We start from the raw sequence: 288,358 nt of genomic DNA, 5'->3' as shown, positions 1-288,358 counted from the left end.
TCAAGTCCGGCCTACCCACCAAAAATCACGGCCATCGGACCACCGACGCGCCGGGATCGGAGCGTTTTCCGGCGAGGGGTCGAAAATCTTCAAACGGTGATTTCTCCGCCGTCCGACCTCCGTTTTGCTCACCGTCGGTCCCGTTGGATTGCTCTCCTCACGATCTACAAATCTGCAAAATTTCACAGCAAACGGCCACCGTCGGAAATTACTGTTCCGGCGATGGTTGCCGGTGACGTGGCGGCCCGCCGGAAATTACTGTTCCGGCGAGTACCCCGAAAATTCCGGCCAGCTCCAGTCCGCAGTGTTCGACCTCCTGAACCCAAATCCGACTTCCGTTTCCGCCAATTCGCGACGGTTTGGGAGAATTGCGGAGCCGAAACCCGAAAAGCTTCCCGACGAAATTCAAACCCCGTCGGGTACGATCATCGGAAATTAAGACCGGATCTGTGATTAGCATCACTCGAGCTTCGATTCGGTATATGATTCGTAAATTTTAGTTATCGTTTGTGTTTTGACCCCCCGGGTACCGGGTATTATTTACCCGAATAAAATATTAATTTATTTGACTGTCTGTGAATTTTGTTCTAGGAGCACCGGTGAGTCGTAGAATTGATCCCGTAGTGGATCATGGGTTAATTGCGTGCTCCAGGTGAGTGACCCACCTTCAAATTAATTTTGGGGAATTTAATTGATGAATATATTATGTGTGAATTAAATATTTGGAATTTAATTTCTATGTGCCAAATATTTATTGGATTTATTGTAGAATTATTTATGAATTTATTGGATTTAAGAAAATATGAATTCTACAATTTATGCCATGTGGAATTATTTTATGGTTTTGAGGATTTTGAAATTGGTGTGGTTTTAATGGTAAATTGGGCACGATTCGATTTTCAAATATTTCAAGGAAAATATTTGGTTATGTTGGTGATTTCAATTTTTATGAAATATGCCCATAAAATATTATGGGATTTGATTATGATATTTCGAGAAATTATTTATGCTTGGAAAAAAATGTGGATATTTGAATTGATGGATTTGGGAGTTGGTGGATTTGAAAATCATGGGATTTATGGTATTAATTATAAGGAAGTTGTGGAGAATTTCCCGGTTCAAGCGGATGGATTATGCCCGCTATGCTTATGAAAAATGTGAAATTTGTTTTAAATTTATGGATTTTATGATTTTTAGATGCACCGTGCACGTACTGGTGTTCTGATTATGTGATATGGTTAGTGTGCACACGGTTGTGATTAGCGCGCAGGTGGGTGTGATTAGCGCGCAGGTGATGTGATTAGCGCGCAGGTGGGTGTGAGTAGCGCGCGGTTGATATTATGAGGGTGTCCTGTGGATGCCATCGGAGAGGGCGGCCACCCCCCTTTGGCCGGGACACCAGGTTAGCAGCGGCGCAGTGGGACGCCACGCGACCGTATGCCGGTTTCTTTCTATAACCTCCTGTCTGGCGGTACCTTGGGACGCTGGGTACTGTTGGCGCCACTGGTATATAGTGGGTGCATCAAATGATTTTCAGAACTGTGTTTTAAAAATAAAATGTTTGGAAACTGAATTGGAATTAAAAATATAATTGTTACCGCTTCTGGTATTTAATTGATGTCTTGGTTTTCGGGGAATATGGATAAAGGGTTTTGTGAAATTGTTTTAAAAGGGGAACCTTTCCAACTGAGAGAATTGTAAGGGTTTTGAGAGAAAATATTATTTCCAAATAATTATTATTTGTACTTATTACTGTGATAATATATGGTATAGTAGTAGGGTCGCTCACTGAGATGATTAGCATCTCACACTCTTAAATTCCGTTCCTCTAGGTACCAGGTTGTCGGTGTTCACTCGGAGCGGACTTGATCTTCCTCGCTGTTTTAGTTCGGCAGTACCCTGTTATTCTTTTATTGCAGTTGTAATATTTCTTTCACTCTTGTTGTAGTTATTTTGCACTGGATTACTGTATTTATTTTTTTAAGTACTGCAATTTGTGGAACCAATTTGTAGTTTGTGGGAGGAATAAGGGGATATTTTTGAAGTGTGTTTTCAGTGCAGGTAAATTTGTGGTAAGTAAATCCCTTAGGGGAGGTGCTGCCGGATTTTCCGTTGGAAGGTTCGGTGGTATTTCCCTGGGATCAGGGCTGTCTAGGGTTCCGGAGGAGGAATTCTGGACGGGTCCTGACACCACCGGTCCGATCTCCGGGAAGTAAGATCGGATTTGTAATCCTCGTCGCTCAAGCTTCAATTCGGTATATTACTCGTCAACTTTGGTTAACGTTTGTGTTTAACCCCCTGGATACCGGGTATTATTTACCCGAATAAAATATTATTTTATTTGACTGGGTGTGAATTATGTTCTAGGAGGACGGGTGAGTCGTGGAATTGATCCCATGGTGGATCGTGGTTTAATTGCGTGCTCCAGGTGAGTGACCCACCTTCAAATTAATTTCGGAAATTAAATTTGTGAATATTATGTGTGAATTGAACGTTTGAAATTTATATTCTATGTGTCAAATATTTAATTGATTTATTGTGGAAATTATTGGTGGATTTATTTTGATTAAAGGAAATATGCATTATATAAATTTATGCCATGTGAAAATTATTTTATGGTATTGAGAATTGTGGAATTCAATTATATATGAAATTCTTGTGGTTTTAACATTAAATTGGGCATGATTTGACTTTCAAATATTTCAAGGAAAATATTTGTTTATGTTGGTGACTTCAATTTTGATATGTATGCCCATGGAATATTATGTGATTTAATTTATTATATTTCAAAAATATTTATGCCATTGGAAAAATTTGAATATTTAAATTGGTGGATTTGGGAGTTAGTAGATTTGGAAATCATGGAATTTATGGCGACGATTATAAAGAAATTGTGGGAATTTTAAGGGTTTAATTGGATGGAATAAACCCGGTATGTTTATGAAAAAATTTGAGATTTTGAAATGTATTAATTTATGATTTTTAGATGCACCATACACGTACTAGTGTTCTGTTTATATGTGATATGGTTAGTGTGCACACGGATGTAATTAGCGCGCAGATGGGTGTGAGTAGCGCGCAGGTGATTTTATGAGGTTGTCCTGTATTTGCCATCGGATGAGGGTAGGCCGCCCCTCCATGGCGGGGACATCTGTTTGCAGCGGCGTGGTGGGACGCCACTCGACTGTATGCCGGTTTCTCTCTATAACCTCCTGTCTGGCGGTACCTTGGGACGCTGGATACTATTGGCACCACTGGTATATAGTTGGTGCATCAAGTGATTTTCAGAACTGGGATTTTAAAATAAATATTTTGAAATTGTATTGGAATTAAGAATATAATTAATACTGTTTTTGGTATTTATTTGAATGGAGATTTTAATATTGGTTTAATTTTCCCTTTACATAATTATTCAATAAATTAATTTTCTTTAAATTATAAATTTTGGATGCTTGACTTATTATATTTTATTTGATATTTAGTTGAATAAATTGATTCCTTGGTTTTCGGGGATTATGAATAAAGGGTTTTGTGAAAATGTTTTAAAAGGTGAACTTTTCCAACCGAGAGAATCGTAAGGGTTTTGAGAGAAAATATTATTTCCAATTAATTATTATTTATCTACTTAATTATCGTGGTATTATAATTGTATAGTAGATAGGGTCACTCACTGAGATGATTAGCGTCTCATGTTTTTAAATTCCGTTCCCCTAGGTCCAGGTTGGGAGATGTTGATCGTCCGGGGCGAGCCCGACGTCTCGGTTCATTTCCGAAAGTCCAAGAAGTATTTCTTCCCTTTTCCTCTTCATCTTGTACTGTTTCATCTGTCATTGTATTAATTTCACTTTTATTTGTATAATGCTCTGTATACTGTATTGGACATATAGTTATTTTTTTGGACTGATTTGCTGTTATTTATTTTGAAGTGCTGTAATTTGTGGAATCAATTTGTAGTATTGTGGGAAGAATAAGGGGATGATTATAGAAGTGTGTTTTCAGTGCAGGAAATTTTTGGTTAGTCCTACCCTTAGGGGAGGTGCTGCCGGATTTTTCGTTGGAAGGTTCAGTGGTATTTCCTTGGAATCAGGACTTGTCTAGGGTTCCGGTGAGAAATTTTGGACGGGTCCTGACAATAATCGTTTAATAATTACAAGTTAGGATTTCTTGTCCTAAAGATTAGGACAAGGCCAGTTAATAGAAAAAAAAAAAAAAAAATTGGACCATAAGCAGTATATGAGGTCATGGCTGATCAAGCAAGTTTTATGTATTGCATTTTGAAAAAGTAAAATTTAAAATTGAAAAAGAAAAGGAGTTTTTTTTTTTAATTAAAAAAAAAGGAGTTGGAATGAGTTGAAAAAAGTAAGGAATTAATGACATGCAGGGAACTGAACGGAATTCTTCCATCGACAGGAAATGAAAAATCAGGAGGTTTTCTAACTTAAGTGGTAATAGACAGTAGTGGATGTTGGGATGGACGATGGTGGTTTGGTTGTTTGAAAATACTTAATTAGTTTTGTTATGAACAATGATATGTTATTTAAAATTATTACATGTTCAAAAAGAGCTTAAATTCCAATTATACCCCTGAAAGTAGTTCTTGATAAATCAGGGAGGAGGGATTTTAGTTGTTAGTTTATTTTATCATTACAATACGGCGGAGTGGGGATTTTCACTCGGAACCAGTCTATGAGCAAGATAATTTAGTTGTTGAGTTATCATTAATAGTTGTGTATTTGCAAATGAACTGTTTTAAAAAACTACCCATAATAGTAGTTATCTAATGAAATTTCCTAAAAAGTAAAAACACGTCATGCTGTTAGTTACTTAGTTGATAATGTCATCTTTCCAAGTACAGGAAATTGTACATGAAAGCCTGGAAATTCACTCGTTTACATTTTTCTTCTTTTAGGGAGGTCGACCAACACGCCCCACATTTCTTTCTTTACCTATAAGCCAGTATATCTGTGTCTCTCTCATTTAAGGTAGATACTACTTGATTTTGTGAGAACTTTGCGGGTGTGTTCATTTGCAATCGCGTCAAATAAATTTGATGACAGGAACTTTGGGCCAGGATCTTTTGAAGATGACGATGGTAATCAATGTTCCATACCATAACTATCTTGTTGGTGAATTGGTTATCGGGGCAATGGGATATAAATATACTGATTCAAAATACTCTCTTTCACCAAAAAAATAAAAAATAAAAAATAAAAAAGGGAGCTATATATACATATATATATATATATATATATACAGAACATGAAAATAATGCAAATTCGATCAGGATGGAGTAGAAGAAAATAAAACTTATTGATGATGATTCTTGCCTCTGTTGCTTAGAGAGATCCAAGATTATACAAAATTTATTTTTTGAGTGCCTGTCGTTCCAATCATTTTGGTTTGGTAACTATCCAGTTTGGAATTCGAAACCAGGATATTCAAATTTTTGGGATGGCTCCTCGAGGTGTTTGCTAGTTTCTCTGATTTTGGTGCAATGGGAACAACTTTGTAAAATATGGCACATACAGTTTTGTTTATATGGAAGGAGATAAAATTGGTTTTTTGGGCCCCCCAAAAAATAAAAAAAAAAAGCATGGAAATAAAAAGTCAAATACATGTAGTTTAACATTCGACTTTGACTTAACTTTTTTTTTTTTTTTTTTTTGAGGTACTTTAACTTAAACTTGGATCGTGGATGTTCCAATATCCCTCTACTTTTAATGATGCATCTAATCCCATCTTATGTAATATTACATATTAAAGAGGGATGAAAAAGCCAAATAAATGTCTAAAAGATAAATTATCAAATGGGTAACTAGTACATATTTAGAAAAATAAGGAAATAAAAATAATAACTATGATACTAATGTAATAGCCCGTTTCTACAAGAGCTTTGGGGGACTCATTGCTACTACAGGCTTTGCTGCAACCGGTTTCACTTGAAATGTCTCCACTGGGACAAATGCAACTATAATTCCCAGGTAAATTCAGGCATGTACTACTTTTATCGCAGGGATTTGAAATTTTGCACTCATCAATATCTGCAAACCAAGCATAGGTATCCATCATAATCTGGATCCAATCCACTTAGTTTTAGAATACAAAATACAGAAATGAAGCCAACCCCACTATAATAACTACGGTTTTATAAAAGCAAACAGCCATGAAAAATTTGATGACAGAAAACATTCAATTGTTGTGACAAATAAACCCAGTGACCAAAAGTTTCGTGATTGAGAATTTAAGTTGGTCATAAAATTTGCCCTGCTTTTCAGTTTTCTTCCTAAAGTTTTGATTGTAGCCAAGCTATCCCTGAAATGACATGATCTAAAATTGTGTATTCCCTTAATTTTTTCAATAGACAGTTTAAGGAAATTAAGCATGAAATATTCAAACAGATACCATATACTTAAATTTTAAAACTGTTTTTTCATCAAATGATATAGCTTTATATTGTTGAAAGGACATATACATATATAATCCTTTTATGCTGCAGATATCCATATGTTCTAACATGCAGATATATATGAGGCAACATGTTGCATGACACTTTCTATAAACAACATATTACCTTATGTATATTCGTAATTTAAAAAAATAAAAAATAAATATCCGCATTATAAAATTTTTATGTACTTTTATATATATATATATTTTCTATTTTGTTTTCTTTGTAAAAAAATTAAATACGTAAAATATATATAAAAGACGTACGTCAAATTTTTATTTTCTTGGTTTATTGCCACACAATATATATATATATAAATGGCATAATGTATAAATTAATTATAAGTGTAATGAATTAATCACCTTGACAACCAGCTGGGTGATATGGATTTCCATCATAAGCAGGCTTACACTGGCAAAGGTAACCAGGCCCATTGTTGGCCTCCATACATATGCTATTATTCTTTTGCATGCGAAGTTACCATTCTTCTCTGCCTCAACGCAGCTTTCCTCCCCAGTGGCCCAATTCAAAATCAATGGAAGCCTTTCCGTGTCTTTCAATTCTCCGAAATTGGCTTGGGAAAAGTTGAACTTGCCATCTTCAACCACAAAAGCATAGCTGCAGGGGTTAAATCTTCAACCATGAAAGTATAGCTGCGGGGGTTAAATTCATATACGAATTCATGGTTGTTGTAGCTAGACAATGACACTGTAATGTTCCTAAGACCACTGGGAATGGAAGTCTAGCAACACCCCACGCCTGAGCAAGACTCAGCAGAAGAAGCAGCACTAGTTAATATAAAACTATCAGTGGTAACATTGCATAAAGAAAGACACCCAATTATGTAATTCGTTTTGCCTTTGTAACCAGAAAGAGTTGTGTAAGTGTAGCAGCCGACATCAGTGAACTTGTTTCTGTTGGATGGGATGTTGAAATCTCCAAGCCTTAGCAAGGTGGTACTGTTGCTATTGCTAATGTCTTTGTTACCCTCCTGATCGTAGCAATCTCGAGCTACGAAGACCATGATTCCTAACTCACCATCATCCTGTGAAGTCTAGCTGCACCGACACTGTGAACTCAGCTGCACTTCTATAGCTCACCATTGTTGACAATGGTTGCTGCCATTGCCGAAGTAAAATTTACTCAACAATTGTGGGCAATTATTAGAGTCGGTGGTGAATGTCAGAAGCAATTGAAAATGGTGGACATGCAACTAAATTTGTGAGCTTATAAATAGGCTCCATCCCGTTGCTTTCAATCAAGCCAAGCCAAGCAATCTCAATACCATCCAAGTGAGGAGTGTTGAGAGTAGTGTTAAAGACTGCAAAGAGAACCTGAGAGAAAAGTGATCGAATTCCAGAGAGAGTTTGATAGAATGGAGAGAGATTCCACGTGAGAATCTAAGAAAGAGAAGTTTTGTGTTTTTGTATTCTATTTCAATAGAGTAATAGAATACTTTTTTATTTTTTGTGAAATCCCACATCGGTTGGAAAGGGGAACGAAACACTCCATATAAGTGGGTGTAGATACCTTTCTCTTGCAAGGCCTTTTAAAACCTTGAGGACTGGGTTGTAAGAGGATTCATCAGGCCCAAAGAGGACAGTATCGCATGCGGGTGTTCTGGGCTGTCACAGATGGTATCATAGTTAGTACCCGGATCGATGTGCTAGCGATGATGCTGGGTCTTAAGAGGGGTGGATTGTGAAGTCCCACATCAGTTGAAAAGGAGAACGAAGCATGCCATATAAGTGTACGATGTGTTTTGACAAAATTGTGAGGGCTGGGTTGTAAGAGGATTGCCGAAATCCAAAGAGGATAATATCAGACTCGGGTGGTCTGGGCTGTTACATTTTTCTTCTCATATTTCTTCTCCATAGTGGTCAATGAACCATAACAAGTGGTATCAGAGCTCCAGGTTAAGAGCTTGGTTCCAAATTTGAAGAAACATTGCCTCTGTTTTTCAAGTTGGTATTTTGAAAAGTTGCTAAAATTGATAATTTGAGATTATCGGGTGAAAGTAATCGATGAGACAAGAAAAACCAAGTTTGTCGGAGAGCAACGTGATGCCGCAGGCACCCTCATGAGCCGCCCAAAATTTTCTACAACAAGCCACGCGCCGCACGTGCCACACACGCCGTCTGGAGGTTGAAGACGACCACGTCAGCTGCCACATCATCAACATGTCTACCAATTCTACCATGTCATCATCCACGTAATTCGACACATCATCAACCACGCAAGCAACATGTCATCTGCTACATGTTGACACATCATCAACATGCTACCTGCCGCATCATCAAAAGTTTTTAAAATTACAAAATAGCCCCTATATTTTTAAAAATTACAGATTGACCTCTGTAGTTTTTTTATTTACAATTTGACCCCAGAAGTTTGGGAAATTGCATTTTTGCCCTAAAATTTTTTAGTAACTATATTTTGACCTCGAGAAAGTCAAGTCCACCATTTTCGCCCGTTCCGGACCCAACAGTTGACTTCATTTTGCCAAATTTAGCTCTGTTTTTTATCATACCATTATGTCAATGGAAAAATCATCTTCGGGAGCTCTGGTTAAGCTCACTGCCACCAATTATACACTTCGAAGATCTCGAATGGAAAACCTCCTCAGTTATAAGGAATTGTTTGATTCTATAGAAGCTAAAGGAGTAAACTCAATCCTAGTAAAGAAACAAAATGGAAGAAATTAAACAGGAAAATGATAGGTCAAATCAGGCAATGGATCAACCACAATGTCTTCCATCATGTCGCGAAGGAAACAGATGCATATGTCATCTAGAAGAAATTGAAGGACATGTACCAAACCAAGACTGTTCGGAACAAAGCCCTATTGCTTAAATGATTGGTAAATTTAAATTTACATAGTGGAACTTTTGTAGCCGAGCATATGAGTGAATTTCAAAGCTTGGTAAATCAACTATCTATTGTGGATTGCCAACTAGGGGATGAGGATCAGGCTCTCTTACTTCTAAACTCTCTTCTAGACAGTTGGGAGATGTTGGTAGTATTTCTCAGCAATTCGGCTCTGAATGGCAAGCTTATTATGTCTATGGTTAAGGATGCCCTATTCAATGAAGAGGCTAGGAGAAAGGACATTGGCATGGACCAATCACATGCCCTCGTCACAAAAAGAGGAAGACAGCAAAGAGGTGGTCAAGATAGGGGGAAAGGCAAGAGCAAAAGTAGAGGCAGATCTACAGACGATCGGAAATCATCATATGAAAGCTATCATTGAGGCCTTGAGGGTCACTTGAAAAAGAACTACAGAAAGAAGTTGAGAGAGCAGAGACTCCAAGGTAATCAACCGAAGAAGGATGGAGAGGCATTAGTCACTATTATAGGAGAAGTGGCGCTTTGCTCCACCCAAGAAGAGACATGCCTTTATATATCAACCTAAGACGTTGAGTGGATAGTCGATACTGCAGCATCCTACCATGTCATTTCACATAGAGATTTCTTCAAAATGTATAAAGCAGGAGACTTTGGTACGGTAAAGATGGAATATTCTAGTTTCGTAAAGATTGTGGGAACTGATGATGTTCAGGTAAAAACAAATGTTGGTTGTATAATTACTTTGAAGGATGTCATCATGTTCCAGACCTTTAGCTTAATCTACTTTCAGGAGCAGCCTTAGATAAGCAAGACTATGATAACTATTTCAGCAAAGGCACATGGAAAATGATGAAAAGTGCCATAGTTGTATCCCGAAGATATATTTATGGAACGCTGTACAAGACTCATATGAAGATATGTGCAGACAACCTCAACATTGTGGAAGATAAGGCATCTCAAAATCTGTGGCACCAGAGACTCGGTTACATGAGTGAAAAATGATTGTCTACTTTGGCAAAGAAGAAGCTTATCACTATTTGCAAGGATGCTATGCTAGATCCTTGTAGTCACTTCTTGTTTGGTAAGCAACATATAGTCTCTTTCAGTTCCTCTACATCAAAAAGATTAGAGTTGCTCAGTCTAGTGCACTCTGATAGATGTGGTCCTATGAAGGTGGAGTCACTAAGTGGCAATAGGTATTTCCTAACCTTCACTAATGATACTTCTCGGAAGGTGTGGGTATATTTCTTGAAGACAAAGGACCAAGTATTAGAATACTTCAAACTATTTCATGCCATGATAGAGCGTGAAACAGGAAAGAAGCAGAAATTTCTTCTCTTAAATAATGGAGACGAGTATACTTCCTAGGAGTTTGATGCCTACTATAGAATACATGGCATTCGACATGAGAAGACGGTCTCTTGTACCCCACAACATAATGGAATAGTCGAGAGAATGAATTGGACAATTATTGAAAAGGTCAGAAGCATGATTAGTATGGCTAAGCTGCCAAAGCCATTTTGGGGAGAAGTTGTTCGTGTCACCTGCTATTTGATTAATAGATCACCGTCAGTATCGTTGAATTTTGAAATTCCAGAGGAAGTGTGGTCTGGTAAGATTCCCTCCTACTCTCACTTAAAAGTGTTCATTTGTTTAGCTTATGTACATGTATCCAAGGAGCTCAAACAGAAGCTCGATGCAAGATCTACCCCATGTATCTTTATAGGATATGGAGATGAAGAATTCGCATACAGGTTATGGGACCCAAAACAAAGAAGGTTATTAGAAGTAGGGACGTAGTGTTCTATGAAAACCAGACAATGGAAGACATTAAAAAGCCCAGAATGTCTCCTAATCATAGTTCTAGTGTCGATGATTTTAGTTCTAATCCAGCACCAGCATAAATAGCCACAGAGGATAATGAGGTGCATGAAAATATGCTAGAAGCAGACCAAGAGGGAGAAAGGGATATTGATCAGGAGGAGACTCAATCTTCTGAAGAAGCTGCAGGGCCATCACAGTGATCAGATGATGGCACACCTCCTGAAACCAGTGGATCACAAGTTCGGAGATCTGAGTAAGGCCGAATTCCATCAAAGAGATTTCCAAAATCTAAATATATTCTGCTTACTGAAAAGAGGGAACCAGAGAGTTTTCAGGAAGCTGTTTCTCGTCAAAACAAATAAAAGTGGCTGCAAGCAATGCAAGATAAGATAGAATCTTTACAGAAAAATCATTTTGATGAGTTTGTTAAGCTTTCAACAAGAAAGAAGGCACTAAAGAATAAATGGGTATTCAAGCTCAAGAAAGATGGTAGTGGAAGGGTGGTGAAATACAAAGTTTGATTGGTGGTCAAAGGATTTCCATAAGAAAGGAATCGAGTTTAATAAGATTTTCTCACCAGTGGTAAAAATGACTTCAATTCGAGTCATTTTTGGTTTAGTAGCAAATCTAAACATAGAGCTTGAGCAGATGGATGAGGTAATCTACATGGAGTAGCCAGAAGGATTTGAGGTTTCAGGGAAAGAAAACCTCGTTTACAAGCCTAGGAAAAGCTTGTATGGCCTTAAGCAAGCACCAAAGTTTGCACTTTAAATCAACTATTTGGCTCTCTCGAAGCATATGAAAAAAGAATGAGCAAGTTTTTTAATAAACCTGTGGAACAATCATTCAAATCTGATTGCAACATCACAAAAAAGAATTCTACAAAGTCAACAAGAAGATGAGGTTCCTTTAGGAGAGGACGATGGTAGTCAAGGCTAGGCAGAGGAGACAATGGTACAAGAAGTTTGACTCGTTTATAGTGAGTCAAGGCTATAAAAGAACTGCAACAGACTAGTGTGTTTACATTCAAAAATTTCCATATGGAAACTCCATTGCACTTTTGCTATATGTTGATGACATGTTGATCATTGGACAAGATGCATTGAAAATTAGTCCGCTTAAGAAGAAATTATCTAAGTCCTTTGATATGAAGCATTTAGGACCAGTTCAACAAATTTTGAAAATGCAAATAATCTGAAACAGGAAAAACAAAAGGTTATGGCTATCTTAGGAGAAGTATGTTGAACGAGTGATAAAGAGATTCATCATGGATAAAACCAAAAGGGTCAGCATTCCACTTGCAAATCATTTCAAGTTAAGCAAGAAGTCGTGCCCCTCATCCAAAGAAGAGATAGAAGTGATGGCATCAATACCATATTCTTCAGCAGTAGGAAGTCTGATATATGCAATGGTGTATAGTAGACCAAATATTACTCATGCAGTAGGCATTGTAAGCATATTTCTTCCAAATCCTGGAAAGAAACACTAGGGAGTAGTCAAATGGATTAAGGGTACATCAAAGATATGTTTGTGCTATGGGGGAAGTGATCCAGTCTTAGAAAGCTATACAGATGCAGATATGGCCAGACACCTTGATAATAGAAAGTGTACATCAGGTTATCTCTACACTTTTGCAGGGGGAGCTGTGTCATGGCAGTCAAGATTGCAAAAGTGTGTAGCTTTATCCACTACAGAAGTATAGTATATTGCCACAGTAGAAGCGGGTAAGAAAATGTTATGGTTAAAGCGTTTTCTCACAGAACTGAGTATCAAGCAAGAAGACTATAAGATACATTGTGACAATCAAAGTACCATAGATTTGAGCAAGAACTCAATGTATCTTTCCCGTACAAAGCACAATGATGTTCGCTATCATTGGATACCCGAAGTAATGGAACAACTGTTGCTGAAACCAGTAAAGATCCATACAAAGGAGAATCCAATAGACATGTTAACAAAAGTTGTTACTTAAAAGAAGCTGAAGCTATGCAGAGACATAACCGGAATGGATGGCAGATGACCATCAGTTTTAAATGCTGCTAGAGGGGGAGAATTGTGAAGTCCAGCAGCATTGACAGTGTGAACTCAGCCGCATTACTACAGCTCACCATTGTTGACAATGGTTGCTTCCGTTGCAGGGTAAAATTTGCTTAACAATTGTGGGCAATTATCAGAGTCAGTGGTGAATGTCAGAAGCAATTAAAAATTGTGGACATGCAGCCAAATTTGTGAGCTTATAAATAGGCTCCAACCTGTTGCTTTCAATCAAGCCAAGCCAAGCAATCTCAATACCACCCAAGTGAGGAGTGTTGAGAGTAGTGTTTAAGACTCCAGAGAGAGCCTGAGAGAAGAGTGATCAAATTCTAGAAAGAGTTTGATAAAAAAGAGAGAGATTGCACGTGAGAATCTAAGAAAGAAAAGTTTTGTGTTTTTGTATTCTATTTCAAGAGAGTAATATAAAATTCTTTTTTATTTTTCTTCTCATATTTCTTTTCTATAGTGGTTAATGAACCACAATACATCCAGGAATATGTTAGAAACTGGAATGTTACAGGTCCTTCTTCCTAGAAATGGTTTGGGAGGCCTGAAAGATTAGTCACAATCGATCCAAAACTTTTCAGAGAGGGAACAAGCTTCGGATGTTCCGAAAGGGTATGGGATTTTCACATCGCCACAATTGTCTGGGCAACTAGGCAACAATATTAATTGAGATTCTACTCTTGTTGTAGTTGTCTCCATGGTCGCTAAAACAATGATGATCATCATCCCCATCAATGAAATGGTAGCCATGGCCACTAGTGTTGTAGTTGTTTCCATGGCCACTAAAACAATGATGATCATCATCCCCATCAATGAACTGGTAGCCATGGCCACTAGTGTGCTTGGATTTGGAGTATTCCTTAATTTGTAGCTTACAATTTGGATATATTTGTTAAGAAGTGCTACCAGATCGTTTTATTAATTTATTTTTTTTTTTTATAGAGCAATTAATTATTAAGACCTTCCTGACTTGACAAGGTCAATGTCTTCTATATATTTATTTTTTATAGAGCAATTAATTATTAAGACCTTCCTGACTTGACAAGGTCAATGTCTTCTATATATTTATTTTTTATAGAGCAATTAATTATTAAGTCCTTCTTGACTTGACGAGGTCAATGTCTTCTACATGTCCTCTTTTGTCGCAGGATTTGAATCGATCAATCACTTTCGATGGCAATCAATGCATGCACCATTGAAGAAGAAGTATTTTTTTGCTAAACATTGAAGAAGTAATTAATTAACAAATTAGGATCCTCTGTAATATATGTAGCCTAGCTGTATACCTAGCTCCTTCCTAACTACGTTGTATTATTTTGGTATCGTCGGGTTGACTACAGAGAGTGAGACAAATTTAGTGAGGACACTAATTATGACAATCTGAAAATTATGGGATTTGTAATTTTTTTTTCTTTTTGCAGTCTGCTGACATTTCTCATTAAAATTCTTTGTCAGAAGACCTTTAATTTGACAGCTATCACATTTATTTTATTCATAACTAACAAAAGATTAAAATGAAATATCAATTTTTTCTTAGAGTTTAAAACAATTCCCCTCATCCCTTTTTTTTTTTTTTTTTTTTTTTTAAAAAGCTATGTATTGAAATCAACATCTTAAGTGCTGTGTTTGGTAGCATATTTGTTTTTTGTCTTTGGTTTTTATTTTTTTACTTAATAATATATAGCTTCCTTGCTTCAAATAAATTTATTAATTATTATTAATTGTTTCTTTGAAAGCGAACAATTGCCCTTAACTTAAGGAAATTGAGGAACGAAACATAAATGCAAAACCGTGCGATATATATATATATATATATTGACAATTGAATCAATAATAATAGGATTTATTTTTTATTTTATTTTAATTTGTTGTGGTTCTGTTACTGAGATTTGGAAATAAAGAAATAAAAGGGTTCGGAAAGGCTAGAAAAACAGAGAGATATATATCTGGAAAGGAAAACAGGGGAAGACTCGTACGATTCCTTCTCTTCCTGCTATTTCACTAACCAGCTGATTAGTTTCTTCAATAAGAAACAACTATCTCGTTATATGGGCTAAACATTTGGATTTGCATGCTATTAACCCAATAATTGCCCCACACATTGTGATTTTCTGACCACCAAAAAAAGAATAAAAAAAAAACCACAAAAATTAGGTAGAAAAGATTTATTATTATTTCTCTTCAGAAATCAATACATAAAAATTTGTATCAAAGATTCTCTGGAGTATCTAAATTTCTGTATTATCCATGTTACAAGACTTAAACTAGCACCTATTTACAGGCTTGATGGAAATGTCACTTTCTTTGAAGAGTTATGCAAATTAACAGGAAAAAATATCACTTTGTTTGAATCGGTCAAATGGTGGAAGAATTAAGTTTTGTTGTACATCTCTTGAATAAAAGATGATTGGTTACTTCAAAACCGTAGATTACAGACCACGGACTCTTGTGTGAGGTGGAGAGAAAAGATGACAAGCAAATTCGAGAATTGGGAATACGCGCTCTGTTAGCATTTGGAATGATAGATGGGCATCGGAGCTGCTGGATTTGTCTAGCTATCACACATATGAGACTGAGTCCTGAGGTGCAACCAAAGTTTTCAGTGGGTGGGTGTTTTATTTTATTTTATTATTGAATGGTTAGTGCACAATAATGCAATCTTGGTCAGGGTGGAGTCGAAGATTAAAAAAGAAAAAAAAAAAAATGATGATTCTTGCCCCTTTTTTGCTTAGAGGAATCCAAGACTTTTATTATTTACTTATACATTTATTTCTTGAGTTCCCGTCAATCTAATCGTTTTGGTTTGGTAACTCACGGCTCCGAATTCGGAACCAAAATGCTTCGAATTTTGGGTGTGGCTTCTTGATATGCTTCCTAGCTTGTCTAACTTGGTCCAATGAGAACGCTTTGTGAGAAAATAATACTCAAAATAGGGTGTCCGTATCTGTGTTCATAAGCCAAGGATCAGGAAGAGAGAAGAGAAACTACAGAATTTAGACACCAGGATCAAAACAGCATCACTTTACTGCCACATCAATTACAACAGGCTGCTTGCCATGTCACTTTCGAAGCTATTGAAGCAAATTAATAGAATGCATCCTTTTTGGTCTTTTGGATATATATATATATATATATATATATATATATGAGAAGCTTTTTTCACAATTGTATAAAAAAATAAAAATAAAAAAAAACAAAAAAACTATAACTATACATGGTATAGTTTTTTATATTTTACTATTTAAATATATAAAAAATATAAAATAATTTTATACAATATTTCTAATATCTTAAATATATATGATTTATAAAGTCTTAACAAAAAAAAAATTCACAAATTATTTATAAATCAAACACTATTTCATGAAAACTCTTCATAATGTTTTTGGACAAAACTGATAATTATAAAAATTTTACAAAATTTTCTTTTCGGTTAGATCAATTTTGGGTAATGGAAATATATATTTCTTGAAATGTTCAGTTTTAAAATTATAAATGTCTCTAAAAATATCTGATTTTATACTTTTAAACATATTTGAGATGTTCAGTCATATATTTTTTTAATATATTTGAGATGTTTGTATGTGAAGACGTTCAATCACATACTTTTGAATACATTTAAGATGTTTAGTTGTATACTTTTAAATACATCTAAAATATTTATATCTAAAAAAGTTCAATCGCATATTTCTAAATATATTTAAAATATTTAATTATATATTTCTGAGCACATTTAAAATGTTGAATATTATATTTTCGAATACAAATATGTTTAATTAGTAAATATCTTTAATAATAATTTTAAATAGAAATAAAAATAAAAATTTATAATTGGATTATATATAATTTGTTTGATAACATAAATAGAAGTTCTATATATATATAACTGGTCTTCTTCTTCCTTGGTAGGAAACAGAGAGTGGACAAATCGCAGACCACGTAGAAACCTTTGTGCAAAGAAATCCCTTTAACTTTAGAACTCATTCTTCCTTTTCTTTTTTATTTTTATTTTTTATTCTCAATGTGGGTTTGAGACAGATCTCTAGGGAGATCGGAGAGCAAATGAGTGTATTCAGATTTTGGACTTGATTTTAGGAATTCTTATGTAAATCCTCCATTAGAGGGTCTATGATTAAGCTTGTAAACAAAACATTCATATAGTGCAGAAGCTTGACCCCTAAGCAATGAGGATGAAGGTCGAGTTTGATAGAGCCACTGTACATTTGTGTGTTTTATTTAGTGCTTATTGTCGAAATTAGTTCTAGGTTTCTACAACAACAACTTTGTAAAATATTATGGCACATACAGTTTGGTTTAAGGGAAAATAAATTCTTTGGTTTTTTGAAAAAAAAAAATTAAAATACAATTTGTCACCATTGGTATGTCAATTAATAATTTAATTGGCTATTTCAAAAGGTTGATTTTTCTTAATTAGGTTTTTAGTATAAAAAATCAGTATATAATTAAATGTACCTAATGAATGTTTTCCATTTCAGAAGGTCTCGTTGGTGAACTGACACAATTTTTTCCCCCCTCTTTTGGCGTTTCGAATTATGACCTCCGAATGATAAATGTTTATGTTTTTCCCATTGAATTAACCTCACTTGACAACTTTGAGTTAAACTTGTATCATAAATGTTATAATATTCGGCTTTTAATCACTTAATGATAAATTATAAAAAGAAATAATAACTTAATGATAAATCAAATCAATCCGATTCTATGTAATACCACATATTATTCGAAAAGAGCGGCTGAAAAAGTCAAATAAATGTCTAAATAAATAATTATCAAATAGATATCTGGTAGATATTTACAAAAATAAGGAAATAAAAATAATAGCTATAATACTAATGTAATAGCCGGCTTCCACAAGATCTCTGGGAGACTGATTGATATGCAAACTTTGCTGCAACCGGTTTCACTTGAAATGTCTCCATTGACAAATGCAACTATAATTTCCAGGTAAATTCTGGCACGTACTACTTTTATTGCAGGGGCTCGAAATTTTCTACTCATCAATATCTGCAAGAAAACCAAAAACGTAGATCCCAACATATAATGGGGATTGAATCCAATTAGTTTTAGATTTTCAACTACAGCCTACAGAAAGCCAACAAATAAATTAATCCAATAAATAGAGTATTATAAAAACAACTAGTCATGAATTTATAAAATAAAAAAATAAATAAAAAAAAGGGAAAACAAAAGTTTGTTAATATTGCTAGAAATCAAACAGATGGTGATCATCACAAAAGTCATTAAAAAATTTCATCATGGCGACTTTGAGGCCGGCACTTTTGGAAGAAGAGTGTTCGAAACTGCAACACTCTTTTAGATGAATCGGTTATTGTGGCAATGAGATAGATGCTAATCCAAGATACTTTCTTTCAAGGAAAAAGCAGAGAAATCAGGGATTATATTTTCATTAGAATATAAAATTATTTCTTAATTTGATATTTTCATTAGAGCATTTAGTATGTATTTGGTAAATATTCTTTTTGACCAAAAACTATATTTCAAGGCCAAAATTTCTTTTTTTAAAAAACTCTACTTGTTGACAAATATATATATATATATATATATAAAAATAATAATTTTTTTAAATTAATTTAAAGAAAGCTAAATTTTGTATTTTTCTAAAAAAGTATTTTTTTTAAACTCATATAAAAATCCAATAAGCATTTAATACAGCTTAATGAATATTTAATGTAGTTTTTTTATTTACAACCAAATACTTATTAGATTTTTAATAAAAAAAAATTTTCAAAAAAATCTATTATATAAATCTCTAATTAAAACTTCGTTTTATTAGTTATACCAAACGGATCCTTAACCAAATTAACCATCAAATATTCAAATAATAGCCTCTATCCTATGTATATTTCAATTAAAACTGTGTTTAGAACAAGTCATATAAGTTTACATTGGTCAACGAGACTATTCTGTCCTTTCTTTTTTCTTATCTTTTTTCTGTATAAAAAACTAAATATGCAAAATTCAATAGATGTAGCCCAAAAAAAAAAAATGAAATAGTTTTTTTATAAAAAAATTCACCTCTTCCAACTTATCTTTTTTAAAAAATAAATAAATAAAAAAAGATGACAACAATCAGTGGTTTAAGGGCGAGAGAGAGGGATAGTTTTATGTCAAAAAAACGTATTTCATATCGTGTATTATAAGAAAACGTAATTTTCTCCTTGACGAAAGCAAGCCTGGTTAGACCGAGGAGTTGATTCGGTCGGTTGATTTGAAAAGTAAACTTATCCATCTGTGCTAGTATGAACAATTACACTCCATGAAATTTCTTCTTTATTTCTTTTGTCTATTTATTTGATGCATAATTTATTTTTTGGCTTTCAGCTAGAATGAGGAATTTATTTGCTTGTTTTTGAAATGCAAACTTATCGAGAACTAGCATGACCAATTGCACCATGTGTGACTTTTCTCCTCTCTTGTCACTTTAGGTCGAAGATGCATACTTTCTATTTTTGCTTGAGTTGGAGATGTTTTTCTAAGAAACCGAGAGGATATTTTCTCCTTCTTTGTCTGCTAATTTTATTTTAGCCTGTGGAGGAGATCTTTTCGTCTATTGGCCAAAAGACGTTTAGTTTCAGATTATTTTTTATTTTCCATTTTTCATTTTCATTTTATGTAGGAGAATATATTTATTGGTAATTCACATTATTTAAGGGGCTGCAGATGGGGCAGACAAATTATCTTTTATAGGAGCCCAAAAAATTATATTAATGTAATATTTATATTTATATACATGAAAGTATGTAATCATATTTTTGAGTAGGTTAAAATGCATATTATATCTCCATTTCGCCATATATAATATTAATTAAATAGTTTAATAGTAATAACAATATGATCGAGCCTGAAAAGGAGAGTTAAGAAGATCTAAATATAGTGATGATGGATCTCTAATTAATGCCTTTCAGAAACAATGGTTGAACACATGACTTTTTTTTTTTTTCTTTTTTTAATCTCTAGCTCTATTACTATAATATTATATTGAACTATCAACTACTTTCAACAGCTTAACTATTTTCAAAAGCTTAGGTACATGCATCATTATTATGTTTATATTATTTTAATAAGAAATAAAATGGAAAAAAATGAAATAATGTACATGAAATTAAAGAAAATATTATCTAAAAGTAATCTTAATTACTTAAGCAATGAATATTTTTAATTTTAAACACAGTATATAATACTAAAAATATACAATCATGTACACTTAAATTCGTAAACTAAATCAACTTAGAATAACAAAAAAATTGTTTTTATCTATGTAAAGTCATGTAAAGTCAACTTAGTTTTTATTTATTTATTTATTTTATTTTATTTTTTTGTTTGGTAAAGAAAACGTGTGTCGGACGACTAGTTGGGCATCTGCATATACTTAAGTAAATTGGATATGGCTAGTGAGCAAAAATAGCGTGGACACGAGACCGCGTGGTCCAGTACAAAAAAAAAAATTGTCATATCAAATGGGTCCCATGTATGGATTACAAAATTTTTTGCCTCTGGGGGCGATCTTTCTACCATGGTTCGGAGGAACCAGGAAACATACACTACGACCTCGTCAACACGTACGGATAGAATTCCAATTCCAAAGTCTTCCCCATTGCTCCATAAAGGGTATGGTAGCCATACCCTTCAAAAAACAATACCAGAAAGTTTTCCAAATCCAAGTTTAGATATAGCAGCAGTCATGAAGTCAAAGCAGTTTCTAACTCATTTCATCTCGTTGGTAGGGATATATATTTCTATTCTTATAGCAGCAGCCTTGGCAGCAGCAGCAGCAACAACAACAACAATAGTAGAATCTTCTCATAAGTCAATTTCCTTGCCTAACTGCTCTGACCACTGCGGTGGAGTGAAAGTTCCATACCCTTTTGGCATAACCCCAGAGTGTTCCCTCAATGGAAATCGAAAATTTTACCTCAATTGCACCCAATCTTCCCTATATCTAAATTCAAGTAACCTTCAAGTTACAAACATATCCCTAGATGGCGAGGTGAGCGTCATGAACTTTATAGGCCGAGATTGTTACAACAAGAAAGGCGTGCGGGAAGAGCACATCCAATCCCAGCTCTCGCTCGCAAATTATAACGTCTCTTCTGCAAGAAACACATTCATAGCCGTCGGCTGTGACACTTACTCGACCGTTGAGGGTTATAGAGGCAAAGAAAACTACGTAATTGGTTGTGTTTCCTCATGCAATGATATCGACTATGAGAGTTTTACTAGTGATCATCAGTCTTGCTTGGGCGTGGGGTGTTGCCAGATTTCCATCCCAAGTGGTCTCAAGAACATGACCATATCGTTGTCTAGCTACAACAACCACACTTTTGTACATGACTTTAACCCCTGCAGCTATGCTTTCGTGGTTGAACAAGGAAAGTTCAAGTTCTCCAATACCAGTTTCCAAGAATTGAATCGCACAGAAAAGCTTCCGGCGGTTTTAAATTGGGGGATTGGGAAGGAGAGCTGTGATGAAGCAAAGAAGAGAGCCAACTACACATGCAAAGGGAATAATGTCACGTGTGTCGCCGCCAGCAATGCAGCTGGTTATCTCTGCCAGTGTTTGCCTGGTTATGAAGGGAACCCATACCTACCAGATGGTTGCCACGGTAATGGTTCTTAATTTCACCTCTCAATTTATTTTTAACGTACGCTGCATCATACATGTACATGTACAAATGATAGCCACAACGTTTCCCAAGAATAATAATAAATAAAATTAAAAGAAAAAGAAAAAAGTACAGAACAAAACAAAATTACAAAATTAAAAACAAAAAAACACTGAAATATTTTATTGAATAAAACTAAAACTTTTTAGTTCAGTAAATGAAGAAAGACACGTGTCTACTTTTCCTCCTTTCGTTTTTTCCAAGAACGTTTGCAGATGTCCTCGTTGGAAGTTTTCCTTTCAACTTCGAGGGCAAATTTTATTTAGAAGCTTTTAATTTTGCTAAAATTGTACGTAGATGTTATATAGTTTTGAAAAGCTAACATTAATTTGTTTATTTTTTTTTTAAATTAGAAAAGATTTATGTATCAATTTTTAATAGTTTTAACAATTAAAATTAAACCAAACGAAAATAAAAATAAAATCAATATTTAATAATTAAATTATACTGTAAAATTACAATTATAGTCGTGAAAATTACTGGATAAAAATCAAAATATAAATATAAAAATAATGAATTTTGAGAAACGCAGGATGTATGTGTAATTAGAACAAACCAAAGGGCTTACAAAAAATTTCACTTAAGTTCAAGGACTGAGAAGTCCAAGATTTATTTTTAAAATTTTAGCACAAAACATGAATCTAAGTGGAGGGACAGGTTGCACTGCTAGTCGGTCCCAGTAAATGAGAGCATGCCCTTTCCCAACCATGCATCGTGTATTGTGCTACAAGTTATAGGTTTATAAATAAAAACATATCATATTACCTTTTAACTTTTGGAATTTTACTTTTAATTTTTTAACTGAATAATTTAAATTTTTAATTTTTCAATTTATTATAATTTAAACTTTTTTAATTTTGATTGATGGGATTTAACACATTCCTCTTAATTGATACTAATTTATATACATAAAATACTATAAAGCGGAAATCAAACTTTAAAATTTCATATTTCTAGTATCTTTTATTTAGAAATTTAATACAGTATTACGATCAGGTTATTTACATCAACTATTTTTAAAAAGTAAAAGGTAACAAATCACAAAATTTTAAAAATAGTTTGAATATTTTTGAACCTTACAGTCTAAATTTAATCAAGGTCCAAATCATCATAAATAATCATTTAGAGTAGAAATTATTATAACTTGGTAAAATAAATAAACAAAATAACTCTCGGTTTTTTATTTTATTTTTCCAGATATTGATGAGTGCAAAGATCCAAACCGCTGTGCGAAAAATAGCCAATGCCACAATTTACCTGGGAACTGGACTTGCATTTGTCCAAAAGGATATCACTATGGAAATGAAACGGGTTGCAGCAATAGTAATCAGTCTCAGAGATTAGTTCTGTTGCTCTGTATTGCAATGGGTACGTATATTTTGGTACTGTATTCGTTCATCACATGCGTCCTAATTAATCGTGAAATCCTACGTTAATACTATATTGGAATAAAAATTAATCTAATAATACATAATTGGGTTATTGCAAAAATAAATAAATAAATAACAAAACAAAAGCAAAAACAGAACAAATTTTTAGACCTAGATAACACCGCTGGCTCATCGTGTTTTTCATTTTAACAAAAAGAAAATGAATAATGAAACACTTATTTATAGGTTTGATCAAGGCATACACCTCAAATAATTTTGAGACCTAAGACCGAATTTTAACATTTAGGTAGGAAAAAGTTTATTATGCTCCTGGAAGCATTGAAAATTTGCTCGGAGATACATCAAACATACAATAATTACAATAAATATTTATATTGTCTAAAATTTTGTTCAAACTTATTTTTAAGATTTTTAATATGGGAAAACATTAATTTTTTTCAATCGTTTTGAACGGCTTTTTCTTCTCAAAGCATCTACATAGAACAGATCCCTATGTGCCATTACAAAACTTTCATTATTCTTTCCCTGTATATTGAAATAAGAATCTAGCTTAGTTATTGTTTGGTATAACAGGAGACTATTCTTTCTTAAATACATGCAGGTGTAAGCATAGCACTTTTGATCGTTATTTCCCTAACATGTTGGGGAATGAAGAAAAGAAAGATAATCAAACTGAAAAAGCAGTTCTTCGAACAAAATGGTGGATTAATGTTGCAGCAACAGTTGTCAAGTCGTAGACAATCTCTTGAGACCACAAAAATTTTCAGTGCCGAAGAATTAAAAAGAGCCACAGACAATTTCCATGAAAGCAGAGTTCTTGGTCAAGGAGGCTATGGAATAGTTTATAAAGGAGTACTACCATCTAATAACATGGTGGTTGCCATTAAGAAGTCCAAATTTGGTGCTGAAACATGTAATGAACAATTCGTCAATGAGGTGATTGTGCTGATGCAAATAAACCATAGAAATGTGGTTAAGCTCTTAGGTTGCTGCTTAGAGACAGAAGTTCCTTTGCTGGTTTATGAGTACATTGAAAATGGGACTCTTCTCGAACATATTCACAACAAAGGGCAAGGAAGATCATCACTTTCCTGGGAAGTCAGATTGAGGATAGCAACCGAAACTGCAAGCGCATTAGCATATCTCCACTCTGCAACTTCTACGCCCATTATACACAGAGATGTGAAAGCTGGAAATATACTCCTTGACAAATACTACACAGCAAAAGTTTCAGACTTTGGGGCTTCACGGTTGATTCCTCTGGACCAAAATCAACTTACAACTGTTGTACAAGGGACATTTGGGTACTTGGATCCAGAATACATGCATACAAGCCAGCTTACAGAAAAGAGTGATGTCTATAGTTTTGGAGTTGTTCTGGCGGAGCTACTAACGGGCAGGAGGGTGATGTCACTTGATAGACCTGAGAATGAAAGAAACCTGGCGTTGTTCTTTGTTTCTTCAATGAAAGAGGATAGATTATTCCAGATTCTTGACGATGACATAATCATTGAGGGAAATACAGAGGCACTGAAGAACGTTGCCAATCTTGCGAAAAGATGTCTAAGGATAAAAAGTGAGGAAAGACCTAGCATGAAAGAAATAGCAATGGAGCTAGAAGGACAGAGAGCTATGGAAATGCACCAATGGGGGACACGTGATGTGGGTTCAGAAGAAACAGAATACTTGCTTACGGAGGATCCTCCTTCAGACCTCTATTCTATTGATATTAGTGGACAAATGTGTTCCCAGCAGATGACTAGTTGATGTGGCTTCTTCTGAGGGAGTTAACCAGTCAAAGCTGAGCTGGGAATACTTTGCTGCTTGGTTGAGAGGTGGCAAAAATCAAGTGGTTGTTATTTTCAGTGGTTGTTCCTGTAGTTAATATTCAGTTAGTTTGTTAAAGAGCTTTGAGTGTGTCTTAAAATTCTGCAGCTTTTATATTTAAAAACTTGTATCTCTCTTCAATCAATTGAAAATCCATTTACACTTTCAATTTCTATAGTTCTTCCCTGTTATTCTTCAATTCAGCTTCTTTAACTATGATGATCAAGGGCGGATACATAATTTACTGATAGCCAATAAAATAATTCTGAGGATGTAATACGGTCAACAGATGGGTTTCAGCAATCACTTAGCAGAGTCACTAGGTTATAGTTCTACCGAAGGATATAAACAAAATTCACATAAATTTCGGCTTAAAATTGTAGTCTTTTGTGATAAACTCAATAGTACATCATCACAAATGACTATAAAAGACAGCTACAAACCAAATAGTGCAAACGAGAATTTTTGTGGTTGTGTAAGTAACGGTGCATGCAAGGCTTGCTTTGCTGAACGACAATATTTGCATGTATTATTGTTCATTCAATATGGCTTTAGTTCTCCTCAAATTCTTATTTTCTAGAATCAAAGTCTGAGTCTGTGTTGCATTGGAGAAGAAATTTTCAGCTGATCTTGCTAAAACTCCAACCGGTGGCGATCACAAAAATGACAGGAGTAGACATTAACAAATTACATGACAGCAATGTTGGAGACGGGATTATTTTATGAAGAAGGTGATATTCAGTGTTCCACACTGCGAAATTCATGTAGATGACTTAGGTATTGGGAAAAAACGGAGCAAACAGGGCAAAAACAGAGCAAACAGAGAGGAGTTATGTATATAGACATGAAAAAAGAAAAGCCACTTTCTTAGAATCTGTCAAATGATGAATGAAATTAAGTTTCAGCAATGTTGTACATCTATCGTTTGAATGAAAGATGATGGATTACTTCAGGACCGTAGATTATAGGCGACAGACCGTTGTGTAAGATTGAGAGCAAAGATGAAAGGCAAATTCGAGAATTGGGATTAATGCGCGCTCTGTTAGCATTTGGAATGATAGATGGGCAATTGGAGCAGCTGTATTCGTTTATCGCACATATGTGACTTGGAGTCTTGAGGTGCAACCAAAGTTCAAATTTTATTTTATTTTATTTTTTGATGGTGAGTGCTTAATAATGCAATTTCGATCAGGGGAGAGTAGAAGAAAAGATTTAACTTTTTGATGATGACTCTTGCCCCTGTTGCTCAGAGGGATCCAAGACTGTATCATACTTACATTTATTTATTTTATTTTATTTTATTTTTTCAGTGCTCTTGCATACAATCGTTTGGTTTGGTAACTGCCTGGCTCCGAATTCGAAACAAAAATACTTCAAATTTTTGGGGTGGCTCCTTGAGATGCTTGCTAGGATCTCTGACTTGGGTGCAATATTTTTTGATACATACTGTATGGTGGTTTATATGGAAGGAAATAAATTCTTTGCTTTCTGGGGACAAAAAATGCACTGGAAATAAAAGTCAAATGTAATTCTTTTCTAATCCTCTATTTAGTAACTTTTTTTTGTTTTTTTTTTTGGGTGAAACCTCTATTTAATAACTTATGATGAATCTAATCAATCCCATCTTATGTAACATTAAATATTATTCAAAAAGAGGGATGAAAAATTCAAATAAATGTCTGAAAGATAATTATCAAATAGGTAAACTAGTAGATATTTAGAACAATACGGATATAAAACATAATTATGATAATACTAATGTAATAGCCGGTTTCCACAAGAGCTCTCGGAGACTTTCTCCTCGGAGACTGATTGTTACCACAGACTTTGCTGCAACCGGTTTCACTTGAATTGTCTACAATTGGTTAAATGCAATTCCAACTCCCAGGTAAATTCTGGCAAGTGCTTTTATATCAGGGTTTTGAAATTTTGCACTCATCAATATCTGCAAGAAAAGCGAAAAAAATGGATATCCCAACATAATGTGAATTCAACCCAAATATTACTTTTAGAATTTCAGCTACAGAAAGCCGACCAATATATCAATCAAATAAATACAGTATTATAAAAAACAAAGTCATGATAATTTTGTGAATCAAATTTATATAATTTTGTAACCTAAAGTATTCAGAGCCGGCCATGACCATGAATGAGTCTGGTGTGCAATGGCACAAGGCTTCATTTTGGTCAGGGCCTCATTTCCTAATATATATTATAAATATATTTTTTAATTTTTTATAAATATTTAATATAGTTTAAAATATTGAAATATTAATTGTTTTAATAAAATTTCTAAAAGAGATGGGCCCCTTTTATTATTTTTTGCTGTTTTTATTAATTAGTCATTAATATATCGTAATTTTTCAAAAAAAAAAAATACAACCATAATTATTTTTTTCCCCTCCAATGAAACTCTAATTTGGTGTGATTAATTTTTTTATTTCTTGAATATATGCAACGTACAAATTTCTTTCGGACTCTTACTCTTTTTATTTCTCATCTTTTAAACCTTTCTAACCATCTTCTATTTTTTCCATTTAAAATCCAACTTGCTTTGCTAATGTCTCCATTTTTTTGAATGAATACAGAAATCAACTTCTAGAGACAATCTTAATAAACCCGGTTTACCTCTCTCAAGACCCCATAGGATATGTATACATATATAGTATATACGTAATTTTGGATTTTTTTAATTTAATAAAAATTATCATCTTTGCTCATTGTATTTATTATTTATTTTAAATATTGATAAAAAACTAAACTATAAAATTGGTCTAAAACCCCACAATCTCAGGGCCAGCCCTTAAAATATTAATCAAAATTTCAGTTGTTTTAACTAAAAATTTCGTTTCAATTTTCTTTGAAGTACTTTTAATTCTCCCTAAGTTATACCTGAAAAATGACATAATATAAAATTATACTGTTTTCCCTTAATATTTTAATTGGAGCAATTAACCAAATGAACCCTCAAATTTTCGAACAAACAGCCTCTGTCCTATATATATTCCTTTTTTTTTTTTTTTTGGTTATAATAATGTATATACATGAGAAAAGTTGTAATTATAACAATGTATTCCTTCCTCGTGGATAACAAATTCGGGCTCAATATTTTAATTAAAATAAGTAATTTTATCAAATATGTATTTTTTTGGCTTTTTTTATTAATAATAATATATTTATAACTATTAAAGCTTACTAAAAATGGATTGATTAAAAAAATACATAATATCTATTTAATATTTTTTCAATTTTTATATTAATTTGATGATTAATTAAGTAAATAAGCTAATTCTAAAATTTCAATAAAAAAATTTTATTTTATAAATTTTCATCAATTTTTTTAATTTTTTATGATGTTTTAATGATATTCGATAATTTATGATATTTTTATATTTTGAACTTTCGATATTTCTATAACGCTGAAATTTTAAATTTTTAGTAAAAGTTCCTAAGCCTAGCAAAAGATTTAAAAAATAAATAAATAAAAAAAATAAAGAAAGAAAGAAAGAAAGAAAAAATGGAATCGGTATACAAATCAAGACTTAAGAGCCAATGTACTTATGCATGAATTTTCTCCTTCACCAAGACTCAGAGTCAATGTACCTTATACATTCATTCCCACTTGCTCTCCCCTCTCCTTGTATTGTTATTGCGATCATCTTACACTTATGCATGAATTTTTCCTTCACCAAGACTCAAGAGTCAATGTACATTGGGATATACAAATCATAATTTAAAATTTTTACCGACTGACCATTGTATTTTACATAAACTTACTTTAAAATTTTAGTTCTCTTCTTTACAAATTTGTCTTCTTTTCATTTTTTTTTTTATCATTATGTATATAGTTTTGTCAAATATATATTTATAGAGAAATATATAAAAATAAAAATAAATGTTCTCCTTGAATTTTCTCTAGAGAGGGGCAGAACTACCTCATGACCCCCTAAGGTTTTTAATTTTAATTTTTTTTTTAAATATAATACATATCAGCTTTTTGAAATTTTTTAGCTTGCATAATTGTCCTAAATAATATACCCCCTTTCCAAATTGAAGTACAATAACTATATAATTGTTTTTCATTCCAAATTACAATATTTACTTCTTCTTTTTTTTGGTTATTAATTATTGTTGTAGAAGCCTAGAACTATTTTCTATAATAAAAGCACTAACCAAAAACAAACAAATTTATCAAGATTCAGTAAAAAATTAGAACATTGACAAAAATTGAAAGATATATAGAGAATATATTTTTTTGTAAACTTAATTATCAAATATTTATATTGGTGGAATATTAACAATTACATTCAAATTTTCAAAAAAAGAAAACAAATTATATACAAAATTATCAAAAGATATAACTTTTAATAACTATTTACATTTCACAATTTAAAATAAAAATAAGGAAGATACAAATAATTTTTAATAATTTAAAATTTTTTTATGGTATTGATATAACATTTATGAAATATAATGTGCTTGTAATAATTATACTATATATCTTAATTTATACATAATTTTATAAAATATATATTTTTTATTTTTTTGTTAATAATAGCATATATATAACCATCAACACTTAATATAAATCGATTGATTAAAAAAATATATAATATTCATTCAATATTTTTATAATTTTTATATCAATTTTTGATAATTAATTGATTAAATAAGTTAATCATAAAATTTCAATAAAAATTTTTATTTTTTAAAATAAATTTTTATCAATTTTTATAATTTTTTATAAGTTTTTATCGATATTCAATCGCTTAGAAATGTTGTACATCTCTTGAATAAAAGATGATTGGTTACTTCAAAACCGTAGATTACATACCACGGACTCTCGTATGAGGTGGAGAGAAAAGATGACAGGCAAATTCGAGAATTGGGAAGGCGCGCTCTATTAGCATTTGGAATGATAGATGGACATTGGAGCTGCTGGATTTGTCTAGCTATCCCATTTATGTGACTGAGTCTTGAGGTGCAACCAAAGTTTTCAGAGTGTGTGTGTGTGTGTGTTATTTTATTTTTTTTATTTAATGGTGAGTGCACGATAATGCAATTTTGGTCAGGGTGGAGTAGAAGGACAAAAAAAAAAAAAAAAAAAAAAAAAAACCTTATTGATGATGATTCTTGCCCCTTTATTGCTTAGAGGGATCCACGACTTCTATTATTTACTTAGATATTTATTTCTTGAATAGCCGTTAATCCAATCGTGGGTGTGGCTTCTTGATATGCTTGCTAGTTTGTCTGACTTGGTGCAATGAGAACAACTGTGAGAAAATAATCCAAATTCATACAACGCACTGTTTTTGTACTTTTGGATATATATATATATATATATATAACTAGTCTTCTTCTTCCTTGGTGGGAAAAGGAGAGTGGAAAAATTGCAGACGTGTAGAGAGCTTTGTGTAAATAAATCCCTTTAGTATTAGGAGTCATTCTTCCTTTTCTTTTTTCGTATTCATGGATTTGATTGAGATCTCTATGGAGATCAAAGAGTAAATGGATGTATTGGGATTTGAGTTTGGTTTTGGGAATTCTTGCCCGAATCCACCAATAGATGGTCTATGATTAAGCTTATAAAAACAACATTCATATAGTGCATAAGATTGACGCCTAAGCAACGAGGATGTGAGTCGATTTTGACCAAACAACACTAAATTTGTATGTTTTGTTTAGTGCTTTTATCATAGAAATTAGTTCTAAGTTTCTACAACAGCAACTTTGTAAAATATTATGGCACGTACAGTTTGGTTTATTGGAACATAAATTCTTTGGTTTTTTTGAAATTTTTTTTTAAGAAAATGCTATTTATCATTATTGATCATCCATAACTAGTGAAACTCATATGTTATTTAACAATTTGAATGACTATTCTAAAATGTTGATTTTTCCTAATTAAGATTTTAATATAAAAAGTCAATATATAATTAAATATATCCAATGAGTGTTTGCCATTCCAATAAGAACCATTGGTTATCATTGCCACAATTTTCCTCTTTACTTTGGTATTTAAAATTCACAACCTTCCAACGATATATGTGAATATTTTTCCAACTAAATTAACCTGACAACATTGATAAATCTTCTTCTTTGTCATTATAATATTCTTCTTTGAATAACTTATTGATAAATCTAATCCTTATGTAATGCTACATATTATTCGAAAAGAGAGGCTGAACAAGTCAAATAAATGTCTAAATAAATAATTATCAAAAAGATATCTGGTAGATATTTACAAAAATAAGGAAATAATAGTGATAACTATAATACTAATGCAATAGCCGATTTCCACAAGATCTCTGGCAGACTGATTGCTACTGCAAACTTTGCTGCAACCGGTTTCATTTGAAATGTCTCCGTTTGGACAAAGACAAAATAATTCCCAGGTAAATTCTGGCACGTACTACTTTTATTGCAGGGGTTTGAAATTTTCCACTCATCAATATCTGCAAGAAAACCAAAAACGTAGATCCTAACATACAATGGGGATCGAATCCAATTAGTTTTAGATTTTCAACTACAGCCTAGAGAAAGCCAACAAATAAATTAATCCAATAAATACAGTATTATAAAAACAAATAGCCATGAAATAAAAAAAAAAAAAAAATTGCTAATATTGCTAGAAATGAAACAGATGGTGATCATTTAGACAATAGTAAATTTCATGATGGCGACTTTGAGGCCGGAGTCTTTGGAAGAACAGTGTTCCAAACTGCAACACTCTTTTAGATGAATCGGTTGTTAGGGCAATGGGATAGATACTAATCCAAAATACTTTCTTTCTAGGAAAAAGCAGAGAAAACAGGGATAATATTTTCATTAGAATACAAAATTTTGTCTTCCCTTAATATTTTTGTTAGAGCATCTAACCAACTTAACCATCAAATATTCAAATAAATAGCCTCAATCCTATGTATATTTCAATTAAAACTGAGTTTAGGACAAGTCACATAAGTTTACATTGTTTAAGGAGACTATTCTGTCCTTTCTTTTTTCTTTATCTTTTTTCTGTATAAAAAATTAAATACAAAAAATAAAAAAGATGTACAAAAAACAAAAAATATTTCTTTCTTTTTAATAAAAAAAAAAATTCCCCTCCTCCAACTTTTCTCAAAAAAAAAATAAATAAATAAGATGACAACAATCAATTTTGTTGAATCTAATTATAGTTTGTATGTCAAACAAACGTATTCCATAAAGGTGTACATATAAAAATAAAATAAAATGAAAAAAGGTATTCCATAAGGTTGAAAAAAAAACGTATTCCATAAGATGAATTCTTTCCTAGAGAAAAGCAAGCCTGCTTAGACTGAGGAGTTGATTTGATTGATTTTGAAAGGTAAACTTATCCATCTATGCTAGTATGAACAGTTACACTCCATGAAAATTTCTCCTTTATTTTCTTTTTAGCTCGAAGATGCATAATTTATTTTTTGGCTTGGGTCGAAATGTGAATGCTAGAAACTAGTTAATTAAGGAGAGTATATTTTCTCTCTGTCCATTTCTGCTTGAGTTGATTTTAGCGATAGGGAGGAGTTTGTTTGTTTTAATAAGTTGAATTTTCTCCTTGTCGTTATATAGCGCAAATTTAGCTAGAGTGAGGAATTTATTTGCTTGATTTTGAAATGTAAACTTATTGAGGAACTAGCATGATCAATTGCACCATGTGTGACTTTTCTCCTCTCTTATCACTTTAAGTTGAAGATGCATACTTTGTATTTTTGCTTGGGTTGGAGATGCTTTTCTAGGAAACCGAGAGGATATTTTTTTCCTTTCCTTGTCTGCTAAGTTTATTTTAGCTTATGGAGGAGAACTTTTAGTTTATTGGCCAAAAGATGTTTAGTTTCAGATTATTTTTTATTTTTCATTCTTCATTTTTCATTTTATGTAAGAGAATATACTTATTGGTAATTCACACTATATAAGGGGCTGCAGATGGGGCAGACAAATTAACTTTTATAGGAGTCCATAAAATTATAGTAATGTAATATTTATATTTATATGCATGAAAGTATGTTATCATATTTTTGAGTAGCTAAAAATGCATATTATTATCTCCATTTGACTATATACAATATTAATTAAATAGTTTAATAGTAATAACATTATGATCGAGCCTGAAAAGGAGAGTTAAGAAAATCTAAATATACTGATGATGGATCTCTTTTAGAAACAATGGTTGAACACATGACCATTTGTTTTTTTTTTTTAAATCTCTTGCTCTATTACTATAATATTATATTGAACTATCAACTATCTTCAACAGCTTAACTGCAATGGTACCATGAAATTAAAGGAAATAAAACCTAAAAGTAATCTTAATTAATTAAGCAATGAATATTTTTAATTTTAAACACAATATATAATACTAAAAATATACAATAATGTACAGTTAAATTCGTAAATTAAATCAACTTAGTATCTATGTAAAGTCAACTTGGGTCTTTTTTTTTTTTTGGGGGGGGGAAAGAAAACGTATATCAGACGACTAGTTGGACATCTGTATATACTTACGTAAATTGGATACGGCTAGTGAGCAAAAATCGCGTGGACCCGAGACCTCATGGTCCAGTACAAAAAAAAGTCAAATCAAATGGGTCCCATGTATGGATTCCAAAATTTTTTGCATCTGGGGATTCCTGCCTGGTCCACGAGATCTTTTTGCTATAGATAGGAGGAACCAGGAAATATACACTACGACCTCGTCAACACGCAGGCAGGGCCGTCTCAACAATTTTTGAGGCCCTAGGCCGAAAGCAATTTAGATCATAATTAAATATTATTTTTTATAAAATAGATTTTTTGATATAAAATCTATATTTGTTTTTGCTTTTTTAAATAGAAAATTATTAATTAAATTTTTATATTTAAAATTCTATAATAAATAATTTTTTTCAAAAATTATTAATTATTTAATCATTTTGAGATATAATTGAATATAAATAAATTTTTATTAACTTTAATATTTAAAAATTTATTTCCACTAAAGTTGCATTACCAAAAATTAATAAATTTATGCATAAGAAAAAAAAGATAATTTTTTTTTAAGTCTTAGTTCTCAAAATAAATCTAATTAATTTATTTGAATTAAGATATAAAAAAAAATAAAAAGAAAAATTAGAGGAATATAAAGTTTAATTTTTTACAAACAGTAAGAATAATTAAGAATAATTAGTAAATAGCTAAAATCATAATTTTATAAATAAAAAAACAAAATTAAAACTAATATGAGAATGAACAATACAAATTCATTAAAATAAATTATCACTTATGAGCTTGTTTTTTATTTTAAAGCTATTTGCATCAAAATTATAAATGATATAGGTTGGATATCAAGATTAAACAAATATAAAATATGAGTAAATAATAAAGAATGAAAATAAGTTAGTAAAATGAGAAAAAATGTATAAACAAATGAGAAAAAGTGCATAAATTAGAAGAATATTTAACACATTTTTTTTCTTTTTTATTATTAAAATATAATCAATTATAAAATATAAAATATTTAATTGAACTTAATTGATGTTATTTTTTAAAAATAAAAATAGTTAAAGATGATTATTGCAATAAATAATCAATTAGATAATTTAATTTTTTTTAAGTCAAAATTCTTATGCTTTTAAAATAAATTAATTATATTCTATCTAATATATATATATATATATGATTTTTTTTTTTTTTAAGGGGCCCCAAGAAAATGGGGGCCTAGGCATGGGCCTTAGTGGCCTATGCCTTAAGCCGGCCCTGCACGTACGGATCGACTTCCAGTTTCCAAAGTGTTCCCCATTTCTCCATAAAGGGTGTGGTAGCCATATCGACCTTCAAAAAACAATACCAGAAAGTTTCCCAAATCCAAGTTTAGATCGAAGCAGTCATGAACTCAAAGCAGTTTCTAACTCATTTCATCTCGTCGGTAGGGATATTTATTTCTATTGTTATAGCAGCAGCAACAACAACAACAACAATAGTAGAATCTTCTCATAAGTCCATTTCCTGGCCTAACTGCCCTGACCACTGCGGTGAAGTAAAAGTTCCATGCCCTTTTGGCATAACCCCAGGTTGTTCCCTCCCTGGAAATGGAAAATTTTACCTCAATTGCACCCAATCGTCCCTATATCTGAATTCAAGTAACCTTCAAGTAACAAACATAACCGTAGATGGTGAGGTGAGCGTCATAAACTTTATAGGCTGAGATTGTTATGCGAAGAATGGCGTACGAGAAAACAGCAGACCCTGGCTCTCGCTAGAAAATTATAACGTTTCTTCTGATAGAAACGCGTTCATAGCGGTGGGCTGTAACACTTTTGCAACCATTAGAGGTTATAGGGGCGTAAGAGAGTACAATACTGGTTGCGTTTCCACATGCGATAATGTGGACTTTGACAGTTTTACTAGCAATAATCAGTCTTGCTCAGGCGTGGGGTGTCACTTTTGTATATGACTTTAACCCATGCAGCTAGGCTTTCGTGGTTGAGCAAGGAATGTTCAACTTCTCCAATTCCAGTTTCCGAGAATTGAATCGCACAGAACTGCTTCCAATTGTTTTTAATTGGGGGATTGGGAATGATAGCTGTGATGAAGCAAAGAAGAGAGCCAACTACGCATGCAAAGGGAACAATGTCAAGTGTGTGAACGCTAGCAATGCAGCTGGTTACCTCTGCCGTGTTTGCCTGATTATGAAGGGAACCCACACGTACCAGATGGTTGCCACGGTAATGATTCTCAATTTCAACTCTCAATTTATTTTTAACGTACGCTGCATCAAACATGAACATGTACAAATGATAGCCAAACCTTTTCCAAAAATAATAATAAATAAAATTAAAAAAAAAAAGTACAGAACAAAACAAAATTACAAAATTAAAAAAAAAAAAAAAAACTGAAATTTTTTATTGAAAAAAACCAAAACTTTTGAGTTCAGTAAATGAAGAAGGACACGTGGCTACTTTTCCTCCTCTCGTTTTTTCCAAGAACGTTTGCAGATGTCCTTGTTGCAAGTTTTCCTTTTAAGCTCGAGGGCAAATTTTATTTAGAAGCTTTTAATTTTACTAAATTTAAGGTAGATGTTATATATTTTTGAAAAATTAACATTATTTTTTTATTTTTTTTATAAAAGTTAGAAAAGATTTTTCTATCAATTTTTATCAATTAGTTTTAACAATTAAAATTAAACCATACAAAAATAAAAGTACAGTTAATATTTAATAATTAAATTACATTGTAAAAATACAATTACAATCAAAAAATGCTAAAATTAACTGATAATAATAAAAAGTATAAATATAAATATGATGATTAGAAATATAGAACAAACCAAAAAGGTTTAAAAAGAAAAATGATTTTTGGAATTTAGTTTTCTAGGATTCAATTTTTTAAAACATAATTTTTCTATTGGTTTGTTTAGTAAGTAATGGAAAAGTTATAATTTATAAATAATTAAATTTAAAATTGTATAATAAATTAAAAATAAATATATATTTTAAAAAAATTCAAAACTAATTTATCTGAGATTTTCAAAATGACATTTATATATGTGGAAACAACTTTCTCATATATTTTTCTATATTGATATGAATCTAATTTTCTGGATCCACACTTTTTCACTTTACAATAAACATTCAAAAAACAAAAAAATTATCATTTTTCTAAAAAAATTAAATTTTCACTAATCTTATTTTTATCTAAGCATAGCGTAAGTTTAACAACTGAGAAGTCCAATATTTATTTTTAAAATTTTAGCATCATGCCCTTTCCCAATCATGTGTCTTGTATCATGGTAGAAGTGTTTTTATTTTTTATTTTTTTGGCTTTCCCTTATACCCAACCCCAGGTGACTCGAACCCGTGCAGCTGAGGCACGGGTAGTGGCGCTCGACCATTGAGCTATGGCCACTTCACTTTGTATCATGTAGAAGTTATATATTTATATACAAGACTTTTAATTTTTAAAATGATGCAATTTAAATTTTTTTAACCTTTCAACTCAACAATTTAAATTTTTAATTTTTCTGCAACTTGAACTTTTTAAACTTTAATTGATGATATTTTAACACATTCCACGTAATAAATACTAAATTATATTAAATTTTAAAATATAAAATACTGTGAAGCCGAAAATTTTAAAACAAATTTTGCAAATTTATATTTATAATATGTCTTAGTTTAAAATTTAATATAATTAATACTGATAAAGGTGATGTACTCCAACTATTTTTATAAACTAAAAAGTACCAAAGTATAAAATTTTAAAAATAATTTTAATAATTTTGAACCTTATAGTCAAATGTTAATCAAAGTTAAATTTATAATAAATTAAAAATTAAAAACCTAAATTACTAAATTGAAAAATCGAAAACTAAAATCCTATATTGATTATACCCCAGTACAATTAATCCTAGAAACAATTACCATGGTATATTTTTTTATTTATTATAGCAAAGTTTGATTAATAATTATAGCTAAACTTTTTTTCTTTTTTTTTTTTTCTCTGAGAAGACATGTATCAATTGGAAACAACCATTACCTCAGATGCTAGAATATGTAAAGGCCACATAGTGCCCTCTTTTACTAAATAACCACATTCGAGCACCTGAGAGATGTTTGATTACCAAAAAATAAAAAAAAAATTAAATAAATAAAAAAGAAAAAAAGAAGAGCATTGACATTAAGGCATAGTTCCATCATTTACAGTAGAAATTATTACAACTTGATAAAATAAATAAATATATAAAATAACTCTCGGTTTTTGTTTTATTTTATTTTTCCAGATATCGATGAGTGCAAAGATCCAAACAGCTGTGCAGAAAATAGTCACTGCCAGAATTTAGCTGGGAATTGGACTTGCATTTGTCCAGAAGGATATCACTATGGAAAAGAAACGGGTTGCAGCAATAGTAATCATTCTCTTTTTCTGCTGAATAGCAATAGTAATCATTCTCGGAGATTAGTTCTGTTGCTCTGTATTGCAATGGGTACGTATATTTTGGTACTGTATTAATTTATTACATGCGTCTTAATTAATCGTCACATCCCACATTAATACTATATTAGAATAAAAATTAATCTAATAATACATAACGTACTGTATTAATTTATCACATGCGTCTTAATCAATCGTCACATCCCACGTTAATATTATATTAGAATAAAAATTAATCTAATAATACATAATTGGGTTATTGCAAAAAAAAAAATAAATAAATAACAAAACAAAAATAAAAACAGAACAAATTTTTAGACCTAGATAACACCGCTGGCTCATCATGTTTTTCATTTTAACAAAAAGAAAATGAATAATGAAACACTTATTTATAGGTTTGATCAAGGCATACACCTCAAATAATTTTGAGACCTAAGACTGAATTTTAACGTTTAGGTAGGAAAAGTTTATTATGCTCCTGGAAGCACTGAAAATTTGCTCGAAGATACATCAAACATACAATAATTAGAATAAATATTTATATTGTCTAAAATTTTTTTCAAACTTATTTTTAAGATTTTTAATATGGGAAAACATTAATTTTTTTCAATCGTTTTGAACGGCTTTTTCTTCTCAAAGCATCTACATAGAACAGATCCCTATGTGCCATTACAAAACTTTCATTATTCTTTCCCTGTATATTGAAATAAGAATCTAGCTTAGTTATTGTTTGGTTAACAGGAGACGATTATTTCTTAAATACGTGCAGGTGTAAGCACAGCACTGACTGTTATTTCCCTAACATGTTGGGGAATGACCAAAAAAAAGATTATCAAACTGAAAAAGCAGTTCTTCGAACAAAATGGTGGATTAATGTTGCAGCAACATTTGTCAAGTCGTGGACAATCTCTTGAGACCACAAAAATTTTCAGTGCTGAAGAATTAAAAAGAGCCACAGACAATTTCCATGAAAGCAGAGTTCTTGGTCAAGGAGGCTATGGAATAGTTTATAAAGGAGTACTACCATCTAATAACATCGTGGTTGCCATTAAGAAGTCCAAATTTGGTGCTGAAACATGTAATGAACAATTCATCAATGAGGTGATTGTGCTGATGCAAATAAACCAAAGAAATGTGGTGAAGCTCTTCGGTTGCTGTTTAGAGACAGAAGTTCCTCTGCTGGTTTATGAGTACATTGAAAATGGGACTCTTCTCGAACATATTCACAGCAAAGGGCAAGGAAGATCATCACTTTCCTGGGAAGTCAGATTGAGGATAGCAACCGAAACTGCAAGCGCATTAGCCTATCTCCATTCTGCAACTTCTACGCCTATTATACACAGAGATGTCAAAACTGGAAATATACTCCTTGACCAAAAGTACACAGCAAAAGTTTCAGACTTTGGAGCTTCACGGTTGATTCCTCTGGACCAAAATCAACTTAAAACTGTTGTACAAGGGACATTTGGGTACTTGGGTCCAGAATACATTCATACAAGCCAGCTAACAGAAAAGAGTGACGTCTATAGTTTTGGAGTTGTTCTGGAGGAGCTACTAACGGGCAGGAGGGTTATGTCATTCGATAGACCTGAGAATGAAAGAAACCTGACGCCGTTCTTTGTTTCATCAATGAAAGAGGATAAATTATTCCATATTCTTGACGATGACATAATCATTGATGGAAATACAGAGGCATTGAAGAACGTTGCCAACCTTGCCAAAAGATGTTTAAGGATAAAAAGTGAGGAAAGACCTAGTATGAAAGAAATAGCAATGGAGCTAGAAGGGCAGAGAGCTATGGATATGCATCAATGGGGGACAGGTGATGTGGGTTCACAAGAAACAGAATACTTGCTTACCGAGGATCCTCCTTCTGACCTCTATTCTATTTATATTAGTGAACCAATGTGTTCCCAGGAGATGAGTAGCTGATGTGGCTTCTTCTGAGGGAGTTAAGCAATCTAAGCTGAGCTAGGAATACTTTGTTTCTTAGTTGGGATTTGACAAGATCAAGGGGTTGTTACTGTAGTTAAAATTCAGTTAGTTTGTTAAAGAGGTCTGAGTGTGTCTCAAAATTCCGCAGCTTTTACATTTACAAACCTGTATTTCTCTTCAATAAAATGAAAATTCATTTACAATTGCAATTCCTACAGTTCTTCCCTGTTATTCTTTAATTCAGCTTCTTTAACTACGATGATCAAGGGCGGATACATAATTTACTGATAGCCAATAAAATAATTCTGAGGATGTAAGACGGTCAACAGATGGGTTTCAGCAGTCACTTACAGAGTCATTGGGTTATATTTCTACCAAAGTATATAAGGATATAAACAAAATTCATATAAATTTCGGCTTAAAATTGTAGTCTTCTGAGATAAAATCAGTAGTACATCACAAATGACTATAAAAGACTGCTACAAATGAAATAGTACTGTTACAATTTCAGCAACACAAACATTCAAGAAATTAAATAATAAACTAGATCAAAACACCACAAAATTTACAAAGTTCAATTCAAGATTGAATCTACATCCTCGGAGCTCCACAAGGAGTTCAAATGCACTATAACTGAATGTGTTTTACAGCTTATTTAGTTCTCTTTCTTTGTTTTAGAAGCTCCACCTAAAACCCATATACCAGACCCAAAATCCCCTTTTACAACCTTTCTCACCTCACAACTCTCACCCAAGAGATTATTAAAGAGAAAACCTTAAAGGGAAAGAGAAAGAGAACTTAAATTATATTAACACCAAAGAAAACGGTTGCTGCAGAATTGTTGCTGCCGCAGAACTATTGCTACATATCTCTATTGCTGTTAGGACTCTTGGAAAGCCTTTACGTGACTGCCAGCTTCTCTTTAAACCACTAAGCCAAAACTCACAGTTTTGTTTAATGATATAAGGTTGAAACGACGTAGTTTTGATGACAGCAACTATGCAGAAAAAATAACTCAAGCTTTGACTTCTTTGAATCACATAACCAACAATCTCCGCCTTGATTCAAATAAGTCAGGCAATATAAAGTGCATTGAACTTCCTTTGCTTCTCAGCTCACTTTCTTCATTATCAACCTGTATCAATCTTGAGCAAACTTTTGCAAAACTCAAGCTTGCTCACAGGTAACACCTTAGTTCCTATATCTGCAGAATTCCTTTCTGTGGATATCTTTTCCAACTTTACCAAACCTTCCTCAACCACATCTCTATTAAAATGATATTTAATATCAATATGCTTAGTCTTCTCATGAAAAACTGGATTATTACAAAGTTGAATAGAACTCTGACTATCTGAATAAACCACGACCTTGTGCTCCAACAACTTCAACTCTTCTAACATGCCTTTCAACCAAAGTGCTTCCTTCATAGCTGCTGTTGCTGCAACATATTCAGCCTCAGCTGTGGAAAGAGCTACCTGAGACTGTAATTGTGATTTCCAACTAACACAATTGTCACACACAGTAAATATATAAGCTGAAGTAGATCTTCTTCTATCTCTATCTCCTCCATAATCAGCATCTACATAGCCTCTAAGTACCACACCATCTTTGCAATGATTAAATACTAAACCAAAATTTGAAGTTCCTTTCAAATACCTTAACAGCCACTTCATAGCTTCCCAATGTTCTCTTCCTAGATTAGCCATATACCTACTCAAAACACTAATCGCATGAGCCAAATCCGATCTACAACAAATCATGGTGTACATGACAGAACCAACTGCATTGGAGTATGGAACACCAGCTATTTCCTCTTGTTCTTCTTCAGTGCTAGGACAAAGCTTTGCAGATAACTTGTAGTGATTTGCCAAAGGAACACTTGTTGATCTTGATTCTGAAATTGAAAATCTAGAAAGGATTTTGGAATGTAATCTTCCTAATTCAAGAATAACCAATTCTTTCCTCTCTTTCTTTTTAATACTCATTCCCAAAATCTTCTTTGCAGGTCCAAGCTCCTTCATATCAAATTCAGCTTTCAAAGCTTCCTTAACTTGATTGATAGTCTCTAAACTTTGACCAGCAAGCAACATGTCATCCACATATAGAAGTAGATAAACTGAAAAATTAATATTTTCACCTTTGTAATACAAATAGCTATCATAACTACTCCTTTTAAAACCAATTCTAATTACATAGGTGTCAAACCTCTTGTACCATTGCCTAGGGGATTGTTTCAGCCCATATAATGACCTTTTTAATAGGAAAACCAGCTCCTGTTTTGAATTCTTCACCTCAAAACCTTCAGGTTGTTTCATATAAATTGTCTCATCTAATTCTCCATGTAAAAAAGCTGTCTTAACATCTAGCTGCTCCAATTCCCAATTGAAATGAGCTACCAAAGATAGTATTACTCTAATAGTTGTATACTTGATCACAGGAGAAAAGATTTCCTTGTAATCTGTACCTTCTACTTATGTGAATCCTTTGGCCATAAGTCTAGCTTTAAATCTTATAGATTCTGAATCTGTCACACCTTCTTTCACCTTGAAAATCCATTTGCAATCTACCAACTTCTGATCTTTTGGTTTGGAAACTAAAATCCATGTCTAATTCTTATGCAGAGATTCTAACTCCTCTAATATGGCATTTTGCCACTGCTTAGCTTGTTTACCTCTTATTGCCTCGGTATATGACTGTGGTTCATTTTCTGAAAGATCCTGATATGAAACCAAAGCAAACATATTATAATCAAAAGGATTAAATTTGGTTGGGGTTCTTACCACCCTTCGTTCTCTATCTCTGGCAAGTTGGTAATGTTGTAGTGGATTATACTACTGTGAGATGACAGATCTTTGATTTTGTTGAGGTGTTGTCTCTCCTTGAGGTACATCTACTACTTCAAGCGATTGTACTTGCTGAAATTCACCTGTTTCACCTATTGGCTATTGAGTTTCTTTACTACTTGGCTGGTTATAAGGCTCCACCTCAAACTGTACCGTATTTTTAGTAGGTGTTTTACTAGAATCTGCAACTTGATCACTCAAACAAGGCATTATATCTTCCTTAAACAAAACATCTCTACTAATAACTGTTTTATAGCTTTTTGAGTCTCTAACCCATAATCTATATCCTTTAACTCCCTCAGGATAGCCTAGAAAAACATATTTAATAGACTTAGGCTCAAGTTTTCCATCATTATGATGTACATAAGCTGCACATCCAAAAACTTTCAGTTTTGTATAATCCCCTGGGTGACCACTCCACTTTTCTTCTGGAGTTTTCAACTCCATAGCTGTTGAAGGGCATCTATTAACTAAATATGCTGCTGTCATAATAGCCTCACCCCAGAAAAGCTTTGGTAAACCAGAACTAGTGAGCATACATCTAACCTTTTCTAATAACGTTCTATTCATCCTCTCATCAACACCATTTTGTTGAGGGGAATATGGAACTGTTTTGTGTCTCAAGATGCCATTTTCTTTACAAAAATTATCAAATTCATAATTGCAAAAATCAAGACCATTATCAGTTCTTAAAACTTTGAGTTTCTTGCTGGTTTGGTTTTGTACTAAAGCATGCCAGAATCTGAATTTTGTAAAAGCTTCATTTTTATGCTTTAAAAGAAAAACCCAAACCTTTCTAGAGAAATCATCAACAATAGATAAAAAATACCTATTACCTCCATGAGTTAGTGTTGTTGAAGGTCCCCACAAATCTGCATGTGCAAAATCCAAGATTGAGGTTGATTTGTGTGAGCCTAGCTTGAAACTCAACTTGTGTTGCTTCCCCAAAATGCAATACTCACAGAATTCTATTTTACTGATCTTATTTGTTCCAAAGAAACCTTGTTTGTTCAGTACTTGAAGCCCCTTTTCACTAATGTGCCCCAATCTTCTATGTCATAGTTGTGTTTCATCATGATTTTCTGAACTTGCAGCTGCCGTAAAGCCTATTACTGTTTGCCCTTGAAGAATATATAGTCCATTCCTCTTGATACCTTTCATAACTGTCAAAGCTCCCTTTGAAATCTTCATTTGTCCATTTTCAAATTTGCAAGAGTATCCAGCTTCATCCAATACCCCAACAGAAATCAAATTTCTTTGTAAATCCGGTACATGCCTCACATTGCTCAATATTCTAACGACTCTATCTGTCGTTTTGATTGAGATATTGCCTATCCCAACCACATTGAAAGCCATATTGTTTCCCAATAGAACCTGTCCACCACTGATCCTTTTGTAGTTCCTAAACCAATCCTCTCTTGGACACATGTGAAAGGTGCAGCCTGAGTCTAGTATCCATTCTTGATTTGCTTGATCAGTTGATATAGCACGAACATCACCAGTTTCACTTTCATTGCTAGCTAGAGCAGCATCTCCATCTTCCTCAGATCTTTTTCTATTTTCTCTACTTTCTTTGTTCTTCCTTTTGTAACAATCTTTGATAAAATGCCCTTCTTTTTTACAATAGAAGCACCTTTTTTCCTCCTGTTCTGGACTTAGATCTACTCTTCCCCCTAGATTTGCCTCTCCAATTATTATTATACTTTCCAGAATCTCTACTACCTTTTCTGCCTCTAGTAATAAGTCCTTCTCCATGTATATTTTCTTGTTTTTCAATTTTCATCTCCAATTCCTTGGATCTTAAAGAACTTATTACAATTTCAATAGTTAGAACCTCTCTCCCATATTTAATTACATTCTTTACTTCCTTGTAGCTTTCAGAAATTGAATTTAGTAAAATCACAGCTTGGTGCCCATCTGAAAACTTTTCATTACAGTTTGCTAAACCCAAGCACAACCTATTAAAATCATCTAGATTTTCATCTAAATCCTTAGAAGGATTCATCTTGAATCCAAAGAATTTTTCTAGAAGATATATTTTGTTAGGAACAGATTTTACAGAATATAATTGTTCTAATTTTTTCCAAAGAGCAAAGGTAGTAACTGAATCATTTACCTTTCTCATAACACTATCTGCAAGATGGAGGATTATGGTGCTATAAGCTATCTCATCCATATCCTTCTTCTTTGATTCGGTCAGTTCTGAAGGGAAGGAATTTTCTAATACTTTTTCCACTCTCTGCTGGACTAGAATAGCCTTCATCTTTTGCCTCCAGAGAAGAAAATCCCCTTTGCCATTGAATACTTCAAGTTCAACTTTTGAACCCATAAGTTGCTTCTTAGGAATTTTATCAAACACGTTGCAGGCAGGAATTAATTTCTCTAATCCTTGAATGTATTGAAAATGCTCTGATACCACTGTTACAATTTCAGCAACACAAACATTCAAGAAATTAAATAATAAACTAGATCAAAACACCACAGAATTTACGAGGTTCGATTCAAGATTGAATCTATGTCCTCGGAGCTCCACAAGGAGTTCAAATGCATTATAACTGAATGTGTTTTACAGCTTATCTAGTTCTCTTTCTTTGTTTTAAAAGCTCCACCTAAAACCTATATACCAGAGCCAAAATCCCCTTTTACAACTTTTCTCACCTCACAACTCTCACCCAAGAGAATAATAAAGAGAAAACCTTAAAGGGAAAGAGAAAGAGAACTTAAATTATATTAACATCAAAGAAAACGGTTGCTGGAGAATTGTTGCTGCTGCAGAACTGTTGCTACTGTAGAACTATTGCTGCATATCTCTATTACTGTTAAGACTCTTGGAAAGCCTTTATGTGACTGTCAGCTTCTCTTTAAACCACTAAGCCAAAACTCACAGTTTTGTCTAATGATATAAGGTTGAAACGACGTAGTTTTGATGATAGCAACTATGCAGAAAAAAATAACTCAAGCTTTGAATTCTTTGAATCACATAACCAACAAGTACAAACGAGAATTTTTGTGGCTGTGCAAGTAACGGTGCATGCAAGGCTTGCTTTGCTGAACGACTATATTTGCATGTGTTATTGTTCATTCAATATGGTTTTAGTTCGCCGCAAATTCTAATTTTCTAGAATGAAGTTTTGAGTCTGTGTTGCATTGGAGAAGAAATTTTCAGTTGATCTTGCTAAAACTCCAACAGGTGATGATCACAAAAGTCACAGGAGCAGACATTAACAAATTTGATGACAGCAACTTTGGGGTCGGGATATTTTTAAGAAGAAGATGATATTCAGTGTTCCAGACTGCGAAATTCTTGTAGAAGGATTGGTTATTGGGGGGAAAAACAAAAAAAAAAAAAAAAAAAGCAAACAGAGAAGAGTTATGCATATAGAACATGAAAAAAAAAATGTCATTTTCTTTGAATTGGTCACATGATGAAAGAAATTAAGTTTTAGCAATGTTGTACATCTATCTCTGGAATGAAAGATGGTTGGTTACTTCAGGACCATAGATTATAGGCAACAGACCGTTGCGTAAGCTGGAGAGCAAAGAAGAAAGGCAAATTCGAGAATTGGGACTAATGAGCGCTATTTAAGCATTTGGAATGATAGATGGGCATTTGGAGAAGCTCTATTTGTTTATCACACATATGTGACTGAAGTCTTGATGTGCAACCAAAGTTAAAATTTTATTTTATTTTTTGATGGTGAGTGCTCAATAATGCCATTTCGATCAGGGTAGAGTAGAAGAAAAGATTAACTTTTTGATGATGACAGTTTCCTTTGTTGCTTAGAGGGATCCAAGACTATACAACATTTTTTTTTTCAGTGCTTTTACATACAATTGTTTTGGTTTGATAACTATCTGGCTCCGAAATTGAAACCAAAGTACTTCAAATTTTTGGGGTGGCTCCTTCAGATGCTTGCCAGTTTCTCTGACTTGGGTGCAATAGGGAACAAATTGTAATAGTTTATGACACATACAGCATGGTGGTTTATATGGAAAGAAATAAATTCTTAGCTTTTTGGGGACAAAAAAAGAAAAGAAAAAAAGTATTGGAACTACAAGTCAAATGAATGTAGTTTAATATTCGAATTCGACTTTGATTTTGACTTAAACTTTTATTATAGATTTTCTAATACCCTCTCTCTCTTTTCTTTTCTTTTTTTTATGAACTAATATATCCTCTACTTAGTAGTGTTTTTATGATAAATCTAATCAATCCCATCTTATGTGATATTAAATATTGTTCAAAAAGAGGGATGAAAAAGTTAAATAGATATTTAAAAGATAAATATCGAATAGGTAACTAGTAGATATTTAGAAAAATAAAGGATATAAATATTATTACGATAATAGTCATGTAATAGCCGGTTTCCATAGGAGCTCTCGGATTGCTACCACAGACTTTGCTGCAACTAGTTTCACTTGAAATATCACCATTTGGACAAATGCAAGTCCAATTCCCAGGTAAATTCTCAGTCTGGAACTTACACCCCCTGAAGAGCCCAGGTCCAGATGGATTCTCAGGCATTTTCTTTAGGAGTTATTGGAGAATTGTCCAAAAGAAGGTTGTGAATTTTACCCAGGAATGCTTCATGTTAAAAAGAATCCCATACCCGGCCAACAAAACCTTTCTGGTTCTCATCCCAAAAGTGAACCAACCTCAAAATTTCAACCAATTCAGACCAATCAGCTTTTGCAATTTTGTTTACAAAATTGTAGCGAAAATCCTTGCCACAAGACTTACCATTCTAGTTGATAAGTTTATTTTCCATAACCAAGGGACTTTCGTAAAAGGTCGGTGGATTGCAAAGAACACCATCATTGCTCAAGCGGTAGTCTATAAGGTCCATTCCCACAAAGGAAAGAAAGGCTTGATGGTTATAAAAATTGACCTCAAAAAACCTACGACCGCCTAGAGTGGATCTTTATCGACAAGGCTATAGAGTTGTGGGGTTTCTCCATGGATTTTCGGTGGATGATTCGGAGCTGTTTGAGCTCGGTTAACTTCTCTTTATTGCTCAATGGGAGCATCTGTGGATCGTTCAAGCCTGAAAGAGGCATCCGCCAAGGTGACCCTGAATTTCTTACTAGGATTCTTGCCAAAGAAGAGGAACAAGGTCAAGTCCATGGCATTAAAGTTGCTCGTAATGTCCCAGGAATTTCTCACCTCATGTAGGCAGATGACCTCCTAATAATGTGCCGAGTAGAACTTGCAGAAGCTGGAATTATCAAAGACTGGTTAGACACTTATTGCAGCTGGTTGGGACAGGCTAAATCTAATATCCTCTTCTCCAAATCCACCTCCAAAAATGATAGGAGGTTAATTAGAGACTATTTAGGATTTAAGGATATGGGAGGTAAAGCTATTTACCTTGGTAACTCCTTAGTATTGGGAAGAAATAAGACAAAAGAGTTTTTTAGACTCAAAGAAAAAGTTAGTTGCAAACTCGAAGGGTGGAACAAACACCTCTTCTCCAAGGTTAGAAAAGCCACCCTTATCAAATTAGTGGTACAAGCTATCCCAACTTATACCATGACCACCCATCTTCTCCTGACAGATGTTTGTGATGATCTTAATGCTCTCGTGCGCAAGTCTTGGTGGAAGTCTGATCCTAAGACTTCGAGTTTCTTGGCCTTGAAAGCTTGGAAAGATATCTGCAAATCCAAGGACTTGGGTGGCATGGGATTTAGAAGGTTTAAAGACATGAATTTGACTTTACTGGCTAAGCTTGGTTGGAAGATGGCCAAGGGGGAGCATTGCTTATGGACACAGACTCTTAGAGTGAAATATCGTCAAAATTCTACATTCTTTGGATACAAGGCGAAGAGAGGGGCTTCAAGAGTTTCGTAAGGTTTGATCAAGTCTCTGAAAATCCTTCGCAAAGGTTCCTGCTACCGCATAGGAGATGGGTCCACTATTGATATATAGCAGGATCCTTGGCTCACTGACCACCCTAATAAGACCCCCACAACAATGAAAAACTTAGATATCACAAACCAAAGATGGGTTTACGAGCTCTGGGATGAGACAAGAACCTGCTGGAATGAGAGACTAATTCAGTAAATTTGTGACACAGCGTCAGCTGAAGCAATTCTTCTATTGGAATTACCAAGAGTTCCATGTAAAGATAAACTTATTTGGCAAGAAAACATTGAAGGGATATTCTCAGTTACAAGTTGCTACAACATCCTCTTTAAAGATGAATGGAATAAAGAAGCCTATGGAGTTTGGAAGAAACTTTGGAAGCTAAAAGTCCATGAATGTCTCAAGATCTGTCTTTGGAGAGTCCTTGCAAAAGCAATTCTCACTCGGGAGGTTATTTTCAACAAAACAGGTCAAGGAGATTAGTGTTGTGTTCTTTGTGGAGCAGAGCTTAAAACATCCTTTCATATTTTTAAGGAATGCCACAGCATTAGAAGGCTTGCCTTTGCAAGCAATTGGGGCTACAAACTTGACTGCTCGAAAGTCTCTAATATAGAAAAGCTCTTGGTTTTTTGTATTGATCCAAAGCCAGAAGTTTGTTTCCAGAATATGGAGGGAAGAACAATTTTAATTTTTCTTGCCTCTCTTATGTATGCTGCCTGGAACCATAGGAATGAGAAGATTTTCTCCAAGACCTCCTCAAATACAGAATTAGTGTTCCGATTCAATTGGACAGTCGAAAGTTCTTGGCTTTGGGGGAAGCAGTAAAAAATTCATCCTTTTCTCTTAAGGAAACATGGAAAGCCCCTCCAGAGGGTTGGAGGAAGATCAATGTGGATGCAACCTTCTTTAATGGCCAAGCAGGCGACTGTAAAGGAAATCGTCTTTCCCTCGCCTCAAATTTGGTTACCTGTAACTCTCCTTTGGAAGCTGAACTCAAAGCATTTGCCCGGATCGCAAGCCTTGTAGCAGAGCGGAATTGGGATAAGATCTGCTGATCTTCTGACACTTCCTTGGTTGTCAAGGGCATTTCCGAGCAAGAGGATCCCTCTGCATGGTCTATCAGAAATGATCTCCTTCTTATTAGGTCATTTTTTGCCAAATTCAATTGGTCTATTTCCTGGAATTCTAGGTTGTCTAACTTTGAAGCAAATTTGCTTGCCAAAAAAGCTTTACATGACAATTTGATTTTTGACTGTAGTGATAGTTTTGTCTCTCTTCCAGGAGACCTTTTGAATATATTGGCCACTGACATGCTGGGAGGTGGCCTCTCCTTGTAATTTCTCCTTTTTTGGAGGCTTTTGTGCTTTTGGCAATGAAATTTCTTTTCATAAAAAAAAAAAAAAAATCCCAAGTAAATTCTGACAAGTACTGCTTTTGTCGCAGGGGTTTGAAATTTTGCACTCATCGATATCTGCAAGAAAAGCAAAAACATGGATATTCCAACATAATGGGGATTCAACCTAAATATTAGTTTTAGAGGTTTTTTTTTTTTTTTTTTTTTTTTTTTTTTTTTTTAAATTATTGACATTGTCATCTTATTACGGGTTCAAACCTGAACAGGGAAAAGTAAATAAGCATGGCACTTGGCAACTTGGTTGCAATCTTGGCCACAAATATTAATTTTAAATTTTCAGCTATAGATCTTGGCTGCAAATATTAGTTTCAAAGTTTCAGCTACAGGAAGCCCACCAATGTATTAATCAAATAAATACAGTATTATAAAAAACAAAGTCACCAGCAATTTTGTGAATCAAACTTATATAATTATGTAACATAAAGCATTTAGAGCTGGCCCTGACCATGAGCTTGCTGTGCAATGGCACAAGGCTCCATTTTGGTCGGGGCCCCATTTCCTAAATATATATTTTAAATATTTTTTAATTTTTTTATAAATATTTAATATAGTTTAAAATATTGAAATATTAATTATTTTAATAAAAATTCTAAAAGAGATGGTCCCTTTTTATTATTTTTTGTTGTACTTGTTAATTAGCCATTAATACCTTTAAATGATATTTTTTTTATAAAAAAAATACAACCATAATTATTTTTTCCCCCAATGAAGCTATAATTTTGTGTGATTAATTTTTATATTTCTTGGATATATACAACATACAAATTTCTTTCATACTCTTACTCTTTTTTATTTTCTTTATCTTTTAAGTCTTTGTATTTTTTTCCATTTAAAATCCAACTTGCTTTGTTAAGATCTCCATTTTTTCTTTAAAAAAAAAAAAAACAAATTGATGAATTATACAGAGATCAACTTTTAGAGACAAGCTCAATAATAAACCCAGTTTAGACCCCATAGGGTATGTACACATATAGTATATATGTAATTTTGGATCTTCTTAATTTAAAAAAAAAATAAATCATTTTCGCTCATTGTATTTTTTTATTTTTTTCAAGTTTTGATTAAAAAAAAACGAAAAACAAAAAAAAAAAAAACAAAAAACAAAAAAAAAAAAACAAAAACAAAAATCTAAACTATAAAGTTGGTCTGAGCCCCAAAATCTCATGGCGGGCCCTCAAAGTATTAGTCAAACTTTAGTTATTGTGGCTAATTTCGTTATTTAAAAATTTTCCGATTTAAATTTGTGTTGAGTTTCAATTTTCTCTGAAGTATTTTTAATTCTCGCTAAGTTATCCCCGAAAAATGGCATAATATAAAATTATACTGCCTTCCCTTAATATTTTAATTGGAGCAATTAACGAAATTAACCATCAAATTTTCGAATAAACAGCCTCTGTCCGATATTTGTGTGTGTATATATATATATATATATATATATTTTTTTTTTGGGCGTATTATTATAATGTATATACTTGAGAAAATTCGTAACTATAAGAGGAATGAATCAATCACCTTGGCAACCATCTGAGAGGTATGGGTTACCTTCATAACCAGGCAAACACTGGCAAAGGTAACCAGGCCCATTGCTGGCTTCAACACACTTACTAATATTCCCTTTGCATGCGAAGTCCTCTCTACTCTCTGTTTCATCACATGAGCTCCCCTCCCCAATCGCCCAATTCAAAACTATCGGAACCATCTCTGTGTCATTAAAATCTCGGAAACTGGTTCTGGAAAAGTTAAACTTACTTTCTACAACAACGAAGGCATAGCTGCAGGGATTTAACTTATGCACAAAAGTGTGGTTGTAGAAGCTACTCAACCCCACCGTGATATTCTTAAGTCCACTGGGTATAGAAGTCTGGCAACAACTAACGCCCGAGCAAGAAGACTCAGTAGTATAGCTATCAATTCTGTCGCATGAGGATATACACCCTGTTATATACTCTGTTTCGCCTCTGTAACCAGAAATAATTGCGTAAGTGTCGCAGCCGACAGCGGTGAACTTGTTCTTGGCAGAAGAGATGTGGAAGTTGGAGAGCCTGGTTCTGGGTCTGTTGTTGATCACTTGCATTCCTTCCTCGTCGTAACAATCTCGGGCTCCATAATGCATAATCCCCAGTTCACCTTCCAGGGATATATTTGTAATTTGAAGGTTGCCATTACTTAGAAATGGTGTAGGACTAAGAAGCTGGGAATTAGATTGGCTGCAATTGATGGAAAATTTTTCAGACAAGTAACAGCCCTGGGATGTACCAAAAGGGTATGGAATTTTCACATCGCCACAGCGGTCAGGGCAACCAGGCAATGATACTGATTGAGATTCTACTATTTTTGTTGTTTCCACGGCTGCTAAAATGATGAGGATCATCTTTCTATCTAAGAATTCCAAGTCCTTGAAGGATTTATTAAAACAAATAATATGAACTGGTATATTTTATTCAAGAGTCAATGTGTGGTTATATACAAGTTCACGTGATAAAGATAATCACATGTAAGGCTGGCATATATATCAGATACATCAGTTAGGCTATATACATCAGATACGTCAGTTAGACTAAGTACAATCCTTATAGGATATAGCTTCTTCAGATATGTTTGCTTTATCTAATGACACACCAGCTGGTTGTACGCTGTTCTATCATCCCCCCTCAAGCGAAATGGGGGACTAGCAACATTGAGCTTGTCACGAAGCTGTTGAAAACGAGTAGTTGGAAGCACTTTTGTGAAGATGTCAGCTATTTGGTCAGTCGTAGAAACATGCCGAATGTCCAAAACTTGTTGAAGCGCTTTGTCACGTACAAAATGAATGTCTACCCCAATGTGTGTAGTTCTTTGGTGAAAGACTGGTTGGAAGCCAGAGATGCTGCACTCATATTTTCGCACCATATGATGGGTACACTAGGAGAAGGTACTTAGAGTTCATGTAACAGCTGCTGTAGCCAAGAGATTTCAGCAGTGCCATTGGCAAAAGCACGATACTCGAACTCCGTACTAGATCGGACAACAACATTTTGCTTTCTCAAAGAACAAGACACCAAGGAATCACCTAGATAAATGTAGTAGCCACTGGTAGACTTACGATCATCAATATTTGATGCCCAATTGGCATCAGTGAATCTTGAAATACTAAGATGCTTTGAAGGGCGGAATAAGAGACCCAAGAGTTTTGGTTCCTTGAAGGTAGCATAAGATCCGTTTACATGCAGTCTAATGCACAGTTGTGGGTTTATGCATGTATTGACTTAATTTATTCACAATAAAAGATATTTCGGGTCTTGTAATAGTGAGGTACTGGAGCATACCTATAGTGCTGCGATAAGTGAAGATATCAGAAAAGGAGCTGCCAATGTCTGATCCAAGTTGAGTGGACAAACTAGCTGGCGACGAACTCAGTTTACAATCCACCATTTTAGTCCGATTAAAAAATTCTATGATATATGCTGTTTGAGAGAGATGCATACCAAGCTTGGAGAGATGTACTTCAATACCCAAGAAATAAGTTAAGGAGCCAAGATCCTTCAATGAAAAAGTTTTATCCAACTTTGCAACAAATCTAGTGAGGAGATTTGTATTATTTCCTGTTATTAAGATGTCATCCACATAAACTAGAATCCAAATCAATACAGAAGAGCAAGAAAAACAATGAAGAATCCATTTTTGAGTTGGAGAAACCCCATGTGAATAAAGTTCGCGGAAGTTGATCATACCATGCCCGTGGTGCTTGCTGGAGGCTATATAGAGAGCGATGGAGCTTACAAATAGCGTCAGGTTGTGATTGATCAATAAAACCTTCTGGTTGCTTTATGTAAACATCTTTTATAAGAGTGCCATTTAAGAAAGCATTATTTATGTCTAGTTGACGGACATCCCAGTTTTTTGAAACAGCAATGGAGAGAACAACTCTTACAGTTGATGGCTTTATGACAGGACTAAAAGTCTCCCAAAAGTCTAAGCTAGGTTTCTGCTAGAAACCCTTAGCCACAAGCCTAGCCTTGCATCATAAAATAGATCTATCAGGATTTCTGTTAAGTTTGAAGACCCATTTGTTACCAACCAAATGTTAACTGGGGTGAGGAGGCACAAGGGACTAGGTTTTATTGGCAAGTTAGGCAGCAAATTCATCATCCATTGCCTTTTTCCATTGAGAAAACAGAATAGCAGAAGATACAGAAGTAGGCTTAATTGATGGTGAGGCAAGTAGGACTTTTGCAATATATAGTTTCGGCTTAAAAATACCGGCCTTTGCATGGGTGACCATAGGGTGGGTAGGCTAGAGAGATCGAGAATCTAGCAAAGGAGGATGTTGGTTTAAAGAGCTCGGGGAACTGGAGGGACTGATTGGCGTGGGTGAGTTGTGTAGAACTCGTAATGCACGAGTCGTAGAGTTTGTTGGAGATGGAGATGAACATGTGATAGGTCCGATAGAGTGGATACCATCAAAGTTGTTGTTTTGCTTAGGAGGTGGAGTAGAGTATGATTCTCTCAAGGATGCTAAGGATGGTTCCAATTGAGTCGGCACCGTATTTTGCTTGTCCTACAAGAAAGATTGTAAAGGCAACAACAAGTTGGGGTTAGGGTTAGGAACATATGTATTCTCTTTTGTGTGGGTTCCATTGCTTTCTGAAAAAGGATAACAAATTCATTAAAAATTACATTAGAAGAAATATAAATTTTATCAGTAATTAAACTTAAACACTTATATCCTTTATGTGAGAACTATACCCTATAAAAACACAATGCTCGGAGTGGTAACTAAATTTATTATTTCAGTAAGGTCATAAAAAAGGAAAACACTCACAACCAAAGCTTTTTAGAAGTGAAAAATCAAATTTTTTTTGAAAAAAATTTTGCAATGGAGATTTGAAATTGAGAATCTTAGTGGGAAGTTTGTTTATCAAAAATGTTTATCAAAAATGTTGCTGTGGAACATGCATTCCACCAATGAGTAAACGGCATTAAACTTTGGGCAAGCAATGTGAGTGCAGTCTCAGTTAAATGCCTATGTTTATGTTCTATGCGACCATTTTGGTTGTGTGTGTGTGGACACGGATGCTGGAAAATAATTCCAAATTTATCTAAAATTGTTTGTAAAGGGAGGAATTCACCACCCCATTCTAATTGAAAAAATTTAATTTTTTTTATTTGATAGATTCTCAACCATGAGTTTAAAATTAAGAAAAATATTTGTGATTTCTGATTTTAACTTCATTGGATAGATCCAAGAGAAACGCGAAAAATCATCTGCAAATAATAAATAGTATTTGTATCCTTCAGGGGACTCAACAGGTGCTGGTCCCCACACATCAGAGAATACTAATTGTAGGGGTTTTGTACTATCAGCGGAAGATGGACGAGCAAATAAACATTTGTTTTTACCTAACGGACATGCAGACCAAAAAGAATCACAAGAATTTTTAACAAAAAAAAGAAATGTTGCACTGAGAGGCAACTTTATTCATAATAAGAGGACTTAGATGTCCAAGTCGATAATGCCGAAGTTTATGCAAAGGAAATTGAAAAGTAAAACACTGAAACTGTCCAAGAATATTATTAAAATAAGATAAAAAAAATCTTAGGAAAATTATTTATTTTCTTGGGCAACTGAATTTGATAGAGACCATCCTTAAACAAGCCTTTGAGAAGAATCTTCTTCGTATCCTTGTCTTTCACAAAAACAAACTGATAAGCAAATTCCACAATAACATTATTATCACTAGTGTATCTAGAAATACTTAATAAATTTCTTTTGATGTGTGTGGGACATGTATCATACTATTTAATTTAATTTTTCTGGAATGGGTATCAATAAAGGATGAACCAGTATGATTAATTGGCAGACCTTGGCCGTTACCAACAATGAGTTTATCTGTGCCAAGATATTCTGATCTTTTTGTGATACTGGAGGAATCAGCAGTAATATGATTGGTAGCTCCACTGTCTAGCAGCCACTCGGGATTGGCAGGAACATCAGGAGAGGCATAGTACGCCTTATTCTGACTAGGATAGGTATCATCAAACCTGTACCAACAACGGTCAGCACTGTATCCAGCAATTTTGCAAATCTGACAAAAAAGTCGACTGGTATTTGAGGACCCACGACCACGGCCTCTGCCTCTTCCCCTCTGAGAATGAGAACCACGGCCTTGTTTGGTGATTGAAGGAGATCCACGGTTGAATCAGAAGCACGACCAGCAGTGATTGTACGGCTAGTTTCAAATTTCTTACTCTATTTGTTGCCAACATGGGCAGAGAAGATGTCAACAGAGGTAGCTTGCTGAATGCGAGCCTCTTGATAAGGAGGATAGATTGAACTTCTCCAATAGACATGGTGGCTGGATTGGAATTGATGTTGGCAATGACAGCATCATATTCTAGTGATAGTCCTGGAAGAAGTTGCATTATAAAATCCTCAGTGGAGATGGAATATCCTGCCATGACGAGGGAGTCAGCAATTGTTTTCAGTTTAGAGAAATAAGCACTAATGGATAGGGAGTCTTTTTTGGTTGTCTGAAATTGAATTTTTAATTGCATAATTTTAGCTTTAGATTGACTGCCGAAGAGCTGTTCAAGAGAACACCACAGTTGACGAGTCGTAATCTGGGTGTGAATTACTGGTGAGATGGAGGAGAGAATCCACCCCACTAGAGCTTGATCAAGACGACGCCATTGATGAAAAATTGGATTTGGCACAAGTTGTTGAACAACTTGTCCATCAACAGTAACACTTGCTGTCATGGTGGCAGCCGGAGGAGGAAGGTTGCCATTGACAAAGCACTCCATATTACAGCCGACAATCGCTGGCAGAATTTGTGACCGCCAGATGATATAGTTGTGCTGCTCCAATTGAAAACGAAACGTGTAGTGGGTTAAGTGACATCAGTAAGAGAAGGTAGAGTAGAGGTGGTCACAATAGCAGATGCAGAAGAAGAAGAGGAGGAAGGTGAGCTGGCCATCGGGATAAAAAAAAAAAGGAAAAACCTCGTTAGAGCTTTAGGGCTCTGATACCATGAAGGATTTATTAAAACAAATAATATGAACTGGTATATTTTATTCAAGAGTCAATGTGTGGTTATATACAAGTTCACGTGATAAAGATAATCACATGTAAGGCTGGCATATATACAGATACATCAGTTAGGCTATATACATCAAATACGTCAGTTAGACTAAGTACAATCCTTATAGGATATGGCTTCTTCAGATATGTTTGCTTTATCTAATGACACACCAGCTGGTTGTACACGTGTTCTATCCAGGGCCGTCTCAACAATTTTTGAGGCCCTAGGCCCAAAAAAATATTTAGGATGATAATTAAATATTATTTTTTATAAAATAAATTTTTTGATATAAAAATTTAAATTTTTTGATATTTTTAAAGGAAAAAATACTAATTATATTTTTATATTCAAGATTCGATAATAAATATTTTTTAATTAATAAAATTGTTAATTGTTTAATTTTTTTGAGATATAATTAAACATAAATAAGTTTTTATTAATTTTAGTATTATAAAAAAAATTTTCATTGAAGCTGTGCTAACAAAAAATAATAAATTTATACATAGGAAAAAAATTTTAATATTTTTTAAGTTTTAGTTTTCAAAATAAATCTAATTAATTTATTTTAAGATATAAAGAAAAAAATAAAAGGAAAAACTAGAGGAATACAAAGTTTAATTTTTTTACAAATAGCAAAAACAATTAGTAAATAAATAAAATTATGAATTCATAAAAAAAAAATAAAACTAATATGAGAATGAATAATACAAGCTTACTTTTTATTTTAAAATCATTTACATCAAAAATTGCAAATGATATAAGTTGGATACCAAAATTAAACAAATATAAAAGATGAGTAAATGAAAAGAAATGAAAATAAATAAGTAAAATGAGAAAAAAAGCATAAACAAATGAAAAAAAGTGCATAAATAAGAAAAATATTTAACATATTTTTTTCTTTTTTAATATTAAAATATAATCAATTATAGAATATAAAATATTTAATTAAACTTAATTGATATTATTTTTTAAAAATAAAAATAATAAAAAATAATTATTACAATAAATAATTAATTAGAATTCATCCAAAAAAAAATAATCAATTAGATAATTTAAATTTTTTTAAATCAAAATTCTTATACTTTTAAAATAAATTAATAATTATATTCTATTTAATATATATATATATATATATATTATATATGAATTTATTTTTTTATTTTTTTATTTTTTTGGAGGGTCCTAAGAAAATGGGGGCCGTAGGATGGCCTATGCCTTAAGCCGGCCCTGGTTCTATCAGTCCTTATACAAATGTGTACTTGTTTAAATGCTCTAGCAAATCCTTTCGTAGATCACAACTGGGGTGGGCGGGTTTGGGAAAATTTAAGTCCATGTTGACCTAGTCGTCTTTTTTTTTTTTTTTTTAATTAATTAATTTATTTTAATGGTCAACGAGGTCGTCCGATACTTAAGTTGGCGCAATTTTTCATGCATCGTGTTGGGAAGCAATTAATGTTTGGGAATTTATAAAAAAAAAAAATTAATTAATTAATGTTTGAGAAGCATTGTTTAAAATATGAAACTTTCACAGAAATTTTTAATTTTTAAACATACCAAAAAAATAAAAATAAAAAAGCTTATAAGTGAAGTAATTTTTATAATACACATTGATATTTTTTTATATTTTTTCATAAAAAAAAATTTCCATTATAATATGCACATCAAATATTTTACGATTTTATTAAAAATTTATAATTTCAATAAAAATTTCCAAAATTTCCATCAAATCACCATAGAAATTTTAGATATATCTAAGATTTTTTTAAAAATTTTTATAAATATTATTGATAATTTGTCTAATTTTTTTACCAAATTCACATTATTGATTTTTTTGATATTTCAATTGCCTTTCAATAACTAAGCAAATAAAAATAAAAAATTCACATTTAACAAATAATATCTAAAATTATACTAGACAAGTCTACTTATCATATTCTTAGAGAAAATTAGTGTCATAAGTTATAAGTTCACTCTACTCATTATTATTATTATTTTTTTACAATGAAAAATTAATATTTATATAAATATTATAAAGTAGATAAAAATTAGAATATAAACAAAAATTAAAAGATATGCAAAGAATATATTCTTTGCAAACTTAAAAATTAAATATTCATATTGATAGCATATTAACAAATACATGTAAAATTATAAGAAGATGCATATTTTAATATTTACTTTTTACATTTTCCTATTTTAAAATGAGAATAAAAAATATACAAATAATTTTCAACCATTTAAAAGTTCTTTATGATTTTGAAATGACATTTATAAAATATAATATAAATGTAATAACTGTTCTATACGTCTTAATTAATAAATAATTTTATTAAATATATATTTTTCTTACATATTTATTTCATTAATAATATTATATTTATAATTATTAATGCTTACTATAAATCAATTAATTATAAAAAATATAATATCTATTTAATATTTTTTTCATGGCATGATGAGGATCATCATCCCTATAAATGTGATGGCATTCATGGCAGCTATACACTTGGATTTTGATGCTTTCTATCTTAGAATTCAAGTCCTTGTACAAATGTGTATTTGTTTAGCTCTACCAACTCCTTTTGTAGAGCACAGTTTGGGTGGGCTAGTTTGCGAAAATTCAAGTCCATGTTGACCAAGTCGTCTTTGTTTTTGTTTTTTTGTTTTTTTAATGGTCAACGAGGTCGTCGTGTACGTAAATAGGTGCATTTTTAACAAAAACCAAAATAATTTGCGTAATATGTATTAAAATTTTTTATTTTTTTTATAATTTTCATAAAAATTTTGATCATGATATCTATATTAAAATTTTTATAATTTAATTAAAAATCAATTTTTTCTATTAAAAAAATTTTAATTTTATCAAATTTTCATAAAAATTTTAGAAATATCTATATTTTTTTGCTAAATTTTTTTATCAAAAATTTTTATAAATATTATTGATGTTTTATAAAACTTTTAGCTAAATTAACATTTTTTTTTTTTACCTTTTAATTACCTTTCAATAATTAAGCAAATAATAAAAATTCACATTTAATAAATAATGTCTAAAATTATACTAGACAAGTCTACTTATTATATTTTAGAGAAAATTAATATCATAATTACAAAACTACTTACCCATTATTATTTTTTTTACGATGATAAATTTAATATTTGTATAAATATTAAGAAGTAGATAAAAATTAGAATATAAACAAAAATTAAAAGATGTGTAGGAAATATATTTCTTGCAAACTTTACTTTCAGATATTTATATTAATGGTATATTAATTATTATATACAAAATTATCAAAGTGATACATTTTTTAATAGTTATTTTTTATGTTTAATATTTTCAAATGAAAATGAATAAAGTATAAACAATTTTCAATTAAGAACTCTTTATAGTATTGAAATAACGTTTAAAAAATATAATGTAATTGTTCTATATATCTTAATTAATAAATAATTTTATTAAATATATTTTTTTTATTAATAATAGTACATTTATAACTATTAACGTTTACGGTAAATTATTTGATTAAGAGAAATATAATATTTATACAATATTTTTATAATTTTTTATAATCAATTTAATAATTAATAATTAAATAAATTAATCCTAAATTTTCAATAAAAAAATTTATTTTTTAAAAATAAATTTTCATCAATATTTATACGTTTTTTTATAAATTTTTAGTGATATTTAATAATTTCTGATATTGTCATAGATATTTCTATATTTTAAATTTTTGATATTTCTATTAATATTAAAATTTTGAACCTTCATTGGAAATTTATAAACCTAGCAAAAGATTTAAAAAAAAAAAAAAAAAGGATCGTTGTACAAATCAAGACTCAGAGTCAATGTACTTATGCATGAATTTTCTCCTTCACCTAGACTCAGATTCAATGTACATTATGCATTCATTCCCACTTGCTCTCTCCTCTCCTTGTATTGTTATTGGGATCGTCTTATACTTTTGCACGAATTTTCTCCTTCACCAAGACTCAAGAGTCAACTTATATTGGGATCGTTATACAAATCATAATTTAATTTTTTTTACCAACTTACCCAATTGTATTTTAAATAAACTTACTTTTAAATTTAACTTCTCCTCTTTACAAGTTTTCCTCTTCTTTTTTTGTCATTATATATGTAGTTTTGTCAAATATAGATTTATAGAGAAATAAAACATATATATATATATATATATATATATATATATATATATATATATATATAGTTCTCCTAGAGTTTTCTCTAAAAAGTGGCGGAACTACCCCATGGCCTTGTTGGATGGAGCGGCCATGGCCCCGTAAAGTTTTTAATTTTTAATTTTATATAATATATATCGGTTTTTTGAAATTTTATAGCATAGCAATTGTATAATTGTCTTCCCTTATTTTTTATTCCAAATTACAAGATTTACTTTTTTTTTGTTATTAAGTAGAAAATTTATTTTTTTAAACATTATAATTAGAAAATTTAGTTAAAGTAATGAAAATTTTGATATATATATATTTTTATTATACTTATGGTTTAATGGAAAGTTTTAATGTTATTTCCTTTTATGATTAACATTTATTTTAAGTAGTATTTTGTAAAATTTTCATATTTTATTATTTTGTTTTGTAGTTTATTATTGACGTTTTATCTTAAATTATATTTTTATTTGATTATCATATTTTTTTTAAACAAAAACTTATGGTATCAATTTTGTTCACTAAAGTATATTATTCTAATAGATTTTTTTTTTTTTAAACAAACACAATCAAATTAGTTATTAGACTTATCTAGATGTTAAAATAATAACTTATATGAAATTTATAAAAGCTACTCATCAATTTTTTTAGGGATCATAAATATGATAGAAAAATTTTAAGAAAAAGGAATTCTGGCTCCGCCTCTATCTCAATAAAAGCTGTAAAACATCTCTTATTATCATATGTTTCATTATATTTCGAAAAGTAGTTTCCCTGTCAAAATTATATATACACTATATACCAGTATACTTGATGTGAGATAAATTTATATTATTACTAGAAAGGTGATCATGAACCTTACAACTATTATATATGCTAATAAAGCTTAGCACACACTACTAGAATCGAGCTGATACACGACGCAAGTACTGCGTCGCACTAAATAAACAGCGACGCATTTGACTGAGTCGCCAAATGTCTTGTCGCGAAATATATAAGATAACAGGCGACGTATAATAACAGTCGCCTAATAATAAATTTTAGCGACGCACATTATATTTTTAGCGACTTATACAGTGATGTACTTATAGTGACTAATAAAATAGCGACTCTTTATAATAAAGTCGCTAATAAATTTTTAGCGACAGTTGTGTGATTAGTCGCCAAATAATTATGTCGCTAAAAATTCTTCCTGAATAGCGACTCATTCATTTGTAGCGACACATTTTGTTTGTCGCCTATTTAGCGACGCTTTAGTTTTGGCGACACATTTTGTTTGTCGCCTATTTAGCGACTCTTTAGTTTTTGCGACACATTTTGTTTGTCGCCTATTTAGCGACACTTTAATTTTTGTGACGCATTATTTGAGTCTCTCTTTTAACGATGTTATATTTTTAGCGACTATTTTTTAGTGTCTCTAAAATAGCGTCTCATGAATTTTTAGCAACGCCGTTTTGCATCTATATAGCGACGTATTAGGTTTAGCGACAAATTTTGTGGATCGGTTTTTTAACGACCCGTAACAATTAGCGAGGAGTTTTTAGTGTCGCCATATTAGCGACCATTTATATTTTAGCGACATATTATAAGAGTCGCATATTTATTAATTTTTAGCGACTCTTTGACCTATTTAGCGACGTATACAACTATATATTTATGTCGCTAAAAATTATATGAGTCGCCAAATTGATCTTATTATATGTCGTTATATATTTTAGGCGACTTTTAGTTATATTCATAAACCGCCATTTCTTTTATTTTTTAGATTTATCTTCATAAAAATTTATTAAAATATAAAATTAATTATAATAGCAAAAAACCCAAACTAACTTCGTCCAAAATAATTAAAATATAAAAATTTAAAATAAATACTTGTTCATAACAAAACAATAATCAATATAATTAAATATCATCTCATTGACATATTTTTACATATGCATACTTATTGAGATGGAAGTTGATGTACTCTAGTTGACGATATTACGCCCTCATACTGCATATGGAAAAATAAAAAATTTTGTTAGCACTGACACAAAATAAATTAATAAAAACTTAATCATAATTAATAAATTAAATTGTAATTTGGCAAACGAAAATTTAATGAATATTTACCTTCTTAAGGTTTGGCGTGGCACATATTCTCCTAATTAAAGTGGATAACACATAAGAAAAAAACACACAATGAATAAATAAATATTACTTAAAATATAATTATAAGTTAATAAATATACGTACCAATTTATTTAGAAGATATTGTTTATCCATATCCCCTCACAGTCATTACGAACATAGCCACTCTCACATTCATCCTCATTATCATTTTCATCAACACTTGGCAATTGTATGGCAAATGGATTGTGAGCCATTGTAGTATCGCCAAGAACATCTTCTTCAACCAATTCTTCTTCAACCAAAGTACAATGTCGTGGTGGAGTTAAAACAACAGACCATCTTGAGTCAAGTTGATCTTCAACATAAAATATTTGTTGAACTTGTGAAGCCATGATGAATGGGTCAGATTTATATCCAATTTTACTAAAGTTAACACATGTAAACCCCATCTCATCAACTTTCACACCACTGCTGTCAACCCAATCACACTTGAACACTGGAATTCGAAACATAGTGTAATCGACGTCCCAAATCTCTCTTATAATCCCATAGTATGTCATCTCGGCTAAAATTGGGTTATTATCCTTAGCACTAGCAAAATGCTCACTTTTGGCAATAACTTTGACACCACTATTCTGGGTGACCCTCTTATTATCCATATTTAGAGTGTTGAATCTAACCCCTCTAATGACATATCCTTCATGTTTCGTTACCACCCATTGCGGACCATGGGCTAACCATCGTAATGTTTCAGACACTGTGTGGTTAGGTTGACTTCGCTCTTGTGCAATCTAGTCAATAGAAAAATATGAAAATTTAAAGCTAAAACAATGATATTATATATTGAATATTTAACTTTCCCATACCTTATCACGTAACCAGTACGGAAATGTACGTTTGTGTTCGTCTTGAAACCATTTTGCTTTTTTTCCTCGGTTTTTTTTGCTTGACTTCAAGACTTCAAAATGAATACTAAAACAAATAAAAGTTGTTGTAATTAATAAAAATATCCAACATATCAACTTATCGATGCCTATTAATATATTCAAAATATCAACTAAATTATACATGCTGATATATATATATATATATTAAAAATATATATCAACTATTTTATACATTAACATGTATATACGTACCTGACATACGGTTCCACTTCTGGTGTATTCAAAATTATATATCTATGAACTTGCTCCCAAAGTTGTTGATCAATTGATTGATTTTTTCCACCTTTAAATGGGGCACCAACATCATCCTTATCATTTAACTTTTGATATCTACCAATTGGGTTTCCAACTGCATCTAATCCTCTCTGAAATTCACTACAAAACTCAATCACTTCTTCACATATGTAACCCTCGGCAATACAACCTTCTGGTCGATTTTTGTTTCGAACATAACTTTTCAATACTTTCATGTACCTCTCAAACGGGTACATCCACCTGAAATGTACTGGTCCACACAATCTTACCTCTCGAACCAAATGTACAGTTAGATGAACCATTACATCAAAAAATGATGGTGGAAAGAATTTTTCTAAAAGGCACAAAGTTGTGACAAGATCATTTTGAATATTTTCCAATTCAGCAACAATGATAGACTTCTTGCAAATTGCATTGAAGAAAAAACAAAGTCTTGCAATTGCATGTCTCACATGTTTAGGAAGGATTGCACGAATTGTAAGAGGCAAGAGTTGTTGCATCAATGTATGACAATCATGAGATTTCAATCCTACCATCTTTAAGTCCTCCATTGAAACAAGATTCCTAAAGTTTGAAGAATAACCATCTGGAACCTTTAAGTCCGCTAAACACTTACAAAACAATTTCTTCTCATGCTTTGATAATGTATAGCAGGCCGGTGGTAGGAAAGTTCGATTACCTTGAGGCTTAGGGGCCAAGTCTTTCCGCAAACCCATTTCTTGTAAATCTAACCGAGCATTAACTCCGTCCTTCGTCTTACCAGGAATATTGAGCAATGTACCATATATGCTCTCACAAACATTTTTCTCAATATGCATGACATCTAAATTATGTCGCACATGGAGAAATTTCCAATATTCCAATTCAAAAAAAATGGACTTCCTCTTCCAACATTCTTCAGAATCAACAGTCCTTTTCCTCTTGTGTGAGTTATCAAATCTCATTGCATTAAGCTTATCTAATATTTCTTCTCCAGTCAACGGTTTTGGAGGCACTCCAAATTCTTGAAATCCATTGAAAGCCTTCTTTTGCCTTCTATATTGATGATTTGGAGGAAGAAATCTTCTATGCCCGGTAAAACTCATTTTTTTTCCATGCTTTAGCCTTGTAGCAAAAGTATTTTCACTGCAAATTGGACAAGCATAATATCCCTTCACCGCATGACCGGACAAGTTACCATAAGCTGGGAAATCATTTATTGTCCATAGCAACACTGCCTTCAACGTGAATTTCTCCTGACGGTAAGCATCGAAGACCGTAACACCCTCATTCCACAACCGCTGCAGGTCTTCAACTAACGGCTCCATGTATACATCAATTTGATTTCCTAGTTGCTTCGGTCCAGAAATTAGAAGACTTAACATCATAAATTTCCGCTTCATACACAACCAAGGAGGAAGATTATACACAACCGTCATCACAGGCCAACAACTATACCTACTACTCAACATATTATGTGGATTAACTCCATCGGCCGCGATCCCAAGTCTCAAATTCCTATCTTCGGATGCAAAGTTTGGCCATAAACGATCAACCAACTTCCAAGATGGAGAATCCGCAGGGTGTTGCATTTCCCCTGTCTTAACCTTTCTCCCATTGGCATGCCATGTCAAATTCTTAGCTGTTTCAACACTACGAAACATTCGTTTAAAACGCGGAATAATAGGAAAGTACCATAAAACTTTATTTGGAATATTGCTAGCAACTCCATTCTTATCAATTTTCCATCTAGCAGATCCACATTTAGGACATTCATTAAGGTCCACATATTCCTTCCTAAACAGAATACAACTTTTAGGACATGCATGAATCTTGATGTACTCCATTCCCAAAGCACTCAAAGTCTTCTTAACATTGTACATGGAGGTTGGCAACACATTGTCATTTGGCAACATCTGGGATAACAATTGCAACAGTACATCAAAGCTCTTATCAGAATATCCATATCTTACCTTTAAGTTGTATAATTTAACCAAAGCCGACAACTTGGTAAATTTGGTACAACCTAGGTACAAAGGTTTCTCCGCATCCTCCAATAAGGTAGCAAATTCATTAGGATCATTATCAAAAGTTTCTAATGCAGCACGGGTCATGTCTAAGCTATTGAAAGCCACGTCTTCCTTACTACTACTATCATTTTCATTATATTCTACATTAATATTCCCAAAATGAGAAGATGGTCTAATACCATCAGCACATGACTCACCATGCCAAATCCATCGCCGATAGTTGACATCAAACCCATTCCAATATATATGGCCTTTAATATCCCTAATAGTATGGATTTTCATATTCCCGCATTGCATGCAAGGACACCGTATGGCATTACAATCATTGGCATTCTCCATGCTAAATTTCAAAAATTCACTCAACCCCTTAGCAAAATCGCTTGAGGTTCTATCCTTCGTTATCCACGATTTATCTATTTCCCTACCAATCTAATTAAACAGAACAATATCAAACAATATCATAAAAAAAAAGTGAGACAAAAGCAAGATTAAGAAAACCCATCGCAAACAAATTATCGACAAAAGCAAGATTAAGAAACCCATCGAAGCAAGATTAAGAAAACCCATTGCAAACAAATTATCGACAAAAGCAAGATTAAGAAAACCCATCTCAAACAAATTATCGACAAAACCAAGATTAAGAAACCCATCGAAGCAAGATTAAAAAAACCCATCGCAAACAAATTATCCACAAAAGCAAGATTAAGAAAACTCATCGCAAACAAATTATTGACAAAAGCAAAATTAAGAAAACCCATCGAAAACAAATTATCCACAAAAACAAGATTAAGAAAACCCAACGAACCGAACCTTCGGGTATAATGAATAAATAAATAAAAAATAACCCAATCCACCACATGTCACCGCCAATCATAAAGCGAAAAGAAACTCACCGAAACCATGGAGACGAAGAAAGAATAATCCAAGCTAACCATGAGGGAGACGAAGAAAGAAGAATCCAAGCTAACCACGAGGTTGACGAAGAAAGAAGAATCCACGAAGAAAGAAATCCAACTTCCAGATAGCAATGCAAGCAAATGGAAAATTAAACACGAAATATCCCACTCTTCAAGTCTCTTTTAGATTGCTTCCAATTCTAACACCTATTATGAAGTGTACTAACCCATATTTTGTGAAAAGAAATGGTATTCAAAATCCCGCGTAAATTTTGAAAACGCGCCAAAAATTTTAAGAAATTGGATAAACAGGCGACGTATTCAGATAAACTGTGTCGCTAAAGGATAAACAGTTTCATAGACGCTCTTTTTTTAATTCGTTTAAAACAAATAAGTTTCTCCAAGTACTGTTTATTTCCTTCTTAAACTTTTGGCAATAATTCTAAAATGGTAATTTTACATTTAAAAAGGCATATGATCTAGCGACTCATCGATCAAACTTTTAATTTTAGTAATAGGCGACGCATAAGCAGTATTATGCGTCGCCTTATACCCCTTTTTTTTTCATATATTTTTTTCAAACCTTCATTTTTAACAATTTGATTTTGTTGGAGCATCAAATAACCAGTGAAGATATTTAAACAAGATAAAAAGAGTTTTTTTTTTTAATTTTAGTAATAGGCGACGCATAATCATGCTTATGCGTCGCCTAATACCCTATTTTTTTTTTTAAACCTTCATTTTTAACAATTGGATTTTAGTTGAGCATCAAATAACCAGTGAAGATATTTAAACAAGATCAAGAGAGTTTTTTTTTTTTGTTTGAATTTTAGTAATAGGCGACGCATAATCATGCTTATGCGTCGCCCAATACCCTATATATATATATTTTTTTTAAACCTTCATTTTTAACAATTGGATTTTAGTTGAGCATGAAATAACCAGTGAAGATATTGAAACAATATAAAGAGAGGTTTTTTTTTTTTTTTTTTTTTTTAATTTAGGGTTTAGGCGACGCATAAGCAGTATTATGCGTCGCCTAATACCCCATTTTTTTTTTCTTTCAAAAAAACCATGGTTTTTAACAATTTGATTTTCTTCCATCATCAAATAAGCAGTGAAAATATTTAAACAACATAAATGAGTTTTGTTTTTTTATTTTTTTAATCAATCTGATTTTATCTCTGCATCAAATAACCAGTTAAAAGATTTAAACTAGTTAGAGAAGATGTTTTTTTTAAAATCTTCCTGTTTAACAATTTGATTTTCTTCCACCATCAAATGACCAGTGAAAATATTTAAAGATGATAAACAGAGTTTGTTTTTTTTTTTTTTAAATTTTAGTAATAGGCGACGCATAATCATGCTTATGCGTCGCCTAATACCCTATATATATTTTTTTTTCCCTCAAAAAAACCATGCTTTTTAACAATTTGATTTTCTTCCATCATCAAATAAGCAGTGAAAATATTTAAACAACATAAATGAGTTTTGTTTTTTTATTTTTTTAATCAATCTGATTTTATCTCAGCATCAAATAACCAGTTAAAAGATTTAAACTAGTTAGAGAAGGTGTTTTTTTTAAAATCTTCCTGTTTAACAATTTGATTTTCTTCCACCATCAAATGACCAGTGAAAATATTTAAAGATGATAAACAGAGTTTGTTTTTTTTTTTTTTTGAATTTTAGTAATAGGCGACGCATAACCATGCTTATGCGTCGCCTAATACCCTATATATATATATATTTTTTAAACCTTCATTTTTAACAATTTGATTTTATTGGAGCATCAAATAACTAGTGAAGATATTTAAACAAGATAAAGAGAGTTTTTTTTGTTTGAATTTTAGTAATAGGCGACGCATAATCATGCTTATGCGTCGCCTAATACCCTATATATATATATTTTTAAAACCTTCATTTTTAACAATTGGATTTTAGTTGAGCATGAAATAACCAGTGAAGATATTGAAACAATATAAAGAGAGGGTTTTTTTTTTTTTTGTTTTTTAAATTTAGGGTTTCGGCGATGCATAAGCAGTAATATGCGTCCCCTAATACCCCATTTTTTTTTTCTTTCAAAAAAACCACTGTTTTTAACAATTTGATTTTCTTCCATCATCAAATAAGCAGTGAAAATATTTAAACAACATAAATGAGTTTTGTTTTTTTATTTTTTTAATCAATCTGATTTTATCTCTGGATCAAATAACCAGTTAAAAGATTTAAACTAGTTAGAGAAGGTGTTTTTTTTTAAAATCTTCGTGTTTAACAATTTGATTTTCTTCCAGCATCAAATGACCAGTGAAAATATTTAAAGATGATAAACAGAGTTTGTTTTTTTTTTTTTTGAATTTTAAAAATAGGCGACGCATAACCATGCTTATGCGTCGCCTAATACCCTATATATATTTTTTTTAAACCTTCATTTTTAACAATTTGATTTTGTTGGAGCATCAAATAACCAGTGAAGATATTTAAACAAGATAAAGAGAGTTTTTTTTTGTTTGAATTTTAGTAATAGGCGACGCATAATCATGCTTATGCGTCGCCTAATACCCTATATATATATATTTTTTAAACCTTCATTTTTAACAATTGAATTTTAGTTGAGCATGAAATAACGAGTGAAGATATTGAAACAATATAAAGAGAGGTTTTTTTTTTTTTTTTTTTTTTAATTTAGGGTTTCGGCGACGCATAAGCAGTATTATGCGTCGCCTAATACCCCATTTTTTTTTTTTCAAAAAAACCATGGTTTTTAACAATTTGATTTTCTTCCATCATCAAATAAGCAGTGAAAATATTTAAACAACATAAATGAGTTTTGTTTTTTTATTTTTTTAATCAATCTGATTTTATCTCTGCATCAAATAACCAGTTAAAAGATTTAAACTAGTTAGAGAAGGTGTTTTTTTTAAAATCTTCCAGTTTAAAAATTTGATTTTCTTCCACCATCAAATGACCAGTGAAAATATTTAAAGATGATAAACATAGTTTGTTTTTATTTTTTTTTTGCATTTTAGTAATAGGCGACGCATAACCATGCTTATGCGTCGCCTAATACCCTATATATATTTTTTTTATACCTTCATTTTTAACAATTTGATTTTGTTGGAGCATCAAATAACCAGTGAAGATATTTAAACAAGATAAAGAGAGTTTTTTTTTTTTGAATTTTAGTAATAGGCGACGCATAATCATGCTTATGCGTCGCCTAATACCCTATCTATATATATATTTTTTTAAACCTTCATTTTTAACAATTAGATTTTAGTTGAGTATGAAATAACCAGTGAAGATATTGAAACAATATAAAGAGAGGTTTTTTTTTTTTTTTTTTAATTTAGGGTTTCGGCGACGCATAAGCAGTATTATGCGTCGCCTAATACCCCATTTTTTTTTTTTTTTCAAAAAAACCATGGTTTTTAACAATTTGATTTTCTTCCATCATCAAATAAGCAGTGAAAATATTTAAACAACATAAATGAGTTTTGTTTTTTTATTTTTTTAATCAATCTGATTTTATCTCTGCATCAAATAACCAGTTAAAAGATTTAAACTAGTTAGAGAAGGTGTTTTTTTTAAAATCTTCCAGTTTAAAAATTTGATTTTCTTCCAGCATCAAATGACCAGTGAAAATATTTAAAGATGATAAACAGAGTTTGTTTTTTTTTTTTTGAATTTTAAAAATAGGCGACGCATAACCATGCTTATGCGTCGCCTCATACCCTATATATATTTTTTTTAAACCATCATTTTTAACAATTTGATTTTGTTGGAGCATCAAATAACCAGTGAAGATATTTAAACAAGATAAAGAGAGTTTTTTTTGTTTGAATTTTAGTAATAGGCGACGCATAATCATGCTTATGCGTCGCCTAATACCCTATATATATATATTTTTTAAACCTTCATTTTTAACAATTGGATTTTAGTTGAGCATGAAATAACCAGTGAAGATATTGAAACAATATAAAGAGAGGGTTTTTTTTTTTTTGTTTTTTAAATTTAGGGTTTCGGCGATGCATAAGCAGTAATATGCGTCGCCTAATACCCCATTTTTTTTTTTTTTTTCAAAAAAACCATGGTTTTTAACAATTTGATTTTCTTCCATCATCAAATAAGCAGTGAAAATATTTAAACAACATAAATGAGTTTTGTTTTTTTATTTTTTTAATCAATCTGATTTTATCTCTGCATCAAATAACCAGTTAAAAGATTTAAACTAGTTAGAGAAGGTGTTTTTTTTAAAATCTTCCTGTTTAACAATTTGATTTTCTTCCAGCATCAAATGACCAGTGAAAATATTTAAAGATGATAAACAGAGTTTGTTTTTTTTTTTTTTAATTTTAGTAATAGGCGACGCATAACCATGCTTATGCGTCGCCTAATACCCTATATATATATTTTTTTAAACCTTCATTTTTAACAATTTGATTTTGTTGGAGCATCAAATAACCAGTGAAGATATTTAAACAAGATAAAGAGAGTTTTTTTTTGTTTGAATTTTAGTAATAGGCGACGCAAAATCATGCTTATGCGTCGCCTAATACCCTATATATATATATTTTTTAAACCTTCATTTTTAACAATTGGATTTTAGTTGAGCATGAAATAACCAGTGAAGATATTGAAACAATATAAAAAGAGGTTTTTTTTTTTTTTTTAATTTAGGGTTTAGGCGACGCATAAGCAGTATTATGCGTCGCCTAATACCCAATTTTTTTTTTCTTTGAAAAAAACCATGGTTTTTAACAATTCGATTTTCTTCCATCATCAAATAAGCAGTGAAAATATTTAAACAACATAAATGAGTTTTGTTTTTTTATTTTTTTAATCAATCTGATTTTATCTCAGCATCAAATAACCAGTTAAAAGATTTAAACTAGTTAGAGAAGGTGTTTTTTTTAAAATCTTCCTGTTTAACAATTTGATTTTCTTCCAGCATCAAATGACCAGTGAAAATATTTAAAGATGATAAACAGAGTTTGTTTTTTTTTTTTTTAATTTTAGTAATAGGCGACGCATAACCATGCTTATGCGTCGCCTAATACCCTATATATATATTTTTTTAAACCTTCATTTTTAACAATTTGATTTTGTTGGAGCATCAAATAACCAGTGAAGATATTTAAACAAGATAAAGAGAGTTTTTTTTTGTTTGAATTTTAGTAATAGGCGACGCATAATCATGCTTATGCGTCGCCTAATACCCTATATATATATATTTTTTAAACCTTCATTTTTAACAATTGGATTTTAGTTGAGCATGAAATAACCAGTGAAGATATTGAAACAATATAAAAAGAGGTTTTTTTTTTTTTTTTTAATTTAGGGTTTAGGCGACGCATAAGCAGTATTATGCGTCGCCTAATACCCAATTTTTTTTTTCTTTGAAAAAAACCATGGTTTTTAACAATTCGATTTTCTTCCATCATCAAATAAGCAGTGAAAATATTTAAACAACATAAATGAGTTTTGTTTTTTTATTTTTTTAATCAATCTGATTTTATCTCAGCATCAAATAACCAGTTAAAAGATTTAAACTAGTTAGAGAAGGTGTTTTTTTTAAAATCTTCCTGTTTAACAATTTGATTTTCTTCCAGCATCAAATGACCAGTGAAAATATTTAAAGATGATAAACAGAGTTTGTTTTTTTTTTTTTTTGAATTTTAGTAATAGGCGACGCATAACCATGCTTATGCGTCGCCTAATACCCTATATATATATATATTTTTTTTAAACCTTCATTTTTAACAATTTGATTTTATTGGAGCATCAAATAACTAGTGAAGATATTTAAACAAGATAAAGAGAGTTTTTTTTGTTTGAATTTTAGTAATAGGCGACGCATAATCATGCTTATGCGTCGCCTAATACCCTATATATATATATTTTTAAAACCTTCATTTTTAACAATTGGATTTTAGTTGAGCATGAAATAACCAGTGAAGATATTGAAACAACATAAAGAGAGGGTTTTTTTTTTTTGTTTTTTAAATTTAGGGTTTCGGCGATGCATAAGCAGTAATATGCGTCCCCTAATACCCCATTTTTTTTTTCTTTCAAAAAAACCATGGTTTTTAACAATTTGATTTTCTTCCATCATCAAATAAGCAGTGAAAATATTTAAACAACATAAATGAGTTTTGTTTTTTTATTTTTTTAATCAATCTGATTTTATCTCTGCATCAAATAACCAGTTAAAAGATTTAAACTAGTTAGAGAAGGTGTTTTTTTTAAAATCTTCCTGTTTAACAATTTGATTTTCTTCCAGCATCAAATGACCAGTGAAAATATTTAAAGATGATAAACAGAGTTTGTTTTTTTTTTTTTTGAATTTTAAAAATAGGCGACGCATAACCATGCTTATGCGTCGCCTAATACCCTATATATATTTTTTTTAAACCTTCATTTTTAACAATTTGATTTTGTTGGAGCATCAAATAACCAGTGAAGATATTTAAACAAGATAAAGAGAGTTTTTTTTTGTTTGAATTTTAGTAATAGGCGACGCATAATCATGCTTATGCATCGCCTAATACCCTATATATATATATTTTTTAAACCTTCATTTTTAACAATTGGATTTTAGTTGAGCATGAAATAACCAGTGAAGATATTGAAACAATATAAAGAGAGGTTTTTTTTTTTTTTTTTTTTTAATTTAGGGTTTCGGCGACGCATAAGCAGTATTATGCGTCGCCTAATACCCCATTTTTTTTTTTTCAAAAAAACCATGGTTTTTAACAATTTGATTTTCTTCCATCATCAAATAAGCAGTGAAAATATTTAAACAACATAAATGAGTTTTGTTTTTTTATTTTTTTAATCAATCTGATTTTATCTCTGCATCAAATAACCAGTTAAAAGATTTAAACTAGTTAGAGAAGGTGTTTTTTTTAAAATCTTCCAGTTTAAAAATTTGATTTTCTTCCACCATCAAATGACCAGTGAAAATATTTAAAGATGATAAACATAGTTTGTTTTTATTTTTTTTTTGCATTTTAGTAATAGGCGACGCATAACCATGCTTATGCGTCGCCTAATACCCTATATATATTTTTTTTATACCTTCATTTTTAACAATTTGATTTTGTTGGAGCATCAAATAACCAGTGAAGATATTTAAACAAGATAAAGAGAGTTTTTTTTTTTTGAATTTTAGTAATAGGCGACGCATAATCATGCTTATGCGTCGCCTAATACCCTATCTATATATATATTTTTTTAAACCTTCATTTTTAACAATTAGATTTTAGTTGAGTATGAAATAACCAGTGAAGATATTGAAACAATATAAAGAGAGGTTTTTTTTTTTTTTTTTTAATTTAGGGTTTCGGCGACGCATAAGCAGTATTATGCGTCGCCTAATACCCCATTTTTTTTTTTTTTTCAAAAAAACCATGGTTTTTAACAATTTGATTTTCTTCCATCATCAAATAAGCAGTGAAAATATTTAAACAACATAAATGAGTTTTGTTTTTTTATTTTTTTAATCAATCTGATTTTATCTCTGCATCAAATAACCAGTTAAAAGATTTAAACTAGTTAGAGAAGGTGTTTTTTTTAAAATCTTCCAGTTTAAAAATTTGATTTTCTTCCAGCATCAAATGACCAGTGAAAATATTTAAAGATGATAAACAGAGTTTGTTTTTTTTTTTTTGAATTTTAAAAATAGGCGACGCATAACCATGCTTATGCGTCGCCTCATACCCTATATATATTTTTTTTAAACCATCATTTTTAACAATTTGATTTTGTTGGAGCATCAAATAACCAGTGAAGATATTTAAACAAGATAAAGAGAGTTTTTTTTGTTTGAATTTTAGTAATAGGCGACGCATAATCATGCTTATGCGTCGCCTAATACCCTATATATATATATTTTTTAAACCTTCATTTTTAACAATTGGATTTTAGTTGAGCATGAAATAACCAGTTAAGATATTGAAACAATATAAAGAGAGGGTTTTTTTTTTTTTGTTTTTTAAATTTAGGGTTTCGGCGATGCATAAGCAGTAATATGCGTCGCCTAATACCCCATTTTTTTTTTTTTTTCAAAAAAACCATGGTTTTTAACAATTTGATTTTCTTCCATCATCAAATAAGCAGTGAAAATATTTAAACAACATAAATGAGTTTTGTTTTTTTATTTTTTTAATCAATCTGATTTTATCTCTGCATCAAATAACCAGTTAAAAGATTTAAACTAGTTAGAGAAGGTGTTTTTTTTAAAATCTTCCTGTTTAACAATTTGATTTTCTTCCAGCATCAAATGACCAGTGAAAATATTTAAAGATGATAAACAGAGTTTGTTTTTTTTTTTTTAATTTTAGTAATAGGCGACGCATAACCATGCTTATGCGTCGCCTAATACCCTATATATATATTTTTTTAAACCTTCATTTTTAACAATTTGATTTTGTTGGAGCATCAAATAACCAGTGAAGATATTTAAACAAGATAAAGAGAGTTTTTTTTTGTTTGAATTTTAGTAATAGGCGACGCATAATCATGCTTATGCGTCGCCTAATACCCTATATATATATATTTTTTAAACCTTCATTTTTAACAATTGGATTTTAGTTGAGCATGAAATAACCAGTGAAGATATTGAAACAATATAAAAAGAGGTTTTTTTTTTTTTTTTTAATTTAGGGTTTAGGCGACGCATAAGCAGTATTATGCGTCGCCTAATACCCAATTTTTTTTTTCTTTGAAAAAAACCATGGTTTTTAACAATTCGATTTTCTTCCATCATCAAATAAGCAGTGAAAATATTTAAACAACATAAATGAGTTTTGTTTTTTTATTTTTTTAATCAATCTGATTTTATCTCAGCATCAAATAACCAGTTAAAAGATTTAAACTAGTTAGAGAAGGTGTTTTTTTTAAAATCTTCCTGTTTAACAATTTGATTTTCTTCCAGCATCAAATGACCAGTGAAAATATTTAAAGATGATAAACAGAGTTTGTTTTTTTTTTTTTTAATTTTAGTAATAGGCGACGCATAACCATGCTTATGCGTCGCCTAATACCCTATATATATATTTTTTTAAACCTTCATTTTTAACAATTTGATTTTGTTGGAGCATCAAATAACCAGTGAAGATATTTAAACAAGATAAAGAGAGTTTTTTTTTGTTTGAATTTTAGTAATAGGCGACGCATAATCATGCTTATGCGTCGCCTAATACCCTATATATATATATTTTTTAAACCTTCATTTTTAACAATTGGATTTTAGTTGAGCATGAAATAACCAGTGAAGATATTGAAACAATATAAAAAGAGGTTTTTTTTTTTTTTTTTAATTTAGGGTTTAGGCGACGCATAAGCAGTATTATGCGTCGCCTAATACCCAATTTTTTTTTTCTTTGAAAAAAACCATGGTTTTTAACAATTCGATTTTCTTCCATCATCAAATAAGCAGTGAAAATATTTAAACAACATAAATGAGTTTTGTTTTTTTATTTTTTTAATCAATCTGATTTTATCTCAGCATCAAATAACCAGTTAAAAGATTTAAACTAGTTAGAGAAGGTGTTTTTTTTAAAATCTTCCTGTTTAACAATTTGATTTTCTTCCAGCATCAAATGACCAGTGAAAATATTTAAAGATGATAAACAGAGTTTGTTTTTTTTTTTTTTTGAATTTTAGTAATAGGCGACGCATAACCATGCTTATGCGTCGCCTAATACCCTATATATATATATTTTTTTTTTAAACCTTCATTTTTAACAATTTGATTTTATTGGAGCATCAAATAACTAGTGAAGATATTTAAACAAGATAAAGAGAGTTTTTTTTGTTTGAATTTTAGTAATAGGCGACGCATAATCATGCTTATGCGTCGCCTAATACCCTATATATATATATTTTTAAAACCTTCATTTTTAACAATTGGATTTTAGTTGAGCATGAAATAACCAGTGAAGATATTGAAACAACATAAAGAGAGGGTTTTTTTTTTTTGTTTTTTAAATTTAGGGTTTCGGCGATGCATAAGCAGTAATATGCGTCCCCTAATACCCCATTTTTTTTTTCTTTCAAAAAAACCACTGTTTTTAACAATTTGATTTTCTTCCATCATCAAATAAGCAGTGAAAATATTTAAACAACATAAATGAGTTTTGTTTTTTTATTTTTTTAATCAATCTGATTTTATCTCTGCATCAAATAACCAGTTAAAAGATTTAAACTAGTTAGAGAAGGTGTTTTTTTTAAAATCTTCGTGTTTAACAATTTGATTTTCTTCCAGCATCAAATGACCAGTGAAAATATTTAAAGATGATAAACAGAGTTTGTTTTTTTTTTTTTTGAATTTTAAAAATAGGCGACGCATAACCATGCTTATGCGTCGCCTAATACCCTATATATATTTTTTTTAAACCTTCATTTTTAACAATTTGATTTTGTTGGAGCATCAAATAACCAGTGAAGATATTTAAACAAGATAAAGAGAGTTTTTTTTTGTTTGAATTTTAGTAATAGGCGACGCATAATCATGCTTATGCATCGCCTAATACCCTATATATATATATTTTTTAAACCTTCATTTTTAACAATTGGATTTTAGTTGAGCATGAAATAACCAGTGAAGATATTGAAACAATATAAAGAGAGGTTTTTTTTTTTTTTTTTTTTTAATTTAGGGTTTCGGCGACGCATAAGCAGTATTATGCGTCGCCTACTACCCCATTTTTTTTTTTTCAAATAAACCATGGTTTTTAACAATTTGATTTTCTTCCATCATCAAATAAGCAGTGAAAATATTTAAACAACATAAATGAGTTTTGTTTTTTTATTTTTTTAATCAATCTGATTTTATCTCTGCATCAAATAACCAGTTAAAAGATTTAAACTAGTTAGAGAAGGTGTTTTTTTTAAAATCTTCCAGTTTAAAAATTTGATTTTCTTCCAGCATCAAATGACCAGTGAAAATATTTAAAGATGATAAACAGAGTTTGTTTTTTTTTTTTTGAATTTTAAAAATAGGCGACGCATAACCATGCTTATGCGTCGCCTAATACCCTATATATATTTTTTTTAAACCATCATTTTTAACAATTTGATTTTGTTGGAGCATCAAATAACCAGTGAAGATATTTAAACAAGATAAAGAGAGTTTTTTTTGTTTGAATTTTAGTAATAGGCGACGCATAATCATGCTTATGCGTCGCCTAATACCCTATATATATATTTTTTAAACCTTCATTTTTAACAATTGGATTTTAGTTGAGCATGAAATAACCAGTGAAGATATTGAAACAATATAAAGAGAGGTTTTTTTTTTTTTTTTTTTTTTTTTTTTTTTTTTTTTAATTTAGGGTTTCGGCGACGCATAAGCAGTATTATGCGTCGCCTAATACCCCATTTTTTTTTTTTTTTCAAAAAAACCATGGTTTTTAACAATTTGATTTTCTTCCATCATCAAATAAGCAGTGAAAATATTTAAACAACATAAATGAGTTTTGTTTTTTTATTTTTTTAATCAATCTGATTTTATCTCTGCATCAAATAACCAGTTAAAAGATTTAAACTAGTTAGAGAAGGTGTTTTTTTTAAAATCTTCCTGTTTAACAATTTGATTTTCTTCCAGCATCAAATGACCAGTGAAAATATTTAAAGATGATAAACAGAGTTTGTTTTTTTTTTTTTTAATTTTAGTAATAGGCGACGCATAACCATGCTTATGCGTCGCCTAATACCCTATATATATATTTTTTTAAACCTTCATTTTTAACAATTTGATTTTGTTGGAGCATCAAATAACCAATGAAGATATTTAAACAAGATAAAGAGAGTTTTTTTTTGTTTGAATTTTAGTAATAGGCGACGCATAATCATGCTTATGCGTCGCCTAATACCCTATATATATATTTTTTAAACCTTCATTTTTAACAATTGGATTTTAGTTGAGCATGAAATAACCAGTGAAGATATTGAAACAATATAAAAAGAGGTTTTTTTTTTTTTTTTAATTTAGGGTTTAGGCGACGCATAAGCAGTATTATGCGTCGCCTAATACCCAATTTTTTTTTTCTTTGAAAAAAACCATGGTTTTTAACAATTCGATTTTCTTCCATCATCAAATAAGCAGTGAAAATATTTAAACAACATAAATGAGTTTTGTTTTTTTATTTTTTTAATCAATCTGATTTTATCTCAGCATCAAATAACCAGTTAAAAGATTTAAACTAGTTAGAGAAGGTGTTTTTTTTAAAATCTTCCTGTTTAACAATTTGATTTTCTTCCACCATCAAATGACCAGTGAAAATATTTAAAGATGATAAACAGAGTGTGTTTGTTTTTTTTGAATTTTAGTAATAGGCGACGCATAACCATGCTTATGCGTCGCCTAATACCCTATATATATTTTTTTTATACCTTCATTTTTAACAATTTGATTTTGTTGGAGCATCAAATAACCAGTGAAGATATTTAAACAAGATAAAGAGAGTTTTTTTTTGTTTGAATTTTAGTAATAGGCGACGCATAATCATGCTTATGCGTCGCCTAATACCCTATCTATATATATATTTTTTTAAACCTTCATTTTTAACAATTGGATTTTAGTTGAGCATGAAATAACCAGTGAAGATATTGAAACAATATAAAGAGAGTTTTTTTTTTTTTTTAATTTAGGGTTTAGGCGACGCATAAGCAGTATTTTGCGTCGCCTAATACCCCATTGTTTTTTTTCTCTCAAAAAAACCATGGTTTTTAACAATTTGATTTTCTTCCATCATCAAATAAGCAGTGAAAATATTTATATTATTTTTAATTTGATTTTCAAAACTCTTAAAATTTATATTATTTTTAATTGTTATAGGCGACGTATTTTATTCTTTATACGTCGCTTTTTCTGATTTATTTTTATTTATTTATTTATTTTGTATTTCCATTTTTCCTTTGTAAGTGTCTTTAAATATTTTATTTGCCCCTAAAATGTTTTTAATAACATTTTTTTTTATTCCCCAATATTAATGAAATATTATAAATAAAATGGCACGTTAATCTATGGGCTTTCTTTTCAACCATTAACCATTAGTACGGGAACTAGAGAGTTGGAAGCAATCTAGAGGGTATGAGAAGATTTTGAAGGATCACTCTCATTATGCATTCTTGTTTCTTTCAAGGGTTTGAAGGATTTTGTGGGTTTCTTTCCTAAATACCCAAAGTTCCTTCTTCTTCCTTCTTACCGATGGTTGGGTTGCAAGAACTTCACCTTCTCTCCGTCGCCGTCGCCGTCGCCGTCGCACTGGGTGGCTGGGGTTTTTGCGGTCTCGTCGCCGGGATTTGGTTGCTGGGTTGCTGGGTTGCTGCCGTGCCGTCGCCGTCGCCGTCGCTGGTGTGGTGGCTTGAACTTCCTCTTGATTGCTGGATTTGTAAAGGTTTGCTGTTTTTGTGTGCTGTTTTTCATCCCTTTTGGGGTTCGGTGGTGTATGTGTGCTGTTTTTGTGTGCTGTTTTTCATCCCTTTTGGGGTTCGATGGTGTATGTGTTTGCTGGAAAGAAAATTATGTTTGCTGGTGTTTTTGTTTTTTTTTTTTAAATATTTGTTCGTTACTGTAATTTTGGTGGGGTTTTATGTTGTCAAAATCATGGCTTGTTGTCGACAATGGGTTAGCTAAATTTTGTTTGGAAAAATAGCTATATTTATTAAGTGGGGTTCGATTGTATGTAAAGCAAAATTATATGCTATTATTTGTATTATGTGTTTATATGGTTAAATTTGCGTGGGAAATGTCAGAGGTGCTCTGTTTTGGGTCTTAAAACGACGTCGTTTGTGCAACTCAAAATCCATAGTGATTTAGTCGCCGGTTGCAAAGTTTGAAAATGTTAATGACTGTTAAAGAGGATAGATGTTAAGAGAAGATACTATTACTGCATCACTTGGTAAATAAATTACATGAATTTATCGTTTATTATTGTTATTATTGGTTTATTCATTATACTACACCCTATATTGTTAGTAATATTAATTTGTATTTATGTTTTTTGTATGTAGAATTATGGATTCTTTTAATGAACATGTCCTCTCGGATGGGGATGGCGCTGGATCACCATCCAGTGATATGGAAAGGCCGAATACATCATCCCCAAGGCGTAGAAAACGAGGGGCCACAACAATGAAAGGCCTTAGGAAGCATTTGGCGGGAAACAAAAGCTTGGAACCTCAATATAATGAGGTTGGAGTTGCTATTAACTCTGAGGCCGTTCGACTAAACAATTTGGAGGGCTCGTTGGCTAGGAGCACAATACCAATTAATATACCTAATTGGAGAGATGTGTCCGATAGGTTAAAAGATAACCTATGGGCATCAATAAAGGTACGGAGTGCATTATTGTTAGATATTGTTTATTGTAAATAATATTTAATTGATGGAGATTTTATAATTCTTTTTTTGCATTTGCAGCTTGTATATATGCATTTTACTTGCATTTCTAACTTACCGCATTTACTTGTCAATCAATGTTACTAAATATATATATATATATTTTTTAATTTTGCAGCAATATACGGGTAAGGATGATAGTTTTAGGAAGGCAACTTTAAAAGATTGTTGTGACAAATGGAGAAAATTCAAGAATTACTTGTATAGATCTTTTGTTCGACCATATATTGACACACCCGAAAAGTTGAAGCATCGACCCTCAATTTATGAATTCATAAGCCAAGAGGTGTGGGATGATTTTGTACAACAAAGGTTGTCGGATAAATTCCAGGTATAGTTTATTTAACGCACGGTACTGTTGTATTAAATTGCGCTGGCATTATTTATATAAAAATTAAAATTTGTTATGGTGACTTATGTTATTTGGGTTTTCTAATATGTTTGTTTATAACTTTTGTAGGCATTAAGTCAAAAATACTCGGAAAAACGGCAATTAAACAAGTATCCGCATAGGATGGGTGCAATGGGCTACGCTAGATTAGAAAGAGCCATTGTATGCAATTTATTTTTATTTACATTTAACCATAATAATTTTGTCATTGTTACTTGATCAGTTGCATGCATTATTAAAATTAATTTATTTGTAATTTTGAAGCAACTTGAAAGAGGCACTGAAGATTATGTAGACCGAGATGACCTGTGGATACGGGCACGTATAGGGAAGGATGGAAAATATGCAAATGAAGAAACTGAACATGTAGTGGAAAAAATTGTGAGTATTGTATTTTATATGAATATTTGTTGCATATATTATTATTTAGTTCATTATTATATAAACTGATATATTCAATCATTTAAACAATATATTGTAGAATGACTTAAAGAAGAAGGCAAGAGAAGGAGAAATTCGGCCTTCACCTCCTGTGGATATCCTAACACAAGCTTTGGGAAAAGAGGAGTATGGAGGTAGGCTTAGGGGTCGAGGCAAAGGATACACGGTGAATAACTTTTTCCATACTCCTAAGCCGAGTTCACAAAAAAAGACCAAGTCGGAGGGAAGTGGAAACAATTCAATCTATGAGACGCTGCTCAAAGGACTAATGGCGATCGTCAGAAATTCAAGCAGCAGCAGCGCTGCCCAAGTTGATGCGCTCATATCGGTATGTGGTATTCAGATTCCGTCACTCGCTCATCTAGCCGATACTGTTGCTGCTCCTGGGACCCAAGTCGATGATGTTGCTGGTCTAGGGACCCCTCCAGCCGATGATGTTAATGCTCGTGGGACCCAAGTCGATGATGTTGCTGCTCATGGGACCCCCCCAGCCGATGATGTTGATGCTCCGGGCACCCAATTCGATGATGTTGCTGCTCATGGGACCCAATCTACATCTTGGATTGATGCTCCTCGGATCTATCCTGAGGTGATTATTTATTTATTTATTTATTTATTTATATATATTTATGTATGTATGTTTAAGTAGGTTATTACTATCTATATAGCTCCCATGGTTGAAGGGTCTTACCTACCGCCATGAGGTCATGGGATCGAGTCTTTAAGTTGAAGGAATATTGTCATGTGAACATATATTAATCTTTTTTTTTTTTAAACTTTGCAGGGTGTAAAATGCAATCTTGCACAAGGCAATGTTGGCTATATAGTAGCACGTGGCACTTTGGTACCTTCGCTGCCAACGGATATGTGCCATGGTGTGAAGCTAGGTGCAGCAAATTATAAGGTAACTGTTGATGACGTTATTGATGGATTTGCAGCTTTGCCTATTCCGTCATTTGACATCATACGTGTCGGTGATGCTGAAGGTGCATTTGTTGCATGGCCAAGAGATCTTGTTATCTTGCCATCTGAGGAGGTATTGTTCGATGCAGCTATATATATTAATGAAGTTTAAAATAATTTCATTTTTGTTCTATTTTAAATGTTGTTTGTTGATATTTTGTAGGGAAGCTCGAACAGGTCAAGTTGAGAATGATGAAGATGATAATGTTGATCCCTTAATCGTTACCCGAACGATCCGAGAGTTGCTACGTCGGATCAGGGACGTCGATAGCAATCATTTATGGTTTTTTAATATGAAAAAAGAGATCTTTGGGGAAGAACAACAGTTGGCCATAGCGAGTAGCGATATAAATGATTTTTGTTACATGCAAGAATTATCGTCCGAATGCATCTCATTCTACATAAGGTAAACTAAATTTGGATGTCTTTATAACTAATTCTGTAATTTAATTAATTAAACACTATAATTATTTGTAATCGGATTATGTAGGCATTTATGTGAGGGATTGACGGGCTCCTTCGAAAGGAAATATTGCTTTGTTCATCCGGATATTATTGCTTCGGTTGGTCATCAAAACCCTCATGAACGGATATCAAATATATTGAGTAGATGGCAAGATGCAAGAAATAATCAACTATGGTTATTTCCCTACTGTGCAAGGTAATATTGTGTTAGTTTTATTGAATTTTGTTATGAAAATATTCATTTCGAGAAACATCATATTAACTAAAATATTTATTGGTGTTTTTAGGAATCATTGGATGCTATGTGTTGTTGATTTATACAAAGCAGTAGCATGGTTTTTTGATTCTTTGAAGACTCATAAGAATATAATTGATAAGGATCTAAAATCTTTGATCGACGAGTAAGTTAATTAATAATTCTAATATTTTTACTTAATTGTTCTTATATATATTGGATTTGTACTTTTGAAGCTATTGTATAATCATATACAATATTTATATTTCTATATAGTTCCTTCGTTGCATGGAACCAAGGAAAGACATTTGAAAAGAAACTTCGGTGGCAAAATACTAAGGTAATTATTATATATAAAAACTTAGCATTATTAGTTGTTAGTTAATTTAAATACTTGTATATATTCGTATCTAATATTACACATAATTTACTGTTTGCAAATTTAGACACCGATGCAGCCCGGGAATACGGAATGCGGTTACTATATGATGATGATAATGCGAGATATCATTAGGCGCAAAGTTCCTCCCCGGGACTTAAGAGGAATGGTAAATTATTATTAATTTAATGATTTCATCATATTTCTATTATGTAATAATTAATATTTATGATTATTTTTATATGTATTAACATAAGTTTCTCATGTTCAGTACGAAGGTGTCACTTGGTTACAAGCTGAAAATGTCAACGAATTTAGAGATGAATGGGCAACAGCGATGATCACAAGTATCTCAAACCAATGAATATATATATATGCATGGTAGTGAAATAGCTAGATTTTGTTAATAGCTTTTGTTTGTACATATAAAATATCGTAGACAAATTTGTGAAAATCGCTCATAAGGTAGTATTTGTTTTGCATGAACTTTGGTTTCAAACATACCAATTTTACAAAATTTCAAACAATATTAAAAATAATTAAAATAAACGATGAACAGGCGACGCACAATATGCTTTAGAGTCGTCTGATACAAATAATGCAGAAAAAAAAAAAAACCATCACAGTTATGTGCTTCAATATTTTAACAGATTATTTGATGCCAAAAGTAAAACAGATTGATAAATATTTTCACAAAACCAAAGGAAAAAAAATATTTCAATAAAAAGTCAATAGGCGACGCACAAAAAGCTTGAGGGTCGCCTGAGGGAAATAAGAAAAAAAAAAAAAAGCTCTGTGATGCTGCTTAAACATTTTCACTTGTTATTTAAAGTTGAAAGAAATCAACTGTTTAATACTTTAAAAAAAAAAACAAAAAAAAATTTCACAATAATAGGCGACTCATAATAGTATTTATGCGTCGCCATATATCAATAACATATTTCCTAAAAATTTATTTGAAAAAACAAAAAAAAAATCACTGTGAAGCAGCTATAATATTTTCACTTTTTATTTAAAGTTGAAACAAATCAGAAAAACACAAAAAAAAAAAACTTTCACAATAATAGGCGACGCATAATGTTATTTATGCGTCGCCATATATCAAGAAAATTTTTGCTTAAAATTTATTTAAAAAAACAAAAAAATAAAATCACTGTGAAGCAGCTATAACATTTTCGCTTTTTATTTAAAGTTGAAACAAATCAGAAAAAACACAAAAAAAAACAATTTCACAATAATAGGCGACGCATAATGGTATTTATGCGTCGCCATAAATCAATAAAATATTTTCTAAAAATTTATTTGAAAAAACAAAAAAAAATCACTGTGAAGCAGCTATAACATTTTCACTTGTTATTTAAAGTTGAAACAAATCAGAAAGACACAAAAAAAAAAAAAAAATTTCACAATAATAGGCGATGCATAATGTTATTTATGCGTCGCCATATATTAAGAAAATTTTTGCTAAAAATTTATTTAAAAACTCAAAAAAATAAAATCACTGTGAAGCAGCTATAACATTTTCACTTTTTATTTAAAGTTGAAACAAATCAGAAAAAACACAAAAAAAAAAAAATTCACAATAATAGGCGATGCATAATGGTATTTATGCGTCACCATAAATCAATAAAGTATTTTCTAAAAATTTATTTGAAAAAACAAAAAAACAGCACTGTGAAGCAGCTATAACATTTTCACTTGTTATTTAAAGTTGAAACAAATTAGAAAAATACCAAAAAAAAAAATTTTCACAATAATAGGCGACGCATAATGGTTTTTAGGCGTTGCCATATATAAATAAAATATTTGCTAAAAATTTATTTGAAAAAACAAAAAAAAATCACTGTGAAGCAGCTATAACATTTTCACTTGTTATTTAAAGTTGAAACAAATCAGAAAGACACAAAAAAAAAAATTTCACAATAATAGGCGACGCATAATGTTATTTATGCGTCGCCATACATCAAGAAAATTTTTGCTAAAAATTTATTAAAAAAATCAAAAAAATAAAATCGCTGTGAAGCAGCTATAACATTTTCACTTTTTATTTAAAGTGAAAACAAATCAGAAAAACACCAAAAAAAAATTTTTTTCACAATAATAGGCGACGCATAATGGTATTTATGCGTCGCCATATATAAATAAAATACTTGCTAAAACTTTATTTGACAAAACAAAAAAAAAATCACTGTGAAGCAGCTATAACATTTTCACTTTTTATTTAAAGTTGAAACAAATCAAAAAGACACAAAAAAAAAATTTCAGAATAATAGGCGACGCACAATGGTATTTATGCGTCGCCATAAATCAATAACATATTTTCTATAAATTTATTTTAAAAAACAAAAAAACAGCACTGTGAAGCAGCTATAACATTTTCAATTGTTATTTAAAGTTGAAAGAAATCAGAAAAACACCAAAAAAAAAAAATTTCACCGTAATAGGCGACGCATAATGGTATTTATGCGTCGCCATATATCAATAACATATTTGCTAAAAATTTATTTGAGAAAACAAAAAAAAGAAAAAATCACTGTGAAGCAGCTATAACATTTTCACTTGTTATTTAAAGTTGAAAGAAATCAACTGTTTAATACTTACTAAAAATTTCAAAAAAAATATATGATAATAGACTAATAGGCGAACCACAATTCTTCTTGTCGCCTGATATCATTAATAAATCTTTTAAAATATTTTTTTCAAAAAAACAAAATGTCATGCTGCTTAAACATTTTCACTTGTTATTTAAAGTTGAAAGAATATCAACTGTTTAATACTTAGAAAAAACAATAAAAAATATAAATTATTTCCCTAATGGGCGACGCATAATAGTGTATACGTCGCCTTATATCAATAAAATATTTTCCCAAATATTTAAACATTATCACTTGTTATTTAAATTTGAAAGAACATCAACTGTGTTTATTCAGCGACTCTAAATATTACAATGTTACACTAATAGGCGACCCATAACTGTGTTTATTCAGCGACTCTAAATATTATGCGTCGTGTGTGTTTGTTTCTCGCGACTTCTCGACGACAACTTTTTTTTTATGCGTCGTCGATTGGTCGAATTTTTACTGACGTATTAACCTCAGAGTCGCGGTATTATTTTTTTAGACGCATTTTTCTCGTAGCGTCGCTAATAATGTGTCGCTAGAGCTTATTTTTCGCGTAGTGACAATGGACACATATGCATCTAAACTCTAAAATGAATTATGTTAAACCGCTGTCTAATTTCAAAAGCTATAGTTAGTATGGAATTGCTTAACAATATACATTAAACTTTTTTTCTTATACATCCCTTTTTGTATAAACCTTTAAATGGGAGAATAAAGTTAGAATGGAATCAACTTAACAATATATATTAAACTTATTTTCTTATACATCCTTTGTTGTATAAACCCATTAAATGGGAGAAACGTGCCATGTCAGGACCCGTCCAAAATTCTTCACCGAAATCTTAGACAAGCCCTGATCCTAGGGGAACCCTACCGGACCTTCCAACGGAAAATCCAGCAGAACCTCCCCTAAGGGTAGCACTAACCAAAATTTTTTCTGCACAGAAAACACACTCCAATAATATCTCCTTATTCCTCCCACCTTACTACAATTTGTATCCATAAATTTTCAGCACTTCAAAATAAATTCAGGGAAATAAATGCATAATTTAATAAATACCAGTCCAATCAGTATATAGAGCATTTTGATAAATTCAATAAATATGTATTTAATACAATAATAGAATAAGAAATGATACAAAATGGAGAGGAAAGGAGTGAAATGGTTCTTGGGCTTCAGCAACAAATCAAGACGTCGAGCTCTCGGCCGGACGATCAACGTCGACTAGTCCGAACCTAAAGGAACGGAATTTAAAAATGTGACATGCTAATTATCTTAGTGAGTGATCCTATCTAATGTACAATTATAAAGCAACGATAATTATAGTACATTTAATTAATTAAGAATAAATAAGTAAATAAATAATAATTAATTAAAAATAATATTTTCTCTCAAAACCCTCACGATTCACTCGATTGGAAAAGTTCCCCTTTTAAAACATTTTTGCAAAACCCAATTTTTTATGTCCCAAAAATCAAGGAATAATTAATCAAATAACTTTAAAATAGAATACAAGAATTTAAGGATCCAAATTTATAATAGAAATATAGAATAAGACATCATTGGATACAATAATTAAAATCATAAATAAACTTATATTAAAGAAATTTGGCATAAGAACAAAAATAAACCAAATATATAAATTATACAATTTATTAATTAAATCAATGAAATAATCAAAGAAACATTTTAAATCAATTTAAATATCGATATAAAACAAATAATAAAAATATAATAGAGTTTATTTTAAAATACCAATCGATTTAAATGATAAAATCAAAGCAAATAACTTTTAAACATTAATGACAATAGGAATAAAATCACGATATCAATTTCATAAAATTTGTGTAAAGTTTTAAATTTAAATAAATATTAAAAACAACATTAAATACATTATAATTTAAATATTGCTTTAAAACTTTAGGAATTTAAATTTATATCAGAAAAATAATTACTTGACATAATATCAAAAGCTACTTGACGCACGACACTATATACCAGTGATATCCCACGATACACAGCGTCCCGAGCACCGTGTAACGGGAGGTTAAAGAGAGAAACTTACATACGGTCGCTTCGGCCTCCCGACAGCACCGCTGCTTAAACCGTCATCCCGGCCATGGAGGGAGACGGCTTATGTGCATCATATAAAATTTGCCTGCCCTCGGTCCAATGGCAACTCACGGGAGACATTATAACTTGCGCGCTCATCCACATATACAGTACAGAATACCAATACTGTATGAGTGCGTCTAAAATAAATAAACAATTTTATTAAAATACCCAAGTTTTTTCAAATTTACCATGGGAATTATACCATTTTCAAATTCAACCTCCCATATTTTTCTTTAACATTTCCAGCATAAATCCACCGATAATGATATACAAATAAATTTTCCCAAATCATAAAATCAAACAAATAATATTCCAAGGGCATAATTATACAACTTGAAACCACCAAACTTAAACCAATATTTTCTTGAAATATTTAAAATCAAATCATGCCCAAAAATAATACTAAAATCCAAATACAATTGATTAACTGAAAACACCTTGCTCATGCGTAATAAATACAATTAACTCACAATAATAATAATTAAAAATTCCTTAATAAACAAAATTTTCATTTAGCATCAATATGCATATATATATATATATAAAATAATTTTTTTTACCACAATTATACTTAAATTCCACCACATGAGCATATTTCTAAATATCAAATACATAAAATATATTTATCAAATATTTAATTATAAAATATTCCAAAAATGAAATTTGATAATAATTGCCAAAATCTCAAATTCCTTAAAACCAAAATATTTTATAATGCACAAATATTTAATTCCATTCAATTTTGGCATCAAAATTTCAAATATAAATTTACTAAATATTCAACACATCAAACATATTTTCAAATAACCAATTAACACAAAATATATATATTTTAACATCCCAAAATAATTTTAAAGGTAGGTCACTCACCTAGAGCAAGCAATTAAATCAAGATCCACCATAGGATCGATTCGTCAATCCACATGTGCTACTAAAATAACAATTTACACACAGTCAAATAAATTAATATTTTATTCGGATAAATAATACCCGATATCCGGGGGGTTAAACACAAACATTAACCAAAATTGACGAGTAATATACCGAATCGAAGCTTGAGTGACGAGGATTACGAATCTGGTCTTACTTCCCGGAGATCGGACCGGTGGTGGCCGGAATCTTGCCGAAAAGCTCTCGGCCTTTAGAGCCTCGATTCTCCCAAACCGTCATGAATTGGAGGAAAAGGACACCGGATTTGGATTCAGGGCGTCGGAATTAGTGGGAAAAGGTGGGTGGTGCAACCTGGAACTCGCCGAAATAGTGATTTCTTCGGTGAGCCATCGCGGTCACCGGCAACCGTCGCTGCCGGCGGCACGTGCGGTGGCCACTGACCTTGATTTTTGGCAGGGAGATAGGTCTCAATGTGGGTGTTCCAATGGGATCGGCGATGAGGCAAACGGTGGCCGGAATTGGGAGAAATCTGGGTTTGAAGGTGACGGCGCTGCTGCCCGAAAAAGCCCTGATCCGGGCGCATCGCCGATTGGTTGGCAGTGAAATTTTGCGGTTGGCCGGAAATGGAGAGGCACTCCTACCTGGCCAGCGCGTGTGGCAAGATTCGGCAAGAAAATTTTGCAACTCCAGTGGCCGGTGGTTCTCTCTCTCACTCTCTCTCTCCTCTCTCTCTTTCTCTCTCCTCCCCCCTCTTTTCACACCGTTTAAGGCCACCATAGGTGGTACTGTTCACCCACGTGGACTTCTAAGATGTCGACACATGGTGTCACTGTTCATGTACTGTGCATAATTCGAAAATAAAATAAAATATTGCAGTAATTGGAAAACTTTGCATGTCTATAACTTTCAAACCACATGTCCAAATCAGACGTGCCACTAGTCTACGGACTTGTATCGACGAGTACTTCACAACCATGCATGAGTCAAAGCTCAACTTTACATGAATAAAAAGTCAACTCCGACACCCTTGAGACAGTTTAGACCTCAACTTGTTTTGCTCATAACTTTCAAACCGTAGCTCCGTTTTCAACGTGCTACTAGTCTACGAACTCATGCCAACATGTACTTCGTAACGGTACCTCAATCAACCTAGAATTTCATCCGAGTCAAAAAATCAACTTTTAACCCATTCGGTCAATGGTCAAAGTCAATGGTCAACGGTCAACGGTCAACATCGGTCAAAGTTGGAAAATTTCCGCTGTACTTTGGGATGGGGTGTTACATGCCAAACAATACCTATTAAATGAGAGAAAAGAAATAGGCTTTACATGTACGTGCCAACAACTTGAACACCAATTCAAGGTAAATCCAAATTACATTAAGAATATATATATTGTGACTAATATTAAGAATATATATATATATATTATGATCAGCTCAACAAAAGAACAATTACTTTTTAATATACCTAAATTTAACATCAACCTTGAGGTGATTAAAAATTAGGAATTGAGTCTCCATGGTCGATTTTCCGTTTGACCAAATGGAATCAATAGATGAGATGTCAACTTACCAAGCTCCTTATCGTCTTCTACATCTTCACTGGAGAATGTTCTACTGTTGCCTATTAAAGAAAAAAACGTAACAGAGGACGTAGAAAGGCACATATATTTGCAAAAATTATTCGGTAAAGAAACATCTGTTCTAGTTTTATCATTATTGATAGAAAGAGTATCATTCATGGACATTTTACTAGGATATATAAGAGTATGAACCAAAATTCTCCCACCCCTGTTATTATAGTCACGGGACCAATGACTAATTTGAAATCTTCATAAATTGAACCATTCCCCAAGCTCTATTAACTTGAAAGCTTTATAAAGAGTGCTATCTTATCTGACTAAGAGCAGTGGAATTCAGATAATTTACAGAATACTCCAGTAATGAATTATATTAATCCAAAATACTACATGCTCAGTTTCTGCCCCGTTTTCAGTTTTAGCTAAACAAAAGCTAACCCATAAATTTGCCATGACTGTACAGACAACTGGTTGGATTAGAGAGAGTTAAAGCAAGAGAGGATTTTTACTGTGGAACAAGCATCGTTGATGGTGAGAAGAAAATGTATTTCCATTTGAATCTATAAAACCTCATACGAAACTCTAAAGGGTGAAACTATATTACATGATTAAAAAAATAAATAAATAAATTCATTAAAGCAACTATCTTATAGTGTAAATTCTTCAATGGGTTTTAATCAAATAGATTACAATTAATTGGATAGTTAATAGTTCTGTTTTTCTGGATCACCCTGCAAAAGTTGCAAGCAAATTGGATGTATGTATCTTTTAAAGTTATGCTCAAGTGGACTTTCTGCGTAATAATGTATATATACAGAGAGAGACTTCTGCATAAGAAAACAGAAAAATACAATGCGTTCCCTTCTATTATTGCTAAACTAACAGAAAGCTAGAATAAATTGTACAATGGAATACACTTCTCAATAAAGTGGATGATCAGTTTGTTTAATATGTAACAACTATCGTGCATCATCATATGGCGTAAACATTTGGATTTGCATGCTATCAAATCCAATAGTAGTTGCACCACTCTTAAAGCCACTTTCACCACTAGAATTTTCGTAAGTGTTTGAAGGTGAACCAAGCAAGTTTTCAGTCTCTTCTGGATATAAATGCCCCTTTCCCCATGGATGTTTGTCCAAATTGATCAGTCCCTCTAGCTCATTGGCTACTTCTTTCATGGAAATTCTTTCCTCCCCTTTCACACTTAAACACATCTTTGCAAGATTGGCCACTTTCTTTACTTCCTCAACGTTTTCTTCATCAATGATGTCACCATCAAGAACATCAAGTAAGCATTTCTCTTCAAGTACCGCAGTGACGAAGAACATCGCTAAGTTTCTTTCACCCTCAGGCCTATCAAAAGAAACTGCCTTCTTGCTTGTTAGTAGCTCAGCTAAAACAACTCCAAAGCTGTATACATCACTCTTTTCTGTTAGCTAGCTTGAGTGGAAGTATTCCGGGTCTAAGTACCCAAATGTTCCTTGAACCAAAGTAGTTAGCTGATTTTGGTCCAATGGAATGAATCGTGAAGCTGCAATGTAATTGTCGTCCAACAGTATATTTGAGGTTTTAACATCTCTATGTATAATCGGCGTCGAAGTTGCAGAATGCAAATATGCAAGCGCTCCTGCAGCTTCTGATGCTATCTTCAATCTCAATTTCCATGGAAGGATGGATGCTTTGCCTTTGTTATGAATATGGTGGAAAAGAGTCCCATTGGTTATGAACTGGTAAACTAGTAAAGGCACCTCTGTTTCTAAGCAACAACCCAACAATTTAACCACATTCCTATGATTAATCTGCAAGAGCACCGTTATTTCGTTGATGAACTGTGAAGTTAGTGATTGGTGACCCATTTTGGACTTTTTTATAGCAACTTCTTGGCAATCTGGTAATATTCCGTTGTAAACTTTTCCATAGCCTCCTTCGCCAATAACTCTGTTTTCATCGTAATTGTTTGTGGCTTTTTAAAGTTCTTCTGCACTAAAAATTTTGGCCGTTCTGAAATTTGGGAGCCGTTGTTGCAACATTAATCCACCATTTTGTTCGAAGAACTTCTGTTTTAATTCGTTTAGCTTTCTTTTCTTCATTCCCCAGCAACATATCATAGAAATTGTAACCGATAACGGTATGCCTACACCTGAATATTTGTTGAAACAAGCATTAATTCAAAAACACTTCTTGGCGCATAAGTAGTTTACCTAAAGTTCATATGTTAAAAAAAATTATGAATGTGTATTGTTTTCTTAATCTTAAAAAAATATATATATATATATATTTGATATATTCGTGCATCATGTTTCACATGAGGGAGAGATCTCCTCCTCTGCAAACAGAGAGAACTTAAAAAGCTACCCCATCTCCCTAGCTCTTATTTTCTCTTTTGCTTCCTATAGCTGGTTTCATTTTCATGTGCATGGTTGCTACTTGCTAGTTTGGCCTAATTGTTTCTTTCTTTTACTATGCTTAATTAATTGAGACAATCTTTTGAGTAACTTAATAAAAATAAATTATGTCGATTCAATATAATATCAAACAAAGGATTGTAATGGTTTGTCTAATATCAAATAAAAATAAATCCAATTATGTAATTGTACAAGATTCTCTAGACATAAACTTTATGAATTGCCACTTTCCATCTATCTTAATTATCACTTTATTCAATGGCTAGGTTACCACCTAAGCATTCTTTAATTAATTTAATCGGAATTCTTGATAAGAAACTTACTCCCTAACTGTATATCTAAATATTTAAATATTGCATTCCAAACATAGTCCAGGAGCATTACACACACATACCTAGTGCAGTATAGGTCTCTGAGGATCGCTTGCATTGTTTTTAACGCAAGCCGTTCCAGTTTTGTTGTATCCCTTTGGACATAAACACTCCCATGTCCCAGGTAAATTATTGCACTTTCCAGGATTGCAGTCATGTTTTGAGTTCTGGCATTCATCGATATCTGAAAATTGTGGAACATATATATATATATATATATATAGAATTTTGAGATAGTTTATAATTATTTTTTTGAAGGGCATTATAATAAGAATTTTTATTATATTTTATAAATTAAAAAACTTTACAAAAATATTTTAGAAATACAAATTCATTCAAATAAAATCGTCTCAATTCTTACCTTCACTGAAATATGCAACTTAAAATATATAGAAGAAAAAAATAAAACATTAGTTGTTGAATGATAAATTAATTACGAAATTTCATGAGATCCCAATAAAATTTTGCAAAACTGCAATTTATAGTTTAATAGCAGAGAAAACGTATTAAAAAAAAATAAAAAATAAAAAAAGAAAAATTGTTGCCTTATTATAAAAAATAAATAAATATTACATTTTTATTGTATACATTTATTTTATAAACTTTGTTTTTTAATATTAAGGGTGGAAAGATTGGGTCATTGCCTTAAAAAAAATAGTTATTTCACCATTTAGCTATCCCTACATAGACTACTTTGTAAACATCAAAACAATAATTTTCTGCTAGTGATGTTCGACAATTTATATTGTTGGATTAGCCTCCGATAACGTATAATCCATGTGAAAATTATCAGTTTCTTTAAAGAGAAATTGAGTTTGGTCATGCTCATCATAAAAAGGGCAACGTTAGGCAAATTTTGTTTCTCTGATGTCTGGCTAACAATTTTAAATGCAAAAACTAGTAAATCGTATTTGTTTAATATATATATATATATAAAACGTTGTTTATAGTTTACAATTAGTTATATGCATAAGAATAAACTAGACTTTTATTAGTCAATTTTAGTTAAGGTGAAAAAGTTTTCTAATTAATATATATGACCGTAATAAGATACTCAATATATATATATATATATATAAAACATCATATGAGATAATAAATTAAATGGAGTGAATCATTTATTTACCTTGGCAACCATTTGGGTGATATGGGTTCCCTTCATAACCAGGCTTACACTGGCAAAGGTAACCAGGCCCATTCGTGGCTTCCACACAGTTGGCGTTGGCTTTGCACGTAAAGTTGGCTCTCTTTTCTGCTTCATCACAGCTCTCCTCCCCAATCGCCCAATTTAAAACCAGTGGAACCCTTTCTGTATTTTCCAATATTTGGAAACTTGCATTGGAAAACATGAACTGGTTATCTTGAACCACGAAAGCATAGCTGCATGGGTTAAAGTCATACACAGAAGTGTGGTTGCTGAAGCTTTCCAAGTAGACCGTAATATTCCTGAGTCCACTGGGGATGGAAGTCTGGCAACATCCCACGCCTGAGCAAGAAGACTGATCATTAGTGCTAAAACTGCCAACGTCTATATCACTGCATGAGGAAATACAACCAGTTGTGTACTTTTTTTGGCCTCTATAGCCTTTAACGGTTGCATAAGTGTCGCTGCCGACGGCTACGAACTTGTTTCTCGCATATGAGATGTTGAACTCTGTGAACCAAAGCAAGGTGGTTGTGTAGCTTTTGCTAATAACTCTCTTGCCCTCTTGGTCGTACCAATCTTGGGCTACATAGGTCGTGGTTCCCAACTCACCGTCAAGAGATATGTTTAAAAGTGGCAAGTTATCAGTACGGTTTCCTAGAAATGGTTTGGGACGCTTCAAAGATTGGTCACAATCGATCCAAAACTTGTCAGAGAGATAACAGCCTTTGGATGTACCAAAAGGGTATGGAATTTTCACATCCCCACAGCTGTCCGGGCAGTCAGGCAACGATATTCCTTGAGATTCTACTCTTGTTCTTGTTTCTGTGGCTGCTAAAGCAATGATAATCATCATCCCCATCAATGTGATACGACTCATGGCCGCTACTTATTTATCAGTTTCTAGCTTAAAAATATTTATTAATTTATATATATTCGCTTTGTCAAGTGCTAATGGGATCCCTAATTTTATAAACAGCAATTCAGCCGCCATGGCTGGGTTGGGTGGAACGGAAAAGTCCATGTCTACGAGATTGGCTGATTCTCTTTGTTTACATGTCGTGTTTTGTTCCTATATTTGAGCCGGTACAAATTTTTCAATATGCGTGAAGTGATACGCCAAAGGACAATGATGGTGGACGCGCATCGCATCTGATTGTATAAAATTCCGATAAATTAACGCTAGGAGCACCTAATTTTATATTTGTAATTTGGATACTCAATGATACAACAAATTATTAATGGTTAAGAAAGTAAAAGTAATATAAGAGCATATTTAATAAATAGATTATTTATTGTTAGATTTTTTTACCATATCAAATAAATAATTATTAAAAAAATTTTTTGATAAATCTGTCATAATACCTTATCAAGTTAATGGTTCTTTATTTTTTTTTAAAATCTGTCAAACGTTATAAATTTCCTTAAAAATATTTTTTTAAATCTATTTTTTGTAAAAATAAACTAATAAAATATATATAATCAATTTATATGCATGAATAATATTTTACATATTAATATTGTAAAATAATTTTAAAATTAATTATATATTTATAATACATCGTATATAAATTTTTACTTTATCAATTAGTATACCACACAATTCACATTTGGAAGCAAAGTGGAAAGTTTACACATGTTGCCGTGGTCGTCTTGCAATTTTGTCATGTCTTGTTCCGTGGTTCGAGGTGGATGCATTAATTCTTCAGACAATTATGTACACGAATGTAAGTCTAAAATTTTACAAATATATTGTGTTGTATATATTTTGCATACTTTCAAAATTTCATCTTTTTTATGCATAAAAAATATTTTTTTTACATTTTTTATTTTTATTTTACATAAATCATTGCATGTAATTATTGGTTGTTGTGCAGGGTTGTAACAGCCCAGACCACCCGCATCAAAATATTGTCCGCTTTAGACCCAGCCCGCACGGTTTTGCTCTTCCCGACCCCAGTACAACCGTGGGTCATAGGAAAAGACCTCTTGAAGGGAAAGGTATCCACACGCTTATAAGTCATGCTTCGTTCCCTTTTTCAACCGATGTGGGATGTTACAATCCACCCAGGTATCCACACGCTTATAAGTCATGCTTCGTTCCCTTTTCCAACTGATGTGGGATGTTACAATCCACCCTCCTTAGAGCCCAGCGTCCTCGCTGGCAAACCGATCCGGGTCCGGCTCTGATACCACTGTAACAGCCCAGACCACCCGCATCAAGATATTGTCCGCTTTGGGCCCGGCCCGCACGGTTTTGCTCTTCCCGACCCCAGTACAACGGTGGGTCACAGGAAAAGGCCTCTTGAAGGGAAAAGTATCCACACGCTTATAAACCATGCTTCGTTTCCCTTTCCAACTGATGTGGGTTGTTACAGGGATGGCGTGATTTCAGTCATGTTTGGTTGTATTTCAGTTAAAGCTGTGCCTTAATAATTATAGTTTTTTTTTTTTTTTGGGTCAGTTTTCGCACATGTGTTTCAGTTAAGGCCTGCCTCTTCCTCTTGGCCTTTATGTATGCACAAGAAGATAAATAAACGTTACATTATGTATTTTAAGTTAAGGTTGAAAATTCTATGTAAAAATGTGAAGTTCCATATCAGTTGGAAAAGAAAATGAAGTATGCTTTAAAAGAGGATGTGAATACATTTATCTTGAGACGCGTTTTGATAAAACAGTACGGCTGGATCCAAAACGGACAATATCTCATATAAGTGTATTGGGCTATTACAAAAAAATCTTTGATTTAATAGTTATCACATTTATTTTTTCCATTAAGGGGACAGAAAAGAATAAAATGCATTATGAATTTTGCTCTTTAAGTTCAAAACAGTTCCCCTTTTCTTCAAACAAATATATATTTTGTTATTTATCTTATTTTGAGATGAGCTTGGTATGGAAAAATACATCTTTATTAGCGAGTTAAAGTAAAAGTCCTTTTGAAGACTTCAAACTCTTCTAAGTAATTGTTACATAAGTTGTTTTTAAAGATTTTTAAAGCCAGAAAAAAATTTTTGAAAAATTCAAACTGACTTTCTACCAAAAACATACATTCTAGAAATAAAAGAACAAAGACTTTTGTCAAACAATAACATTCCATTTAAACTCCTTTATTGTCCTAATTGCAATTAGACTCACAGTTTTGAAAAATCATCATTAACTTCACTTTTATCAATTAATTTTAATAGTTAATTAAAAGCCAAAATTGTATTTTAATAATATTATTAAATCATACATAAAATATTGATTTTTAATCTCCCCTTGCTTTAACTGGTAAAAAAATGAACATGGATCTGTTCTAATGGATATAGAAAACTAGAAAAACCTTAATGATGATTTTCCAAGAATATGGATATTAAATGAAATCATGACAAAACTAAATGGTCTAAATGAAATTTATCATTTTTCTTATTCTTCTTTCAAGTAAGAATTCATTGCTTCCAAAATTAGGGCTTATGCTTTCTTCAACTTCACAAAAAGGTGGTACGCGTTACGTATATAAACGACTCCATCCATTCTTCCATTTATCAGTTGTGGGGATTGGCTATTGTAGAATCATTTGGAAATTGAAGGTTCAAATTAATACATTTTAAATTGGAAGGTAGAATATGAAAATTGGCCAAAATACGAGCTACTAATATCAATTCAAGTAAAGTTCTTTTGAAGATTTGAATCTTTTCTATGAAACTTTTCAAACACAAGTTATTTTTAAGCTTTGCCAAAAACAATTTTCTTAAAAATCACACGACTTTCCAACAAACATTATCTAAGAACAAAAGACTTTTTTTAGAACAAAATTGAATCCTAATTTTATGAAAAACTATAGCTTACTGCCTACATAATTAAATAAAAGAAGAGTATTGACCATATATGTTTGACTATTCCCAGTTAATCAAAGCATCTCCAATCAAAATATGAATTGTGAATGAACATGTTACATAAGCAACATAAACAGTATTTTTTTTTTAAAAAAAATTATTCTTTAATGTTAATGTCTAAAATAAATATAAAAGCTAATGTAATCTAAATATTGTAAATGTATATACCTAATTCTAGAAGTTTTGTTAGACATTATTCAATTTTCTACAAAGCAAAATTTTTCCTAAAAAGGTAATACATTAATAAATGATATACTTAATGAATAGCCAAAAATATCTTTGATGCACATTATTATTAGAGAATAATTTTAAAATTAATTTTCCATTTATGCCAATTAAATTTAAAAATGTTAATTTAGAGAGCAAACTGCATTTACTATTAGAGATGCTCTCAAGTTGATCAAACTTTATATATATGCTAACTTTTAGTTTTTATTTTCTTTTAAAAAAAAATTTCTTTTGTTAAATATGCACCTCAAATGTAATTTTATGTTTGAGAGGTGCACCTCAAATGTAACTTGGTGTATCAGAGTAAAAACTGAATAATTTATGTTGAATTTGTAATGCAGTTACCATATTTATGTAAGTTTATTGGTATGTATTAGATGTAATGACTAATGAGATCAAAACGGAACCGTATACCACTTACGGTACAATTGACTCCATATTGTAGTGGATGTTTTAAAAGATGCTCCAATTTTTAAAGTTCTATCCAATTATTTCTTGAAAGAACTTCAAAGTTTAAATGTTCAAAATAATTTCTAGTCAAAATTAGCGAAATCTAGCTTCTCATAAAGGTGTGCTATTTCTTTATTACCACGTACGGTACAAATGACATCATATTTTGGTGGACATTTTAAAGGATGCTACAATTTTTAAATTTTTATCCAATTATTTTTTAAAAGAACTTTAAAGGTCCAAAAGAAATTCTAATCAAAATTAGCTAGGTCTAGCTTCTCATAATGGTTTATTTTTTCTTTAAATAAAAAAAATAATAATGACAATAACAAACAATAACAAGTAAACAAGTGGTTTTGCCACTGAATTAAGTATGCTAAAACGGGATGAAAATTCAGTTTAGTGGTAAGTTCGTCTGTACTATATTTAAGAACCGAGAGGTATTGGATTTAAATTAACAAAATTTAATGAATAAAGAACAAATTAATTGTACCTCAAATTAAAATTATGAAACATCAACCGCAAGGGAGAATTCGAAATGGTAAAGATTGTAGACATGGGAGATTACTGACCAACGGTCTTTCTATCAAGTCATTTATGTATCAGATGGGGCATCTTATATAAAACAATGACACCAGTCATCATCTTCTAGCCCTTAAATTTAAAAGACCTATAATCATTTGCAATGTTACATAATAATAAAATAAAATCTGCAAAACGTAACCTAGAAAGTATTTTTTGTTTGATTATAAGTGGAATGTGATACCACACCATAGGAATATCAGTGGTATATAAAAATATTTTCTTGTAAATGTTCTGAGGCGCCTCTCTTTCAAGACTTTCAAGACATGCATGTCACCACTGTATTTGTTTAGTTCTTGTTGTCTTCCTTTTTATAATTTTCTTCTGTTTATTTTGTTCTATTCTTCAGAGAAATAAATACTGTGCATTGCAAGTCTTCGTCTTTGTTTTAACTATCAGATCATAGACATCGGAAGTATTTTGAACAAATGCGCAATTGTAACTTTGAAACTACACTGTTTCTTTTTCTTTTTTCTTTCATAACATTTGATAGAACTTGTATATTTCATAACATTTCATCATTCCTTTCTAAGGAACAGTTTAGGTTTTACCATTGGGCCAAGTCTGTAAAATGTACTTGGTTGAATATTCCATATACATAGCTATTTATTTTTTAACATACTTGATTTCTTATTGGTTTTGGTTGAAGATGAGTGCAAGTTTTGGTTAATTAGACGGAGAAATGCATTTAATTTGACTTTGAAATGTTTACTTATGGACGAAACTGTCTTATCAATTACACCATCACAATGAAATTTCCACCAACTTTCTAGTTGGTTTTGGTCGAAGATGCATATTTTTCTCTGTTTCTTTCTTTTTTTTTTTCTTTTTTTTTCTTTTTTTTTGCTTGGGGTCGGATGTCAAGGAGAGGATATGTTATCGTTCCTTGCCTGCTTGAGTTGATTTAAAAATAATTATATTATGAAATGTAGAAGAGTATTAAATTTTTTTTTTTTTTTTTTTAAGAATACGTGTTTATTAAATACGAAAGTATCCATGGCTAACAAAACACAAGAACAACAAGAGCCTTATATGACTTCGTCTTGAAGTAAACATTTATAATATTCTGCCATTTTTTATTTTTGAATTATCCTTGACTAGCTTTTTTGGAAATTTTCGTTCAACAAATTTTAAGTTGCTATTGGGGGTACAATAAATTGGACCATATACAACAGATAATTAACCGCATGCTCTGCTGAAATTACACATATGAACTGACACACACACACACACACACACACACATATATATATATATTCGTACAGAGTCTTCGGGGGCACATAGCCGAAGTCGTGTATATATATATAAATATATATATACATATATATATACATGTACATAATCTCCAGAAAGCTGAGGATTGATTTGGTGAAAAATTCAAACCACACAAGATATATCATCGTAGATTTCTCTAGAAAAACCTTCCCTAGTTAACTTCTCATATGCGGCTTGAGCTATCATCTATTTTTCCATTACAATCTAATGCCTCTTCGTTCGAGATCACCAGCATAAATTAAGCACAAAGGGATCGATAATTAGTATCTTCCGATCTCCCATTGATATGCATGTAAACTGAACCTTTATTAATTTGTTTCAATTTTATTTCACTTCAACCTTTAGGACAAAAGCTTAGCTGGATGGATAACCAGGTAATTACATACTTGTATTCTCCTATTTAAGTTTTTGATGCAAAATTATACCAAAAACACTTGCTTTCACATGCTTGATTATGCACTTTTTTGTTAGCTACTTATATACTGATTTAGGGTCAGGGAAAATCAATTCCATTTCCCCCTTCGACAATGAGATCAGTGACTCCCAAGTTATCACAATATAGTATGCTTAATAAATTCCAATAATATATATATATTTTTTTTTCATAGATATTATTCCTCTTAGCCATATTGTGGAAGAAATTGAACTTATGTAATATATATACATAAATATAGTGTGTATATATACATATATAGATATCTGTGCACAATATTCTCATATGGTCCTGGTTCTTTTAACTCATTGAATTTCATTACAAATTCACAATAGTAGGTTTTTCTGTTCTGTAATATCCAAAAATAATGTATACTTCAAATCAAGGGCTAAAATCTTTATTAAATAAAGAAAACTGCAATATATCTTACTTTTCACGGGCCATCACTTGCCAAAATAATGAATTTTCTATCCCTGTCGGTACTTTCTACCCTGGTTAACATATGGTTCTGATGTAATGTGCTCTTTCAATTTTGACGGATGCCCTCGCCAAAGCAGAAAACAGAGCAAGAATCATAGAAGTAACTCCATTTTGTCACTTGGGAATAAAAAATAAATAAATAAATAAAAATAACCCAAAAAAAAAAATGGAGTGGAGGAAAAAGATTGTAATATTGAATTCTTGTTTTAAAGTTTAACATATACATAATGCATCCTTCCACATGGAAGACACTGAGGAGAACTATAAATAATGTCCTAAAAGTCCAACTCTACTGTCAAAACATATCTTCCAAGGAAAGAAATAGAATTCTATGTATACCGAAACCAAAACTTTTATTAAGTGGTAATACCATAGGAAAACCAGTTTTCCCCATAATGTTCAGAAGCAAAAGTTGGAAATATTACACCTGGTACCTTTGGACACAAATCCACCTCTGCTCTTGACAAGCTCTTTCTCCTTCAGTGGCTCATGATCTACAGTAGAGCCTCCTTGAGAGCCAACCACCTGTCTCCAAAATGTTATCATCTAGCCTTATATGCTCTTTTGATGGCCTTTTTTGGGTTTGTGCAGAAATCGCAGGCTTACTCATTAGACATTGTAGAAGAACAACAAAAGTTTTTCAGCTCAATACATAGTGTAGAATATAAACGTACATAAAGATACTTTTGAATGCCCTTACCTCACTTATAGTATATATTGTCAAATAGATGGCTTTGTAGGTATTCTGCAACATCACCATGTAAGTGACCATCTAAAATTGTACATTATTCTAACTCATAACCATTTGCGTTCCTATTTTGTGCCACAGTATAATCTTCCATTCTATGCTTCATTAATTTTCCCTTGGACCAAATGGAATCCATGGGTGAAATGCCATCGACTTACTAATTCCTTGTCGACTTCTGCTTCTTCCTTGGACAACCGATGTCTTAATTTTTCCTAATGCAAATGTATTTTACATTTTAAAGGACGAACATGAGAGGATATAAAAAAGCACACAAAATTGCAAAAATTATTCTATAACAGAAGCGTCAGTTATTAGTTTTATTATGTATTGAGAAAAGGGTACCATATTCTTGGACATGTTATTAGGATGTAGTGAGGCTTGGATAGGGACCGACCTCACACAAGCCATGCAGACAAAAAATGTGATAAAAATGGCATCCGTTGGATGTGCACATATGGTAGGAATGGCCCAGATTGAAGCTGGCTTTCACATGTGAATTTTTGCCCCCCTTCTCCCCCTCGCACCTTTACCTTTCTCTTCTCTTCTCCTCTTCATCTGTGCTTTCCACACTTCCACCCACCGTGCCAGAGAACGTTGAGCTAGCACCACCTCCAGCTCGCATGCAACATTGAGCCACCACCATCTCCAGTGGCCATTGATGAGATCTCACATACTCAAGATTAAAACTCTAGATTTTAGCTAAAACCAATATTGTATGTATCTGTGTATATTGACTCCCTTGCCAATTTATGAAATATTACTTTCATGTGTTTTGTTTTTGGCATTTTCATCATTTAACAAATTTTGAAGTGTTTTGGCAGAAAGCAAAGATGTAGTTTAGTAATTACAATCATTGAAAAGATTTATTAATTTCTTTTCTTTTCTTTTTAGTTTTTTTTTTTAACCCATTTTTCTCCTATTATCTTGGCAGCTGAAGATAGAGTCATTGCTCCGTTTGTTTGATTCATAGCTGTAGGAATTAATATACATAGAAAAACAAGAACAGAAACAGAGATATTGTTATTTTATCTTTAAAGTTTAATTTTGCTTTTGGGGGTTTGGTAAACAAAATAGGAAGCTTGCTTTTCATTGTTTCTGGTAGGATGAATTGTTTTCTTGACAAACTTGATTCCTAGCTTTCATTATAACTTTTTTCCTTTTTAATTATTTGTTGGATTTTTAGTCCATGCGTTCTTTATTTCTGGACTTTATATAAATTTTATTAGCATCAATGTAACTTCTATGAAGTTTAAAGGTGTTACTTGTAAATTTTTTCTTTTAACGGGTTATGATGAATTATCTTTTAAATCTTGTCTTGTCTTCGAAATGGTGGAACATAACTCAAACTCCGCCGGCTACTCTCTGAAATGGTGGAACATAAGCTGGTGCGAGTTAGTTCAAGCTAGTGCAATTGGTGCAATTTAGAATCTTGGCAAACTTGGTGCGAGCTAGTATGAGGAATCTAAGTTCTGAATCTTGGAAATGGTGGAAAATAAGTTGGTGTGAGCTAGTCCAAGGTAATGATGTGATTCCGCCCGAGACCGCTCAACCGATAACCCGCTGGGGTGCTGACTCGACACGGATGAAGACTAGGCCAATCAAAAGAGCTCAAATTAAGAGATTTAAGGGCAACCTGGGAGTATTTATACAGAGGGTAATCAATCTCAATAGAGCTTGTCCATACTTGCAGATACAAAGCCTATTCGAAGCATCCAAGTGGTGGAAGCCGATACGGACCTGGGTGACGGTTTTAGTACATTTTTGGAGTCCGGGGAGCATGAAATGGTTCCAATGCTTTATGGGTTCAATACATATGCCTAATAGGTCATGGAATCAAGTTAAAGCAGCCTCAAATGCAATCAAAAAGGGCTTGTACCGACAGCTTCAACAATTTGGCCGAATTTGCTGTATTGCTTGCTGGCTTTACTGTATTTTACTGTATTAGCCTTTTCTTATTTTTCCAAGCATGGGCAACGTGTGGGCCTTCATATTCAGTTTATTTGGCATCCTACAAAGCATCTAGAAGCTGATTTGGAGCTCAATTTGGTCAAAGATTAGTCAAAGTCAACTTAGTCAAAAAGCTAGTATTATAGTTTCCTAATTTGATTCTACTTTTTGTTTTAGGAAATTACCATTACTTTTTAGTTTTTATTTATTTATTTTCTGGAAAAATAAGTTTAGGAAAGTTATTATTTTGTTATTTTCATTGTAAATTAATTAATTCCTAATTCAAAATAAAGGAATTAATTAATCCAAATTAGATTAGGAAAGAAGTGAGAATTTCGGCCACCATAGAATTCTTTATTATGTGGCCTGTTTTACCTAGGGTTTTTAGGGTTTACTTTGTTTCTTTCAAAGCCTATTTAAAGGCTTATTTTTCAATATGAATACAACTTTGATTTGATTAAGAAAATACTTGTAAGATTAATTATCTCTTTGTTCTTTGAGAACACCTAAAACACCATTAGAGAATTGGTTGTTTTAGCTTGACTTATCAATAGGTTTTCCATCCCCTATTGTGGCGTCTACATTATACCAAGGTTTCTAACCACAGGTTGGTTAGGGGTTGAGGTCCAATCCATTAGAACTTGAACTTAATTAAGATCCAGGCTAATATAATACGGGTTTAGGAGCAGGTCGTCCTAGGTTCGTATCATTTGGTATCAGAGCTAAATTTTGTTCAGGTTTGATCTATCTTTATTTGCTTTATTTTTTTTTCTGTTATTCTGCAATTTTAGCATTAGGTTAAGGTTGCATCCATCCTATACACGTTCAGCATCTTAAAAAAAAAAAAAACAAAAAAAAATTCATTCCTAATTGAATTAGGATTTCCTAGTTTTATCGTATTTTTGTTTCCTAGTTTGTTGGTTGTCTTTTATCATTGTTCTTTTTAATTTGGTTTTTGTTGATTTTTCTTTGCTGTTTTAGTCTTAAATATTTGCATTCATATATTCAAAAAAAAAAAAAAAGAAAACAAGAAAGAAAAAAAAAAAGAAGTTTGCGGCAACATTTAAAAAAAAAAAAAAAAACTGCACATTTTGTTTATTTGGAGGTCACGGGTTTGGTGTTTGTTTTGGAGTTGGAATTGCAATTTTGGTAATTATTCTTGCTACTGCAGTTGTTTATGTTCTATGAGTGAAAAAAAAGAAAAAAAAAAAAAAAGAGAAGGTAAAGCCGAATAAAAAAAAAAAAAAAGAAGAAAAAAAAAATATTTCGGTCTGTTGGAGTTTGATTTGTTTGCTGGAAATTTGATGGAGCTGCTGTTTTTTTGATTATTTATTCAATATTTGAGTTGCTGGAGAATTATTTTTGCTGCTGGATATTTGGATTTTGGGTGCTTAGATTATTTGGATTAAAATTAGTTAAAGGATTTGATACAAAACTTGAATTACAAGAACAACAACCAACAACTATTCTATATTTTTGTTCAATTTGATTCTTGTTCGTATTTGAATTTCTTTTTCTAGAATTTTATTCTTAAACTCATAATCTATGACCATCTGGTGCAGTTTTCAAAAATTCCAACGTTTTCCCATTATTTTGTGTTTTCTTGTCTAGAAAGCCGAAAAAAATTAGGATTTGTTGGATTCTTTCGGTATTGCCTACTTTTTGCTTCTGTTTTGTTGATAAGTTTAATTAAAACATACTAGTGATCTAATTGCTGTTTTTGGGTGTTTTAATTAGAACTTTGAGATACTCCATTGAGTGGAAAAAGGCAAGAGTGTGTAAGCCTAAAAGAGGGTAAAAGCCGAAACAAGTGTGCAAACACGAGTGTCGAGTCCTTATTTGAGTGAAACACGTAAGGGAGTGAAATTGGTCAGGTCCTATGTTATTTCTATTGCATTATTATACTAATATGACAGAATCAAGGATGAGGAGAAGGGAGCCACCCTTGAGGATCAATGAGGAGGAGTCCGTAGCATTCCATGGCGATGCCCGAGCTAACGGGAGCGGAGACCAAGTGGACATGAGAGCTGTTTTGGAATCAATACAGCGGGTTAGTGTTCAAGTTGAGCATGTGAATCAAAGAGTGGGAAGACTAGAAGCCTCACAAGGAATGCCAAATACAAGAAATAGGCAAGAATTCCATGGAGGCCGAGGCCGAGGACGAGGGGGTCGCGAGAGACCGAGAGAGGAATTTAATGAGGAGCCATTCGGTGGAGACTTTGAGGAAGGTATGAACAAAACTTTTGCTGTCCAAGATAGAGCTGGCCATGGAAGATATAGGAGGGAAGAAACAGATGACAATCTTAGCAATATCAAGATCAACATCCCACCATTCATGGGAAAAAGTGACCCCGAAGCATATTTGGAGTGGGAAGAAAAGATGGAGATGATATTTGACCGCCATAATTATTCAGAGGCTAAGAAGGTGAAATTGGCAGCAATGGAGTTTGGCCATTATGCACTCCAATGGTGGACCAATGAGCAAAACACCCGAAGGAGAGTTGGTGATGACTTGATCACTACATGGCGCCAAATGAAAGGAGCTATGAGGAAGCGGTTCGTGCCATCACATTATCATAGGTTGCTGCATCAAAGGCTTCAATCCCTATCTCAAGGAAGTATGTCCGTGGAGGATTACTACAAGGAGATGGAGATGCTTATGATGAGGTTAAACATGAATGAGGATAGAGAAGCAACCATGGCAAGATTTCTTGGTGGTTTGAATCATGAGATAGCCAACCAACTAGATTTGCAACAATACTTGGAGTTGGAGGAGATGTTGCATGTTGCCATTAAGCTTGAGCACCAATTCAAGAGGAGAGGTGTAAGCTCATGGTTTAAAGGTGTTTCCAACAGTGAAGGTCCAATTCAAGTGGCTGGAGGAACAATCCCATCTATGAAAGCAAGCTAAAGCCGAAAGTCAAAGAAGAAAGTTCAAACTGGCCAAGGAAGGAGACTAGAACCAAATCTGTCCAAGCACCAAAGAATGAGGTAAAATTAGATCCTAAACCTTCTAGAACTCATAATGTTGTGTGTTTTAAGTGCCAGGGAGGAGGACACATTGATAGCCAATGCCCGAATAGAAGAATCATGGTGTTAAAGGGCAATGACGAGCTAGAATCGAAAAGTGAAGAAAGTGAGGATAAAGCCAAGCAAGAGGAGGAGGACTTGGAGGATGAACCCAAAACCTTGCAAGCATCCAATGCTGAATTAAACTTGCTTTCTAGGAAAGTACTTGCTGCATACAAAGATGAGGATGAAATTCAAAGAGAGAACATCTTCCACACCCGATGTGAAATTCAAGGTAAGATTTGTAGTATGATTATTGATAGTGGAAGTTGTACAAATGTAATTAGTAACATTGTAGTTGATAAATTAGGCTTAATAACTATTAAACATCCAGAACCTTATAGATTACAATGGCTTAATGATGGTGGTGAAATAAAAGTGAATAAACAAGCCAAAGTAAAATTTAATATAGGTAGATATGAGGATGTAGTTTTATGTGATATTGTACCCATGATTGCTGGACATATACTATTAGGTAGGCCATGGCAATTTGATAAAGATGCTACTCATTTTGGTCGAGAAAATAGTATTGTTTTCAGGTTTAAAGGGAAGAAGGTCAAGCTGGAACCATTATCTCCTAAAGAGGTTTACAAAGACCAATTACAAATGCAACAAAGGAGAAAAGCCGAAAAGCTTAAGGAAAAAGCAAGTATGGCACCAACGGCTTCACCATCCTTTCAAGGAGGTAAGATTGAGGTTGTTGATCAAGGTAAGGTTTCTAAGACTCATATTGAGTGGAAAGATCAAGGAAAAACTGAAAGAGAGGGGAAAGAAAGTGGCAAACCCGAGATCTTGGAGAAGGAAGGGAAATCCGAAGGTTTGTGCCAATCCAAGGGGGAAAAAGAAAAAGAAAGAAAAGAAAGGTCAAGTAGCAACTTTTATTTGAGTTTAGGGGATAGTAATAAGGTTATTGAGTGTAAAAAACCTTTGCTGGTCATGATTTATAAAGAAAATTATTTTAATGATCAAACTAACTTTGAAGAACTTGAATTGCCAAGTTCAATGATTTCTCTTTTGAAGGAATTTGGAGATGTCTTCCCAAATGAAATTCCAAGTGGACTACCATTCAATCAAGAGGGAAAAGGTGAGCTTGCTGTCCAAGGTAAGTCTTCTAATACTCAGGTTTTATGGAAAAATTTTATTAAAACCAAGAGTGAGAAATTTGGTGCAAAAGCCGAGAGTGAGGAAGGTGAGATGGCCGTGAGTGAGAAAGGAAAAGGAAGACAAGAAAGAAAAAATATAAATTTTTATCTTAGCTTTGGTGATGTTAATAAAGTAATTATGAATAAGAAATCATTGCTGACCATGAATTTTAAAGATACTTACTTAAAGATGTCTTTATTGCATAGAACTTTATCTGCATTGTTGAGAGCTTTACTTAGTGGTAATTTGAAAATTTGGGAAATATTGTTTGCTAACTTTAAAAAGTGTACTTTTTACCATAATGAGCATGTATGTCTAGATTTTGTTGTAATAGTATTTGACCCAGGAGAATTGGTTTGGTTGCACTTACGAAAAGAAAGGTTTCCTAATCAAAGAAAGTCAAAGCTCATGCCGTCTATGGATGGACTTTTTCAAGTTTTGGAGCCGAATAACAAGAATGCCTACAAGCTTGATTTACCGGGTGAGTATAACATGAGTGCTGCATTTAATGTTGCTGATTTAACTCCTTTTGCTGCAGGTGATGATCTTGATTTGAGGACAAATCCTTTTCAAGAGGAGGGGAATGATGTGATTCCGCCCGAGACCGCTCAACCGATAACCCGCTGGGGTGCTGACTCGACACGGATGAAGACTAGGCCAATCAAAAGAGCTCAAATTAAGAGATTTAAGGGCAACCTGGGAGTATTTATACAGAGGGTAATCAATCTCAACAGAGCTTGTCCATACTTGTAGATACAAAGGCTATTCGAAGCATCCAAGTGGTGGAAGCCGATACAGACCCGGGTGACGGTTTTAGTACATTTTTGGAGTCCGGGGAGCATGAAATGGTTCCAATGCTTTATGGGTTCAATACATATGCCTAATAGGTCATGGAATCAAGTTAAAGCAGCCTCAAATGCAATCAAAAAGGGCTTGTACCGACAGCTTCAACAATTTGGCCGAATTTGCTGTATGGATGAACTTTTTCAAGTTTTGGAGCCGAATAACAAGAATGCCTACAAGCTTGATTTACCGGGTGAGTATAACATGAGTGCTGCATTTAATGTTGCTGATTTAACTCCTTTTGCTGCAGGTGATGATCTTGATTTGAGGACAAATCCTTTTCAAGAGGAGGGGAATGATGTGATTCCGCCCGAGACCGCTCAACCGATAACCCGCTGGGGTGCTGACTCGACACGGATGAAGACTAGGCCAATCAAAAGAGCTCAAATTAAGAGATTTAAGGGCAACCTGGGAGTATTTATACAGAGGGTAATCAATCTCAACAGAGCTTGTCCATACTTGTAGATACAAAGGCTATTCGAAGCATCCAAGTGGTGGAAGCCGATACGGACCCGGGTGACGGTTTTAGTACATTGTTGGAGTCCGGGGAGCATGAAATGGTTCCAATGCTTTATGGGTTCAATACATATGCCTAATAGGTCATGGAATCAAGTTAAAGCAGCCTCAAATGCAATCAAAAAGGGCTTGTACCGACAGCTTCAACAATTTGGCCGAATTTGCTGTATTGCTTGCTGGCTTTACTGTATTTTACTGTATTAGCCTTTTCTTATTTTTCCAAGCATGGGCAACGTGTGGGCCTTCATATTCAGTTTATTTGGCATCCTACAAAGCATCTAGAAGCTGATTTGGAGCTCAATTTGGTCAAAGATTAGTCAAAGTCAACTTAGTCAAAAAGCTAGTATTATAGTTTCCTAATTTGATTCTACTTTTTGTTTTAGGAAATTACCATTACTTTTTAGTTTTTATTTATTTATTTTCTGGAAAAATAAGTTTAGGAAAGTTATTATTTTGTTATTTTCATTGTAAATTAATTAATTCCTAATTCAAAATAAAGGAATTAATTAATCCAAATTAGATTAGGAAAGAAGTGAGAATTTCGGCCACCATAGAACTCTTTATTATGTGGCCTGTTTTACCTAGGGTTTTTAGGGTTTACTTTGTTTCTTTCAAAGCCTATTTAAAGGCTTATTTTTCAATATGAATACAACTTTGATTTGATTAAGAAAATACTTGTAAGATTAATTATCTCTTTGTTCTTTGAGAACACTTAAAACACCATTAGAGAATTAGTTGTTTTAGCTTGACTTATCAATAGGTTTTCCATCCCCTATTGTGGCGTCTACATTATACCAAGGTTTCTAACCACAGGTTGGTTAGGGGTTGAGGTCCAATCCATTAGAACTTGAACTTAATTAAGATCTGGGCTAATATAATACGGGTTTAGGAGCAGGTCGTCCTAGGTTCGTATCAGGTGCGATTTGGAATTTTGGCAAACCTGGTGCGAGCTAGGTGGAAGCGAGAATCCAGTCTGCTCACGAGCAAGAAGGGGAGTAGGGGGGCAAAAATTCACACATGAAAAATCTAGACCATTCCTGCCAGATGTGCATATCCAACTGGTGCTATTTTTGTCATATTTTTTGTCCTCATGGTTTGTGTGAGGTCGGCCCTATCTTAGACTCACTGTATATAATATATACCACGTAACATTACAGCTGACACCATATTGTAGTGGACATGTTGAACAGATGCTAAATTTTTAAAGTTTTATCCAATTAGATCATGTGTTTCTATTTCAATATATGATTAAAAATAATTGATGATTAATAATTTATATGAAGTGATAAGCCATAGCTTTCCAAATGTAATAGTATATAGGTTTTTAGTTAAACAAATATATATCTATATATATATATAATGGCTTTCCAATGCCTCAATTTTGAGAAATTTATATATTTTTTCGGATAGATACGATGACAGAGTTGACCAAGAAAAAAAAAATGACAAAACTAAGAATTCATTTCATTAAATAAAAATGGCTTAAATGTAGAGTTTTTTTTTTTTTCTTTATGAGTTCAATAGTATCTACTCTAAAAATGAAGAGGGCATTATTTTAAATATGGTACGAATGTGAATGACTTATCAGTGTATTAACTTCACTTAACTGCAAAATGTAGAGTTGATAACAAGAATTTGTATTTACTTAGTAACCTTTATTTAATCATACAAAATGTTACCATTTTGTCATAATTTATAATTTTTAGAGTTTGTGATTAAAACAGTTAACAAGAAAAATAAAATAAAAATATAATATAAAAGGGAAAGGCGATAAATGTCACAACTGAAAAGATCCACAACTGCTAATGGTGCCATGAAAATGGGCTCGCAACTCAGTGGATTCATTAGATTGGGCTTCAGAGACTATCATGAGTGGGATAACGTCCCATGCGTTTTTGAGCTCTCAATGCAAAATTATTTTTTTCCCCTTAAGATAAAAATTTAAAAAAAACCTTTACGCTCACTCTTAAAATTGTTAAATTATCAATAAAAGATTTCATTTGGCTAGCGGCTTGACAAATATATAAACTTATGCTTCATATCACATATTGGTAACATTGCTAATTGCTTCATCTTTGCCCAATTCAAACTACACGATCTAATATTATTCTTTAATGTCTTTAATGTTTTGCATGCACAAATTCAACAAAAGCAACTATCTATTAATAACTTTTTTCAATATGAAGTCAAGATTTATATCATCCCAAAACTGGTTTTAAAAAAAAAAAAAAAGAACTTCGCTGTTATTCCCCTGTTGATTTCTTTATGTTCCTGTAGGTAGTATTCTTGCTTCACATCCCATAATAGTAGTTTACATCAATCAAATAATTTTTTACAGTATACAGATGTATGAATGGAAGATGTACAATAGTTGAAGTAATTAACACAGATAGAAATGGAAACAAGAGACTGAACTATAAAGAAACATTCAATTAACAATGCGACTTCGAGAGACACCAATTCCCAATTGATAAGCACAGCAGTTCTCTATTCAGTTCATGGACTTGCTTGATGAAGTGTTATGTCTTGAAAGACCTGCAACCTGTTTCTCCTCCTCAACTTCTTCAAGTTCTTTCCAGACACAGCACCCTTTCCATTTACCTGTAAAGAGTTTGAGTCCTCAAAGTTGAGAGCCTTCTTGGGAAGTGGTGATGAAGAGAAGTTATCTACTGGCTTCTGGTTCTGATCGAAGCACAGAGAACGTCGAACAGTTGGTTTCCTTGATGAAATAGTATTCTCAGGTGTACTATATCCATCTTTTAGATCGAAGAATTCAAGCTTTTGGCTCAAACTTTTCATCTGAGTCAGTAGACGAGGACTTCCTTGAATTATATTGGAATTCAGGTTCTCATCATTAAACTCTTCCTCACTACTCCAGCCATCAAGATACTCTGCTGCTCCTCCACTTAACAGTAGTTGCTCTTCTTCTTCAACCATATCTGCCCAACTCTTCTTCTTATAACACAAAGAGGAATCCTCATTTGGATGTGAATTTTCTGTGTCATGGTGATCGAGAATATCTGTCTCACATGGGCTTTTCTCCCCTGAGCAACCTTCCGTACTAGTTTTGCTGCCTGAAACAGTCGTATCAAACCTCCAATTCTGTTCCCCTTGAGTGGAAGTTACCGATGCTGTAGCATTATCAACAAGCAATGGCCGTTCTTCAGCCAATTTTCTACTTAAATTACTGTCTTTGCTTGCCGAACTCTTCAGATTACTATTTTCCCAAGTACCATTCATTCTCCAAGTCCCATTCAATACATTTTCTGAAGCTCCTGCACCGTTTATTTGCAGGTATCCACTATTGCGCCATGAAACTATGGGCTTTGAAACAGATTGTGCAGCTGCATAACCTTTCACATGAGCAGAATCACCCCACGGCCTGCTCCTCCTATCTCCACTAAATGGTGCAGGCAAACTAGATCCCAAATTTCTCAATGCCACTTCAGACATTTGAGCTTCATTCGAATTTCTAGCTGCATGTTCCAGTAGATTTTCAGTTTTCATGGGTTGCCTGTATGAGAAATTTTCATTCGAGTTGCCAACGACATCATTTTCCCATGTTCCTGCTTTCTTATCTCCATCAGTAAATCCCCATGAACATCTTCTTGGTTGCCTGCATGAGAAAGTTTCATTCCACTTGCCAGCAACACCATTTTCCCATGTTCCTGCTCTCTTATCTCCATCAGTAAAACCCCATGAACATCTTCTTGGTTGTGTAAACGGAGATTCCAAAGTTCGACTTGAAGGAGCTGGAGAACAATATGTTTTTCTGTATAGAGGGCTTGATTCTGTTCCAACGGTATCAACCCAATTTTGTTTGACACCAGGAAACACAGAACTACTTTCATCTGAGTTTTCAGAATAATCTTGCTTCCGTTTACAAACAGACATACTTTCTTGAGAATGCTTCGAAGTACTTCTCAAATTTGATGATTGGCATCTCAGGTTTTTATTCTCATGCCCATAACCGCATTCCTTGTTCTCAAGGTGGTTAGCACAATAATATTCTCTATGCTGTTGTTCAGCTAACAGCAAAGTCTCTTCTCCATGTCCATTTTCCCACCTTCTAGGAGCTGTGATTCCAGAAACATGATGCTGCCCTCCATTTATGAAGCTATTATCACCTTTCAAGTTTCTGTTGATGGGAAATGTTAAAGACGTAGATGTTTCTTTACAGCTATCTTCATAATTTCTAATTGGTTTTTGCAATGATTGTTGATCTAATTCTGTCAGCATCTGATGGGCACGTTCGAAGGACTTGGCATATGATTCATCCATCGGTGTATTACCTGACGAAGCTCTAACAGCTTGAAGCAGTGATTTTGCTTCTGTCAGTCTGTTCATATACATTAAGCAGATAGCCAAGTTGCATTGTTTATTCGGATCTGGCTCCAGCAACAAAGCTTTCCTGAAAGAAAATATTAAATGTGGAACAAGTTGTGCAGCGTTTCTTCAAAATCAATAGTATATAGATTATGTAGGTTTGAAAAGAATGTATGACAAAAAACTTACCTGTAATGTTCTTCAGCACTTCTATAATTATTCTGCTGCAGATAAGCCCAGGCCAAGTTACCTAGTATCCTGCAATGATGAAGGACCAAAGTTAATGCAATATCCAGAAAAAATGATGTAAGAAGAAATAAGAAAAGGACAGATGCAAATATTCCACCTTGATTTCTCTTGTTCAATAGTTATATGAACCTTCTTCCCCTGAGATCTTGCTATTTTTATCTTCCTTCCACCAAAAGCTATGGTTTCGTCAATTCGTTTCAGTTTGGACTGAAGCATCTCAATCTCTTCTTCAATCCTCCCTGCCCTCTGCAGAGGAAAATAAAAAAATGTAAACAGAAAAATTTAAGTACGGGGCATTAACTGAATTGCTGCAACAGGTCCAACCCCATATCCTAAATTATGTAACATGATTGCAAACTCAGAAAAACGAACATTACTAGTTTAACACAATCGAGCAACATATATCCAATCGCAATTAAATATAGATTTTAAAGTCCTGTTAGTCATTTAGTACTTGTAAACTAACAGCATTGTCATTGCTCCCGTAAATACAATGTACAGAAGCAAGGAAATACCATAACTTAATTTTAGCAATGACTAGAAAACCAAACTCAATTTCTTGAACACATATCTTCATGAAAATATTACAGTCAAACATAAAAGGTACTGATGACACATTCTGAATATAAAAATGAAAACAAACATCTTAAATAGCATAAAAAACGACTTATCAGCTTAATGATTAATTCTCTACCTTGTACAGTTCAACGAGCACATTGTCAATGGATTCCTGAGAGTCATAGGGGCATAGATGACGAAAGGATTTGATGGCCTCAATTGCCTCATCAGATCGATTCAATTGCTTCATCACAACTGCCATGTCCTTCAAGGCACTGTCTACTCTATCACCAGCATTTATAGCAGACCAGAAGAGGGATACGGCTCTACTTGGATCCTTTTCGATCAACTGCAGTCGGCAACCAAAATTAATGTCAGAGATATTATAACAGTACCGAAAATGATACACAGACTAATACTAACCAAGATATCAATGTAATAACCACAATTCGGCCTAAAAGCCTAGTACAGAATCTGAACTTCAGGGAAACTGAAGGAAAACTGAGTCATAAACAATGTATTTTGACCCAAATTCATTGCGTATCCCTCATTATACCCATGATTTGAATATCAAAAATTAAAAGCAGACGTCATCTCAATAATTAGTTTTGCAAAAACTGAAATGCACAAAAGGTTAACGAGCAAGCATTCATTGTAAGAAGACAAAATATGGATAAAATGAAATAATCAAGACAGTTTGCACTGAATTCAAGAAAGGAAGCAATATATTCTCCCAGAAAATAGAATCAGATTCAACAGTAGAGAAAATTTTAGACTATAAGCTGTGGAGAAACCAATTATAAACAAAAATTACTGATTTAATAAAATTCAACACACCGGATAATTATAAACCACAGAGAGAGAGAGAGAGAGAGAGAGAGAGAGAGAGAGAGATGAGATGAGAAATGTCTAATCTTGAAAAAACAAGAATCAACATTAAACAAAAGGATCAAAACCCAAAATCCCACCGAAATCAAAAACAAGAAGACAGAACCCAGCAAAGCAAACCACACCAGAAACACCGAAAAAATGCCTCACCTGAACTTGTTTGGCCCTGACATATGGAGAATCTCCGGCGGGCACTTTATGTATAATATGGAAAACCCCACAGTTGTTCGAAGGCGACGTTCTCTTCCTCTCCGACATTACCCTCACCGGAGATCGACACGACCTCAGCTTCGACGACGGTGGTGGTGGGGTAGAGAAACCCATTGACTGAAAATTCTCCTTGTTATTTTTCCACATTTTCTCCTCCGGCGAGTGACAATTCGGTGAAATTCTATAAAGGCTGAAATACCCTTTTCTCTGATTACCAAGAAAGTGTTTCACGTAGTTAGAAAAACTACTTTTTCCTACGGGGAAAATTCAATGGGTGAAAAAACAAATAGAAAGTAAAGAAGAAGAAGAGGGGGTGTGTGAAAATTTCTCAGGAAAATCTTTGGACTCTTTCTTGAATTGAGTTCTGTAACTGTTTATAGTGGTAAAGAATACCACTTTCTCTTTCGGTGAAATCGTTTTTCTCGAAGATGGGTTTTCTGGGAATCGGTGAGAAAAAGTGGTGATGATTGGAGGTGCAATGAGAGAAAGTGAAAGAAAAACAAAGAAAAGGTGAAGCGAGAGTGAGAGAGAAAACACAGAAGAGAAAAACAGAAGAAAAAAAACTAGCCGTTTATATAATTACTAGCCGTTGGGCTTGATTATTTTGACACGTGTCATATGCTCAACGCTAAGTAGAATACGAACGGTCATGATAGCTCCATATGAACAGAGGTGACGAATCTTTTATTCTTTTTTTTCCCATTTTCGAACAAAATACTTAAAAATTAAATTTGACAGAAATTTTTATTATCTTGAATTAAATATCTTGTTAAAAAAAAAAAATTGCAGACTGGGGAATTAATGAGATGGTATTTGCATTATTGCATAACCATAATATAAAAATTATTGAGATACCTCATAAACATATGGAATTTTTTTAACAATTATTTAGATCATCAACCTTTGGGTTTTTTTTTAAATTTTTTTAAATATCTTTTATAATTTTGATTAATTTTATAAATATATAGGAAGGTACTTTCAAATTTAGCACTTATAGAATCCAACAATATTGACTGTTTTCTTTCTCTCATTCCTTTTTTCTTTTCTTACTTTATTTTTACTTTTGTTTTAGAAATAATAATAGTAATAATAATTAAGCTCATTTCTCTTTTGACCAAAAACCCTAACGCAATGTTACATAAAAAGCTTTAGATTAGCAAATTATAATCTTGACAAGTTATTCCAACTACATACTTTATTTTCAACTTGAATTTAATCTTTATTAAATTATAGATTAATTTTATTTGTTAGTGTTTTTTTATTACATATTAAGGTTATTTTTCAAATATCAAATTAATAAGAACGGTGGAAAGAAATAAAATTATATTTTAAAATTATTTGAATAAAGAAAAGTATAGAGGAAAAGTAGAAAATTAAAAAATGTGCATACTTTATGAATTTTATATTATTATACAATTATGTGCTTTTCAACAGACTCCAATTCAAACTTCAATCATAGGATATAAATAAAATAAAATTTTTGGTAATAAATAAAAAAATAAAAATTAGACATTAACGGGGATAATTTATCCATACATACTTCAGTTGATATAAAATTCACATAAAGGCTATGGCTACATAGATCTTCAATGTATATGTAATTACTATATAAATAACTTATTATCAAAGATATGAATATAATCATTTTATTATATAATAATTAGCTATCCATCTATTCTGAGCAAACAAAAAAGTTATTCATCTTTTTAAATTAATAGAAATTATCATAAATTTTCTCCTTTTTTGATCAACCTATTACATATTCTCTCTATTTCTATTTCTAAGAATAAAAAATTCACTAAAAATAAGGGATTAAATGGATTAATATCTCAATATAGATAATATGATACTGGAATATTATAGATATCAGTTGAATTATTTAACTTCATTGACTATCCAGAAATAATCCCATAAATTGAATTTATATCTAATTTTTCTCCACCATGTGTCAAATAACATTGCTAAACTTCTTATATTTATTTTGAACCATAATCTCCGAAAACATATCAGAACTCTAAAACACATTGAAGATGTCTTGGCTTTAGCATTAAAAGGAAAGCTTTAAAAAAAACCCAGCTTTAAAATGAGCATTGACCAAATCACTAGAGCTCTAAAACACACTGTCCGATGTGCACAAAGACGACCAAAATGTAACCCAGTAGTTTTCTTTACACCATGCACATGTATTTCCATTCCATATGAACCAATTCTCCTTCACACCAAACTTATAATGTCAAGTAACCTCAAAAAGCCACAATGAAAACCAAAAATAATCCTCTGTGAACTTGGCTTAAAAATTGGAGCACAGAGTTGGTTTTTCAAAGAGCAGATCTTGATCTAGTGCCACCATTCCATTCCCACACAACATCATACTGACGTTCAATATCTGTATCCTTAAGAAGATCATCTCCTTGCAATGGATATCGCCTTCTAAAAACAGCAATCTGGGAAGCAAAACCCGGTTCTAAGTCTCCAGATCCACCAACGCCACTGAACTCAACACTATAGTTGTGCCTTGCAGCCAACTCGGTTGCCCAGTGGTTGAACTGCTCTCTAGTCCACTCAAACTTGTGGTCATGGTTGCGAAATTTACAAGATTGCGACTGGGTTTTATCATCTGGATCTTCTTCTTGGCTTGAAAGGCTAGACTTCTGAAGTATGACATTGTATTCATAGTTCGGGGTAGAAACAATCAAAATTCTTGGAAGAAAAGAACTCAACACAATATCACCAAAAAGGCATGCTTGATCTTCTTCCATGTGCTCAATTACCTAACAAGCCAAAAACATACTATGGTAATTAGATGGTGAAAAGGTTTGAATGAAATAAGCAGATGCATTCAATCAATGTGTTTTTTTTTTTTTTTTTTTTTTTTTTTTTTTTTTTTTTTTTAATTTTTAAAATTATAATCAACACCACGTCTGGAAAAGGGGAGGATATTACCTCTAAGCAAGTGCCAATATCAAATCCATACAATCTGGAGTCGAAATCTAAGATTGAACCATCATAAAGAACTAAAGATTTTAATTCTGCGAATGGAACATCAGCATCTGACTTTTTGCTGAGTTTTGTATGAAGTACCTGATTATTAAAAAAGAAAAATAATCATATAAATAAATTGGTGACACAAGATATTAAGAAGAAAGTAGTAGAAACAGAGATAATAGATTTCTAAAGACTAATTTCTGGACTTAAATTTCACTTTTAAATTAAACAAGTTTTCTCAAAGCGTCAATCAACAGATGATGGTTAATACCTTTGCAGCCCGTACAAGACTCTTGTTTGAAATATCAACACCAACAATTTTTTCTAGAGAAGTTTCATAATTCAGCAAAGAATCCAACAGACTTCCAGCACCACACCCGAAGTCAACCTGAAAAAGAAAAAAATCAAGAGGAATCGGACTTTACATTCATTTATACAGTACAACTCAGAAGACAAGAATGATAGTTACCAAAGTAGTAGCACCCGATTCTTTGATATGTTGCACCGCAAATCCCACTCGCTGTTTTGAAAGTGGGGGACTGAAAAGAGCCTGCTCCATTCTGTCCTCCAGAGGTTCTGTTACCCGCAACAAAGTTATGGTGTACTCCAAACAGCAGGTTCCTGCATGACAATATAAAGACAAATTGGAAGCCACTTAGCTTTCAGAACCAATATCTTTTATTCCCTCACTTTGAAAATCAATAAACCCCACACTCAACCAATCCCAACATGAAGAGAGATACTTCATCTAGTAGTTTCTGTAGACAACCATCCCACTTGCTCTAATCTAATTCGTCATAAGCAAAATTTTCAGTGGCCTAATATATATATGATACATATGCTTGTTATAAACCAACTATTGACTCCAATACATATCAACATACTTACACAATTCAGATTTATTACCACAAAACTTCCTAATATAATCACCCTTATAAGATTCCCAAGAAAGAAAAGAATAACTTACTTGAAGCTAACATCGGAACAACCCTTTCACAATCATCAGTTGCAGCTAAAATTAACTCTTTGGGGGGCAAATCCATACAAAAAAAGGCAGACTGACCAACAGTCATCTGTGTTACAACTGTTTCCAGATGTGAAATCACTGATACAGACCCTATTTCAAACTCAAACTCATCTGTACTTTCAAGAAGTTCTTTTGTATTTTCACCCTCGGTCAACAACGATACAGAGTAACTTATGCATGATAAGCACCCATTAGAAGCAGACACTCCAGAATCCGGACCTTCAATGTTAAAAGAACCAATTCCATGTCCAAGCATAGTATGTGGCATGTTCATACGGTTTGATTGTAATAATATTCCACCTTGAATTTCACTATGCCAAAAGTTTTGAACAGATTGATACAGCCCAAATGCTTTCATAAGGTGCTGAGGATAAAATTGAATGTTGAGTTCAGTGGCAGAGCAGTTCAATCTCTCCGCAGGCATATCTGGATTCATAAAGTACATATTTAACCATAAAAGAACTTTCAGAGATGCATTCTGGATGGAATCAGGCGGCCTCTTATAAGAATCTTTTGGTGAGCACTCAATAATCAAATCCTGAAACTTGGAATATATCTTTACTTCACATCTAAAGGTGCCTCCAGATTCCACTTCTTCCTTAGCACCAGTAGCAACTATACACCCACTAGCATGCTGTGTCTCTTCCACAGCAGATTCATTCACCTTCAAATTTTTGTTTAATCCTGAGGTCATTGCTTCTGATGTTCTTATAGTAGAGAAGACAGGTTCAGAAAGCCGGTGCCGACGGCAGAATGTGCAAAGAATTTCTCTTGGAAAGGAACCTCTCCAGTTTGTCTTTGTAGTGTAGGCTAAAGGTAACTCAGCTGCAAGTATTGCCCCTCTGGAGAGCTTATAAACTCCACCTGGTATCTTACCCAGAATAATCCTGTACATACAAAACTAAGTGTTACTAAATAAAGCCATAATGTACATGAAATAACCAAACACGACAACAACATAATTACAGTACTTGTAAGTGCCAAAACAAAAGCGCATCAGCATCTTTTGAAAGACGGAACAAAAATATCGAGAAGTTATGATAGGCACTATTAACTAAAGGGTGTCTTTTTAAATAGCAATTTAGCAAAGCTGAGAAGGAAATTAATCTTTTGCTTCTTACAATAAAAGCCATGTAACATGCACCCTAACCAGAGGAGAAAATGTATGAAACAAAAAAGCAGACAGGAGAGGAAAAGTAAAAAGTACAAGGTGCGGTGTTTCAGCATATGAGAAACAGAACCTACTTTATGACTGGGGTAAATTTAAACTTCAACAGTTGTGGAAGGCAGTAATCAAGTGATGGGGGAGAAACACATTTAATCAAAAATCAGTCAAAATGCAGAAACGACCTGTAGTATGATTGGAGGGATAAATCTTCATGGAAGAGGTCCATGGACTTCCATGTGTATCCAATTGATGCCAAAATTGCATCACCATATATATCTTCACCAGACAAGTAACTTGCCCGCTCATTAAAAGATCCTTCACAAGCAATAACTTCTTTCGCATTTAAATAGTCCGAAGACAGTTCCAACAGATATGACTGTGGAGCAGTAAAGTACAATCTTGTCTCTGATGAGGCTTTACCAATAGGTCTGTAGACAACAAGCATGATTTAGTGATGCACATAGGGCATAGGTACTAATTAAGGGACACATTATCAATTAACCATCATCCCTTCCACCTACCTAGAAACCAGAATGTTTGAAGCATCCACTAAACCAAGTTGGTTTGCAATAAAATCAAGGTAATATCCAGTTGAAGAAACATTTAGGTTTAATACTTCAACACTCTTCTCTTGTAAACATGGTATGCTTATGGCTCTAATCAAAAAGCTTTCAGAGGAGCCAGGTTTTGGGATAACTGAATCAATAATTTCATGAGGGTATTGAATTTGCCTCCTAATCCAAAGCTTTCCCTCAGAAGTACAAACAACCTCAGACAAACTAGCAGCAGCCCTCATCACATATGATATGACCAAAAATGGATTTGACTCCACCTTAGGATCAATGGATTTACATAGATTATAAATCTTTGAATCACAGATAGTAATCAGTGAAACCGGTATCCAACCACAATGATCACCTTCTCTCTGCAAAGCTGCTCTCAAGTGACCACTTAAAGGATGAAGAGATTTGAGGAACTGTAGCAGTCAAACAAAAGAAAAAACAACTCAATGTTAGAATGCATGTCTAAATATTAATTTTCAAAAATATCATGGCAGCTTATTATACAAAAACAATAAAGTTCAAAATAGAATTACCATAGAAAAAACATTCTCTTTACATAATTTTATGAAGTTACCTCAAAAATCATATGTAAGGAAGAAAGAGAAGCCCAAAAAAGTTATGCCTAAAACAGAAACTAAAAACCATGAAATGGTGAACAGAAATGAGTTCGTTTATCATACGATTTACAAGACTCTAGAAACAAATCTCAAATGCCCAAGTTTACTCTACAAATCCATTATCAATTGTTTTACCATGACACATTTAAGAACCAAGGGTTTGTGTTAAAAGAAATTTACGTTTATATAATCATCAGATAATTATTTTCAGGAAGCTATTAATTTTAGCAGAAAATACAGCAAGAGACGTGGAGACAGAACCTTGCAGCATCATCTTGATGGTCAAAGAAAGACAAAGTTAAGAATTACTAATGTTCACGAAAACATTGCCAATGTCTAGAATGTTACTTAGAAATCATTGCACAACATTTTTTTTTTCTTTTTACTTTAAAAACTAATTTATTAATGATTCCAATAATACCCAAGATATAGCTAAATATCCAGAGCTTATTGCTAAGATACTTTTCAGTGAGTGAAGACAGGCCCAATGATCCAAGGAAGGGTCCATCTTGAATATTGAGGCATAGGTATTTCTAACTTTCTTTTGAAATCAATTAAATAATTGAAAAAAAAAAAAAAGGTAAAAACAAACTTTTATATGGTGATTATATAGATGCATATTTGCATCCTCTTTGCAAAAAGTCAATATGCAATCGGTAGGCAAATTTAAATCAGATAAAGAGATTTCAAATTTGAGAAGAAACTGTATGAGCATAACTAAAACTGACATGTTAAGTATTACTTATCATCTTCTCCACATACAATGACAAATTATGTGTCATGTTGGTTTGATCTACATACATTATTTTGGGATCAAGAGAATCCCAGCTTAACATTTTGGGATTAAGAGAATCTTAAAATTGTATCGAAGCCAAATTACCTAATTCATCCTATGTTCAACTAGTGCTATCCCTCAATTCTAATAAATTATTGTGCTATATGTGTAAGGTTCACTATTATCCATGAATGATCGGTAGAAAAACAAAGTAATCTGCTCCTACTACAGTACACCTAAACATCAATAGAGCATGCAAATTCACATGTAGTAGAACAGTAAAATAAAATGATAACGATAATCATAAGTTATGTGAACTAACAACCTCATTTGAGAATAAATATTTGAGACGAGCAACCACATCATCCCATGATTCTTCCGAAGTAGGGTTATTTTCTGTAAGATGGATGCCAAGCTGCAGTAGAAAGCAAAACAGAAAAAAAAAAAAAAAAATACAATAATGAGAAACACAAACCTTAACATGGAAACCAATCAAAGCATGCACAGCAAAGGAAAAATATGTCTTTTAAAAGTATGCATAAAACGAAGATGCCTTCTACTACATAAATCTAAAGAAACCATCCCAACTCATGGGGTATAACTTGCAGCTTATCTCCTCAACTAAAAGAAAATAAGAGAAGACATACGAAAGGAAAAACGAAAGAAAGACAATGAAATTTATGTGTTTGGGCAAAATATAGATAGAAGCGACATGGGTGAAGAATCTTCTTTTGTCATTGAGTTAATGAAAGCATGTAATGAAATCCCAAAACTAATAGGACAGATCTACATCTATTTTGGCTTTTGGTATAAAAAAGTAAAGAGGAAAGTCTCAGGGGCTTTAGAGAAAAAACAAGAGAGATTTAAATTACACTAGATTCCCATTAAAATGTATAAGTTTGCTATATAAAATAGGAAGACAAAATTAACAAGGGTAGCAACCAAGCAACAGATGTAAGAGGTAATTTGAATCTGTAAGAATTTTAATTAAAATTACTTTCACAAATAACTGCAGTTATAGTTGAAACTCCACCATTCATGTAAGTGAATACCTGCAATTAAAGCTGTATGGAAAATTAGAAACAGCGAGAATGTGGTGGCAATTATAGAAATGAGGATGAAGCAAACCTTTTCCAAGGCCAACTCAGAGGCAGATTGCTCAGCTTCCTTCTTCTTTTTAAAGGTTCCTGACACAACAGAAACTTCAGGAAGTTGCAAGCTACAACGATAAAGGCAAGGACCCTTTTGTGTGATGGCCAATCCTGGGCAACCAATTTCAGTAGACTCCACTACTTCCTCAACTTTATAGCATGCCTGATCGCCAAATCTTTTTTTTATAACAGCCTTGGGAGTAAGGGTAGGCTTTTGCATTGCAACAGCTGGGTATCCTCCAGTTTCCATCAGTAGCTTCTAGTTGTCTGATTATGTAATTATGAACAAAACAAAATAGCAAAGTGCCACTTTACTTTCAGTAAGGAAATTGATCAAGTTAATACAACATAGCATACTTAAAAAAGGTATCATAAAAACAATTGCAAAATAGTCACTAAAAAACATGTACAGAGTGGATTTCTTAGAAAAATAGTCACCAAGTCATCAGTGCATTACGAGGTTCAAAGTGGGAAACTTTACCTAACTTCTACAAAACGCAAGCAATGTACCGAGCAATTAGAACAAAAATAGATTTTTAGCCCAGGAAAAAAAAAAAAAAAAAAAAAAAAAAAAAAGGAAGAAAATCAATGTGTTCTCATGAAAGAAACAAACCCATCTGCCAAAATTTCACCAAACAAAAATGCGAAACAGCAAGAACTAGTTAAAACAAAATTCATATGCAGAAAAACAAGAAAAAAATTAAGATGAATTTCTGATAAAAAAGCCAAAAAGAGTAGCAGAGGAAGGAGAAAAAAAAAAAAAAATCGTACCTTTCAACATATAAAAATGGACAATGGCTGAGACCCACCAAGAGAATGAGAATGGGTGAGAGAAAAGAATTGGCTTTTGGGCTTCTTTCGCTTGCTGTGTGAGTTTGGTATCTGAGAAAGACAGATAGAACGAGTATTTTCTCTGTTTTTTTTTTTTTTTTTTGTTTTTTTGTATTGTGTTTCTGTGGGGCTATTGGGTTTTGGAAAGTGAGAAGAAAGAGGAAGTGTTTAAAGGTAAAGGAGGGAAAGCTTTTGGGATTTCTTTGCACTTAGTTTATTCCATGGTTTTCCACCGTTCTCCCAGTGTCCAGTCTCCCCAAAAGCTTTATTGTCATGTTTGCTACGTTCTTGCTTTTTAAGGGTTTTGTGACTTTCACATTTATGGGCCCTCAAAGCCCATGTCTTTTCCATGGAAGACAATTCCATGTCCTTTTCATACTCCAAGATTAATAAAGCTATTTTTATCCCAAACAAAAATAATAATAATAATAATACTAATAAAAGCTATTGAAAAAAATTTATATTGTGTTTACCTCTTTATTTTATTTTATTTTTCCAGTATCTATTCTTTTTTGTTTTATTTTTTATTTATTTTGTTGGATTAATTCCTTTTTAGTTTCTGTCGATAATAATACATATTTTTATATAAGTTTATATTTTTAGTATGCAAGTTTTTGGATAAATCTGGAGTTCATGATATCTCTTAATTATTTTTCGTCACTCTTTTTCTAATAAAAAATAGTTTTTTTTCTCTTTCTTTTTATAGTAAATACGGACAATATTGTTGTTTATATTTGATATGAAAAGGTCTTGCGTATTGTTTTTTTGTTTCTTTTTTTTATTTTTTATTTTTACTATCATTCCTGAATTTTTATGATTTTAACATCATCAATTTTTGAATTTTTTTAATTTAGGCACTAGTACTCTATGAACTTCATAAACCAGGTAATCACAATAAACTACGCGAGTAGGAAGACCATAGTTCATAATTATTGCTTCAGTAAATAAACAATAATTTTATCATTAGAGTATTTTTCTTTTCATTTTATTTATTTTTTTATATTGAAGGTACAGGAGGGATCATTGAGGATTTACCTCATAAAAAGAAATTTTTTTTTTTTTATATTGAAATCTGAGTTTCATTGCAGAAACGACAAATGGATTTGAACCATTTATGAGCCAAAAAATGCACACAGATAGATAAAATCAGTGAAGAAAATATCGATGTCGATGGAAATGTCGAGGGTATGATTTTACGGAAATATCGATAGAAATGTCGATATCGATGGAAATATCGGTAAAGTTACGGAAACTGTAAATTTTTAATTTAGAAAATAGTTTTTTTTTTATATGAGATAATTAATATAATAAAATTATATAAGAATACAATAGTTAGAATACAATAATCATAAAATATTCTATAAATATAACAAATTATTTATAAGTGAATAAAATATAAAGTTAATTCACATCAAAATATAGAAAATTTAACAGATAATAGTAAGATACAAGAAATTCTCAAATATAATCCTTAATACATTATTAATACCAAAAAGAATTCCTTGGTTCTTCAAATTGATGATCATATCTTGATGTTTCAAGTGTATAACAATAGGCATTCCAACTCATCATATTAGAGAAAGTTTCCATGTAATTGTAGATGTGCCAAGTATATCTTTCTCTATCAATCCCAACAAATTGTCCACGTGGAGGATAGTGTGGATTTATCCAATGAGGAGTGTAACATTCATTTTGAGACATGGGATGATTGAAGATATCAACATCGTAATCTCTGTGAGGATTATGTGAGCTCATTTGACCAATTGGATATACAATTGGAATCTCAAAATTTCCAGATTGAGAATTAACTTGTGTATTTAAACTCATTGCATCCAAATAGTTAGAAAGATAATCTTCATCATGTTGATTCATCATCGAATTGCCATAATGCCTTCTTGAACCAGTGCCTGCTGTTCGAGCTCCATGATCAAAATCCTGTGTTGCATGTGTATATTGATCTTCACTAATAAATGGGCTTAATGGTTGTTGGCTTGGTTCTCGATAGTATGTTCCACTCTCACCTCCACCTATATTATATCCTCCTCCTCTATTGCCACCACCACCACCACTGCCACCGTCATCGTCGTCGTCGTCGTCATCATCATCATCATCATCATCATCATCATCATCATCATCATCATCAAGATCAACAACATCATCATCATCTTCATCATCATCTTCATCCTCATATTCATTTCGTTGAAAATAACTACCACAAAATGTTTCTACACGAGGACTAAATCGTCTAGTTGAAGGCCTTGTCACTACTTCAAACGAATAATTTCCTCCACTATCACTACTCATAGCTTCTTCAGCAATAACATTCTCAACATTTATCCCTAATTGTGAAGCATGCATTGCGACTCGAGGATCTAGATTGCCTTCCTCATCATCTAAGTGTGAATTCTTAACCCATTGGATAATAGGATTATCTTCATCTTCACCAGGGTCAGCTCCAATTTCAAGAAGATCCAAATAATCAGAATCTAATTGCGGTTGATTTGTTAATTCCATATCACGTATCCGCAATTTCATATTATAGTAGCAAAAAACCAATTTCTGAAGTTTTTCATATGCGAGTCTATTTCGTTGTTTTGTGTGTATTAAAGCGAAGGTGCTCCAATTACGCTCGCATGCGGATGATGATACAGTTTGTGACAAAATACGCATTGCCAATTTTCTGAGTGTTGGGGTGCTATTACCATACATTGTCCACCATTCAGCTAGATATTTCAACATTATAAATTAAAATATATTAAATTTTAAAAAAATTTTAATTATTAATAAAATTTTTGATATTAAGCACATTTTTTTATAACAAGTAATTGAAATGCACATACCAGGTATCATTTCTGCCCAGGCGGCAATTGCTGCACGATCACCAAACATTTTTCGTGCATCTCTAAAGCAAATTATCTATATGTAAAAATGAAAAAAATTATAAAAAATGTTATTAGTATGTTAGTTAAAAAATAATAATAAACAAAATCTTACTTCATTTCCAAATTGAGATATACGATCCGAATTTGGATATAATGCTGCAAAGACATCATGAACAGTTTGTACAATATCTGAATCACTGCCAATTCCTTCTTTATACTGGAACCGTGGATTCAGAAAGTATGCTACAAAATAATAATAAAAATTAAATCTAATATATAAATTATAAGACAAAATATTAATTAATAATAAGTAATTGACATAAAATTACCAGCCATATGGAGAGGATGAGAAAGTGTATTGTCCCATCGAGCATTTATGATGCCCATCACCCACTGAATTCCTCTTTGGTTATTGATTGCATATCTCATTTTTTGAAAACAATCATACAATATTGGCATCGTAGTTATGAACTCAGCATCAACAATTCGCAAAATATTATATAATGGCCCATACAAATTATCAACGTGAGTAACAGAATCCCAAAAATGATTATCAAGGATAAGTTTCTCCACTTCTTTACCTCCTTTTGTTCGACTCAATTGATGCTCAGCCCATGCATCGCTTGTAAAGACTTGTTTTAGAGAAGCTTTCTTTTTAAGAAGACTATTTAAAGCAATATAATTTGTTGCAAACCTTGTTGCTCCTGGTCAAACGATGTCTCCTTTGCATATATCTCGCATTAAAGAAAGTAACCAATTATGATTATAAATATAATTGGTTATCATTCTTGCACGCTGAATGATCCTTGCAATACTTTCATGCTTTCCAATATCCTCAAATATAAGATCAATACAATGCGCAGCATATGGTATCCAATACAAGTTATACTGTGTCATCAATTTCTTACCAGCCTTTACGAACGCAGAACCGTTATCCGTGACTACCTGCACAACATTGTTCTTGCCCACTTCATTGATAACATTCTCCAAAAGTTTGTATATATACTTATAGTTTTTTATTTTATCTGAGGCATCTACTGACTTAAGAAACACTTATGACCCTTTGCAATAGACCATAAAATTCAATATTGACAGCTTAGTTGGTCCTGTCCATCCATCGCACATAATTGTACAACCATATGTCTTCCAGCTTTCTTTAAACTTTTCAATATGCTGTTGCATCTCTTTATATTCCATGTCTAAATATTTTTCTTTAATTTCATATGGAGATGGAATTTGAACTCCCATACCTGATTGTTGAGCACCAACGATCATGTTTTTTAAATGGTGCGATTTTGCCTTTGCAGGTGGGACATTATCATAAATAAAGAACTTTGCTACTAGCCTTCCCAATGTGTTTTTCATACCACCTTTTGTCAACACATCTTTTATATTTTTTTGTTTTGCACCGGATGACTTATACAACGAAGGTGCAAGTGCAACTGGAGAAAATTGTTGAGATTGTTATCTATGAATGGGCTCCCTCACACTTGTTGCACGATGAAATTGAGCACATGGTTGACTACCACCCTCTCGAGAAGATCCTGATCCTTGACCTCTAGGGTTAACAAAGTTCCTTCGTTGTTCTTCTTCCCATCTATCTTGTTTAGATGCACGGACTGCAGCTTTATATGAGTCTTTTTCATCAGGATGCATATCTGCTGGATATATACATATATCATCATTATCATCATCATCATCGTCACCATCATCATAATTACTCCGCGATGGAGCTAAGTTACCCCGTAATTCATTACGAATGTCTTCCTCCATTGTCTTTTTTTTCAATTTTGCATGTTCTTTCTTCCTCAAATAATGGTAAATCTCTTTCTTCACTTCTGGAGGTACATTGGGGCACTTCTTGACATTACTTTTTGGATCGGAATGTGCTAAATGATACTTTAATCTTGTTATTCCACCACTTTGCATTTTATGGTTACAATATTTGCAAATTGTACCATACTTGTTACCTTCAATTGGAATACAATGTGACCAAGCTGGATCTGCTTTTCCGTTACTACTTTCCATTTTTCCTTTTAGTAATCATACATAATTATTAAGTTAATAATAATATTAAGAACAACAATAGGAATAAGAAAAATAATAATAATAATAATAACAAGTAAAAAAATAATAAAAGTAATAATAATTTCAATAATAATAAGAATAACAATAATAACAATATTAATAACAATAATAACAACATTAATACTAATAACGATAATAAATATAATAAGAATAATAATTAGAAGAAAAATAACAATAATAATAATATTAATAATAATAATAAACAACAATAATAACAACGTTAATAATAATATTAATAATACAAATAATAATAACCACATTAATAAAAATAATAACATCAACAATAATAACAACATTAATAATAATCATGATAATAATAACAATATTAATAATAATATAAATAATAACAACATGATAATAATAATAATAATAACAATAGTAAGAAGAATAATAATAACCATAATAACAATATTAATAACAATAATAACAACATTAATACTAATAACGATAATAAATATAATAAGAATAATAATTAGAAGAAAAATAACAATAATAATAATATTAATAATAATAATAAACAACAATAATAACAACGTTAATAATAATATTAATAATAGAAATAATAATAACCATATTAATAAAAATAATAACATCAACAATAATAACAACATTAATAATAATCATGATAATAATAACAATATTAATAATAATATAAATAATGATAACATGATAGTAATAATAATAACAATAGTAAGAAGAATAATAATAACCATAATAACAATATTAATAACAATAATAACAACATTAATACTAATAACGATAATAAATATAGTAAGAATAATAATTAGAAGAAAAATAACAATAATAATAATATTAATAATAATAATAAACAACAATAATAACAAGGTTAATAATAATATTAATAACAGAAATAATAATAACCACATTAATAAAAATAATAACATCAACAATAATAACAACATTAATAATAATCATGATAATAATAACAATATTAATAATAATATAAATAATGACAACATGATAGTAATAATAATAACAATAGTAAGAAGAATAATAATAACCATAATAACAATATTAATAACAATAATAACAACATTAATACTAATAACGATAATAAATATAATAAGAATAATAATTAGAAGAAAAATAACAATAATAATAATATTAATAATAATAATAAACAACAATAATAACAAGGTTAATAATAATATTAATAACAGAAATAATAATAACCACATTAATAAAAATAATAACATCAACAATAATAACAACATTAATAATAATCATGATAATAATAACAATATTAATAATAATATAAATAATGACAACATGATAGTAATAATAATAACAATAGTAAGAAGAATAATAATAACCATAATAACAATATTAATAACAATAATAACAACATTAATACTAATAACGATAATAAATATAATAAGAATAATAATTAGAAGAAAAATAACAATAATAATAATATTAATAATAATAATAAACAACAATCATAACAATATTAATAATAATATTAATAATAGAAATAATAATGACTACATTAATAAAAATAATAACATCAACAATAATAACAATATTCATAACAATCATGATAATAATAACAATAATAACAATATTAAAAATAATATAAATAATAACAATATTAATAATAATATAAATAATGACAACATGATAATAATAATAATAACAATAATAAGAAGAAAAATAATAATCATAATAATAATATTAATAATAATAATAACAAAATTAATACTAATAACGATAATAAATATAATAACAATAATAAATTAAAAAAAATAACAATAATAATAATAATAACAATATGAATAATAATATAAATAATAAGAATATTAATAAGAATAATAACAATAATAATTAGAAATTATTAAATAATAAACACAATTTTAATAATATTTATTATTGAAATGCTTACTTTTGAGGATCTAGAAATTGTGAATTGATAATTTTTTTCTAACGTGGATCTTCCAAAAGTTCTTCCTTTTATGAATATAAATGTTGAATAAAGAAAGAAAAGAAGATTAAAAACTAAAATTCGCGTGCACTCAATTTCATTTTTCTGAAGCTTTATGTTTACTCTCTCTATGATCTATGCTGAAAGTGAAACAGACGGATTCAAAATATCAAAATATAGCTGAGGTGCTATACACCCATATTTATAGTACATTCATTTCCTTACCTCTTCAAGATTATAATTGTCTCGTGAATGTACTTTAAAAAAAAACAAAAACGACAGCACCAACTTAATATTAACTTTATTATTTCGAGGCTATAATAACTTTATTTTATTATTTCTTTCCGCAATTTTCTCGTTGTATTATTTGTTTCTGGAATTGTTTGATTATTTTTTTTCGTCACTTTTACTTTTTCAGTCAGAGGCTCAGAGGCTCAAAGCATGTGAACTCACAGTAAATTTTTTTTTTTTTTTCATTTCAAATTTTTTTTCAATACTTTTGGTATTAGACTTGATTAATATTTTGAAAAAAAAAAATTCAAACAATCAATCATTTCGGCTTTCTTCAATTTCGGCTCTCACCCTCTCAATCAATTTTTTTTTTAAGCCAATAACAACCGAAAAAGCAAAACAAAAAAAAAAAAAACACCCAATTTCCCAATTTCGGCCTCTCTCTTCTCTTCTCTTCTCTTGTCTTCTCGTCTCTTCTCTCTGTGAAAACCCCATCTCTTCCCCCCCTCCGACCGGCCCTCTCTTTCCCCTCTTCTCTCTTCTCGACCGGCCATCTCTTCAAGCTTCTTCTCCCGGCCGACCAAACACACAGCAAACACACACACAAACACACACACCCGAGACTCATAACCAGGAATTTAAAAAAAAAAAATTTTTTGCCTTGCTAGCAAATTGATAGATCGTTAATGGCTCGCGTGAAGGGGAAAAAATTAGCTAAACGGTGGTGGAATTGAAGAAACCGACTGCGTGAAGGGGAGATATGGCTCGCTGCCTCGCTGGAGCCTGGGTATTCCTCTTTCTCGCTGGGTCGCTGCTCTGCTCTTCTAAGTTCTAAATTTTTAATTTTCTTTATTTTTTTCTGTATTTTTCTTCTGCTGGGAAATTGGATTGATTTTTCATTTCTGTTTGCTGCATCAATTTCCCCTCATTCCCCCCCAACCGAATGATCCCCTCATCCCCAATCATTATTTTCTTTATTTTTTCTGTATTTTTCTTCTGCTGGGAAAATTGGATTGATTCTTTCATTTCTGTTTGCTGCATCAATTTCCCCTCATTCCCCCCCAACCGAATGATCCCCTCATTCCCAATCATTATTTTCTTTATTTTTTCTGTATTTGTCTTCTGCTGTTTGGTTAATTGGATTGATTCTTTGTTTGCTGCATCAATTTCCCTTTATTCCCCCCCCCCGAACCGAATGAATTTTTCATTCCCAATCATTATTCTCATCTCATTTCATATGTAAATATAATTATCTTCGATTAGTAAAATTGTAAAGGTATGAACCAGTCGGCCGATATATCCAGAAATTTCCACATTTTCCCGTCGACAACCGGCCCGATCTTTCCACCTTATCCACCCAAAATCCGACATCTTCACCGACAATGGACGATTCCGTCGACTTCCATCGATTCCGGTGACAGATCGACGACATGCTGCAAGAAACTTCTTCCCCCTCCCCCCTCCCTGTCGGTATCGGACAGCATCGACAATGGAAATTGTCGTCGACATTTCCACTGTCTCGCCGATTTTTACTTCCCTGGATAAAATGATATATATTGAGTCAAAAAAGAATTAGGAACTGCAAAAGCATTGTTATAAAGTTAAGAGAATATTGATCTCTAAAAAAAAAAAAAAAAATTTCAGTGTTAAAAATTAACACTATTATTTTTTATTTAAGGGTAATTATTGTACTGTTTTCCTAGTTTAGTAATTTTTTCAAACAATGATATTTGATAAAATTAATTAAATTTTAGCGTATATCTCTTTACTATAACTTGTAAATAGAATTGTAAGTGATTAATTTAAAAGATTGTATTGAGTTTTATTTGGAAAAAAAAGAAAAATATATTTTATGTAAAATTATAACTTCAAAATAAGTGACTAAATATCAAGCTGCTCTTAGTGTTAAAGTAACATTCCAATTACATTGTTTAACCAATTAATTTTTACCGATGATTATTTATTTATTCATTGCTTTTCATTAATAAAATTTAAGCAAAAATTTCAACTAAAAGCATAATTGCTATATATCAGGGAAGCAAATGTTACCGAGACCGGTGAGAAGTCGCCGGTAATGTCGGTTGTCGGCCACCACCGACACCGAAAGATGCCGCCCAGGGCCGGGGGGGGGGGGGGGGGGGGAAGAGTTTCCGTCATGATTGCTAGAGGAATGTCGCCTGAATCGACAAGTTTCGACTGGAAATGTAGATGTCGATGGGGATTTCATTTTTTGGATGGATATGGGGGAAAATTGGTGGAGAAATCAGTGGATTGTCGTCAGTTCTCAGTTAAATTTTTAGGGAGATCTCGGCCGATGTGTGTGTGTGGTTGTGATCTGAGATTTGATATGGTTTGTGTGTGTGTGTGTATGTTTGTGATCTATTGCTGTTTGGTTTGTGTGTTTGTGAATGTGATCTGGTTTGTATGTTTGTGTGTTGTGAATTTGTTTCCCTAGTTGTGATGTGAGTGTGATCAGTCGAGAAGAGAGGGTTGGTTGTGATCTGGCCGAGAAGAGAGGGAAAGAGACAGCTGAAGGGAAAGAGAGGGACGGGAAAGAGAAGAGGAAGAGATGGCTGAAGGGAAGGGGGATACGCAGAGATGGCTAAAGAGAACAAGATAGGAATTTTTTTTTTTTCGTTATTGATTTTTTTTTTAAAAGAATGTGAATGAAATTATGAAAGTGCCGAAACTGAAAAAAAAAAAATGTGAATGAAAGTGCAAACTGTGAATGAATGTGCAGGAAGTATTGATACTTTTGATTTTTTTCAAAGTGCTAATCGAGTAGGAGTAAGATATCGAAGGGAAAAAAACAAAGATTTGAAATGAAATGATCAGAATGAATCTTTTCATAGGCATCTTTTTTGAATTTTGATAAGAAATTTTATAGTTGTGAATGTAATTCACATATTAACAGTAACTCGTTTTGAAAAAATAAAGTCACTAGCTGGAAAGAAAAAATCACAAAAAAATTGCGAAGAGAAATAATATAATAAAATTATTGTACTTGAAAAGCACAAATATTCACGAGAGGAATTTTTTTTAAGTGATTTGTAATGCTAAAGAAGTAAAGAATAAGTATAGTATAAGAATGCATGTGTAGCAGCTCAGCCATATTTTTATGTTTTGCATCCTTCTTCCTCAGCATAGATCATAGAGAGAGTAAGTTTAAAAGTTCGGAAAAAAAAATGGAGTGAACGCAAAGTTTTCACTCAACGTAATTAGTTTCCAATCTTCTTTTTTTTCTTTATTCAACATTTATACTCATAAAAGGAAAAGTTTTTGAAAGATCCATGTTAGTAATAAAGTCTCAATTCATAATTTTTTATTCTCAAAAGTAAGTATTTTGATAACAAATATTGTTAAAATTGTACTTATTATTTAACATAAATTTAACTATATGTATAAGATATACACTAAATAATTGATTTAATATAAAATTAAGTGTGCTTTGTAATGTAATGTATTATGTAATTATTAATATATTATTGTTATTATTTTTGTTATTATTCTCATTAATGTTGTTGCCATTATTATTATTATTATTGTTATTAATATTGTTATTATTGTTGATGTTATTATTATTATTAATGTTGTCGTTAATATTTTTTTATTAATATTATTATTATTGTTATTCTTATTAATATTTTTATAATTGTTATTCGTATTATTATTATTATTGTTATTATTGTTGATGTTATTATTATTATTAATGTTGTCAACATTATTATTATTATTATTATTATATTATTATTATTATTATTGTTACTATTTTTATTATAATAAATATTGTTAATTTGTTATTATTGTTGTTATTATTATTATTATTATTATTGTTGTTGATCTTATTATTATTATTAATGTTGTCATTAATATTTTTTTATTAATATTATTATTATTATTATTATTAATGTTGTCAATATTATTATTATTATTGTTGTTATTGTTGATGTTATTATTATTATTGATGTTGTCGTTAATACTTTTTTATTAATATTGTTATTATTATTATTATTCTTATAATTGTTATTCTTATCATTATTATTATTATATTATTATTATTATTGTTACTACGATTATTATTAATAATATTGTTAATTTGTTATTATTGTTGTTGTTATTATTCATCTTATTATTATTATTATTGTTATTTTTTTTATTATCCTTATTATCTTTATTATTATTAATGTTGTTACTATTGTTGTTATTATTATTATTATTATTATTGTTACTACTTTTATTATAATTAATATTGCTAATTTGTTATTATTTTTGTTGTTATTATTATATTTATTATTATTATTGTTGTTGTTGTTGTTGTTGTTGTTGTTGTTGTTGATGATGTTATTATTATTATTAATGTTGTCATTAATAATTTTTTATTAATATTATTATTTTTTTTATTATTGTTTTTCTTATTAATATTCTTATAATTGTTATTCTTATTATTATTGTTGTTGTTATTAATATTATTATTATTATTATTATTAATGTTGTCATTATTATTATCATTATTATTATTATTATTATTATTACTACTCTTATTATTATTAATATTGTTAATTGTTATTATTGTTGTTGTAATTATTCTACTTATTATTATTATTGTTATTATTTTTATTATCCTTATTGGAATTAATGTTGTTATTATTTTTGTTTTTATTATCGTTATTATTATTATTATTATTGTTATTATTGCTATTCTTATTAATATTGATATGATTATTATTATTAATACTGAGTTCATTATTATTTGTTGTTTGTAGTATTATTATTAATATTGTTATTATTGTTATTCTTATTAATATTGATATTATTATTGTTGTTATAATTATTTTTTTGTTAATAATATTGTTATTTTTCTTATTTTTATTGTTGTTCTTAATATTATTATTAACTTAATAATTATTTATGATTATTAAAAGGAAAAATAAAAAGTAGTAGGGGAAGAGCAGATCCAGCTTGGTCACATTGTATTTCAATTGAAGGTAACAAATATAGTACAATTTGCAAATATTGTAACCATAAAATGCAAAGTGGTGGAATAACAAGATTAAAGTATCATTTAACACATTCTAATCCAAAAAGTAATATCAAAAAGTACCCCAATGTACTTCTAGAAGTAAAGAAAGAGATTTATAATTATTTAAGAAAAAAAGAACATGCAAAATTGGAGAAAAAGATAATGGAGGAAGATATTTATAATGAATTACGAGGTAACTTAGCTCTATTTTAGAGTAATTATGATAATGATGATGATGGTGATGATATATGTATATATCCAACTGATATGCATCCTGATGAAAGAGACTCATATACAGCTGCAGTTCGTGCATCTAAATAGGGCAAATGGGAAAAAGAACAAGGCAGAAACTTTTTTAACCTTAGAGGTTGAGGATCAAGATCTTCTCGAAAAGGTGGTAGTCAACCATATGCTCAATTCCGTCGTGCAACAAGTGTAAGGGACCCTAATCGTATACAACAATCTCAACAATTTCCTCCAATTGCACCTTTATAATATAAGTTATCCTGTACAAAACAAAAAAATATAAAAAATATGTTGACAAAAGGTGGTGTGAAAGACACATTGGGAATACTAGTAGTAAACTTCTTTATTTATGATAATGTCCCACTTGCAAAGACAAAATCGTACCATTTTAAAAATATGATTGTTGGCGCTCAACAAATAGGTATGGGAGTTTAAATTCCATCTCCATATGAAATTAAGAAAAAATATCTAGACATGGAGTATAAAGAGATGCAACAGCATATTGAAAATTTCAAAAAAAGCTAGAAGACATATGGTTGTACAATTATGAGCAATGGATGGACAGGACCAACTAAGCTATCCATATTAAATTTTATGGTCTATTACAAAGGGTCGTCAGTGTTTCTTAAGTCAGTTGATGCCTCAGATAAAATCAAAAACTAAAAGTATATATACAAACTTTTAGAGAATATTATCTATGAAGTGGGCAAGAACAATGTTGTGCAAGTACTCACGGATAATGGTTCTGTATTCATAAAGGCTGGTAAGAAATTGATGACACAGTACAACTTGTATTGGACACCATGTGCTGCGGACTGTATTGATCATATATTTGAAGATATTGGAAAGCATGAAAGTATTGCAAGGATCATTCAGCATGCAAGAATGATAACCAATTATATTTATAATCATAATTGATCACTTTCTTTAATGCAAGATATATGTAAATGAAACATCGCTCGACCAGGAGTAACAAGGTTTGCAACAAACTATATTGTTTTAAATTGTCTCCTTAAAAAGATAGCTCCTCTAAAACAAGTCTTTACAAGCAATGCATGGGCTGAGCATCAATTGAGTCGAACAAAAGCAGGTAAAGAAGTGGAGAAACTTATCCTTGATAATCATTTTTAGGATTATGTTACTCACGTTGTTAATTTATATGAGCAATTATATAATATTTTGTGAATTCTTGATGCTGAGTTCATACCTACGATGCCAATATTGTATGATTGTTTTCAAAAAATGAGATATGCAATCAATAACCAAAGAGGAACTCAGTGGGTTATGGACATCATAGATGCTTGGTGGAACAATACACTTTCTCATCCTTTCCATATGGCTGGTAATTTTATGTCAATGACTTATTATTAATTATTATTTTGTTTTTTAATTTATATATTAGATTTAATTTTTATTATTATTTTGTAACATACTTTCTGAATCCACGATTCCAGTATAAAAAAGGAATTGACACTGATTCAGATATTGTACATGCTGTTTATGATGTCTTTGTAGCATTAGATCCAAATTTGGATCGTATATTTCAATTTGGAAATGAAGTAAAATTTTGTTTATTATTTTTTTTAACTAACATATTAATAACATTTTTTATAATTTCTTTCGTTATTATATATAGATAATATGCTTTAGAGATGCACGAAAAAGGTTTAGTGATCGTGCAGCAATTGCCGTCTGAGGAGAAATGATACCTGGTATGTGCATGTTATAAAAAAATCATGTGCTTAATATTAAAATTTTTATTAATATTTAAGAATTTATTCAAATTAAATATATTTTGATTTATAATGTTGAAATATATAGCTAAATGATGGACAATGTGTATGGTAATAGCACTCCAACACTCAAAAAATTGGCAATGCGTATTTTCTCACAAACTATATTATCATCGGCATATAAGCGTAATTGGAGCACCTTCGCTTTAATACATACAAAACAATGAAATAGGCTCACATATGAAAAACTCTATAAATTGGTTTTTTGCTACTATAATATGAAATTGTGGATCTGTGATATGAAATTAACAAATCAACAGCAATTAGACTCAGATTATTTAGATCTTCTTGAAAATGGAGCTGACCTTGGTGAAGATGAAGATAATCCTATTATCCAATGGGTTAAAAATTCGCAATTAGATGATGATGAATGCAGTCTAGATCCTTGAGTCGCAATGCATACTTCACAATTAGGGATAAATGTTGACAATGTTATTGTTGAAGAAGTTATGAGCAATGATAGTGGAGGAAATTATTCGTTTGAATTAGTGACAAGGCCTTCAACTAGGAAATTTAATCCTCGTGTAGAAACATTTGGTGGCGGTTATTCTCAACCAAATGAACATGAGGATGAAGATGATGATGATGTCGTTGATCTTGATGATGATGATGATGATGATGATGATGATGGAGGTAATGGTTATGCTGGCAATAGAGGAGGAAGATATAATATAGGTGGAGATGGGATACACAATTGGAATCTCAGAATTTCCATATTGAGAACTAACTTGTGTATTTAAACTCATTGCATCCAAAGAATTAGAAAGATAATCTTCATTATGTTGATTTGTCATGGAAATGTCATAGTGCCTTCTTGAACCAGTGCCTGCTGTTCGAGCCCCATGATCAAAATCTTGTGTTGCATGTGTATATTGATCTTCATCAATAAATGGGCTTAATAGAACCAAGCCAACAACCGTTAAGCCCATTTATTGATAAAGATCAATATACACATGCAACACAGGATTTTGATCATGGGGCTCGAACAGCAGGCACTGGTTCAAGAAGGCACTATGGCATTTCCATCACAAATCACCATAATGAAGATTATCTTTCTAATTCTTTGGATGCAATGAGTTTAAATACACAAGTTAGTTCTCAATATGGAAATTCTGAAATTCCAATTGTGTATACATTGGTCAAATGTGATTACATAATCCTCACATTGATTACGATGTTAATATCTTCAGTCATTCCATGTCTCAAAATGAATGTTATGCTCCTCATTGGATAAATCCATATTACCCTCCACTTAGACAATTGGTTGGGATTGATAGAAAAAAAATATACTTAGCACATCCATAATTATATGGAAAATTTCTCTAATATGATGAGTTGGAATGCCTATTGTTATACGCGCGAAACATCAAGATATGATCATCAATTTGAAAAACCAACAAATTTTTTTTGGTATTAATAATGTATTAGGGATTATATTTGAGAATTTCTTTTATCTTACTATTATCTGTTAAATTTTCTATATTTTGGTGCTAATTAAATTTATATTTTATTCACTTATAAATAATTTATAATATTTATAGAATATTTTATAATTATTGTATTCTAATTATTGTATTTTTATATTATTTTACTATATTAATTATCTCATATATAAAAATTTGTATTCTAAATTAAAAATTTACAGTTTCTATAACTTTATCGATATTTACATCGATGTCGATATTTTCATCAGTATTTTCATAAAATCATACCTTTAACATTTCCATCGACATCGATATTTTTTTTACTAGCTATATTTATCAGATTTCAGGGTTGCTATTTCTCACATCCAACAAAAAGAAAAAAAATGGTTGGCATTGCTTTCGTAGTTAATATAATTACGTTTTTTTTTTCTTTCTTTTTTTTTTTTTTTTTTTTTTTTGCTTGAATAACAGTCTCCTGAAAAAATGTTAGCGAGAAAGTCAAGAGCCTTAGTAGCCAGCAGGTCATAAACTGGTAGCAAGCAACTACCGTACCATCCCTATTTTGATATATAAAAAGTAAAAATAAAATAAAATTATTGAAGTAAAGCCCAAAAAAAAAAAAAAGCTATAAACTATTTGGTGAAGATAATAGATTAGATGAAGGAGGGTATAAAAGCATCGTTGATGGTTTTATGAATTATTAAATTTTATTTGGCATATTAAAAATATAGATATTCATTTAAAAAAAATTTCACACAGCTTTACTTAAATATCTTGTCAATCTGATGGTTAAAAAAATAAATAGATACTATTAAGGAAACTGTTTAGCCAGTTTGTTAAATAGTTTGACACAACAAAATAAAATTTATATAGAATATAATTTTTTAAAAGGAAAAAAAAAATAGATAAATATTATCAATTTTTATAATTTCATTTTAAAAATAAATATGACATTATTAATTAATTAGGATTTATAAAAAAAAACTATCAAGGATGGATTTTAAAATTAAATATCTATTAAATAGATATTTATACCATATAAATTAAAAAACTTTATTAACTTCTATACCAAATACCTTGCAATCCATATAATTATCAAAGATGTTTTGAAATATTATTTAAGTGATAGGTATGGGGATGGTTTTGATGGCATGTTAACAGTTAGAATATGAGAAGAAAGAAAAATGGGAGATGATCATGATAACTGTGAATTTGGATAAAAGAAAGGAATGACCTATTTGATGTTTTTCTTCAAATTTGTAGGGACATTTTTTAAAGAAAAAGAAGAATAAAGTTTAGAAGAATTAATAGGAAAAGTTGAATTATAAAATGAAATAAATTTTTATAGGAAAATAAAATTTGGTTTTGACATCATAATGTTTTCCCTTTATTTATTATTTTTATAAGCTTTCTTTCTTTTTTAAGTATAAAAATGGCATAGGTTAAATGGTAGAATTGAATTCCTTTGTCAACATGATATGGTAAAACTAATAAGTTTCATTTTAGCATGATAGTTTTTTTCCCTCAAATTATTTTTAAGGACAAAAAACAATGACACAATTTTCACCCATAAAATTATTAATTGCATTGATAACATAAATGTTTGCGATCAAATCTCTTTAAATTGATGCTAAACAATCTTTTTTGTTTTTTTAACAACAATTGATGTCAACAGATGTATTTATCAACTTTAGACTATAATATCAACTGAGACTCTCTAGCTAGAATTTTGATAATTATATAAAAAAACCTTTTGGTGCACTTAGAAAACAACGGTGGGTGTCAGTTTCAAAAATTCGATTTCAATATTAAAATACTTAAAATAATGTTCTTTGTTACTACCATTAGTACGTAAATCGATTGTATACCACTGCTGATAAACCCTATCTCATATCCATAATGTCGAAGTCATTACTTCCACGTATCAAAGTTGAGGAAATTTTGTAATTGATTAAAAAAAAAAAAAGAAAAAAAAAAAGGGGAAACAGTAGGCTATAAATTGTGCCCAAAAAAAAAAAAAACGTAAGCTATAAATTACTTTATCAATATATATATACATATTTGTATATGTTATGCAAAATTTTTTGAAGTTTCAATCGATTTCATATTTTTGGTCCTTGATTAAAAATTTCGATGTAAAATAAAATGCAAACGAAAGTCAATCAAAAACTTAGAACAAAGCTCAAGTGTCAAATCAAATTTAATTGTTCAAAGACTAGCATAAATATACATTAAAATTAACAAGTTTTCATTTGTCACTCACTGTGAAGACTAAGAAAGTGAAAAAGTAAACAGACTTATGGAAATGGACGGTGTCCACAGATTCCATACAAGTGAATATTCATACAATAATTTAGTTGGCACATATACAATTATTAATTAAGGGGAGTGAAACGAAGTATAAAAATATCCCAAATCTACAAATAAAAAAAAGAGTGTGTATTGGAAAAATGAATACAAACAAACTTCTTAGTTTGACTGTTTTGTGGTGCAAAAATTTTCATGCTTCATATTCGTAGGTATTACTTTTATGGGATTTTTTTTCTTCCCCTGCTGTTTGATAAGAAAAAGAGAATATAAACTAGCATGATGATGAAATAGCAAGTAACTGGGTAGACTATCTTGGTTTTTGCTTGCAGGTTTTTGCTACCTCCACTTTGTCAATGGCGTCACAGTGTCCTCCATTTGAGTTCTCAGGCAAGTATTACCATGTTTCTGGAGATGGCAGTGGAAACTGTGTGAGGCAGAACAGCTTCTTTGAAGGCAAAGCGGTGCTTAATCAAGGAGTTGGATACTCTGTGATTCTTGGGTTTGGTGCTTTCTTTGCTGCTTTCACATCTTTCCTGGTATGCATACCCTCTTTTGCTATCCTTTGTACCATTGTATATCCTCCCCCTTCTTTTATCCTTTGTTTATGGGGTAGAATTTTCTTTAGAGTGATTAAATTAAGGAAAGCATGTTATTGTAGTTTGTTGGCTTCGTAGGCCTTTTACTAAGCATTATTATATTCTGTTTGACTTACTAGCTAGGCTCATAGTTAATTTAGATTTATTGTCGTTTGCTAGTTTTAAGACCTTAATATATCTCCTAGTTTCGTTAAGAAAGCTATATGCGAAGAAAAATCATTTGGGAAGTTACTCAGTTTCCGTGAATGGAGGACCATGCCATTTCTACACGATGCCCTTTTCGGTTGCTTCCTTCTGGTGTTCATTAGAGTGAATTACTGTGTTTTATTTTATAGTATAGCACTGGTTTTTGCTTGAAGATATGATGAAACGGCTCAAAATGTTAATATGAGATTAAGCAAAAACCAAGGAGCAAAAATTAAAAAATTAAAAATAAAAAATAAAAGAAGAAGAAAAAAGAGAAGCAATCATAGTCCATTCTACACTCCTATCTAAATTTGGAATTTAGGTGTTCCTTATCATTTCTCTGGAAATTGATTTTCAATGGTCAGAATCTTGATGCTACGTATATCATCTTCATTATTGTTTAATGTGTTTTTGTGGAAATCAGGTATGGCTGGAGAAGCGATATGTTGGTTCACGCCATACTTCTGAATGGTTCAACACTGCAGGCAGAAATGTCAAAACAGGACTCATTGCTAGTGTTATTGTATCCCAGGTACCATCTCTAGAATGCATCCATAATTAAATTAAAATGTACTTCAAAATGACTAATAGACCTTTTTTGAATGGTTTATCAAGTGGACTTGCGCAGCAACAATCTTGCAAAGTTCAAATGTTGCTTGGGAGTATGGAGTTAGTGGACCTTTCTGGTATGCAAGTGGGGCTACTATTCAGGTATGTCAAAGCTAAGTTTTCCTCTTTGGAATATGCAAGTGGGGCTACTATTCAGGTATATCAAAGCTAAGTTTTCCTCTTTGGAGTTTTGAAGTAAAAGGAAAATTGAGTTTGAGTTCTATAATGCTGTTAAACAGGTACTTTTGTTTGGTATAATGGCTATTGAGCTCAAAAGAAAGGCCCCTCATGCTCACACAGTTTGCGAGATTGTTAAAGCCCGGTAGGTCATACAGTCGTGCCAAACTCAATCAAAACATATGACATTAGATATGTTTTTCCTGTCACTGACTTCTTGTCCAGAAGCTTTTTTTCTCACTGATGGTGGTAGCATTCTTCTTCTTCAGTTGGGGTACCACAGCTCACATTGTGTTTCTCGCTTTCTGCTTTTTGACAAATATTATTGTAACTGCCATGCTGCTCCTTGGTGGTTCTGCTGTGGTAAATGCACTTACTGGAGTAAACATTTACGCCGCTAGCTTCCTGATACCCCTTGGAGTTATTGTTTACACATTGGCTGGAGGACTAAAAGCCACCTTCTTAGCAAGCTATATACATTCAGTTATAGGTGCTACAAATAACTTTCTAGCAATCCTTCTCTTTTTTTCTTTTTTTTCTTTTATTTTTTTTCCTTTCTTAATTGCTTCTATTGGCCTGATCTTTCTTTCTGGTATGGATTTAGTTCATGTGGTTTTGGTCATATTCGTCTACCTTGTATATACGGCAAGCAGTGAGCTTGGTAGCCCCAGCACTGTATACAACCGTCTGTTGGAGGTAGCAGGTAAATCAAGAATATGTCAGGAGCCAATTTCACATCATGGTCAATCTTGTGGTCCTGTTAGTGGCAATCACAAAGGATCATACCTAACAATGTTGAGTTCTGGTGGGCTTGTCTTTGGGATTATCAGCATTGTTGGCAACTTTGGCATTGTTTTTGTTGATAATGTAAGTTGCTGTGCAACTAGGGGGCTACTCATCTTCCTTATGTTTTTTTTAGTTCATAATTGTACTAATTTTGGCATACTACATACATTGGAGAACTTCAGGGATATTGGGTAAGCGCCATAGCTGCACGTCCTTCATCAACTCATAAAGGCTACTTATTAGGTGGGCTGGTCTGGTTTGCAGTGCCATTTTCTCTGGCAACATCATTGGGTCTGGGAGCACTTGCCCTTGATTTACCAATAACGGAAAGTGAGGCAAGCCATGGTCTGGTTCCTTCTGCCACTGCTATAGCTTTGATGGGGAAAGGAGGTTCTATTCTTCTACTTACTATGCTTTTCATGTAAGTTTCAGCATGTCAACTTCATTTTGTAAGTGCAGTGGTGCATAGGAAGAGAGATTTGACACTAGAACTATCAACTGTAGATTTTTGTACTGGATTTAAAATCTTTGAAAGATGCTCCAACTGATAAATTGGATATTTCCATAATGTTATTCCTTTCTGTGCTCTGTTTCAATTGTTGATGGTTTAGATACAGAATTTCCGTTGTACAAAATACTTCAAGATTTCTTTGTATGTTTTAACTTTGAACTCTATTGTATAATGATCAGGGCAGTGACATCAGCTGGTTCCTCTGAGCTAATAGCAGTCTCCTCATTATGCACTTATGATATCTATCGTACATACATAAATCCAGATGCACGTGGAAACAAAATACTCATGGTTTCAAGGGGTGTCATCTTTGCTTTTGGATCCTTCATGGGTCTGCTGGCAGTAATACTAAACAAGGCTGGAGTTTCATTGGGGTGGATGTATCTAGCAATGGGAGTTCTTATTGGTTCGGCTGTTCTTCCTATTGCTTTTATGCTTCTATGGAGAAAAGCAAATGCAATTGGTGCAATTCTTGGAACAACTATTGGTTGTGTTCTTGGAATCATCACTTGGCTGTCAGTTACAAGCATTGAGTATGGCCGAGTTAATCTCGACACAACAGGTAGAAATGCACCAATGCTTGCTGGAAACGTTGTCTCTATTCTCACTGGCGGAGCTATCCATGCTGTGTGTAGCTTTTTGTGGCCTCAAAACTATGACTGGGAAACCACCAGGCAGATCACAGTGGTCGAAAAGGAAAAGAGTGATATTCCACCGGAAGAGTTTAAGGAGAACAAATTGATGAGAGCAAAAGCTTGGATAGTGAAATGGAGTGTTGGGTTTACAATCGTGATTGTTATATTGTGGCCTGTTTTCACTCTTCCAGCAGGTAAATTCATTAAGCAACTGTTTGGTGCAGCTTATAATGTTCATCTTTAATTACAAAAATCTGTGTTATGCTTGTTACATGAGAGATGTTCAAATTCTATCAAAAGTGAATTACTGGAAAAAGGTACCCACTGTCCAGTAAGTTTATTCACTTCTTAAATTCTGTTGATGCAGGGGAGTTCAGTAGTGGGTACTTCACATTTTGGGCAGTCATTGCAGTAGCATGGGGTACCATTTGTTCTGCTCTAATCATTGCTTTACCATTAATAGAAAGCTGGGAAACCATCAAAAGCGTACTTCTGGGCATGTTTACGAATGATAAACTTATGGAAAAGGTTGAAGAGATGAACTTTAAGCTACATAGTATCATGTCAGCCATACCAGAAGCAGAGAAATTTTACCTACTTGAAAGAGAGAAAGCTAAGAAGAAAGAAGTATTCGAACAAGAAGTTGTATCCATTCCAGCCTGAAAGCTTCTTGTCGGCTGTTGCGTTCAAACATGGAAGCTGGCAAGAAATATGTGATGACTTGGTTCTTCTTTAAATGAAACTGCTTTAGCACAGTGGTTTCAACAACAGGCGAGAAATCTGAATTAATGCGTTTTCTGTGTATGAATGCCCGATCAATGTTTGGTTGTTGTGTCTCTTACCCCTTGTTGTGAAGCATGTAAATGATGCTATTCATGCATTTTATAATGTTTCTAGAGGCATCTTCTTTCATTTATATCAAGAAAAAGTACAGGAAACTTTTAGTTTGTAACCTCAGATTAAACGGGTTTGCCACTTCTTTTAATAGGGTTTGACTTTAAACTATGTTAACTACAACATTAGTTGTTCGAAGATCAATATCATTAATAATCAGCAAGGTAAGCACCAAACGCTGCAAAATTGTGATTCTTTACATAAATATGAATAATACAAATGTTGCCCCCGAAGGTGAAGAGCTGTAAATACTGTTCCTCTTAGCTCCGTTTTAGAGTAATTATGATAATGATGATGATGATGATGGTGATGATATATGTATATATTTAATTGATATGCATTCTGATAAAAGAGACTCATATAAAGCTGCAGTTTGTGCATCTAAACAGGACAGATGGGAAAAAGAACAAGGAAGAAACTCTTTTAACCATAGAGGTCAAGGATTAGGATCTTCTCGAGAAGGTGGTAGTCAACCATATGCTCAATTCCACCGTGCAACAATCTCAACAATTTCCTCCAGCTGCACCTTCGTAATATAATTTATCCTGTACAAAACAAAAAAATATAAAAGGTATGTTAACAAAAGGTGGTGTGAAAGACACATTAGGAAGATTGGTAGTAAAATTCTTTATTTATGATAATGTCCCACCTGTAAAGGCAAAATCGCATCATTTCAAAAACATGATCGTTGGTGCTCAACAAACAGGTATGGAAGTTCAAATTCCATCTCCATATAAAATTAAAGAAAAATATCTAGACATGAAGTATAAAGAGATGCAATAGCATATTGAAAAGTTCAAAAAAAGCTAGAAGACATATGGTTGTACAATTATGTGCAATGGATGGACAATACCAACTAAGCTATCCATATTGAATTGTATGGTCTATTACAAAGGATCGTCAATGTTTCTTAAGTCAGTTGATGCCTCAGATAAAATCAAAAACTATAAGTATATATAAAAACTTTTGGAGAATGTTATCTATGAAGTGGGCAAGAACAATGTTGTGCAAGTAGTCACGGATAATGGTTCTATATTCGTAAAGGCTTATAAGAAATAGATGACACAGTACAACTTATATTGGACACCATGTGCTGCGGACTGTATTGATCTTATATTTGAAGATATTGGAAAGCATGAAAGTATTGCAAAGATCATTCAGCATATAAGAATGATAACCAATTATATTTATAATCATAATTGGTTACTTTCTTTAATGCAAGATATATGTAAATGAAACATCATTCGACCAGGAGCAACAAAGTTTGCAACAAACTATATTGTTTTAAATTGTCTCCTTAAAAAGATAGCTCCTCTAAAACAATTGTTTACAAGCGATGCATGGGCTGAGCATCAATTGAGTAGAACAAAAGCAGGTAAAGAAGTGGAGGAACTTATCCTTGATAATCATTTTTGGGATTCTATTACTCATATTGTTAATTTATATGAGCCATTATATAATATTTTGCTAATTGTTGATGCTGAGTTTATACCTACGATGCCAATATTGTATGATTGTTTTAAAAAAATGAGATATGCAATCAATAACCAAAGAAGAACTCAGTGGGTTATGGACATTATAGATGCTTGATGAAACAATACACTTTCTCATCATTTCCATATGACTGGTAATTTTATGTCAATTACGTATTATTAATTATTATTTTGTCTTATAATTTATATATTAGATTTAATTTTTATTATTATTTTGTAACATACTTTCCGAATCCATGATTTCAGTATAAAAAAAGAATTGACACTGATTCAGATATTGTACAAGCTATTTATGATGTCTTTGTAGCATTAAATCCAAATTTGGATCGTATATTTCAATATGGAAACGAAGTAAGATTTTGTTTATTATTTTTTTTTAACTAACATATTAATAACGTTTTTTATAATTTTTTCATTATTATATATAGATAATATGCTTTAGAGATACACGAAAAGGGTTTAGTGATCATGCAGCAATTGCCGTCCGAAGGGAAATGATAACTGGTATGTGCAATTCAATTACTTGTTATAAAAAAATCATGTGCTTAATATTCAAAATTTTATTAATATTTAAAAATTTATTCAAATTAAATATATTTTGATTTATAATGTTGAAATATACAGCTAAATGATGGATAATGTATACGGTAATAGCACTCCAACACTCAAAAAATTGGCAATGCGTATTTTTTCACAAACTGTATCATCATCCGCATGTAAGCGTAATTGAAGCACCTTCGCTTTAATACACATAAAACAATGAAATAGGCTCCCATATGAAACTTTTCAGAAATTGATTTTTTGCTACTATAATATGAAATTGCGGATCCATGATATGAAATTAACAAATCAATAACAATTAGACTCAAATTATTTAGATCTTCTTGAAATTGGAGCTGACCCTGGTGAAGATGAAGATAATCCTATTATCCAATCGGTTAAAAATTCACACTTAGATGATAATGAAGGCAATCCAAATCCTCGAGTCGTAATGCATGCTTCACAGTTAGTGATAAATGTTGACAATGTTATTGTTGAAGAAGTTATGAACAGTGATAGTGGAGGAAATTATTCGTTTGACATAGTGACAAGGCCTTCAACTAGGCGATTTAATCCTCGTGTAGAAACATTTGGTGGCGGTTATTCTCAACCAAATGAATATGAGGATGAAGATGATGATGATGTCATTGATCTTGATGATGATGATGATGGTAATGGTTATGATGGCAATAGAGGAGGAGGATATAATATAAGTGGAGGTAGGAGTAGAACAAACTATCGAGAACCAAGCCTACAACCATTAAGTCCATTTATTGATGAAGATCAATATACACATGCAACACAGGATTTTGATCATGGGGCTCGAATAGCAAGCACCGATTCAAAAAGGTACTATGGAATTTCCATGACAAATCAACATAATGAAGATTATCTTTCTAATTCTTTGGATGCAATGAGTTTAAATACACAAGTTAGTTCTCAATATGGAAATTCTGAGATTCCAATTGTGTATACAATTGGTCAAATGAGATTACATAATCGTCACAGTGATTACGATGTTGATATCTTCACTCATCCCATGTCTCAAAATGAATGTTATACTCCTCATTAGATAAATCCACATTACCCTCCACTTAGACAATTGGTTGGGATTGATAGAGAAAGATATACTTAGCACATCCATAATTACATGGAAAATTTCTCTAATATGATGAGTTGGAATGCCTATTGTTATATGCGTGAAACATCAAGATATGATCATCAATTTGAAAAACCAACAAATTTTTTTTGGTATTAATAATGTATTAAGGATTATATTTGAGAATTTCTTTTATCTTACTATTATCTGTTAAATTTTCTATATTTTGGTGCTAATTAAATTTATATTTTATTCACTTATAAATAATTTATAATATTTATAGAATATTTTATGATTATTGTATTTTTATATTATTTTACTATATTAATTATCTCATATATAAAAATTTATATTCTAAATTAAAAATTTACAGTTTCTGTAACTTTATCGATATTTACATCGATGTCGATATTTTCAACAATATTTCCCTAAAATCATACCCTTACAATTCTATCGACATCGTATTTTTTTCACTAGCTATATTTATCAGATTTCAGGGTTGCTATTTCTCACATCCAACAAAAAGAAAAAAAATGGTTGGCATTGCTTTCGTAGTTAATATAATTACGTTTTTTTTTTCTTTCTTTTTTTTTTTTTTTTTTTTTTTTGCTTGAATAACAGTCTCCTGAAAAAATCTTAGCGAGAAAGTCAAAAGCCTTAGTTACCAGCAGGTCATAAACTGGTAGCAAGCAACTACCGTACCATCCCTATTTTGATATATAAAAAGTAAAAATAAAATAAAATTATTGAATTAAAGCCAAAAAAAAAAAAAAAAAAAAAGGGCTATAGCCTATTTGGTGAAGATAATAGATTAGATGAAGGAGGGTATAAAAGCATCGTTGATGGTTTTATGAATTATTAAATTTTATTTGGCATATTAAAAATATAGATATTCATTTAAAAAAAATTTCACACAGCTTTACTTAAATATCTTGTCAATCTGATGGTTAAAAAAATAAATAGATACTATTAAGGAAACTGTTTAGCCAGTTTCTTAAATAGTTTGACACAACAAAATAAAATTTATATAGAATATAATTTCTTAAAAGGAAAAAAAAATAGATAAATATTATCAATTTTTATACTTTCATTTTAAAAATAAATATGACATTATTAATTAATTAGGATTTAAAAAAAAACTATCAAGGATGGATTTTAAAATTAAATATCTATTAAATAGATATTTATACCATATAAATTAAAAAACTTTATTAACTTCTATACCAAATACCTTGCAATACATATAATTATCAAAGATGTTTTGAAATATTATTTAAATGATAGGTATGGGGATGGTTTTGATGGCATGTTAACAGTTAGAATATGAGAAGAAAGAAAAATGGGAGATGATCATGATAACTGTGAATCTGGATAAAAGAAAGGAATGACCTATTTGATGTTTTTCTTCAAATTTGTAGGGACATTTTTTAAAGAAAAAGAAGAATAAAGTTTAGAAGAATTAATAGGAAAAGTTGAATTATAAAATGAAATAAATTTTTATAGCAAAATAAAATTTGGTTTTGACATCATAATTGTTTTCCTATATTTATTATTTTTATAAGCTTTCTTTCTTTTTTAAGTATAAAAATGGCAACGGTTAAATGGTAGAATTGAATTCCTTTGTCAACATGATAGGGTCAAACTAATAAGTTTCATTTTAGCATGATAGTTTTTTTTCCCTCAAATTATTTTTAAGGACAAAAAACAATGATTACAATTTTCACCCATAAAATTATTAATTGCATTGATAACATAAATGTTTGCGATCAAATCTCTTTAAATTGATGCTAAAAAATCTTTTTTGTTTTTTTAACACCAATTGATGTCAACAGATGTAATTATCAACTTTAGACTATAATATCAACTGAGACTCTCTAACTAGAATTCTGATAATTATATAAAAAAAACCTTTTGGTGCACTTAGAAAACACCGGTCTCAGTCTCAAAAATTCGATTTCAATATCAAAATATTTGGAATAATGTTCTTTGTTACTACCATTAGTACGTAAATTGATTGTATACCACTGCTGATAAACCCTATTCACTGGACCACGAGCACTCACAGCTTGTTGACCAAAATAAGATCTCATATCCATAATGTCGAAGTCATTACTTCCACGTATCAAAGTTGAGGAAATTTTGTAATTGATTAAAAAAAAATGAAAAAAAAAAAAGGGAAAACAGTAGGCTATAAATTGTGCCCAAAAAAAAAAACATAGGCTATAAATTACTTTATCAATATATATATATATATATACATATATATATATATATATATATATATATATATATATATATACATATTTGTATATGTTATGCAATATTTTTTGAAGTTTCAATCGATTTCATATTTTTGTTCCTTGATTAAAAATTTCGATGTAAAATAAAATGCAAACGAAAGTCAATCAAAAACTTAGAACAAAGCTCAAGTGTCAAATCAAATTTAATTATTCAAAGACTAGCATAAATATACATTAAAATTAACAATTTTTCATTTGTCACTCACTGTGAAGAGTAAGAAAGTGAAAAAGTAAACAGACTTATGGAAATGGACGGTGTCCACAGATTCCATACAAGTGAACATTCATACAATAATTTAGTTGGCACATATACAATTAGTAATTCATGGGAGTGAAACGAAGTATAAAAATATCCCAAATCTACAAATAAAAAAAGTGTGTATAGGAAAAATGAAAACAAACAAACTTCTTAGTTTGACTTTTTTTTTATTTTCATGCTTCATATTCGTAGGTATTACTTTTATGGGATTTTTTTTTTCCCCTGCTGTTTGATAAGAAAAAGAGAATATAAACTAGCATGATGATGAAATAGCAAGTAACTGGGTAGACTATCTTGGTTTTTGCTACCTCCGCTTTGTCAATGGCGTCACAGTGTCCTCCATTTGAGTTCTCAGGCAAGTATTACCATGTTTCTGGAGATGGCAGTGGAAACTGTGTGAGGCAGAACAGCTTCTTTGAAGGCAAAGCGGTGCTTAATCAAGGAGTTGGATACTCTGTGATTCTTGGGTTTGGTGCTTTCTTTGCTGTTTTCACATCTTTCCTGGTATGCATACCCTTTTTTGCTATCCTTTTGTACCGTTGTATATCCTCCCCCTTCTTTTATACTTTGTTTGTTTATGGGGTAGAATTTTCTTTAGAGTGATTAAATTAAGGAAAGCATGTTATTGTAGTTTGTTGGCTTCGTAGGCCTTTTACTAAGCATCATTATATTCTGTTTGACTTACTAGCTAGGCTCATAGTTAATTTAGATTTATTGTCGTTTGCTAGTTTTAAGGCCTTAATATATCTCCTAGTTTCGTTAAGAAAGCTATATGCGAAGAAAAATCATTTGGGAAGTTGCTCAGTTTCCGTGAATGGAGGGCCATGCCATTTCTACACGATGCCCTTTTCGGTTGCTTCCTTCTGGTGTTCATTAGAGTGAATTACTGTGTTTTATTTTATAGTATAGCACTGGATTTTGCTTGAAGATATGATGAAACGGCTCAAAATGTTAATATGAGATGAAGCAAAAACCAAGGAGCGAAAATTAAAAAATTAAAAAAATAAAATAAAAGAAGAAGAAAAAAGAGAAGCAATCATAGTCCATTCTACACTCCTAACTAAATTTTGAATTTAGGTGTTCCTTATCATTTCTCTGGAAATTGATTTTCAATGGTCAGAATCTTGATGCTACGTATATCATCTTCATTATTGTTTAATGTGTTTTTGTGGAAATCAGGTATGGCTGGAAAAGCGATATGTTGGTTCACGCCATACTTCTGAATGGTTCAACACTGCAGGCAGAAATGTCAAAACAGGACTCATTGCTAGTGTTATTGTATCCCAGGTACCATCTCTAGAATGCATCCATAATTAAATTAAAATGTACTTCAATATGACTAATAGACCTTTTTTGAATGGTTTATCAAGTGGACTTGGGCAGCAACAATCTTGCAAAGTTCAAATGTTGCTTGGGAGTATGGAGTTAGTGGACCTTTCTGGTATGCAAGTGGGGCTACTATTCAGGTATGTCAGAGCTAAGTTTTCCTCTTTGGAATATGCAGGTGGGGCTACTATTCAGGTATGTCAAAGCTAAGTTTTCCTCTTTGGAATTTTGAAGTTAAAGGAAAATTGAGTTTGAGTTCTATAATGCTGTTAAACAGGTACTTTTGTTTGGTATAATGGCTATTGAGCTCAAAAGAAAGGCCCCTCATGCTCACACAGTTTGCGAGATTGTTAAAGCCCGGTAGGTCATACAGTCGTGCCAAAATCAATCAAAACATATGACATTAGATAAGTTTTTCCTGTCACTGACTTCTTGTCCAGAAGCTTTTTTTCTCACTGATGGTGGTAGCATTCTTCTTCTTCAGTTGGGGTACCACAGCTCACATTGTGTTTCTCGCTTTCTGCTTTTTGACAAATATTATTGTAACTGCCATGCTGCTCCTTGGTGGTTCTGCTGTGGTAAATGCACTTACTGGAGTAAACATTTACGCCGCTAGCTTCCTGATACCCCTTGGAGTTATTGTTTACACATTGGCTGGAGGACTAAAAGCCACCTTCTTAGCAAGCTATATACATTCAGTTATAGGTGCTACAAATAACTTTCTAGCAATCCTTCTCTTTTTTTCTTTTTTTTCTTTTATTTTTTTTCCTTTCTTAATTGCTTCTATTGGCCTGATCTTTCTTTCTGGTATGGATTTAGTTCATGTGGTTTTGGTCATATTCGTCTACCTTGTATATACGGCAAGCAGTGAGCTTGGTAGCCCCAGCACTGTATACAACCGTCTGTTGGAGGTAGCAGGTAAATCAAGAATATGTCAGGAGCCAATTTCACATCATGGTCAATCTTGTGGTCCTGTTAGTGGCAATCACAAAGGATCATACCTAACAATGTTGAGTTCGGGTGGGCTAGTCTTTGGGATTATCAACATTGTTGGCAACTTTGGCACTGTTTTTGTTGATAATGTAAGTTTCTCTGCAACTAGGGGGCTACTCATCTTCCTTATGTTTTTTTCAGTTCATAATTGTACTAATTTTGGCGTACTACATACATTGGAGAACTTCAGGGATATTGGGTAAGCGCCATAGCTGCACGTCCTTCATCAACTCATAAAGGCTACTTATTAGGTGGGCTGGTCTGGTTTGCAGTGCCATTTTCTCTGGCAACATCATTGGGTCTGGGAGCACTTGCCCTTGATCTACCAATAACGGAAAGTGAGGCAAGCCATGGTTTGGTTCCTCCTGCCACTGCTATAGCTTTGATGGGGAAAGGAGGTTCTATTCTTCTACTTACTATGCTTTTCATGTAAGTTTCAGCATGTCAACTTCATTTTTTAAGTGCAGTGGTGCATAGGAAGAGAGATTTGACACTAGAACTATCATCTGTAGATTTTCGTACTGGATTTAAAATCTTTGAAAGATGCTCCAACTGATAAATTGGATATTTCCATAATGTTATTCCTTTCTGTGCTCTGTTTCAATTGTTGATGGTTTAGATACAGAATTTCCGTTGTACAAAATACTTCAAGATTTCTTTGTATGTTTTAACTTTGAACTCTATTGTATAATGATCAGGGCAGTGACATCAGCTGGTTCCTCTGAGCTATTAGCAGTCTCCTCATTATGCACTTATGATATCTATCGTACATACATAAATCCAGATGCAAGTGGAAACAAAATACTCATGGTTTCAAGGGGTGTCATCTTTGCTTTTGGATCCTTCATGGGTCTGCTGGCAGTAATACTAAACAAGGCTGGAGTTTCATTGGGATGGATGTATCTAGCAATGGGAGTTCTTATTGGTTCGGCTGTTCTTCCTATTGCTTTTATGCTTCTATGGAGAAAAGCAAATGCAATTGGTGCAATTCTTGGAACAACTATTGGTTGTGTTCTTGGAATCATCACTTGGCTGTCAGTTACAAGCATTGAGTATGGCCGAGTTAATCTCGACACAACAGGTAGAAATGCACCAATGCTTGCTGGAAACGTTGTCTCTATTCTCACTGGCGGAGCTATCCATGCTGTGTGTAGCTTTTTGTGGCCTCAAAACTATGACTGGGAAACCACCAGGCAGATCACAGTGGTCGAAAAGGAAAAGAGTGATATTCCACCGGAAGAGTTTAAGGAGAACAAATTGATGAGAGCAAAAGCTTGGATAGTGAAATGGGGTGTTGGGTTTACAATCGTGATTGTTATATTGTGGCCTGTTTTCACTCTTCCAGCAGGTAAATTCATTAAGCAACTGTTTGGTGCAGCTTATAATGTTCATCTTTAATTACAAAAATCTGTGTTATGCTTGTTACATGAGAGATGTTCAAATTCTATCAAAAGTGAATTACTGGAAAAAGGTACCCACTGTCCAGTAAGTTTATTCACTTCTTAAATTCTGTTGATGCAGGGGAGTTCAGTAGTGGGTACTTCACATTTTGGGCAGTCATTGCAGTAGCATGGGGTACCATTGGTTCTGCTGTAATCATTGCTTTGCCATTAATAGAAAGCTGGGAAACCATCAAAAGCGTACTTCTGGGCATGTTTACGAGTGACAGACTTATGGAAAAGGTTGAAGAGATGAACTTTAAGCTACATTGTATCATGTCAACCATACCAGAAGCAGAGAAAATTTACCTACTTGAAAGAGAGAAAGCTAAGAAGAAAGAAGTATTCGAACAAGAAGTTGTATCCATTCCAGCCTGAAAGCTTCTTGTTGGCTGTTGCATTCAAACATGGAAGCTGGCAAGAAATATGTGATGACTTGGTTCTTCTTTAAATGAAACTGCTTTAGCACAGTGGTTTCAACAACAGGTCAGAAATCTGAATTAATGCGTTTTCTGTGTATGAATGCCCGATCAATGTTTGGTTGTTGTGTCTCTTACCCCTTGTGAAGCATGTAAATGAGGCAATTCATGGATTGTATAATGTTTCTAGAGGCATCTTCTTTCATTTATATCAAGAAAAAGTACAGGAAACTTTTAGTTTGTAACCTCAGATTAAACAGGTTTGCCACTTCTTTTAATAGGGTTTGACTTTAAACTATGTTAACTACAACATCAGTTGTTCGAAGATCAATATCATTAATAATCAGCAAGGTAAGCACCAAACGCTGCAAAATTGTGATTCTTTACATAAATATGAATAATACAAATGTTGCCCCCGAAGGTGAAGAGCTGTAAATACTGTTCCTCTTATATTATTCACATCTACAATACATTTTAGACTATATATGTTACATGCATCACTGATCCAGTTGGAAGAGAGCCAGCACCATACAGAAGATGTCAACCAACAATCAAGCTGCATTCTTTTGCAGTTGGGAGACTCATCTGGATCTGTAAAACAATTTTGTGAAAATCAGAAACCCAGCCAGGTTGACAACATGAGCATTGCTCGAACTCCTTAGCATTTTGATCTTCAAGGGTTGCATTCTGCTCGAATGAGTGCACCTTGCAGTTAAAACCTTGCCCAAATTGTGCTTGGGCGTATATTAACAAAATGATAGCTAATCCATCCTTATCTGCTGAAAATTATGTGGGTTTCATGCCACTATCAAATTCCATTTTCCTACCAGCAGAATTAGCTGCAGTCCGCTCTTTCATGGCTTCCTTTTCTAGTTTCTTTTTCTCAGCATCTGCCAACTTTTCATTCTCATCTCTTGACTTATTGAACATCTTCACGAAGACGACCAAGATTTGTGTCACTGCAAGCCATAAGTTTACAAAATAAATGCATTGTAAAACTACTTGATAATGTTATAACAAGAAAAGAATAACAGGTTTATAAAATCATTAAAAACCAAGCATATCTTTTTGTCCTCTCCGTCCAACGAGAAGCAACCAAGAAATTCTAATTGGTTATTTGCTTTATATATCTATAATCTGTAATCTTAATAAAAATATACAAATATGTCATCAATAAAGTTCTAAAACAGAGAAATGATTAAGAGAGTAACATTTTTCTCTTGTCACATACACAAAAAGCCTAGTCCAAACTTAGCTCCAGACCACATATTAAAAGGAAAAAGTGTAAGCCACCTTTCTAAAAATGTGATACGAATAGACGATCACTATATCTGGAGGTATAAATAAGAAGCCATTTAGGCACTCAAGTAGTCGAGAACAAAATTTCCTTGCAGATGTGTATGCTTAACTAAACGCCTCTCTATGAAATGGCTTTAAGCATATAACTTTGGTAGTAAAAGCAGACTTGAAAAGATGGTCTTACTTTCTGCATATCCAATCACTACTTATTTTCCTTTTGATAATTAAAAAGGTTTTATTCAAAAAGCGTAAGCAGGTGTAACATGCATGCATGTTACATATACAAGGCAAAACTAAAGAATTCTTATAGGAATAAAGAAAAGCAGCTGTCTGAGAAATATAGCTAAACTAGATAATGCTCCAACCTTTCAAAATCAGGATTATTCATTTCCAAGCATGTACACCAAAAATATATAAAGGAATTTCTTCCCACACCATTCTGTTCAACTTTTTAACAAATCAACCATGCCAACTTGATATCAATTAACCAGCCAAAACAGATATCATCAAATTAACCCCGGTAAAACAGCAATAAACCCCTGACTTCAACTCCAAAGCAATAGGACAATAAGCAGTAAACAATTCTAATTTTCCCTGAGGCATTCTTACTATCACATCTATCACTTTACCTCTGCTTTGATGAACATTTCATAACAGGTAAAGGACAATAAACCACATAAAAAACAGAAACTGCCAATAAATATTTTCACAAATAGCTAAGGAAAAAAGCCAATATAAATTGGAAGCCATTTATGAATAAGACATAAAGAACATAGAACCAGATTGCCTTATGGTCAATACGTCAATGGATTGAGGATGAGCATAAATTTAGATGGACCGAGAACCAAGTGAACAGGATTATACAATCATTTGTGAATGACAGGTAGACTAGAGTGGCAGAATGACAAACGAAATATGGTTCCACACACGCAAACACATACTCTTACACATATACACTAATAGATTCCCTCTCACATTGAGGGTGTCAAATATATGCGCATGGAAGAACATTTCAAACCTTGCTCAAAAGGACACCGGGCTGGATCCTCCCCAAAGTACTGGGACAAAGAATCTGCATTTCTTCCCTATAAGACAATCTGTTAGGACTCAAAAACAGCAATGAAACACACAATAAAAACAAGAAAAACAGTGGACAAGACTCACCACTTCAGAATACAAGGAGATTAGCAACCTTACTTCAGCTTCAGCAGTATCTAGAAAATTCTTCAGCACCTGAAAAGAAGTAAGTTTGATAATTTGTAATCATGCAATAGGAACTATAATTTATATTTGATACCTATCAGAAAATATCTTAAGCACCAATAGATACAAAGCATCTTCCATTTTAAAGAGTATGCAATTAATGAGAAAGTGTTTGCTCATAATCTGACTTGTATACTTTTCAGTACAAGCTTAGACAAATTTATTTCCAAGTATTCCATACTATAATCAGTAGTAGGTGAACCCTTGCTAGAATAAACTGGACCAGGCTCGATTAATTCAATAATTTTTTACCGTGTACAAAAAAAATGTTAGCTATACTGTCATAGTGACACTATTGAATAATATCTTTTGTTTATTATTTAAATATAGTTCAACATTAGAGCAGTAACATAAAGAAAAATTAGGTTGCATTTATACGTTGATCACATTTTCCAAATCTATATCATAATTTACATTAACACTTAGAATGACAATCCAAAAATCTTATATATCCAAAACATGGTAATAATCAAACTGTTCTCAAGATAATAGAGGCATCGGTCAAATAGTTTCTCTTTTACGCACAGCTTTACTTGCATAAAAGTAGAAGTTCCTACTTTTCCACACAAATCCAGCACTTAAAAGATATATAGGATTAGAAAACAATATAATAGCTGCAAAATTCATCAATAACCCAAAACGAGAAAAATAGAATACAAAAATACAAAAAATAAAAAATAAAAAATAAAAAAATAAAACCAAAATGAAAGAGAGCCGGTCAAGGACACTGTCAATGAGTGGCACACCAAGAAAGCCAAATGTCTAATTATGGTGCTGCATGTGTAAGTCTCAATTTTTATCTCATAACAGAACTACATGTGAAGAGGAGTACTAACTATGTTGTAACCTTTATACATACATATCGGGCCAACTTCCTAACAATTAACAACTAAATCTTTTTTTATGAGAATGACAACAAGACATCTGAGAAATTTAGAATGAATGATTTATGGATGATTCAAGAGCTTTGAAGAAGGAATAGATGCTTAAGTTGATGAAACATGATAGTCCTCCAATGAGTAGCAGGGAAGTCAAGTGCATGTGAAACTAATATACTTGCTACGTCTCCATCTTATTTGCACTACAATGCTTCTAAAGTTAACAAGAAATTAGTATCAGACACAGCACACATTATAAAACAGGTCATATCTCCACACTAAAGATTTCTGCTTTGATGTCAACAAGAGAACCAACGGTGTGAATTTCTAAAAATTAACAACAGATTCTGATATGACACAACATTAGATAGTCTAAAAGATTTTCAAGAGGCTACTCCAAAACATTTGGCTAAGTAATAATATCCTAATAAATCCAAATCAGAAAGTGGAATAATGCTTTTATACAAATTCTCACTTTTTGGAAGCCCACAGAGATTGCACCATCATTTTCTGAAGCAGCGAGTTCTTGCTCAACCTTCTCAAGACCTTTGCTCACAGCTTGCATTTCTTCAGCCAAAGCTTTCAATTGAATCTAGTATTTTGACATGATAGTTAATATAATAGCACATGCAATAAACTTGGTAAGCCAGTAATAACTTTCCACCAAAAGGCCATTTTAAATGAGGAAGGAGCTTATACTAGAAACATAGCTAGCATACCTTAGAGGCAGCTTCCAAGTGAACAAGATCCTTATCAAAATCCAACAACTCTGGCATTTTCTCAGCAAGGAGCTAATTAAAAAAGAAGAAAGATTGTCCAAGGATCACTTGAATATCCCATACTAATGCAACACTAATGCAATAATAAATTATATAGCAAAGCGACAAAATAATGGCTGTTCTCATTAACAATAACAACAAAGAAGCCTATATCTTTATTAGAAAAAACGATCAAGGATACTTCCCAAGAATATTATAAGAACATAAGAAAAAGTAGGAACACTTTCAAATGAAAGAAAGAAAGAAAATTGAAGAAAGAGAATACAATAATAAAAGTTGAAATGTGTAATTTGTTAGCTTGATATACATAGTTGAGCTCACTTACTATCAGCTTAAACTATTGGAATAGATATTAACTTAATATGGTATTAGAGCCTTGGTGACTGTAAGGCCTTGAGTTCGAAACTTTGTAATCCCTTTTGCATGTTTCACACGTGTAAAGCCCAGCTTCTTCCCTTCTCTGTTAATGAGCTTACACATGAGGGAGTGTTGATGCACATAATTTGTTATCTCAATAAGCATAGTTGGTCTCACTTCCTATTAGCTAAAGCTTTTAGGATAAATAGTAACTTAACATGATTTATGGTAAAGCTAAATATAGTTCAAAATTTTAGTTTCTGAATGCTGATAACATTAGAAACTAATAACAGAACTCAATGCAGACCTCCAGTTAGTCAATTCTTTGTAAGCCATCTTGTAAACAGTTTACATGCTAGATGGAAGGTGACCATTCGAAATTTTATGAGAGAAAATTTAAAAGAGGCTGGCGTAAGACGAAAGAAAAGCCTGACATCTCTCCTAACAATGAATGAGATAGACCACAACAATAGAAAGGTTCCACTTCTTCCTTCCAAAAATTCTTCAACAAGTAAATCACCTCTTATGAAGAATCCCTAATGACCACCTAAATGAGAAGAGGCATACTTCATCATCTTTACCTTGCACAAATAATGCATTAAAGTCATTTTGTTGTTTCTTGCACGAGTGTCAGACAATTTAAGAAGGCTGTCCAATTTGAATCCAATAGCAGATCCTGGAAATCAAAATAAAACTTCAGGCTAGTCAACATAATGGGAATGAAATGGTAAAAGGAATAAGAATGAACAGAAGAGTAAGAACGGTTACCTCGTGCTGTGCCTTGATTCAAGGCATTACCCAAAGTAAGAATGGTCTGCATTACCTGACGCAACTTCGCTGATTCTTTTACCTGTTAATATATGGGTCTTGAGATGCAAGTAAAAAGTACTTCCAATAAACTAAATTAGTACAAGTAATTCTAGCATTACCTCTCTAGCAGCAGCATTAATTGTATTTAAATTATTTCGTAAATCATTCACCTGAACAATGTCAAGCACCAGAAGCTATTAGAAATGGCTGCAAACAAAATCCTATAATGAATGCTTTGCGGAATACCTGACTAGAAAAGGTAATTTTGAAAGCAAACACTCGCAACTTGGATTCTACTCGCGGGACCTTCATAAGCTCCAAGAAAAACTGAGATGCTTGCCAAAAATTAGTCAGAATCAATTTACAGGTTGTGCATTCATATTTATTCAAGATGATGACATGAAAAGAACCTGTTCACACTTTCCAAGCATTTCCTTGCTACCTGTATAATTCTGAAAGTATAACAAAATTAGGAAAGAAACATGGTTTTAGGTGACAAAAAGAACAAACATTACAACCATAAATTATAGTATACTACAAAAGTTCTAGGGACAAAGATGTAAGACAAAAATTTGAATACTATTGAATAACACAAATCTCAAGAAGTCAAGGCACAAGCCTTTTGGGAGTTCAAATTTTGTAATATCTTAACATAGAAGAATGTTACAGTTAATAAATACTCCAGTTAATAAATACTCCAAAGGTATATAGAACAACGGGTTAAAATAAATGCAAAAATCACAAAATATGGGTATAGATATGTATTATCAGTTTGACTCTTCTCAACTTATAATTTACAGAACAAAAGGTTAAAACAAATGCAAAAATCACAAAATATGGGTATAGATATGTATTATCAGTTTGACTCTTATCAACTTATAATTTTATATTGAGGACATACTATATAAACCCTTTCCCAACTAAAATCCAAGGGCTTTGATAACATAATAGTCTGTCCTGAGGACCTACTATATAAATCCTTTAAATTTTCTTTTAAATGATAAATCCAACCCAATTAAACATATCCAAAGGCTATGATAATGGTCTTTAGTTTGAACTAACAGGTTGAGCTGGTAATAAACTGGCTGTGTATATATGCATGCAGTCAATTTCACATCAGGATATCCTGACTTGATTAATTATATATGTCTGTATCTATTCTTACATGGAACATATACGAAACAAAACAGTTTGAACCATTATATCTTGTCACTTTCTCCAATTCCATATCTTCTTAAATTAGTGCCAAATTGACGTAAATAAAATAAACATTATAAAAAGAAAACCAACAGTTATACCTATAACCCATAATTCATAGTTTAGAGAGAGAGAGAGAGAGAGATTAACATGAATATAAAATCAAAGGATGCGAATGTATAAAATCACGATTTTTCTGTTCCTTCCTATTGGTAGTCAACGTTATACGCATTTACAGAAACTTTAAAATAATAGTTAATAAGTAAAAAACAGTCAATGTTTTGAATGGAATATGTACTATTTTAAGCTTTTCAACCTCCAACTTTTTCCTTGTTATTCTATTTAAATATTGTTTTGAACCCCAATGCTCATTCTTTCTTACCATTTAAAGAATGGAAGTCAATGTTCATTTTAAGCAAAAGCCTTAACCATCAAGCTCATGATAACAGAATCATACTATAAGTGTGTGCTAAGGAAGAAATAATATGGGAAGAATCTTGGTGGTGGTCATCAAGAATTATATATGAGAACTTTACCCAAAACAATGTTTACAAAGAAGACTTTTTTATTTTCTCCATTTCCTTTTTTTTTTTTTTTTTTGAAAACAAGAATAATTTTAGTAACAGCAGAGAAACCAGAAGAAGGTTGTATTTTATGCTGTAATGCTTAGAGAACTCTTGGCACGATATTGTTGTTTTTGGTGCAATCTGTATAGGGTTTTCTTGTTCTGCAGCTCTTTGATTTTGCTTGTGAAGTCATGTACTTACCCCACATAAACCTTTGGCCTTCTATTGTTTTGAAATTTAACGTGCTGAATTCAATACATGCTCACCCCTATGTTAATTTGATGCAAGAATTCAAGAATAGAATGGCAGTTCATAAAGAGAGAAGTAGTTGTTACAACCAAGTAAGATAAGTAACAAGCATGTTCGTACTAAAACAGGAAAATATTACATTATCAATTAGACAACATCCTAGAGTTGGTAACACAAGACATACAAGCATGTGTGTGTGTGAGAGAGAGAGAGAGAGAGATTACCTTCAGTGTTTCCATTTCTTCCTTTGTAGGACAGAATTTAATGAGATTCTCAACCTGATCAATGTCCAAAGCAGAAGAATCCAAGGCCAGAACTGCACTCTGGAAACATAAATATCATAACTTTAGGAGAATCAGCTTCATAAATAAAGGTATCTTATTAAACCAGAAAAACATCATTTAACTGGAAATCATAAAAATCTGACCACTTTGAGGCACTTCTACATTTTCACAATGATGGAAAGAAAGAATCTCGTTAAACTGGCGGGGAAAAAAAATGATTTCCCCAATGAAATGCATGAATAAAATGGATGGAGGACTCACTATCACTTCTGGCAAAGGAACTTTTATCTTTGAGAGCATAATTTCACAATTATAAGCTCTGCGCAAGTCAACCTAAAAGAAAAACAGAGAAACAAACTTGAGTCTAGAACCATAAATAATTCTCTTAACTTAACATAAAAGGAAAGCAATTTTATACAATAATATAAAGCAAACAATGAAAACAAGACCATACACTCCATACATTATACACAATATTATTCATAGCTAACAATTAGAATGTTATTTGAGTTAAATGCTAACTTGTAACATACACAGTATTAGATTATCAACAAATCCTTGCATCAAAAAGACTATTTTAGCATCTTTTATAGTAGATATGACATTAGACGAATCTGTTGATGGTGTCAAAAGCAATTCTTGTCATTAATTAACACATGACAAGGTTAAGCAAACTTTAGTGCCATAGTCTTTGTTATCTTAAAACTCTGGAATCTTCAATTTCCATCAGTGACAAACATGCCAACATAATGGAAGTTTCATACCGACATGTCATTTTTATTATTTCATGGGATTTCGACAGTATCAGTTAATTAGATGAAAAAGACATTTAATATTTTGTCTAACTAAATATTTCACACAATTTCAATCCTATGAAACCTCCATCCTATCTCCATGTGTCCTTGTTAATGAAGCAAATACAGGCTAGCTGTAACCCATCTTCCCAGTAGCATAAGTATTTATGATCAAAAGAAAGCTCCTACACAATTTACATATATGAGAAGTGCACTATAACTAAAACACATGTAATTAAATAGATAAACCTCTAAGCTATAAAATATTATGTAAACAAATTTTAAACTGTGGTAAACAAGACAACTTCTGAAGAGAAAAAGCTCACCAATTGCACTTTTTCTGGTTTGTTAATGTTAGCACCACGTCGACCTCCACTCTTACCTGCAGCCCCATCTGAAGCAGATGCTGCTGAGAACAGACTTTCAAGCTCTGATATATCTATTTCAGGAGCCCTATTGAAACATTCCATCGTGTAACATCATGAGTTTATTTCTCCACCCAGAAAAAGGGGGAAAGAATATAGCGGAAACCAAACAAAGAATAAAGAATAAAAAGCAAATAGAGGAAGATAAAACAAAATAAATGAATAGACAGACTAAATGGTTATACATTCCGAAAGAGGGAAAAAAAGGAAGAATAAAAAATAAAGGGATACTTTCAGAACGGTTTTTAAATTTTCAATTAAATGAATACCATTATCATGTAATCGAAGAAAAGGGGGTCCATAGTGCTTATCAAATTTTTGCTTTCAAATTCGTATCTACAAGAAATTCCACATGAACATACCTTGATTGATTGTCTTGTTTCTGAGAGTCAGCCCATAAACTCCCTTGCATTGCTCGAGTAACTTTCACCCAATGCAAGGGCTTTAATGAAGCTTTTTTAGGGGCATTAATAGTACCACCAGCACCTCGACCTTTTCCCTGGCTTGGCCCAGAAGAAGCTTTGCCCCTTCCAATAGATGGTGGTGGTGGTGCACTAGGTCCCCTTCCCCCAGGCGGTGGGGGTGGAGCTGGTGCAACAGCACGACTGGGCAGTGGAGGAGCAGGAGGAGCACCGGGGAGTTTTGGTGCTGGAGGCGGAGGCGGAGGCGGAGGGGTTGACCTTGCGATTCCTGAAGGAGGTGGAGGTGGAGGTGGAGGTGGTGGCCTAGTGGTATTAATAGAATTATGACTGATAGGAGGTGGAGGTGGAGGAGGTGGTGCCCCACGACTTGAACTAGAGGTGGGTGGTGGTGGTGGTGGAGGTGGTGGTGGGGCAGGTGTAGGTAGTGGCTGTATCTTGTTAGTTGCATTTCCCAAGGGTGGTGGTGGTGGAGGCGGCGGTGGTGGTAAAGATTGTTGACTATGTTTAGAAGTGGGAAGTGATGGAGCTGGTGGGATGGCTTTAGATGAATTAGAAGGAGGTGGAGGAGGAGGAGGTGGTGGTGGAGGGCCTCTACTAGGAGTGACAGGTGGTATAGTTTCTTTACTTAAAACACCAGGAGGAGGAGGAGGAGGAGGAGGAGGAGGAGGAGGTGGTGGTGGTGGTGGTGGTGGTGGTGGCGGTGGCGGTGGCGGTGGTAGAGTCCTATTAGTTATGGAAGGTATAGGTTTTAGATAATCTTCACTAGAGATGCTAGGTGGTGGAGGTGGTGGAGGTGGTGGAGGCGGTGGAGGCCCTCTACTAGCAGCAAAAGAGGGTGGAGGAGGTGGAGGCAGTGGAGGCCCTCTACTAGCAACTTCAGATGGTGGTGGAGGTGGTGGCGGTGGGGGAGAGGCAGAAGTTGGTGCAGGAGATGAACAAGGTAGAGATCCTTCACTTGGAATTGATGATTGTAGATGAAGAGATGACCCAACTTGATCAGGAGATTCTGAAGCAAGATTTCCCTCATGCTGACCATCATTATCTATAGATAAAGGAGCTGAATCAACCATATCTGGTATCAATGGTTTGGTTGAATCTAATGAAGCCTTGGAAATAAGATCAAATGCTTCATCTGCACTATCAGCCGTACTCGAGGCATTGTTTTCATCTTCTGAGTCTGCAGGTGACGAATATAAGCTAACTCTATTGTGAAACCTTGACAGTTCTTTTGCATCGCTTAGGACAGAGAGTTGTTTAAGTAACCACAAGGCTGCATCATCACTGTTATCAACCCAATCAACACCGCTAAATAGTTCTTGAACCCTTGAGAAAGCTTCAATAGGTAATCCACCTTTTTCCTCACCATTTAAAATTGTAGTAGGAGCTCTTGGTGGGGAGATGCTCTCGACCTCACCAAATAGTACCTATACAGATTCATTTATCAAATCAAATTGGTGTTTAACAATAAAAAATAAAATAAAAATAAAAAATACAAGAACAAAAGAGATAAAACAAAACAAAAATATCCCCAAATCCAGCTATCAAGCTTTCACAGAGGAGGAACAAAATAAAGTACAAAGTCAAAAGAGATACATATAAAATGTAGTCACCTCTGCTCGAAAACTTTTTGGATAGCGCTCCTTCGAATCCCAAAGAATGTCCAAGTTATCAGAGTTCAGAATCAATATGTTAGAACGAATAAATGCAGTGTTGAACATTACACGGAACATCATAACTTCCCTTTCTGGATCCAAGTCCAAATGGACACACTCCAATACAACATCTCCTTGCACCAAACACTGAATGTCAAGTTTGATCACATCACAGTCTGCCTGCAATTAACGATTACAGAGAACATTCACAGTTATCTTATGAATATAAGACAAACAAATACAACATGTAAAACAACAAAACATGGGAACATAAGCATATATGACATGTAGAACAAAAAAGTATGGGAGCTCAAATGAATACAAGATATAGAACAAAATTCTTACTTGACGGTAGTGTCTAAGTGTCTTCTTCTTGGACATGGAAAATAGCATCTGAGTTGTAAGACCACCCTTGCTAAGGAGATTTCTACCAAAAATACGAATAATTGGCCTACAACCGTTTTGGGAGTCAAAGCTAGGAATGGCGCGAAGAATGACACAATCTAAAGAAAGTGCTCGCTCAGGGGGTGGCCACTCAGGCACTATGTTTCTTCTTGCCACATATTGAAGGTAACGAAGCTGAGATGGCAATGGATTTAAAGGTGACAAGAGGTTCAAGAAGCCTTTAGGAGCTTCTCGATGCACAATTTCAAGAGTCTTGCGTTCACCACTATGAATTTTTCTAAAAATCAAAAAGCTAGCCAAAAGGAATGCCAAAAGTGGCCAGCCACCCCTCTCACAATGAAGAAGAATAATATTCTGTTGATTGCCAAGTAAAAGCCAACTCTCACAAACACGAAGAAAATGTTGAATCAAAGATAAAGGGAGCAGGGGGCAACCCTCATACTGCCGTGGATAATCCATAACTGTAACATCGTAATCACATAGTATTTCTGCAAACCGACTCCTCTTTTCACCCTCACGGAAATTGAATGCAAGGAAGGATGAGTCATGAAATTCTTCATGTAATTCAGTAATGATTTCATGTAGATATATTTGGTACATTTCCTCAGGCAATACTTCCGTGGAGAAACATGAATCGAAAACTGCATAATCAGGAAACCAGTAAAAATGAATATTTGATTCCAACACAAGAGCATTAACCCATAACACATGACAACGAAACTTTTAGACAAAAAATGAAAAATAAAAACTAAAATATACACCACAGAGTAAAGGGAAGTTACCATATACTCTGTCCACAAATTCAAGCAAGCCATCTGGGGGTCTTTTGTAAAAGAATCTACTGAGAAGGGACATTTTTTGCCAATGGTGAGGTGGTCACCAACGACTTATTACCTGAAACAAAGATTTTATTTTTATAAAATAAAAAAATTTAAAAAAAATCATAATTAACTAAGTCCCGCCTATTTTTTTGACATTGGGCACTTCAAAAAAACCTAAAACTTCTGTTTGGCAACTGAGAAATTGATAGAAAATAAAAACAAAATATTCCCCCTTTTTTTTTTTTTTTTTTTTTGGTGGGCAAAGCTTAAAAATTTGAATCTTGTTCACGATTTGGAGTTGTCGAGAGCTATGAAAATCAACAATGGGATGAATTCTCCGCAAAGCGTCCATGAATGTCGATAAGATAACTGAACCAGAAGAACAAAAAAACGAAAGGAAGAAGGAAGAGAACCTGTTCGTAGGCACAGCGGGAGCGACGTGCGGTGTTGATTCGCATTATGCCGAGCCCTGAAAAACCCAGGTTAGGGCAGAGAATAAAGGTGGGGTTTTGAAGGTGAAGATGAAAATTTCAAAGGGTTTGGGAGATTGGGAAGGAAAGCAGAGCAGAGAAAGAGAGAGACTCAACTCAGCGAGTAAGAGAGAGAGAGAGAGAGAGAGAGAGAGAGAGAGCGCTTAACAGTGATGGATTTTGGCGAAACTAAAAAAGTTAGCACATTTCAAAATCTTCAAAATCAAAAGAACGAGAAATGTCAACTTGTTTTCTGATTTTCAAATTTTTGTCATATGAGAAAATTTGTATTTACAGAGTAATATTAATTAATTACTCAAAATTACAATAAAAATATGGGGTAGAAAAAGTATGGTTTATATAATTTTGATGAATAAATTTCGTGTCTTACTGCTGAAATTTAATTTAATTTTTTAAACTTCTTTTTTTAGATTAATTATAAAGTTACTCAAAATTTATTTGAGTTAACACATTTTATATTTATTTTATCAGATAAATTGGTCGTTGTTTCAAAAAATAATAATAATAAATTTGTCGTCAATTTATTTTATCAAATAGTTGCCAAAAAAAAAATCATCTAATTATATAAACATCAAATAATTTTCTATAAAAATGAAATATCATATATTAAATCTTAGTGTCCAAGGTATGACTATTACAATAATAATAGCAATTTTTACAACAAGATTACTCATTTCTATATTTATTGTTTCTTTATTATATGATGTTACTTAAATCATTTAAATGAAATTAGCAATTAAAATAATTAACTAATTTTTAAAAACTATACCTTTATAATGTAATCGAGAATTAAAAAAAACAAAAATCTTACAAGAAAAACACTAAACACTGGATTATCCCAGGGTATTAAGAAATGTATTAACTGACATGATATTAAAAATTAATGAACAAAATCAAAAGTATTTATATATTATGATTATCGTCTATGTTTTACACTCAAGATGTTTGTTTACAGATGTTTATATTATAATATTGACAATGCACATTTGGAATTGAAAATAACCCATCAAGCCAATGATTTATTGATTCAAACCTTTTCTTTTCTTTTATTTTTATGAAATATTGATTCAAAAATTAGGCATGAAAGGCTTATACTTTGCAGTCAATATACGGTATATATAAATTTATCTTTATATTGTATTAAGATTCAATAACAAGTCTATAAACAAAATAAATAATAATAATAATAAATTTCAACACGTGCGTTACATATGGAACAATATTGACAACTTTTTATAGATTGGAAATGAGCAACTATATGAAGAAACATCATTGAATTGTCCTTGTGGAAGCAATTTTTTATAGACTTGATAAAATTATACTAATTTGAAATGTCTACACTTCAGAATTTTTATATGTATGGAATTGAATAAATAAAAGACGAAGATCTTTTATCACATTTTTATGTCTCCATTACAATTAATATTAATCAATCAACCACAAAAGTGATCAGCCTCTACCACAAGCATTCCTATACAATTCATTTTTGCTAAATATCTTGAATTTCACAGCACCAACACTAACACTTACTCAAGGAAACGATCCTTTGTTTCATCTTCATAATAACGATCATATCAACTCAGGCCATCAATGCTCAGAATTATGAGCCAAGCTACGTATGGCATAGTTGTGATATAACAACAAAGGAAACTATACCACCAACAGTACTTACCACGCAAACCACCATTACCTCCTGTCCTTCCTCCCCTCCAACACCGATGTTAAGTATGGCTTATTGTAGTTGCCTCAGTATCTCCATAAGTTCTATCACAGAGCTGTATCCAAATCAGGACGAGGCAACTGAATGGTACGACCTGTGCATGTTACGCTACTCGAATAGCTTCTTGTTTAGCTCCATGGAAGCTGAACCCACCCGGAATTTATCTAATGATAATGTGCTTGACAACTCAGCGGATGCTGATGGCTTTAAACAAGCGGTTGTGAACCCTTTTGGATACTCTGAGAAATGAAGCAGCTAGTGATGATTCTCTTAAGAAATATGCAGCTGGTAATGCAACTACTACTCCAACCTTGCAAAGTGTATATGCAGATGCGCAGTGCATGTCAGATTTGTAGCAAAAAGACGAGTGAATCGATTGCTTAGATGATGCTATAAGAGGCATCACACCGAGTGTTGCCTAGGGAAAATAGTTGCATGATCTCTTGTTTCCGTCTGTAATATTAGGTATGAGAATCAGATATTGCTTGAAACAACAGATGATGATGAAGATGATGGTGATGATGATGCACTGCCACCTTAAACACCAGCCTTTTTTATGCATAGTGCCATTGCATCAAACATGCTAAGGGCGTCAGATCACAATTCAAGGGTGAGATAGTTATATGATCAATCCAATCATAGAAGCATAGTTGTCCAAGTTTCCACAAACGTGGCTTCAATTGCTGATTTGTTCCCTCGTTAGTTTTCATTTTTTCCCCTTCTTCTTGTGGGGGTTGAATTCTTTCTAATGGGTTGTAGTGTAAGAACTTACACACAGAACATTTTAAGAAACCAACATCACTGCCTACACTGAAGCTCAACCACAAAAATAAAGATATATATATATATATATATATATGTATTTAACATGCAGAGTGAACCTGCAGCCATATGCATAACTTTCGAATTCCTAGTTTTCAAACCACAAAAGCTAGTTGACAGCATAACTCACTGTTTACTGGAGCAAGGTCACAGAAGGTCTGTTCAACAGAATCCAACCTAAAAATGAAGCTGTTGCAAAAGAGAAAAAAACAAAATGGGGGATGAAACTAACTATCATTAAGAACATCTGAATTGTCCCTTTTCATTTTTCAATGGGAGAAGTATTACTGTTATTCTTCCATGCATTAGGTAGTTAATTTTGTAGACAGTGTCACAATTTCGTATCCTTATTACCATGTAAGTGAAGGCCATAACTTTCCTGCTATGAAATCTTCAGCATGCAGTATAAGCTACACTTCAGACTAACTCTCATTTTCCCCACAGTAACAATGGCAGAAAACACAGGAAAAGTCCTCATTCTCAAGACCATCCTGTATATGCAAAAAACAATCAGGTCATCATGTAATGACGATCCAATATGGGATATAAAGTATTATATTTTTCTCTTTGTCATTTTCAGTGATGAAAAATGTCAAAGAAAATGCACTACAATCTACTATATGTTTTTCAGTGGATGTTAGCACAAGTCTTAATTTAAATTTAATTAAGCTGTTAAAAGTATCCTAAAATACTGAGCAAAAGGATGAGGGAATTTTTTAAAGTCACTATGAATTGCTTAAATTTCGAAGTTCGACTGCAAACAATCAAATTAAAGCAATTAAAACTTGGAAATACAGCCAGTTGCCTGATGATTAAAGAAAATTTCTAAGGTTTATATACAAACTTTAAGTAGCCGATTTCCTCGGGCTAAAGTTGATATGGAAAGGACCCAAAATGTGCTCAACACAACATAACAGTTACAAAAATCAATGCATATGGCTTTGCTTTATCATAATTCCCTGAAGAGGGCATCCTCCATTACTCCAGGAACGGAGATAAAGTCACCGAAACTAGCTGATGAAGTCAATTTTCCAACTTTGCAAATTCATAAGTCATTTAATTAATTGCTCAGACATTTGCATACCAGTCCTTTAATTATAATACGCTCAAATAATAACAGGCAATATTTGCCTCCAGACCAGTGGAACTCCTCTTACTTCCACATGGACTTTATAACCAATAAGGGAAAAACAGAAGAAGCTTAGCGCCCTTCAATCATCGAAATGGTATCTTCATTTGTGGAGCAATATTCAAAACCATTTTGTGGTTGAAGATCACATGATTTCAATAAGCTTTCAAAGTAAAACTAAGGACGTTTGGGTTTTGGACGATCTGTTTCATTGCTTAGAAGGACCACAACCTCTGGCATGGTTGGCCTATCCATGGGATGATCCTGTGCACAAAGAAGCCCAATATCTATGCATCTCGCCACTTCTGATGTAGAATACGAGTCATCAGCTAATATTGTTTCATCCACCAAGTCCAGTGCCCTGTTTTCACTCCACAATTGCCATGCCTGATAATATATATTTCCTCATCTATCAGACTGAATGAAGTTCACGTAGATAAGATATTAAACATGGGATCAGATACAGAGTGTCAAATGGACTCACATATGCTATTAGGCTTAGTTGTTGGTCACGATGATCAAAGCCGTTACTCTTCTTGCCGCTAACTATCTCTAACAACAGCACCCCAAAGCTATACACATCGGATTTCTCAGAAAATATTCCTCCCATTGCGTACTCTGGAGACATATAACCACTGCATGCAACAGTAGATTCAAACATGCTAATAATAACTACACTTTGATGAATGCTATCGGTTTTATGTTAGAAAACCAAAAGCATAAACTATAACTTAAATGAGGGTTTACTAAACATTATAACAGAAACGCATGCTTACAGTGTTCCCACGACCCTACGAGTGTTAGCTAGATCTCTTGTTTCTTGAAAAATCCTTGCCAATCCAAAATCTGATATCTTCGGATTCATCTTCCCACCCAAAAGAATATTGCTGGCCTTTAAATCTCGATGTATTATCCTTAAACATGAATCCCGATGGAGATATACAAGGCCTTTAGCAACACCATGGATAATGTTGAAGCGTCTAGCCCAATTTAGTTCTGATCTTCTTCTTCGGTCTGATTAATCAATGCAACAACCAATAGAATTTAGTCAATGGAGCCATTTTATGCTAATAGCTTTTAGGGGAAGAAGATAAGAGCAGTACTAATTAGCAGAACTTTCCTATTGAGCTATGATAGGCATATACACAAACTGTTTTGAGCAAACAATAAATGACAATTCCTCTAAAAGTGAGACCATATATGCCTTATGTGGAACCAACCAAAGAGAAAGAAATCCAAGCTTTTGTTGGGCATGAACTCATAAATTAACAACTTCTCTTCTTTGTGTATGCAGCAACCCATAACCGTAACAAGATTTCTGTGCTGGAGTTTGGAGATCAAAGTCAACTCATTCTTGAACTCTTTAATGCCCTGTCCTGAGCTACTAGATAGCCTTTTAATTGCTACTTCCTTTCCATCATGTAGTATTCCCTGGCAATATACTCAACCATTAATTTTGTCAATCCATTTATGTTTTCATGTCTTAGCAGTAATAATAAATCGAATATATAAATAACTAATAAATCACCTTGTAAACAGGTCCAAAACCTCCTTGACCAAGTTTATTTGTTACGTTGAAGTCATTTGTAGCAACTAATATGCTATCAAAATTAAAAATAGCTAGCTCGTTTGGATCTTGCCGTCTTGCACTTTGAAGAGTGTCTATTGAATTGTCATTCATCTCGGTCAAATTGAAGTGCTCTGCGGTTTCCTTAATTTTTCCTGTTTGAGATCCAACAATGGATCTTAGATGCAGTCCCAAAAAATGGAATAAATAAAATATAGAGCTTATAATATTTCTATTTACGCCTGTACTAGTAGGCAATCAATAATACAAGTAGCCTGATGTAAGAAGTATTGCTATATATGTGCACAGAAAACAAATGTACTCATAGTGAACCCATAATTTTAATATTAATGTGAACTTTAGTACCAGCCAGTTTGATTAGTCAAAAGATAAAAGAAAAGAACTTGGTTACCAAATATCAATAAGAAGCTGTATGAACTCAAACATATGGTAATGACAATTCTTCAGTCCCTAATTTCCACTTATGGTTAGCTGCATCTTGATACCATATTATGCCATAGCAAGTAGCAACTAGGAATAGTATATGAAGCCAACACAAACAAATTCGATTGACACATTCAAGAATACTACTGATTCTTCTCTATTTTTTACCTAACCTACTGTTTTTGCACATGCCTAGAGTAATGTGTTTTCAATGCATTTGGTTATATTTTTATATGCAATCTGATTGATGGAATTTTCTGTCTGTGTGTTTTGTAGGTTAGTGTGAGTGGGATAGCTAGAGGGAAGCATGAATAACACCTTCATTTTCTTACCCTTTTGATTAGCTCTCCACCTGTACCAAGCGATAAACATGACACCTACAATAATGCCAGTAGCACCAATAGCTGCCAGACTGATGATAACCTTTTTGATTTGCTTACCCCCATCTGTATCATACATATATATATATATATAGATATATATATATATATATATATATAATATGAACATATTATGCAAAATTGGTATCCAACACAAAAAAGAAACTAGCTCTTAACCAAAGGTTCACCTAGTTCTGTATGTGCAAGACGAAGAAAAAGATCTTGGCCACCATAGGAAAACTCCTGAATGTCAACAAGGTCCTTTGACCATACCAAACAGCCTATTCCATTTACAAATGTAAAAGCTAGGCATGAACAATTACTCTGGCACCATGCATTGCAACTTTCAGCGTTTCCAAACTGCATATACTCATGAAAGTCAGGAAGTTTCACCATACCCTTTTTCCAAAACCCATCTTTCTTTCCTTTAGGTGAAGATGAGCTATTAGCAGTGCTTTCGTCACAAAGTAATTTAGTTCGTCTAACGCACCCTCCTTTCCAGTTCCCTTTCTTCCACTCCTCATTTGATTTTGGTACAAAACCTTTCATACACTTGCAAATTGGAGATTCAGATGCTTTACATACAGCAAAAGAACCACACACCCCATATGAGTCGCAAGAACTGTAAGGTGCTTCCCAACTAGAATTCCAATCTGTGTCTTTGCTCTTCATCATAGCCTTCGCAACACCTTGTGATGAAATGAACAGATTAAAAGAGATGTTGGAGTATATGTCAATAGAGAAAGTAGCCGATCCTTGCTCTACATCTTCTTGTAGATTAACTCCACTTAGATACGATGCATCCATTTGAGGCAGACCAGTGAACTTATTCTTGTCCCATGGTCCACTTCTCCAGTGAGGATTTGATCCATTCCAGATGAACATTTGTGACGGCCTCTGTTGTGAAAGTCCCATCCTGAAGTTTCCAATTGATGGATCAGTTTCAGTTTTCCAGGAAGTCAACTCATATCTCTCATCAGTTCTAACATTAAACCCAGTTTTGCTTTGGGTAATAATGCGTTACCAGGATGTTCAAAGCTCTGCCATAGAACTTGTCCTGATATACTGTCTTTGAGAACCAAGCTTCCATTGTCAAAAAGCACTGCAACTGAATTATTTGAATATGGGAAAGTAATATCAGATGACCAGACAGAGTTTGCCTTCCCATCCACAAGATTCAGATTTCCATTGCTGCCTATTGTTAAAGTTGCAGCAGAGTCTGTGACTGCTAGAGCATTCTCTCTGTTGGCTATCCATACAACTACTTTACTTGGAGATATTTGCTTAGTGTACCAAATGCCCACATATTGATTGCCAGAATTATTAGGAGTGAAGAATCCTAACTCGAATATTTGGCTTGGGGAGACGAGAATTTGTGCTTTAGATAATGGTTGGGATGGAGTTATATTATAAACTGCATAGCAATAATGTGATGGAAATGAACCGAACAGTAGGAATACAGAGAAAGGAATAACACTGCAATATGTGTATTTTGCAGCCATTTTCCAAGAGTGCAATATATAAGAATTGTATGCAAGCGTTTTATCCCTGTAAATTCTATTTAAATCCAGTAAGCCATGTTTAAAGTATGTACCAAGTCCACCTTTTACGAGTTCGAACTTTTAAAAAAATCAAAATTGTTGAAAAAGTTGTATTTCAATATAATGTTACGAGTTCGAACCGGAATCCACATACCATATAAATATTTTAATTTGTTGTTTAAAAAGGACCACTTTTCAATATTAAATTTTAAATATAAAAATTCAAAACATGAATTAAATGACAATGGATCCACTCGTTATATTATATTATTATTCTTGGGTTGGTTAAAAAAAAAGAAAAAAAAAAAAAGATGTTGCTTCATTAATAATAACAAGTCGAACCCCAAAAATGTTTCCTAATGTAATTAATTGTGGATTTATCATAATTTTCTAATAATATTTGTAAAATATCCTAAATAGCCTTTGACCGTTAAATGAAAATTGTGGAAGACTAACAGTAGCGGATATGTGATGGAAAATGAAACACGTATGGGGTCTTATGCCAGATCACGGGGGTATTTTTGATATTAAGCCTAATAATAATAACAATTATAAGTCTAAAAATTTCAACACGGACGTACATACATCTCAAAATTGACCAACTTTATATAATATTTGAACGCTCTAAGTTTTCACAAATCATCTGTTATGTCAACCTCCAAGCCAGTATGCATAGAATCAAACTGAAGAAAATGATTTTTTTTTTTTTTCTTTTTCGTACTGAAGGAAAGTTTCCAAAGTCTAGGGTGACCCCACAATATGGAAAACAATTAAATATTAGTTGGCTCTAGTTCTGCACGGCACGCTTCTGGGACAGCAATTTCTTTGGCTGCATGGAAACTACGCCAGCAATTTCGTTTGGGAATGTTCACAGCATGTGTTGATGGATTTAATCAAGTGGCCAGTTTTGAGCCTTCTGGATGGTCTAAGAAATGAATCAGCCGGTGATGATTCTGGTCAAAAATATGCAGCTGGGAATGCAACTACTGCAGTCTTGTGCAAGCCTGATTTGTCAGAGTCAGATTGCAATGACCGGTTGTACAATGGTTTTCAAGGTATTTCTGAGTGTTGCATTGGGAAAAGAGGTGCAAGATATATCGGTCGCAGCTGCAATATTAGGTATGGTATGGGAGTCAGCGATTCTTTGATCCAATAGGCAGCGATTCACTGCCTGCTTCTCCACCAGTTAGCAACACGAACCCCCACCAGAGAGGCTATACATATGCATACACCAGTCTCACATCGACCGGAGACTTGTTTGCTCAATTGGATTAGACCTTGTCTTTTAAAATGAGGATTTCATTTATGATTGCATTTGCTCAATGGTAGAACATTTCTGCGATATATATACATATATTGTCGTAGAATTCTGGAACTAATTTCAGAATGAAAAATACTAACAAGAACACACAAAATTTACTGAGGTTCGACCAAAAACGACCTACGTCCTTGTTGCTCAGGTATTGAGCTTTCTGCACTATGTAAATGTAGTGTCTACAAGCTGTTACAGATTCTTTAATGAAGGATTCACACAAGAATTCCCAAAACCAAAACCCAAAAACCCAATACACCCATTCACTCTTCGATCTCCACAAACATCTCTCTCAAACCCACGTTGAGAATACAAAGAAAAACAAAAAAGAATGGCTGTCAAAACTTAAAGGATTCTTCTTGCACAAAGCTTACATGGGTCTGCAATTTTCTCTCTATTTTCACCTTCTGTTTTCCTTCTATATCTGATATATATATATAAAAGAAGACCAGAAAAATGCCCATCTATTTATCCGAGACAAGAAAATGGTGCATTCAATTAATCCCCAGCAGCTTCAACGTCCGAAACAAACAAGCTGTGAAATAAGCAGCTCCAACATCTGAAACAAGCAAGCTGTGAAGCTGTCCTAGACAAGCAAGCTGTGAAATAACTTTTCTGCCCTTTAGTAACTGATGTGGCAGCCAAGTGTTGTCATTTTGGAACCTGGAAATCTCCTCTTTTTTCTTGTCTGACCAGCAGCTTGTAAACACATATATAGCTGACTAGATTTGAGGATTGTTTTAATCACATATCTCCACCCTAATCCTCAAATCATCATCAGATGTAGAAATTTGCGACACCATCCAACAATCTTCAACTCTGACCAAGTTCATCCTGCTCCTACTCTGAGCAAGCTTTTGCAGGTATTAAACTTGCTCACAGATAGGACTTTAGTTCCCATATCAGAAGGATTAAATTCAGTTGGTATCTTCTCCAACTTAAAAACTTACTGAGTTATCATGTCACTAATGAAGTGGTACTTGACTTGAATATGTTTAGACCTCTCATAGAGGACAGGATTCTTGCATAAATGAATTGCACTCTGGCTGTCAGAGTATAACACAACCTCTCCATCAAGCACCTTCAACTCCATTAGCAATCCAATCTGGTCCACATTTGAGCTGTGGTTTGGATGTCATCCACCTTCCTCAGAACATTATCTGAAAGATGCAAGATGATTGTGCTCATGGCTATTTCGTCCATCTCCATCTTCTTTTCTTCAGTAATTGACCCAGAGAAGGAGTTGTCAATTGCTTTGGCCACCTTCATCTGTACCAAGATTGCTCTCATTTTCTTACGCCATCAAAGGAAATCACCTTTCCCGTTGAACACCTCCAATTCCAACTTGGCCGACATTGTTGAAGATCGAAAAGAAAACCCAATTGCAGGATTAATTTGACCAAGAATCGACGGTTGAACCCAAATTGCAGAAAGACACGAATCAGAGAATGTTCTCCAAGATTAGAACACAAGCTCTGATACCACTGTTGTAGAATTCTGGTACTAATTTCAGAATGAAAAATACTAACAAGAACACACAAAATTTACCGAGGTTCGGCCAAAAACAACCTACGTCCTTGTTGTTCAGGTGTTGAGCTTTCTACACTATGTAAATGTAGTGTCTACAAGCTGTTACAGATTCTTTAATGAAGGATTCACACAAGAATTCCCAAAACCAAAACCCAAGAACCCAATACACCCATTCACTCTTCGATCTCCACAAACATCTCTCTCAAACCCACGTTGAGAATACAAAGAAAAACAAGAAAGAATGGCTGTCAAAACTCAAAGGATTCTTCTTGCACAAAGCTTACACGAGTCTGCAATTTTCTCTCTATTTTCACCTCCTGTTTTCCTTCTATATCTAATATATATAAAAGAAGACTAGAAAAATGCCCATCTATTTATCCGAGACAAGAAAATGGTGCATTCAAGTAATCCCTAGCAGCTCCAACGTCCGAAACAAACAAGCTGTGAAATAAGCAGCTCCAACATCCGAAACAAGCAAGCTGTGAAGCTCTCCGAGACAAGCAAGTTGTGAAATAACCTTTCTGCCCTTTATTAACTGATGTGGCAGCAAAGTGTTGTCATTTTGGAACCTGGAAATCTCCTCTTCTTTCTTTTCTGACAGCAGCTTGTAAACACATATATAGCTGACTAGATTTGAGGATTATTTTACTCACATATATATATATATATATATATACACTATGTACTAATTTCTCCTGGTACATCATTTTTAGACTTGATAAACAATTGCAAACCGGTAATGCTTTGATCAAAGCATATTTGTCACGCTTTTGCTGGAAACAAGAGTAATGCTTCTCAAACTGTCATACTTGTCATTGTGCTAGCCGTTGGATGTGTTGTTTGTGCTGTAATAATCATCTCCATCTGCCCATAAATTAGTGTGAGGAAGGCAAATGAAAAAGTCCAAAAGCACCATAATTTTTCTACAGCTTTTTAAAATCAATTTAAGTCTGTTTCCAAACCATTTCCCCTCACCAAAAGCTGTGGAAGATGTTGAGAGTGCAGAGTCCTTGCAATATGATTTTGGAACCATCAGAATTGCAACAAAGGATTTTGCTGATGCAAAGAAGCTTTGACAGGATGGTTTTGGTGCTGTTTATGGGGTAATGAAAAGGTTAATCTTTTAGGGACAAAATCTATCATTTTATTCGAGATACTTCAATCTTGAATACAATTCCTATGGCTTTTATTTCTTTTCTGTAATACAGTAATTGGCAGGGTAATATGTTAAGTCCAGCCGTACTGCCCAACTCACCTTTGTTGAAAATAGTTACTGCATTATCAGCGTAAAAATAACTCAACAATTGTGGGCAGTTCTCAGGGAGTTGGTGTTGAATGTCAAAACCGGTTGAAAAACTAGGACACGCAGCCAACTTTGTGAGCTTATAAATAGGCTTTAGTTCTCGTTGCATTCATCCCATCTCAATCTCATTCATTCCAGAGAGGAATATTGAGAGTACTGAGTAAACCCTGAGAGAAAGAGTTTAAGATTACGGAAAGAGCTTGGAGGAAGAGTGAATAAACTCCAGTAGAGAGAGAGAGAGAGAGAGATTCCACCTGAGTAATAAGAATTACTTTTTTATATTTTGGAGAAATAAAGTCTCTGTTTTTAAAATTGGTGCTTCAAAAGTTTGCTAAAACCCAAAATTTAAGGATACTAGATGAAAGTACTCGACAAAATGAGAAAAACAACTTTCGCCCAATGCACCACCGCATCACATGGATATTATTTTTGTAATTATATTATTATATTCTTAAATATAAAGAATAGATAAACTCAATCTGGAATGATAATTATTAAATTTAAATTCAAATTAAAAAATTAATAATTATCTATAATTTTAATATTTAATATTCAATATTGAATTATTTAATATTTAATATTTAATATAAAATAAAATTAAAGATTTTTCAAGAATATGTCAAAGCATGATTTTTATTAATCATAAATTTACATATTATATAGGATTTGACTAATATTTACAAAATAAAATATTCTATATATGGTATACATAATTGTAAATAGAAACAATGAGTTATAAAATTTAATAAAAATAATTATTTTATTAAAAAAAATTTAAAAATATATATATAGATATAAAAGGAAAGATCCCTAAAATTAATATATATATATATATATATATATATTAGATAATGGAAGATATTTAGAGGAACACTATTATTTCATTTAAATCAAAATTTTTATCTAATCAAATTAAATTTTTTGTATGAAGAAATAAAGTATATTTGAAATTTATAATTTGATGGAGAGATAAAGGTCTATTTTAAATTTATATTTCGAAATATAAATTTTAAGAATTAAAATTAAAAATTAAAAATTGAATTAAAAAAACAAAATTATCAAAAAAATATAAATCTATGCAATATAAAAAAGTAGAAGAGTATTATGTCACGTGTTATCATATTATCATTCCAAATTCTTTTCAAATTATCAATAGAAAAAAAACATCTTTTTTTTTTTTTTTATGATCCTATCAAAATATTAATCAATATCAAATGAGGCAATTATTTAAAAAAATTAAAATTTCTACCTTTATTAGTTATATTAAAAAATATATTTTTTTATTATTATAATATTAGATAATTGATTAAAAAAGTATAAATTTTTTTAAATTTTATGATTGCACCCAAATATATATATAAAATTAAATTTTGTTTTGAAAAAAATTTAAATAAACAATAAATATATATTTATAATATTATATATATATATATAAAATTATACTATAATGAACATTGCCATGCACATTAAATGTAAGTCTTAATAAAATTATATGTGACATTAAAATAAAATATCTATAAAAGACATAATAAATTATATATAATTTGATGCTGATCTGTATCATAATGTATAAACCGACACATATGGTAGTTAAGTTGTATATACATGGGGGTGTGTGTATACATTTCTTTTTAAATTCAAATTACTGTTAATTAGGTTATAATAATAATAATAACAATAATAATGAATATAATTAAATTATATTATAAGAATTTAATATAAAAAATTAATTATTTAAAAAGAATCAAAAATTATATTTGAATTTGAATTCCATAAATGAATATGTCATATAAATACATATGAATTTGAATTAAATTATATAAATACATTCGAATTTAAATTTAAATTTAAATTTTATAGATGAAAAAAATTAAATAGATAAACATTTTTTAATTTGAATTCTATAAATAATTTATCTTATAAGGTAAAAAAATGTTTATAGAATAAATAATAATAATAATACCTATAAATAATTATATTACATTGAGTATTTAATATATTGAATTAATTATTTGCAAGAAATAAAAAAATATATTTGAATTGGAATTTGAATTTTATATAAAAAAAATATTATTTAAATATGTTTGAATTTGAATTTAAATTTTATAAATGAAAAAAATTAAATAAAAAAATTTTATAAATGGAAAAAATTATATAGCTAAATATTTTTAAATGTAAATTTTATAATTGAATAGTATTATATATAGAAGTTTTTAATAAATTTTTATAATATAGATTGAAAAAAAAAATTCAAATATACTTATTAACAATAAATTTTTAAAATATAATTAATTATTATAGATTATATTTAAAATTATCTATTATTATTATTACATACTCATCATAATATGAGGATTAATACTAGTTGTTTATAATAAATATCATCTAAAAATCTAAACTAAGAAAAATGTGATTTAATATTAACAATAATACAAATATGAAAGCCATGTCAAACTTGTTGACTTGGTTTTTTTTTTTTTGTTTTTTTGTTTTTTTTTTAATGTTAAAAAATAAATAAATAACTTGACTACTATTAAAAGTTTTGTCCAATGAACGAAAATAATCCAACTTTTGGAATACGAATTGAAGGGGCCAAAAACAAGAGAGAAAATTAAGCTAGCCAACCTAGCTACATGACATGAATAGTCATTAATTAGTCAACACAGCCATCCACTTTCCGAAGAAATGACTTTTCAGTAGCCATTTACCACCGTTCATTTCCAATCGAAGACTTTTTTTTTTTTTTAAATGAATTTCCGATCCAAGACTTTGAAATCAAAGGGACCCAAAAGCAATGACTTACCTCGGTGGAATTTTTTGGTCAAGGAAAATTGGTAAAATTTACATTCTTGCCACTCCAGTCACGTCCCTCGTTATATTTCTCTTTAAATTAATATGATGACAAACAAAAAGTCGTGGGATTGATCATCACGATGACTACTCCTTCAGGTTATATGAACATGGCGGTTCCTGCTGTGATCACCTGGTTGTTTATCCGGCTTAGCATTTTCAGTGAAGCTGTCCCTGAATACCGATACCATGATTGTCCAAACACAACCACTTTCACACCAAACAGTATCTACCAATCTAATCTCAATCAAGTCCTCTCTTCCCTCACATCCAATTCCACTCGCGACACCGGATTCTACAACACCTCTATTGGCCAAGACCCCGGAACAGTTGTTTATGGCTTGTTTCTGTGCCGTGGCGACGTAACAATAAATATGTGTCAAGAATGTTTGACTACTGCAGCCAAAGATTTAGTTGAGACATATTGTCCCATAGAAAAGGTGGCTGTAATATGGTACGATCATTGTATGGTACGCTACTCAAATGAATCTTTCTTTGGCAACATGGTCCAAGATCCTTCTATTTCTCTGTACAACATACAAGATATTTCCGAGCCAGTCCGGTTTAATCAGCTGTTGCAAGTATCAATGAACGACTCCCGGACAAAGGCTGTGGATGCTCCAACTGGGGCTAAAAGGTTTGGCACGAAAGAAGCAACCTTTACATCGTCCGACACGCTGTACACCCTTGTCCAATGCACGCCTGACCTGAACAGCTCTGATTGTGATAGATGTCTTCGAGGAATGATTTCAGGTCTTATGAGTTGTTGTTACGGAAAGCGTGGGGGAAATGTTCTGAATCCCAGTTGCAATATTAGATACGAAATCTACCCTTTTTACCAGCTTGCCGCTGCACCAACCCCAACACCGGGATCAGATGGACCAACACCGGGATCAGATGGTAAACTAAAACGCATCTCATGATTTTACTAGCTAAGTTTTAACTTGTTTTAGGAACAATATTGGATACTCTGTTTGGAAAATGTGATCGTTTATATAGGAGAACTCAAATAGTTATATGTTTATATTATGGTCTTCACAGGAAAAAGTCAAAGCTCTACAACACTTATAATTTCCATTACTGCTCCAGTTGCCTTTGTTTTGTTTCTTTCCTCTGTAGCATTCTATTTCCTAAGAAGAAGAGCAACGGACAAGTACAAGGCAATACAAGAAAGAAACGGTAAAATTGTATAAAGAGACGGTGCTTTATTTCCTTGTCAAACTTTATTAAATCATGCATTTATTATTTTCTTCTACTGCACGATTTGATTCTGTCATATGCGCATTTATGAACTTCAAAGATTAAGCAACTTATTGTTTTAAAATTTTATTTTACATTTTACTTCTTGATGATTGCATAGATGGGAATGAAATAACTACTGTAGAATCGTTACAATTGGATTTGAGTACAATTAAAGCAGCCACAAACAACTTCTCTGATGGTAACAAATTAGGTGAAGGTGGATTTGGTGAGGTTTTCAAGGTATATTGCTTTGATTTAAAGAGAGTAAATTTACATATAGCTTATAATTTTTTTACATTTCTCAACACGACTGATTTTAACCATAATTCAGGGAACACTTCCAAATGGGCAACATATAGCAGCAAAGAGGCTTTCAGGAAGCTCTAGGCAAGGAGCAGAAGAATTTAAGACAGAGGTTCTGTTAGTAGCTAAGCTTCAGCACAGAAATCTGGCTAGGCTATTGGGATTTTGCCTAGAAGGAGAAGAAAAGATTCTTGTTTACGAATTTGTGCCCAACAATAGCCTTGACCACTTCCTGTTTGGTTTGTCTTCTGACGTATTTAAAAATTTCAGCATAAGCTATCAATACTGCTCAAAGTACATTTCAATATAATTTGAACTAAAATATTTGCTACATATCTAATATAAATTTTAAGATCGGTAAGAATGTTAAGGACCAATATACCATTAAATACATAAAATCGAACTATTTCTTTATCGACACACATGCAAAAGATCTAATTATTTTATACTGAGCTGAATATATTTTTACTAATAACATATTTGTAGGCCATGAAAAACAAGGACGGTTGGATTGGTCAATCCGTTACAAAATTATTAATGGTGTTGCTCGTGGGGTTCTTTATCTTCATGAAGATTCTCGACTCAAAATTATACATCGTGATCTTAAATCTAGCAACATATTGTTAGATAAGGAAATGAATCCAAAAATTTCAGACTTCGGGATGGCAAGGATATTTGGAGTTGATCAAACTCATGCGAATACCAGTAGAATTGTTGGAACTTAGTAAGAATTTGCATTACCATCTCTCAGCTATCAATCAGTGCATTCATTACTTTCCATCTTAATGATATTAGTATAAATGTTGATTAGCTTTTCTGTATGTACCATGTGCATTCTGCTTATATTGATCGCGTTATATATGCTTTCTGTGAATAGCTTTGCTTATACAAGTTACCTTGTTACTTACCAATGATGTAGAAATATTATAATTCAAATTATTTCGAATTTAAACCTTGTATTGAAACTAAATTTTTTGTTCATGATTGGCTTTCTGTAGTGGTTACATGTCTCCAGAGTATGCATTTTATGGACAGTTCTCCGTGAAGTCCGATGTTTACAGTTTTGGTGTATTAATTTTGGAGATTATAACTGGCAAGAAGAATAGCAGTTTTCTTCAATCGGATGGTGCCATGGACCTCCTGAGCTATGTGAGTATGAACCAAAATGAAACTCTGTAATCTATGTCATCATTGGTTGTCGTGACATTTTAAATGGCACTATGAATTAATATAGGCTTGGAAACATTGGACGGATGGGACAATATTGGAGATATTAGATCCGAGCCTTGGAAATTCTTATTCGAGAAATGAAGTAATCAGATGTATCCAAATTGGCTTACTTTGTGTAGAGGAAGATCCAGTGGACAGACCCACCATGGCGACGGTAGTTCTCATGTTAAGCAGTTACTCTGTCTCATTGGCATTACCTCGAAAACCAGCTTTTTTCCTTCGAACTCGAACTGACGGAGACATGCCTTCAATTGGGGTCGAATCCGATAACTCTACAAGCAAGTCTAAGTCAACTACTATTAATGATATGTCCATTTCTGAAATTTTTCCTCGATAGGGTTAATTTATCAGTCAAGGAATTGTCTAGTACGATGAATGCTTTGCTAAGTTGTTGTTAAAACTACTTTTTCTATTGCATTAGACAAGTGTTAGTTCTCAAAAGTATTCTAATCTTTTTTTTTATAATTGTAAAAGAAAATTTCATTTTAATATTTCTTGTCCAACACTAAAAAAATTGTTTACTTTTAAAAATTGACAATTAAAAATGACTTTAGAAATATTTGCAAGATATTCATATAGTAACGATGTGGAATTGAAGTCTTCTTAATTTTTTGTTATCATATGCTGGAAACTTGAGCTTAGATTTTCTGTGAGCCAATTCATGCTATTGGAAACAACATTAGAAATCCTTATCCAGTTTCGTTTAATTAGCGAACTTCCAGAACTTGTTTCAAAATGACCTCAATCCATCTTTTCACACCTGCTACGCATGGCGTCTTGATGAGCCCGTCTGACTGTTTAATTTGAAAATTTGACAAAATGACAAGTCTTTGGTATGAATTCCGTCATTCACGCCACCAAGTCGAAGTTAAAATATATGTATATCTATATAGGGAGGGACTATGTTCCGGACGTTCGGATGGGGAAAAAACGGATGAAAAACATGCTTCAAATGGTGACCCTTGGATGCTTTTTAATGTAATTGTAATGGACGGTCAAGATTAGAAGTTGCATGCTTTTTAATGGTGACCCTTGGATGGAAATGGACGATCAAGATTAGAAGTTGCTTTTCCCTCTCATTCATTCTCCTTCCTCTCCCACCCCTCTTTCACCCGACACCACCTGTGAGTTCAGTCAAAAATAGAAAAAAAATTTGCCTCCCATTTCCTTCCTCTCCCAACCCTCTTCCACTCCATTCAACACCATCTGCCACTGTCTTCTCTCCCATTTGAAGGCAGCCATCACCCACTGTGAGCCCAACCGCATTCTGATAATCGCCTTCGTTCTTTGACTTTCGGTTACCATTTTGGCTTTCCTTTTATTTTCCTTTTAGGTTCTGGAATTTTCTTCCTTTTTGCTTGTGCTTTTGCGCGTTTCTTTGGAATTTCCAACATATCACACCCTTGTTTTGTTTTTTTTTTCCTTCCTTTTCGGAGTTGTCGTTTCCTAATTCATCTGGGAGGCATTATCATTTGGGTCCTGTTTGGCCTGCAACAAATATATGCGTGGCCATAAGAAAAATTTTGAGGGCTTTCGTCAGGGTATTGAAGAATAAATTGTGAACTTCCTGCTTTTTTGTTTTTTGTTTTTTTAATTTTTTCATGTGGTTTCTACTTTAATTAGAGCCGAATTGGCAACTCGGTTTTTTTTGACAGTTTCGAACTCTTGGCATTTGTTATAGAAATGAATGCGAATTTTCCACGTTTCCTTCTCTCCCTTTCTCTCTGTTCTTCTCTATTTTGTATCGTTGCTAAGATATATAAACAGTAAAATAAGCAGAGTCAATGAGAAGAACACCTTCAAAGCCTGATTTTTTTATATTTTGGATCCAATACGCATTCTGGATCACTAGAAGGGAAGGTTCTTTTAAATCCTTTTTCTAAATTCCCACAAAATATATTTCAGTCAGATTCGTTGAAAATTGCATTTTCCTGGAAGTTGTGCCTCCTCCAAATTCCTGTACAGCTCATCCAAATGGGACGGATTGAGATGGGTGGCTAATGACTGTTGAAAATAGGAGACAACATGGTGGGAAATGGGTGACTGATGGTTGCCGAACTCACTGGTGGTTTTGAATGGGGTGGAAGAGGGGTGGGAGAGGAAGGAAATGGGTTTTTGACCAAACTCACAGATGGTGTCGGGTGGAAAGGGGTGGGAGAGGAAAGAGAATGAATAGAAGGAAAAATAACTTCTAATCTTGACCATCCATTACATTAACAAGCATCCAGGGTCACCATTTGAAGCATGTTTTTCATCCGTTTTTTCCCCATCCGGACGTCCGGAACATAGTCCCTCCCTATCTAGAGAGAGAGAGACAGAGACAGAGACAGAGACAGAGAGAGAGAAACAAGAAGGACATTGCTTATGACTGGAATGAGAAAGAAACTATGATAGGTCATGGTGAATACGATATAGAGTAGACGGCAAGGTTTGCAATCATGTTTTTTGTTGATTCCTCCTCTTCATACAGGCTTACAGCATTGTAATTATAACTTTCAGCCTATGAAGGATAGGCTCATAAGTCAAACATGATATTTGTCGTGATTATTTGACCATAAAAAATACAGAAAAATAAAACGGAAAACAAAGAAAAATAAAACAACAAATATTGACAAAAAAGATGTATTATTTCTCTCTGAAACCAATACAAAAAAGTGACCAATTTTTTATGTAATCTTTGCACGCTTTAAGTTTTCACAAAATTGACCAACTTTTTATCTAATCTTTGCGCGCTTAAATCATCTGTTATGTCAATCTCCAAGCCAGTATATATAGAATCAAACTAAAGAACATGAATTAATTTTTTTTTCTTTTTTCCATACTAAAGGAAATTTTCCAATGTCTAGGGTGACCCCATAATATGGAAAACAATTAAACATTAGTTGGCTGTACTTCTCCATAAATTCTATCATAGACCAGTGTCCTAATCAGAATGAGTGCACACGTTACGCTACTGGAACAGCAACTTGTTTGGCAGCATGGAAACTACACCAGGAATTTCTTTTGGGAATGTTCCCATCATGTCGCAGCGGATGTTGATGGAAGTGGTTTTGAGCCTTTTGGATAGTCTAAGAAATGAAGCAGCCGGTGGTGATTCTGGTAAAAAATATGCAGCTGGGAATGCAACTACTGCAGTCTTGTGTGAGCCTGATTTGCCATAGTCAGATTGCAACGACTGCTTGGACAATAGTTTTCAAGGTATTTCTGAGTGTTGCATTGGGAAAAGAGGTGCAAGATATATCGGTCCCAGCTGCAGTCAGCGATTCTTTCAACCAATAGATGATGATGATGATGATTCACTGCCTGCTTCTCCACCAGCTAGCAACACCACCCCCACTAGAGAAGCTATAGATATGCACACACGGGTCAATATCACATTGACCTGAGACTTGTTTGCTCATTTGGATTAGACCTTGTCTTTTAAAATGAGGATTTCATTTATGATTGCATTTGCTCAATGGTAGAACATTTCTGCGATATATATATATCGGAAATTCTATAGTGAGGACGGTCCGCATGAGGACCGCAGTATTAGTGACGGTTTTTCATAGTATTAACGACGGTTTTTTATAAAATCGTCACCAATACTATAAAAAACTGTCACCAACACTGTGGTCCGCATGAGGACCGTCTGCACCATAGACGGACTGATATATATATATATATATATATAATGTACTAATTCTCCTGGTACATAGTTTTTAGACTTGATAAAAAATTGCAACCCGGTAATGCTTTGATCAGAGCACATTTGTCATGCTTTTGCTGGAAACAAGAGTAATGCTTCTCAAACTGTCATAACTGTCGCTGTGCAGGCCGTTGGATGTGCTGTATGTGCTGTAATAATCATCTCCATCTATGCATAGATTAGAGTGTGGAAGGCAAATGAAAAAGTCAAAAAGTACCTTAATCTTACCGCAGGTTTTTAAAATCAATTAATGTATGTTTCCAAACCATTTTCCCTCACCAGAAGCTGTAGAAGATATTGAGAGTGCAGAGTCCTTGCAATAAGATTTTGGAACCAGCAGAGTTGCAACAGAGGATTCTGCTGATGCAGACAAGCTTTGGTGCTGTTTATAGGGTAATGAAAAGGTTAATCTTTTAGGAACAAAATCTATCATTTTCTCGAGATATTTCAATCTCGAATGCAATTCCTATTGGTTTTATTTCTTTTTTGTAATATGGTAATTGGCAGGGTAATCTTTACAGTGGGCAAGAGGTAAACGTTAAAAGGCTGTCTCAGAACTCTGGACAAGGAGATCTAGAATTTAAGAATGAATAACTGTTAAATGCCGAGCTTCAGCACCGTAATTTGGGTAGACTCCTTGGTTTCTGCTTGGGAGGAAATGAAAGACTTCTTGTTTATGAGTTTGTCCCCAGTGCAAACCCTGATCATTTCATATTTGGTGTGTATTTTCTGTTTTTGTTCCCTAATTATACTAATTTGGGATGTTTAAACCTCAGAATTGTTATGTATATAGAATTAAATAAATAAAAGATCAAGATCTTTTATCCTATCTTTTGTGTCTATTTTCGTTTGACCAGTGATAAATCCCATTTCATTTTTAAAAAACAATTATTACTTTTGATTTATTTTATTTCATATACATACTAATCTTTCTAAATGAAAGGAACATCTTTCCACTGATGAACAGGAATGGGACAGAAGATCTGAATGTAAAAGAAGTTGATTTTTCCAAACTAAGAAAAAATTCCAATGTATAGCTCACGCTACTGACTTGAAAATGTACAACATTTGAATTAATCACAATTAATGTTAATCTATCAACCACAAAAGTGATCAGCTTATACCACAAGCATTCATATAAAATTCATTTTTGCTAAATATTAATTATAAAACGCTCAAATAATAATAGGCAATATTAGCCTCCACACCAGTGGCACTCCTCTTACTTCCACATGGACTTTATAACCAATAACGGAAAAAAAATAAAAAATAAAAAGAAACTTAGCACCTAGCGCCCTTCAATCATCGAAATGGTACCTTCATTTGTGGAGCAATATTCAACACCATTTTGTGGTTGAAGATGAAATGATTTCAATGAGCTTCCGAAGTAAAACAAAGGACGCTTGGGTTTTGGACGATCTGTTTCACTGCTTAGAAGGATCACAACTTCTGGCATAGTTGGCCTATCCATGGGATGGTCCTGTGCACAAAGAAGCCCAATATCTATGCACCTCGCTACTTCCGATGTAGAATACGAGTCATCAGCTAATATTGTTTCATCCACCAAATCCAATGCCCTGTTTTCACTCCACAATTGCCATGCCTGATAATATATATTTCCTCATCTATCAGACTGAATGAAGTTCACGTAGATAACATATTAAATATGGGATCAGATACAGAGTGTCAAATGAACTCACATATGCTATTAGGCTTAGCTGTTCGTCAAAAAGATCAAAGCTGTTACTCTTCTTGCCACTAACTATCTCTAACAGCAGCACTCCAAAGCTATACACATCGGATTTCTCAGAAAATATTCCTTCCATTGCATACTCTGGAGACATATAACCACTGCATGCAACAGTAGATTCAAACATGCTAATAATAACTACACTTTGTGAATGCTATCAGTGATACATTATAAAACCAAAATCATAAGCTATCACTTAAATAAGGGGTTACTAAACATTATAACAGAAAGGTATGCTTACAGTGTTCCCACGACCCTTTGAGTGTTAGCTAGATCTATTGTTTCTTGAAAAATCCTTGCCAATCCAAAATCTGATATCTTCGGATTCATCATCCCATCCAAGAGAATATTGCTGGCCTTTAAATCCCGATGTATTATCCTTAAACAAGAATCGCGATGGAGATATACAATGCCTTTAGCAACATCATGAATAATGTTGAAGCGTCTAGCCCAATTTAGTTCTGATCTTCTTCTTCGGTCTAATTAATCAATGCAACAACCAATAGAATTTAGTCAATAGAGCTATTTTATGCTAATATCTTTTAGGGGAAGAAGATAAAAGTAGTGATATTGGCAGAACTTTCCTACTTAGCCATGATAGGCATATATACAAACTGTTTTGAGCAAACAATAAATGACAATTACTCTAAAAGTGAGACTATAAATGCCTTATGTGGAACCAACCAAAAAGAAAGCAATCCAAGCTTTTGTTGGGCATGAACTCATAAATTAATAACTTCTCTTCTCTGTGTATGCAGCAACCCATAAGCGTAACAAGATTTCTGTGCTGGAGTTTGGAGATCAAAGTCAACTCATTCTTGAACTCTTTTATGCCCTGTCCTGAGTTACTAGATAGCCTTTTAATTGCTACTTCCTTTCCATCATGTAGTATTCCCTGGCAATATACGCAACCATTAATTTTGTCAATCCATTTATGTTTTCATGTTTTAGCAGTAACAATAAATCGAATATATAAATAACTAATAAATCACCTTGTAAACAGGACCAAAACCTCCTTGCCCAAGTTTATTTGTTATGTTGAAGTCATTTGTAGCAACTAATATGCTATCAAAATTAAAAATAGCTAGCTCGTGTGGATCTTGCCGTCTTGCACTTTGCAGAGTGTCTATTGAATTGTCATTCATCTCGGTCAAATTGAAGTGCTCTGAGGTTTCCTTAATTTTTCCTGCTTTTTTGAGACCCAACAATGGATCTTAGATGCAGTCCCAAAAAATCGAATAAATAAAATACAGAGCTTATAATATTTCTATTTACGCCTGCACTAGTAGGCAATCAATAATACAAGTAGCCTGATATACGAAGTATTGCTATATATGTGTGCAGAAAACAAATATGCTCACAGTGAACCCATGATTTTAATATTAATGTGAATTAGTATTAGCCAGTTTGATTACTCAAAGGATAAAAGAAAAGAACTTGGTTACCAAATATCAATAAGAAGTTGTATAAATTCAAATATATGGTAATGACAATTCTTCAGTCCCTTCTTTCCGCTTATGGTTAGCTGCATCTAGATACCATATTATGCCATAGCGAGTAGCAACAGATTAAAGTTATTAGGAATAGTATAGGAAGCCAACACAAACAAATTCAATTGACACATTCAAGAATAGTACTGATTCTTCTCTATTTTGGACCTAACCTACTGTTTTTGCCATATGCCAAGAATAATGTGTTTTCAATGTATTTGGTTATATTCTTCCATGCAAATTGATGTTTGGGCGTTTGATGGAATTTTGTGTCTGTGTGTTTTGTAGGTAAGTGTGAGAGCGGGATAGCTAGAGGGAAGCATGTATAACACTTTCATTTTCTTACCCTTTCGATTAGCTCTCCGCCTGCACCAAGCGATAAATATGACAACTACAATAATGCCAGTAGCACCAATAGCCGCAAGACTGATGATAACCTTTTTGATTTGCTTACCCCCATCTGTATCATATATATAATTATGAACATATTATTCAAAATTGGTATTCAACGCAAAAAAGAAACTAGCTCTTAACCAAAAAGTTCACCTAGTTCTGTATGTGCAAGACGAAGAAAAAGATCTTCTCCACCATAGGAAAACTCCTGAATGTCAACAAGGTCTTTTGACCATACCAAACAGCCTATTCCATCCACAAATGTATAAGCTAGGCATGAACAATTACTCTGGCACCATGCATTGCAACTTTCAGCCTTTTCGATAAGCACATATTCATGAAAGTCAGGAAGTTTCACCATACCCATTTTCCAAAACCCATCTTTCTTTCCTTTTGGTGAAGATGAGCTATTACCAGTGCTTTTGTCACAAAGTAATTTAGTTCGTCTAACGCACCCTCCTTTCCAGTTCCCTTTCTTCCACTCCTCATTTGATTTTGGGACAAAACCTTTCATACACTTGCAAATTGGAGATCCAGATGCTTTACATAGAGCAAAATGTCCACACACCCCATATACGTCGCATGAACTCTTAGGTGCTTCCCATCTAAAATACCAATCAGTTTCTTTGTCCTTCTGCATAACCTTTGCAATACCTTGTGATGAAATGAACATATGACAATAGCTGTTGGAGCATATGTCCATAGAGAAACTAGCTGATCCTTGCTCTACATCTTCTTCCAGTTTAAATCCACTTAGATATGACGGATCCATTTCAGGCGCACCAGTGAACTTAATCTTGTTCCATGGTCCACTTCTCCAGTGAGGATTTGATCCATTCCAGATGAACGCTTGTGACGGCCTTTGTTGTGAGAGTCCCATGGTGAAGTTTCCAATTGATGGATCAGTTTCAGTTTTCCAGGAAGTCAACTCATATCTCTCACCAGTTCTAACATTAAAACCCATCTTTTCTTTGGGTAATAATGCATTTCCAGGATGTTCAACGCTCTGCCATAGAACTTGTCCTGATATACTGTCTTTGAGAACCAAGCTTCCATTGTCAAAAAGCACTGCAACTGAATTATTAGAATGTGGGACAGGAATATCAGTTGACCAGACAGAGTTTGCCTTCCCATCCACAAGATTCAGATTTCCATTGCTGCCAATTATTAGAGTTGCAGCAGAGTCTGTGACTGCTAGAGCCTTCTCTCTGTTGGCTATCCACACAACTACTTTACTCGGAGATATTTGCTTACTGTACCAAATACCCACATATTGGTTGCCAGAACTATTAGGAGTGAAGAATCCTAACTCGAATATTTGGCTTGGTGAGACAAGAATTTGTGCTTTAGATAATGCTTGGGATGGAGTTATATTATAAACTGCATGGCAATAATGTGATGGAAATGAATAGAACAGTAGGAATACACAAAAAGGAATAACACTGCAATACGTGTATTTTGCAGCCATTTTCCTAGAGTGTAATATGTAAGAATTATATGCAAGCGTTTTATCCCTGTACTTTCAATTTAAATCCAGTAATAGAGATACAGATCCTAGTTCAATCATGTTACTGCCAGATTTATAAAACAATCATTGTCACTTTGAAGTAATTGGCCTCTATGCAAAACAAATTCTCATAGTGGACAAAAATTTATGTGAAGATTAAAATGTATGATAGAGATGTTTCTTGGTTCGGTTAAAAAAAAGAAAAAAAGAAAAAGAGATGTTGCTTGATTAAAAAATAACAAGTCGAACCCAAACATGTTTCCTAATGTAATTAATTGTGGATTTATCATAATTTTTTAATTTTTTAATAATATTTGTAAAATATCTAAATAGCCTTTGACTGTTAAATGAAAATGATGGAAACTAACAGAAGTGTATAAGCGATGAAAAATGAAACACGTATGGGGTCTTATTGATGCCAGATCAAGGGGGTATAGATCTCAAAATTGACCAAGTTTTTATGTAATCTTTGCACGATTTAAGTTTTCACAAATCATCTGTTATGTCAGCCTCCAAGCCAGCGTATATAGAATCAAACCAAGAACAACACGATTTTTTTTTTTTTTTTTTTTTTTTTTGGTTTTTTCATACTGAAGGAAATTTTCAAATGTCTAGGTTGACCCCACAATATGGAAAACAATTAAACATTAGTTGGCCGTACTTCTCCATAAGTTCTATCATAGACCAGTGTCCTTATCATAATGAGTACACACGTTACGCTACTGGAAAAGCAACTCGTTTGGCAGCATGGGAACTACACCAGGAATTTCTTTTGGGAATGTTCACATCATGTCGCGGCGGATGTTGATGGATTTAATCAAGTGGTTTTGAGCCTTCTGTATGGTCGGTGGTGATTCTGGTCAAAAATATGCAGCTGGGAATGCAACTGCTGCTGTCTTGTGCAAGCCTGATTTGTCATAGTCAGATTGCAATGACTGCTTGTACAATGGTTTTCAAGGTATTTCTGAGTGTTGCATTGGGAAAATAGGTGCAAGATATATTTGAACAAATAGATGATGATGATGATTCACTGCCTGCTGCTCCACTAGCTAGCAACACCACCACCACTAGAGAAGCCATATATAGGCATACACCAGTCTCACGACGACCTGAGACTTGTTTGCTCAATTGGATTAGACCTTGTCTTTTAAAATGAGGACTTCAATTATGATTGCATTTAGAATATATATATATATATATACTATGTACTAATTCTCCTGATACATAGTTTATATATATATATACTATGTACTAATTCTCCTGATACATAGTTTTTAGACTTGATAGAAAATTGCAAACCGGTAATGCTTTGATCAGAGCATATTTGTCATGCTTTTTCTGGAAACAAGAGTAATGCTTCTCAAACTGTCATAATTGTCATTGCGCAGGCCGTTGGATGTGCTATATGTGCTGTAATAATCATCTCCACCTGCGCATAAATTAAAGTAAGGACGGCAAATGAAAAAGTCAAAAAGTACCATAATTTTACTACAGGCTTTTACAATCAATTTATGTATGTTTCCAAACCATTTCCCCTGACCAGAAGCCGTGGAAGATATTGAGAGTGCAGAGTCCTTGCAGTACAATTTTGGAACCATCAGAGTTGCAACAGAGGATTTTGCTGATGTAAACAAGCATGGAGAGGGTGGTTTTGGTGCTATTTATAGGGTAATGAAAAAGTTAGCCTTTTACAAACAAAATCTATCATTTTCTTCGAGATATTTCAATCTCGAATGCAATTCCTATGGTTTTTATTTCTCTTTTGTAATATAGTAATTGGCAGGGTAATCTTACAATGGGCAAGAGGTAGCAGTTAAAAGCCTGTCTCAGAACTCTGGACAAGGAGATTTAGAATTTAAGAATGAGGAGCTGTTAATGGCCAAGCTTCAGAATTGTAATTTGGAAAGACTCCTTGGTTTCAGCTTGGAAGGAAATGAAATACTTCTTGTTTATGAGTTTGTCCCCAATGCAAGGCTTGATCATTCATATTTGGTATGTAGTTTCTGTTTTTGTTCCTAGATATATCATTGAACTTTATTTTGGGTTCATCTTGTTCCTATCTATACATTCAGTACAAAATATAAATGGCTCTGAATCTACTATAACACAAAAATATATCTACATTCGTGTGAATATGTATAGATCACACCAAGTGTGGAAAATTTTAACTGGGATATGCATTTCGAGATTATAGAAGGGGTTGCACAAGGAATCCTTTACCGTCATGAAGATTCTCTGCTTAGAGTCATCCATCATGATCTGAAAGCTAGTAACATAATGTCAGATAAGAAATGAATGCTAAAATTTCAGATTTTGGCATTGCAAAGTTGTTTCTTGTTGATCAAACTAGTGGCAAAACAAATCAAATTGTGGGGACCTATTAAGTATACATCAAATAACCAGGCTCAATATTGCCTTCTAATTAAGGTTACATTTTGTCTCATAGAATCAGCAAAGCAATCCTACATATTGGAGTATTGACCACAGCAGATATATGGCTATACATGGAAAATTTTCAGTAAAGTTGGATGTCTTTAGCTTCGGAGTATTACTTCTGGAGATCGTAAGTGGACAAAAAAAATAATTGCTTTAGACGTGGAGAGAATGTGGAAGACCTTCTAAGCAATATAAGCTTAAATACTTACATTTTCTTTTTGCCTAAATTGCGTGAGAGACTACTAAATATCGTAATACTGCCCCTCTGCATTCAACAATATGTAAAATGCAGGTATGGATAAGATGGAGGGAAGGAACAGTTTCAAACCTTGTAGATGGCTGGATAAGAGGTGGTTCGACAGCTGAGATAGTGAGATGCATTCACATAGCAATGTTGTGTGTCCAAGAGAAAGTAGCAGATGGACCAACCATGAATTCAGTTGTTATCATGCTCGGTAGCCACTCTCTCTCTTTGCCAGCACATTCAACACCAGCATTTTTTATGCATAGTAGCATCCGATCAAACATGCCTAGGGTATCAGATCACAATTCAAGCACATTTGTCCAAGTGTTCACAAACGGAGCTTCAATTACTGATTTGTTCGCTCGGTAGTGTTTTTACCCCCTTCTTGTGGGGTTTGGATTCTTTCTAAGATATTGTAGGCTCGTGGTGTGAGATCTAACATATATAACGTATTAACAAATCAACATCACAGAAAGAATTAATGTATTAAATGTGTATATAAATATATGTACATGCAGAGTGAACCAGCAAGTTTTCTAAGAATGAATGGAGCCATATGCATAACTTTTGAAGTTAGCTGACAGTTACAGGTACAAGGCACTGAAAGTCTGCTCAGTAGATTCTGACACAACAGCAAGAGAAGAAGGAAAAAAACCAAACTATGATAAGGACATCAAAGTTGTCCCTTCTCATTTATTAATCCAAAAAGTACTACTTTATTCATCCAGGCATTAGGTACTTAATTTTGGAGTCTTATCATAAATAGTGACAAGGACTCCTATACAAGATTTCAAAATTTGGTATCCTTATTACCCTGCAAGTGAAGGCTGTTAAATGGAAGTTTCCCACTAAGAAATTTTCTGCCAGCAGTATCTGCTGCACTTCAGACTAACTCTCATTTTTCCCACTGTAATAATGACGGAAAACACAGGAAAAGTCCTTGTTCTCATGACCGTCCTGGCAAAGCTCTGTGTATCTGCAGAAAACAACCAGTTCATTACAAAATGATGATCCAACATATAGTATGAAATATTATATTCTTCCACTTTTTCTCATTTTTAGTAATGAAAATATCAAAGAAAAATGCATTGGATGTTAATACAAGGCTTAATCTAAATTCTGTTAAGTGTCAGAGTACCCTAAAATACTGATCATAACTCATAAGGTAGCAGGAAGTTGTAGTTGTTGTGAATTGCTTAAATTTCTGACTGGAAAACTATCAAATGAAAAAACAGTTAGAACTTGGAAATACAGGTAGTAGCTTCATTAAAGAAATTTTCTAAACTACAATGGATTTAAGGACAGCTTAAATTTTCATCTAAAGGCACAAAATATGTTACATGGACTGAAGGACAAAAGAAGATGCACATTGGACATTGGACAGGAGCACACTTTAGGCTACAATGGAAGAAGATATACACTCATAAAGAGAGGCTCACTGAAAACTTAAACTACATGAGAACCTTACACTTGAAAATTTGGTATAACCAGCAATTTGTCAAGAAGAAACAGATCTTCTAAACAAAAGCCCATAAATAAAAACATTGAGTAGTCAATTTCCTAGGGCTAAAGATGATATGAAAAAAGGACCCACAATGTGCTCAACACAATAACTCCTGCACAACTCAATGCATATGGAGTTACTTTACGCCATACACGATCCATTTCTCCTAGATTAACTGCATCATTACACTGTTCTGTGAGCAACCGAATTACATGTTTATCCAAAATTTACTGATTATGAGAATAGTAGTCTCAGAATTTTGAGTCAAGTAGGTAAAGGAATTTACATCTTTTGTGTTTGGAATGTCACAGGACATTTAAGACCAACAGCTTTGGCTGCGCTTGCAGCAAGGTTCAGATCTTTAGCCTGCAAAATGTAGAATGTAATATAATCAATAACTCTCATTGTCAATACCACCAATCCAGGTATTATATAATTCCTCATACGCAAAGTTTTTCTGAGTATAACATTTGTTAGATTTTTTTCACTCCATCTACTTGGCGACCCACTAGATAGGTGCTACTTCCTAATAATGGAAGGCCAAGGTAGAAAGAGTGAAGTTGGTATTACATTTTTATATTGCGAAAAGCCACTTACCATAAGCTTTGATGCAAACCCACCATCATAATTCCTTGTAGAGGGCACCCCCTCCATTACTCCAGGAACTGGATTATAGGTATCACTGTCATGCATGACATGTCATTGAATTAATCATTATTCAACAATCAGAAAGAAAAAAATAAAATAATATAAAAGTAACACCTTAAGATAAAGAGATCTTCTGGAGATCACTAACAATTTATTTTAGCATCCTAGGATTTTACTCTATTAAAAACTTCATAAGTTTAAATGCAACTAGAAAATAACAATTCATACCTACTCCAACAGCGAGCACTTGAACAGTTGAAAACTTTTGTCAGAGTGCTCGCAGCAATTCCTAGAGACTGACCAAGAGCAAGGGCCTCAGATACCCCAAGCATACTAATAGCCATTGCCAAATTATTGCAGATCTTTGCTGCCTAAATAGCAAACCATATTACAAGTATCAGATACTTTGCTAGACAAATATCCATAGTTATCCAAATTTAGTAATTTTAATTTGACATGATGAACTGCCAACATACAAATAAGGATGAGTGAAATACTATTAACAGGTCAACAGGTAGCAGCAGAAATCCATTCTCACCAGATATCCATCTTTATCATGGTAGAGATTTTGCAACATCTCAACCATGGCAGTTAGCCACCACGAAAAATGATTACAGTTTTAAGTTCAATTGCAGCCAACCATTACAAGGTATTAGTGATGAAAAAATGTAGGACACAATAAAGGGCTATTTAACAGGTTACTAACATTTAAGGCTTCTGTTATTATATGTTTAAATATTTTTTTTTATCCTACATGTTACATAAATTTGGAATATAATATTAGCATTATTAAATTTTACATTCGCGTTTGTCTTTGTCACTCTTTAGATTTTTTCTCTTTGATTTTTTTTTTTTTTTCTTTTCTACATGTCATGTGGACATTTTTCTATATCAATTATGGAAATTAGTAATAGAATAGTCAATAAAATATTATGGTCAGTTTGAGGTGGATAATGCTTAAAAAAAGAGGTTGAAGTACTAAATTGAAATTCATGACAAAGTTAAAATAAACATACTTGAAAAGTGCCAAAAGAACTGCATTGAAAGTGCATGCTGACAGTTCAAAACTTGCATAAAAGATTTTAAAGTTTGCTAAAAGTTGCATTTCCATGTTTGAGAACTAACCGAACCATTTCCTGCTCCACCACAATATACTGTGCTCTTGCCCATAGAAAGGAATAGTGGTTTTGCAGCCAAATAAGCTTCCTCAGAGCCACCAACCTGCATACATATTGCAGTTGTTTTTTTTTATCATGAGCACTACCAAGAAGGCATGAACTGAATAAAAATCCTTTGATTTTTGAGGGATCAGGAGCATCAAACCATGAAAGTGAGTGTCCCAGCTTCTGCAGCAAGCACACCTCCAGATACTGGAGCATCCAACATTTTCGGGGTCTCCCAATTATCTTCGTCACACATTTTTTATCAGTTTTAAAACAAATGATCTGAGATAGCAAGCCCAATTATGCAGTAAAAGCATAATAAATAGCATTTCTGATCAAATTAACATGTTTTTTACTATTCTACATTAACTTGATCCTTCTAATCAAACAAAAACAGATGCAGATTTTTAACACAACAACCATAACCTAGTTGCTTTGATCCTCTTTCTTCTTCATAACAGAAACCAATTAACAAAACCATAGTTCAAATACGCAATGTTAACAAGACTACTTACATTAGAAAACTTTAATTAAACAAGACTTGTCAAGAGTGATCCACTTTTTGCTTGCCTTCTTACATGAGAAATTATCTAGATATCTGGTTACACACAATCATTTGCATACTTGTTCGACGAAATTATTGAATGAAAAAATTCATGCCAGACTTGTGAAAACCTCAAAATATAAAATAGCAGATGAAGCATAGAAAATCTCTGACTGACATGTCAAGCAACAGGCTGTACCTTTTTTTCCCTTTAATATGCAGTTAGAGACAGTTTCAGAAAGCTTCCTTGATGTTTGTGGATCAATGGTAGATGAATCTATTAATAGCCTCGGTCTCAAAAGATTCCCACCATGAATCAAACCATTAGGTCCAGTATAAACATTATCTACCTGCAATAAAATATAGAAATCAATAAGTCACTTCCTGGCACCTTAAAATTTGGTGATCACAGCCTTGAAAACAAGAAAACGCCAGTATAAAACAATATTATCAAATTAATAATCTGGTACATGGAGAATTCAGTACTCTGCCTATCAATTAGGTGATATGTTTTACTTATTCGTATATTATGTACAATAATGTGATAGTAATCCAAATTTTTTGTAACATAAGAGGATTAATCCAACAGTAAAAGCATTAACCGTGAGATTTCTATTGATTTTTTGTATCTTGTCTCCCATTAGAGGCTCCTTAATATCTCCTTTATTTCAATATTTGTTAGAGATTTCGCTGTGCTAGTCTATTGAAGATCTAACAAGTAAAAGACCATTAGTGAACCTTAATTTCTTTCTAATGGCGCAATTAGAGCCTATATTCCTATAAATGTGCCATATTCATATGACTTAACGTGTGCTTCAACAAAAAGTTCATCCTTCTGTTACTCTACAACTAGCTTTCTAAGTCTTTCATGCATAAATCTAGATAGGTGAATCAACTCTGTCAAGAAGCTCGCTATTGTGGATGAACCATCGGTGGTTAGTCAACAGTGTATAGACTGACAGCCATACATCCCTGTTGAACCAGGCTAACAAAGCATCTCACATTGGTTGAAATAGGTTTCTTGCAACTTGTTTTTCAACACCAACTTCCAACTAAAACTATTTTGGTGCAACTAATTATCCTCACCAACAGAAAGAAACTAGAATTATTACATACTACATATTTCCAAAAGGGGAAAAACAAAAACTTCATATAAATCAAAAGCAAAATGAACACATCAAAGAAGGACAAAGCCCTAATTTGAAGGAGTTAAAAGGATCAAAAGTTTAATTCTTTGTGTCTCTTTGATCAGATTGAGAACTGAAATGTTTTTGAGAGATTTCAGTAGAATCATTAAAACAGAGGAATGGATTTTTATCCATACAAAGAAAGGAGTAAATGGAAACATCAAACTCACATGAGATGAAGAAGGTAGCATTGTAATTACAACATCACTATCTTCAGCAACTTCAAAAGGTGTTTTCTTTGTATCAACTCCCATGTCAGAGAACTTTTTCATGGAATTTTCATTTCTGAAAAAGAAAAAAAAAACAATAATAATAACAGCAGTTTAAATTAAATGCACGCTCTACAACAAAACTGCTCTACCATAGGTTGAAATATGATATGTTTTTTATTTTTTCTTCAATACAATATAACTTTAGCTCTTTAGCTCTAAAATGTGCCACGATAAAAAAAATTGACTATATATATATAATACTTTTATAATATGTATATCTGCATTGTAAAAATTTATAAATATGAACACAAAATATTATTGTCATTAATAAATTTTGAAATTTATTAGCAATAATAATTTATATTTTCAACCGTATCCATAAGTTTCTATGCTAACGATATCTCCACTATAGAGAATATATATATATGATGCTTTTATTATACATAATATTTGAGAATATAAAATAAATAATAATTTATTATAATAAAAAAGACAAAAAGCTGTAAAAATAATATATATCAAGCAAAAATACAATATAAAAAAAATGGATAAAAAAATACAAATTCTGGACGAGGTTGTTCTATCTTCACTAGTGTTAGTATTATATCAAAATTCTTATGTGATTATTAAAAAAAAATTTGCTTATAAGTAAATTTAATTTTCAGACTAATTATTAGATAAAATGAAGAATGCATTTAAAGAGCAACATCTCAAAAAATGTATGTAAAATCGAATGAAAAAAAATCATATTAAGTCAATATCAAAATTTTAAATGTGAATAAGAAAACAAATAAATAGAATTCTAACAAACATGAATAAAAGTAATACTAAAACTTTAAGTATAAAATATACACATACCATTGTTCAAACTTTATTATTAAAAAAAGAAAATAAATTATAAATTGAGTTTATTATATATTTAAGATATAAATCAAATTAGAACGAAAAATAAATATATAAATTAAATCCATTCCACTTTGAAGGAAAAGCATTGGATATTTGAATTAAAAACTTGTAATTTGGTGTTTTATTAATGGGGGGGGGGGGGGGGGGGGGGGGGCAAATTTCTATTTTTATTAATTTTAAATATATAATATAAGCAACCTAAAAGAGAAGAAAAATAAATAAAATAAAATTGGGTGGGGCGGAGGCAATAGCTAGATCCCATCCCTGTCAGCATGTACAAGCAAAGAAGAAAAGGAAAAAAGAAAAAACTGAAAGAATGAGCAGAAATTTCTATAAAGTTTTCCATAAAAGTCAAAATGGTGAGTGGTTAGAGAGATTCAAATACGTTACATGTCATGTACGGCTACTTTGTATCCAGCTTTGACCAGATTGTTCGCCATTCTCGAACCCATATTTCCCAGTCCTATAAACCCAATACTCTGCAAATATTCCATCATTTAAATAAAATAAATTTTACATTAATGGTTTATTAAAAATAATAATAATAATAATAATAATAATAATAATCCAATTGAACAATACCTATGTATCCATAATGTTTCACAATTAATACTTTAAAACAAAAATCAATAATAATCTACACGTTTGGCAATATAAATTTATCGCTTGGTTTGGCATATTAACTGAAAGAAACAATGATTTGATTATGCGTCTATACATTCAATCCATTGTACATCACAGTGCCCGAGAACAATTTAATTTATGAAAATAATAATTTTTAAATACAAAAAAAATCAGATTCAATGACACAAAAAGCAGAAAAAGTGGAACCTTCAGAGTTCCAACCAGAAAGTGCCATTTGTTAAAAAAAATTAATTATTATTATTTTTTCTTACGTCTCTTGTTTTGGCATTCCTTTAGACCCAGATATGCATATCTTCTAATCTTTTTGCATTCGCAAATAATTTATTAAAATATTTTCCTATCTTCTTCCCCTATGTATGGATTTTAGTTTTCTTTTTCCCCATCCTCCAATAACCAGCTTTTAGTTTTCTCTTTCCTATTTTTGGATTTTAACATCTTTGTTTTCTTTATCCTGCCAAATCAATAAAAGAAGAGCAAGTTGTTTTCCGCTACCCATTTTTAAAATATGGTTTTAAGGTGGGAAAAGTTAGATGCTTGGCAAAATAAATTATGTGTTTGCCAAACTATTAGAGCAAAGAAAAACAATAATGGGTAGAAAATAATGGGGCAAAAAAAAAACAATAATAGAGAGAAGAAATACAAGTTTCAATGAGATATGGTAGTAGAAAAAACAAATAGAACTTAGCCAAATGAAAAAAAAAAAAAACAAAAAACAAAAAAACCAAATAGAAGATAATAAGAAAGAATAGGAATAGTAAAATATGATTGAGAAAAGTATGAAGATATATATGAGACGGCAGAGATTTCATTATTCCAAGAAGATGAGTCAGATCACATTCAAAGTACACTCTAATGGTGGTTTTAGTTTAAAATATATATTAAAAACCGAAAATGTATAGATAAACATGTAACTTATTCGTGTCAATATGGCATTGGTCTATCCCATTAAGGAATTTTCTCCCCAAAAAAAAAAGAGACAACCCCACGTTTTCCTAAGATAGAGCCTAAAGCTAGCTTACCATATGTGCTTAAAAAATTAATATCCAACAAGAAAATAAATCAATTTGTTCAATATTCATATCTGAAGAAAAAATAATATCTAAAAACATCACCACAGCTATTGCTTTGGTTGATAAGAATTTGAAAATAATGTAGTAGTAACATATCAACAATAAAATTAGCCAACAATTAAAAACCACCCACAAGAAAAAAAAAAAAAACAAAAACAAGCCCACCAATTTCCTCACATAATTAATTCAGAATCAGCCAAACAAAAAAAAAAAAAAAAAAAAAAACCACCAACCTCGAACTGGGATGAAACTTGTGTTGAAGCTCTTCGAAAAATCGAAAACTGAAAAGGTAAAGACATAGCTGTAGATTTACACTTGGAAAGAGAAATCATTGATCTCAATCTAGAAATCGCCATGGTTATCCTCCTTTCTCTATCTCTGTGTTTCTCTCTGTCTCTCCCTCTGTGTCTCGCTCTCTTACTCGGTACTATGCATGCAAACAAAGTAACAGGGAAGAAAGAACGAAGGAACTTTGTCTTTATACATATCTGATTGAATATCCACGTAATCGGTCCTGATCTTCTCAACTTTTTACTTATTTTTAATTACCAAAAATAACATTTTACTTGTTTTTATATATTACTCTCTCGAACCCGGACAAGGTATACGTTAGCTGTTCCAATCATCTCCTGCAGATTATTTTTTTATTTTTTTATTTTTTGGATTATTGTTGAATTATTGAACACTAGATAATTGTACCAGTATTCAATTATGTCCAAGCCATAATAAAAGAAAAGAAAAAATTTTGGCATGAAAATGAATTCCAAAACGGGGCCAAGTAAGAAGAAAGAGGACAGAAAATTACTATAACAGCCCTCTATTTTTGCGAGAATTATGTACATGTGTGTTTTTAAGTCTAATAATTAAATAGATTTTTATTTTTATTGTCTAGCAATTTATCCCCCTTTATAATGTTAATTGAAACTTTAACATGTGACTATTTCACATTTTATACAAATATAATTAGTTTTAAAATATTTTTTTGAAAAAATAATAAAAATAATTTAAAATTTCCAAGATAATAAAATAAATATTTTTAAAACTTTTACAATATAATTAACTAAAACAATCCTTAAAAAAATTCTAGAACTCTATAGAAGCACCGAAAAGTTCTTACGATTTTTTTTTTTAAAAACAATCGTATAACTATTATACTTTCCTAGGTTATATATACGTATTTAGAAAGTGATTTGTTTTATATATGTTGCTAACTTTTTATTTTTTCAACTTCCTGGTTGTAATTTGGTATAAAATATATATATACATTATATATATTCAAATTTACATTTTTCTAGCATTTTAATATTAATTAATTTCAAGTATAAAAATTTATGGCATACCATCCAATTGATGGTTAAAACTTAAAATAATTGTAGAAATACTTTCATTAATTGCAATGTACAAGCTTTTTGTGTGTGAGTTTCTTAAGAATCTTGTCGAATTCATAGGAAAGCAGGTGGTTGTTTTTGGTCTTGATAAGATGGAGGGGAAGAAGTGGATTGGTCATTTGAATAGAGCCGCATACAGAAGCTCAAGGCTTGAGAGCATTGGGTTCTGACAAAAGGGAATTTTACTTAATTGAAATTAAATAGGAAAATTAAAGGAAATTAAGATAGGAAAAATTATTAGTAGATATTGCGTTGCGTATTGGTATGGAATTTGATATGGTTTTTAAATAATAATAATAAATAAATAAATAAATAAATTTGATATGTTACTCATAGCCACTAAAACAAAGCCATGTGTACAATTATTAAATTACTTCCAACAAGCACTTAGCCTTCATCCATTAGCCTTGTCGTTTGACTCCACCCCCTCACGGGCCTCACCCATTGAATAATGTTTTTTTTTTTTTTTTTTTTTGGGCTCCTAAATAGCATTAACTTTTGCAGACATGTAAGCATATTGACAAATTATATGGCCCAGTCAGTTTCCAGAGCCGTTTTGTTTTTTTGTAAGAGTCAGGACTTGGCGGGAAGCTGAGCCCTGTTTTCTTGGCTTTTGTTTTTTTGGTTTATAAAACAACCTCATTCCAATGAAAGAAAACAAAAAAAAAGATTTTTAAAAATATTTAGATGAGAAAAGAATCTTTATTCTGTGATGTAGATCCATAAATTGTTTCCTTATCTAAGCTTTCAAAAATCTAATAATATGTGATCACTAATTTAATTGTATCGTCAATAATTTTTCCCATCCTTAAAATTTTCCAAATAAAGTTATCATATACAGTTACTAAAAAAAAAAAAAGGTTATTATATACAGAAACTTCCTAATAAATATCAGTTGCTTTGTGTTAACTATTAAATGGATTAGTATGATTATCAATATAAATTATTTATCAATTTTTTTTTTTTACTATTTGTTGTTTTGTTTTCAGGAACCATATGTTTTTACAAGTTCTAGTATAGATATATAACAAACAAAAACAATGAAACATTATATCGATTGCCAAAAGAAAAAATAAAAATAAAAAAAAAAAGAAAAATGATAAAAATAAAAAATCCAAGAGGGATGTATTCAATTTAGAATTTGAACGATTTTAAAAGTCTTTTAAAGTTTTAAGGTATTCGACTTAGATTTCAAGAGAGTCCATACAAATCTAATGATATTCAATTCAGATTTTGATGGATTTTATAAAAGTCTATTAAAATCTAGATGTATTCAATTAGGACTTTATAGAATTCTTTTAAAATCTGGTGGTATTCAAAAAGTCATTGATTTTAAAAGACTTTAAAAAATGATGGATTTTAATGGATTTGAAAGGATTTTAACAGGGAAATTGTGAAGGAAATTGTCAATATGAAATCCAGCTTTAAATCCAAAGATTTCATTGGATTCTTATAAAATCTTTATGGAGTCTGTAGAATTCCATAACAATCCATCAAATCCTTTAAAGTCTATAATTCATTTTAAATCCATCAAACTCTAAATTGAATACATCCCTCTAATACTAAAAATGAATTTGAAAAAAAACAGTTTGTTTAAAAATAATAATAATAATTAACAGTTCAAATATTGAATACTAGTATGAAAAAATGTATATATATTTTCAAAATGAAGAAAATATTAAAATTTGATCAAGTTAGAAATCTGTACAAGTACTAGGAAAATATTTATAATTAATGTTATTAGATTTTTTTTTCATTTTTACATAAAACTAAACTTGTATAAATACTCCAATTTTTTTTACTCAATTAGTGAGCCATTCAAACTTATGTCTAAGATGTCATAGGTTTGAAGTCCTTTGTAAAGAAAATATTCCGGTTTTAGTATTTTGAAACATTTTAAAATATAATTTTAGATTTACCAATATTTAAGAAAAGTAATAAAAGGTGGATTAAAGACTGTAATTTATGTAATTAGGAACAATTATTAGAAAGTAGCTTTTATTGAAGGACACGATAGAAACTAAAATGAGAGAAAAAAACAATTTTCTACCTTAAGGTCATATGTCATTAGAGTTTTAAGAACTATCTTAAACGAAGAGAGGATCTACTTCTAAGTAGGAGAGAAAAATTTTCTACCTTACGATCATATTTCATTAGATTTTTAAAAATTTATCTTAAACATAGATGACGAGAAGATTTACATCTAAGTTTTATCTAAGAAAAAAGGGATTTGTTGTTTGGTGGGAGTAACCATTGAAATGATTAAAAGAAATTCATATCGCATGGACTCCCCATCACTGCACCACCTAGACAGGTGGTAAATCTAAGGGTCCATCACCATTCGATCACCTTGGATTTTTTCTCCTGCATATACATGGCTCTTTTTGTATTCCAATCTAGTACCATACACTTGTTAAGGTTTAGGGTTTCACTCTAAAAGGAATCCAATACAGGTTGCAATTCAAACCTCTATATACCTTTTAGAATATTCATATCTGACTAATATGAAACTTATATTTGCACTTTTTACACCAATAGCATATTAAATTCCTATTTAGGCAAAATAAACTCTATGTTGATACAACAACTCCCTTGCCATCCTTTGGTGCATTGGATTAGGAACAATCCAAAAGAAGCATGTTAAAAAACAATGCTTTGCAACTTTGTCTTCCTAAGCCCTAAACATTGAAAGGAAAAATGTGTTTCTTAAGAGAGAAGTTACAAATTTTAGCTTCTCTTTTTTTTCTTTTTCTTTTTTTTTTTTTCTTTTTTTTTTTTTTTTTTTTTTTTTTTTTTTTGGTGCAGATGCTTTGTAACGAACATGCTAACTGAGAAAAGTAATGTATGCTTTGGTATTGTTCTGTTAAGAAAGATGTTTCCAGTCTGAAATGCAAGCTTGAAGCTGTACATGGCGTGCTGGAGGATGCAGAAAAGAAACACTGATTGATGCTGGTGTTCATCGTTGGCTGGATGAGCTCAAAGAAGTTTCTTATGACGTGGACAACGTGCTGGACAAGTGGAGCACTGAAATTCTCAAACCCAAAATTGTTAAACAAGCTGAAGGTGAAAACTCCGTATTTTGAGTTGCCTGGAATCGTTGCCCGAAGAGCATTGTTGATTAATATTTAGCAGACTTGGAAAGAAATAGTGAAGAGTGCAACCAATTAGAGGAAATTGGGACGAAAATTGCAACCAAGTTCAATGGCCTGCCTCTTGTAGCAAGTAGTTTAGGAAGTTTAATGTGTTTTAAGGAGACTAAAAAGGATTGGGAGGATGTTCTATCTAGTAAAATGTGGAAAATGCAAGATGCAAATGTCAAACTTTTCACTCCATTCTTGTTGAGTTATTATGACTTGCCTCCTCTGGAAATGCGTTTTTTTTTTCATATTGTTCTGTATTTCCAAAAGATTATGTGATCGATAGGGACAAGTTGATTGAAATGTGGATGTCACAAGGTCATCTAAGTAGCAATGAAAATCCAGAGAAAGGTCGAAATTGTTTAAAAATTCAACCATGAGGTCTTTCTTTCAAGATTTTGGAAAAGATCATGATGGAAGCATTTTGAAATGCAAAATACATGACATATTACATGATTTTGCACAATTTTTGACAAAAAATGAATGTTTCACTATGAAAGTTGTTAAGGAGAAAACACAGACTCTTGGTGTTGTTGAAAACCATCACTCTACATTATTATTGACATCTAATTGCATATACCCTTTTCATAATGTGTTTAGACACTAGCTTAGGTAGTGGTATGATGTTCTTTCAACAAAAATCTCCTCCTCTAAGATGTCTTCGTACGCTAAATTTGAGGGGATGTCGAATTAAAAAGCTTCCACAGCAGCTTGGTCAGTTGATACAGTTAAGATATCTCAATTTATGTGATAACCCTGAATTGACAGAATTGCCTAATGAAGTATGTGATATATGTAATTTAGAGATTTTGAGACTTGAAGAATGCTACAGACTTCAAAGACTACCAGAAGGGATGGGAAAACTAGTGAGTTAAAGACATCTTCATATCGGTAGCGGGGGATGAGTTGAGAGATTGCCAGAAGGATTACTAGACTAATTCATCTTCGCATACCACACACGTTTGGGGATACCAAAGGTGAATGAAGGTGCATATCTTAGTCTAGGAGATTTGAAAAGGTTGAATCACCTCCAATTTGAAAGCTATTTTTGAATAAGCGGGTGTGGATATCTGAAAATTTTGAGAGAGATTGAAGAAGCAGGGTTGGTGCATAAGGAAAATCTTGTAGAACTATGTATAAATTTTGAGAAGAGCGTAGAACGAAATTTGGAAGATTCATCTCAGATACTTGAAGCCTTACAACCACATCCAAGCTTGAAATCCTTAAAGAATCCACAGCTATGAGGGTATCAATATGTCTCCCAAATGGCTGTTGTCATTAGTTACTTTGAGAAATCTCCACCTTGTAGGCTGCAGCCCCTGTGAGACTTTACCTCCTTTGGGAAGCCTACCTTCTCTTGAAGTACTTGCTGTAAGTCAAATGTATAATGTGAGAAAGATAGGCAGTGAGTTTTGGGGAAATACCAATACTAATGATATGGTAACAAAAGAAGAAGACCAAGTCATGGTATCATTCCCAAAATTGAAACAACTTAGGATTTATTTCTTGCGTGAGTGGGAAGAATGGGAAGGAGATGAAACAACAAATATTGTTGTTTTGTTAATCATGCCTTGGCTTGATTTCTTAGAAATATACCACTACAAGAGTTTGAAATCACCACCGGAGTTTCTGAAAGGGACACCAATGAAGACTTTGACTATTGATTGCTGTGACATTTTATTACAATCTTTCCAATAATCAGAAGAGGAGTAGAGCAAGATTTCACACATCCCAAGCATCAATATTGGTTACAACAATGTGAAGAGAGATGGCATTTGGGTTAACTAACTTCCAGGAGAATTTTTTCTTAATGGCAATGAAGAGCAGGGAAATGAACATGAAGCGCCAACTTCATGTAGAATGAATAGGTATCCTTCTGTTTATGGTTTTTTTTTTTTTTTTTTTTTTCCCTTCATCCAAACTTTATCTTGATTATGCAATTCTCATTATATATTATGATTTCCACCATTTTAAATTGAATTACATGCACCATAAGTAATTTCCAAATCCATTATATATGCATGTGTAAAAATAATTTGGAGAAAAATCAGTCGGGGACAGTACATACTAAAGGCTCTTAGGACACTAACTTGATTCCATTTTTGGAATATGATATTCTCATTAATTTTCATTTTAAATTATGATTGGTACGGTAAGTTATGGTCACTATTGTCACCGAATACTTTAAAAAATAATAATAATAATAGAGGGAGTCTTACTCGTATTTCATATCTACTTTATAAATTTGTGGCTAAATTACATATAACAATGGAAATTAATCGGTTTAGTTATAACAGTATTTTAGCGACAAATAGATTTAAATTGCAGCTATAAAACAGTTCTAGATATAGCAAACTCTACCCAAAGAGTTTTTAGCACCCCGTTACTTGCACATTTTTAAGATCATAATTTTAGTTGCAGATTTGGTGCTTATATCCACAACTTTTCTTGTATTGTAGTGTTGTGTAGGTTTTGCTTGTTCATTTTGGGGCCACCGGGACATAACATTTTGAGGAGCTACTCATTCAAGTGCACATTCCCGGTTTCACCACCATCCGATCGGTAGAACATGCATTTGCAACACTGTAGAAGTAGTTGAAGGACAGCATGCAGAGTGACGTTAAGATGCAAAAGATGAGGGAGGATCTCAGCAGTCGAAATCATAACCAAAAGGTTGCAAGAGAGTTCTGATGATTGATTATAGAGGACATGCGTGAGGGATTGGGGTAACAATTTCAACGAATCATTCATCATTGCTAAGGGCATGCATTTTCCAGCCCCTTCATATTTGTAACTTTTCCCCCCCCACAATTTTTAGCTTTCCACCGACATGGTAGAAACAGCCTTATGTGTATGTGGTGAATTGGAATGCAGGCAGAATTTTGAATAAATGGATGCTGATTGATTGTAATGAATTCTAGGCATATCTTAGATGTAGTTTACTCTTTTGAATAAATGAACGCTACAGTACACTTTCATTTTATTTCTTCTACTTTGAATTTTTAGGCTTAATTTGTTCAGCAGCATATGTAGCGTTCTTCGATTTCTAACTTTCAGACTATATATATATATAAAAAGAGTTCACCACACTGAATAAATCAGCCATAAGTTTGTATCTATTTCTTCGTAAGTCAATATGTATTGAACTAATTATGAACCTCTTGACGAATTTATAATGCATCAACCAATACATAGGCAAATACAGTGGGTTTCTGTACTTGATCAGTAGTAAAGGTTGTCAAAAATGAAAATCATCTCAAGGCATTCAATGTAAATAGATCAAACAATAACCACAACTGTTTTTTTTTTTTTTTTTTTTTTCTTCACACATCATTGTCATTTTTCTCTTCATCCTATCACATTCTTCATCTTAAGACCTTAAAAAGCAATGGCCATGGCCCATCAATTTGCATCCTTTCCCACATGCGCTTCATATTTTTCTTTTTTTCTTTTTTTTTTAACAGAAATGGTTGATACAATTAGCAGACTAAACCAGAAAATCTAATGGATTCAAAAGGGAGGCTAATGAGGTATTAAGTTCCCAGAAAATTCATGTCCAACTAAGTTAGATTTGAAAAGAAACGAAAAAACTATATAGATGAAAGATCCTCATATATAGTCTTGATACCTGGCCTCTCTGATACCGACCGAATGCATCGTAAAGCAATACCAAGGACCTCCTTCATTCCCTTCGCAGCTGCTGGATTCCCCGCCTCTGCCATTAATGCAGCATCGAAACAGTCTGAGCCACGACCTTCCGATACCCTCAACCGCACCCAATCTGTCAAATCAACCCCTCCTTCCTCACCCGAGATCACATCACCAGCACACCTTCCAGTTAAAAGTTCCAACATTATCACTCCAAAAGCATAAACATCTGACTTAAATGAAGGCACTGGCTTCTTGGAAGCAGCCAACTCTGGTGAACGATAACCTAAGACACCAGCATCAAGAATTTGTTCAATGGTGCCAGCTTGGGTCATGAGACGGTGGAGGCAATAATCAGCAACACGAGCATTCAGGTCAGGCCCATCCAACAATATGTTTGTCGCTTTTAGATTACCATGTGGAACAGCACGGTCAAAGTGGAGATAGTTCAGACCACGTGCAACATCAACGGCAATTTTCAGCCTTTGAGCCCAAGATAATGGTGGCCCTTTTCTTCCTGGTCGATCTGAAGAAATAATATGTTTTTAGATCAAAAAGGAAATTAAAGAATATCAAAACACACAGACATACAATTATGGAAGAGAAAAGCAAGTTGGAATGGGAAGAAAATGCCATTCCAGTAAGCAGCTGGTCTTACACATGCACATGCAGAATAATAAATTACTATAAATGAGGATCACCAAAATTAAAACACAAGACAAGAGACAACTGAACAAAAAAATAAACAGAACAAAAAAAAATATAACTGAGTTACCAACAATTTTAAAAATTCAAATTGGATAAGATGCGAACCTAATTATACAAATCAAGCCTATAACTAACAATACTGTTTATCTTTAGATTTTTTTACTAAGAGAAGAATTACCAACCCTTCATAAAAGCATAGAGCGGATAATAAAGTTCGATCACAGAATATGGAGATAATAACTATTAACCAAAAAGAAAATATTAATCAATATTAACGACCACATAATAGTATTAGTTTTTGCTTCAACCTTGCAGGTATTGGCATATAACCCTAATGGGATTTTTTTTTTTCCGTTTTTTTTGGGTCATGTCATTTCTCCTGTTTCTTATTGGACTAAAAGTTTTATAGGTTGAAGAGTGAGAAAGGCAACATGATACCATAAAGAAAGCTCGCAAGACTTCCAGGTGAGATGTAATCTGAAAGAATAAGCTTCTCATGTTGTGTCGGACCCCAATAGTACCCTCTAAGACCCACCACATTTGGATGTCTGATGTTAGCAAATTTTTTAGCCTCCTTGGCAAATTCTTTTTTCTGTTTTGCCACCCCTTCTCTTAACCATTTAACTGTCAAGAACACTCCATTCTCCAAAGTTGCCCTATAAGATGTCCCATGGCTGCTTCTTCCCAAAACTTCAGCAGGGGCCCTCGACAATTCCTCCTGCGTCAATGAGACTGTATCATCAAGAAAATACAGCTCCCCAACCAATCTATCTGGTGATCTCACATCCAGCCTTGCAAGGTTTTCGGCAGAAAATGAATCCCCAGATTCAGGTGACCAAGAGATATGGCTGTTCTTTGAAGGGGAAAAGCCGGTTACAGCAGCCAATTTTTCATCAGGGCTGATAATCTCAGATGATGATCCTTTTTTCGATGCCACAAGATCCTCAGCTGATACAACTGTAGCACCACCAGTTTCTATTCCACGAATACCAGAGGGGTTTGGTTGAGCACCCTTGCGGATATCTTTGTTCATAGTATGCTTTGGGGGGAGCCTCCTTGAGATGCGAATATAATGTATGAAGATAACAAGCAAAAGAAGAATAACAACAGCAACCACACATGAAACAATAATTATCACTTTGACAAGAGTGTTCATGGGCTTTTTCTTGGAATTATCAGATGGAGAAGCATTTGATCCAGAAGAACCATTTGGGAAACGCAAACCACTATTTCCAGGGTAAAAAGAAGACCTAGGAAACTTTCTCAGATTTTCTGGGACAGTGCCAGAAAGATCATTGTATGAAGCATTAAAGTTTACAAGGCTGTCCGGAAAGTTGTTTGGAAGAGGACCTGTAAAGTGATTCTGTGAAATATCTAATGAACTTAATGAGCTCATATCAGTGACCGAAGTTGGCAGAGAACCAGAGAAATTATTTCCCGCAATACGAAGCACTTGAAGTGCAGTCAATGCTCCAAATTGATCAGGAAAATAACCGCTAATCTGGTTATGCGAAAGATCAAGAATCTGAAGGTTAGTTTCACTGGGTGAGGGAGATGATAACTTAACAGCCCCAGTAAAAAGATTGTTGTCAAGGTGGAGCTCTTGCAAAGTGGGCATTGTTAGCAAATCAGCCAGAACAGGTCCCGCTAACCGATTTGAACTGAGATCAAGGACTCTAAGCTTTGGATACTGCATTATCACTTTTGGTAGGGAACTACCAAGTGAATTACGTGAGAGATTGAGAAAATTTAAACGCAGAAATTGTGGGGTTACCTCAGGGATAGATCCCATCAAACGATTCTGACTCAAATCAAGAAATTCAATGTTCCCCCATTTCATCATCCTGGTTAAGTTCCCTTCAAATTTGTTATTTGATAGATCAAGTACAGCACAGCTTCCAGTCAGCAGTGGCAGCTCTCCAATAAGCCCATTTGAGGAAAGATTAAGGACACGCAGATTTGTTGAAGTAATTGCAGTCATGGATCCTGAAAGATGATTTAAATGTGAGAAGCAAAACAAACTATCTAGGAATAAATTACAAAGACCAGTTTAAAAGACGAGATAATATTATTTCTTAACATAAAAAGGAATCGAGTAACAGATGGTTCAAGTACCTGAGAGATTGTTGCCACTCAAATCTAGTTCATCTAAAACCAGAGCATCTCCTTTTAATAGGTTATTGGGAATAAATCCTGAAAACCTGTTGTTACTGAGCTTGAGGACTTGGAGATCATAGACAAAATTAAATGCAGGTAATTCGCCAGACAACTGATTGTAGCTGAGATCCAAAACCTTCAAGTTTTCAAATACTTGTAGCTCACCCCCACTTACCAGTGACCCAGTTAGCTGGTTATGGCTAAGATTCAAATACTTAATATCCTCAGATATACGAGATAAAAATTTCTGTTGCTGCGAAGTAGAACTTGTAAGCATATTATCACTCAAATCAACATGAGTAGCACTTGTTTCAAGCAAAAATAGCACATCTAGATGACCCTCAAGCATATTCCCATGTAAGTCAAGCACATCAAGACTCGAAACCAGCTCAAACCCTTTGGGAATACTCTTGGTAAAGCTATTAACAGATAGATTAAGAGATACCAGATTAGACAGCTTTGTCAACGATGTCGGCACTGGCCCAGAGAAGGAGTTGCGACTCAAGTCCAATGACAGGATTGAGGAAAGTCCTGACAGTGAATCTGGAATGGAGCCCGCAAAGTTGTTCCCAGCCAATGAAAGGTTTTTTAAGCTCTCTAACCTACCAATTCCCATTGGTAAAGCTGATGAAAATAGATTATTGGATACATCAAGATACTCAAGTTTTGTAAAGTCGGCTATGTTGTCAGGAATTTTGCCTGTTATTGAATTGTTGGACATAGAAAGCTTCACAAGCTTTGTGAGATTTGCAAATACACTCAAGTCTGCATCTGCAGACAGACCCAGATTATCAAGAACAACTCCGGCAACATTTCCGCCATTACAGACAATTCCATTCCAAGAAGAAGGGCAGCCATCAAAGTCTATAGACTCATCATTCCAAGAATTAAGGACATAACCGGTTGGATCACGCTTGATACCCTTCCTGAATTCAAGCAGAGCCAAAATATCTGGCGAAGGAAGCTGCCCCATGGCAGAAAGAAAAAGTAGGGACAGCACTAAAATCCCACCAAGCTTCATTCCGCTTCAATCAAGAGAACTAAAAACTCAATGAGGAGAACAAAGGGGAGCTTCCAAGCTGCTAACCACAAACCCAAAAGCAGACGGAAGACACTTCCAACAACGCTTGCAGTACAAAGTTTCTTAACCAGTCAAAGTATCAAACCAAGAGATTAGCGGAATGTTGCTTAGAAATCTGGGGGTTTTGGAGCTGACAGATTCACAAAATACAAAGAAATCCAACCATAATGTGCATACTCATATGCAGGGAAACATGAGAAATACTATAGCCATTCAACTACAGCTAGGTGGTTACCACTACAGAAAGCAAAAGAATGATTATGAACCCCACATGCAACCAAAACCTTCAACTGATAAGCTCATCAAAACAAGTACCTTTTACGAAAGAAAGCACTAAATTTTGGTGTGCAGTACTTACGGAACTGATTCTTCTCCACAAAAATAAGCAATCAAGTACAGCTTCAGACTGAAGAACTGACCCATAGCAATCAATGACTGAAACAAACAACACAAAATGAGTCACCTTCAGGGATCTAAGAATGGAAATTACAGCATTTTCCTTACCAAGATTTCATTTTAAGAACAATGTGGCTCGTTACAAGCTACACCTTATACACTCAAAGAGTAACAAAACCAGCTTTTTGAACTATCTGAAAGCAATTGCAGATGGAAACGAGCTATAATACCATACCTCTGGCACATTGTTCCACAGAGTTCAGTTACCATCAACAACAAACCCACGAAGAAGGATGGAGTGGGTCTTCAAATTAAGAACCAGACAGCATTCAAGACAAGGGACCCAGAAAATTTTAACATAAGAACCCTAATAAAAACACTTTTATTTTCTTTAAAAACACTTTTATTATCTTTGGCTACTTAAACACAGTCCAAAGCCCTGCTCTTTCTTTAATGCAAAAAGAAACAAAGGCTTGAAAGGAAATACCTTTGTCCCTTTTCACCTCACTTTTCTTCTGTTGGAGAGGCATGTGAGGACCGAGGAAGCTAAATGTAAACCACATTTCTTTACCTTGAATGATTAAAAAAAAGACCCTAATTTTTATTCATTCTTTTGATGGGTTTTATTTTTTAGTGTCAGCAATAAAATATCAGAAAAGTAAGCGGGAAAAATGCTAGGGTTTTTCCTTTCTTTTTCTCTCATTTGGGTGTAAATTTTCACTCTTCACCCGCCAAATAAAGTGACAGAATCTATAAAACTTTCCTAGTGGACGTCAAAGATTTATCAAATCCGTCTTAATGTTAAGGTTTCTCACTTTGTGAGAGTCAATAATAAAAGAAAAAAACAAAAAACATTGTGTTAAGGGAGCATGGATAGGAGTGTGGTCAGTGCCACCTAAGTCTCTGGCCTCCACCACTTCCCCTTTGACTAGGCTATTTTGCTCACTCCTTTCCAAGTTCCAATAAGACACAGCTTTGGAGAGGTGGTTTAGGTGAAGACATAATGGTAATGGTAGAGGAATTCAATAGGCGGGACCCATGTGAAGTAACCAATAGTGTTGCGAAAAGTGGCAAAAGAGCGTCCCATTCTTTACATCTCAACCATCCCTGTCGTGGGAGTCCATGGACAGGACCACTGGGTAATGGTGATGGAACTTTTCCCTCAGCATTGCATTGTGCTGAAATGTTTCCCTTCACCAAATGAAAAAAAAAAAACAATGGGTTTCTGAGTCAGTAGATTTCAGTAGAGCATTGCTCTGTGTATAACTTGTGTTTTCTTTCGTTTTCATATGTTTGGGATGGTTACTGAAAAAGGACCAAATCAAGAACTATTGGATTTATATGGGGAAAAATACAAACAGAACAAACAAGTAAGGTGATTACTGATTTGAGATTTTCTCATATACATTGTGAACTGCACATTGATTAGCATTTTTCATTATTAATGCCCCAAAAGTCCCATAATTTTTTTATTTATTTTTTTTGGTTTTATATTAGGGATTGGAAATTCAAACTTGGATTTTATTATAAAAAAATAATAATAATAATAATAGTTTTACCTCAAAATCCATCTTTTGTTTATTTTGAATAAAGTTGAAATGGATTTGAAAATTAAAACTGCATAAATACTCAAACCACCAAAAGAGAAACTAAAGAAATGCTCAAATCATTTGTGTCATAAAATTGGACATGGTGAGCCATATCATTAACATAAGTCCGCTTGTCCCTTAAATCTGTAAATCCGCATTGCCTTATGTTGGACTATAAAATAGGAAATCCAAAAGGGACAGTTGATAGACAAAAATTATTGCTTATTAGAGCATGGAAGAAAAGAAGGCAATAGTTACCCATTAATTTTGTTTTCTTTTCTTCACAAAAATGCTATCATAATTAAATATAAGAGAAGGTTGATGAAGTGGAAGATAATTATTATGCCTTTTTAGTGTTTTCTAAGTTGAATCAACAAGTGATTGACCAACAAAAAAAATCAATAAGTTGGAAAAATAAAACGATACCAAAATCGCAAAGTCGATGTGGAGGCAACATCATGAACTCCAACACGCTGATTGGCTACCCCAACAAAGTAGCAGCCCTCATTACCAAATCTTAAGATTTTATCAAATTGTTAAGCATAATGTCTTTTTAATTTATTTAACTTTTACTTTGAGCTTTTTTTATATTTCTATTTCAATTGGTTGCCTGTTTAATTTGGTAAGTTTGTTAGATTTATACATGAGAAAGTTTGAAAATTATTCAAGGGCAGTTGAAGCACAAAAGCATATCCTAAATAATACGTTGCTCACAAAAGCAAACTCCAAAAAGTTCTTGGAAAATGTGTATCCAACATCCAAGATTCCATTTACAAAGCAAAATGAGAATAGGAGAAAGTAACCTTAAAAAAAAAAAAGAAAAGGGCTGCCTTCCTTGCTTTGAAGTTGAAACTTACAAAGAAGAACCAGTTCATTACCCCCCCAAAAAAAAAATAATAAATAAATACAAAGAAGAACCAGTGCAAAATCCTCAGCTAGAAAAAGTATGCTTGGATATGTTTTTCTTTCTATCTTTCCATCCTTCCTTTTTCTCTCCTTTCAGGTTGGCAACGTGCGTCTTTACCTTTTTAGATTTAAATCATAGTTAAAATATGCAGAAGACAGTAAAATACCAAAAACTTTTAAAAGTTGGTTCATATTTTTACATATCAAAAAAGGACTTCTACGTGTTATTTTCCACTGTTTGATAATAATCTTACAAAACTACTGCTCAAAACCCTGAAATTCTAAACCCAAAAAATATAAAAATAAAAATAAAAAAAAGCCTGAAATTCTATTTGAACAATTGTTTTTCCCATATCTAAAGAGAGTAAGAACGTACGAACAAATATTTGATAATCAAAAAATATTCATGTCCTTAGGATCATCATCAATATTCTTCCTACAATATGAACTTAGTCAGGAAAGTATAAATTTTTTTAAGAAAACAATGACTTTGGTTTTTATCCCGAACAAAAAAAAAAAAAAAAAACTTCTTTTGGATAAATAAATAATAATTTTGTTATTAGGTTGGTTTTGTAAAAAAATATATTTGATTTGATTTCAATTTTATTTGCTTTTTTGGTATGGAAATTCACATTCTATTAGGCAAGCAGGTGAATAGGATATTGGAATTGTCTCCGGCCTTTTTTTTTTTTAATTATTTATCTTTTTATATTTATATTTTTGACACTGTGGTAAAAATCATTGATAAAGCATTTTCAAGTTCAATGTTCGAATTTTTACCCAGTTGAAAGCTCCCCTTCTCCAGTTACACTGAATTAAAATGTTAGACCAAAAATGGATTTAGTTTATAACACTCGCCCATGAAATTTCACTGGCTTCTAAACATAAGCTTGTGAGATTGCAGGTTGCAGCATACCGCCATGTTTTGCCATGCACCAAAACTTAATATTGATATATGGACTTAAGGTTGAGATTGGTTTTGATGTTGGGCCTGACTATTTTACCTGGGGTCTGAGTTTGGTATATATTGGATTTTTGTCTGGTTCTAAGGCTCATTACTCGTGAAGGTCCCAGCCCAAACCCAATAGTAAACATGACATCTTTCATTTCTTAAAACACACACACACACACACACACGCGGACCCAACAGTAAACATGTCATCCTTCATTTCTTAAAACACACACACACGTGTGTGTATATAATTCGTCTACAACGTAAATGTCATCATCAACACACACACACATCATGCTAATACTAAGATATAAGAAACACACACACACGTGTGTGTATATAATTCGTCTAGAACGTAAATGTCATCATCAACACACACACACACACACACACATCATGCATGCCAATACTAAGATACGCACCAAATATGGTACAGACTATGTAATAGATACGCACCAAATATGGTACAGACTATGCATATTACAATATAACACAGATCGTCTATGCATATTACAATGTAATACAGATCATCTGTACTATAGAATTTTTTTAAATATATATATATGCATTCAACTTCCACATGTAGATTTTGTAATATTGGATAAATAGGAGAAAAAAGTTAAATAAATATAGTGTTGGAAATATTTTTACCAAAATATTGGTATCCAATGATTTGGTATTTTTTAATAATTTTGCATTTCATGAATATAGGACATAATCAACTTAACAATTATTAAAAAATTATTATATGATTGATTATCAAAATTTTAATAAAAAATTTAAAACTTATAGTATTGTCCCAAATTTATTGTTCCTAAATATGTAAGAGACTATCTGTATTGAATAAACCTATGGTTTTTTTTTTTTGGCAAAAATAAATAAATAATTAAAGAATATTATTACTATTAATCCTTAAACTATACGTTTAGTTTCAATTTAATACTCAAAACTCTTTTTTTCTTTTTTTCTTTTTTTTTTTCTTTGAACGAACTCGTCCTCAAACTAACTTTAATACTGCATCGTTGATCCCTATACTTTTTTCCATTCATTTGGAACCGATTACATGTGAGCCAATTATGAGGGGGTATTTGAGGCCTGTTCCAACTCCTTTCCTTTCTTCCTTCTCCCTTATATCATATAACCCTCCACAAATCCCAATTAATTTATCTAGTTTTCACCACTTTTGAGCTCATCCAATCACCTAAGGAGTTTCTTCTTTAGCCTTCAAAATCCGCCAAACGTTACAAACCCACCACCCAAAATTCATTTGGAGGCTTCATAAGACTTGTAAAAGCTTCAAATTTGGATGAAAGACATTGCATTAGGGGTGAGTTTTGTGTTGTCAGGAGCTTCAAAAAATGAGCTTCAAAAATATTTTTTTTTTCTTAAGTAAAATATAATTTTCGATTTTTATGATTTAATAATTTTAAATATAGCAAAACAAATTTTTAAATACATATTTGGTTTATAGAATGGTTATTCCTATTAATATGGAAATAGCTATTTATGAAAATAAACGAAAAAATGTATTAATAATTTCTATTTATATGTTTGTCAAAAATAAAGAATCATAACCAAGTTTGGTCTTTAAAAATATAAAATTTGATTAAAATAATTAAAAAAATCAATTTTTTTATATTTATTTATGTATTTTTTAAATGTGATAAATCATCTAAATTTAAATAATTAAAAATATGGTAGATATATATTTAAAGTTTATTTAGATAAAAATATAAAAATAGTAGTTATGAACTTTTAAATATAAATAGTTATTGTTTTAAATTAAAAATTATCTATTTTCATGGAATAGCTATTCCTTTATTTAAAAATATATCAAACATAGAAAAAATTAATATTGCAAATTATCTTTTTATTTGTGCATTCATTATGCATACCAAACACATTCTAATTATTATTATTTTTTTACTGTTTTTGTAAGCATGTTGAGGAGATGCTTCGATTTACCAAATCCTACTATCATCAATGGGAAATCGCTATTTTCAATAACATAATTTAAAAAGATGCAAAAGCTATTTAAATAGCTATTGGACTGGTTGATTTTGATGTGTTGTTATAGTAAAATATATAAGGAAAAGACCTTAAATCTCTTTATAATCCGCTCACAGTTTAAAATATGTGAGTTTTACAGTTCCAAATGAATGAAAAAGTGTATAAGAACTAACAATAAATTGTTAAAATTAGTTTGAAAATGAATTTATAAAAAAAAAAAAATGTTTGAAGAACAAAATAGTAATGATAATACAGTTTATGAACCAACGATAATACGATATCATTAAATAAAATTCACAACTCTAATTAGTAAAACTTTTTCAATTTATAGAGTAAGTTTCCGCATAATTTATTTTATTACATTCATAAACAATATTTTATGTATACATTTTTTTTTTATAGAGTATGCATTTAAAAAAAAAAAAAATAGAGTACAGGATTCAAATCAAGATCATTACTTGGAAGAAAACAGTAACCAAAGCCACCAATATGTATTGATGTATAGATTATCTATTTATTATAGCATGAATATAAAGTTGCATACAATATTTGATAATTTGATGATCTTGATCAAAACTACACATATATTGAATATTTCTAAACGATATTGAAATCAATATGTTAACCATAGTTTCGTTATTATTTTCAAACAATTTAGTCTTATCTGTTTATTTTATAACAATGAAAGCAAGTCATTTTTAACATATATATTAGCTCGCATTCAAAAAATATATATTACCCCTAGGGAGATTTCCCCCCAAAAAAAAAAAAAATATATATATATAGATATATATATATATATTATGGAATGTTATACTATCTTAATTTATTATTATTATTATTATTTTAAAAAATAAAGTAAACGGATATAAAATCTAGAAATGATTGGCATAATAAAGGAAAACGTTTTAAAAAATTTACAAAATCATTATCATAAAATACATTGCCCTTTTTTTTTCTTTTTTCAAGTAATACAATCTAATTTAATTTGTTAATTAATTTTGTCTTTCTTTTTTCTTTCCGTTTGGCTCTTTATTCGAACAGGCATCGCATCCGCAGTAAACAAGTACGGAAACAGAGAGAGTCGGAGCTCCGCTTTTGGCTAACGCGTGTGCTTTCATTAGGGCTCGAACCATTGTCTATATAACCGTCTCAAGCCTCTCTGTTTCACTTTGTTTTCCTTCTCTTCAAAGCCAGCTTAAAACCACACACACACAGTCTCTCTATCTCTCTGTGGGAAACGAACAATGCCTCCAAAATCTGCTAAAGGGAAAGAAGCACCGGCTGAGCGGCCGATTCTTGGCCGATTCTCATCTCACCTCAAGATTGGGATTGTATGTCTTCTTCTTCTTCGTCTTTCTTCATTTCTTTGAATTCATTTTCATTCTTTACTGATTTGGTTCGAAACTAGGTCTTTGTACTTCGTCTGTAATTGGGACTTTGCAACTTTTAAAGGCTTTATCAACTTGCGTATTGCGTTTAAGTACTTCTTTCGCTTTAATTTGTTTGATTTATTATAAGTTAATGTGCTAACTGAGTGAAAGGATATTTAGTATAATCGAATACTATAGAGGCATAAAGAATTGGATAATTGGGAAATGATTGTTAAAGATTTTCGTTCTTTTCTGTTCATGGTGTCTAATGCAATAGATTTGTTATTATTATTGTTTTTTGGCGTGAGATTTAATGCCAATTAAATTATGCAAGTTATTCTGAACTGTCTTTTAGCAAGTTCATGGGGTTGGTAAGTTAATTGTATTTTTCCATTTTTCAGGTTGGATTGCCAAATGTTGGAAAATCTACTCTTTTTAACACACTCACCAAGTTGTCAATACCTGCGGAGAACTTCCCTTTCTGCACAATTGAGCCTAATGAGGCCCGGGTTAACATCCCCGACGAGCGCTTTGAATGGCTTTGCCAGCTGTACAAGCCAAAAAGCGAGGTTTGTTCATTACATTTCCTAGGACTTTGGTTCAGACGTCTTGCAGAGAGATGCGACTGCTTTAGACATTACTTAGGTGTACTGTTCATAGCTCGACTTGGATAGCCTATTTGACTTCTTAGGACAGTCTTTTTTCCATCTGCGTTGCTTATTTGGTTTGAAAATAGTAAATATATTTACTGCCTTTCTGCGATTGCAGAATAAAAGCTTCCGAAAAACCCAAAGCACCGACTCAGTTTTATTTTAGATGCAAATTTTAACATATTTTTGTTCATACGTAACTAACAGAAATATAATTGGAAAGATTCCATGCTACATGCAGGATAAAATATTTTTTAAAGGTGGGTGTATTCTAGCATCATTTTTTTTTTTTTTTTCTATGAGCTCTTAGGGAACCTTTTAAGAAATTGTTGTGGTGATACTACAGTCTAAAATATACATCATTATTGCCATGAGTTTGCTTCCTACAACTTGATAATGATATGTGTTGGGGATAAATAAATAAATAAATAATGAAAAAGGTGAAAATAAAGCGTTGAAGTATAGATTTTATGAATCCTACGGCTGTAAGCCACTTTCCTCTAAATTTTGGGATTTTAAATTTAGTTATATTTTGAAGTTCCCAATGGTCATATGTAATGGAAGTTCTCTTCTCTTGTAAGTATATGTCCATGTGTGGGATGCACATTCACATCTTATCAAGTTTTTGTGCACTTCAGTGGTGCGCCATTGAAATTTTTATGTTTTTCTGTTTATGGTTTTGAATTTTATGGTTTATTGTTTCATTGTTTGTGGAAGAAGCTCCTCTGTTAAATGCTTCTTGTGTATTTGAGTGGTTTTCAATTGGCATTTTTTAATGAGTTTGCATATTAAAAGCTTTAAATTGTATGCAATTGTAACAAATAAACTGCAAATTATCTCAAGTTAAAAGTTCTGAAAAGTCCTTTTTGTTTTTCCTTCAGTGCCTAAATTATTCATTATTATTATTTTTTCATCCAAAAGTTCATTATCATGTGCTATGTTTAATAGTTATAATGCTTTGTTTTTCTTGAAGTTGGTCTATTCTTACATTTTTCTATTAACATTGAGTTTCAGATCCCAGCATTTTTGGAAATTCATGATATAGCTGGACTTGTTCGAGGTGCCCATGAAGGACAAGGCCTGGGCAACAGTTTTTTGTCTCATATCCGTGCAGTTGATGGCATTTTTCATGTTTTACGTAAGATTCATATAATCTAAGTGCAATACATGGTTGCATGTTGCTACTTTTGCAAGATGTACTTCTCTGGTGATGACCAAGTTTATGAATACATGTTTGAATTACTATTATGAGAAATCAAAATTATCATATAGCTCTTTGTGTATGTTAATTTCTGGCTTCATGTAAGCTTTGTTGACTTTGTTTATTCTTATGCTACATCCTGTCGAAGCTATAGAACAGTGTTCTTTCTTGTGTGGGGTTGTCAGTTGAGCACTTCTGAAAAAATTAACACTTTAATGCTAGATTTAGCACCCCTTGAATTGTAAGCTACCTAGTAGAGAGCACTTCTCTTAATTGTTTGCAGTTTTTATGTTGTCCAATGTATTTTGACCAGTTTTTTGCTTACCTGCTCTATGACTATCAATAGATAACAATAGTAATAAATATTCTTGCATATGTACTCAAGGCAGTTCAAACAGTTTGAGTTGTATTCTTCAGTGTAGCAATCACATTGGTAGTTGGTTGAAGAGGTACTACTTGTTTTTCCTTTATGACGTAAAATGTACAGTTAATGTGTGCAATGTTTTCCTTTAATCAATTCTTGTAGGTGCATTTGAAGATCCAGATATTATCCATGTTGATGACTCAGTGGATCCTGTGAGGGATTTAGAGGTTATAAGTTCAGAATTGCGTCTCAAGGTGTGTTTTTCTTGTATCTAGAATCCTGGGAATAGCTACCTTTTTTTTATTTTTTTATTTTTATTTTTATGTCCCCCCCCTCTCTCTCTCTCTCTCCTTTTTGGGGTCATTACAGTTGTTGGCCTCTTTAGACTCTATGGGCTTCAATAAAAAAAATAAAAAAAAAAATAAAATTTCAAGCATATTCCTTTTACCAGCTTTGTCCATGTTGGAAAGTTGTGTCGTAGAATTTTTTAGTTTCTTGTTTTGTTATGTAAAGGAGTTTCCCAAATTTTGAAACTTTTTTTAATTCTCCTTTGATTCAATTATGGTCTTACTCAAAAGCGTATCTAATTTGAGAGGTTATTATATATTCATCTTTTTCTATAGACATTTAAAATTGTTGCTGACTGTTGGACAAGGTATTGTTGGTAATGATTTTATATAATGTTCTCGTTTGCGAGTGGGTTAGGTAGAAGCCTTTAAGTCTTGTACATGGGATCTTAAACAGTACCTGCAATGGCTGCATTTATTTTCTATTAAATTATCCACGAAAGTAGGGTATAATTCTACGGCCTTGATGTTATCGCACAATTATTCCATAAGTTTGGTGTGCATCCATACTATCATGGTTTCAGAGACCATGTTATATTCAATTAGAAAGGAAAGGGCTCAAAGCTGATACTATCTAAAATTTGCTTGAATTCCCCTTTCTCAGATTATAGGGAAAACCCAATAGAAAAAGTATGGTCTATAATTTAATTTTCATTCTTGGGGTTATTTGAATAGTTGATCTTGTTTTAGGATGTTACAGAAGTTTATTGGCATCCTTGATATGCCCTGTTGCCTTTGCTGATCACATAAGTTTGTGCACGTAGGTTTTGAATCTGCCTTATGTTTAGTACAGATGCATAGACCATGGCTTTTCCTTAGAAAAATGGAATGAGGTACATTTTTCTAAATAACTATGTATTTTCAAATACTCCTTTCTATAGATTATGAATAATGCTAGAGGCATCAACAAGTCTACCTAGATATTTACCTAGTAATGAAGTGTCATTGTTTGATTGGCTTATATTTCGTTGTACTTATCCCATGAAGGGTTCACTTCTCCATATTTAGTCTATATAAATTTTTCAACCAATAAAATAATAACATGTCATCTTGCCACCGCATCATCTTGGTAAACATCTTGATGGACTTCTTGGTACCCCTAGCATTACTCATGTATTATTCTGCTGCATGTGTTCTATGGAAAGAAAGATTATGGTGGTTGAATATGATGACTAAAATGTATAAGTAAATTTGGAAACAAGAAAACACAGTGGCTGAGAGAAGTTAGGAACCTTAGGAGAAATTAAGAAAGATAGAAGCATTTGAATGGTAAATCTCCTTAGAAAGCGTGCAAGTTTGACGTGCATTGTTTCACTGCATGACAATTTTCAGGCCTCAGGTATTTATAAGATGATTAAAATTTTTGTGCAAAGGAGTTTATAGCTCAGGTTGAAATTTGAAACAGTGTTTCAGCTTAGGGATCACAGCAGAACAAAATTGGCTTGTTATAATAGTATAGAGTTGTAAATATGCTAAAAGTATCTGTTCTGTGCACACTGGTTTTATGGACATTTTTGTTTTAAATATTAAAGAAGATTTTTCGATTCGTCAACCCAGTAAAAATGAAATAAGTGAATACAATGATTTATTGTATATTCTCATCCAAAAATGTGCCTGCTTCTATTTGAAACTAGTAAATCAGTATGATTGTGCCCTGCAATTATGAGTAATATGAAATTCATAAGATTATTGTGCAATTGATATAAATATATTTTATATGGTGGACAAGTTAGTTGCTTCTAAAAGATTTTATGATATTGTTACTAAAACAGGGTGTTATTAGCAGTGTTCTAAAAGGCGGGAAAAGCTGCCATCTAGGCGTGTTTAGACGTGATGCTTTTAGATAGTGCCCCGCATATCAGCAAGGCTTAGAAAAAAATGGTCAATGCTGTGTTGACCGCCTAATGCGCGCCTAGGCGCTAAAAGGCGTGAGCCTTTTGTTCAAAGTTTTTTTTTTTTTTTAATTATTTTTTAAAAATGTTAAAAAACAATTCATAAGACATTAATATATATATATATATATATATATATTGTTAAAAAATTGGAACTTTTTTTAAGATGAAGTTTTTTTTTTTCTTAAACAAAAAAAAAAAAAAAACAAAAAAATGAAAACGTAATGTATAAAGATTAAGGAATTAGAGAGAAAATTTAACCAAAAAAAAGAAAAAAGAAAAAAAAAATGAAATTAAACAAGAGTTAGATTATGGTAATAGCTAAAATATGTATTAATCTAGGAATTATTAGGTATTTGTAGGCTTGTAATATATATTTTTTGAAACTAATATGTTGTTAGAAAATTGGAAAACATGAATTTTCATAAATCTATTATGATCAATTACATGCTAATTCATGTTTCTTGCACATACAAAGGTAATATAGATTTATATATATTTTGACATTTAAAATATGAATTATTTTATTTATTTAGTAACTTTATAATAATTAAAATAATAATATAATTGTGAAATGCCTTTTAAAGCCTAGGTATGCCTAGGCTCGTAAGGCTTAAGGCTTGACCTTACCGCTTTGCGACGCCTTACGCTTGTTTGAACACTGGTTATTAGTAACATATGCAACATTTATTCCAAAAAAATTTCCATGATGAAGGGGTGTAGGATTTAAATGCTCTAATGATTTATAGCAGCAATGTGGCTTGGTGGTCGAACCTGTTAATGTTGTTAGTGCGACAATAGTACCATGTAGCAAATTGATTGTTTTACAAGTGGGGGAAAAAAAAAGGTTCTGGAACTGGAGCTTCTCTCTTGGTTGTGGCATTGCTCTAATGATGATGATGGCGCACCTTAAGCAATGGCTGGTTATGGTGTTGGATTCATGTGTCAGTGTGAGTGTAGGTATTTAGGATAAAAGTGGTGGAAGAAGTGGCTGTTTTCAAAATATTCTGCCACTTGCATATTTTTGGGAGGCCATTTCTTTTTTGATCTCTTTGCTTCTTGCTGGTGATATGTATTTACATAGGAGTGGAAACTTGATTTTTAAATTCTATTTTATTGAAATGTGTAAACTTCTGCCACAAGAATCAGGCAATCGAGCATCACAATTCACAAGAGTATTTGTCACATCTTTATCAAGTGCTAGGCTTGTTAGCTTATTGGTTAATATCATCTAGTGTGGTATACATGAAAATTTCCTTTTAATTATAACTTATAGTGATCTTTATATATTGATTGCTATTATCTGGATATTCCCATTTACTCTTTGTGATCTTTTAGCAACATTATGATTTATGATTCTATCTGCGTGTCTACTCTTGATTTACATCTTGCAGCTCTATTGGAATGTGTCTATGTTTCTTCCCAAGTTTCATTATCTTGCTATTTTATTAGTTTCAGGAATTTTATGTTTAAAGTTACCAATCGAAGATATGTTTAATATCTTGCTTTCTCTTCTGCTTCTCATTTCTAGGATATTGAGTTCATGGAAAAGAAGATAGAAGATCTTGAAAAGAGCATGAAAAGGAGCAATGACAAGCAGCTCAAAATTGAGCATGAATGCTGCCAAAAGGTATACATTCAAATTTATATAATTAAATCCTTTTATTTGCAACCTTCTTTGTATATATATGGTCATGTCTTTTGTCTGCAATTTTTCAAATACTGTTTTACTCCCCCATTTAAGTGGCTGAAGTATTAGGTTGTTATCTCACCCCTGTTATTGATGTTTGTTGCTGTTAAGAATCTAAACCTAAACATACATAACACAACACAATAATTTAAGAAATGAGGATTAATATAATTTGAACATGGAGACCAATTGGAAAGTTCAGCTCTAATATCATGTTAAGTTTGCATCAATTCCAAAAGCCTAAGTTGATAGGAAGTGTACTAGTTATTTATACCAAGCTAACCTGACACGACACACTTAACTCTCCTTATGCATGGTGGTGTAATTTCATCAAATGATAGACAAAATGTGGGCCTTATGCATGATAACAGAATAAGGCCAGACAGACATACATCTCTCGTACCATGTTAACATAATACGCTAGACACTCTTGCTTAGCGTAATCTAAATAATAGGGCCCTCCCAATGAAAGGACAAAAAGCAGGCTGTAAATGTGCAACATAACAAATTATGAGCAATAAAAGTTAACAGGATATAAGCACAAGATCAATTAAACCATTTGCTTTGAATCCATGTCAAGTTACCATCCATGCACCTAAGGGGGTGGAGCAAATGGAAGGAAGCCGACATTCCCATCACCTTGTGGGTCCTAGGTTGTGGGTTCGATTCCTGATAAGCCCCATTTGTGCCCCGTGGTGTACTCCATCATGCTCAAATTGCAGAGGGGGAAGGGGGCTACAAAGGCTTCATTGTGTCTCGTCCTGACCCCAATGAGGTTGTAAGGCAGGCTTGACAATGGTATGCCGACCCAAGTAGCTCTTAGGCAGATGAATCTCACCAGGAGGTCTATTTTTTACTTCTATTTTTATTATTATTATTTTTTATATAAAAAAATGTCTAGTTACCATCCAAAAGCTTATATCTATAGGATGTAGACCCAGCTATATGCATATTAAGCTAACACAATATCTTTATTTAACATAATTTAAAATTAGGAGTTCATAAGGTGTATATTAATCTTGTATTTAATGATGTGCAGCAGTCATGTTACGTGTATTTCAGATATATTGCCAATGATTGTATTTTTCAAGCAGCTATAAATCTTAGGATATTTCCATTTGCCGATAGGGAACTACTTATATCATATGTGTATTATGCAAATATCATTTCAGGATATTTGCAAGCTGAAGCAACAATTAAATACCTGTGTATATTTGCATCTGATTACCGCTTAGCATATATATATATATATATATTTTTTTTTTTTTCACTCTTTGTGGCAATATTTTTGAGAATAAAATTTGGTTACTTGTGTGTGGTACCAAGAAACTGTGCGTTTTTTATTATTATTTTCCTGACAAACTGATATGCATTACATGGTTCTCCGTCCAAGCCTTTCCTAATACTGTTCAGTTCACTTTTCCTATGAGTGTAGATACGTTTTCAAAACTTAGCGACAAGAGGACATATTCAGTATGCTAGAACTGCTATAAAAGAATAGTTATTCGTCTAACTAATGGGGTAAACAAGAAGCGCTTGTTACCCTGGTCATTATGTGGATATGATAAGATGTTGTGGACTTTTTAATACCAAAAAAGAGTGTAATAAGAAGCAAAAATGAGTGAAAAATTACAAATCAGGTAAGCAAAAACTGGAGTCCAAAAGGAAGCAGCCCCAATGATGCAGAAATTGCAATTCAGAGCTGCTTGGCCTTATTCAAGCAGTTATTTTCTAGCTTTTGCATAAAACTTACAAAATTTTACTTGATTGCTGATGTGTGCTTATTCTATTGTCTCATACTATTTTCTTGTGTTTAAAATTGTGATCTAGCATGCTTGAATCTGAGGTATGCTATGTATATTAAAAAAATGGTGGTGAATTTACAGGTCAAGGCATGGCTTGAGGATGAAAAAGATGTCCGTCTAGGGGACTGGAAAGCTGCTGATATTGAAATCTTGAATACTTTCCAATTGCTAACTGCCAAGCCCGTTGTTTACTTGGTTTGTTTCCATTGTCCAAACAACATCCTTTGTAGCTCTGTAATATGTTAGGAATACCTGTTGCATTTTGTGTCTGTGTTCTGCAGTAAATATATTTATGGTTCATTTTTCATGCAATCACTTGTTCATTTCTCTCTGAAAAGATTGATGCTTTTGTTAGTTTGTTGATGGTGTTTTCCTTCACTCCATAACATGAAAAAGAAAAACCATTCTTATTTTTTGCCACCTGTATTCTTTTTTGCAAAAGCATTAATATTATATTTGATTTTGAACTGTAAGAAAACAGTGTATTTCTGGAGACCTACACCAAGGCATCTGGATAAGATGCTTAGGCACTTAAAAATAAAGAGAAAGAATATTAATCTTGTTTTTCACTGACTAGTCAGACTATAATTATTATGCATCCATTTTGTTATCATATAATTGAATGGAAATAAGGTGAGAAAATCTGTGTGGTCCTCATATATATAAAAGAAAAAACCTATATACCAGATTTGCCCGTATTATGGCTTCTAGATTTTCTTTTAGAGGACAATAACTTCTGGGAAATCTAGAAATGTTTTTGTGGCTATGTCTTTCTATTTTTTATGCTCATTACTTTGGTCAGTTAAATAAGTTTTTCATTTGATGCCATTTAATATTTTGGTGAGCATTTTGATTGTATATTTTAATACGCATTTACCCACAGGTAAACATGAATGAGAAAGATTATCAAAGAAAAAAGAACAAGTTTCTGCCAAAGATTCATGCCTGGTAAGACCAGCTTTAAAAACATGTGTATGTTCTATCATATTCTGTGTTGTGCATGAGCATGTATGTATATCTGTGTGTCTACCAGCAATCATGTCTTACTTTTGTCTGTATGCTTCACAAACTGTGTTGTCCAACAATTTTACATGCCATTCTTTTCTCTAAGAACCCATATGTATGGTAATGTGCTACCAGCCTACCAGTTTAAAGCACTGGGTGCCTACAATTTTAATCTCTTGTTTGAATACTGCCAGTATTCCCGTTCAACAATACTGATTTCCTATTGAGCCAAACTCATGTTTTTTTATTCTTGAAAATTCCAAGTAAGCCTTTTAAAGGGAGTTTCACTTTTTCCAAAATCTGCCAAATGAATTTCTTATAAAAGAAAGCATGTTGTGTTCACATCTAGCCTGTTCTCTCGTGCTTATGTTACTTTCTGTATGTTTATTTGATTAGCATTTGAAGCATGTTTGCTTGTTAGAAAATATGATGGTCAATGGTCATTGTCCTTCCATTTTGTAGGGTGCAGGAACATGGGGCTGAACCTATAATTCCTTTCAGCTGTGTCTTAGAAAGGAATCTTGCTGATATGCCTCCAGATGATGCTGCAAAGTATTGTGAGGAGAACAAGGTACAAAGGTTAGTTCATCCTATGCAAATGGCATGCCAATTAGGAACAAATAACTGCTAAATGCAGTTTTTTTCTTTTTTCTCAAACGATAAAATTGAATGATATTTTATTGGCTTTGTTTCCCTTTTTTTTTTTTTTTTTCCCATTCATTTTATGTCAGGTAAAAATACATTGTAGTTTAAGTTTGTCATATAAAGGATTTCTTATCCGGTTGAAAAGCTGTATTATTCTGTTTCATTTATTGCAGCTGTGTTTCTTATACTTATCCCTATATACACATATGCATGCACATAAATACAACCTTACATATATGCATGTGCAGTTTTGACGTTCGATATGGTAAGAATTTCATTAGCAACTTATGCAGAGGGAGCCATGTCAACTGCCATTACCATATAGGGAAAAAAAATTTAATCAATTTAAAAAAAAAAAAAAAAACAATTTAAAAAAATTTTAATCAATTTTATAAAGGTTTAATCAACCACTAATAATTATTGCTAGTGGGATCGCACACAGATTTTATGGGTTGTACTTTCCAATTTAGGTTCTACTTAAAAAAAACATAACAAATATTTAAATGATGTGTCATTATTTGGATGAGGTGGACAGCCATATAGGATTCCCTCTCCATAAGATCGTCATGAAGTCCTCACCATATGAAATCCCTATGGGGGTGTCTGTGTTACAGGACTTTGGATTAGATGGACTATTGGAAATCTTATCCAATCATGTTAAGCTAAATTTAAAATACTCCAATTTGATTGGTCTGAACTTAAAATAGTCCAATCCAATTGGCCCAATATGTATATTTTTGACACATAGACATTTATATATTGTTGCTTTGCATGTCCTTGCCCAGTGACTCTTGAGAATTTGACTTGTTTTCCACACTTCTGTTAGATTCAGACTGTCTGCTTTACCTATTAGGGTAACATGTCTGCCCTATAGTGGGGAGTCACAAAATTGCTGGTATCCAATCTTGCTCTACAAAGGACTTACAAAATGACTTCTTTCATCTTTATCTGATATCCTTTGCATACAGATAAAAGTTCACATGTTGGCTTTTTGTGTGCCATAGAAACTTTTAGTTTACCATCTGACAGTTTAAATTTTACACATCAATCTTGTTCCATCTCATTATCAAAGGCCTTGGCTTATAACAAGTTATGGTTGGTATGAAATGCATGGATCAAATTGCGAAGCTGATCATCCCTGCCTTTTCAGAAGCTTAAATTACTTGTACCATGTACCTGGTTTGGCTGACAAATTACTTGCGACGTGGAATCTTAAATGTCCCTACTTTCTGGATATATAGGTTAATGGATTGGTTTAACAAGCTTTGTAAACCCAATACTTCATTGACTCATTTGTATATTTTCTCTTGTTGCCTACCCTTTATTGGCATAGATTATTAGACTTAGAAGAAAACAATAATAGATCTGTATACAATATGTTAACTTTGATCTATCTGCTGCAGTGCCCTTCCAAAGATTATAAAGACAGGATTTTCAGCGATTAATCTCATATACTTTTTTACAGCTGGCCCCGATGAGGTAAAATATCGACAGTTCTCTTATTATAGTTTTGCCTTTTTTTCCTCTAGGGCAGTTTTCTTCAAGCTTTGGTTGGAAGTTCTTGCCAAATATATCAGTTGTTGCTTTTTATTCACTTATATTGCTTTTGATAATATCATCTCCGATTTTGAACCAATATCCCTTTCCCATAGTGTTTTATTATACTCTTTGTGAGATTACCTAACTTTTTGTTGCTTCCAACTTCTGTGGACACTTGTTTTATTGATTTAATGTTCCATTTCAATCCACTCCCTCATATGTTCACTTGTGAAAATTGGTTTCCTATACTTGTCTTTGGTGCTCGTGCTTTCCCTGGGAAGTGAGTGAACCAGAGTTACATAATTGTCATGCATGGTTTGAGAGCCTTTGTGTTTTCTCAAGCTTCATTTTCTTTAACTTCAGAATTGTTAATTGGTTTGTAGATTCCTGTCACCTAGGTACCTGTACACTAATTAGCTTGGAAGCTTCCTTTTTATGAAAGTTATGTTGCGGTGTCTTCCATGCTTTCTGCTGTAATTTGAGTCTGCTTTTCCATGTGCTTGATAAACGTCCTTATTTTTCAGACTGCAATAGCAATTTTTTTTTATCCTAGCCAGATGTTTTTAACCTTCCCTTTGATGATTAGTGGCTCAAAAGTGTCCTAATAATTTGCCTTTTGCAGGTCAAATGCTGGCAGATTAGACGACAGACAAAGGCTCCCCAAGCTGCAGGGACCATCCATACTGATTTCGAAAGAGGGTTCATTTGTGCTGAGGTTGTTCCTTGCTCCTATTTCATACTTGTGTGGCAATTATCTTCTTTAGTATTATTTTCGTTTAAGAAATATTTCTTCATCTATCATTTTACAAGTTCTTATTTCACTGTCTCTTCCTTTACAAAGTAGTACCCAAAAAGAAAAAAGAGAAAAAGGCTAAAAGTTTTACATATGGATGCATCTCAAAAGTAATGCTTATAAGAAATGGCTCTCTCTCTCCCAATTTCTCTTTTCCTATATAGTAGTTTAAGAGGTCAATGAGAAACCAATTATATTATAACCATATTCGCCAAAAATTATTTGCATATTTGTGTATGTTTTCCAATGAGGTGGCTGAAAGTGAAACAGTTAAATTGCTAGTATTATGATGGTCTGATTGCTGCTGTTTGGTTGAAATCTCTTTCCATGTGTGTGACCATCAGGATCAGCCCATCCTCTCTGCTGTCATCACTCTACTACCGTTGCTGCCTTGAAACCTTGCCATTGTTTTATTTTATGGTCCCCCAAACCTTACTTCTCTTCATGAAATTTTTTTTTTTCTTTTTCCCCCTCTCTATATAAATATGAAACTTAAAAAAAATAAAAGTTCACAAGGTAACCTATGATGGTTTGGTGAAGCAATTAAGTACTGAGAAAGTGGAAAACACTTAAAAGTGTGATTTTGATATTAAGCATAAATAACCATAATTTGACCTATAAAATAAGTGTTTGATTTGATATATTTTATTTTCGAGGACACATGTTTAAGTGTGTGGCGCAATGCCTTTAAAACTTATTTACTAATGTTGAGTGCTTAAGAATTCAATTACTGTTAATGTCCCAATGTTTATGTAGTGCATTTAATTCATTCCAAAATCTCACACATTACCTATCCGTGATAATATTTACTGTGGATAATTTTGTATATGCCCCAATGTTTATATAGTGCATTTACTTCATTCCAAAATCTCACACATTACCTATCCGTGATAATATTTACCATGGATAATCTTGTATATTTTTAACTTTTACTTGTTTAGATATATTGTATATGTTTTGACTTTTTTTTTTAGTTTTAATCGGATTTGGAGCACAAAAGTTACTTGGGTCTTCTGATCATGTATGCAGGTCATGAAATTTGACGATCTCAAGGAACTTGGTTCTGAATCTGCTGTTAAGGTATTTTTTATTTCATGAGTAATAGCATAGACCTACTACTATTAGTAATAATATTAGGGATTTGCCTGATTCTCTGTTTTTTGGGTCAAACTTGAATTTAAGTTATAACCATTGTTGTTTTCTCAAAGGCTGCTGGGAAGTACAAACAGGAGGGGAAGACATATGTGGTCCAAGATGGAGACATTATATTTTTCAAGTTTAATGTTTCTGGCGGCGGGAAGAAATGAGGCGAAAATCCCCGGTTGGATGCACAAGTTAAATTAGTTCTAAATATGGGATATCAATAGTTATTTCGGTTTTATTATTGGGAAAGTGAAAATGATACATGAAATAGGTTGTATCATGGTTATGCAGTTTTATGGATGATTTTGTTCATCAAGTATTATACTGAAGTTGATACACACTGCAAATGAATTGTACTTCCAGCAGGGAGTTGAACATGCATTGTTCAGCTGCGGCCTACGAGTTCTCCATGAAGCATCAGTTACTGAATTTGATTATTCTGAATTACAATTTTGAAGCCCTTTAAATCTTTATGTGTAAATTGTTATTGACGAAGTGTCCTACTGAGCTGCGAAGTCGTAGGTTCATGTAATAGAGGTCAACTAACAAAGTTTACAAGATTGCAATTATGGCAGCATATTGTGCAACTTAGATTGTCTAAATGCTTAAAATCAATTTTAAAAGATAAAAGCAATTTTCTGAAAAAGGAAAAAAGGAAATTCTTCTCGTGTTTGACAGCAAAAATATGAAAATGTTGTTCTTTGATAACTACCTATTTGGTGAACGGTGATTCTCTAAAGAAGATTAATGATTTTAAGAAAATATTTCTCTAGAGAAGGAAGTGATCTTTACGTGATAATTTTCAAAGGGGCTTTTGTATGCATGGCTAATCTCGAAGAATATCATCTGATCCGTTTACATCTCAATTTTCATTCATTCCGCTTAGTGTTATACATGTGAACAATGTAGTACTAACGTTACGATTTTGGTAGACTATATTAGATGATGGAATGAAATGGGTATTCTTTATTTTTACGTTTGGTTAAATATTTTAATAAGGTTTATAATATTTCTAAGGATTAATAATTTTTTATATTTAAGCAATTATTATTCTTTTTAAAAACTATGGGAATACATATTCCATATGTTTACGTGAATAAAAATATTTTTTCATCTTTTATTTATCTTTTTCCTTCTTTTGTATCAGGAGCCTTAATCATTTTTCTTTTTTTGGGTTGCCTTAATCGGTTTCCTTTCCTTCCCCCACACCACCCCACCCCCCCCCCCCCCCCCCCCCCCCCCCCCCCCCCCCAACTCTTCTATTTTATTCATCTTTTATATAAGTTGGCCTTAATCTTTTTACTTTCTTTCTTTTATTTTCCTTGATCAATTTTGTTTTGTTTTTTTCACCTCGTATATTAGTTTCAAAATTAACAGAGCCTTATATGTTTGAAGAAGTTTGACAAGGGTAGAATTTTGTGATTATATACAGAGTTAATGGCTTTATTTTTAATCTATAAGAAACTCTTTTAGAGATGTGGAGATTGAGAGGGAAATATCTTTTCCTTTTATTTTAATTTTAATTTTTTCTATTCAAGGTTTTAATTATTTGTTGCAGCCAAACTTGTAAATAAGAATAGCAAATCCATTTTGTAATTTTATTATTGGAAATAACTAATCCCGTGAATAGTGAATTTATTTATCAAACGTCAAAAATCTTAAATGCAAAAGTAAACACGTCTATGTGTTATAATATAAAAATGTTTTTCGTTTGTATCGTACTTTGTATATGCAATTATGATCTTCCTAAATATATATTTAATGTGATAAATTATTCATAATTTTATGCACTATTCTGACAATAGAAAATATCTACTATTTTTTAAATGAAATGTATATTCAATCCAAACAACTTGGTAATTTTTCAAACAAATAATAGTAACTTTTCTCTTTTTTCTTCTTTCTTTTTTATTTTTTACTTTTCTGATATTGAAGATGGTGGATTTGAATTCAGCCATTGTCCAAGGAAAAATGAAAAGCTTGCACCAATAAGGAAAATGAAAGAGCAACTGACTAATAAATGTGGTAAAATAATTAAGTTTGTTGGTCAATCAAATCCTAAATTATACAAATTTAGTTGGTTGCACGTCGTCATGGGATCAGATTGCTGTAACCGACTTTGTTTTCTAGTAATAAAGTTTTTATGTTTTTCTAAAGACACCAAGGAAAAATGGCTGATTTCAAAATCATTTACAAAATTTTCAACACCATTAACCCAATAAACGAGGCAATAAGCAATTGCTGTCCCTCGTAGTCGTCCTGGGTGTGAATTACATTTGTCACATCAACATCTAGTGGGGTTTGCATCGCATTTTCTGCTTAATTCTTCTCTACACAAGCTTTTAAATACTTTTTTTTTCCAAGAGAGAGAGAGAGAGAGAGAGAAGAAAAGCTGAAAACATTTATAACAAACGCATCGCTACCCAAATGAAAACATAATCATATCAAATTAAGCAGCAAGAGGAAGGCTTGTTGCTGGAGCACTCATTGCCTCTATTTGTATCTATATATGCAGTAAGACTTAAAAATGATTTTAGGGTAATTGAGACGTTTTTGTCCGAATTGAGCATGCTTTAGCATAACCTCTTTTTTTTTTTTTTTTTTTTTTTTGTATTTTGATCTCTGAAATTGAATTTTATTTGAAAAATAATCCTTTAAATGTCAAAATATAATTAAGTAAAAATTCAAATTTAAAGATGAAAATGTTAAAAATTTAAATTTTATGTCTAAAGTGTCAAAACATATTCAATTTAGAAAGAAATGCATTGATTATCCGTCATTCTATTATCACTAATAGATATAAGAGAATTTCTATGCATATACTTACGCTTTGCTGGCTCAACTAAGAGCATTATTCAATTTGAGATTTTTTTTTATTTTTTTATTTTTGGTGTCCTTATCGAGGTATCAATTACATTCCTTTTTGGCTCCATTTTGATAAAGGCTGTCATTTCTTTATGTCATTTTATTCCAATTAATGATAAAATCTCAAATTCCTAACAAGAATCTAATATGGATTCTTAACCGCGGAGTTGTATTGGGTAGGTTTTCTACGACAGTGTCATGAGGAGCCAATGTGACAATCTAAGTCTCTCCTCCCAAACCCACTTTATAATTATGATGTGGTTGCTTGAGAAGTTATCCATTTTCTGTTAGAAATTAGGAAGTTTGTCCTGTAATATAACAAACTGAAAAGTAAAAGGTCATACAAAACAAAAGGGTAATAATAAAAGATATTAAATCTACATTTTAATGCTCTCTTTAGTTTAAACTCCATTTCAGTTGAGGTTTTGGGAAAAAAAGAGATATTCTTTTAATCAAGGCCCTCCCCATCGCAATTAGTTTCAATTAAGGACAACTGATAGCTGAAATTAACTAGAGTAGCCCAAATATGAAAATAGATTTTCTATGTTACTAAAATTTCTATTTATTTTTTTTTAATTGAAGGCAGAATGATTTAAATACGGATTATTATTTGAAAAAATAATAACTTTCGTAATTAGATTGTTACTAAAGCAACTTCTATGTTATGTTATTGATTAAATACAATTTAGTTATTAAAAAAGATAAATAAAAGAAATAAAAAAAAAAACTAAATTCACTTTAATATCTGGATATTTCAATTAGTTTTGATTTATACCCTTTATTTTCAAATATTTTTCGCTTCCTTGAGCATCGTTGGAGATTTTATGGCCTGAAGCTTCCAAAGTGTGTATTTCCTTCAAGTTCGACCTTGTTATTAGGCTTGTTAGATCAAATTGTTTTTAATTGAAAAAATCAGAGCCTTAAATCCGGTGAAGAAAATTTGAGAGCCAATTGGTTCAAAATATTTGAGAGACTGATATGTATTAAACTCCGTATTTAATTACTAAAACTTCATTTTCCTATCATGATTTTTTTTTTTTCTATAAAATTCATTTTCCTATCATGATTAAAAATAAATAAATATTAAATACATGCTTTTTATAAAACTTATCGTTTTCTATTTAATTTCATCTATCATCTTCTTCTTTTTATTTTATTTATTTTTTTATATTGTCTTCTTTTTTATTCAATAATTTTATGTCAAAATCAATATACACTTTTTGTTAGTTTGAAGCCAACAGATCACCATTGTTTTTGGAGAAAGACATACTTGAAATTTTTATTAATTCTTTGTATGTAAAAGATGGGTGAAACTTATGTGAATTTTATTTTACTACTAAAAATGAGTAATAAAAATGCTTATATATATATATATATATATACAGTTTTTAATTATGTCGACTTAGATAATATTATACTAAGAGTATGCAAAATCAACTTTTTAAATTTCGTTTTAAAAATAGACTTAGATTAATTAAACAAGTAAAAATAATTTCATTGTAATTAAAACTTTAACATAATAATATTGGATTGAACTAATAAGAAACTTGTAGTATATTAACAACTGACAGTGCTTAGACAGTGACACTAACCTTCCTGAAACTGCCACAAAATCCATATGTAAATATTAATTTATAATTCATTACCCAAAAAAAAAAAAAATTTAAATTAAATAGGCACTCTCAATATTTCCATTTTGGTAAAGCTCTTTCAATTTAAATTTGTAGAGGACAAAAGAATATTGAATTTTATAAATTTTTTTAGTTGTGTATATGGTGAAAAGTGCAAGGAGAAAAAGACCAAAATGTAATATTCTTCTTGAAGCATGTGTCACTACAATCCAAGCCATCCCCATACCATACTTGTGAAAACGATACTTGTTACAGTCTACTAATAAATCTGAACCCTTTTTCTTTTTTTTCTTTTTTTAAGCTAAAATCATCTACAGCTCTCTATTCTTTTCTTTTTATTTATTTATTTTTTAAAACAATGATCCACAAATGCATAAAAAATATATATGTATATATATATATATATATATACATAGTATCAAATGAATAATTAAGTTAAAATGAACCTAAAGTTGGTATGGATCCGACCTTTCTCATCAAACCCAAATAATGCACCGACATTAGAATCCTGATTGGTATGCATTGTCCCAATTCTAACACCAGAAAATTATCTGTTCCAAATATCAAAACTAAATCAAATATATGCATGAAACAAATAATATATATTCAGTAAACTGAGCACTCAAAAATAATTATATTTACATAAAGAACTAAGGAGCAATAAGATAAAGGAATGGACATAAATACTATTGGAAAGAGAATTCTGTATGATATTTTAAATTATAGTTAACATGTGACATAGAAAATAACGAAAAATTTTCTTTGTTTCCCACAACCTATATACAGGCTACAAGTGCGTTGTACTGACTGTTTTGGAAATATTAATTTAACATTTTTTGTTTAAAATTTAGGTCCAAATACCAGGCTTGATTGCATTGGGGTTTGTAGAAATTGCATTTAGGGGTAAGAGATGCTGTGTACATATTACACATGTTCAGATTTTGACCTCATAACATTTCTTTAATGTGGATTGAATCTCAAAGCCTGCGTTTGTGAATACCAACAATATATTATAACCTCATTTAAGTATTTGTATGGTTCTAAAAACTTGTAAAGTCCAATTAAATTCAAATTAAAATTTTCCCTTGGAAACAATCTAGTATCAAAATCAATATTTTAAGGAATATTGGAAAATTTGAATCTCTTCAGTTTCAAAAAAAAAAAAAATGTTTAAGAAAAAATAAATTATATTAACTCAAACAAAACAATCTAATTAAACTATGAAAGCTCACAGGCTCTGTGATGCATAACAGAATTCTAAATTGTTGACCAACATATTCATGATTCATGAACCAGGGTCCATGAATGAGCTCATAGCAGTGATACAAGGACTTCTCAAAGGATACTATTGGTACGGAAAGAGGAAAGACAAGGTACAGGTTTTGTAATAATTGGAAAGTGAGGGGTAATTCCGGAATAACAAAAACAAGAATAATTGTATACTGTTGATTATCTTCCAGGCAGATGCATGTGACCCACCTCAAAATAATGGAGCCCCATTTCTGGCAGCCAACCACATCCAATCTTACTCACTCTCCTTAAAATTTTAAATAAATGCATAATAAAAAAAAAAAAATATATATATATATATATAGAGATATATATATATATTTATATAATAGGTACGAAAAAGTAAACAAAACTTGCATATCATAAAGAAATGGCATCTGTTACAGCGGTTACATTAAAAATTAAAATAAAGTACAAATTTAATAGTGTCAGATTCTTGGCTGTTTTGTAAAACATACAAAAAAAATAAAAATAAAAAAAAGCAAAGATGAGATGATCTTTTTCCCAATCTGTTTCCAACAACCCATGTTCCTATCTTCTCATTTCCTGTTTTCTAATTCATTGAGAACCACATTTCAGAAGCATCACCAATCTTTTGTATTTTTATTATTTTATTTTTCTGAATTTTGAGACTCACTGGTAAGGAAAGTTGTCATCTTTGAGTCAATCATATTCCTTTGCCATCTTTTTCTGTTTCTCTCTCTGTTGTCAGAAATCCTGGGTATCTTCTTGTTTTGGATCTGCAAGTTATCTGGGTGTGTTCGGAAATATTGGAGGGAGATTGATTGAAGAACAAAGTTGCTGATTTCGCATTCATGGCCAGCTTTCCTAGAAACTCAAATACATAAGAGTTTGGCGTGATGAAGGTAACTTGATGTTTCTGCTAGAGTATGAAAGTTTGTTGTTCAAGTTGTTGAGACACCTAGAAACCTGCGTTGTTCTATAAAATCTGAGATGTTGTTTGGTAGACTGGAAATCATGGTCAAAACTCTTGGAGATGAGAAGTTGTTGCTGTGATTTAGGAGTTGGGGTTTTCATGCTTTTCGCGCATATTGTGCTTGCTTGAATGCTGGTTTGTTCTTTGTTTTTCATTGGGTGGTTGTTGTTTTGAAATTGGGAGGTTTCCCATTTTGCTTTCAAAAGAATATAGAAGAAATCTAGAGGAATTTTGTCGATGGAGAAGTTTCAAGGTTGGGAATTCTTTCTTATGCTCGTTCTGGGTGTTTTCTTTGTGTTTGTGGAAACTGGAGAAGCTCAAACAAGGTCGTTCTTGATAAACTGTGGTGCAAATTCCAGTGTTAATGTGGATGGTAGGAAATGGGTCGGTGACTTGGCCCCTGATAACAATCTCACTCTCAGTTCCTCTGGCATTGCTGCTTCCACTGATACATTAAGTGGTAAATCCGACTTTGATTCACTCTACAAAACTGCTCGGATTTTCACTGAGGGTTTGAACTACACATTTCAAGGAATTCAGGGTGATTATTTTGTTAGGCTCCATTTCTGTCCCTTTTCCTTTGACAATTACAATGTCAATGAATCTTCATTTGATGTTATGGCAAATGGTCTAAAGCTGGTGTCCGAATTCAATGTCCCTGCTGAGATTTCACACAAGAATATGAACTTCAATTCTAGTTCTTTTTCTTTGATTAAAGAGTATATTCTACCCGTTTCATCAAATGTGCTTGTTATGGAATTCATCCCAGCTAAAGAATCATTTGGGTTTGTAAATGCTCTCGAGATTGTCCCCGTGAGTGATGATCTCTTTGAAGAGTCCGTTGGTGAAGTGGGTGGCGGTAATGTGAATCTGAGTTTGGGTGGGCGGGGGATTGAAACTATGTATAGGTTGAATGTTGGGGGTCCTGATATCAAACCCAATGAGGATTCAGATCTTTGGAGAACATGGGAAGTGGATTCCAGCTACATGATCACAGCGAGTGCGGGGGAGGAGATTAAGAGCAGTTCTAACATTACTTACTCGTCCATGAATGACTCTATGGTGGCTCCTCTAATTGTGTATGAAACTGCAAGAACTATGTCCAATAATGAAATCTTGGATAAAAGGTTCAACATGTCATGGAAATTTGAAGTGCATCCTGATTTTGATTATTTGGTTCGATTACATTTCTGCGAGCTAGTTTATGATAAGCCAAACCAGAGGACATTCAGAATCTACATAAACAACAGGACTGCAGCAGATAACTATGATGTTTATGTGCGAGCAGGAGGGAAGAACAAGGCATATCATAAGGATTTTGTTGATGCAGTGTCTTCAAAATTCGACACGCTTTGGATTCAATTGGGTCCTGACACCGCAGCTGGTGCTGCAGCAACTGATGCTCTCTTGAATGGTCTGGAGGTATTCAAGCTGAGTCGAAATGGAAATCTTGCCTATGTAGATAGATATGATTCAGGTGGGACTTCATCACACAGTTCAAAATCTTGGATTCTTTGGGTAGGCATTGGAGCAGGTGTGGCTTCTGTTGTTATTCTTGCCTCTGTAGTTACTTTCATATTTTATTTTTGCAAAAGCCGGAGAAGTAAATCAAGTGGCACCAAAGATAATCCTTCTGGGTGGCGGCCACTATTCCTTCATGGATCCATTCTAAACAGCACTGCTAATGCCAAGGGATCAGGACGGACCCAGAATCCATCAACATGGTCGATAGCCTCTACTAGAGTTTGCAAGCGGTTTACATTATCTGAGATTCGTGTAGCAACGAATAATTTTGATGAAAGTTTAGTGATTGGAGTTGGAGGCTTTGGCAAGGTGTACAAAGGGGAGACAGATGATGGCACCCTTGCAGCGATCAAGCGGGCCAACCCACAATCTGATCAAGGTCTCTCTGAGTTTGAAACGGAGATTGAGATGCTTTCCAAGCTCAGGCATAGACATCTCGTCTCCATGATTGGGTTCTGTGAAGAACAAAATGAGATGATCTTGGTTTACGAATATATGGCAAATGGCACTCTTAGAAGTCATCTCTTTGGGAGTGATCTCCCACCTTTAAGTTGGAAGCAAAGATTAGAAGCATGCATTGGTGCTGCTAGAGGGCTTCATTACCTGCATACCGGAGCAGAGAGGGGAATAATCCACAGGGATGTTAAGACAACTAACATACTCTTGGATGAAAATTTTGTGGCGAAAATGTCTGATTTCGGGTTGTCAAAAACTGGCCCTGCTTTGGATCACACCCATGTCAGTACTGCAGTAAAAGGAAGCTTTGGATATCTAGATCCTGAATATTTCCGAAGACAGCAGTTGACAGAGAAATCTGATGTCTACTCTTTCGGTGTTGTGCTGTTTGAAGTTGTCTGTGCTCGAGCTGTTATAAATCCAACGTTGCCTAAAGATCAAATTAATCTTGCAGAATGGGCAATGAGGTGGCAACGGCAGAGATCACTAGAAACCATCATTGACCCACGTCTCAAAGGAAACTACTCTCCAGAGTCATTGAAGAAGTTTGGAGAGATAGCAGAAAAGTGTATAGCTGATGAGGGGAAGACGAGGCCAACAATGGGAGAAGTTCTATGGCACTTGGAGTACGTCTTGCAGCTTCACGAAGCTTGGATGCGTGGTAACACAGGGGAAAGTACCTTCTCAAGCAGTCAGGCTTTGGGGGGCAAAGATGAAAGAGAAGCGGAAGAGAGACACAGACCCAGCAGTATAGATGAAGAGACTGGTTTTGAAGAAAGGATTATAGCAAGGAGAATTAGTGAATTGGATGCTACGTCTGAAGTTGAGCTATCACAGCAGACTTACCTTCATGAACAGTGAGGTCTAGGAAATGTATTCTATGAGATTTGCCTTACAAATTCTTTCAAATTTGTTTAATCAAATTTTTATATGAACCTTATTTTTTTTTCTGTTATATAAATTTCTACCTAGATTTGAAACATAATTATTTCATTGTATGATAGCCTAATTTGTTTGTTCAATCGGGGGTTTTCAGTCTGGACTCTTGGCATTCTTTCTCAAAATCACTTATGACATGTAGTTGCTTTTTGCTGTTTTACAGCCATTGCTTTTGTAACCATACCTTTGAAGTTGTTGTGGGAAAATTGTTTTAGACTATTAATTTTCAAGCCATGTGTTTGTTTATATAATTCATTCAGTAGTGTAATGAAGCATACATTCTAGTGAGCTCTTCATCCATGAATTCCTGATTCTTGTTTGTTTTATCATATTAGTCTAGAAATATGTATATTTTTTCTGAACTATGCTAAGGTAATTCCTCATGAGAGATCATAACTTTCATACTATCACCAATAAAATAATATACTACATATGTATTCAAAAAATAATATTATTATTAACAACCCCAAATAGCTATTTATGGTATTTTGATAGACAATTTTTTTTTTTTTTAAGTCAAATTGAGAGACAAATTTTATATCCTAAAAATTAATTTTCAACGTATAATGCATAAGTTTTCAACATATATTACAAAATATAGTAACATGCTAAGTGCTAATATTACACATTTACAGAACAAATAATGGTTTTAACAATACCTCTATAAATTCAGTAAACCTTATACAATTAAATAATGACATTTATACATCATTGACACACCTTAGATATATTATGCATCATAGATATCTGACGTCCACTCTATCAGTAGGTACCATACTAATACTCCAATATTTTAAATATTAAAAACTCTTTCTTTTTATTTCTTTTTTATTTTTAAAAGTATATTTATCAAAAGGTTCTACTTAAAACTGATTTTTCCTTAGAATAGTAAGCATTAAGCAATGATTGTTTTTTTTTCTATCCTAAATACAATTTACTCGAACCTAATAATTTTGACACTTTGTTCACTTTAATTCAGTTGATAACAGGTAATGTTATATGCATAGACTAGTTTATCAAATTATTTATTAAGTATATATATATATATATATTAATTAACATATTACTATAATTTAGATAGAAATTAGTCAATTTTTAAAGAGATTAATGAAATTAAGCATGTATATTTAGTAAAAAATTTGATAGTTTACTCTAGAATCATTCTTGATAACAAGTGTTTAACACGTTAAAAATAAAATATAAAAGATTCTATGAAATTCAGAAGCAAAATGCAAAATATTCGTAGTTTAGAAGACCAAGTATTACATATTATAAAAAGAAAGTAGTGACTTTTTTTCTTTTTTGGTGAAAAACTGAAAAAGACGGTAATAATTTATGTTACCATTTAAAAAGGAAAATCATATCAATTGGATAGGAAAAATGATATAAAAATAATACTTATATGGTTAAATTTTTAAAATTTATAGAAAGTTAATTAAAAAAAAAAGAATTGGATAGGAAAAATGATATAAAAATAATACTTATATGGTTAAATTTTTAAAATTTATAGAAAGTTAATTAAAAAAAAAAGAATTGGATAGGAAAAATGATATAAAAATAATACTTATATGGTTAAATTTTTAAAATTTATAGAAAGTTAATTAAAAAAAAAAAGACTTTTTTTTTTGGGTTTGTTTGTCCAATATGTGATAAGGGAATAGCATTTCTTTTTGGTGAACTGATAAAGTACATAGCATCTAGACTAGACTTTGCCGCAGCATCACATTCAAAATGTAAAAATCTATGGTGGGATCTCCCAAAACCCTTATAAGAAAATGTAAGAGCAAACGTGTGACCAAAAAAAAACAGAACCTTAATTGGTCAAAATTTTGAACGTGGCACTTGCTGATTGGCAAACTGAACAATCGGTGACGCACTTTACGGGAAAATCTTTCAAGATTTTCCATCTATTTTTCCCTCCTTCCCTCCTCTCTCTCTCTCTCTCTCTCTCTCTCTCTGTGGGTAATCTTTTTGGTTCTCACTTTTCTCTCGCACTCTCAAACCATGAATTCGCAGAAATGGGGATGTGGGGAAGGTGAAGCGCATGAAAATGGACATGGGTCCCAATTCCTCCTGGGTTTGGACGGCGGAGCAACCTCCACTGTCTGTGTATGTATGCCGTTGTTCCCATTCTCCGACGACCCCAACAACCTTCCCGACCCTCTTCCCATTCTCGCTCGTTCTGTTGCCGGTTGCTCTAATCACAATAGTGTTGGAGGTCAGTTTGTCCTCTTTTTCTTTATATTATTTGTTTGATCAATTTTTTTTTTTTTTTTCTGTGTAGAATTCTCAATTTTTCTTTCTTGGTGTTCTGGATTTTTGTGTTAGTGCTGTTGCTTAGTGATTAGTACTCATGCTAATTTTTATGACTACCCAAGTGCTGATTTTTGTCTGAATTTCCTAATTCTTCCATTAATATTGGAGTGCATGAATATTCTTGCATTTGCATTGAATACAATCAGGTTTCTAGCTTGCTTAATATTTACTCGATTGATTTTCCCAGCTTACTTAATGTTTACTCGATTAATTTTTCTTACTGAATCTTTTATTTTGGTTAGCTTTCTAATTGAGCTAAAGCAGTAGTTATCTTTTCCCACCATTTTTCTTCCCTTTCATTTATTTATTTTTTAAAACATCCCTAAATTTGAATTACCTTTACATGTGCAAAAGTTTATTTATTATTTATTTATTTATTTATTTTAAATAATGTTTCTTTCATATTAATTTTTTATTTGTTTTGTATTGAATCCTGAAACACCCGTTTTACTTTGGCATGCTGAAACCAATTTTGTGAACTAAGAGGAGAGGAGGAGGAGGAGGAGGGGGGGGGGGGGGGGGGGGGGGGAGATTGTTGGAGAGCTCAAATCAATTTAGCTTTATTGGCCAACATGGTCTTAAATAGAACTTAAATATGTTTCCCTGAATTTCGTCTGGACTTTGGTATCATCTTTCTGCCTTTCAGTTTCATTAATGGAGGATATGCATAATCCTTTATTCATTTTCCTTTCATCCTTGATTGTGGTAATCTTGTTTTAGTCACATTTTTCATTCTCTACGGTACTTATGTATCGTGGTTGAACTGTCTTCCAATCCAGTACTTGACATTGATATCCCAAAATCTTAAATGTGGTATTTCTGTTTTTCCGAGGTGTTTTCCTTGTAAGAACAATTGTTTTTCAATGCTTCCACTTTGTGAATCCTATCCAAGACAGATATCGAGTAGTTGCATCGCTCATATTTTGGTCATCAATTGTTTTTGTTTATTGTTTCTTATCCTTATATTTGGGATAATAGAACGTTGGCTGTTCTCCTATGTTGTAAGTTCTAACACGAGTAAATACTCCTTTGAAGGCAGATATGTTTGACCAATTTTCATCTGGATGATATGATTCTCTGTCATTTTTTGGGGATGCCCGCACAGAGACTGTATATTTTGTCTTTGAGAAAATGTGAGTTGTTTTTTTTTGCTATGATCTGCCAATTCCATCACTTTTACTTTTATTTTTAGATTTTAAAGAATCTAGGATTTCTGTTGATGAAGCAGGAAATTTTCTTTGTGTTGCTTTTCTTTCTAGTAAAAGTTCCACAAAACCTTTAAATTGAGAAAGTATGTTTCTTTTATCTTTAGTGAGCATAATTTCTCATGTTGTATTGAAAAAGATTCACAGGAATACTAATATTCAATTGCTTATTTTGATTTATTCTTTTATTTTTGTTTTAATCTACAGAAACTGCTGCCAGGCTTACACTGGAACAGGTTATAACCGAGGCCCTTTCAAAATCAGGTGCAGATCTATGTGCTGTTTGTGCTGTTTGTTTAGGTGTCTCTGGTGTTAACCATCCAACAGATCAAGAAAGGATACTAACTTGGCTGAGGTTCGGTTTCTAGAAGCCTTTTGGAACGTTTTTCTGTCAAAATAATTGCCATTTAGTTGTATATGCATCATGTCCCTCCCTACTTCTCAAACATTACTTTTGTTCTGAAGATTCAGATTCTAAGGTGGTTGCACTTATTCCCAAGTTAAAAGACCTAGAATAGTCTTGTTTGATGTTAGAGAACTAGTGTTCCTAGAACATCAAGTTTACATGAGATATACTTAAAAGTCAAATGGCACACTTAATTATAAGCAAGTTCTTCCTAAGACCTCCAGCTTCAGTATTTTATTATGGAAAATGACTATTCTGGATGTCTTGAAGCCTCCTAATTTGATTCTGTGCAAATTTACATAGTAATAAAATTGTGGCATTGTTCTGCTTTGACTGTAATTCCTTCTTCACTACATATGTGTTAGATGTCGTGAAAAAGGTTAATAAAGCAATTGGGTGTGATAGCATATGCTGTGAAGTCTTGAGCTTATTTTATAAGCTAAAATGGAGGAAATTCAAAGACTTGCATTTTAAAATTACTCTTACTATTCTGGATGCTGTGAGGGTTTTTATATTTTTGAAGTTGTTCACATGATTCATCTTTAGTTTGTAGTATTCAGTTCGATCTTCTTGATAATTTTTATTGTATCATGTTACACAGATGACCTCAAGCAATTGAAAATATAGGGCTGTATATCAATTCAAAATGAAATAACGATTCTAGTGTTGCCTGAAAATAGTGTACAGAATAGGGTATTCAGGCTTTGTTGATGGTTTACTGTTTTCATGTGGATTTTGTATGTTGCTCATTTGGGCATTTGCAAAGAGGAATACTTGTTAAGTAGCTGTTTAATGGGTAATGGAAGAATGTCGCATTACTTTCATGGGAAGCTTTAAGTATCAAACGTTGATCCAATTGTTGATTAATTTACTTTTTCTTAGGTGCTTCCAGTTCTTGCTTTTATAGGGTTAAGCAAGTGCTGATTTAGATCATTTTTACATTGCAAAAGTGAGACCTAGAAATTATACTTTTCTATTTTGCTTGCTTCTTTCTATTTTAGTTGGAACTCCAAGTCCCAAATAGGGAAGTCTTCTTTAAGAGGGACATTATCCTAACAAAAAATAAAGAAGATAAAATTTGGTTATGGTGATAAAGATGATTTTGATGCCTTGTTTACGAGAGTATTTAAGAATCAAGAAGTGAAAGTTAAGTTTCTTGATCTTAAGCTCCTTAGTTGTTCAATGCAGTTAAATATGGAAAATAGTGATGCTATGAGTGACTTTTTACTACATTGTTTTTGTCAAGACCCAGATACGTTATTGTTTATGGTGTTCAATTAGAAAGCAGGTTATATACATGTCTGATTATCACAGCATAGCTTACTAAAAAAATTCAGTGGAATTTTGTCCCTTAAAGATGTTGGTGCAGATTGCCTAGTAACTTCTTTGGACTTTTTTTGTTTTTTTTTCAGGGAAATGTTCCCTAGCCATGTAAAACTATATGTTCAAAATGATGCTGTTGCAGCTATGGCAAGTGGGACGATGGGGAAACTTCATGGATGTGTATTAGTTTCTGGTACAGGGACTATTTCATATGGATTTGCTGATGGTAAAGAAGCTCGGGCTGCAGGTGCGGGGCCTATCTTGGGTGATTGGGGGAGGTATGTGCAAAGTGCAGACATTTTTTATGCACTTGCCATTTAGTTTAGTGGTATACATAATGAGGATATGCTACATTTCTTTAAATATACATCCTAATTGATAGGAAGCTTTTGCAATTTTGAATAATTTTTTTATCTTATCCAAATGACCAGGAAATAGCAGGAAGAGGAAAAAAAAGAGGAAAGTTCTAGAAAACCACAATATAAATTTGATGTCTATTGGTTTTTCACGAGCATGTAGGCAGTAATTGATTGCTTAATTCTCTGAAGTTCTTTCATCTAGCAAAATAGCCGGCAAAATATTTGAAAAGGTCATTCACAATTTGCTACTATAGCCCTATAATTGTGGGATGAGTTATGAACAATGGCATGATGAACAACAGTTATCAGATAAACAAGTGAGATTGGTTGCAATAATTTGATTAGAATATTGATAGCCATGTTCATTCACTTTGTGAGGTAGTGTGTATCTTGTAGACCAAAGTAAGATTATTATGTATGAATCTGGCAGACTTACTGTGAGTCATAAGCTAATATCCAATTAGGAAACAAACTTATATGAAACAGTGAAGAAATTTTACAAGCTGTAGCATAAAATGGAAACTTTTATTTGGAGTCTCCACATTATCTTCTCATGAAAAGAAATATATTTTTGCATGCTTTCTGAATTTTCACTAGAAATTTGATCAATAGTAAATGTTATAACTTGCAGTGGTTATGGGATTGCTGCACGAGCATTGACTGCAGTAATGAGGGCTCATGATGGTCGTGGTTCAAAGACAATGCTCACAACTAGAATCTTGAAGGCTTTAGCTCTTTCCTCTCCTGATGAAATCATTGGGTATGTCTGTGTTTAAATTAAAGGCAGCAGTTCTCATTTTACCACTGGTTTAGGGTGGTTTCTGGGTCATTGACAACTTGCTTAGATGAACAATATTAATTTGGCATATATCAACTAAGTTCTTTTTCAAAGATTGAAATCAATCTTATTATTGTTGTCATAATTAGATTTCTATTAAACCTTAGAAATTTTAAAATATGGGAAACTGGTTATGTTTGCTTGAATATAGTGCCATGCATTCTATTTCGGATGTTGGAATGGGTTTTAATACTGACTTTAGTGTCACATCAATTTAGGTGGACTTATGCCGATCCGTCTTGGGCACGTATTGCAGCACTTGTTCCTGAAGTAGTTTCATGTGCAGAAGCTGGAGATCAAATTGCTAATGAAATTCTAGTTGATGCTGTACAGGAATTGACCATAAGCGTAAAAGCTGTCGTTGAAAGGCTTAACTTGTGTGGTGAAGGTGCTCAATTAATTTTACTGTTGTAAAATGTATAGTTTTCTTATCACATAAATAACAACATAAACTGTTTTATTGAATATCGATTAATTTTGTTATTATTATTATTATTATTATTATTATTATTATTTTCCTACCTCTATTAAGGAATAGAAGTTCAGTCTATAAACTCAAAATCTGAAATTGCATCGCAATTTATAATGTTTTTGATGGAGTGGTATGATGGCACCACATTTGTATTTCTTCATTTTTTTGATCAAGACCTCTTAAAGGTGCATATTGAATTTTGATTGCAGATGGAAGTGCTTCATTCCCCGTTGTTATGGTGGGTGGTGTTCTTGAAGGCAACAAGGGTTGGGATATAGGAAACGAAGTTATAAATTCTATCCAGAAACTCTTCCCTGGTGCTCATCCAGAAAGTCCAAAGGTGATGATTTTCTTACTCTTAACATTATAAACTTACCATTACTTTTTAAACAAATTGCATTCACTGTTTCCTGGGCTTGTTTACTTTTATTGTCATTATTTTGTTTTATGTCTTCCTCTCCTTAAAATCATAGATCACAGTGAAGTTTTTGTTAATTTTGGGTGATGAGATTTTAGGCATATTGATATCTGTGCGTTAAGATTTGGTGGTTGTGCATGTTTAGTTTTTAGATAGATTGTGTATGTGAATCGATGGCCTGTCTTTGGTGTGGCTGCCTTGGAACCAACATCGATATCAGTAGTAAGTTACTAATAAATGAGAATACTCTGAAGTTGATTATTTTATTCCTTATTCTTTTTCCTTTTTTTGGTTCTTTTTAATCTTTACTTAAACATGGGGTAATATTCTTTTCTACTATTCAATTTGTGATAGGATATTGCTGGTGATATGCTACACTCTTTCTTTTCTTTTGTTTTTTTCCTTGGTTCTTTTGAGATTAGAGAAATGACCCAAAAGTTTTGAAATCTGCAGGTAGAGCCTGCCATTGGGGCAGCATTGCTGGCCTGGAATTTCTTGATGAAGGAATCTGAAGGGGATAACCATCATTGACCCAAGCTGATCTGATTCAAGTGTTTGACTGTACAGTTGGAAATGCTAGAAAGATGAAGAATATTTGTAATGGAAAAAAAATATATAAATATATATATTTAATTCTTGTGGAAGTGGCTTTTATACCAAAAAGAAAAAAGGGAAAAAAAGAAGAAGACCAGTATGGTATAAAGAGATGTTAACATATTAATAAACAAAATTTTAAAATGTGATAAGATGAATCAATATCAAAGGTTTAATCTGTTTTTTAGTCTGAACATATTTTTTTTCATTTCAATTATCTTTGGAGTCTGAATTCCACCAAGGTAAGAAAAAGAAAACTAGGCCCTCAAATGCTTTCATGAAAAGTTCTTAAAAGCTTTTAAGGTACATTTTCTTTTATCACAGGCTAAATTCCACTAGTTTTATGCCCAACAACTAAAAATCCGAAGCCACACAGGGTGAATGTCTTTTGAGATTTTTTGTCATGATTCATCAGAAAAGGAGTATAATTCTTAGGAGCCAAGAAAAAGCTAGAAAGAGGAGAGAGCCATCTTTTTTAACTGACTTGGCCATCATACAGGAAGCCTAGGATTCCACCAAAATTTTACAGTCAAAAGCTGGCCATCTGCTTTTAGGAAAAATAATAATTTAGTACCATGTCAAAGTTGTGGTCTCAATCCTTGATTAACCACCCAAAATCCCCCAACCTGAGTGAAGTTTCTTTTTCTTTTTGGCTTTTTCTTTTTAGTTGGTATGTTTTATAAGGAAAATATTTTATATGGATCCCTGAGTGGTCATTAAACAAAATAGTAATTAAAGTTTCATTTTTTCCATTCAATATTTATTTGGACGTGCTAGAAAGATGAAGAATATTTGTAATGGGGTACATATATATATATATATATATAATTCTTGTGCAAGTGTCTTTTATACCCAAAAAAAAAATAAAAAAAAAATGAACATTATGGTATGAAGAGATGTTAACAGATTCATTAACAAAATTTTAAAATGTGATAAGATGAATAAATATCAAAGGTTTAATCTGTTTTTTAGTCTGAACATATATTGTTTCATTTCAATTATCCTTGGAGTCTGAATTCCACTAAGGTAAGAAAAAGAAAACTAGAACCTCAAATGCTTTCATGAAAAGCTCGTAAAAGCTTCTAAGATACATTTTCTTTTATCACAGGCTAAATTCCACTAGTTTTATGTCCAACAACCAAAACTCAGAAGCCACATAGAGTGAATGTCTTTTGAGATTCATGACTCATCAGAAAAGGAGCATAATTCTTGGGAGTCAAGAAAAAGCTCGAAACAAGAGAGAGCCATCTTTTTAACTGACGTGACCATCGTATAGGAAGCCTAGGATTCTACCAAATTTTTACCGTCGAAAGCTGGCCTTTGCTTTTAGGAAAAATAATAATTTAATACTATATCAAAGTTGTGATCCCAATCCCTGATCACCCACCCAAAATCCCCCAAGTGAAGTTTCTTTTTCTTTTTTGTTGGTATGTTTTATAAGGACAATACTTTATATGGATCTTTGAGTGGTCATTTAACAAAATAGTAATTAAATTTTTATTTTCTCCATTCAATAATTATTTATAGTAGTTGAGTGATTTGTTAACCACTTTTCCCCTCCTTTTGGGTTCACAATTTGCATGCACAAGCATATTAATCAACTTCTCTATCTCTTTTTGTTTTGGGAACCAATTTTGTATTTCAATGTGAAATAAACTACGTATCCATTTTGTTGGATTTAGCATTTGAAGAATCTATAGACAGCCTCCACTTTACATTTTTCTAGAGAAAAATAAGCATATAAAACAATAGGAAAATGTGTTTATACGAAAATATTTATACATATTTATACAAAAACTCTTTACTATTTATCATTTGTTCTTTGCAAGTGTCCACTTTAATGACAAGTTATGATCACACACATCACCAAATCTGATTGTTGAAATTTTCAGCTATGGAGTTGATTAATATATGTATACAACTGTACGAACATGAACTTTTAGGTCATGATTTTCTCCTTGTTTTATAAATATGGTATATATTTGACCTTTATCTAATAAATGCATTTAAAAATCAATAAACAGACCTTATATATGGGATTGGAATATGTAATTTTTGTGTTTTTTGGGTGAATATGGGATTGGATTATGGATAATATTCCTAACTTAAATTAATATTGAAAATTTGCTGCTTTCAGATTTAAAGAGGAGGGAAAGAGACTCATTCAATTCCAACTCATATAGCCCTTTCATTATCGTAGTCCTACAAATGGTGGGCCAAAGTGTCTTTCACATTTTCTCTTTTAAAATAAGTCAATAAAATGACAAAAGAAAACAGAAAGCAACCTAAGATCATGGGGAAGAAATGAATAAAGAATAAAACAGAGAAAGTGAAAGGTCTAGTCATGATGAGATGCATGATTGCCAAAGTTCATATAATTTGGTTGTATAGCTGGACAAGCTAACTTAGTAACTTTATAAGATGCTTTACTTCAAATTTTAGGTTAAGTAATGTAATATTGTCCTTTTATCACAATTATTTATTTAAATCTTTCTTCTCAAGTTCCAATCTAATGGATATCAACAAAAAAAGAAAAAAAAAGAAAAGAAAAAGAAAATGATAAAGGTCCCAAGCCAATGAAATCACCATGTAGAAATGATACCATGCTCCATCTACCACTTTAACTTTCATGTGTCTTTACCTCACAGTCATCTGATGTACCCAATAAAATGCATTTAATCTTGTTTTGGTATTTTATTTACTCATTTTATAGTTTCATCATATGATCTTAATTTTATAGTAAAATAGTGTCCTTATTAGATAGAAACACTTTTATTAAGGTGGTGCATAATTCATTGCGAACAAATTCAAAAATTCAAAATCTTAAATCACCAGCGTTTAAAAAATAATTGTTGATTGCAAATTGAATTTTGAGAGAGAGTGAAAACATCTGATAATAATAAACCATTTTATTACCTGACATCTAATTTTTGATAAAAATATAGAAACCATCATTTTCTTCTGCAAAGTTTGACAACTTCACTGTTTTTGGATTTTATGGTAATTACTAAAAAATTCAATAAAATTGGATTCCAGATTGGAGCCAAATTGATACGGTTAATCTATGATTAGATTAGGTTTTTATTTTTATTTTTTTATATTGTATTTCGATTTGTTTATACTAACTTTGTACTGCAAGAGTACAAGAAAAATGAAAATATTTGAAGATTTTTTAATCAACAAAAAATGAAAAAAAATGAAAAATGAAATGATAAAATTGACGGAGGATATTTCATATTTGGCAATATACAAACAAATATATTATACGCTAAGCTTCATCAAAAAGACATTTTAAAAAACGACAAAAGTCAAAAAGAAGGGAGGGGGCAAGTTCCGGTAATTTCAGTGATTTTCAGGGGCGTTTCGTTTCCTCTTTGACTCCCGCTCACCAAATCCATGCCCCCAAACTATGTTATTTATTTATTTTTATCTTCTCCAAAAACCCTAAAAACCAGACACAAACTCTGTTCACGGAAACACCAAAAAATAAAAAAAAATAAAAAAAAAGCAGAAGAAAAACACTTGAAAACAGCTTTTTTCTCTTTCAAAATTCAACTGTCACCTCGGGATTTCACATTTGACTGTTAATCTTGGGCAATCAAATTGTAGTCAGTGGATTCAGCTTCTTCCCCAGTAAGTATTCAGTGTTGGCATTTGAACTGTAAAATTATTTATTATTTATTTTTTATACTTATTTTCGAAAGAAAATGTTTTCTTCTTTTTTTTTTTTGGGGTTTCGGTTTTTGCTTTTTGCTTTGGAAGTGTTTTTTGTAAGCTTAAGTTGAGAGCAGATGCGTATATATAGTTAGAAAGTTGAATTTTTTAAGCTCAATTTGGTCTTACAAAATTTTCTGCATTTGTTTGGCTGCTGGGAAATGCATGAATGGAAAGGGATAAGAGTTTAGAAGCTCATTTGAGCATATTATTACCATTCTGGCTCAGATTTTTTTTGTTTTTTTTGTTGTTTTTCTTTCCCTTTATCGGTGATTGATTCATGATAATATGTTGTCATTTTGATTTGTAATACCGCACACGCACATTTTCGGAATGTGCTTCTGAACTTTTCTCTGTTTTGTTCCTAATATTCACAATTTTTGGCAGTCTGGATGCTATGTGGCCTAAATAATTAGACCTCTTGGGTCGCTTATGCCGCTGGGTTATTTTTTGGCGATGTCATCCTGAAGTGGAAATTTTCTTCTCAAATATCTGTGAAAGAAACTAAAAGGTTATGGAGAGTTTGAAAGTTATGGATGCCGCTATTGGATCATCCACTGATGGTTATGTGCAGCTTAGCAGTAATGCTAAAGACAATGAGAACTTGGGTGATCAGCTTGTTGAGGATTGGGATTCTTATTGGCAAGATATCACTGACCGGTTGACCATATCAAGGATGGTAACTGACTCGGTTATCAAGGGCATGGTGAATGCAGTCTCTCAAGAGGCAGCAGAGAAAATTGCACAAAAAGAGCTAGAGGTAGCTGGGATGAAGGAAATGTTACACTTTTACCATGTCGCCACAGATGACAATGTACCGTTGGGTTCTCTAGCATTGCAACATGAGTCAAAAGGTACCAAAGTCAAGATGCATTGTAGATTCTCAGAGGCTGTTGTAGAGCATGATAGGATGAAAGAAACTCTGAGCGGTCTTAAGAATACAACTGAAGAGCAGTTCAAGAAACTTAAGAAAGAAGTTAACCAGATACGAGGGTCTAGCTCCATAAAAAAAATTTGTTCAAGTTCTGAGTTGTTGGGATTGGGTGGGATATTACATGAAAAGGAATCTGAAAAAGGGCATGAAGTAGATAGAACATTTGCTAGTCTCAAAACTTCCTTAGACACGGTCTATAAACAGGTGGAAGAAATGGTTCACTCGTCCAAGGCATCACTCTGTAAATGGCAGAGCGAGCAAGAGTTCCAAGCAGAAATTGAATCAATGGTAATTGGGAATTGTATCCGTAGTCTTGAACAAGAGTTTGAAGAAAAACTTTGGGATAAATTTTGCGGTGAAAAAAGTATAAACTTGCTTGGGATGATGAATGAAATTTCAAGTCTTCGTCAAGAATTAGATGCCATTTCTAAATCATTGATTATTTCTGATGTCGGGCAGCTATCTTCTCATGCATCCTTCGATGGTGAGGAATGGAGTAATAGTAAAAAGAGTGACCATTTTCATTGCAAGCTTTTAAGCAATCATGCGACAACTTCATCTTCAATTAGGGAAGAAAATGGTAAACATGAGGAGTCACAGACTAATGTGCTAGAGAATTCAGATCCTCACCGATTTAAGGACATGAGTAAAGAACAAGTGAGCAGCTATTATTATAATGAGATGTCCAAGATGAAAAGGAATCATGAGTCTAAAGTGCAAGAGATGACTGAAGAATATTTCAGCCTCAAGAGGGAATTCTTGAAAGAAAGGTGGTCTTCTTTGCCGTCAAAGAAGGATAAGGAGTTTGATATATTGAGGAAAAGAATCCCGGAGGTAATTTTGAAATTGGATGGTATTCTTACAGGAAATGAGAAAATACCTCTGTTTGACAACAATGCTGATAGTCTTTGCAGTTTGAAGAACAGATTGGAAATGCTCCTTGTAGAAAACCGCCAGCTCAAAGATTTTCTTACAGATAAGAAGAAGGAAATTAAAGGCCTTGAATCACAACTTTCTGATGCCAAATTGAAAATATCAACGTACTCTTCGTCCGAGGCAAAATTGTTGAACAGAATTGAAAATCTTGAAGATGTGCAAATAGAAGCTTCAATTGGTGAAGATGTATTTAATTGTATTGTTAGGGAAATGATGGGCCAAATCAAATGTGGTGCTGAAGATTCAAATTTGGAGTATAGTGTCATGAAAGATATTTTTGAAAGCACATTCAAAGAAGCTGCTCATAATGCTAAACCTGCTAGCCAATGCCAAGTTGAAGATGCAGATATGCAGTCTGTCATAATGCAAGGATTGTCTGAATTTATATATAGAGAAGCCTGGAAAGATGCTGAGGAGAAACTCAATTATTTGAATATGAAATATATGGTAAAAGAAGAGAAATTAAAATTGGAGGTTATAGAAAAACAAAGATTAAGGCAAGAAATACGCTCCCTTACACGAGAAAAGGAGAAACTGGCCCAGGCTTCGGCAACTGCACTGGAAGAAATTGAGCAATATAAGATGGACATAGGCAAGTTGAATCAAAAGTTAAAGCAGGCAATGAATGAGTTAAGGGAAGTTGATGAAGAAAAAAGAACACTTTTAGCTGATTTGCAAAAGAAGCAGAATGTGATATTGCTATGTGACGCAAATGAACGTGAGATCAGGAAGCAAGTAGAATCAGTTATCGTTATTGTCAATGGATTAGTAAAAGCTGCTGCAGATTTTGAATGTAGAGTAACTGACAATATCTTCAAGAATTGTTTGAGGTACTTGCTCATTTATTATATTTTAAATGCTTTAATCAATAATTCTCTTTTGCATTGCAGCTTTGCGAATTTAGATTATTCTGGTTTTGGGTTATTTTTTTGAGACTATTTGTATGCTTAATCTTATAAGACTTTTGCATGTCTTATGACGTTTTAACTTGCATGTTCATGCTTATCATCTGGAAATTTTAATCCTTCGTGGCCTGGAAAGAGGTAGAAATATATTACAAACATGCTTCATATTTATGATTTACCTTCATTGATCCATAAAATATCTTTAAGGAAATCAATTCAAGACCCCTTAACTTCAGACTGGTATGGTGTACACAACTAGTGGTTGCGTAAATAAAATCATAAATATGAAGCATGCTTATAATCCTTAGTATATAGTAAACTAATAGGCAAAGAACAAGTGGAAGCCAACATGTATATGCTTTTTAAAGTATTTAGTGGTAGCATGGCCATCTACCAGTTACTATGGTTAATGTGAAGGTAGATACATAATTTTGCTAACTCTTGGTATGATTCCTAGTTATCCAAGCGTTACTGGCCAACATTGTTGCCTTGCTGTCTTATTTGAAATGTGAATAATGATTGGGCCAATTCAGTAGGGTGTTTTAGTATGTTTTGTTTTTCCAGAGCTTGGTCTATTAGCTTCTTTTTGCCTCAATTTTAATTCAATTGTAAGTTGTTTTTACGTAACTGTTTGCCTTGACTATTGTATCTGTTTTATTTTTTATTTGCTAGGCTCCTATTCAAACTTGGCTTATCTTTCTGAATAATATATTTTCAGGCCTTGCATCTGCATTGCCACTTCTTTCTTATCTAGCACTTAGCCGCATGGATAGCATTTTAAAATATTCTTCTTAAAATGTTGATTTTATTTTAACTTGAATTCATAATATTTATTTATCGGGGCTTTTTAGGTTGAAAAAATTGGATACTCAATCATGCTTCCTTATCCAAAAAGCTAATATCCTTAGAAGGACAGGGTTGCTGTACAAGCAGAGACTTGACAGGAAATGTTCTGACCTTCAAAAGGCTGAAGCTGAGGTATGTAAATCATATTAATGTATTTATGGGCTTCAACTTGATTGAATGGTTCTTATTGCTTCTCTGGTTGGAATTTGATGAGCAAAGAATTAGGATCATGTTTATCTTACTGCATTGGTATGCTGAATAGTTGTAATGATACAGCATTTCTTTTAACTGTTAATGTCGAGACTTGAGTAGCATATACTTGCTGTAGTGATCAAAAGAATACACGTAGACAGAAAACCAGAGTGAAGTCTATACGCCCTGATTAGAAGCATTTAATTAATACAACAGTGTAAAGATTTAAAAAGAAGGAAGAAAGGAAGAAGCACACAAGTAATAAATGACTGTGCATGTGTAGAGAAGAGGTGGGGGAGATGGAGGTACTTACACTTGCTTACAAACATGTGTACACACATACGGAGACTCAAAATAAGTGCATGTGTGTCCATAAAGGGGAAGGGTGGGATGGGGTGCTATGAGCACTCTGCTTTCTACTCTCATAAGATACTCCAAACCCCAAGATTATGCAATTTCCTAATAATTTGATAGGATTTGGAAAAAAGAAAAGAATAAAAAGAGCAGCAATATGGAAAATTGGTAGCTATTACATAAGGTCCTTGTTTACTGTTTTGTATATACACATAGTAGACGTGTGTGTGTGTGTATTATGTAGAGTATCCTTTCTTTTGTGTGTGTGTGTGTGTGTGTGTATTATGTAGAATATCCTTTCTTCACTCCTGAAATTTGTTTTGAAGTTGTGAAATTGACTTGTTATTCAATTCTTTATAGAATTCTTATTGGATTTGGATCTTGGATTTCAGGTTGATCTTTTGGGGGATAAAGTTGATGCACTTTCAAGTCTTCTTGAAAAGATATACATTGCACTTGATCATTATTCACCAATACTGCAGCATTATCCTGGAGTAAGATGATTTTCTATGTTAATTTGTTCCATTATGATCTATGTTCTATTGGTACAGGGGAGTGTGATTGTTATCTAAATATGCATCCAAATATAAAATAGAAGTAAGCATTTATGTATTCTTTCCAATTGTTTCTGTGAGCAGGAAGTTGCTTGGTTAGTTGTTTTTAGTTGCATTTTTTCTGCATACTGGATACATCTTATAAATGAACAAGCATGAAGGATATCTTTTTTTTTTTTTTCTTTTTTTTTTTGGGGTAAATTGCATGAAGGATATCTTGAACCTAAAAGAAAACGGAAGTGAATAATCTGAATGCACTGGAATGCTGTGCTTGAGTTCAGAGAAAGAGTTTCTCTTGATTGGTTATGCCATCAACGTAAGCAGTTGTCAGTTTAGGATGTTGATCTCAATATTTTTGTTAAAGTTACAAAACTTGTCTCTGTTTCCTGCCATTCATGGCAATCTTCTTCATCTTTTGAATTTGGCATTACCTGAAAGTTGCCAATTCCAATCTCTATGCCATACTATGATATTTATATCCAAGAAAATCATATAACTGGCAACAGAGAGATCTATAGTTTAGTACTCTGATGTGACATCTTATGCTGAATGGATAGTTTGGGGCACATAATTTTTCATATTGTTAGCTAATTAACCATGCATCATCGCTACAACCCTGTTTTATTTCGCTGCAAGAAATTGATGATCTATTTGCTTTGTTATAACATTGTGCATCGTTATTGAAGGTTTTTATTTCAGTGAAATTTCATAGGGGCTTCTTGACATTGCGCACCGCTGTGAAATTAATTTTATAGTTCTTATGGCAATATGCCAGCTTAAGATTAGTTTCTTGTATATTCTAGAAAAAATTGTACAAGAAAAATGGAAAGTCTTTGAACATCATTGTATAAAAGCACACTAAGTTATACCTTTTCCAACTCCTAAGCTTAAGCTTTGCAAAATGGAGCCAGCATTCTAATGGTGATCTATTGTATCGACTGATTATCTTGTTTGAAATGCTAATTAGTCGTATGCTCTATTTTTTCATCTATTTAATTCACCTTCTTCTCATGCTTATTTCAGATTGTTGAGATCTTGAAGCTTGTAAAAAGAGAATTAAGTGGAGAATCTACTCGTTCTGTGTGATCTGCATGTTAACACGGTAAATTTTTGACAGTGGCTTCTTCCATTTACAACAACTGTCATGTACATGCTGTATGCTAGAGTTAAATTATATTCTTACAGCATCGTTGGTGCATTGGCTCAAGGATAAATCTCATACCCAATACCTTTTTACTCAACAGGCTGAAGGCTACATTATTTTGTGAAGTGTCTATTCTCCTGTTCTTTTTCTGCTACAGCATTATGGAGACAGACTTCTTGCCAAGCAAGTGGCTGCCTTCTTTGAAAATAACTATAGAATACAACTAAATACTTGCACAGTTGAACCAGGAAAAGGATATAACCTTACATTACATATCCTGTAGATTTTTGGTTCCCCAGGCGTAGAAATTTGGGGGACAGATGCTAAATGGTTGTACCATATCAGTTGGGCGACTAGGAGAGGTTTGTTTTTGGTATAGAATCGTTTCATATTTCTTTATTGTCTTGGAGTCAAGGGAATCCCCTATCTCCTCTGGAGTCTCAACCAGAATTTTTTTTTTTTGTTTCCCTCCTCTCACAGTAGAAAGTTTTATGTTGCAATTTATCGACTCTACTGTATATGTGCGTAGTTCATACTGGAATTTAGTTTCTTAAATGGCATATCTACGGATGCCTTTTACAATGTCTGCTAATGCATTTTGTTTATTATATGATGAGAAGATGATGCGCTTGCTGTACACATAAAGTGAGCAAATTTGAATTATTATATTGTGTGTATATATATAAAAATAAATAAATAAATAAATAAATCTTGCTGATTTAGTTATAGAACATAACATAAGCCCATGGAGAAATATATATATATATATATATATTTGCCTTGGAAAGTAGGATCCTCTGATTGCTTTAGTTTGGAAGAAAATTGTGTGCAAGTAATTTTAGAAAATTATCTAAAAAACCTTTCTCAGATGATGGATTGGTACATTCCCTCACTTCTGGAAAAAAACTCAGAAACCACTGCCTAACTAATTTAAATATATGCATAAAAGAATAAAATAGAGAGCGACGTACTTTTAGAGAAATTAAGATTGTTTAAATCGATTTAATAACGCTGCCCCTAAATTCAACAATTCTTCTAGCCCTTGCTTGTTCCTTTTTGTATGCCATATGTGTTAATCACAGCAGATTGCTTCCCCTTTTGCAAAATTCCCCACTTTATTTCGTTGTTTTATACTAGCCCTGTAATGAAAGTAACATAACTCTATATGCATTGAGAGAGCATTTTGGGTTCTTTTCCAAGGTGATTGATGTTGATGTGTTGGAAAAAAAGAGTAGTTATCCTTACACAGCTTCAGAGTCAGTTGCAGTTTTAAAGAAATATCGTTGAATTTGAAGTTCATGCAGCAACAAGATTTTGCGTCTTTAATGACCAAAATGCGACTTTTGATCCCAAACATAGAAAGATAGCCCGAATTAATTCTATCACAAACGTATCCAATAACTAAGTAGATATGCTAAAAAATTTCCACTGCTAATGGGAAGTTGGGAATTAACAATGGCTTTAAATGGCTCTGTGTAGAAAAATATTTAAAAATTCTGTTCTTCTGTCTAGACAAAAGGGACAAAATAAAGAAAGATTTTTGAGGGTTACAATGTTGAACTAAATATACCGCAAAGAGAAATTAGTTTAATCAAAGATTGCTATAAAAGGATTGTAGATGAGACATTACTTGTTCCCTGACTTGGTCTCTCCTGATTTTTCCTGTGGTTGTTAGTGGGAATGACTTCTTCCACAAAACAAGTATCTTTGGTATCTTGAACCTGCAAAAAGATCAATAACCAAAAAAAAAAAAAAAAGGGAAAAAAAAAAAAAAAAAAAGGTAAGCCCCCAAGTATAGCACATTTTTCGACACACCAAAAGTACAGAAAGTAGGAAGATTCCTGGCAGTCAAAAATGCATGTTTAGGTACTATGTATATGAATTTTGAAAAGACGGATACCCAGCTAGATTCTTTTCTTTACAGTACTGTCGTAGAATATCACTGGATAAATGTTGTCTTTCTTCAGAAATTGAGTGTCTAAGACTACTTCTATGTGACCACTGCCAATCATTTCTTAATTGAATACAAGCAACAACCATCTCTGTTAGACGAGCATCTGGAATTCCCACAACGACAATGCCCATAACTCCCGGATGTTGTGATAGAATTGACTCTACCTGTTTCATCAAACAACTACACTTTTTATGAATTTATTAGAGACCATGAAAATAAGTAGAGTATTTATTGATAGTTTTCAAGAAAACTAAAAACTCGGCGAGTCTTTCTCTCCAGTGAGTGATGTATACTACAATGGATTAGCTTGTTAATCCAAAATTATAGTTTTGTTTTTCCTAATGATTTCTAGATAAGAAAGAGCATAGAGGTCAATGCATATAGCTTGCGCTCACCTCTTCAGGGTAAACATTTTCGCCTCCACTCTTGATCCGGCCATTAGTACGTCCAATTAGCCGTAAATTGCCATAGTCATCAATATACCCAATATCACCTGTGTCAAGCCAATCTTTGTTGCTGGAGTCTGATGCATCTGAGGGACTTTGATCCCAATATCTAAGCATTACATGTGGACCTCTTGTTAAAATCCTCCCAATGCGAGAAGAACCCTCAACATAGATCTTCAATTCTACATGGGGAGCAGGCTTTCCAACACAAACACCCTGCGGTGGGTGAACCGAAGTGGGTTTTCTTCCATCAGAAGTCTCAAGTGGCTGGATGGGAATTTCCAGTTTTGGGTCATAAAGGGTCATGAATGTTAGTGAAGAGCATGTCTCTGTCATCCCTTCATAAATTAGAAGGTAAGACAAGAAATTTAAATAAGAGTACTTCATATAATATGTAGAGGACAGACAGGAACAAAACAAACCTACAAAAAGCAATATCCACAAGTTTCCAAGGACAGTTTACATTTTGGATGTTTGCATTTGTGATAAGCTTGGCATTTCATAATTAATATATCTATCTATATATATATATATATATAGATATTAGAGAGAAATGTAAGAGATTAAATCTTTTTTAAGGGGAAACAAGGTGGAATAATAGAGACGCACCATAAGCTGAGAGAAGCTTAGCTCTTGGGAAGAATTTGGCTGCATCTCTGATAAGTTTTGTTGATAGACCTCCACCTCCATTTAATATCTTCTTAATACTATTTCTGCCTTTCCAAATTTCCTTACCCCTGAAAGCATCCGAAAAATATACTGAGAACACAAATAAATTCTTGGAATTTAGGCTGTCAATTTCATTTTTCAAAGAAAAAAATATATAAATTCTAGGAAAGGCAGATGTTGAAAGCTTCTCTACTGATAATCTAATTGCATTCAGGCATTTACAAGAAAAATAGCACTGCATGCAGCATTTTTATTTATTGAATTTTGATAAGCAAGTGATGTGGCAGGACTTTGGCTGTTGAAATATAAATGAAGCCCACAAGCACAATTTTGTTAGCTTATATTTGGTCTGTTTACTAAGTTAGTTTATACTCCAATAGTAGATAATTTAATGATTTAATCAGTTATTCCATGTTAACGTACACAATTAAGAAAGGGAGGCTCAAAGAGTAGCACATTCCGATGAAAATTATCCTATGTTATCTGTTCTAATGGCAAATTATTGTTTACCTTGGGGCAGAAATTAAATCAGCCATTATAGCAGGGACAGTGATTAGAGAAGTTACACCATGTTTCTCTATGGCTTCAATGGCTGATTTAGCATCGAACTTAGGTATCAAGACATGGCAAGCGCCGGTCATCAGCATGGCAAAGGCAGATGACAAACCACCAATGTGGCACAATGGAGCAGTATGCAAATATACCTGCAAAGCCACACAACAAAACATTCAATAGTCCTTCCTTCAGCTTCTTGTCAAAGCTGCTTATATGTTAAACTCTAATCCAAACATCCTTATCTCTGACTGTATTAGCTTCATAGCTTGGAGTGACATAAACTTGCATACATCATCCTCACTGTAACCGACAATGGCGATTTTAGCTAGGGACTGTACGATCAAAGCTGAATGGCTTATTGTAACTCCCTTCGGCTTTCCTGTGGTTCCTATAGTTTTTACAAAATTGATAAGGGAACGAAAATATGGGCAGAAAATATGTTTGAAAACTAAGGCAAAGACTGCTTTCAGAAGTTCATGCAACTTTAGTCTTGAATTTAACAAGTGGCAAATATCTGTGCATGGAAGCTAAAAGGAGTCAGAAGTTGAAGAAATAGTTGCTAAACAGTTCAGCTATCATTAAAAACTACCTCCTATAAAGAAACCATGCCAGACTCTCAAATCTCCAAGTCTGGTCGACCTCTTAGCTTGTGGCAATATCCTCGATAATGCTGCATCTCTTATATGTTTGTGGGTGTTGGTGACATGAAATTCCAACCTTAACTACACAATTTTAGAGATTTTCTATGAACTTAAATTATTATACACTTTGGAAACCTTAACTACATATTTTTCCTTCCTCTCACACATGAGAATGGTATCATTGGCCATGAAAGTTCAAGCTGATTTCTTACACACCAAGGCAATGAAAATATTCATGTGAAAGGTAACTGAAAAGAGTACAGTGCTTTTATACCTGATGTGAAGCAAATAAGAACAGTGCCCTCAGGTGCCCATGAGTAACTCAAAGGTAAATCCCTTGCAAAACCCTTCTTTATTGCTTCCATACTTAAAACTGCGAATATGAAGAACAAGAGACTAATTAAACCAGCAACGAAGCAAAAAATCATAATGGGTCTGCATTGAATCCGTAGATTTCAAAGAAACAATATACAGTTCCATGTTCCTATTGAATTTTTTTCTTCCTCCAAGGAAACCCGCCATCTTAGAGAAGCCAAATCATAATTCCAGAGTTTCGGAAACCAGTGGTTACAGCTCTTATCCATCACCAGCAATACCGGATTCACCATCTCCATAGCCAGCATTGCCTCTTCAAACCCCTGCAATTAAAATTACACACCATTGATAGCGTAAAGTATAAACTACAAAGCCAAATAAATAAATAAAAATCTATGTTATATAGATATATATATATATATATATATATCTATGACTCACCCATCTGTAATTCAGAGGAGCAGCAATGCCTCCCACATATGCAACCGCTAGTAACCATTCCAAGTACCACTCACTGAATTCGTAGCCAAACACTACAACAATTTCATTACCTTTTTTTTTTTTTTGTTGCCAATTTTTCTGTTTTTCAAAAGCAAACAAGAAGACAGAAAAAATCTTGGAACTTGTTTTCAGTTTGTGGGGCATTACCTGTTAAAGGCCGCTATGGCAACGACGTCGCCGCAGCCGAGGCCGAGGCTGAGCAAGCCTTGTGCGAGAGCCAATACGCCGTCCACGAATTCCGGACCGATCTGTCGTCGGTTGCCGGAGATGGTGAGGTGTGAGTTGCGCCGGAGAGTGGATAGGCGGCTCATGCAGTGGCAAATGTGAGCGTTTGAGTAATTAGCCATTTTCTTGGAGGGTGATTTTGGGAATTCAGTGAAGCTCTGTTTTCTCTGTTCTGCTAATTTTGTATGGTAGGAAACAGAGCTTAAACTGATTATTTGAAAAGGAAGATTGACTTTGAAAGCGCGGTTGAGACAAGCATCTCTGACTGATCTCCTTATCTTATCATTTTCCAACACGTGGTTGGGCTTATGGATAAGATATTCATTTTTAATAGTTCTTCTTCTTCTACTTATTTATTTATTATTATTATTACTATTTTTTTTGTGGCCCATCATTCTCGAGTTCTCGATGGTTGATTTTCAACATTTAACACAATTCAAATGTTTAATTATATATTATATTTGTAAGATTGACGATATTAAAGTTGTATATATTTTAATTTAAAATTATGAAATTTTTTAATCCAAAGTAGTTACAGGAAATTCTTGTTATTAGGGGTTTAAGACGATCACTATGTTCCTTTCTTTTTTTTTTTTTTTGGGTAAGAAAAACTACATATGGGGATTTGTTAAATTTTGTTTAAATTTGAACAATACCATTGAAAAAATAAAGAAATTAAAATTTCATTTATGATTAAAAATTTATTAGTGAGAATATAACTTATTTTAAGTGATAGGAGCAATGAATTATTAGTTTGGGAAGAGAAATAATGAAGAATTTATTGTTAATTACAATAGGAAAGAAAAGCTGTAATATCTTAATCCATTCAAAACATGAGGGTCAAAACAATAAGATGAAGGTGTATTGTTGACCAATTTAATAATTTGACTAATACAAGAAAAATCGATATTAATTATCTTTTAATTTACAGGAAAAGATATGTGGTAGATTTTTTTTTTTTTAATTAAAAATGATCAACAGCTTATCTTTTCTTTCAAGAAACTATGGCCTTGGGTAAGAAAAGTTTCGTGACTTATTCCAAAAAAAAAAGTATTGAAATTTTTAAAACTAATTTTCAATTTTAAAACTATATATGGGGTTAAATCATATTATATGCATACCTTGCAATATTAATCTGACTAATAAATATTTAAGGACGATTTGAACTTCCAATTGAAACTCCAAATTCATTTGATTTGACATCATTAATACAAAGAATTGTACATCTCCGTGCACCACATTTACGTCCCCTATTTCCACATTTTCACGAGGAAATCTTTCGCTGCAAACCAAATTAAAATTTAAAAAAAAAAGAAAAAAAGAAAAATGAAAACTTTTGTACCTTAAGACTGCATAATTATAAGGGCAATATTGATGATCCATGACAATAGGACTTCCAACATTGTTAGTAAGCAGAGTCAGGACATGTCTTAATTCATTTTCATGTCCCAATGAATGTCTTAATTCCTCACTGTCAATCCAATTACTTCATCATTGAGTGTTTTGCCAAGGCTTCCTACACTGATCCCATGGCCTGGTCTGCAATAAACGTCGGGAATGTTAAACATTTTTGCTACCTTGTCCAAGAGAAACACAATCATCTCCGGTGCCTACAACTGAACTCGAAATCTCTCGACGTGGTTTGAGCGTCCAATATGGATTCCGTCTGTGTTGAGACTGTCTACTGGTGCAGAAATGTTGAGGAATTTTAGCTTCAAATTGTTTGCAACCCAAACTGTTAATGTGGAAGAATTTACCGTCCACGGATTGTATTAATTCCTTGAATTGTTGAATCATTTACGAAGTTGAACCGTAATGACTTCACGTCCAAGAAAGAAAAAAAGAATATAGTTCATTACTTAATTAATTAACCAGTTAAATATAAATAGGAGTAAACAAATTAATGTTGTTAGTATTTGCTGAATTACTGTCCATTTGTCAAGGTCCTTTACATTGAAAACTACATTAGCAGGATCACCATTTGCTGCTATTAAAAACAATAATAAAATTGAGCATAGTGTTGGGAAATTAGTGAACCGAACCTGAAACCCACGATGAAGTGTATGCTTAACAAGATGACCACCACCACCCACACACACCCCCCCCCCCCCCCCCCCCCCCCCACAAAAAAAAAAAAAACAAAAAATAATAATAATAATAATAATAAAAGAGAAAAAAAAAAGGGTATTTTTAGTAAGTGTATTATTAGTACTACACAGTCAAGAAAGTTTTAATTGGTAAGGTTCATTGGTAAAATTCAGCCACTAATTCTGCTACCTCAATTTAGCATTTAGGCAGCTTACAATATAAAGATATCCAATAATATCACAATTTTAGGCGCTGGTACTACTAACAGAAAGTTAAGTTAATTTTGGTCATAAAAAACTAAAAGCGAAAAAAGAATTTGAAAAAAAAAAAAGGAAATGTAAAAACCTTTCACTACACTGGTATTCCATCATATTTGTATATAATAATTAACAACAAAATCTATTAGCAATGAAATGACTGTATTCCTATATATATATACATATATATATATATATATATATATATAATGTACGTTTCACCAAATATATATATTTGTAATCATATTGTTTTTATCTTTTGGATTTTAGTATTTTTATTTTTTTCATTTTTATTTTTTTATAAATTTTTATCCATAAATATAATGTCGTTTTCTCAATTTAAACTAGTTTACTCTATATTTCAAAATTTAATCTTTACGAATTAAAATACATTAAAATTTTAGTTTTTTTTTTTTAACATATAATACAATAAATTGTGGTGAAAGAGATTTTTTTACCAATAAACCAGTGGCATAGAAGCTTGTGACAGCAAACAAAAACCCATTTCAATAACATGATGATGCTTCTTTTTAGCTCTTCCATTCTATCGATGAGCATAAAGACAAGAACGCTTAAACGGAATACCAAAAGTGTAGATAAGGCAAAAAAGTTCTATATTCACCACCTGAATCAGAAAATAAACATTTCAATCTAGTAGAGAACGTCCTTTCAACCATTACATGTAAAAATTTAAAAACACTTAGAGCTTCAGACTTGACTTTTAATGGAAAAATCCAAGTATATCGTGAAAAATCATCAACAAAGTGGATATACCAATGAAATCCTTCTTTAGAAACAGTAGGTGCAAGTCCCCAAATGTTAACATACACCAATTCTAAAGGAGCCGAGGCTTTAGATTCAGTCAAAGGAAAGATAAACATATGTCCTTTGCCATATATTTGACAAGCATTACAAAAATCTAAACTTTTATTCATTGATAAACTTGGTTTATACAAGGAAACAACTTTTTTGATCACCAAGGAAGAAGCATGACCAAGTCTTCGATGTTAAATTCTAAGATCACGTGTCAGGACCCGTCCAGAATTCCTTCCCCGGAACCCTAGACAAGCCCTGATCCCAGGGAAATACCACCGAATCTTCCTATGGAAAATCCGGCATAACCTCCCCTAAGGGTAGGACTTACCAAAAATTACCTGCACTGAAAACACACTTCTAAAAACATCCCCTTATTCCTCCCACGATACTACAAATTGGTTCCACAAATTTCAGCACTTCAAAATAAAACAGCGGCAACCCAGTGCATAAATAAATACAACAAGAGTGAAAGAAAAAAATTACAACTGCAATAAAAGAAGAACATGGTACTGCATGAACTAAAACAGCGAGGAAGATCGAGTCCGCTGCGAAAGAACACTGACAACCTGGTACCTAGAGGAACGGAATTTAAGAGTGTGAGATGCTAATCATCTCAGTGAGTGACCCTATCTACTATACAATATAATACCACGGTAATACAGTAGATAGATAATAATTAATTGGAAAATAATAATTTCTCTCAAAACCCTTACAATTCTCTCAGTTGGAAAAGTTCCCCTTTTAAAACATTTTCACAAAACCCTTTGTTCGAATTCCCCGAAAACCAAGACATCAATTAAATACCAGAACAGTAATAATTATATTTTTGTTCCAATACAATTTCAAAATATTTTATTTTTAAAACACAGTTCTGAAAATCATTTGATGCACCCACTATATACCAGTGGCGCCAACAGTACCCAGCGTCCCGAGGTACCGCCAGACAGGAGGTTATAGAAAGAAACCAGCATACGGTTGCGTGGCGTCCCACTGCGCCGCTGCTAACCTGGTGTCCTGGCCATGGAGGGTGGCCTACCCTCATCCGATGGCAACCACAGGACAACCTCATAATATCAACCGCGCGCTACTCACACCCACCTGCGCACTAATCACAACCGTGTGCACACTAACCATATCACATATAAACAGAACACCAGTACGTGCACGGTGCATCTAAAAATTATAAAATTCACAAATTTAAATTATATCACAGATTTCACATTTTGCATAAACATAACGGGCATAATCCATCCGCTTGAACCTGGAAATTCTCCGTAATTTCTTTATAATCAACACCATAAATTTCATGATTTTCAAATCCACCAACTCCCAAATCCACCAATTCAAATATCCACATTTTCCCAATAGCATAAATAATTCTCGAAATATCATAATCAAATCTCATAATATTCCATGGGCATATTTTATAAAAATTGAAATCACCAACATAACCAAATATTTTCTTTGAAATATTTGAAAATCAAATCATGCCCAATTTAATATTAAAACCACAAGAATTTCAAAATTCTCAAAACCAGAAAATAATTTCACATGGCATAAATTTATATAATGCATATTTTCTTAAATCCAATAAATTCACCCATAATTCCACCATAAATCAAATAAATATTTGGCACGTAGAATTTAAATTCCAATATTTAAATCACACATAATATTCACCAATTAAATTCCCAAAATTAATTTGAAGGTGGGTCACTCACCTTATGCACGTATCTCAATCAAGATCCTCCGTAGGATCGACTCCGCTACTCGCACGTGCACCTAAACATCCACAGTACACCAAACCACAAATATTAATATTTTATTCGGGTAATTTCCAAATGGGTACCCGGGGAGCGAACACCAAACGATATCTAAAATTTACGAATTACATACCGAATCGAAGCTCAAGTGATGCTGATCACAGATTCGGTCTTAATTTCCGATGATCGTACCCGACGGGGTCGGAATTTCGCCGGAAAGCTTTTCGGGTTTCGGCTCCGCAATTCTCCCAAACCGTCGCAAATTGGTGGAAACGGATGCCGGATTCGGGTTCAGGAGGTCGAACACAGTGGACTGGAGCCGGCCGGAAAACTGGGTACTCGTCGGAACAGTACTTTCCGACGAGCCGCCGCGGTCACCGGCGGCGGCGCGTGCGGTGGCCATTGGCTGTGATTTTTTGCAGACTTGTAGATCGTGAGGAGAGCAACCCAACGGGACCAGCGGTGAGCAAAACGGAGGCCGGACGGCGGAGAAATCACGGTTTGAAGATTTCCGGCCCCTCGCCGGAAAACGCTCCGATCCCGACGCATCGGTGGTCCGATGGCCGTGAAACTTGGTGGGTCGGTCGGACGTGTGGCCTGAAAATGGCCGGAAGTGGGTCGATTTGCGGTGGCCGGCGGTGGAGGGAAAAACTCACCGCCGATCTTCGGACGTCCGATCCGGGTGCGTCCAGCTGCCGATCACCGTGAAAATTTGAGATTTTGCCGGAAATGGGGAGGGGAACCTTGCTGGCCGGTGCATGTACAGTAACTCGGCCGGAAAATTTGAAAAATTCCGGTGGCCGACGGACTCTCTCTCTCTTTCTTTCTCCTCTCTCTCTTTCTCTCTCTTCCCCGAGAATTTTATCAAATAAAAACCCCTGTGTGATACTGTTCATGCCACGTGGACCAATCAGAAGCTGACACATGGCATCACTGTGCACTTAAGCCAAATATATTAAAATAATACGGTATCCGGCGAATTTCAAACGTCCATAACTTTTTAACCAAACGTCCAATTTAAGCGTGCCGCTAGTCTATGAACTCGTATCGACGAGTACTTTACAACCATACAAGAGTCAACACAAAATTACACCACAAGAAAAAGTCAACTCCCGGCACCGTTTGGACTGTTTGCACTTCAACTTGTTTTGCCCATAACTTTCAAACCGTAGTTCCGTTTTCGACGTGCTACTAGTCTACGAACTCGAGGCATCATGCACTTCGCCACGGTACCCTGGTCAACTCGAAATTCCAACTGGAGTAAAAGTCAACTTTTGACCCGCTCGGTCAACGGTCAACGTGCACAGATTCCGGTGCGATTTGGGACGGGGTGTTACATCACGACTAGCTTTACTAGAATCAAAGGTACTATTATTAAGAGGAACAGCTGCAACATCATTATTTGTAGTTATAGAATTGGTAGAAGCACCATCCACATCAGGACAATGTATATTAGAAAGACCAGTATCAACAGCAGCACCAATAGAAGTTGTAGGTATAAAAATGATAGAAGTAACACCACCTACATTACAACTCTTATTTGAATTTTCAATATCAGCTAGTGAATGAACTAAAAAACCAGACCAAAAACAAAGACTATCACTATTATTTACTTTTTCAGCACTAAAAAACTTACTTAGGAATTGAAGTTACTCTTGAATTGCGAGCAGATTGAAGACATAAACTTCTTCGTGAAGCCACACAAAAAGGAACTTGTAATTTGTATAAACCTCCTTCAACAACTCCTTGTCGAGCAACTTGGCCCATCTGCTTGTCCTTTATTAAGCAATGAGAATTAATAAATTCAATAGGTACATTATTATCCATAGTTAACTTGGATATGCTTAGCTAATTTTTAGCAATATGTGGAACAATTAGAACACTTTTAAGCAGTAACATATACTTAAGACACGGCAAAGAGTAGAGAAGTATATTACCTACACCTATAATATCAAGTCCTTGTCCATTACCAATTAGAAACTTATTATTGCCATCATATTCGGATTAATGAATCAAATTTGTGCCATTAGAGGCCACATGATTTGTGCTGCCACTATCAAGATACCAACTAAGATCACCAACAAGAATGGGTGTAGCTGCAAGATTAGCTAATGCTTGACCACTGGATTCGTCAAAGATGCCAGATGGTGTACACACATTGTTCTGAGGTCCAAAATTAGATCCAACAATAGAGGAGTAACCAACATTATCAGGCAAAAAAGGTAAAGAAGCAGGCAGTGTTAGATTTTATGGATCTAAATATACATAATAAATTCCATAAATCATAAATTACTAACCTCCAAACGCAGCCATTGATAAATTAGATCTTTAATCCTGCAAAATAGAAAACAATGTAAAGTAGTGCCTATGGACACACTACTCTCAAACCACTCTCAGATTTCTGAAAACCCTAATTTCCAAATACTGTATGGTATATCCATGTTTGCTTGCCCTAGACCCTTTAAATAGTCTCTGCAAGTCAGACTTATCCATTAATTTTTGATACACATAAAATAATAATAATTTAATAATATAATTATACTAGCAAAAATATGGATAAGTCAATGGGCTTATAAAGAGAGTTGGTCCTCCAGTCCAAAGGGGCAACTGGAGTCTTATAGAGAGTGTGTGACCAAGGGCCCTACTACAAAATAATAAAATAAGCCAGTCCCATTAATGGCATAAATAGGCCCTGTAAGTGAGTAATTGATTATGCCAAGTCCACAAATATTAATTTAATTCAACATTCTCCCACTTGGACTGCATAATCATCATCATATAAAATCCAAACTCACTTACTATAGAATCTCCCGAACCATAATGCCATTTCATCCAAATATATAGTATACCGACAGGGCACAACAATATACTAGACTAGGCAGTAGAGATTCTCTCAGTAAATCTCCCAAAACATTATACCATTTCAACCGAGTATTTTGCATGCCATAAACTCAGTCTAGGTAGTAGAGATTTACCTAACCATGTGCAATCCCCAACACACAAAACCATTTCATTCAAGCACATTGCGTATCGACAGGATACAACAATATACCCAAACTAGGTAGTAGGGATTCACCATGGCACCTGTGGATCAACATACACATATACATAGACTAATAGTCTCAATAGGCCTGTAAATATAAGGAGCAATAATATGTGTAATAAATCATCTCATAAATAAATAATGATCCACATACATCAGTGTATTAAAATATTCAAAGAAATAAATAATACTCAACATGGATATTACTATAGAAAACATAACAAACTCCCACTGACCCACAGCAGTCTTAACTGCCTAACAATCCCATACGGGACACATGCTCCTCAAATATGCCTACCGGTAAAGCCTTGGTCAGTGGATCTGCCACCATGCTATAAGTCGGCGTGTGAACAACAGTAATGAGGCCCTCTTCAATTTTCTCCTTTACCACAAAATATTTCACATCAATGTACTTCGCACCAGGAGTACCTTTTAAATTATTGGAGAAAGACACCGCTGCAGTATTATCACAATACATCATAATAGGCCTCTCAATGGAGTCAACTACTCCTAAATCACGGATAAAATTCCGTAGCCAAACTGCATGACGAGTAGCCTCATAACACGCCACATACTCTGCCTCCATAGTCGAGGATGCTGTCACTGACTGCTTGGCACTCCGCCAAGACACAGCACCTCCTGCCATGATAAATATATAACCAGTGGTAGATTTCTTATCATCCACACAACCTTTATAGTCTGCATCACTATAACCCACTACTTCAAGAGAGTTGGTGCGACGATATGTCAACATATGATCTTTAGTACCCTAAAATACCTAAAGACCTTCTTAACTGCTTGGTAATGAATAGGATCAGGATTGCTCATAAATCTACCAAGCACACCCACAGCAAAAGCTATATCAGGCCATGTACATACTTGAGCATACATCAAACTACCTACTGCTGAAGAATAGCGAATATTCTTCATTGCCATCCTTTCTCTATCATTCTTGGGACACTGATCCTTAGAAAATTTTTCACCCTTCGTAATCGATACACTTCCAGGAGAACAATTATGCATATCAAATCTCTTAAGAATTCTATCAATATAAGCTCTCTGAGACAATTGCACTACATAATTAGTCCTATCTCAAACAATCTTGATGCCCAAAACAAAAGAAGCCTCACCAAGATCTTTCATATCAAAATGGTTGCACAACATCTGCTTTGTCTCAGCTAATAGGTCTGTGTCATTAGTAGCCAAAAGTATGTCATCAACATACAACACCAGAAATATAAAACTGCTCCCACTGACCTTCATATATATGCATCTATCAACAACATTCTCCTTAAAGCCATTTTGGATGACAACCTCATCAAACTTAAGATACCATTGTCTTGAAGCTTGCTTAAGACCATAAATAGATTTCTTAAGCTTACAAACCAAATTACCATTTCCCGTTTATTGGAAACCAACTGGTTGAACCATATATACATCCTCATATAAATCACCATTCAGAAAAGCAGTTCTGACATCCATCTGATGCAACTCCAAGTCATAATGCGCCACAATCGCCATAATGATTCTAAAAGAATCCTTTGTGGATACGGGAGAAAAAGTCTCTGTATAATCAATTCCTTTCTTCTGGCTAAACCCTTTAGCTACAAGTCTAGCCTTATACCTCTCTACTTGACCATTGGAGTCCTTTTTAGTTTTAAAGACCCATTTGCACCCAATAGGCTTGCTACCTTCTGGTAACTCAACCAAATCCCATACTCCATTTGATTCCATGGATTTCATTTCATCTTCCATTGCATCCAACCAAAAATTTGAATTTGAACTATTTATGGCTTCCTCATAAGTGACTGGATCTGAATCATCACTTATGTCAAACTCATGCTCCTGCAAGTAAACCTCATAGTCATCAGGAATAGCTGATCTCCTAGTCCTTTGTGACCTCCTCAAAGGTACATCAGCATCTGCAATAGCTGGAATATCTTGCTCTTCAACAATGAGTTCATTCTGACCAACTACTGGTTCATCAACTACTGGATTAACAATATCTCTATCAGGAACAACTATACTGGGAATGAAAACACTTTCTTCTCTAAATTGAGGCACCCTTGTTCCATTATTATTATATAATCCAAAATCATCTTCAAAATAAATGGCCCTGTCTGATTCCATGATCCTGGTGGTGTGAGAAGGACAAAAGAATCTTGAACCCCTAGATCCTATACAATAGCCAACAAAATATCCACTAACGGTTTTAGGATCCAACTTCTTAATTTGGGGATTATAAATCCTTACTTCAGCTTTGCAACTCCATATTCGAAAATGATGCAAATTAGGCTTTCTTCCTGACCACAACTCAAAAGGTGTCTTAGGAACGGACTTACTTGGAACTTGATTCAAAATATAAGCCGCCGTCCTTAAAGCCTCTCCCCACAAATAATCTGGCAACCTAGAATTTGCCAACATAAACCGCACCATATCCAACAAAGTTCTATTCCTTCTCTCAGCTATGCCATTTTGCTGAGGTGTATCAGGTATCGTATATTGCGCATCAATGCCACACTCACGTAAATAAATTGCGAATGGCCCTGGGTTCCGCCCAGTCTCATCATATCTACTATAAAACTCACCACCTCTATCAGACCTTACAGCTTTTATCTTCTAATTCTTTTGAAACTCCATCTTTACCTTAAACTCTTTAAAGGCAACTAAAGAATCTGACTTCTTACGAATAAGCTCAACATGTCCATAACGAGAGTAATCGTCAATGAAGGTAATAAAATATCTATAACCACCCAAAGCAGTTGGTGTAAAAGGTCCACATATGTCAGTATGGATTAACTCCAAAACATCTCCACACCTAGCTAACTTATCCTTTCTTACCTTGGCAGTTAACTTTCCTTTCACACATTCAACACAAGTCAACAGATCAGAGAAATCAAGATTAGGAAGTATTCCATCCTTTACTAACCTTTCCATTCTGTGCCTAGAAATATGTCCCAAATGGTTATGCCACAACATTGAGGAATTATCATTAACTCTTGAATGTTTAGAAGCAACAATCATTAAAATATTATCTTTCTTCTCTTGCTTTCCCTTTAAATTCCAACACTCTATCTTCTTGTTTCCAACTTCATTACAGTAGCCACACCTTCCATTGAAGTACTCTTTTATTTCTCCTATCTGATAAGCATCATCATACTAAGTATTATTTAAAAGGTCCAAATAATAATACTTCTTATTCATATCAAACTTGATAAATTTCTTTCCTATCTTTTCAAGAAGTTCCTTTGCAGTATCCACTTTAGGAATACTAGCATATATGGCCATCCATGTAATTCTCCATTATCATCATACATCACTTATTAGAGTGCTTCCAATCCTCATAAAGTTTCCTAATTACTGCACTACTATCATTAGTTGGTATCTTGGGTGAATCTATTTCCAAAGCCAAATCTAATTTCATAAATGTCAAATTCATAACCAAGGTCTTTTTCACTTCTGATAATTTTTTCCATCCAATTTCATCATGTCAGTCATAGGCAGAACATTCGGAGGCTACTAACCGTGAAAACAGTAAACACAACAAAGCATTTAAAAAATTTAAGACAATTCAATTACTATTTTCCAGCCCCTCAACACAAAAAAACACAAACATAAATATCGCTTAGGGTCTTTGTAGCACTAAAGATACCCTTACGCGGGCCAGGGACAGTCAACCAAATAACCATAATCAAATGCATTGAATCGAATCACCGACAGGGCAACTCAAAACCTGCAATACATGGCATTTAATTAACTTCCACTGCCATTCCAGGCGTCATACAAAGCAACTAGAACTACCGACAGGGTAGCTTAATTACCCGTATAGATCCTGGTTAATAAGTGGGAGAAAAATAATATATTGGCAATTTCATGAAATAGGCAAATATAAAACATCCCATCCACTATGCCAATATACATTACATTGGTACACATAATGCAGATAAAATAAGTCTTACGACAGGTGAGTACCTAAAATCCCACACTACTATACCAACTAGGCACAAAGCCTCTTTGGGTAAGCTCACACAATCCAATTTTCCAACCACAAATATTTAATTTAATTTAATAAAATTGGAATGTGATAATTAAACAAATAAATAAACAATAAATAATAAATTGAACAATTGAAAAATTAATTAATAAATAAACAACAAATAAATCAATAAAAAAAAATAAGTGTTTTTTTTTTTTTTGCCTGCTGACGTCATCTGCTGACGTCAGCAGTCACCCAAAATGACACGTCGTTTCTCTCTTTTTCTTCACCCAACCGGGTCACAGGTGACCCGGTTCCAGTCCAAACGGGTCACGCGACCCGCTATTCCTACCCGGCCATATCTCACCGTTCCGGCCACCGTTTCCGACGATACCGGCAGCGTTAGTTTCGTCTTCCCTTGGACAACATTTCCCACAAATAAATTTGATTCAAAATCAACCCAAAATAAACATCCAAGCAAGGTTTATATTCGGCCAAAACACAAACAAACACCCCATGAAACACAAGAAATTCCAGCAAATTTTAGGCAAAATTGGTGCCGTTTGTTTCGTGTATTCTTGGGAAACTTTTCCCCGCATCAATTTGGTCCAAAACCCATAAAAGTAGCATGTGAAATTCAATGGCCGAAAACCCAGTTTTTTTTTTTTAATTTTTATTTATTTATTTATTTATTTTAAATTTTTTTTTTTATTTTAGAACAAACAAAAACGACCATGAGTATATATATATATATACACGTAAATATGTTTAATAGAATAGATAATCTTGAATCTCAAAATTTACATATGTATACAAATCAAGAAAAAGAAAAGAAAAGAAGAATTAATATAAAGCAACGTATATATATATATATATATATATATCTAGAACACTGATAATAATGGCCAAAACACAGATCAATATTCACATGCTAACTACGATAAATTACAAAGAAATTTACTATGCATATTAACCATGCTCTGATACCAATTGTTAGATTTTATGGATCTAAATATACATAATAAATTCCATAAATCATAAATTACTAACCTCCAAACGCAGTCATTGATAAATTAGATCTTTAATCCTGCAAAATAGAAAACAATGTAAAGTAGTGCCTATGGACACACTACTCTCAAACCACTCTCAGATTTCTGAAAACCCTAATTTCCAAATACTGTATGGTATATCCATGTTTGCTTGCCCTAGACCCTTTAAATAGTCTCTGCAAGTTAGACTTATCCATTAATTTTTGACACACATAAAATAATAATAATTTGATAATATAATTATACTAGGAAAAGTATGGATAAGTCAATGGGCTTATAAAGAGAGTTGGTCCTCCAGTCCAATGGGCCAACTGGAGTCTTATAGAGAGTGTGTGACCAAGTGCTCTATTACAAAATAATAAAATAAATCAGTCCCATTAATGACATAAATAAGCTCTGTAAGTGAGTAATTGATTATGTTAAGTCCACAAATATTAATTTAATTCAACAGGCAGAGCTAGGATTTACACACATTGTTGTTGTCATACAAATTATACACGTTCATCAAAACACCATATCTTCATGGTCAAGTTAGCCAATGATCTCATCGAAGTTCTATTTTATTTAGTATTTCTCCTTTCTTTTTCTTTTTTTCTTTTTTGTCTTGTATGGTAAACAATTTTAATATAAAAAGGTTTCTCTTTCATATTTTTCCCTTCTTTAATGTAACTTTTTCAGCATTCACATCATCATTCGCAGCAGCATTTATAAGAGGTTTTTTAAATTGTGAAATTTGTTAGGGCAAGTCCTTACTGATGCATTATAAATAATAAACACAAGATAGTTTTCTATTTGGAAGTGTTAAAAATGGTGTATCCAATCTTGCCACCCAAAAATAAAATAAAATAAAAACAATAAAATTTATCAGTATGATTTAATAAAATTTACCAGTATGATTTTCATTTTTTAATCTGTTTGATAAGTTTTGAACATTTTTTTTTTTTAATCTATATATGACATTTCCCACCAACATGCACTTAGATAAAGCAAAAACTGCGTTGCAATTGTCGGCAAAAATAATCAACTTAATAAAAAGTGGCAGCGAGGGTGCTGTCAGATTTTATTGGATTGCAACAAAATATGTATGGATGAATTATTCTAGATGGAATTTTTTAACTCTCTAATTTTTTCAACTTAGTCATTCAATACCCACCTTAATACATATTTAAAAAATAAAAATTTACGTAGACATATAGCAACTCCTAGCATTTTTATTATGATCATTTGAAAAAAAATTTAGACATCTTGCCCAAATTTAGAATCTGTGAGTCAAACGGTAAAAGGTATATAAGACAAAATTAATGTGAATCAAACGGTAGTAGCCCCATAATTGTAAAAAAAAAAACTGCCTAAAAGAAATAAAGAGTTTAACTAAAATATATATATATATATATATATTATTCTTATTCTACCTTTTTTTCCTATTTATTTGCAGACCATTTTTCTTTCATTAATTCATTTCAACATTATTGTATATATAAATATTCTAATTTGAGATGTTGAGTGTGCTTTACAGACGACGTAATGTGACACTATCTAACTGATCATCCACACAATAGTTTTGGTCCTAAATTTTTAATTTTATGAGTTAGTAATATTAACCACCAAGGATCAATGGACAGTAAGCTCTGGACGCTTCTGGAGATTTTTTTTTTTTTGGGTGGGGGAGTCTCGGCACACATTATTCTACAGTAGACTCATATCCTTCATATACAAGTCCAATGCATATTACCAAAAAAAATATAAATAAATAAATGGTCCAATGGAGTGTGCCTTATGAGTTCCATTTAGCAATGTTTACGGGGCGGGTGGGGCGGAGCCGATTTTTTAAATCTTGTCTACGTTCCTGTAGAGAATTTTGCATTCCATTTTCGAGATTTTTTTTCATATTTTTAGAGACGGAACGGAGATAGGGATAGGAATTTTCCAATCGAGATTAGCGCAATCCACTGCCT

At 32.7% G+C, this 288,358-nt stretch overlaps 17 protein-coding genes, 1 long non-coding RNA gene and 1 pseudogene across 35 annotated transcripts; 10 read left to right on the top strand and 9 right to left on the bottom strand.

The window, feature by feature from the left end:
- The first annotated feature begins 20,774 nt into the window (after positions 1–20,774).
- On the top strand, positions 20,775–25,255 carry LOC107404955 (wall-associated receptor kinase 2-like). Its single transcript, XM_016011966.4, has 3 exons — positions 20,775–21,804; positions 23,062–23,232; positions 23,857–25,255. Exons 1-3 carry the CDS (start codon positions 20,883–20,885, stop codon positions 25,020–25,022), a joined length of 2,259 nt encoding a protein of 752 aa, XP_015867452.3. The 5' UTR covers positions 20,775–20,882; the 3' UTR covers positions 25,023–25,255.
- Positions 25,256–35,572: 10,317 nt separating this feature from the next.
- Positions 35,573–39,941, top strand: LOC107404954 (wall-associated receptor kinase 5). Its single transcript, XM_060819464.1, has 3 exons — positions 35,573–35,741; positions 37,858–38,061; positions 38,779–39,941. Exons 1-3 carry the CDS (start codon positions 35,573–35,575, stop codon positions 39,939–39,941), a joined length of 1,536 nt encoding a protein of 511 aa, XP_060675447.1.
- Positions 39,942–92,980: 53,039 nt separating this feature from the next.
- LOC125423116 (putative wall-associated receptor kinase-like 16) lies at positions 92,981–96,824 on the bottom strand (annotated as a pseudogene).
- Positions 96,825–113,759: 16,935 nt separating this feature from the next.
- On the bottom strand, positions 113,760–118,281 carry LOC125421690 (uncharacterized). Its single transcript, XM_048471059.2, has 5 exons — positions 117,708–118,281; positions 116,806–117,018; positions 116,209–116,357; positions 116,052–116,120; positions 113,760–115,947 (listed from the first exon to the last, which is right to left on the bottom strand). The coding sequence occupies exons 1-5, from the start codon at positions 117,912–117,914 to the stop codon at positions 114,033–114,035; spliced, it is 2,553 nt and encodes an 850-aa protein (XP_048327016.2). The 5' UTR covers positions 117,915–118,281; the 3' UTR covers positions 113,760–114,032.
- A 1,432-nt stretch (positions 118,282–119,713) lies between these two features.
- Positions 119,714–127,166, bottom strand: LOC125424363 (small RNA 2'-O-methyltransferase). Its single transcript, XM_048481572.2, has 10 exons — positions 126,825–127,166; positions 126,031–126,320; positions 125,228–125,317; positions 123,469–123,923; positions 123,130–123,375; positions 121,720–122,666; positions 121,222–121,373; positions 121,024–121,140; positions 120,711–120,848; positions 119,714–120,538 (listed from the first exon to the last, which is right to left on the bottom strand). The coding sequence occupies exons 2-10, from the start codon at positions 126,301–126,303 to the stop codon at positions 120,086–120,088; spliced, it is 2,871 nt and encodes a 956-aa protein (XP_048337529.2). The 5' UTR covers positions 126,304–126,320; positions 126,825–127,166; the 3' UTR covers positions 119,714–120,085.
- Positions 127,167–144,878: 17,712 nt separating this feature from the next.
- Positions 144,879–149,305, top strand: LOC125419012 (urea-proton symporter DUR3). 2 transcript variants are annotated; one of them, XM_048463816.2, is made up of 10 exons: positions 144,879–145,029; positions 145,150–145,356; positions 146,027–146,134; positions 146,218–146,313; positions 146,451–146,533; positions 146,658–146,878; positions 146,993–147,255; positions 147,357–147,595; positions 147,865–148,514; positions 148,688–149,305. In XM_048463816.2, the coding sequence occupies exons 2-10, from the start codon at positions 145,174–145,176 to the stop codon at positions 148,981–148,983; spliced, it is 2,139 nt and encodes a 712-aa protein (XP_048319773.2). In that variant the 5' UTR covers positions 144,879–145,029; positions 145,150–145,173; the 3' UTR covers positions 148,984–149,305. The 2 variants fall into 2 exon arrangements, with proteins under 2 accessions (XP_048319773.2, XP_060669796.1); XM_060813813.1 differs by lacking the exon at positions 144,879–145,029 and having other exon boundaries at positions 145,220–145,356; positions 146,218–146,368.
- A 5,762-nt stretch (positions 149,306–155,067) lies between these two features.
- Positions 155,068–159,392, top strand: LOC125421893 (urea-proton symporter DUR3). 2 transcript variants are annotated; one of them, XM_048471871.2, is made up of 9 exons: positions 155,068–155,409; positions 156,085–156,192; positions 156,276–156,371; positions 156,509–156,591; positions 156,716–156,936; positions 157,051–157,313; positions 157,415–157,653; positions 157,923–158,572; positions 158,746–159,392. In XM_048471871.2, the coding sequence occupies exons 1-9, from the start codon at positions 155,227–155,229 to the stop codon at positions 159,039–159,041; spliced, it is 2,139 nt and encodes a 712-aa protein (XP_048327828.2). In that variant the 5' UTR covers positions 155,068–155,226; the 3' UTR covers positions 159,042–159,392. The 2 variants fall into 2 exon arrangements, with proteins under 2 accessions (XP_048327828.2, XP_048327850.2); XM_048471893.2 differs by having other exon boundaries at positions 155,273–155,409; positions 156,276–156,426.
- A 6-nt stretch (positions 159,393–159,398) lies between these two features.
- On the bottom strand, positions 159,399–171,961 carry LOC107409291 (formin-like protein 14). The gene is made up of 18 exons (XM_048471856.2): positions 171,697–171,961; positions 171,245–171,356; positions 170,403–171,103; positions 170,016–170,237; positions 168,346–169,829; positions 167,885–168,011; positions 167,026–167,097; positions 166,705–166,803; positions 164,879–164,920; positions 164,715–164,795; positions 164,588–164,638; positions 164,427–164,508; positions 164,240–164,334; positions 163,242–163,313; positions 162,998–163,114; positions 161,546–161,614; positions 161,400–161,466; positions 159,399–160,041 (listed from the first exon to the last, which is right to left on the bottom strand). Exons 2-18 carry the CDS (start codon positions 171,315–171,317, stop codon positions 159,869–159,871), a joined length of 3,627 nt encoding a protein of 1,208 aa, XP_048327813.2. The 5' UTR covers positions 171,318–171,356; positions 171,697–171,961; the 3' UTR covers positions 159,399–159,868.
- A 3,114-nt stretch (positions 171,962–175,075) lies between these two features.
- LOC107405594 (G-type lectin S-receptor-like serine/threonine-protein kinase At1g61550) lies at positions 175,076–179,429 on the bottom strand. Its single transcript, XM_060813453.1, is given in 8 exon segments — positions 175,076–175,832; positions 175,930–176,080; positions 176,222–176,459; positions 176,666–176,876; positions 176,974–177,167; positions 177,789–177,902; positions 178,025–178,831; positions 178,834–179,429. Coding segments are annotated over 8 exon segments (2,430 nt in total). The 5' UTR covers positions 179,339–179,429; the 3' UTR covers positions 175,076–175,622.
- Positions 179,430–186,428: 6,999 nt separating this feature from the next.
- Positions 186,429–189,612, top strand: LOC107405707 (cysteine-rich receptor-like protein kinase 25). Its single transcript, XM_016012795.4, has 7 exons — positions 186,429–187,272; positions 187,414–187,551; positions 187,733–187,854; positions 187,946–188,156; positions 188,404–188,641; positions 188,916–189,066; positions 189,152–189,612. The coding sequence occupies exons 1-7, from the start codon at positions 186,456–186,458 to the stop codon at positions 189,482–189,484; spliced, it is 2,010 nt and encodes a 669-aa protein (XP_015868281.3). The 5' UTR covers positions 186,429–186,455; the 3' UTR covers positions 189,485–189,612.
- Positions 189,613–193,704: 4,092 nt separating this feature from the next.
- Positions 193,705–198,040, bottom strand: LOC107405709 (G-type lectin S-receptor-like serine/threonine-protein kinase At1g61440). Its single transcript, XM_016012796.4, has 7 exons — positions 196,622–198,040; positions 196,422–196,535; positions 195,578–195,771; positions 195,270–195,480; positions 194,827–195,064; positions 194,536–194,686; positions 193,705–194,438 (listed from the first exon to the last, which is right to left on the bottom strand). The coding sequence occupies exons 1-7, from the start codon at positions 197,934–197,936 to the stop codon at positions 194,124–194,126; spliced, it is 2,538 nt and encodes an 845-aa protein (XP_015868282.3). The 5' UTR covers positions 197,937–198,040; the 3' UTR covers positions 193,705–194,123.
- Positions 198,041–201,121: 3,081 nt separating this feature from the next.
- Positions 201,122–209,044, bottom strand: LOC107405710 (probable 3-hydroxyisobutyrate dehydrogenase, mitochondrial). Of its 7 annotated transcripts, XR_007240324.2 has the most exons (12): positions 208,768–209,039; positions 207,210–207,298; positions 205,872–205,986; positions 204,714–204,864; positions 204,131–204,213; positions 203,933–204,028; positions 203,036–203,178; positions 202,757–202,841; positions 202,446–202,525; positions 202,250–202,334; positions 201,794–201,871; positions 201,548–201,631 (listed from the first exon to the last, which is right to left on the bottom strand). XR_007240324.2 is itself a non-coding variant. In XM_048471908.2 (11 exons), exons 1-10 carry the CDS (start codon positions 208,888–208,890, stop codon positions 201,814–201,816), a joined length of 1,023 nt encoding a protein of 340 aa, XP_048327865.1. In that variant the 5' UTR covers positions 208,891–209,042; the 3' UTR covers positions 201,122–201,631; positions 201,794–201,813. The 7 variants fall into 7 exon arrangements, 5 of the variants coding, with proteins under 5 accessions (XP_048327865.1, XP_015868283.1, XP_048327880.1 ...); XR_007240322.2 differs by lacking the exon at positions 201,794–201,871 and having other exon boundaries at positions 201,122–201,631; XM_048471908.2 differs by lacking the exon at positions 202,250–202,334 and having other exon boundaries at positions 201,122–201,631; positions 208,768–209,042.
- Positions 209,045–212,712: 3,668 nt separating this feature from the next.
- On the top strand, positions 212,713–216,016 carry LOC125419044 (uncharacterized). Its single transcript, XR_007238023.2, has 3 exons — positions 212,713–213,773; positions 213,864–214,927; positions 215,519–216,016. It is a non-coding gene; the product is annotated as an uncharacterized LOC125419044 (long non-coding RNA).
- A 458-nt stretch (positions 216,017–216,474) lies between these two features.
- Positions 216,475–221,777, bottom strand: LOC107405712 (LRR receptor-like serine/threonine-protein kinase GHR1). 6 transcript variants are annotated; one of them, XM_016012801.4, is made up of 5 exons: positions 221,285–221,777; positions 220,969–221,088; positions 219,531–220,890; positions 217,854–219,401; positions 216,475–217,233 (listed from the first exon to the last, which is right to left on the bottom strand). In XM_016012801.4, the coding sequence occupies exons 3-5, from the start codon at positions 220,591–220,593 to the stop codon at positions 216,650–216,652; spliced, it is 3,195 nt and encodes a 1,064-aa protein (XP_015868287.2). In that variant the 5' UTR covers positions 220,594–220,890; positions 220,969–221,088; positions 221,285–221,777; the 3' UTR covers positions 216,475–216,649. The 6 variants fall into 6 exon arrangements, with proteins under 6 accessions (XP_015868287.2, XP_015868289.2, XP_048319997.1 ...); XM_016012803.4 differs by having other exon boundaries at positions 221,012–221,088; XM_048464040.2 differs by having other exon boundaries at positions 221,537–221,777.
- Positions 221,778–227,531: 5,754 nt separating this feature from the next.
- On the top strand, positions 227,532–241,426 carry LOC107417769 (obg-like ATPase 1). The gene is made up of 12 exons (XM_016026414.4): positions 227,532–227,840; positions 228,281–228,448; positions 229,544–229,667; positions 230,257–230,348; positions 233,865–233,963; positions 235,910–236,023; positions 236,712–236,776; positions 237,296–237,412; positions 238,882–238,957; positions 239,640–239,732; positions 240,840–240,890; positions 241,019–241,426. Exons 1-12 carry the CDS (start codon positions 227,754–227,756, stop codon positions 241,115–241,117), a joined length of 1,185 nt encoding a protein of 394 aa, XP_015881900.2. The 5' UTR covers positions 227,532–227,753; the 3' UTR covers positions 241,118–241,426.
- Positions 241,427–247,073: 5,647 nt separating this feature from the next.
- Positions 247,074–250,694, top strand: LOC107417779 (probable receptor-like protein kinase At1g30570). The gene has a single exon (XM_016026424.4). It carries the CDS (start codon positions 247,914–247,916, stop codon positions 250,515–250,517), a length of 2,604 nt encoding a protein of 867 aa, XP_015881910.3. The 5' UTR covers positions 247,074–247,913; the 3' UTR covers positions 250,518–250,694.
- Positions 250,695–252,337: 1,643 nt separating this feature from the next.
- Positions 252,338–258,722, top strand: LOC107417738 (uncharacterized). Its single transcript, XM_016026375.4, has 7 exons — positions 252,338–252,813; positions 254,324–254,471; positions 255,935–256,123; positions 256,836–256,964; positions 257,261–257,430; positions 257,724–257,854; positions 258,386–258,722. The coding sequence occupies exons 1-7, from the start codon at positions 252,600–252,602 to the stop codon at positions 258,461–258,463; spliced, it is 1,059 nt and encodes a 352-aa protein (XP_015881861.4). The 5' UTR covers positions 252,338–252,599; the 3' UTR covers positions 258,464–258,722.
- Positions 258,723–261,860: 3,138 nt separating this feature from the next.
- Positions 261,861–268,718, top strand: LOC107417761 (WPP domain-associated protein). 2 transcript variants are annotated; one of them, XM_048480303.2, is made up of 6 exons: positions 261,861–262,159; positions 262,628–264,940; positions 265,867–265,993; positions 266,800–266,901; positions 267,985–268,063; positions 268,206–268,718. In XM_048480303.2, exons 2-5 carry the CDS (start codon positions 262,755–262,757, stop codon positions 268,045–268,047), a joined length of 2,478 nt encoding a protein of 825 aa, XP_048336260.2. In that variant the 5' UTR covers positions 261,861–262,159; positions 262,628–262,754; the 3' UTR covers positions 268,048–268,063; positions 268,206–268,718. The 2 variants fall into 2 exon arrangements, with proteins under 2 accessions (XP_048336260.2, XP_048336264.2); XM_048480307.2 differs by having other exon boundaries at positions 261,861–262,163.
- An 843-nt stretch (positions 268,719–269,561) lies between these two features.
- On the bottom strand, positions 269,562–273,648 carry LOC107417730 (2-succinylbenzoate--CoA ligase, chloroplastic/peroxisomal). Of its 4 annotated transcripts, none has more exons than XM_048467396.2 (10): positions 273,334–273,642; positions 273,127–273,199; positions 272,843–273,008; positions 272,645–272,743; positions 272,020–272,117; positions 271,685–271,878; positions 271,115–271,242; positions 270,455–270,843; positions 270,006–270,223; positions 269,562–269,826 (listed from the first exon to the last, which is right to left on the bottom strand). In XM_048467396.2, exons 1-10 carry the CDS (start codon positions 273,531–273,533, stop codon positions 269,697–269,699), a joined length of 1,695 nt encoding a protein of 564 aa, XP_048323353.2. In that variant the 5' UTR covers positions 273,534–273,642; the 3' UTR covers positions 269,562–269,696. The 4 variants fall into 4 exon arrangements, 3 of the variants coding, with proteins under 3 accessions (XP_048323353.2, XP_048323354.2, XP_060672972.1); XM_048467397.2 differs by having other exon boundaries at positions 273,127–273,218; positions 273,334–273,475; XR_007238892.2 differs by having other exon boundaries at positions 269,686–269,826; positions 270,006–270,239; positions 273,334–273,648.
- Positions 273,649–288,358: the final 14,710 nt, after the last annotated feature.

This window comes from Ziziphus jujuba, chromosome 1 (assembly GCF_031755915.1).
Source record: "Ziziphus jujuba cultivar Dongzao chromosome 1, ASM3175591v1".
In the NCBI taxonomy this organism is placed as follows: Eukaryota; Viridiplantae; Streptophyta; class Magnoliopsida; order Rosales; family Rhamnaceae; genus Ziziphus; species Ziziphus jujuba.
This window is presented reverse-complemented; position numbering and strand designations above follow the sequence as displayed.

Bases quoted from the DNA above. Each gene is read 5' to 3' on its own strand.
- LOC107417761 (XM_048480303.2), top strand. From the start codon at position 262,755: ATGGAGAGTTTGAAAGTTATGGATGCCGCTATTGGATCATCCACTGAT. The intron at 265,994-266,799 runs GTATGTAAATCA...CTTGGATTTCAG, and splicing joins TTCAAAAGGCTGAAGCTGAG to GTTGATCTTTTGGGGGATAA. The intron at 266,902-267,984 runs GTAAGATGATTT...TGCTTATTTCAG, and splicing joins TACTGCAGCATTATCCTGGA to ATTGTTGAGATCTTGAAGCT.
- LOC125424363 (XM_048481572.2), bottom strand. From the start codon at position 126,303: ATGGAAACTGGAGGATACCCAGCTGTTGCAATGCAAAAGCCTACCCTT. The intron at 123,924-125,227 runs GTTGTTAGTTCA...TGACTGCTACAG, and splicing joins AATATTTATTCTCAAATGAG to TTCCTCAAATCTCTTCATCC. The intron at 120,539-120,710 runs GTAATATCCTCC...TTGGCTTGTTAG, and splicing joins ATATTGGCACTTGCTTAGAG to GTAATTGAGCACATGGAAGA.
- LOC107405712 (XM_016012801.4), bottom strand. From the start codon at position 220,593: ATGAAGCTTGGTGGGATTTTAGTGCTGTCCCTACTTTTTCTTTCTGCC. The intron at 219,402-219,530 runs GTACTTGAACCA...ATCATCTTTCAG, and splicing joins GAGTGGCAACAATCTCTCAG to GATCCATGACTGCAATTACT. The intron at 217,234-217,853 runs GTATCATGTTGC...TTATTTCTTCAG, and splicing joins TCTTGCGAGCTTTCTTTATG to ATCGACCAGGAAGAAAAGGG.
- LOC125419012 (XM_048463816.2), top strand. From the start codon at position 145,174: ATGGCGTCACAGTGTCCTCCATTTGAGTTCTCAGGCAAGTATTACCAT. The intron at 145,357-146,026 runs GTATGCATACCC...TGTGGAAATCAG, and splicing joins CTGCTTTCACATCTTTCCTG to GTATGGCTGGAGAAGCGATA. The intron at 146,314-146,450 runs GTATGTCAAAGC...GCTGTTAAACAG, and splicing joins CAAGTGGGGCTACTATTCAG to GTACTTTTGTTTGGTATAAT.
- LOC107417738 (XM_016026375.4), top strand. From the start codon at position 252,600: ATGAATTCGCAGAAATGGGGATGTGGGGAAGGTGAAGCGCATGAAAAT. The intron at 252,814-254,323 runs GTCAGTTTGTCC...TTTAATCTACAG, and splicing joins TAATCACAATAGTGTTGGAG to AAACTGCTGCCAGGCTTACA. The intron at 256,965-257,260 runs GTATGTCTGTGT...ACATCAATTTAG, and splicing joins TCTCCTGATGAAATCATTGG to GTGGACTTATGCCGATCCGT.
- LOC107417779 (XM_016026424.4), top strand. From the start codon at position 247,914: ATGGAGAAGTTTCAAGGTTGGGAATTCTTTCTTATGCTCGTTCTGGGT.
- LOC107409291 (XM_048471856.2), bottom strand. From the start codon at position 171,317: ATGTCCCTTCTCAGTAGATTCTTTTACAAAAGACCCCCAGATGGCTTG. The intron at 164,509-164,587 runs GTAATGCTAGAA...ATATATTAACAG, and splicing joins TTAATGCTGCTGCTAGAGAG to GTAAAAGAATCAGCGAAGTT. The intron at 163,314-164,239 runs GTAAAGATGATG...TTTTTTAATTAG, and splicing joins TAATGCATTATTTGTGCAAG to CTCCTTGCTGAGAAAATGCC.
- LOC107417730 (XM_048467396.2), bottom strand. From the start codon at position 273,533: ATGGCTAATTACTCAAACGCTCACATTTGCCACTGCATGAGCCGCCTA. The intron at 273,009-273,126 runs GTGAGTCATAGA...TTTTAATTGCAG, and splicing joins CTCCTCTGAATTACAGATGG to GGGTTTGAAGAGGCAATGCT. The intron at 271,243-271,684 runs GTAAACAATAAT...GGATGCTTTCAG, and splicing joins GATTTAATTTCTGCCCCAAG to GGGTAAGGAAATTTGGAAAG.
- LOC107405710 (XM_016012797.4), bottom strand. From the start codon at position 208,890: ATGGCGATTTCTAGATTGAGATCAATGATTTCTCTTTCCAAGTGTAAA. The intron at 202,526-202,756 runs GTAAGTGGCTTT...TACATTTTGCAG, and splicing joins GGTTTGCATCAAAGCTTATG to GCTAAAGATCTGAACCTTGC. The intron at 201,632-202,445 runs GTAAATTCCTTT...TGTTTTCTGCAG, and splicing joins ACATTCCAAACACAAAAGAT to ATACACAGAGCTTTGCCAGG.
- LOC125421690 (XM_048471059.2), bottom strand. From the start codon at position 117,914: ATGTGGAAAAATAACAAGGAGAATTTTCAGTCAATGGGTTTCTCTACC. The intron at 116,358-116,805 runs GTAGAGAATTAA...TTTCCTCTGCAG, and splicing joins TGCTCGTTGAACTGTACAAG to AGGGCAGGGAGGATTGAAGA. The intron at 115,948-116,051 runs GTAAGTTTTTTG...ATTTTCTTTCAG, and splicing joins AGTGCTGAAGAACATTACAG to GAAAGCTTTGTTGCTGGAGC.
- LOC125421893 (XM_048471871.2), top strand. From the start codon at position 155,227: ATGGCGTCACAGTGTCCTCCATTTGAGTTCTCAGGCAAGTATTACCAT. The intron at 156,592-156,715 runs GTAGGTCATACA...CTTCTTCTTCAG, and splicing joins TGCGAGATTGTTAAAGCCCG to TTGGGGTACCACAGCTCACA. The intron at 158,573-158,745 runs GTAAATTCATTA...CTGTTGATGCAG, and splicing joins TGTTTTCACTCTTCCAGCAG to GGGAGTTCAGTAGTGGGTAC.
- LOC107405707 (XM_016012795.4), top strand. From the start codon at position 186,456: ATGACTACTCCTTCAGGTTATATGAACATGGCGGTTCCTGCTGTGATC. The intron at 188,157-188,403 runs GTTTGTCTTCTG...ACATATTTGTAG, and splicing joins CCTTGACCACTTCCTGTTTG to GCCATGAAAAACAAGGACGG. The intron at 189,067-189,151 runs GTGAGTATGAAC...GAATTAATATAG, and splicing joins CCATGGACCTCCTGAGCTAT to GCTTGGAAACATTGGACGGA.
- LOC107404955 (XM_016011966.4), top strand. From the start codon at position 20,883: ATGAAGTCAAAGCAGTTTCTAACTCATTTCATCTCGTTGGTAGGGATA. The intron at 21,805-23,061 runs GTAATGGTTCTT...TTATTTTTCCAG, and splicing joins CCTACCAGATGGTTGCCACG to ATATTGATGAGTGCAAAGAT. The intron at 23,233-23,856 runs GTACGTATATTT...AAATACATGCAG, and splicing joins GTTGCTCTGTATTGCAATGG to GTGTAAGCATAGCACTTTTG.
- LOC107404954 (XM_060819464.1), top strand. From the start codon at position 35,573: ATGTTCAACTTCTCCAATTCCAGTTTCCGAGAATTGAATCGCACAGAA. The intron at 35,742-37,857 runs GTTACCTCTGCC...TTATTTTTCCAG, and splicing joins GAACGCTAGCAATGCAGCTG to ATATCGATGAGTGCAAAGAT. The intron at 38,062-38,778 runs GTACGTATATTT...AAATACGTGCAG, and splicing joins GTTGCTCTGTATTGCAATGG to GTGTAAGCACAGCACTGACT.
- LOC107417769 (XM_016026414.4), top strand. From the start codon at position 227,754: ATGCCTCCAAAATCTGCTAAAGGGAAAGAAGCACCGGCTGAGCGGCCG. The intron at 233,964-235,909 runs GTATACATTCAA...GTGAATTTACAG, and splicing joins AGCATGAATGCTGCCAAAAG to GTCAAGGCATGGCTTGAGGA. The intron at 236,777-237,295 runs GTAAGACCAGCT...TCCATTTTGTAG, and splicing joins CTGCCAAAGATTCATGCCTG to GGTGCAGGAACATGGGGCTG.
- LOC107405709 (XM_016012796.4), bottom strand. From the start codon at position 197,936: ATGGCTGCAAAATACACGTATTGCAGTGTTATTCCTTTTTGTGTATTC. The intron at 196,536-196,621 runs GTGAACTTTTTG...TATATGATACAG, and splicing joins TCTTGCACATACAGAACTAG to ATGGGGGTAAGCAAATCAAA. The intron at 195,772-196,421 runs GTAAGAAAATGA...TCAAAAAAGCAG, and splicing joins GCGGAGAGCTAATCGAAAGG to GAAAAATTAAGGAAACCTCA.